Genomic DNA, 258,470 nt, shown 5'->3' with positions numbered 1-258,470 from the left:
AATTGTGTGATAAATCAGAAAAAGTTTCCTTGGTGCGAACACAGAAATACCAGAGAATGTCTAATAAGGCGAGAAGTTTCACTCTCACTTCTGAACTGGTTGCAGTTCCATATGAGGGCGCTCACAGGACGAGTGCAGAATGAATGGAGGTCTATGGCGCTATACCAACCAAAATCCACTTTTCTCAGGATATAATTTTTTGTCTAGTAATTTGAATGTTGTATTCGAAAGGAGATGCAAAGAAATTACACATTGCTGGGTGTTTTAAAGTGTCAATGACGTCATACACATCGTACGACCAGAGATACTGCTTTACGGCAATCCTTCAGTCACTCTGGTGCTTTCGCGCTCTGCACTTTGTTTTCACTCGAGGCATCGACAACACAGCCGACACAGGTAAACACACGTGCTACACGAGTTTTTGTTTTGTTTATTTCTGGTCCCGCTTCGAATGCCACGATGCCATCAAGCGGTATCTCTGGTCGTAATCAGTCCTTCACTGACCAATCAGCGTTCATTAGCAGAATGCTAGCGTGTTATGGGCAACAACAACTCAACCTGTAAGAAATCGAAAGGACATAAGTACTCGTTCATTCAACTTTCGACCTATAACCCATGTTGAACTTGCAAAACCTACACTCAAATCTGAGATTTCTCAACGGCAATCGGGTGAAAGAGACACATTTAGCCGTCTAGCCCCATAGACTCCCATTCATTTTGCACTCATGGCGATCGCCCCCAGTGCAACTCTGGTGGAACTACAACCAAAATTCGGTACAATAGGACTTAATAGGGAGTGGGCAGGCTCTCCGTAGACGGGCTCTGGAAATACCAAGCAATACAAGTGTGATTCACATTTTCAAAAAATCTTCCAAACCTGTGGTAACTGAAATGAATTTTCTGGTGCAGTACAGATGTTCTGTGATGTTCTTTTCCAGCTAATGAAAGAGAGTTATGGCAACTGATCAACAAACAAACAACAAAGTCCTGCTTACAACTCAATATGACATAACATTAATTTATATGAAAGACTCCACTGGCCAAAAGGATGTTATTGTTAAGGTGTTTATTTTTGGACTCCTCAGATTCATAGAGCCGATGGTGTTCCCAGTATGATTTATGAAGACATGTTGCTGTTTTAACCTCTCTAACCTATACCCTCATTTTTTTTCTACATGAGACTCACATTAATCATCACTTCATCCACAGGATACATCAGTGTCTAGAACGAAAGTTTAAGAAGGGACTGATTTATTTTACACCCTGACTAGACAGTTACAAGGAATGTTACACTTCGCAATCCCTTAACCGGCTTTCCTCAGGAGTGGTGAAGTTAAGACGGACGCAACACCAGAAGGTCAGTGAAGTGCTAAACAGTGATGAAACAGTGAGGAGAGACTCATTTATTCTTAGAATTAATCTAAAGTCACGGGCCAGTCGGACTGGTTCTCATGAAGTGCACAACAGAAAAAGCAGGTCTGTAGGTATTCCCATTTTGTACATCAAGAACATCAAACTAATAACTCTCAACAGCCACTTCCATAAAAGCTGTCACAGCATGGAAAAAAATGTATGGTGCTCAGGTGCTGATCCACGATGACCACAGAAATTAGAAAATGGAGAGTCCCAAAAGCCACATGAAACCCTTTAACACCTTATCTGGCCACTTCCATTGTATTTGCCTGTAATGTGGTGTTATGGACATGGAGTTTTTAGATAGTCACATATTCCATTTCCTTCTAAAGAAACAGTTCCATTCGTAAGTTCCTGTTTTGAACTTCATGTTTTCGAAATTTCAGATGTCCCCAAAGAGAGACTTTGTCATATTTAGCTCTCTTTTGGGGACAATTTAGTCTCTAAACCACAGCTAAGCATGTACAGTACAAACACACATGCACTTTTTCACTTTTAGATGATGATCTTTCTTGAGAAAGCAAAATGTGTAAATGCCAGAAACAAGGATCCAATTTGAGTCCCATCCAGATTAGCCAATCCAATTTAATAGATACTGTAACCTCAATAGCTTCAGTTAAAAGAGCTGCATAAAACACGTTCCAAGCCTCGGAGCATCCCATCTGATTAGCCAATGAACTTTGGTCACATTCAAATCGTTTTTTAAATGTTCTTTAGAAATGTCTTTAGGCGACCAGATGCAGAAATTTAGTCATTAATCTTGACACTTTAGAGTAACAGTCATAAAGAACGCACTCTTTGAACTTTGTATTTAGTTCATAAATCAAGAAATCATCATGCACGTGCGCTTAAACAGTTTGGAGTGTAGTTCTTCTGTGGCACGTATACTGTGTCTTCAAACATCAAAAAGTCTACTTAACTCTCCATTTCATCTCAAGTAAATAAGTCCTGCAATATCTCAAGGGTGTTACGCAACACTGTGGGCAAGGTAAACATTTGTGTGATGACCCTGGCCTGAGTCACTTTGGGCCAGCTGTCAGATGGTGACTCACTGTGGACTGAGGTGGGGCTGAGAATATTCTCTGTCTGTGAGTTTAGGTGAACGGGACCCTGTGGTGCCATCATCAAGTTCCTGATGACTCCACTTAGAGCCACTACAAAATCAATATCAAGTCAAGAACAAAAAAGGAAGGATTGATTATATCAGGTGCATTTACGCTAATTGTAAGAAACATTCAGACCAAAGCAACAGTGATTTCCACACCACATCTGAAGCACAATTTTCATATTGTTTCGGAGGCTGATGACAAGATATGGTCCAAACATAACAGAACAAATGTTAACATCACCCCATCTGTGTTGTTTTTATCTTCATATTTTGGTGACTGTGAAGTATTTGTTTATCCGTGAAGAACAGAATTTGATGGCATGAACTTTAAAATAACAACAATAAATCCTATTGTGTACTTTTTCACTTATTTTAAATGATCTTTATAGACAACAACTTATTATGTGAATACCACCCCAAGGGGTCATATAATGCCATTTTTGTACAAGCTAATATGATTCTTTAGGGTCTAAATTAAAAGTTTGTAATATACTTTAATTAAAAATTCTCATTAGTATTGTAAGAAAACACTCATTTTACCTGGTCAAAAACAGCTCTGTTTTCAATACGCCGTTTAAGTGCATGTGTCTTTAAATGATAATGAGCTTTGCTCACCCCACCCCTCTGTTCTGTGTGTACACCGTTTTTAATAATAACACAATAATCATAACGCGTTGTTCATTATAAACGTGGGATTATGAATTATATTGAGAACGTCGTACATAGAAAACATGCCGTAATGTACCCTGAGTGTAAACAGCCGCATTCATCGTGAAGCGTGCAGCAAGCGTTTTGCAAAGATTAATATAAATATTAATATAAAGGTTAATAAAACGTTACACTCACTTCTTCTTCTGGAGGTTCAGCAGGAACACGAATAGTTGGTACTGATCCTTTTTTCAGGGGCAGCTTCTTAGCAAAACCAGCTTTACTGACCTCGTTTGTAAAGCAGTCTGGTGTGTGAAATGATTCGCGCAAACATGAAAGCATTGACGTTGATCGTGGGGAATATTCCCTTCGAAAACAAACTCAGCCACTGCGTCTTCAGCGGTTCGGATTTAGGAACATCAAAATGACTGCTGTGTTCCTTATTACACCCAAGAACAGAACACCACAATCGCTTAGACGGCATTCTGCTCATAGACAGTGCTCCAGCGTATCAACAATGACCGCGCCGGTCCGCGCGGACTATGATTGACAGCTCGCTCATGAGCGAGGGCGGGTCTGTGTTGAAACGCTGCTGTCAATCAACAATCGTGGGAGGGGCGTCGATTTTGTGACATCACAAAATCGAACGGCTTGATTTGAGAGAGGGGAAAACATATAACATACACTGTACATTTCAGTACAATCAACTTGTAAAAGTACATGTACCATTATATGACCCCTTTAAGAAAAATAAGTTTATTCAAGTGTGCTATTAGTATACTGCTTTTCAACTAAAAAATAAGAAAGTATACTTTCAGTTTACTTTTTATGTACTTTTCAGAAATATTTTATGTACTTCTTAGAAATATCTACTTAAAATTGCACTCAAGAATACTTGACTTGACAGAAAGGTCTAAGTATATTTGGCCTACTTGTACTCAGTCTTTTGATCAAAGTATACTTTACTGTGTAATTAAGTATTCAAAGTATACTTGGCTTGTAGTTGTGTTTTCTCTTTTGATTGAGTAGCCTATAAATACTTATTTTCACATAGTTTTACATACAGCCTTATAAACTTACATTATAAATCAATATTTTCAAACAAATAAAACAGATATGTTCCTAATTCAGAGTACCTGAATTGTTGTGTAAGGTATAGGAATTTTCTTCAAATCTACTTTACTCTTTCCCCACCTTTGACTGAATTTTTTATCTATCCATGTTTTCACCGTTATATGGTAGGGGGCGCTATTACACATCATTCATCACACATTCAGAATCTCCGGATCAAAACACAGGTGAAGAATCAGAAACAAGTGATAGAAGATTGCTTATGTAAATGTAAAACAACATGATTATCAAACATTAAACAGCATATAAACTACCTAACCTAACGCTACCAAATGAAATGTCGACCAGGAAGGTGTAGACTGAAGCTTTGTGTGTTGATAAATTCGATCTACTCCATCTATGTTTTGATCATCGTTCTGAATCCGATCCCAGCGAAGTCTTTGACAAAAATGCGATTTTCTCAGCTTTTTGTTTAAAATGTTGCTTTTTAAAATCAAACTTACCCAGATTCAAGTGTTGAAAAAAGGGGGCATGAAGCTAAAATAAAATGTTTTTAAAATGCAAAGAGTTACAGCACATTTAAAGGTATATTTCATACCTTTACATAGTAGTATAGTACTTAAACTGTAAAATGAATATATAAATAGTTAACTATACGTAGAACTTTAGTTGTGAACTAGTTGTGAACTTAAAGTTTACTACTGTTACACTTATAGTATTTATATACTAAAAAGTGGGCCACTTTTGTCCCAAGCATTATTGAAATAGTACACTTAAATGTTTACTAGTACATCAATATTAGTATGCTTAATACATAAAGTATACTTAAAATATACTTGAACTTTACTAAAGTATACTTCATAAAATGAACTTGCTGTGCTCGTTGTGTTCTGTCTTCCAGTTTGTATTTCCACAGCATGAAGATCTTACGTATTTGTAAATGAACCGCTTGTTTTAAAATCTTGCCGCTTTCGTTGACTTGCTAACGCGCTTTTGATAGCTTTCATTACCTCTACAAGTAAATCCTCTTCACCAGCTAATTACACTTTGACAGCGATGCCATAGAGATATACAGAGCTACAGCAAAGATGGAAGTTCCAAGACAAAATTCAAAAGATGGCAGAGCAATTGTTTCTCTGGAGAATAAGGTCAAAACAAGCAATGTTGTCTGTTGCCAGTGTAGATAATCTTGGCAAAATGTGACTTAATGACATAGCACCATTTTGATGATCACAATTTGAGACGGTCTTTATGTAAGCAGTTGTCAAGGGAGCACATTTTATCCTTAATGGGGAAAAGATGGTTCCACAGTAGGGGACATTAAAAGCTGACCCTTGCAAGATGATGATGTTCCAAGACAGACAAAGCACGCAAACACAAGATTTAACTGAGCTTGTAGACTAATGGGACTTTAATGAACACAAAGAATCACTAAGTGCACTACACATCAAACATAATACAACACAGATTAAAGAACTAAGAAAACCGAGGACTTAAATACGCATGGAATGATAATCAACGGAAAAAGGACCAGGTGTGTAACTAATTAGAAACCATAACAACAAACAATGACCAAGAACTCAAATAGTGACAGGGTAAACGAAACCAAACAGAACAGACCGTGATATTTAGGCCTATACAGTAATCATTGAAACGTCGGGCTGCATGCAGGCAAGACAAATAACGAATAAAGGCTTATTTTATATCCGTGAAAAGCATCTGTTCTCCAATTCACTTTAAATTGTGCTATACCCAGAGGTTTGGCGAACTCTTCTTTAGACATAATAATCTAGTCAGACTTCCAGGACTTGCTATTCATGTCCATTTATTGAAATTGACCCTTTTGGCAGTGTTAACTTGTTAGCTAAGTGCACTGTCTCCTGCTGTTTCATTTGTGGAGGAAACAGTCATGTTTTCTGCCATATCCTAAGTCCTAAGGTTGATTTTTGGCCCTTTGTTTCATGTAGCCTAATTATGAGCGGCACTCGTACCCAGAAGTTTTAGTGAATTAAACTTAAATACACATGGTTTGCCGCCAAATGGTCGCCAAAATGTGGACTGTGCCAAGGGTAAATTACAGATCCATATGTGTTTACATCACAGTTTGTGTTGTGATTGTTCAGAAACACTAACTGAGTGCAGTTTGGATTCTGTTTCATCCCCAAAAAGTACTACATAATGCACAACGCATTTTAAACAAGGACTACTTTTATACCATCAATTATCCTCACACAATTAAATGCACAACAACACTGAAACCAAAGCATTCTGTGGTTAATAGGCAATAAATACGTCTGTACATGTTTATAGATGTCACATCTATAAACATGCAGATGTATTTTTTTGTTATGTTGGATTCTATAACCTTATGAAGGATGCAAGCATCAAAAACACACTGGGCTGTAACTAATTTTGCACATCAAAGCGTGTCCTTACATAAAAGATTGATTTGCTGGGTGTGATGTTCTCGTCTATCATGTGTGTCCTGCATCTTTTGAAAAAGCAGCCTGAAGATACATAGAATAGAATGTTCTAATGTACATGCATGTCATCGGGTCTTTTTTTCTTTGTAACTAGCCGTGACAAGGTCACACATGCTTGTGTGACTGCGCATGGATGTATGACTTGAAACATGTTTATACAACGAATTTTTTAACATGCCAGGTTGAAACTTAGGTTGAAACCCTGCAAGCTTTCCATAAACTCTTTGTTGCTTAATACAGCCTTTCAGAACATAACCAGTGGTAATAATGACAAACCTAGACATTATATTTTAGGATCTCAATTCTTTATGGCTCCATTTTAGAAGGTTTGCAAACCTAGACATTATATTTTAGGATCTCAATTCTTTATGGCTCCATTTTAGAAGGCTTGCAATTTTAGGAGTTTTGGGATCCGGAGTTCAGAAGAACTGTGCTGAACTGTGCTGAAGTGATTTGAGGTAAAAGAGATCAAGGCAATATAACAAATGATTCTTCTCTCCAAATGTCATGAAAAGGAATGAGATCATTTTGGCACTCAGTTACAACTGTGTTGTGAGCCATTTTAAAGGGATAGTTTGCTCAAAAAATGAGAAATGATGTCATCATTTAGGCTACTCACTCTCATGTCGGTTTAAACTGTCTTGGAACACAAAATAAGATATTTTGAAGAATGTTTCTGTGTGATTAAAGTCAGTGGGATTCAGATCAACACTGGACTGGCTGACAATGGAAAAAAAAAGCACTGAAATATATATATATGTTTAAATATCTTCTCTTGTATTCCACATAAGAAAGAAAGTCACTTGAAACAACATAGAACGAGTAAATAATTGTAATTTTTCATTAAAAAAAAATTAGAGAAACGTTCCAGATGACACTGGGACTAATGTAGCCTAAAGCTTCTTTCACTTTCCCCCCCCCCCCCCCCCCCTCTCTGTTCCTGAAAAAAGTTTACACAGCTGTAGGCCTGAGTTCTACCGCAGCTCCAAAACCAATTGGTCACTCCTGTACTTATGAGTAAAATAAAATGGTCTCATCTCTCACATATCATATTTCATCATATTTTCCCTAGAGCCAGGTATGACAGATGACAAATGAATGCATGTCTTCTGCTTGTTATCTACCACAGACACATTCAGCTTACAAAACACTATCATTTGTTAAATAAGCCTACATTTACATTTCATCCATTTCAGAAATGAAAAATGCAAATCATCCATTCACTCAGAGCAAAAATAAAATAACTGCAGCCTCTTATAGACACAAACATTGTTTCGTTTATCAGATAAAACAATGAATTATTGGCCAATATGATTGGAATTACACAGAACTCAGAGCGAATGCCAAACAAAAATGTTTCAATATGATGAAATGTCATAAATGAAGTTCAAATCAGTTCATTTATTCTCTCAGTATGGTGCACAGCTGAGGAATTTCAGATATGACCTGTAAAATAATGAGCTAAGAGCCGTGAAGTTGAACTTTATGTCCACTCCATTGGAATATGTCTGCTTCATCTAAAGTGTCTCTTAAAGAGCTTAATAGAAAATTCCAAATAAAACACAAACCCACAGGAGCTACACGCTAAAATTACTGATGAACATAATGTTCTCAGTCATAGAAGCCATAAAAGCCTAAAAGCACAACAAAATGAAAACTAAACCCATATGATAGCAAAAGTGTGCCTGACTGACAGGGAAAAAACAGGAATATTACCATATTAGCAGTTATATAGAGTTTGTATTGAAAACTGCAGAGGCAAAAATATTAAATTGATGGATTCCTTTTAGCTATAGCTTGCTTGATTGCTTATTTGTTTATTTAAATGAATAACAAAACTGAAATTCTAAAGAAAAATGTTCTTTCAGTTTTGGCTCTTCTGTTAATGACGACTTAATTTTCCTTATAAACTTTATGTGATAGAAATAGCTACATTTTGATGACAAATTAGCTTTTGCAATATAAATATGTATGAAACTGATACTTCTTTATGTTAGAAGTAATTTGAAAGGAATATTTTTTGAAAATCCTCACCTCAAGATAGGTTGGTGATTGTAACAGGCTATCCATATGGTTCGTGTCATCTTCAGAAGTCATACGATAGCATTGTGTGAAAAACAGACGAAGATTGAAGTCGTTAATAACGGTAACAAAATTTGAATTTGACGACTGTTTGTTTACGCGTGGCACTTGTGAACGTGCTCTACTACACCATATTCGAGACAGAAACCGGAGCGGAAGAAATTGCACACAGACATAGGGTTGCCACCTTCAGTAAGGCAAAATAACTTCACAAAAACGCTAATGTAGCAGCAATACAGCAAACCACAATGATCCAATCAATTCATGATGGACAAAATCAAGTCCTGCCTTTCATTTTTTCTTGTTCGAGACGCCATTCCGCTCAGATAGGCCTACACACCATAGGGAAGAAAATACTATGGTTGCCAACTTTCTGAAATAGCAAAGTAGGCCTAATCAATATACAAGACTGAACCACATAGATGTGAAATATAAAGGCTATCATGATCATTTTGCCAACAATGAACCATGAATTTGTTTACTTTATAATACGTTTTATTTTTAACTTAAACAAATACAACATATAACATTCAAAACTCATCGGCTTAAACTGCATTTGAAGAAAAATAAACACAACAGTATTCATTGTCCCTCACGCATTCTAGCCACGGGTAGTCATTTTCCCATTTCCCCCTGTTGTTGTCACTTGTGGTCATCGTTGCTATGATACGTGACTCACAATGACTGAAACGACCAATTAAAAGGGCATTCTCTGATGATGTTCCAAGATGTTAAAAACGCTATGCTGATCATAGACAAACAGGGGGAGAAATTAGTATACCGCGCCGTCGTTTTTTTTTCTTGTCTTCGTTCATAGTCTGACATATTAGAAGCTATGTGTCTGTCATGGATTTGCACTGAATTTATTCTCAAAAATACGGAACAAAGTGCGTTCCGTATCAGTTCAATACGGAAGAAGACTTTTATGTGTCAAATACGGGACGATTCCGTATTATACGGAACGGTTGGCAACCCTAGCACTTTAATTTGCGAGAACTAGCTTTGCCTAGAGGGTGCAGCATTGACATATTGGATTAGTGAAAATATTTCCATAACCATCTTCCAGAGAGTGTGGATACACAGTATTGAAATGACAAGATTTTATCATTATTTTTGTGAATGTACTCCTTTAAATCGTGAATGCACTCTAAAATGTGTAATAGACAGGACCCTGCTCCACCAAGTGTTGCATAGGGCTCCAGCAACATGGAAAGTCAGTGAACGTCATTTCACCAAGTGCAACATGTTCCTGGATCCACATTTGTGTTGATCCTGGAACAAAATTCTAATCGACCAATCAAATTTGAGAGACAAGTTTACAGTTAAAGTCAGTTTAGGCTTACAACCAGGGTTACATGCTTCTACATCAGTGATATTCACCTATCATTTCCCTCAGATTTTAGGGATAACTTATGGGTAGGGTTAGGTTTGACGGGTAGGGATAAGGTTAGGACAACATTTTTGGACAGGAATGTTGTTTCAGGATCAACAAAATATGTTGATCCAGAAACATGTCTTACTTGGCTATCAGAGTGACCATGGAAAGTCATGGATATACTGTTGTGTGCAACAAGTCCCTCTTCACAGCTCGTTTATTGTTAAATTCGATCTCTAAGAACTGACACAGAGCTTCCAGTGAAGTCTAACTTGGAGCCAGACTTCACTGGAAGCTCTGTGTCAGTTCTTCACTGGAAGCCAGTGTCCATCAAGAGTGTTCCTTGGCTGTCAAATCAACGAGAACGATTCTTCACATGAAAGTCACAAGAGAACATATTTTACTCTGAATTTGGGCTTTTTGGCCTCCAGTGTTGCATACAAACAGCAAAGTCACCATTTTGCCAGCAAGCTGCATGCTATCTGTCATTTTGAGAGCTTTGTGTAAGACTCTCCAAAGCCATTAGTCTTACAGATTTGTGTTATTGACCTTACTGCCATTGATTTGCTCTATATTCTATTCATTAAACGTCCTGCTGTGCTCTGCTAGAGAGAAATAAGGCATGCTTACATGTTTGGGTGTTTCAACAATCTCATGGCAACTAAAAACATATTTTTATGAAAAAACAAAGCTGTAATGTTTACCACCTTAGACTTAAAAGTAGCCATAAAATCACCCTTATTCACCTTTAAACTATGTGCTAACTGCTAAGTGATTTTTTGCAAGTCAGAAAAAAGTTAGAGACCATAATAACTTTCAGTGACAGCAAGAAGCAGAAGTACAGTTATTTACTTGGTTTGAAAGGTCTGAAGCCCCATGATGAAACGGACCACAGCTGCTACAGTATGTTTTATGACTCGTTTGCTCTCGTAAAAACTCCTAATCACAGCAATCATCCCCACATGCAGGGATGTTTGGGCAAAGACTGTTGTGCACCGCCAGAGAGCCTTCTCCTTTCTGCAACTTGACACACACAGTCTGATCTTCCATAGAGGATCTGTCACAAGTCCACAACTGATACAAGTCCAAAACTCACACAAATTATCTTGTTTTATCTACTAGAATGTTCACTGTGTTTACAATAAAAATGTAAAATTTAAACTTTAAACCAATGGATGGATGGATGGATAAACCATCAGACAGACAGATGGATGGATAGGTAGATAAACCATCAGACATATGGATAGATAGATAGATAGATAGATAGATAGATAGATAGATAGATAGATAGATAGATAGATAGATAGATAGATAGATAGATAGATAGATAGATAGATAGATAGATAGATAGATAGATAAGTAATTACTCATCCTCATGTTGTTCCAACCCCGTAAGACTTTCGTTCATCTTCGGAACACAAATTAAGATATTTTTGATGAAATCTGAGAGCTGTCTCACTCCTCCATAGGCTTCCATGTTATTGAAAGTCGCCGGCCCAGAAAGTTAGTAAAGACAATGTTTAAAATAGTCCATGTGACTACAGTGGCTAAAAAGTTTATCAAGCAACGAGAATACAGCGCAACGTCAGAACAAAGGCTCACATTCTGAGGCTCACAAATATATTAATTTGTGTTCCGAAGATGGACGAAAGTCTTACGGGGGTGGAACAACATGAGGGTGAGCAATTACTGACAGAATTTTCATTTTTGGGTGAACTAACCCTTTAATGATCATCTCTCTGGTTTTATCACTTAAATTCCCATATTTCAACATGAATGCAGTTAAAAGAGTGTTTATTCAGTTCTCTTGCCAATGGCACATCGGCAGATGTTTTGACTTTCTTAGTTGGAGTCCATCTCTCAATACTGAAGCAGCCTAATGAAGGAGTTCTTGAACCCTGTAGGCATATCACCCCTCATCACCTCACTCCCTGTATAAATCACTGTAAAACTACATGCTTACAGACATGACGACTTTATGTCAGATATATGACTGGAGTCAAAGGCATGCCAACACACTTATGTCACAGCATCTTGTTAAACAGGAGGTGCTTCTCAGCTCTATCATTCCAATCACTGCTGATCTTGACACAAACTTACTAATTAAATATCAGTGATATTGCACTCAATTAAGGGCATTTGTGGATCATTACTGATCATTACATAAACTGGATTGGATCATTGTGGTTTGCTATATTGCTGCTACATTAGCACACTACTTTTCCTGATGGCTGAGCGTACTGCGCAAACTTAAACTGAGCTTGACGACGTGGATGTGACATGAGCAGCCTGTCTGACAGTTGTAAGTCTTCTAGTAGCTGTGCCAAGCGAAATCTGAATAATTCCCTTCCGAATCTTGCAGAGACGGAGAGCATGAGTAGGAACTGTCCATGAGCTAGGAGCAACTTTATGACTCTCCATGTGCTTCTCTCTTGACTTTATCGGACTTTATGCCTCCACGTCCCCCCGATTGACTGTGAGCTTCTCCTACTGTCTATACGGTAATTGCAATCGTTAGCCTACTTTTACAAAAACTGCTTCTACAGGGCCATAACGTAAGATACAAGGTAATGGAGCCTTTTATACATTTTCGTGTTTCTTTAGAAATAAACAATGAACAAATGGAGTCTTTAAACGCCTCAGATGTAAAGTTATTCGCTGTCAAAGTGACGCCAAAATGAATGGGAGTCAATGGAATGCTAATAGCAGGTGATGGCTTGTTAGCCAATGGCGGCCCCCGGGGGCGATATTTTTTTTCCCAGGATGGTAGGGAAGACTCATGAATATTCATTAGGGAAGTCATCCCTGATTGGTCTTAACCCCAGTGACGGGTAGGTTTATGGGCGGGGTTAGGGGTAGGTCATCAGACCCCTAGTGACGGTTAGGTTTAGGGGTGGGGTTAGGGGTAGGTCATCAGACCAATCAGGGATGACTTCCCTAATGAATATTCATGAGTCTTCCACTACCATCCTGGGAAAAAAAATATCGCCCCCGGGGGTGGTACGGTTTTCGAGCGCTGAATTGACCCCCTGCTATGCACTCAATTAGATAGACCTACAACCAATGAGAGCGACGGAGTAAGTGACGTAGGCCTATGTTCTTCGTTCATCCTCCGATCGACAAATGCCTTGATCGCGGTTTTCTGTTCCTCTTTTAAAATTAATGCGCTGTCGATATCTTCTATAACAGACGCGATGGCGGAATCTACACATCTCAATTCTCCTGCGGCAGCCTTCTTTGTTGTAAACGAATTCAACCCAAGCGCTCTTTGGTGACGTGGATGTTTACGTTACTGTTGATCATCTGTCCATCATAGTATAAAGCCCGCCCTGACATTTGGATTGGTCCGAACAGCTCTGGTTCGAGCATTGTTGCTCCACAACGGATCAAGTCCAGACCGAACTTCCCGACCTCAAATCAAATTTGATTCTGGGCTGTAACTTCTAGTAGTGTTTAGTTATCCAAGCTTCTCTCATCTCTCCAAACATGAGAAATCCTGTTCGTTATGCAGAAATGTCCCAATGCAAATGCTCACATAGCCTACATGGAAGAATAATAGAACACATATGTGAAACTGCAAGTTCAGCCACAATACACACTTTCTCTGTAGCATTTGTGTGGAGAAAGAAATGGCCTTTTCTATTGTCCTTGAGTTAAGGTCAGTTGTTGTTGGCTTGCTAAAGACAAAGTAAGATCACTAGTCAGTATGACACTTGCACAAAGAACTGTTAAAGAAATGTGCTGAAAGCTGGCAATCTAAAGTTACATAGCAATCACTAGCAATGGCAAAAACAATGCATGTTACATATTAAGCAGATTGAAGTCAGATTGTTTTTGCAACTGCCTGAAAGGTTTTTATATTTGATTTAATTTTAATGAAAATGTTTCTTTATGGTTTTCATTGTAATGGATCATTTGGATCGATATTAGGTGTGAATTTAGCAGCTTTCACTTTAGACCAGTGCAAACAATGGAGAATTTTGAGTGTATATACATCTAAAACAACTTGCTAGACATGTTCATCCTCCCAATGTTTTTTCAATAAAGTATAGGGTTTCAGGTTTAGGAGCAAAGCTTTACTTCTTTCAAACATAAAGTAATCCATATGTCGTGTGTAAAGGCATATACATGCAGCTACATAAGCCCTTACGTCAACATGTGCTTCTTTTACTCTGCAGTGTTAGTTTTTGCATTCACTTCATGTCATTTTTGACGTGCCATGTATCTATAAATGAGGACATAAAGGGATTAACGTGTTTAGCTCACAGTAAACTCAAGATGGATAGCAATGGATAGACTTTTTTCAATAAAATCACAAGTAGTTCTTTTAAAATGAAATTGTTTTATTTATTTATTTTAGCTACATTGAGGCTTATTTCAATGTGATGATTTTAATTTGTACAATTGAAAAGTCTTATCTGTTTAAAAAAAAGTTTTAAGTGAATAAATTCATAAAAATGAACTATAGCTGAATGATGGACAGTTAAAAGCTGCATAATTTAAAGTAAACACAAAAGCCAAAGCTTTGCTGATCCTGATCATATAAAAACGCATTCAAGTGTCGCAATGCAAGCACCATAAAATATAATGTGCACGACAAGCTCAATGACAAGGCTCATACAGTATATATTCAAAGAAACAATATAAACAGCTGGAAAAAAAGGAGCAAAGTCTCTCTTTGTAACCACCACCATTTCTGAGTTGAAGTGGGGTGTTTGCCACACAGATCCAAGATATTACTGCGCTGGTTTGTAATGTGTAAACATTCCATGCGGTTTGTAGCAAAAGTGTATTTTCAGGACAAACACACTGTTCTACAACACTGTCTTTCACTTAAGCTGGATCTCCAAGTACAGTGAGCGTCCATTCATCTCATTGTTTTGGTTTGGAGTGATGCCTGACCAGTCTCACTCTTCGTCTTGATCCTGTGTTTTAGTCCACAAACAAACACACACACACATATATATAAAAGTTAATCTACACATCTATGGTTCATTTTCCTCTTTGTCTGTGGATTATGACAAAGTTGGGTTAAAAAAAAAAAAAAGGTGCTAAAAACTATTTGAAAGTATTTTAAATCTTAATCGGTATAAAAAGAGCAACACAATGACTTTAAGAACACATCAGATGTTAATGAACTGAAATGCATACCTTGTGGTTGTCTGATGGCGGCTCGTTTTTTAAAACGCCCCTCTGAAGGAAAAAAGAAATCAAATCAATTAAACTTTCGGCATCAGATCCTTCTTCATATCATTCGCACCGAGCTATGAAGCCACTAACCCTTGATGATTCTGGTGATTCTCTCAGTTTCTGATTCAAAGAGTTCTGGATTGTCCTTCAAAGATACAATCTTTGAGAAATCTGGCACTAAAAGAGGCATAAAATTTAATTCAGTAAATATTCAAATATGTAATATTATTACACTCAATCATTATCTACTAAAGGGTTCTGTCAGGCACTTCATGTATAGAACCTTCCCAATATGGGTTCATTTTATAAATTTAGTTTTGGTTGATTTTTTATTTTAATTACACTTTATGAATTAAACAGCTCATAAACATACTTTATCTTTAAATAACCCATTAAACATGAAAGTATTATGCCATGACATTTCTCCTTATACAGAACCTTTTTGGCTCTTTAAAGTCTTCTTTAAAATTGAGTGAAGAACTGTAATGTTCTATATTACCTTTTTTCTAATTTTTGAAATAAACTGATAGTTAAATTCTGGCTGATTGTGATAAGTAAGACTAATTAATTCGTGTTTTTAAAGATCGTAAAAGTAGGGGAAATTAGTATGCATAATTACACATCAAATATCAACTGTCCATTTAATTAAAAAAACTACAACAAAAAAATCTCTAATATCAGAAGTGTAAATATCATATCTTACCTTCAATGATCTGCGGTTCTGGTTTAATTACTCTGGTAATAGTGGTTTCCCCTGGTGCACCTTTGAGCACAAAAAGATGAACATTTGATTTGGTTCAAATTTTAAAACCACATATTATGTCTATGTATTTATGTATTACGTCTCACCTTCAGTGATCTGAGACTCTTTCTTGATTACTCTGGTAAAGGTGGTGATCTCTGGTTCGCCTTCAAGCAAAAAGAGAAGTCTATGACACAAACATCTGGGCAAACCCTATATCATATCATCATTTGCTTTATTAGGTCTTACTTTCAACAACCTGGGGCTCTGGTTTGATTACTCTAGTTATAGTGGTGATGCCTGGTCCACCTTTGAGAACAAGGAGACATGAGAACAATGGATGAACAAACTTCTGGGCAAAAGTGAAACTAACCCTGAGCCAAATCAGTGAGTAATAGTGAATAATGAAAGCCTTAATCTTACTTTTACTGTACTGCTTAAAGATTCTGGAGTAAAACCATTCTTTCTTTTAGCTAAATCATAAGTGTGATCTTGCCAAAAATGAATGAAAACCATAAGGTAGGAACTTAAACCAAAAGCATCTGGAGTAGAGCCATATGTGTGAGCCATGGGAAAACCAACGGAGCTTTATTCTGTTACGTAACTAGGGATTGTAATCCATGGGCATAAAATTAGACAGACAAACAAACATTAAACATTACTACACAAGAATGAATCACCGAGTTCACAGCTGTTCTCAATAAAAATGTCAAGCTCTTTAGGAAGCTACAAAAGAGTCTTACAGATCGTAAGCCTTTCAAAATCATAAATCAAATTAATGTTTGTATCAATGGCATAAAAAAATAAAAACAATATGCGAAAGAATCATTGATCATTACATAAGCCAAGGATTACAGGGAAAAGGTGTTTGGCAGCAGAGAAAGATATCTGAAAAAAATTGTGATTTGTTGTGATTGTCTCTTGGGTCAAGTGTAAATGGCTCACTGATTTAAGTTTCATTTGTTCAAAATACATGAACCTTTAAATACAAGTACCAAGGTCAGTGTTATTGTTGACTAAAATCAAAACTATTAAAAATAATTTGCATTAATTGATATAAAGATGAAATAAAATGAACTATTAATATTAGATTAAAAAAATGTAAATGTTGACTTGGCAACTATCTAAAATAAAATAAAATACTAAAACTAAAATTTTAATGAAAACTGAAAAAATATAATAAAAGCTAATCAAAAATACTTTTAATAGCACATAAATAATATGTCATGTTCTATAATGCAGTTAATATCAGATAAAGGGTTGCTTTTACCATTCAGCAACATTGCGGCCATGATATGGGCTTTTTTTTTTTTTTTTATATATAATCCATAACTCAATTAATACTCTCTTAGACCAACCTCCCTGAGTGATTGCATCAGTGATTTGTCTGATGTCTTCCTCCTGGAGCATGTGTACGTCACCATCCTGAAACGTCTGATGCTTGGTTATATCTACAACATATAAAGAGATCATATTTGACATGGCTGTGCCACAAGAATCCTTTCAATGTTGTATCAGACAGAATAGGACAAACAACTTTGTTTACAGCCACTCTGAACCAAACTGAATTGTTTAAGTACGAGGAACTTGTTTTGAGAACAGACTTGAACATGCTGAGTATCTCTTTCTAATCCAGTTCTTACTACACTAGAATCCTTTTTCAAATGTTTAATAAAACCAACTGGACATTTTAACTCTTAACAACTTGGCCAAATAGGAATGTTGAACTATACAACCAAATAAAGCTGTTCAAATTAATGACCTTCACCCATGATTCTCTTGATTTCTCCCTCAGAATCAATTTCACCATCAGATGAGGCACTGTGAGCTGAGCAAAAAGAATGAATGCAAAATCAATGCTACAAGAAAACAGAGTATTTTTTATAAAATTAACCTTGATACTTAATTTGAAGTTCAGACATACTTTCAATGAGCCTTGTGTCTTTGAGCCTTGATGGCTTTCCTTGAACCACTCGTGTAACTTTTGTGATGCTTGGTTCTCCTTCAACCACTCTTGTAACTTTCGTTAAACTTGGTTCTCCTTCAAGTACTCTGGTAACTTTGGTGACTCTTGGCTCTCCAACCACTCTTGTAACTTTGGTGATGCTTGGTTCTCCTTTGACAACTCTTGTAACTTTGGTGATGCTTGGTTCTCCTTCAACCACTCTTGTAACTTTTGTTAAACTTGGTTCTCCTTCAAGTACTCCGGTAATTTTGGTGACTCTTGGCTCTCCAACCACTCTTGTAACTTTGGTGATGCTTGGTTCTCCTTCAACCACTCTTGTAACTTTGATTGGCTCACGCTCAATGACCCTGGTGACCTTGATCTCGGGACCTGTGGGAAAGGTACAAATCCTGTCAGGTGTCATGTCAAATAATAGTGGTCATAATAGTGGTCATGATATTTTCAACAATGTTCTCAGTAGTTGTGAAAAACAAATTATTCAGAGACATTTTCCTTTCTTGGAATAAAGTACAACTGTCTTTTTAGATATGTTTAAGTTAAAGTTAGTGTGGCAAGCAGGGAGGGCTGAAGAGCCGAGAGAACGGATCCTTGAGTGACTCACGGAGAAGCTCCAGATGCATAAAAGGAGGAGTGACGACAGTGAAGGACGAGAGAGGACCAAGTCTGGACTTTAAAGGGATAGTTCGGCCAAAAATGATATTTAACCCATGATTTACTCACCCTCAAGCCGTTCGAGATGTATATGTCAATCTTTTTTCAGACGAACACATTTTCAGTTATTTTAGAAAATGTCTTAGATCTTTCAGTGGTTATAATGTGAAGCTATGGGGTCCACCTCCTTCAAGTCCCAGAAGGCCTTCTGAGGGTAATCCGTGCGGTTTTGTCGTAAAAATATACATATTTAAAACTTTATAAACGAAAATAACTGGCTTCCGGTAGTGGTCGACGCGCGTTCACGGAGATGGATGCTGGCGTATGACGTAGGACGTAGCGTAGGAAGCGTCGTGACGTAGAACGAACGTGACAGCGCAGCCAGAGAGCAGAGCAAAACAAAACTCTACGTTCGTTCTACGTCACGACGCTTCCTACGCTACGTCCTACGTCATACGCCAGCATCCATCTCCGTGAACGCGCGTCGACCACTACCGGAAGCCAGTTATTTTCGTTTATAAAGTTTTAAATATGTATATTTTTACGACAAAACCGCACGGATTACCCTCAGAAGGCCTTCGTTTATCCCCCTGGAGCCGGATGGATTACTTTTGTGAAGGATGCATGCACATTTTGGGACTTGGAGGAGGTGGACCCCATAGCTTCACACTATAACCACTGAAAGATCTAAGACATTTTCTAAAATAACTGAAAATGTGTTGAGAGTGAGTAAATCATGGGTTAAATATCATTTTTGGCCGAACTATCCCTTTAAGTTGTTTTTTGTTTATGTAGGTGCGGCAGTCGTTCGTGAGGGACTGCCGCTTTACTTTCGTTTTGTGTTTGTTTATTTGGTAACACTTTATTTTGATGGTCCCTTTTGAACATTCTGTTGACTATAAGTAGCTTTGCAACTACATGTCAACTAACTTTCATTAGAGTATTAGTAGAGTGTCTGCTTAATATCTACTAACTCTTTATTGTGATGTTCCCTCAACAGACATTCTACTGTCTACATTCTACTTTGCAACTACATGTCAACTTATTCTAACCCTAACCCTACCAGTCTACTAATACTCTACTAACACTCTAATGAGAGTTAGTAGACATGTAGGTGCAACGCTACTTATAGTCAACAGAATGTGTTAAAGGGACCATCAAAATAAAGTGAAACCGTTTATTTTGATATTAAAGTATGTTGCTCGTTTGCCTGTTCCGGCTTCCTTCTTCCCTGAATTACTAACCTTGCTACAGTCAGGTTTGCTTCCAATTGCAGCGAACTTGTTCTGAAATCTATTCGTGCATTGTGCCAAAGTGAAATAAATCACAAGTAAATTATCAAAGATGAGAATGGAAGTCAAAGCCAGTCATTAATAGTCACTGGAGCTTTCAGAGCTGTTAATGAACACCACGTCTGCCTTTCTCATAGACACTGCAACAGGGGTCACGTTTCGTGCTACTGCTGGATTCATTAAACAAAAATCAGGGTATTCTGCCAAAGATGAGATAAGACATTGTGCACATGTGGCTGTGGATCTGGATCTGGATCCTGACTTTTTTTGATTGCAGGCTCAGCATAAATGGTACTTTGTGATTTATGGTGGTACTCAAACACAGTGTGCACTGACTGTATATAAGGAAAAAAAAAAACTACATTACACATACACACACACACACACACACACTACCGTTTAGGGTCGGTTTCATGTTTCAGTAATCAAGAAGTCTTGACTGGTGAGCAGACCAGAAGTGTTTATATGAATTTTCTATTTTAGTATATTTTATTGTGAATTATTGTGTAGTGTATTTCTGTGATGCGATGCTGAATTTTCAGCATAATTACAGTCTTCAGTGTCGCATAATCCTTCAGAAATCATTCTAATATGCTGATTTAGTGCTCAAGAAACATGTCTTATTTTTTTATCAATGTTAAAAACAGTTGTGCTGCTTAATACTTTTTTTGTGGGAACAAAATATGATACACCTTTTTAGGATTCTTGATGAACAGAGTAAAAAAGCATTTATTTTAAATTGAAATCTTTTATAACATTATTATTATAATTATCATGATCAATTCATTGTGCCCTTGCTTAATAAAAGCTTAATAAAATCTTACTGATATGGTTTGGTCACACTCAACATTTAATTCATTGATTAAACCATTTACTTTGTCGTTATAAAGGTTTCATTGTCCTCTGTGTGGTTTTAAAGACTGATTGGAACCATGACAGATGCACAATTCGATAAATGAATGACATATGCGAATGTTTCCCTGTAACATCGACTTATTAAATTAAGCCGTACAAAGTCTCCAAATGACTTGACTTTCATCAGTCACATCTGTATTTAATTTATAACTTGCTTTGTCATTAAAAGATCTTTCATGGAAAAAGTTTGTCTATCATTTACTAATAAGTAAGGGTCCCGCTATGGGATTGGGTCTCTTACAGCGGTACCCTCGCAAAGGTTCCAGAGAATCTGGGGTTGAATCTGAGGTTCTAGATCAGTGGTGTCCAACTCCAGTCCTCGTGACCCACTGCTCTGCACATTTTGTATGTCTCTCTTATCTGACACACTCAGTTCAGTTCATGGAGTCTCTCCTAATGAGCTGATGATCTGGTTCAGGTGTGTTAAATAAGGGAGACATACAAAATGTGCAGAGCAGTGGGTCACGAGGACTGGAGTTGAGAAACACTGTTCTAGATCTGACCAGCCCTCAGAGGATTCATCAACACTTGTGATTGTAAAGTAACACATAAAAGGCTTCCGAATTTTAGATGCTGTCAGTGTGTATACATTGGTTCAGCCAATGTCGGGCTGTTTTGACACACATTAGCTTTACAAAATTGTGGGACTATTATTATTTTTTTAAGAAGAAAGGTAGCTCTGCTCTAGGTCGTAATTCTCGCAACCACTGCCAGTACCTAAGCTTTAATCAGTTTTTACCTTCACAAATACACATTTTAAGCCAAGTTTCCAATAGCTTCAATTCACATAAATTCCATTTAAAATTTTCTGAGCTTCGACATTCACTCCTACTCAACAGGAAGGTCTCCTGCCATGGTCTGAGGCGAAATCCTCTCTCTCTCTGTCTCGAATGGCTCTTTATCTGCTGTATCTGTCCAGCGACTGCCGCAGGAGATACCAGTGCTGGTTCAATCCAACAAAACAACATGTTCTCGCTCTCCTCTGGGGCTCTATGATCAATCAGGTTTACTTGGAGCTGCATTTGAGGCGAAGTTCAGGCTCGTTGTTGTATTGAATAATAATTGAGTAAATACATAATTGTACAAATGTCTAAAAGAGCTTCTGGGAATAATTGGCTGGCAGAGAAGGGCTTGCCTGAGGAGCTCAGTATCACATAAAATAAATGAATGCTTATGGATGTAGAAAGGGTGTGAGTGGATGGGAAAAAGAGTTGCCATTTAGTGAAATTAAATTAAATTAAATTAAAAAGTGATGAAATAATGTTCTACCTGTCTCAATGAAATGTGTAGTTGTAGTCCTCCCTGCAATGAGAAGCACAATTTTCATTAATAAAAAGCATGTCAAATATAACCCATATGTCCTTGATGATGTTATGTGGAACTTAAAGAGAAATGACACTGAGAGGGTTGAAACTGAACTTACTGATGAATGTAAGTGGAATCTCACGGTAGGTGAATCCAGATTCAAACTATACACAAACCAAACCAAAAATAAATAAATAAAATAAAAGCAACTGATAAAACAGGATGTGTGCTGGACTGTGATGGATGGTTATATAATGTGAGTAAGTGTTCAGATATGATGTGTGTTCTGCTGTACCTTCAGCTGCATGTATTTGATGAGTCTCTTCAGCAGAATCAATATGTCTTCACTGCCAACTGGCAGATCTGTGAAATTCAGTAAAATCTTCTATTAAGCTCTAGGGACTGTGTCTTATGTTTCAGGAATTGTACAGTTATATAAGAGTTGTGAAATCAGGTTCATTGAAGATGTAGTCGATCTATGCAATTGATTTTGACTTAATGCATGTAAAAGTCCCACCAAACAATATCACATCTTAAAGATATTTGCATATAAACGCACATTCATTGCTTTTAATACTTTACCTTGTGGATATAATATAGTCTTCACTACATGGACCACTCCATTGGATGCCATAAGATCAAAATCTGGAACCTCCACTGAATTTACATGGATGGAGTTGTTAACCTGAGTATAAGGTGGTGTTAATAATTAAATTACTTTTTTTAAATTAGCATTGATTAGACGAGAGGAAAAAAATATATACAATTAATATTTCATAAAAATATTATACACACACACACATTATATATATATATATATATATATATATATATATATATATATACATACATATATATATATATATATATATCATGCATAAAATAATATTAATAAAAAAATATATAATAATAATAATGTGAGCCTAAGTGGGATCATCTTACAAAACCCTTTGAAACACTTCAGCACATTTAGAAAAATACAACAGCTGGACATTATATTTTAAGAAGTCACTTCCTAGCTTTTGCTCTTTTTGTGAGATATCTCTTGACTAAAGTAAATTTACATTTACAGTGCTGATATCTGTTTTCAGCAAAGGAAGTGTCTGGACATTAGGAGACCTATTGTTCCAACTTTTAGAGGGAGTTAGGGATGGAGGCGTTGGAGGCTGAGATTTGAGCTATGTTGATTTTGATTGATGGCAACAAACTGTCTGGAAGTTATGACCTTATCACTTAGCAATGCTCTAAATTCACACACAAAAGGCCCAATGCCATAGACCCTCGGCTCTACACAAACATACAAATAAAAAAGTTCATAGTCCTAATTAGGATGAGATGATGTATATATATATTTTTTATAATCAAGTCAGTTTTATACTCAATGTTAACATGCTGGTATGGTTTCCTGTAAAGGATTTACGTGAATGTTCTGGATTTGGTTCATGGAATTTCTGAGAACAGACACAGGAAATGTGTCCTGCGTCTAATTGCATTGTCTGACGATAATCGCATGTCAGGTCCTTCCCTCTCGTGTGCTACAAAAACATTGGTATTGGCTCAAATTCAAAAGTCACTCTTTCCAAGTCAAACAGTTTTATTATTGGGTGTGCAAAGGCCCTTTAAACATTAATCATGTAACTGGAAAAGCTAATTATAGATTTTTTTTTCTCATGATCGCTGTTGGGAAAAAGCTGCCATTTGAGGAATTCTCTGTGTTTTCACTGATTACGGTGTTTAATCAGATAGACTTGGCTTGTTAGTCGCTAAAAACCACGACTGGTAGAGATGCTATCAATGTACTTACAGACTGCACTTGAAGGTTGTTGCCCTGTATGGTCTTGAGAAGATTAGTCACTCCACCCTCCAGTCCTCCATTAATAAAGACGCCATTGCTAAAATGGTAGAGCAGGATTGCCCTGAGCGCGTTGATGTCACCTGGATAAGAGAATAGTCACTGGTAACCTGTGAGGAAGCAGACCAAGCTAATGTTGGGCATGTTAGAGGGAATTTTTTTTTACTTTTTAAAAGAGTGATGTCTTCCTCTGTCAGGGTGCCAAAGGAGGCATCGATAGGAGCAAAGAGTGTGTACGATCCCTCCTGTTTCAGCAGGTCTGTCAATCCAGCACTCTCCATCAGAGACAAGAAGATTCTGGAACAGATCAGCCAGTTGATAAATCATATGGACTTAAGAAATATTTTTAATAGAATTCTATACTATAAAAAATGTGTATAGATTAATAAAATAGTAATCATTTCACATCACAATGATAATCTCACTTGAATCGTCCATCTTTAAAGAGCAGCTCATAGATGGTCGCCTCGGGTGGCTGGATCAGGGACCTCATGAGATGAAGGACTCCATTACTGCCTTCTCTGCTGCCTCTGACCATACATGCATTCTCAATACACACAGCCTAAAAAACACACACGAGGAGGAGAATGAAATGATAGTTGAGCTTTGGACATTTTACAGAGCATTGAGAAACAATATATTCAGACAAGGAGGAATTTCAGGTCTACAAACTTACCTGAAGCAAATATACAAGTGTATAAAACTTAACTGCCAAAGACCAGAGCAATAAAGCATATAAAAAGTGGTTGTTTGCACAATAATTGTTTGCAGGTCCTCAATCTTTCTCTAAGTCTCTTTCTCTTAGACAAAAACAATAGTAGTCCTTGTCTCTCACCGTGCGATAAATAAAGACTCGGAGCAGTTTTCCTCCAAGGGTCTCGAGCAGCTGGCCGTTGTAGAGTTCATTCAGAGAGACCTTGAATCTCAGGATGTGGTTTTCCAGAATAATCTTCAGGAGACGCTGATCCATGGACATTACCTCATCTGCAAGACAGTTGATGAGGAGACATTTGAAGTTATTCTGACTGGAATTCAGAAGTGTAACTATATTAAACCCAAACTGAAGATCATACATACATACATATCATGTATGTATGTATGTATCTATATATATACAGACACATTCTACATATTTTACATTAATAAAGTTTATTCAGGTCTTTTCTATTAGAAAAAGAAAGGAAAAACAGACTCCTATCTCTGCAGAAACATCCTGTATTTTGCTCACCGGAGAAGGCTACATTCAGTGGGGCGAGAAGAGTATACTCAGTCTCAGGCTGCATGGCTGCAGAGAGGCCGAGCTCGGACACCATGTCACCAAAGATGCTCTGAGATTTGCTCACAAGCTCCATCACCTGCTTGGCTGCAAGACACATAAAAGATCCACACTAGACTTCAGATTGAGATTTAGATATTATATTAGCATCAATAAAGTTGTATATTTTAATATCTGTTGATGTATGACATGTGGGTGTGATTTTTTGGGAGAGTTAACCCTTTAAGATCAAATAATGTCAGGCTGAACACAGTGGGCATGTACAGAGTCTCACCCGAGTCAGGCATGAGCACCTGGTCGATCAAATGAATGACCCCATTGCTGGTGACAATGTCCTTCTTCAGCACCATCTTGATACCATTGACCGTAAGGCTCTCGCCATCACATCCGATCTCAATATTACTGCCCTCAAGAGTCCCGTAGATGGAGCCTGCCATAATGGCCTCAGAGCACTGCGCTGAGTTCAGGAGGTGGTACTGCAAAAGGGCTTGGAAAAATAACCAGAAAGAGAGAGATAAAGAAAGGATTGAAAGATAAACAGTGTGGTGACCTAAATCTTCATAGTCCAGAAAGCTTTGGTCTACAGACCTCCAAAGACAATTAAAAACACAGAAGCTCATGTTGACCGCCGGGACATACACCCAGTTCTTCCTTTGCGGGGGCAATCTGGTGGAGATTTGAGACTCTTACATCAACTGTGATCTGTGATATGACTTTCCCAGCAGCTGAGCTTATTTCCTGCATCTGTTTAAGCAGTACATGCGTGTGCATTTTGACAAGTTTAAGTGCTTCGCCAAACCAAGATATTCAAGATAGCCTTCTCTGAATCTACACTTTGTAACATGGGCTACTGGATAACAGTCTGCTGTGGGGTCAACATCAGTACTCAAGGGTGGCCACAAAGGGAAAAAATGGGAAACTTTAGAGCAGTGGTTTACAATTCCACTTGACAGCCTCAGCACACTTTCAATGTCCCGCAAGATGATTAAAATGATTTTTTAAACTTTAAAATAAGGTAAATTAGCTAAAATAAAGATCTTATCTGGCATTATTTTTTATATTTAATTGTACATTATATAATATTTTAATTGATTTCATCAACAACTGTCATTTTTATTAGGAACCATACATGGGATTTCTTAAAAGTGTGATTTCTATACCAAAAAAGTCAAGGAAATTAATAAAATCTTAAAAAGCTATTGGGATTTCTTTAATGGAAATATCATTTTCTAGTTATTTCAAGCTCTAAAATGTTTATTGCGGAGAAATTGCTCTTTGTGAGTAAATAATAATAATTATAAATCCCATAATCATGAACAACTGGAAAAATCATGTAAATGTACTGGTCATAATATGTGTTAACCCTGAATCACGCTCAGTACTTGAAACTTGAGGAAACCAGTGCTTTAGGATTTTTTTTCCTGTATGCTATTGGCCAGAACCCTGATGTCTGATCTGCTTTAATGATTGATGTATTTGCACATTGCATTTGTACCACATCAGTATAGGTTCTTGAGAAAACTAGCCTCAGAAGAAATTCATGTTAACATCAAAGCTAGACTAAATGTCTCTACGTTATTTTCTTTTAACACTTTTCCTATAATGATAATCTAATCTAAAAGGTCACACAGATTAGATTAGTTGTAAATAGACTCTTTTCATAACCAATATTTGTGGCCTTTTCTTTGTGAAACTGTGTCGTGGGGAAAACAGACATACTTTTGTCTGTTACAACACTTATAATGGTCTGACCACAAAATACCTAATCTTTTTCACCAAAATCCGATGAAGTATTATTCAACATTTAAGCATTTCCCATCCTGTTAGACTTCTTGACCAAACTTGATTTTGGATCCCTGCGGTCAGATCTGCTGTTTGCCCGCCGTCTGAGAATGTGGCACTGCTTGAATTGGACTGCATTTGTGGAGTTTACTTAAAACATGAGGCTGCTAGTCTTTCAAATCTTTGAGGGTGATTATTTCATCCTGTGCACGTTTTGTGTGCACATACACTGCCTTTCAAAAGATGGGGGTCGGTAAGATTTTTAAATGTTTTTGAAAGAAGTCTTTTCTGCTCACCAAGGCTGCATTTATTTGATCAAATACAGTAAAAACTGTAATATTGTAAAAATGTTTTAAAATGCAATTTATTCCTGTCACAAAATACAGTAAAAACACTAATACTGTGAAATATTATTACAATTTAAAATAAGTGTTTTCTATTTTAATGTATTTTAAAATGTAATTGATTCAGCATCATTACTGATTTGGTGCTTAAGAATAATTTCTTATTATTATCATCTAAACAGTTGTGCTGCTTAAAATTGTTGTGGAAACCGTGATTAAAAAAAAAAAAGTGTTTACTGTGACTTTTGATAAATTTAATGCATCCTTGCTGAATAAAATAAATTCTTTCAAAAAGAAAATCTTACTGACCACAAACTTTTAAAAAGGAAGTGCACTTTGTGATAAAGACTTTAAAACCACAGTAGCAGTATTACCTCTAGCTTTGTAGTGCATCAAGACTGCAACCCCCTGAAAACACTTGAAAACAGAGATAAATAATGTTCTGTGGTTCTGGTCTACTACAATATACAGTAAGTAATATGTTTACCTTGAAGTACAGTTGGGTCACTCATAAGTCTCTCCATGACGTCGCCGCCTAGTTTATCAAAGGCCTCGTCGGTTGGAGCAAAAAGTGTATAGTGTCCGGGCTCTCCCAGTTGGTTCTGGAGACCCGAATTCACAGCAACTGTCTATAAAAGACGTCAAACAAGATGTTTGTATAAACTTGACTCTCAGAAATCATATGCCCCTGCTGAGGAATAATTTTTCATCTGTAATGTTTCCTATCAAATGTTCAGAAAGCCTCCAAGGATTTTTAGTTATATTAATTTACAATAGCACAGTCATAATAACACATACGTTCAGTATACTCAGATCATCATTGTTTTCGATCACATCCTTTATCGTTTGGCTTATAGCGCTGATGACCCGATCAATGACATGCACAACTCCGTTAGTGGCAACCTGGTTGCCGTGAATAATCCGGGCACAGTTCACAGTGACAACCTGTAAAACATTGAAACAGATCAGTTTAGTGACTTTACAAACCTGCATTACTTTATTTATTCTGTGAAACAAAAGAAGATATTTTAAAGAAGACTTCAACAATTTGTGTGCATACAATGCAAGTCAATGGGGTCCAAAACAACCTTGATTGGACCCCATTGACTTTCATTAATCTTTTTTTTTTTTTTTTTTACTTGACTTAATGAAAGTCAATGGGGTCCAATCAAGGTTGAAGGTTGAAGTCTTCTTTAAAATATCTTCTTTTGTTTCACAGAAGAAAGAAGGTAATGCAGGTCTGAAACGACATGAGGATGACTATATGATGGCAGGATCTTCAAAGAGCATTTCATAACAGTTTGGCAATTGTTAAAGGGATAATTCACCCAAAAATGTCACCCTCAAGTTGTTCCAAACCCGTAATACAGTAGTTTCTTTCTTCTGTTGAACACAAAGTAAGATATTTGAAAGAATGTTGGAAACCAAACAGTTGACGGTAGCCATTACTTCCATAGTGGAAAAAAATACTATGGAAGTCAATGGCTACCATCAAGTGTTTGGTTACCAACATTCTTCAAAATATCTTCTTTTGTGTTCAACAGAAGAATGAAACTCATACAGGTTTGGAACAACTTGAAGGTAAGTAAGTGATGACAGAATTTAAATTTTTGGGTGAACTATCCCTTTAACTAAAACTAAAAACAATTAAAACATATTTTTTGTTAACTGAAATAAAGCAGAAATAAAATTTTACAAGAAAAAATGTTTAAATTTTTTTTAAATAAAACTACACAAAAATTAAACCGGAAATAAATTAGCTAAGCTAAATAAAAAAATTAAAAAACTATAATACTGACAAAAACACAAAACAAAGTTACACTAATATCAAAATGAAAGTTAATTCAAAATATGAATAATAGTATATAATACTAAAAAAGCCTATACTGTACACAGTTTCACACACACAGTAAATTTGAAGAAAAGAGAAACATACTCCATTCGAGTAGTGATTGATATAGAGGCCTTGTTTGTTATACATGGACTTCAGGGTCAAATCATTCTTCAGGTCCTTAGTGAGAAGCCGTTTGTTGACCATGTGATAGTGGAGTGCATTGTAAAGCTCAGTGTTTCCCCTGGCCATGGCAGCTTTCAATGCCTGCAAATATACAGAAATGACGTTAAAATGTAATAACTTTGCTCTGGGAAAAAAAAGTTAGAAGAAAACGACAGCATGATGACATGTTCCTCAATTTATTTCTTTTTAATAAGTTCCGTTCAAGTGTGCTTATTAATAATGCATGCATTTAACCGATTTAAACATAGCATGCAAATACTGCGGCTCGAATGAAGCAGAACATGGCCTGGAATGCGACTCACGGGATCTAACTCTTCCCAGGCATCGTCACTGGGCGCAAACATTGTGTAAGATCCTGCTCCCTCGATTTCTTCCCTCAGTTTGGATTGGTCAGCGTATCGCTGCGTGATCTTGGCTTTCACCAGATCCAGGGTGCCATAAACACTGTCGATAGGGGCCACTGGGTGTGGAGTGAAATTTACAGGAAATAAGCACAAAGAGTTGCATGCACAGTTTCTATCAAATAAATAGATTCAGTATAGAGTTACAATACAGCATATAATCCAAAGTCAGATGATGTGAACCTCGAGTCCACGTTCAAGACAAGCTGTGGCTCATTAATCATGTTTAAATACAGCCAGCTGGGTCTGGTGTTTGTTGAGAGAACAAAAACTAATGTTCTCCTCCACTGAACTCATAGCCAATGAATAACTTGACATTTAATCTAAGCATGACCTTAAACTGAAGTTAAATATATTATAATTGTTGGCGCAATCCAATATACCAATAAAAATAACCATATGTATTAACTTTTGACATGTGAATGTTAAGTTATTTGCGCTACAGACATGATTGACAACTCAAATCGTGCTTATTGCAACTTTCTAACAACCACACAGACAGCAAACTCATAATAAAAAATTAAACACTATGTAATATTCCTACTGATAGTATGAATGAATACAGACCTGCAGGGCAACCACGCTTCCCGTCTAACTTCATATAACCTGGGCAGCACTCATATAATACCATCCTGCATGGAAAAAAGAGTAAAAAAAAAAAAAAAACAGTCAAATTTATGGAACATATGACATGTTTTTGGTATGGCATATTAAATATTTTTTTATTCTCTACCTAATTTGTTCCTTTGTTACAAAATGGAAGAATTGACATTTTGTTCGTATTCGGTCCAGAAAACTCATGATAAATTATTTTAACATGTCTACACAGATGTGTCTTTTTCAAATAAAACATGTTTGTTCAACCATCTGGAGTTTTATCTGGATTTGTTTTTAATTTAGCATAGCCTTTTTCTCTACATTTTTGCAGTTTTTATAAATCAAAATGTGTCACAAACTGCTGGACTTAATATTCATGGTTACAAATAAGATGAACATTTACATCATCCACTATAAAAATATCAAAACTTAGAAAATACCAATGAAAAGACACTAAAATACCCTTTCTATTCAAAGACAAAAACATCTCTATATTACAGACAACTATATAACTTCTCCTAAGAATATATGTTCTATGACGGTAGGTTCCACAGTATTACCTCATCTGCAAATCCTCAAATATTTGACAACATAAGAGGGCAACGACCCAAATCTGAGCCAGGCCTGGCAGAGGAAGTATATTGCCTGAAATGTGTGAGGTCACTTGCCTTTGGGCTGTTTTGACAGAATAATGATTGATGTTCATTTTTGACAAATAACTTCAACTGGTATCTCTATAGTATATCTGACATGCAGTGGGGAAACATGTGAAGCATTCCAGTGGTTTCTTGAACACATCAAGAGCGTACAGCTTGATATGTGCTCTCAGGGGGAATTTTGTCGCTCAGGGGGGGCTCAGGTCTCAGTAACGTTTTAGATACTTTTCATCAACTTCCTAAGGGAATTTAAAACTTGATGCAAATTTAGACAGTAGCAGACATATAAAATTATGGTATGTTTTGCTAATGTTCCCATTAAGTTATAAAAACATCATTTGTGAACGTTAAAAACATCCCTTTTTTTGATTATGCAAACTTTAAGGAAACATTCAATTGTATCATTTTGCAAACATTACTTTTGAAAGTTCTCTGAATGTTCTGAAACAAGCAGTAACATTGAAAAACATTCTGAGAACGTTCCCTGTTAACTGGGATGTATGTGATACTCTTTTACAAATTCCTGATTTCAAATTTAAATCTTTTAATGCAAACTTTTTATTTCGGCAAATCTGAGCACGAGATCTCTTCTGAAACTCAAGAGGAGACACATTTGGTACATTTAAAGCCTTTTCGTCATGAAAAAATAAAATATTATACTTTTTTTTTTTTTCATGACGAAAAGGCTTTAAATGTACCAAATGTGTCTCCTATATATATATATATATATATATATATATATATATATATATATATACATATTTTATTTATATATATATAATATTTTTTATTTATTTTGTCATACTGTCATACTTATTTATTTACCCCATACAATGGGGTCCATCAACTGTTTGGTTACCCATATTCTTCAAAATATCTTCTTTTGTGTTCAGCAGATGAAAGAAATGTATACATGTTTGAAACAACTTGAGGGTGAGTAAATGATGACTGAATTTTCATTTTGGGGTGAACTATCCATTTAAGAGTAAATAATAATTTGAATCTTAGCACTTGCCTAAAAGCTAAAAGTTCTAACCTTGCATTAAAAAAAAGGCTTTCCAACAGCTGTCTGCAGATGGCGTGTAGATAATTCTCCCATGACTAATGTCGTTACCCGCAGTTCTTAGTTCTCAGCCCTGCTGTTTGTCAGAGACACACACCTGACACTGCACAGATTAAAATGCTCTTTTTTCTTTTGTTATCATCTAGAGGCGCAGACTTTGCAGCTGTGGTGGAGTTCATCCACTGACACTGAACAATGTTCCCAGTGTTGATAAAGGAAGGAAAAAGGAAGCCAGCAGGATCCCTGAGAGAGGCCTGACTCAAACTTTCCCCTAGGCGCCCAGAGGAGAGACAGCAAGCTGGGCAGCTCCGGACCTACTGCTGCCCAGATTTTAGTCAGGGGGAACTGGGGGGGAGACGCCAACCAGGGGTGATTATTTTGTGCTTTTATTATTTACCTCCCAGTAGACACATTTAAAATTGCTTTCATATGTTTTCTACTGTGACCAGAGAGGCTGCAGCCATACTGTAAATCCAAGAGTAACACAACACTACAGGTGAGAAAAAGGATGACAATTGAGCTGTATCATAAAACTCACAGGAGTCAGGACATTAATTAACATACACAGGAGACTCTTTCTTTATAATTCTCTGTAAGTCTCTCTTGAGAAGATTGAACTGGGGGCAACGGTTATTTAATTCAAATCTTAAAAAAGGAGCTGAGAACATTTTATTTGCTTTCTCTCTACCAAAATCAATGTTTGTCTGATGACTACAGGCATGAAGAAGAATCAGTCATTTAGGTTCCTGGACATGCTGCTGCATGATTGAACACAGCCGAACACACACACACACACACACACACGTTGTATTTTCATGTTTTATGGGGACATTCCATTGACATAATGATTTTATATTGTACAAACTGAATATTCTATCCCCTTACACTAACCCTACTACTAAACCTAACCTACCCATCACAGAAAACTTTCATATGACATCACTTAGTATGATTTATAAGCTGTCTTCCTCATGGGACCAAAAATGTCCCCACAAGGACAAGGATTTCAGAAATTGCCATCTTTCTGGGGACATTTTATCATTATAATGAGTCTACCAGGCCACACACACACATACTGTACACACAAATATATTTATATATATATATATATATATATATATATATATATATGGTTAAAAAGATACAATTTATGATTTGTCTATATACATATAATTTATATATATATATATATATACACTGTAAAAATTATATATATATATATACTAGTGACTGATCACATCTAAATTTTTCAGTTAGTCTGATGTATTATTTCTCATTGAGCCAATGTTAACAGACTATTGCAAAGACTATTTAAATTGGCCCAAGTGCAATTCTTGTTGCAATAGTCTGTTAACATTGGTTCAATGAGAAATAATACATCAGACAAATTGAAAAATTTTTATGTGACCAGTCACTAGAAAATTTTGACTTGGAGAGGTTAGAATTTTTGTACAGTGTATATATATATATATATATATATATATATATATATATATATATACATAAATGGCAATATAAAAACAAATAACATGAACAATGAACACAAATGACCATCAACAATGATATATGCAGAGACATAAAAAACTAAAACAGAAAAAAAAAAAAACTACAATCAAACACAGACTTTTCCTGAGGCCAAATGTTTTTCTCTGTTCTGTTACATATTGCAGATCTCTGCCAGTGGAAAGGCTGAGTTGAGCCTGAAAAGTTTAGCCAATTACTAGTCACCCGTCCCTAAGGCTTCCATCGCAGTCTTACAGAGCCCAGAAACATGCTTACCTCATCCTCTCAGTGAAGATGCAGTAAATTAGAGTGGCATTGAGGAGAAAACGGAGAGAGAAGCCACTGGAGCAACAATAAATATGTCAAGTCAGAGTCAGCGCACATGAGCTGCGGTTCATCTGCCATAAACAAGTACAGTTAGATGCATTTGGCTGACAACTGTTCTATTATCCTGCTGAGAGCTGAGAGAAAGGCTCCAAAGTGTAATATGTTTTTAATAATCAATCAAGTATTTGGCCCAGCTTGTTTTGGCAAAAATCCAACTGTCTTGAATCCTTACTAATAAAAAAAAAAAAAAAATAATAAAAAAAAAAACTGATCTGTATGAAGTGTACAAAATAGTTTCAAATGCTTCCGTTTCATTCACTATCCTTGAACACACCCTACAGCACAGAACAAGCCTAATCAATGTACCGGTAATCCATCACCTTTGTGACCCATCTTTACCCTGAGAACCACAGGCGCCGTTTCACGGCGACCTCTGACGAGATCACGGGCAGAAACCTGGCTAAAGCAGAGAGTGTCAGAGTGAAAAGCGATGGATGACTTACGCCTTCTTGCCACAGATGGATTTCTTGTACCAGTTCCTGCATGTGCTGAAGTACTTTTTCTTCGTCCCCATGACCTGCTGTAAAGCGCACACATTGGGCCTGGAAAAAAAAAGAGCGGAGGGAGCATGTGTGTTAAAAAAAAACCCCATCTTGGAATGGTTGATAACTGCAGACATGACAGATTTACATGCCACGGGGTGTTCAGTTAGGCAGGTGATTATATAGAAGTCCTGACAAATTGCTTTAAAGAGCTGACTGAGCAAAAAAGGCTTTAGAAATACATTTATGGTTAATGAATAAAAATTGAAATATTCTCATTTTTTAAATGCCATGTTAATGATACACAGATTTCTGTAATTGTAAAGTGAATAAGTTTAGCAAAAAAAAAAAAATTTGACAAATATTATATCATAAAAATAGTTACATTTATACAAATATATCAATGTAACAAGTAATATTTTAGGATATCACAATATTTGTTTTAATTACATATACATAAGATAATATTTCAATCATTGTAGGCTCATACTGTATAACAAAAAATAACAATAAAAAAATACAGTGGGGGTCTGAGACTCCTAGATACAATGCTTAATTTGTATTTCCTGATAATTCAATACATTTTTGTCCCATTACAAATATTTTGGCAGCATAATTTGAGAAAAAAAGATAACAAAAAAGATTGGTTTTTGGTAGGTTTATAACGTGCTACAATTAAAAAATTATGATATTTAATTAGTATTAAGAAACAGTACAAAATCATTTTACGTACATGTATCTTACATCTCATTGGTTGTTATTGCATTTTTAAAGTGGCCTTATATGTAATTTCTATGTTTGAAGACATTAACAACATTAACAAAATTAACCCCCTCTGTCCCAGTCAGCAAAGGTGAACTTTTAAAACAATCTTACCCTTCTTTCTTAGCCCTGATGCGACTGTGTGTGACTATCTTGTCATAGGCTGAAGACTCCACCTGGTCCAGGGAACTGAGTGCCAGGATGGTCAAGGTGGCTGTAAACAAGAACATCATACTGGAGAATCCCCTGCAGAAGGAATGGGAGCAAGCAACAGGGAACCAGCCTTTATATCACCCCTCCCCTTCTCTTTCTGTCTCAAACACACACAATGACAGAGATTAATACAGAGAGAATCAACCTGCTTCCTATGGATCCGCCCCCTCCATGAGAACCCTGCACGCCTAAGAAGGACCCTCCATATTTACAGAGACAGAAAGAAGAGAGTCAGAAGGTCTTACAATGGTATGACCATCTGGAAATGTTTAGGTGCATTACATATGAAACATCTACATTATATGCCAAATGTTTTAGACATGCTTTGTTCCTTTTAAAAACACATATTCTGCAAGCATTACACCTTTTTTTTATCACTACAGCTTAATATTAATCTTATAAGTGACAGAAAAAGCTGTATCATTCATTACACCATCGCTTACTCAGGTGCTCTGCAGGTTTGTCCTTAGAAACAAGATGTTCATTGTCTGCAGAATGCTACTGAGGGAATCAGATGAAAGGATAATGTCTAATCATACTGCAACTGTTCAATCTCCTGCCAGTTTCTTTATCATCGGGCTATTGTCCATATCTGAAATCTGTCGGTTTTAAGATGGAGCTCTTGGTTCAGGCCTCAGGCGGTCCTTTGGACAAGTCAAAGCCAGATGGGAACTTTTTAAAAGCTCCCAAGAACCATCTGCATTTATCTCATGCTGTCTGGCATGGAAAGGTGTGTGGGGGAAAAAGTGAACCGAGTATGGGAATAATAGTGGGAAGGGGTTTGAACAAGTATCAGAAAACACAGGTTTAAGAGCTATGGTCATTAATGTATGTCTTTGTTTTAACCCTGTGTGTCCATCTACCTCTAGTGGTGGAATCATAGCAGTACACGAATTACAATAATCAGCGTCCTGTAATGAACACCACAGACACAGTGTAATCACCATGGGAAAATCTCAGAGTAAAACTGGGAGTTGTGAAAAATATGATAGACCGGTGTTTTGCCAGATGAGAAGTTTATCTATGTATCATCTTTTTACTCTTTTAATTCATTTCATACCTGTACCGTATCTCTTTTAATTTATTTTATAACGGTTTTAATTTTCCTTGCTTTTATTTTTGTGATTAATTTAATTCCTCTCTGTAAAGCACTTTGAATTGCCATAGTGTATGAAATGTGCTAGCACTATATAAATTAACTTGGCTTGCCTTGCCTAATGATGAGGATAGCGATAGCGAAGAACAGTTTTCTATAATGACAAACATAAGGCTCGTCACTTAATTAGGCCATTTAATTATTGTATGAAATTTGTTACTTGAATTAAAATATACCGCTGTCACGAGCAAAACGTATGTAATATCACACGAGAAAGACGGCGTTGTTCCTACTATAAACACGGCTGTGATTCGACCGTAGCCACACACCCATAGGCTTTTACACGACAGTTTAACAAACAAGAAGTTTAATGTTGCGTAACTTACATTTTTAGAAATGTATATTGCTTGTTGCTAGTGACGTGACATTTGAACCGAGGCGTTGGTGCTCGAGTTGTGTCGAGCATAAATGGGCGTGGCCAGGCTTCTGTTGGTAACGTAGAAATCATGTGACCAATGACAAAAGAAGCCTCACTTTCTGTCCAATCACGTGCGCGATTCATTTTGTGTGTTGGAATGTTCGAACTCCCAGATCTTAAGAGAAATCTTTTTTGGCCACAAAAGTGTTTTTTGGCCACAGCTGCTTGCGCACAGATTGAGTCAGTGTTACTGAGGATGACTGTATGGGGGATTCGATCTTTCCAGGACAAGCTGAGGATCTTCTGTAGGTTGATGATGTGCTGGCGGTATGGGGTCCATGACTCTGCCCCTTAAAGCCGAGTGGAGAGACATACCACATTGTAAACAGCGACCTTGATACTGACCTTCAGTTTACGGTTTTCAAAAACCCTGCTGCGTAGGCGTCCAAAAGATGATGAGGCTTTATTTATCCGGATGTGTATTTCTGTGTCAAGGGAGCAACATGAGGACAAAGTGGAGCCAAGGTAGGTGAATTGGTCCACTGTTTTAAAGGGATACTCCACTTTTTTTGGAAATAGGCTCATTTTACAACTCCCCCAGAGTTAAACAGTTGAGTTTTACTGTTTTCGAATCCATTCAGCCGAACTCCGGGTCTGGCGGTACCACTTTTAGCATAGCTTAGCATAGATCATTGAATCGGACATGACCATTAGCATCTCTCTCAAAAAAATGACCAAAGAGTTTCGATATTTTTCCTATTTAAACCTTGACTCTTCTGTAGTTACATCGTGTTCTAAGACCGTCATATCATTACGCCTGCTGCACTCATGGTACGGCAGCAAAGTTTCTTGATTATTACGCAGGAATGAGAGTATAGTTCCTAGCCAGCCTAGAAAATCGCAACTTTACATTTTCCGTGCTGCATAGAGTCCGGGCTGTGGGCTAAGACTGCACAGTCATCAGCATACTAAAGCTCACAGATTTGGCGGGTCTTTGTCTTTGTGCAGGCCTGGAGCCGACGGATGTTGAAAAGGCTTCCATCAAGTCGGTATTCCACATGGACACCGTCTTAATGTCCCATGACACACACACGCACGCACTGTTAAGGCTTTTATTTTTGCACGTAACATGAAACTATCTAGGCCAAGGGATTGGGAATGACCAAACGACGCCACAGCAGGATTAACTATTGCAACAAGCAACACGTAACAGTAGCCTAATATTTCGTTACTGAATCATCTTTTCTAAAAGAATCAGTTCATGATTCAGTGACTCATAAGGACCAGCTTCTAGTTACTTCGAAAACGAAAAAAGAATTTCGCTGTGAGTATCTTTGGTTATTTGCACACTGATATTATCTTAACTATTTACACCTATTTTGTCATTTTATACCACAGTACTTTCTATAGGCTACATGCTATTCTAGGTCAGATAGTCTACATTTAAAATGAGAAAGACACACAAACAAATGGAACAATGGTATGACCAGAACTTGTTTTATTACTCTATAATGTAATGCAAATTATTCCTTTTTTGAGTTAGATTAAACTTGCCCCAGTCCAGCATAATAACTGAAATGGAACATTATTACTGATTTGGAAAATACATACACGTGGCCTTTATTTATATAGTGCTTTATAAAATACAGATTGTTTCAAAGTAGCCTCACAGTAATAACCAGGAAAATAACAATGAATGGTGCAAACATCACATAGGCCTATGAGACCAATTCAGTCAGTTCAATAACTCAGCTTTAGGCAGCTATACAGAAGACAATTAGTGTGGTTATTCAGCTCGAGTCAGTTGATTTCATTCAGTAAAGTCCTGATGTTGCAAATTCGTCAATTATAAAACAAAGTCCAATCAGCTATAAAGCAGCTCTGCAGAAAACGCTGGTGTCATCGTCCAGGGCTGCGTTTCCCAAAGGCATTGTAAGCCTAAGTAGATCGTAGTACCATTTCCACCAATAGTGACTACGATCAACTTGGCTCACAATGCTATTGAGAAATGAAGTCCACCTCAATTCAGTTCAAATGTAGTTCTCATCCAATAGTGTAAGTGCAGTTAAATCAATAATATTACTGACTATTAAGTGTCTTTTAAAGCCCAACTAAGCAAGCCAAAGGCGACAATGACAAGGAACCCAAACTCCATCAGGTGATAGAGATGGATTTTTGTTTTTGGAGAGACCAGTCTCAGTCAGGGGGATATTTCTCCTCTGGCCAAATGAAGGAGCATGGTGTTATTTATGACTCCAGTCTGCAGCACAAGTCAGATTGTAGATTGATATCATTCAAAAAATTCCAGCCAACTCCTTGTTCTTGATATATCACAGTGGCGTTATACATATAACCTTTTTTTTAATGGTACTGAAGTGAGTATGTATTTATTGACAGAAAAATAAGAAATAACATCTCACTGAATCTCACATTCCTAAATCATCTACAGGTCACTGATGGATCACACAGTTTCACTGCTGATCCAAAATAAACGGTAAACCCAGGATAGATCGGCTGCGTGAATTTGCCCTGGACTATGTAGATGAGTTTCATTGTGTCAGAGATGCTGAAGTAGTTCACAATTCCAGCACTGTAATCCACATACACTCCTAATCTAGAAGACTTTAATTTAGAAGTGTTTACATTGAGTTTAGTCTTTTTGTTACTGTCCCAGAATGTGTATTTGGAAGGAGAGCAGTATAAACTCGTAGACTGATCATTGCTTCCAAATTTACACTCATCACCCCTTCCCTTTCTGCAGATGCTTCTATACGACAACGAAATACCCACGCCAGCACTCCCACTCCACTCAACTTCCCAGTAGGCACGTCCACACACACTCTCTCTACACAACACCTGAGGCCAACAATCAAATCTCTCTGGATGATTGGGATATCGCTGGACTTTGCCAGTGTTAGAAGCCACTCTGTTCCCCCCAGACAGTCGGAGTATTTCATTCATTGTGTTTGAATCCATTGAGAGCTCTTGTGAATCTGATGGAAATAAAACACAGTTTAAGATCACTATAAAAACAGTAGAAGTCAATGAAAAGTCTTAAGTATGTGTGTGTGTGACATACATTGTAGGATCTCATTTCTGTTCCTGGGTGCATCTGTAGGATTGTTGTAGCGCATTACTAAGGAAAAAAAACAAACATATATTTATGCATGTAAGATCACAAATTTGTTTCATATTCACAAAGTTTTTATTTAAATGATTCATTCCTGAATTAATGCTATACTTACCCAAACCAGACACAACCACTACCTCTGAATTTAGGAAATTGTCCATTTTTTTCTTTATTCTTTTAGAGAAGGTTTTTCTCAGATTAGAAGGACGAGAACTGACATCAAAGCTGAAAAGGTCAGTAGGTTCACGAGAAACAGAGAGAGACGAAGAACTCTATGAAAAAAAGAAAAATAATAATGAACATCCTCATCACTTCCACACTTACCTAAACAATAATTAGATTTACTCAACATATGACAATATAATGTCTTTAGCCACCTAATAGCACATTGACAGTGTTGTGCGGTATTTCAATCACTGAACTTGGTATGACGTACAGAATTTACCTAAAAAATCATGTTTGTTAGTTTGTTTAAATTGACAACAAAATTAAAGCAAAAACTGTTTATCCTTGAAGGGAAAAAAAGCACATTAATTGTACCTCACCTGTGTAAATTGTGTATTAATATGCATTTTTAAATGAATTAACAAAGTAAACATGGTAACATATTACAACAAGGTTTCATTTGATAACATAAACTACATGAGTTAACATGTAAATAAACAATACTTGCGTATTTATTCATCTTAAAAGTTTATCATTTATCAATTTTTAAAATCAAAAGTTGTAACTGTAATAGTTAATGTACTGTAAACTAACATGAATATGAACATTTTATTAACTAACATTAACAAAGGTTAACAATGCGATTTTTCTGGGGCTGGGCAGCGTATATGTTAGTTTGTGTTATAGTTAAATTCATTAACTACTAATGTTAACAAAAAAGACCTTATTGTAAAGTGTTTTTTTTATATATCCTACTGTCTGCTATCCATATATATACTTGCTTGGCCAGAGGGTTTGGATTCAGTTATTAGGAACTACACTCTTAAAAATAAAAGTTCTTTATTGGCATCTATAATTTCATGAGAAACCTTTAACATCACAAAAGGTGTCTTTAGAGTGTAAAAAGATTTATATAAAGTCTTAAAATGTCTTTCACACTGTTCAGTGGAACTGTTCACTGAAGGGTTCTTTTGGGGAGCCAAAAATGATTCTTAGGTGTTGCGCTGGCCAAGCTTTCAGAGACTTGCATTTTTAAATATGTTTCTGGTCTAATTCATACCTGATTCATCCTCTCTGCTCCTGGTGACACGTCATGGTTTTTGTGGATATCCATTGTACACCGCATACAAATACTCATCTGGTCAGTGTGACAGAAAATCTCCAAAAGCTCATTGTGTATTGGACAGATCATCTCCTGGAGTTGTTCAGTAGCATCTATCAAACAGTGTCTCTCAACTTCAAAGAGTTTCTCATGTTGTTGAAAGTGAATTGGACACAAAGAGTTCAGACACACCAAACAAGATTTGATGGCTTTGTATTTTCTGCCAGTACAAACATCACACTCCACATCTCCAGGTCTAGCATCACAGTGAGGAACATGAGCAGCCTGGGGAGCAACCTGGGGAGCAGCCTGGGGAGCAACCTGGGGAGCAGCCTGGGGTCCAGCCTGGGGTCCTGTCCTCCTTAGTTTCTCCACCATTTCAGCAACCACCACATTCTTCGCTAAAACTGGTCTCAGATTGAAGGTCTTTCTGCACTGAGGACAGCTGTAAACTCTCAATTGAGCATTTTCATCCCAATAGAGTCTAATACAGTCCATACAATAACTGTGTCCACAGGGGATGGTCACTGGATCGTTCAGTAGATCGAGACAGACTGGACAGCTGAACTGTTCCCGGCTCACAGAAATATTAGCTTCTGCCATTTCAGTACATTTAGATGGAGAAAGACAGTTCGACAACACTTACCACACTAGTTTCCTGGTTTTGTGTTTAAGAGCCAAACCGGTGTGTCTATAAGACGTGACTGCCTGTATTTTGCTGCACATTAACAAAGTCCCATAAAAAGTCCACTAGGGTCACTGAATAGTGGTGTGCCAACTTTCGATTTTTCAACATTTCTGAGAAATGCACTGATAACAAAGATAATTTTGCATATTGCTGAACAAAGGTCTTGTCATTTAGATTATGTTTTATATTTATTACAGTCACAATTAGTCTATGTTAAAATTGCTTTACCAGAATAGCAATTTAGAATGTGCAACACCCACACAAACAAGCATAATGGACATCATGACTTGCAGCACATGGGGCTATTGAAATTTAATAGAGAAGATTCTTTGGATCATTGCCAATTTTGGGTCGGACAATGTTAAAACATGCATCAGTGAAACTTTTCAGCCTCTAAGGGACATGGTGATGGAGGAAAAATATGAGATGGGAAGATAAAATAATATTGCTCGCAAAACTTTTGCAAACTTTTGCATTCACTCGCAAAAATCAATGAACCATTTTTTCTTCCCATCTCATAATATTTCCATAATCAGTTGAAGAGTGTGAAACTTTTCAGAGAGAATGCAAAGGTTTTGAGAGATCTTGCAAAATAATTGAAATATAATTTTTCCTCTCATCTTTTTTCCCATCACAATGTTCTATTCAATGGCAATAACTATATAGTATAACATTTCTGATTAATAATTACATAGGTTGTTTGCAACCAACTTAGAGAAAATTCATATTTGTTTAATAGTACTTTTAGTTACTGAAATATAACCCTTCGTTCTCCGTGTGGCGACTAGCCCCAGTCTCCCCTACATGTACAGTGCACTTATCCCTGGATTGGATATATTTAAATAACATCTATTTTTGCTCCGCCAATGAAAATAGTTCCAAAGGATGTCAAAGTAGTATCAGATGTTACGTGTCATGGTTCCTGAATGAATCTGTGTTTTTGAATGAATCGAATGAGTGAATGATTCTGTGACTCACAGAAGGTTATTTAGGTTCTGATAACTCAATGGCTGCATCTGAAATACACCTTATATATAGTAGCTGAAAAAAGTAGGCCTATGTGAAACGAGTAGTATGTCTGAATTCATAAAACAGTGGGTGAAAAGTACTAATTACGAATTAGACGAATTACTTCCTACAAGATTCTAAAGTGTGCATCTGATGGACAGTTTGCTCTCCCATGAGGCCATGAGAGAGGGTTAGTGAAACTGACACTTTAAAGTCACATGACAATGACAACATGACGGATGTAGTGCATCTGGATTATATTCATACTACACACATTCATATTATACAGAACATAAGTTTTTAACGCAAAGTAATAACTTATTCAAAAGAAGTAACCCTGACAGTATGCAATTTCAGATGCAGTCAATGTCTTTGAATGAATCGGTTGAATGAATGATTCAATGAATCACTCATAAGTCACGTATCGCCACCTACGAGTGTAACTTTCAGAAAGTGTTACTGAAAATAATCCTCACTACTAATGCACAGACTGACAGCCTGTCTAGAACGCGCAGACGTAAAATGTTAAGCATTTTGATATACCTCTTACGTCCCTGTGAGGTCCACTCCACAGTTCTGGATTTTAGCATGAAGAAGCAGAGCATGTCAGCGCATTTCCCCTTGCTGAGGTGCAAATGACTCGCTGCTCTTTTAAACTTCATTCAAGTGCCCTTGGCCTGCACACTGGACTCTCTAAGGGTGCTAATTCAAATAAATTATAGATTGGCCTTTGTACTCTGGTGAAGGATGGAGGATGTGAAATGAATTAGATAGTAAAACCTAATGCTCCATCACACCCAATCTCACTGTGCAGCACTGCAGGAGTCTATTTAAAACCATTATTGATCCACCATTTCAGGACAGTAGATAACCTGTTACTGGTTTAAATATGGCATACTGGGTCAAAATAAAATGTATTTCTTTACAGTAGATCTTTACAGTAGATCTAATATAACTGCAATGTAGTGTGAGATGTTTCTCCTTCAGGTGCTGGATATAGTTTATTATACACATAAATTGCAATATGCAATCCATGGTCTTCTTAATCAAGAACAATCAATTTTCTTGATTTAGAAAGAATACCAACAATACAGAAATAGAAACAAGGAGGAATTACCTATTGCTAATATTTTCCATAGAATAATGATTTCAACACTAATATGCTTTCTGTTAAACAAGTCATCTCAGTAGTTTATTTAGCTTGTTCTGCATAGATTTGCAGTCGACAGCGGTTCGCCAAATATTTACTTTACATATTTATATGGTTATCTTTGTTGCGATCACCTGAGACCAGTGGGAAAATATTGTGAAATTTATGCAAATACTTATTGCATTTTTAAGTGAAGAATGTCAAATAGTCTGCAGTCTCCAAACTGCATATAAACCCTTATTTTAATTTAGTATGGTAACCTATATGAATGACATATTACACTCATATATATTCAGAGTATATACACTTAGTACAGTTTCACCCTACAGCCTACACCCTACATATTTAGTCAACAAATGTATTAGTGCTTAATCTGTGCCCACATTATACATTACACTATACTAATTTCCCAATTTCTAAACACTCACCTTTACACAGTTAATGTTAGTCATGCAGCTTTGCAATGGTCAAATTACATTATCAATCTCTTATTTCTGAAATAAACTTGGATGGGAACCAATATCCCAATAATTCACAAGTCATAGTACAGCATTTATTTATTTATTTATTTATATTTGTGCATTAATCCATGATCTGTAATACGAGGCAGTAACCTGTTAAGTAAACAGTGAGGATAGATGGAATAAGATGTTCAGGTGCTTAAAAAAGAATGAACTGATGGTGTGCAAACTGTAATAATACCTTGTTCTCCTTTTCATTCTTCATTATGAATACAACTGAGAGTAGGATGAAACATACAAGATTACTCTAACAAGACTTTACAGTACATTTATGATATACTTTGGACTTGTCAAGTGTTGGTATGACCAAATTCATCCACGTTTATTAAAAGACACCCTTCATCTTGCTCCTTCTCTCATACATGCGCAATGCAAAATGTGACTAAAAAGTTTTAAAAGTTGTAAATAGTTGCATAGTTAACTTTATTAAAGATATTAGGTTGCATGACGGTAATGACATCTCTTACGGTGGAACCACAGATAGCATAAAATGCTAAATCGAACGGAGTAAGGCAGAATGAAAGGTCTGAATAGCAAAGGGTCAGTAATTGCTCCTTCATATATGATTCAGCAGAGAGGAGAGCAGAGCAGCGATAAACTACAGGAGCATTTACACACTTGACAGAGTGTAAATCACTGTGAATGACAACGTTGGACCCCGTTTTCTCCTAAAAGAGACAATCATCCCTGAGACCCAGAATGACACTTGATGTTCATATCATACATACGCAACGCCCTGCACTGGACAGTCACCACAGCTGCTCCTGAGATAGAGCGAATGGTTCAGGAGAACAGCATCTTTCTCTTTGATTTCCAGCATTCGGCATGTGATCGTCACTTTAGAATGCCGAGTTTGAATGCCGTTATAATCTGCTTCCTTCATATCCGTTTTCCTCATTCATTTCTTCCTCACACATTTTACGCATGTATACCATTTCCTCGTCCTCTTCCTCAGTCTCATTTACACTGTCTCTCTCTGTTTCTTTGTTTTGCTTCTTTGCTGCCTTGAAATTGAGGTTTCCTCCCTGTTCGACATCGTCCTGTTCTTCGGATTCACCAGCTTCCTCTGACACGGAGTAAATCTCTCCCGGGTTGTTTGGCCCTTTGCAGTTCATTTGATGGCTAACAATCTTGTTTGGGACAGAACCACCCGCTAGGCCACTAAAGCCGCCAGGCTTCCAGGCATTGGCTTTGGGTGCGCCCTCCTGGATCATAGAGGTGGTGACACTCTTCAGTCTCATTTTGCCCTTCAGTTGACTTCCAGCTGAAGCAGAATTGCACTTCGAAGGGTTATCATGATGCACTAGGCTTGAGGCTCCTGCGCTCCCTTTTGAGGTCGGCGTGCCAATCTTCATCATTCCCATCACCTCATACCGGAAGCTTGAGATGTCCTGTTTAAGTTCCTATTAATGATATTATTCACACATTGCTCAGTGAAACATGATGTACAGTTATATCACACTAAAGATTAACAGGATCTATTTAAATGCAAAAAAATATATATATTATTTAATATGACTGATTGAGATTGGCCAGTTGTGGCATTCTGTGGTCAAAAACTTTTGTAGTATAATTTTGGAAAATCTCCTACACTGCCAATATTTATAAGTATCATATTAAAGGACTCTATAGTCTCTTTTTTATCTCATATAATGACATTATTTTTTCTATTTTTTTTATAAATTATATGTATTCATAATAAATAAAGTAAATATCCATTTGAATGTATAAATAAATATTTATTTACCCATTTACATATGTATTTACTTTTTATTTACTCAGTAGCTATGTAATAAACAAAGTTTATAAACAAATAAAAGAAGTTTCAGTTAAAAACTAAAATTACTAAAACCAAAACCCAAATAAATTAGTAAATAAAAATAATAATAAAAATGACAAAAGCACAAAACAAAATGAGTAAAACTTAAACAAAAAATAAAATGTAAAAATAAAATTGAATTCAAAATATTATTAAGTACTATAATAGTAAGTAAGTACTAAAATAATACTGGTAAGGAATGGAATATTGTACAGTTACACAACCTGATCATGGTTTGTTTTGTGATATTGGTTGGCTGATCATTGTTCTTTACTAATTACAACATTAAAAAACAACCATACACAATTTACCTTGAAGTTCTCTTCTGTTAGTCCCTCTTCTTTTTTGGCATCCCTGATCATTGCTGCCACATACCGCTTAACCAGGTTTCTAAGTACCTCCTAAAAAATGAGATTATTTCATTTATGAACAGAAAAGATTAGGCCAAACTAGCAGTCCTTAAAGTATTTCAGAGGAGTGGAAGTGTATTTGATAGGGAGATTAATCTCTCAATTAATTCAGAAGTTAATTGACACCGTGTGAAATAAAATGAAATGGTGGCAGGCTGTAACCTTTCATCTGGTCCATTTAATGATCAGTTGCTTTGAAAGAGACACCATTACCTGGTACTGGCGGTTTGTGCGGACATTTTCAGCAGCTCGCATCTGGAAAAAAAGAGAATAAATCAAATGTATTGATATTACCTATACTTTACTATACTACAAGGTAGTGAAAATCTCAGCAGCTCCAATCATTTTGTTCACAGAAGCATTTTGTTTCGTCAATATATTTGATTTGTAATACTGACTGTTGTTTATTCCTCATACATCACAATCGTATGACTTAAGAAGACTTATGCAAGTTCTATAGACTAGTTTAAAGGGATACTCCACTTTTTTTGGAAATAGGCTCATTTTACAACTCCCCCAGAGTTAAACAGTTGAGTTTTACCGTTTTCGAATCCATTCAGCTGATCTCTGGGTCTGGCGGTACCACTTTTAGCATAGCTTAGCATAGATCATTGAATCGGACAAGACCATTAGCATCTCTCTCAAAAAAATGACCAAAGAGTTTCGATATTTTTCCTATTTAAAACTTGACTCTTCTGTAGTTACATCGTGTACTAAGACTGACGGAAAATGAAAAGTTGCGATTTTCTAAGCTGATATGGCTAGGAACTATACTCTCATTCCTGCGTAATAATCAAGAAACTTTGCTGCCATACCATGAGTCCAGCAGGCGTAATGATATGACGCAGCGCCACGATGTAACTACAGAAGAGTCAAGTTTTAAATAGGAAAAATATCGAAACTCTTTGGTCATTTTTTTGAGAGAGATGCTAATGGTCTTGTCCGATTCAATGATCTATGCTAAGCTATGCTAAAAGTGGTACCGCCAGACCCGGAGTTCGGCTGAATGGATTCGAAAACAGTAAAACTCAACTGTTTAACTCTGGGGGAGTTGTAAAATGAGCCTATTTCCAAAAAAAGTGGAGTAACCCTTTAATGGTGCTTTTTGGTCCTTTATAAATCTTGACAATTTAAATCACCATGTACTTTTTGTCTGGTATAGAGCAGAATGAACAATCTAATTATGTTCCATGGAGGAAAAAAAAACATTTAAACAACATTAGGGACATATGGACTAACCCATGTTTCATATTAATTATTAATAGTAAAAGAGAGCACATAGCTCATTACCCCAAGTGATCCAAGCGTCTCTGTTCTTTTTCTGTGATTAACTTTGAAGCAGTTGCTCTTGATCCATTTGATGAGGTACCACGTTGATTTTGGACTCGGGATGATGTTGAAGGGAGGAGGCAGCGTTCCGCCCTCTTCGAAGTAGCTCATCCAAAGTTTAGTTCTGGCAAACTTCCACTCAATATCAGCATGGTCCTGTGGACCAACCAAAGACATGCCAATCAAACAGTAAACTGAAAGGTATAGAAGAATATTTCCTTTTCAAAATGAAAGCAAAAAAGTGATTACAAAATTTACTATAAATAAACGTTAAATATATAAGTAAATACATACATTTTGATGTTCCCAAAAGCAACCATTTATAATACTTACAGCAATATGTTGGTAGGAATTGTTCATCATAGCAATAAGCATATTAAGAAGCACCACCAGAGAGATTATGTTGTAGGTCCCAAACATTGTGGCTCCAACAAACTCTGTGAACTCGTGTTTGGGTTCAACATTGGTCACATGCAGTTGAACAAGACCAAATATGGACCAGAACAATGACTGCAGTGTCTCAAACATACTGTAAAACAACAACAACAACAACATGATATCATTATTTATTGCACAGCAAGTAAAATGAAGGTTAAATCTATAGATCTGAGAAAACTACAGTTCCTCACGTGGTGAATGCATTGTTCTGATCTTTGCAGCGGATACCCTTGCATGTGTCGTTTGTTTTTGGAACATCATCATAATAGAAATACAGTTGATTGAGTCCATTTGCAAAGGCGAGCAGCACCAGACAGTAAATGAAGAGAAATTTGAGGATGTCCAGAAGCATTCGGCCAAGGGAGATCTGAAGAGGGCCCAGGTGGGAGTTGGCTGTGAAGAGTGAAATCAGTCGTAGGGAGCTAAATATATTGGCAATGGCGAACAAGGCCTCGCCCACCAAGGTAGGGTGCCACATCACCCAATCGTCCCGGGGCTGGTTGCCAGAGTCCTGCAGAAAGATAAATGTTGTAAAATACAGAATGCCATCGTATTCAACATCTGGTCATAATCTGTTCTTGCTTCCAAATAAGACTAACATCTTGTCCTAACCATGCACAACCCAAAATGTTTTCCAGCAACAAGTAATCCACAATGAAAGGCGAAATGTGTTGAATGCTAATCAAAAAAATTTTTTTTAGGTTTAATATACATTTATGTGGACCATGATTTTGATTTTCACTGAAATTGAATTTTTGTAAGAATTAAAATTTCGATTTTATTTATATTATTTATTTAGCAAATATACTTAATTGGGCAGTTTCCTAGACAGGGTTTAAATTAAGCCAGGAATTATTATTATAACACCTGTACTATGGAGTCATGAACTAAAATAAACCAGATTCATTTAAAACAAACTGTGCTAATCTGAAATAGCATGACAGAGGTCTGACAAAGCTTAAAATTACATGGAACTGAGAAGCAAGGAAAACAATGACAGCAGAAAAAAAGACTGCAATCAAAAAAACTTAAGATAACTCTTTTAAAGCAAATAGCAAAGAACACCTGCACACATCAGCTGTGGTATCTACCTAAGCGCCTAAAGCATAGGTCAACCCTGCTCCTGGAGGGTCACTGCCCTGCACAGTTTATATCCAACCTGTTTCAGCTTGTGATTATCAGGCAATCCTGAAGAGCTTGATTAATTATGTGTGTTTGATTAGGGTTGGAGCTAAACCCTGACAGTGCCAGGACCAGGAGCATGGTTGAAGAAAAATATGAGATGGCAGAACAAATTATTTGTCAATACTTCTGCGTTCTCTCACAAATCTTTTGCATTCCCTAAAGAAACTTTGCGTACACAAATGTTGTGAGTGAACGCAAAGTTTCCTACTCTACCCTCTCTGAGCAGGATTTGAACCAGGGTCTCCAGCATGGAAAGCAGGTGCGTTAACAAGGACGCTAGTCTCTAGCATTGATTGCTAATGCGCCTCTTCCTAGCATGCCTGTGTTGCACACACACACACACACAGGGAAACCGCCACAATAGGGTTTATTTTATATAGGAATAAAATAGAACATTTGAAAATAATTGAAATTTGTTACCCTAACGTGAGCGACAATCTTCAATGAGATAGTGGCCAGATACAGAGAATTCATGACAAAATCCATAAGGTTCCACCAGTCATGAATGTAATCCTGAAAGCCACCGTCCCACATTTGTTTGATCTCAGCCCATACAAAGCCTGTAAAGCAAAAGATATGAAAGAAAATGAATCTACAACTGATCAAAATCCAAATTGGTCAAATCAGAAAAAATATCCAGCTTTAAAAACACATTACCTAAAACCCAGGGTAGAATCATCCATTCCACAGGGGTAACGGTGGGCTTTGAGGCCTGCTTAGAGTGGTGCGTAGTGTCATTAGTGTCATTCCTGTTGGTATCCACATGTTGGGAGGCCAACAGCAGGAGAAAGAGGAAGGTCAGATAAGAAGCAGTGTGGCATATAAACTTGATGAAGGGTTTTCGGATGAAGAGGCCGTAGTGGCTCTTGGGGGCGAACAAGTAGAACACCGAAAAGAAGGGGAAGAGGAATCCGATGAACATACAGGTGACAGACTTGCTGGCCCAGTGGCGGCGTCTCCAGCCTGGGAACTCATCGTACCAGCGAGATGCGAGCAGCTGCTGACAGTTCGGCTGTGCTACAAACTAACCACAGAGTAATGAAAAGAGATGAAATTGACTAGTTAAATAAATGAACTTTCTTAAAAGAGTCACTGTTAACCACAAATAAATCAAGACAAACAGTATACAGTAATATATAGAGTTGCTGAGATTTTGCCTGAACTGTAATTTAACGATTTGCTTGCATTTTCTGTAATGTGCAGTGAAACAAAAATCATTTTCTGACTTCTTTCATGCATGGAGACTGTCATCATCTTGTTTTGTTTTTTTACAGTTGCAAAAGGAATGCTCTCTGCGGGAGAACGCAAATAATGGAGCCACGTCCTAATGAGAAACAAGTGCCATTTGAAAAAGAGCTAACACAAAAGGCACAAAAAGGCTTACAGTAACACACTGTTTTTTTTCTCAGGCTGCTCTCTCTGGTTCTCATCATATCTGGTTTAAATCCCTATATTTCTTCTGCACCTTTTCTGAAAACCATCTGGGCCACACATGGAACGCAGCAAGCCAAACACTGACTCATGTTTGAATAAAACATAGATATATGTGATTTTCTTTTTTGTGATGTCAATGATACTTAACTCTTACTTTTTCCCAAATCTGCAGAATATGTGGTAATTGTTTTTTTATATTAATTATGTATTTAATTAATTCAATTAAAAACATGATTATTTATATATTCTATATAGCCTATATATTTTATAAAAAAAAAAAAAGATCCCTGATGATATCCCTTTTTTGGTTTTGACTGTAATTCATGAAAGACAAATAATGAAACAGAATGGTTAAGCCTAGCTTGTTGTCAACTGTTTGCGATGTAGAAGATCTTCCTGAGGAATTTCAATGGTACAGCAAAAGGAAAGTAATATTCTGCTGTGCCTCTGTTAAATTACTTACAGATGCTACATGTGAATAAAGGGCAAAATCTTCCGCAGCTTGTAAGCATCACTTCACCATTTTCAGTCATGTTTAAGCAAGCACACACATACAGTACTGTACACATGCATGACAAAGTAGCTTACAAGATGATATATATCACCACATAGAAACCTTTCCTGCATAAGAAAAAAATGTCCTTCAACCTTTTAAACTGAAAGAGCTTGTAATGTTTCATCTGGACAGAGGGGGGCAACATAGATCCACATAATGTTGCAGCCACCCTGCAAAATCCCTCTGGGGTGGGCAACTCTAGCCCTAACATCTACTTTCCAGCAGAGGCTGAATCAGAAATCGCCCACTATTACCTACTTTAGTCCACTAACACAGTTCACTTGAAGAAGTGAATGAAAACAAGCGAGCGAATTCGGACAGCTGTTGAGCATACATCGGCTGTACACTCGTTATTGCGGTGCAATGTGGGATAGAATGAGTGCACTCAATTACGTCCACTATGGTTTCGGACACCACTACAAATGGCTGTCCCCTCAAATAATGCCCTATTTGAGGGTATGGGGGGGGGGGCGATTTCGGATTCATCCAGAGTTCCAGTCCTAATCAAACACACCTGTACAAGCTAATCAAGGTATTCAGGATTACTAGAGTGAGTCTGTTTGATCAGGGTTGCAGACAAATTCTACAGGGAAGTAGATCTTGAGGACCAGAGTTGGCCATAAAAACTCAACCTATTATCTTGATGTGAACATTTTCTTCCTCAGCTATAAAGACCCAAATTTGCTAATTAGATTTACGCACACCACCACCTGAAATGATCCACATTGTGTAAAATACACCACACTGCTAAATCAACAGGGCAGCCATCCAAATATAATCCCAGACTACTGAAACAAACAGCTGAACACCTGTGAACCTTTGCAATATGCTTGAGTGCTGTTCCTATCTGGAGTGATTGTTTTGCGCTTCTGCTAATCATCTAGCAGCATTTGAGAATTGCTTTCAAAGTTCTTGTTGTCACAGAACCATTGCTGACATTTGGAGAGCAAACATCTTACCTCTTTCTGATGGTACTTGATAGCCAGTTTAAGCCTGGCGAGATCATTACTCCCTTCCTCCACTAGGAAATTGATATCATCCTTGTAGTTCAGAATCAACTCGAGCTCTCTGGAGCTGCGCGTCTGGTCGAGCATATCTTTGGCAAACTGCTTGCACTGCTGGGAAAGCTCTTCGTACTCTGACTTGAATTCATTCTCCACCTTGCTGAGCTCCTGGAGCTCCCAGCTAAGCTGAAAGGCCGTCAGGAAGGGGTCCTCGCTGGATAGGGCGATGAGCGAAGGACTGGCCAGGGCCCGGTAGATGTTGAGACGGGATCTGGAATGTCGCAGGCTGTCCACGTCTGAGCTGGACACGCATTCCATGCAGTTGCAACGCACCTGGTGGGGCTGGGGCACGGACACCCCCTTCTGAACCAGCATCTTGATGATCTCATAGTTGTTGGTGTGTGCGGCCAAAATAATGGGCGTTATGTCAGGGGTAAAATCGGAGAACTGTTTATCCAACAGGATAGGGGGCACCTAAAAAAAAAAGAAAGAAACCAGAGCTGGTAAACAGAAAGTCCACTGCAAAAAAAAGAAATAAATGAGGGAGCAGGCCCCCAATCAAATAGCTTTGCTGCCATATTGAATGTTATGATTTTTCTCTACAAGTGTTCTTGTTCCTCTCCCTTATAATGTCTGTGATGTAATTTGCTTTGAATGAAAGTGCTAAATGAAATGCTAAATGTATGCACTAACATTCAGAAGTTCGGGGTCAGTAAACATTTTTTATGTTTTTGAAGTCTCTAATGGTCACCAATTAGGCTGCATTTGTTTCATCTGAAACAGTACAGTAAAATCTGTAATATTTTGAAATATTATTACAATGTAACATAACTGTATTCTATTTTAAAATGTAATTTAATCCTGTGATGGCAAAGCTGAATTTTCAGCATCATTACTACAAGTCTTCAGTGTCACATGATCCTTCAGAAATCATTTTAAAATGCTGATTTGATGCTCAAAAAATGTTTCTTATTATTATAAATGTTGAAAACAGCTGTGCTGCTTAATATTTTTATGAAAACCATGATGCATTTGAATAGAAATGAATCAAAAGTTCAAAAGAAAATTATTTAAAAATACATTTTAAAATGTCTTTTATGTCACTTTTGATCAATTTCAAAATGCCATACTGAACCCCCAAACATTTGAATGGCAGTGTAGCTCTACGTCTATGATAACACAAGAAATTTGTGGGAAAAGACCTGTTATCATTAATGAATACCATTTCTAGTCCTATAATTATAATACTGTTTACTCATACTCATGAAATGACTTTCGTACAACATAGTTAGCCACATTTAGGGTAAAAATTTGTGAATCTGGACACTATTGTGACACTATTACCACACACACGCTGTGCCATGAAAGATGCAAAGATTTTAAATACAAGCTGTTTAGACTGAATTTTTTTTTCAAAAATCCAATTTTAAAGCTACACTGTGTAGGATTTACTCCCATCTAGCGGTGAAATTGTATATGACTACCAACTGAATATTACTTTCTAGCTCCTCCCATTCCGAAGAAGTTTTAACTCCTACGGTGGCCGTATCATTTCAAATCTGCCAGCAAACGTGAGCAAATCTCCCTCTTGCATTCGTCATGGTGCCACTGCGTGTAAAAACGCGAAAGGCGAAGCTTGTATGTCCCTCTTTGTCTAATGTATTTTCAAGATGGATGCGCAACATGGCTTCTGCCATTCGAGCGACTCGCTCGTATGTATTCTAAATGGCAGATTATACACTTACGAGAATACTTAATTAGTTGGTTGAGGTGATTACACATTAATGACAACGTATAATTTTGAAATAACAACGTGTTTTTTGCTAAAAATCTATTTAAAATATTACACAGTGTAGCTTTAAATGGGTTGCAAACCTCCTACAAATGTGATCTGGATCAGGTTCGTTTTTCTGTTTAGACTACAAGAAATTTGAGAGGGAACGTCTGGTAAGCCTGGTTCCCTGAAGACCAGGAAACTATAAAGCATACCCAGAATCAAACTGGGTTTCTGATAGGCTGAAGCAAGTCAATCACAGGCATGCAGGGAGTATGGCAGGGCACCGCAGCGTCTCGTTTCCTCTTCAGGGAACCAGGGTTGCATACGTAACCTGAGACATTCCCTTTCAAGGGAACTCAAGCTGCATCGAGACACTGTGGGAACTTTATACCCACTACGCCATAATAACAAATACCTGTCCGTGTGAAACTGTTGCGCACGCTAAAGCTGCGTTCACACTCCAAGCAACTTTGTCGCTGCATGTAATGTTTGTAATGTAGTAATGTTTGTGAGTGACATTCATGAATGTACCACCATATGAAGACAGAGACATATCATAAATTATAGGACAGTTAATGACTGCTAAAATGAGCTTTTCATTCATCTTGCCTTGGTCGGACTCGGCACTGAAGAGTGACGTATCACGTGCGTCCACTGACTTCACTCAAAGTTGATCTTCATTTACATAAAGTTGAACATATCTCAACTTTGTCGCGTCGCTCGACACGCCCCATCCAGTCGCCAACGGTCACTGTCGCTCGTGTCGCCGGAAATCGCCCGCTCTCCATTGAAATGAATGGTATCGTGTCGCTTTGTCGCTGGTAGTGTAAACGCAACTTTAGACGAAAGAACCATAGACCCAGAGGAGCCTAAATCTAAGTTATAAAACCTGACAAAAGTGTGTGGAGAGGACCAGCCTTCCGCATAGCAAATGTCCTGAAGGGAGACACCCGACAGTAAAGCTTTTGAAGCGGCCATACTCCTGGTGGAGTGGGCCCAGACAGTCATAGGTGAATGTCCGGCAGAAGTGGGACCCGAACCGTGAGGAACGCTCGGCGGGAGCGGAGCGTCCTGATGGACAGCTTATCACAATGCTCACACTCAGCCCTCTCAGGGACTGACTGGGCATGCTCCACTCCCAAACAAGCAACACAAAGTTTGTGTGTATCCCTACCCGTAAGCACACGGCTTAAATTGCTGCTCATTCGCCATAATATTTCTTATATAATGTACAACTTGAGAGCAAGAGAGCGCTTGCTGAAGACACAGAAGCTAGCGTGGTTTGATTCTGGGTATGCTTTATAGTTCTACCAGAAAGACTCGGGAGGCGAAATAACGTAACAAGTATGCATTTATTAACAGCCCAGCAAGCAAGTATTATGATATAAAGTTATTTGGCGTAGGCCCCGTCCGAAGCTCGCAATCCGAGGGTACGGAATCTGCATTTCCTGCCTGAAGACGAAGGCAGGGTCGCAGCCGACCCCCTGGGAGGTATGGGAAGGGACCGTCCTGGTGGTGGTGGGGAGGATGGAGGGGAAGGAACCATCCTGGTGGTGTTGGGGAGGATGGAGCTGAATGTAGGCGTCAGCATCTGCGAACTCAGACATGTGTAAGTAACGATCTTTTATACTACAAGTATTAGAACACGATTGGATAGATGAGAAGGTAATAAGTGACGAAACAATTGAGTCTTCCCGGCAGAACTTACGCTCAAGCTTTAATTTTCCTGGTCTATGACCCACCTATGACGTTCTGTCACACCTTTGGACTGATATCAAACGTGTTTCATGACGCAATCACGCAGGGGCGTTCCACATCGTCTCGACGCAGCCCGAGTTCCCTTGAAAGGGAATCTGATTTTTGCTGCCCGTCTGAACAAAGCCTCTGAGTTGCTCAATGCATGATTCAATTATTCTGTGCTATCCCACAAAAAACATAACCAGCTAAAATGACTGGCTCATGATGATCAATTTGCTACACTGTGTGGCGAGTCACAAAGTGAAAAGTTAATCTTCAGCTGCAAGACAGTGAGAAAGATAATGCAAGCCACCTTCATGCAAAAACAAGAAAAGAACTATTAATATTATTAAAACTTTTAATTAAACAGCCATGTCTACAGGGAAAAAATGTCCCTTTCAGAGAGGATTAGTGCATTATCAGGTTCCAGGTATCACTGCGACATGGTCTGGAAAACTGTTTGAAACGTCTGAAACAGTTTGGATGTAACTGTACATTTACAGTCGCTTCACAAAAGAAAGTAATACCAAGGCAACTGTGAATTCCTGCATGTTTAAGTTGAATTGAAAGGAGGACCCAAGAGCTGCTACAGAAGGAGAGACATCAAATCTTTTCGGTTTGGAAACTCTAAAGTAAATTTGTCAGTGATTGCTGTCTTACCTGCATGCCCCCGCTGGGCTTTTTATGATTCAAAAGCAACTCCACAGCCCCCACCACCTCCTTTCGTATGGCGTGTAAGAGCGCATCCCCCACGTACACGCCAAAGCTGAGCAGCAACTCGACGATTTCCAGATTCTCATTCTCAATGGCAATTAACAGAGCCGTCCGTCCCAGAGGGTCGATGCAGTTGATGTTGATTTTGAAGTAGATCTCAGCTTCTATCAGCGACTGTTTGACGCTGGCGTAGTCACCTTTCTCCACAGCGCACAGGTAGGCCTTCTCCAGCGGTGACAGCTCAGACTCGGCTCGAACTATCTGCAGCGGGATCCGGTCTCTGTACGCGAAGTTGTCCGTTCTGCGGAAGTAGAGCTGTGACATTGCTGCAATGCCTTCATGTGAGACGACTGGGCATGGAGAGAGATGGAAACAGAGAGAGCCAGTACAGAAAATGAAGAGATGCTGGTAAATGTGGGTAGGAATCATGCATTACTCAGGAAATGGCTTTAAGCATCGTAAACCATCATCTCCACACCCAACATCCCATTAGCATGACACTCAGCCCTTATTTGCTTGGTTTTCTGTTGACTCTGAGGTTATTAGATTTAGGTGTTTTGTTGAATGCCACAGTGAAAACCTCAGATACTTCTAATGGGACAAGCTCTTAATGGAGTTAAGAGAACACTTGCTATAAATTATGCCATAAATGAATACCATGGACTGGTGTTTATAAGCAACTCATTACCTTCAAAATGCATCATTAATGTTAATCAATAAAATATCTGCTGGGAATTCAACCTGTTGAGATTATCCAAACTGTATATCAGGTATCTAATATTCAATGTTGGGATCAGCTTTCCCTCAACACGCAAATGAACTCTCTAGAAATGCCCTCTTATAAGCGGTCATTTGGATCACAATAGAGGGTGGTTAACTCAAGCTCAATATATTTTCACGTTTTATTCTACAACATAAAGTACGATACATCAGTAATACCCCCTTGTGATTTTTTTAAGCTTCACTTGTCTTGAAAAAGGCAGTCTAAACGTATCTACCTACTTTAACAGCCTCACTGTTTATAATCATGCTCTTGCAAACTATTCTAACTATTCTGCAAAAAAAAAAAAAATTCTTAAATGAAGACTGAAATAGTTGTCAGAAGCTTAGTGATAGTGATGTTGAAGTCATATGAAAGTGGTGTAGTTCATTAATATCCTACATCTGGTGACTGCTTCAAAATGTATAAAAAAATGTGTTCATTTGTGAAGATAATCCTGATGAACAAAGCATATAAGAATCAAACTGTTGTTGGTCACAGAGCTTATTAATGCAAATATTTCAAAATCCAAAAAAAGAAAAATCATGTTGGATTTGTGTTAAGGAAACCAGGATGATGCTCACTTCAGATGATGGATATTTGTCATAATAGGTTCATGGCATCAGGGGTCTGCAGATGATGCTGATGTTTTATGGCAAGTGCTTTCTCTTGTGTGCTTTACAGAAACATGCTGTTAAAACATTTTGGTTCTCGACAGACTTAACAGTTACTATTCAACGACCTCATGGTGTTTTAATGGTCCAAATATACAGTACATTAAGTTAAATGAACACTTATACTTGTGATTATCTCCTAGAGACGTCTATTGTTAAGATAATTATAAACACATATTTAGTAGATATATGTTTAATGTTCATAATGTGGTTTCTTACACAGTCCTGAGTGTGTGATGAGGGCCAAATACAATTACTCTCTTTTACCACAGTAAAAGTATGAAAATGCTCTCTTGTAAACTGTCATTTGGATTAATGAAGAGAAAACATGGGTCATTCAACTCATTATTTGTATCTGATAATCTGCATATATGTCATCTGGATAAGGGCTGAATGTGGCTGATTGACAAGATATAAATAATCATAACCTGTAAATAATGATGGCCAGTGCTTAATGTGTGGTTTGAAAAATAGTCTACTGATAAAACATTATGATCTCCAACACACTTCTCGGCTTCTCAGTGTGTCTTGAACAAACTTGTATATATGAGGACCTTCCATAGGCTTCTATACACTCACTGTAAATCAAAGTAAACAAATTTGTAAAGCTTAAACTAAATGTATTTTTTGCTATTCTTATAGTTTTAATAAAGTTAGTTGCACTGTAAACCCTAAACCTGTCATTAATAAAAAGTAATCATGATGTTTTGGTTAAACATACTTGAAATGTTACGTTTTGATTAGTCTGAATAGTGTTCCCTCTGGTGAACGTGTCGAATTTAGCCTGTTCCTTTCATTAAAATGTTTATATTTTTGAATGTGCACTAAGTAGTGAGGAGAAGTCTGAATTAACTGACCCAGGTGCCACTCATAATTCCCTTTTTAACCAACCATTTGCTATTGTTTTAGATTTAAAATTTAAGCAAAAACAACATATTTGATTTAAATGAATTGGTTCAGTCCACACTTTGAGAAGACTATGTGAACTTGATACAAGAGAAAGACATGCAATTTTAGTCCACTTCAACCAAATAAGTGTTTACTTCGATTTTAAAGGCTTTTTAGACAACGTTGCAATTCGTAGATTTGAATTATGAGATTATTTTGATCTATTTATGAACCTTTTACCTAGTGAAGAGGCTTTATATTATGAGGGCATTTTCAGACTGTGCGCAGAAGTGGTTGATGAACACAGACAGATCAGTGCGCAGTGCGCTCTTTAGTCGCCACTCATGATTGTTGTCTCAAAATATAATGAGCTGCCTACCTCAGCAGCATTTCTGGCCATAGATGCTTGTTTTTGCCGCGTTTCAATTTAGCAAAATGTCCAAAAAATACTAATACCCCAAAATGATGCACGCGCATGATGCCACAAACAGGTAGGCAGCTCGTATTACTGTGAAAACAGGCAACACTTCAAGCGGTGCTGTGGATTTATGTTAAGCATTAAATTACTTGAGATTGAATAGGTTATTTATTTTTAAATACCACAATAATTCCTTAACTGTGTGGAGCGCGTTTATAAAATAGAACTCGTTACTTTAAAGGAATCGAACACCTAAAATGAATTCTGTTGTCAGTCACACACCCTCGTGTTGTTCTAAACATGTGCGAGTTATTTTTCTGTGTTCCACAAAATGAGATGTACTCCGTCTCCATTCACTTTCATTGTATGGGGGGGAAAAACACCCCCCTTTTGTGTTTAACGAAAGAAATTCAGGTTTCGAACAACGTGAGTGTAAGCAAAGAACAGAATTTGCATTTTTAAGTGAACTACCCTTTTATGAAATAACAGAATATCACCTCACCTGTTGGATTTTGGATGTTGCACTGACTCGTGACTGGTTCGTCTAACTAACATACAACAGGTGCCCAGCGCGAAGAAAACCCGTCACACTCCAACCGCCTCCACTGAGGAAAAGCGCGAAAATGCGCATCGGTAGGAACACAAAGCGGTAAAATAATATCCATTTGTACATGCAGCAAGGCTCAATGATCCTCTCATTTCGCATTCAAGATGGAGATAATCTGCAGAGTTTCCCAAAGCAAAACATTTTTGTTATCTCCAGAAAGTGCACGTGTTTGATCATTTGTCATCTTGCACATTCTCTTTCCCGTAGGCTATAGGTTTCATCGCACTTTGCTGTGACGCGTTCTCATCTTTCGGTAAGAGTTATTTTTCTGATTGAAGAGACTTGGAGCGCAAAGAGCTACCAGATGTCCTGTCTGCATTCTCTCTCTCTCTCTCTCTCTCTCTCTCTCTCTCTCTCTCTCTCTCTCTCTCTCTCTCTCTCTCTCTCTATCTCTCTCTCTCTCCTGAGAGAGTGCTTGTACATGTGTTACGGTTCACCACTCGACGTCTAGTCACACAGTCTTTCAAGGTGCACTGAGTATTTATTTAATTGATTATCATTACAATCTATATCTATATCTATGTATGTGTGTGTGTGTGTGTGTGTGTGTGTGTGTGTGTGTTATAATGATCATATTCATATATATATATATATAATCATGTAGTCCCTAACCAATAATAATAATGTTTACTTTATATAGCGCTTTCAGCCCCATATTATACAGCCCCAACCCCGACTGGGGTTTTACATTTAGATCTGCTCAAGTTGCATCAGATTTCTTTTTAATCATTTGTGGCAGCGTTTATAACCTATCACACATTTCTGTTGAGCTTATGAATGCAATGGGCAGTAAGATTTAGTCATTTTAAAACAAAGATTTGTGTTCAGTGCACAGTCCTGACTGAATTCTACACTCTCGTGAATTCTCTAATCATAAAAAGTGCAGATAAAAAGTAAAAAATTCAAGTGGTTCTAGTGATTATATATAACTGGATTTTTGCCAGAGCGCCTAACTCAATGAAGTGACCACTTACTTTAGTGATGGGGAACAGTCTTTGCTCGTTTTCCTTAGGCCTATATGATTGACTCCCAGTTTGAATAACCATTTTGTTTTTCTTGCTATATAAGTCTTGCCGAGTTTTGTCTTTGTAGCCAGAATATAAAGCTTTACAACATTACAATTTGAAGTATATTAAATGGACAATCATTTTGATTCATTCAGATTGTAAGCAAACTTCATGCATCCATATCAGTAGGTGTCAGTGAAGTCCAAAACAACTTAAGAGCTGAAAATCAAATAAGCCCAGCTTGAAATTATTCAGATCGTTAACCATTACTCTCATTTTGTATAATTACAAATACTTCTAATTAAATGATTTAATGAATATTAATTAAATATTCCTATGCCTGTGATGTTTTTATCTGAACATTTTCAAAAATAAGCTCAAATTAATCGGTATTTATTTCAGGCAAGGTTTGAAATAGCCTATAGAAATATCATTTTACATTGAGATGAAAATATTTAAGAGTAAGTCGAGACACTGTCCTTCTCAATATCATTTGTTTTGACTTAACAGCAACCAGACAGATCTATCATCAGTGATTTATCATAATGCCAAGTTGTCTGTTAGAACAGATGAACATTTTGGACAGTGAAGTCTGTAAAACCAGTGTTATTCATATGTACACTTTACCATCAAAATAGTACAAATGAAACGTGTCCAGACACTGATATGATTTTTGTCTCTTCTGAGCTGATGCTGCTCTTGATCAAACCAGTGAAGCTGAGTCATTGATCTGGGTTTGAAGCATTAGGTGTGAAGAAGACAACTCTAAAATCCCTCCCGCAATTTGTCAGATTAATGGTTCAAACATCACAGAGCAAGACTAGCAGCAGCCAAAGACATCTCTCTGGGAGAATTTTATGTCATCTCTGGGATCTGAAGGAAATACAAATCAAAGATCTGGAGCCATAAAACAAATTTCACATAATTTCTCAACAGCTATTGCAAAATGTTCACCACCTGTTATATTTAAACTCCTCTGGAAAAAAATGCAGGTCTTCAGCCCAAACTGAAAATCTGTTTCTGTTTATCCTTTTTCCTTTCCTTTTTAATATTTCTGTTTCACAGATAAAAAAAAAAAAAAGTATTATTTTAAATAGGCCTAATATTTTTCTTTACTTATTAGACTGTCAAAACTAGCTTAGCAACATGCTAACAACAACCTATTTAAATCAATCGGTTCAATAAAGTCTTTCTTTGGGGTGTAACTGGTCCTATTCGCACCGCTCCCTTCGAACCAGCGTCACCAGCATGGGAGGTAGGTGTGCTAACAAGGATGCCAAACCTTTGGCGCTAGTTTAGCGACTTTTCACACCACTTTAGCGACCTTTTTTCCTTTAAAAAAGTGACTAGCGACCAAACTAGTGACTTTTTGAACTACTGGTTAACATGTAGTCAGTCACTATATCATATTCTTTCCGTTGTCTGACAGAAAATATGTAAATGAGAACAGCTTTATTGTAATTACTTTCCTTCGAAAATAGTTGGCATTGGCAACACTGCAAGGACGCTAAAGGCCACAGTCAGTTGCAAGTGCGCCTCTTGAGGCATGGAGAGTGAGCACAGCTCTTTACTAGCTGGCCTCCATTACAGGGGCACATGTAAGCGAAAACAGCAGCAAACAAATCCTAAATAATTCATTCAATTAAAAACGTGCACCAATTAAGTTAAACAAATCAAATGTTTTTAGTATTTATTACATTACAGCCAATGGAGCCAATTAAGCCAAAGAACAAATCTGTGTTTTCTCAGTTCAGAAATGGTTAATTGTTCATCCTTCCAGTGCTGCTGGAGACTCTCTATCTTATTTTAAAGTTTCCTCTGGCTATAATTGTTTAGAATAACACAGGGTGAATAAATCATATAATGTCTGTACTGTGCTACCCCTGTAGATGCCTTGCTTTGGAAAAATACGGCAGTGCGAGGTAGGGTGATGAGGAAGCAAACAGTTGAATTCGCTTTTTGATGTTTCTATGAGCCACTTTGTGGATGTTGGGTATACTGCTACCTCCAGGCAACATAAATATTTTGGTATTCACACATCTCAATATAAATACTCATGAGCTTATACCTAGAGATATAAAAATGAGAAAAAGAGAAGGGAAATCAAAATGAGAACAGTGACCAAATCTAATACCAACTTCTTGGTTTCAATATTTCCAAACAAATACCAAGATCTCTAGTGTATTCTCACCTCAGGTACCTTGATTTGGATCATTAAAGCCTGAGAGCAGATAATGGTACTCCGAATTATTACAAAATGAGATAATCTTACAGAATGGCAGTATTGATTTGCTGGGCCAGACACCATAAATGAAATGTATCCTGTTCTTCATTAATACAGGTAGGAGAGTTTGTCTGTAGCCTACTTGTACAAAGGAAAGGCTTTATCAGGCCTCTGTATTCATAGCAACTGTTTTTAAACCGTATTTCTGTTAGCCACACAAAAACCCGGATAATTAAAATTGATTGGATTTTGCTCTTAAAGAGGCCAGACACTGCTTGTTGTATAGTGATTAGCCTTCTTGGACCCTAGTATTTGTATAGGGACAAGAGATAAAACCGCCACTTATAATGAAGTTATTAGAAAGATATATATTTTTATCATGCATATGCATTGGTACTTACTGTTTTCTTTTTTCCACTGCTTGAAATTAGAGGCAATGGGAAAATAATAATAATTCATAATTATATTACAATAAATCATTTAATTGCAAGTTGTGAGCTTGCAACCAAAATTTAATGTTAAGAGATACATGCATGCAAAATAATGTGAAGAAAAAGGTATTTCTATTCATTTGTCCTTGCAGGCTGCATGCAAAAACAAACAAATACAGCATGACTATTGTAATCCATTCACAAACAATTGCTTTTAGTGAATCAAAAGCATTGCACAGCCAGCGTAGTTAAGTTCACGCACAAACGACTAGTGAGCTTGTTCTTTCAGTCGCTTTGATACATTTCTCGCATCATCCTTAAAGGGATAGTTCACCCAAAAATGCTATTTCTATCCCCATTTACTCACCCTCAAGTTGTTCCAAACCTGTATGAGTTTCTTTCTTCTGCTGAACACAAAATAAGACATTTTACATAATGTTGGTAACCAGACAGTTGATAGTTTAGTACACTTCAATAGTATTTTCTTCATTTTCTGTGGCTACCGTCAACTGTCTTGCTACCAACATTCTTCAAAATATCTTCCTTTGTGTTCAGCAGAAGAAAGAAACTCATACCGGTTTGGAGCAACTTAAGGGTGAGTACATTATGACAACATTTACATTTTTGGGTGAACTATCTGTTTAAGATTTGCAAATCAGTAAGTGCATTTTTCAAAACAATTCATACAAACAGCACCACACAGTGGATTACCTGCAAAACCCTGTAACTTGCTCAAAATCCTTAGTTTATCTCAGTGCCAACAAAATGACAAGTACTTGAGTCATTGTTCACATACAAGATAGTCAAAATGCTTAGTCATGTTGTCAATATAATAGTGTACTATGTCAGCATTTTCAGATGTAAACTATGGATACGATGTTGATGACAATGATTAAAAATGCACAAGACTTTACTGTATCTGTATGGCATATATAAATTTGAACAGTACAAATGTACACATTACTCTATGTGTGATATTGATTGTAAGAGACCGGACAGGATTCACAGTTACAGTTTTACAGTACAATGTCACTGCGTGAAAAAGATTCACATACCTGTTCTGTCTACAAACATTTGAATGACTGAGGACACAGTTTTTCTCCCAACATTCGGCTGTACCTTTCGACTATCCTCGCCCTCGGCCATACGATCATGATTGAGAACATGGTCCACAATAGTGGCTCTTATTTCATCAGAAACTCTGGCCTCTTCTACCTCTTCCTCTGTTTTGCCTCCTTACCCTTCCTCCACGCATCCTTACTCCTCTTCTTCTTCCCGGCTGTTGACCCTGTTTGTTTCCTTGTTGTTCTTTCATTGTCAGAGTGTGTAACACTGTGTTGTGCTCTGTCTATATATGCTTGCCAAATGAATCTTCATGAGATGCACAAGCTATTTTAGAGAACTGGTTGATCATTGGTTGATATAATGCTCTACATTCCCCTTCATTGATGATAATCAAAATGTCATTTGCAGGCTTTTTTCATTAGCATATGGTTAATAAATGCAACATGTCCCTGTATGGCAGCAGAATATGTTCCTCTCTGTGGTAGCATGAATTTGTCTGGCTCTTTCAGTTTGAATGGATTGCAAACCTGGCTTTTCTCCGTGCTGACTTCACACTGCCGAGCTTGATCTGTCACACAGATGCCACAACAGTGGGAAAACTCTCTTGTAGATCTGAACTGTCATTGCTCAGGGCACCGGCGTGCTTATTTTGAATGAACAAATGTGAGAGAGGTTGAAGGCGGACTGTCACTTCAGCAATGGGGACTCAAATCCGAAATGTCCAGAACAAAATAAATGAAGAAAATAGGTGGATGGGGGAGGGGGAAAAACACCTCCTGTTACCTAGGCTACAGGTCTCTGGAGATGGTGTGATGAGCGCCTGTCACATTACAGCCCTGTGAATAAATACTTCATTAGCATGTGGATTGGTTGGGCATTTCAGTTGTTTCCCATCAATGACCTCACATTTTGGACACAAATGATTGTTTTAGGCTTAAATAGACATGCATAGAAATACGTCTATAAACGGATCAGAGTTCAGCGTTCCCATTAGCAATGGTTATCATTCTATATGTGCTCAGATTGTGACCTCACTGCCACAGGAAGTCAAATGAAGCGGCACAACTCGGAGAAACATTTAGATACGCTGTCAATCACAGATCGGTGTGTTGCGTTAGTTTGACTGTGTGTGGACAAATGAAGAATCTGAGAGGGCAATAGAGAGCAGCAATCCTGCTGAATGCTGGACGGATTATTTAGAAGGCTGTTGGCAGCACTGGAGTGGGATAAAGCAAAATAAACTTAGCAGCTTGATAGCCTTTGATGGCCTTAGGAAGACTTACCGAGAAGGATGATATTCAGGGGTTCAGGGCTGTTAATGAAAAGGATTTGCGAATTACAACCTATTCAAATGGAGCGACTTTTCAATTAGGCTGGAAGATGGAGATTTCAATGGAAGGTTTACATCCCTATAAAAAGTTGAAAGACTTTGAAATCTTTCTGTGTGTGTGTTTCTCACTTTCTCTTCAAATCCCTAGCAACAACAAACACAAGCTTAGAGCTCAAAAGGTATAGAAAATTTGCATCTCCAGTCTCCTTTCCACTTGACTCAAGAGACTTGTGTTTGAAATCCACACCTTGATGTAAACATATTGAACTCAAAAGTTGTCCACTTTTTTTGTAGCATAAATTTACTTCAGAGACCCAACCAATTATATTGTCAATATATTACAATTTTTACTCCTTCCTTAATAGTGTTTTTCAAAAGCCACTGATTATAAAAAATATATATATATATATATATATATTAGGGACATGGTGAATAAAACAAAAATGAGATGAGAGGAAAATTTATTTGCCAATGCTTTTGCGTTCTCTTGCAAATGGTTTGCATTCCCCCGAGAAACTTTACATTCACTCTTATACTTAATTAATTTCTCACACTTAATTTTTTGTTTTGTTGATTAGGTGGCTGTGAAATTTTCAGTGAAGATGCCAGACATGCCATATATCAAAGTGGTTATTGCTTCTCAGTCACTGTTTCCAATTTATATACTGTAACGTCTTATATTCATGTTAATCACAGACTACAAATTATTTTTCAGTGGCAAATTGTTTGATTTGTGGACTAAGTCCGTATTTGGGAAACCACCTCCATCTAACTGTCATATTTTGTTTCTTTTAGCCTGGTCATCCCAAACGCCTCCCCTTGGAGATCGGCCTGACATTGATGGCCATTAAGGGCCCCAGCGTTCCCTCAAAAAATTAAAATTCTGGACTGGCAGGATGACACAGACCACTGCATCATGGTCATGGAGTGGCCCTTGCCTTACATGGACATGTTTAGTTTCATGGAGCTCCACGGAGGAAACCTCAATGAGGGGACAGCACAACATGTTATGTGGCAGGTCATTCACGCCGCTAATGTTTGCTGTGAGTGCGGTGTCTTCCATTGGGACATCAAACTGGAGAACCTGCTGGTGAACCATGCAGGACACCATTGAGTTTAATTTGATTGACTTCGGCTGTGGTGCGCTCATGAAGAAATCAGCCTTCAAAGTCTTCAGTGTTATAAACTGCTTTGTTAATTAGCTCACTAGAAACTCACCCTATATATATATATATATATATATATATATATATATATGTATAGTCAACATGCTAGGCAAGGCAAGTTTATTTATACAGCACATTTCATACACTACTATGGCATTCAAAGTGCATTACAGAAAGGAACTAAAATAATCACAAAATAAAAGCAAGGAAAATTAAAACAGTTATAAAAGAAATTAAAAGAGATATATGGTACAGTTATAAAATGAATTAAAAGAGTAAAAAGATGATACATAGATAAACTTCTCATCTGGCAAAACACCGGTCTATCATATTTTTCACAACTCCCAGTTTTACTCTGAGATTTTGTAAGAAATGTATACGAAAGTCTTATAAATGTATCTTTATATTGCACTGTTGCACTAGTTTCATAGTACATTGCCCTGATATAGTCACCCTTGAGGCTCCTGCAAAAGTCATTTATATTTCTTATGAACCCACTACGGCCCCAGAGCTCCCTGTCATGAACTCAGGCCAAACATCTACTGTCATCTGCCATCCCTCACACTTCAAAAGGAATACAATTAATGAAAAGATCCGAGATATTTAAAAACTAAATATCAGACACTGTTAATGTGTTTACCTTGAGATCAACGCCCTGGAATTTGGCATGTTTTCTCAGACTGTCCTGTTGTTCATGTGTACCAAGTTTTGTGAAGTCTGGACATTGCATTCACAAGATAAAATAATGGGCCACACCCAAAAATATATCTCCACAACCATTAAATGAATCATAAATGTTAACTTCTTAAATTCTAAACTTTTGCATACCTAAATTTGTGAGTGTCAGACAAATGGTCTAGGACAAGTTTGAAAAAAAAGTTAAAAATAAAGTATAATACTGGAATGCAGAAATACAACACAAAAAAAATCATGATTCTTAAGACAGCATGAATAATTGTTGGGCTGCAGGTGCTTCTGAGCTGCTGTCAGGTTATATGAGAATGTGCTGTCTTTATGATTGCTTTTGCTTGCTGTTAAACACATAACATTTTGTTTTATCAGTCATACCACAACAGTAAGCTGACTTCGGAGTAAGCTAGAAAGATGGAATATCAGTATGTTCATGTCACAGAACATGACCTTTCATATATTCCTACACCACACTGGCCCCTGGTATAATACCCCAAAATAGTATGTTATAAGCTTACAGCGCAGTATCCTCTAAGCTTTCCCATCAGAGTATTTTCTTTACGATAAATATATTATACAATGAAAATGTATATGCCATTTATCTATTACATTTACTTTCTGTTATAAAAAGATTTCTTTTTCAAATAAATGCTGTTCTTTTGAATTATCTCTTCATTGAAATTTTTTTTTTTAAATTAAGCAGCACAGCTGTTTTTAACAATCCCGTTTTTAAGAAACACATCAGCAAATTAGAATGATTTCTGAAGGTTCGTATGACACTGAAAACTGGAGTAATGGCTGCTGAAAATTAAGCTTAGCCATCACAGGAATACATTTAATTTTACATCCCGGTAGAGCCATGAGGACGACAGTCCCAGGTGGAGCCAAGGGGGGGGAGGAGCCAAGGTGGAGCCGACAGGTCGACGGGCAGAGGTAGAGTGACTGGCTCGCACGGGCCGAGGTAGAGTGACTGGCTCGGCAGCCCGAGGTGGAGACAGGGGATCCATGTGCCAAGGCAGAGCTGGCGACCGGAAGACCCGAGGTGGATCAGCGCAGCAGAGTGAAGTAAACAGAGGAGATGCCGAGGAACTGAAGGGAGGTAGATGATGCGGAGCCGAAGAACTAGCTGTCTTGGGTAGAAGGGGCCGGAGAGGGAGGCTGGGTCCATCGAAAATGCAGGAGACTTGGAGCTGGGCGGGACCACAGGAGACAGGAGACCACAGGGAATATCCTCTTCTACTTCCTCAATTAATACAGAGACCATATGCGGCTCACTCTCAATGTAGGCAGGACTTCCCTCCATGTCCTCATACGCCATGAGCACACCCACTGGGAAGGACGATGTTGGTGGCTCATGCACCTGGTCAGACTCTTTGTTGGGCTTAGGCTCCGAGGCGATGATAGGTTCAGCCGTCCGCTCTGGCATCGTGGCAGGCCGTAGTAGATCCTGGTGTTTCATCCGTGAGGGGTGTGTTAGTTGGCTGGCCTGGCTCTCTGTCCGAAGTGGATCCTGGTGTTTCGTCCGTGAGGGGTGTGTGAGTTGGCTGGCCTGGCTCTGTGTCTGGAGGGGGGGCTAGTAATGTCCTCCTCAGCTGGGCAGATGGTTAACAAAGACCTGCAGTTCATCAGCACCCACTCCATAAACGTGGCAAATGTCCCTCAAGGAACATCACCGGGCAGACATGCTTTAGTTCGCTCATGGAAAAAAGTATAGTGCCTGGTCTATAAAGTCTCTCGTGTGGTCCTTGAGGGTTTGTTGATCCTGCTCCAGGCTGAGCAAGTGGACTGCTGGCATGTCCATTTTGGTTTTGTTAAGGTTCAGTGTTCTGTCAAACATGGCTGTAATAATCGTACTGTGCAAGAAATTCAATCAAGTCTTTAATAACAAAACTGAACCTGGACATACACTGGAAGAATGCTCAGAGAACACAATGTATAATATAAACAAGACGAGCAAAGGAATCTAATCTTAAATACAGAGGGTAAGATAATTAACTGGAACAGAAGCATGTGTGTAAGTAATCAGCATGCAAACAAACAAGCAAAGGGAACACCGGCAAATAACAGAACAGAACCAAACTAAAACACAATAAAACTAAGCATATCTATGGCAATTACTGTTTTTACTTTATTTTTGATCAAATAAAGTGGCCTTGGTGAGACTTCTTTCAAAAATATTCAGATATGATACAAATTGGAGATTGCAGATTGGAATTGTAACCAATTGTTACTTCTAAAATATGTGGAATTATGGGAAGTGCTTTTAAGTAAATAACAAAATGTTCAAAACAGCTGCTACAATTTTGCTACAGTGGGTCTCTGCAGTGCTAAGTGGAGAACCAGTTGACTGACTCAGATACCCTTCTAAATAATAGCAACTAGGCTCTAATTTCAGATAAAGTTCATCAGATGCCTCAGGACAAAAACATTAATGCTATTAGTGTCACTCACTCACTTTACAAGTATGAACACCCCCTCTCAGCAGGCGTCTCTGGGGGGATTTTACTTAATTAAAGATTGATCCATCACAGACAAAGTCTGGAGAGTGGCTTCAAATTCATTTCTAATGACATTCAGAATGGCCAACTGGAAATGTAAATCGATAGTTTACAGAGAAAAAATAAGAGTAATTTATGAGATGTGATCAAAGAAGGCTTAAAAAGGGTTAAATGGTTCCTGAAATTAGCAGAGACATGTTAGTTTGATGATCAGAGGAAGGTGCGTCAAATAAGTTAAAGATCACACAAATAATGCCAACATTTAACGGCACAGATGGGTTTTCAAATACTATATTTGCAAGCACTTCCCGCTGCTCCTATTCCCGGAATGAATCCTTTGGTACTGTTCCCCATTAAATGGATGGCAAATTCAGGTGTGATGGCAAGATAAGCTTTTGTCATGAGCCAGGGTTATATGAGGTATCTGTATTCTGGAGGTGGTTTTATTTCCAATGTGGAGCGAGTGGGTGGAGACAGAAGATGAAACATATTTCCCACTGTCTGGAGCACAATATGAGACACGAGTGAGCAGCTAATAAAATTTACTCCAAGTACAGCCAGGAAAGCGACCAGCTACTGTAATAAGACAATTCTGAATTAAATGCATCTGCAGAATTTTCACTCCAACCACATCACACACATATACTCGATAGTATTTTAAAATTCATAATTTAAAGTCACCACAGCTCAAGAGGAAATAGCCATTTTGCAACGCATTTAAAAAATAATGAGGGAGAGAACAGAAAATAATGGATTTACTTAACAAATAAGGGGTCAGTTTGCTGGTGACGGATAAGAGAGGAGAATCCTGTAGGTTTCCGAATGGTTCATCTATTTCGGGGATTCAATTCATTTGATTGACAAGTCGCAGGTTAAGTCAACAAAACAGGATTTGTTCCATTACAAGGGTCCAGATAATTACTCCTCACCATGAGCAGATGGAATTGGAATAGGGTTGAAAATAAAACCTTGCTCATTTCTTGCCCAAAAAGTTTTTTAGGCAGAATGTTATCACTATTTAATGTATCAACCTCATTTCCTCTTGTGTTATTTCAGTCGAAGAAACAGGGTAAAATAGTAGTGACTTTTTAGAGCTCAAGGTTGTCTCTCAGTTTTTAGCAAGCAAAATATAAGAAAAAGCCTGTTATTACAGAACACAATCTACAAGAGCTGAGGAGACACAGTGTGAACATTTAAAACAGAAAGCACTCTGGTAATCAAGCGTTGTTGATTTGTTTTTAAGCGAATAGTTCCCCCAATGAGGATTTTGTCATTATTCTCTCACACTCATTTAATTCTAAACCTGAATGCTGTTATTTCTTTCTGTAGAACACCAAAGTAGATACACAAAAGCATAAAAATGCCATAAAAATAGTCTATAATATACTACACACTATATTCTATATATTACTGAATCCTTTTGATAGTTTTGTGTGATGTATAGACTGCAATTTACATATTTATTGATTAGGGCTCTGAATCGACACATTTCTTATTAATTTGGTTAGTTAAAAAAAAGTAAAAAAAAGAAAGTGGAGTCCAATGACGTTTGGTTCCTTTCACGTTCCAGTTCGCTGACTTGTTGGTCATTTGACAACGTATATTTAAATATTTTTGTCATTATTATAAAAAAGAATGAAATGTGTTTCAACATTTTTTTGTTTGTTTACTATTAAATTTAATATAAAATTAAGGGCAATTACTGGATTGCATTTATGCACAGTTGTAGAGAATTTTTTTAATGCATTTATTATTTAAATGATTTCATCACTTTGACAATATAAATACGACTTCAGAAGACCTGGAATCCAGCACATTACTTTTATGATATTTTTTATGACTTTATGGTGTTTTTTTGTCAGACCTTGGTCACTGTGAACTGTCATTATATGGCAAGACCAGTGTAATGATGTCTAGTTTTGTTTTTCAAAGAAAAATGACAGCAAATGGGTTTGGAATGACATGAGGGTGAGTAAATAACAGCACATTTATATAAAACAAAATCTTGTCATATTTCACATAAATGAAATCAATAGCAAATGTTTCACGTTGGTCATAAATTGATTGAAAATTAACCCATTAGAACCTATTACTCTGAATAAAGAATGACTCAGAGTACGCATTTATTGTGCGATTATCTGGTAATAAGTGACAGAGGAAGGTAGACCATCTCTGACTTCTTTAGGGTGAAGAGAATCATAATCGAGTAGCGCTGGGGGAAGTGGCTCCAATGAAAGCCAATACTTCACTCCTGTCAAACAGCCTAACAATGAAGTGCGTGTTGTGCTGGTAATTGAGGAAAGGAAAACCTAATGGAGCCCAGAGGGCGGGTGGGTGTTTTTCTGAGAGTGAGGTAATGACTGTAGCCTCTGCTGCCGCCCCATCTGCCCGCTCAGGCTGAAAAACCACTCAAAACCAACTGAAGGAGAACATGCCAGGCTATATTGGACTGCTGACAGCGGGAAAGGCAAGGGTTATCAAATGCTTTAGATGTGTGTGGAATAAAGGGGAAGCACAAAGAACCAAAAAATGTCTGATCAGTATAAATGAACAAACATAAGCTTCATAAGCTACAGGAAATAGAAATGTGTTAATGATCTTCGAAAATGACATTTTAAATGGGTTTTCTTTGTTTTTTAATGCAATCTAATGCTTTGAGGAACTAAGTTATGCTCACTAGGAAAATAATCAGCTGCTGGGTCTCAATTAGTCTTATGAATCACAGAACTGGTGCAACAACAACAAAAAAAGTACATTTAAATCTAAGAAAATTTGTTGTGTCTCTGCACGGATCAAAGATCTTCTCAAAGGCTGCACCAGAATAGTGTGACATGAATGCCACAGAATGAGATTTCACCTAAAGGAATTAATCTGAAAATAGCAGGTGCTTTCAGCTGTTCATTCTGTCGACTCATAGTTTTTTAGATTGCACTGGAGTCTGCTCTTCTGCAACCTAGTCAAAACAGTCCTACTGTGCAACTGACTAGCAAGGACTTCAGAGTGGAGAGTGATATTTTCGAGAGGTACATCAATTAAGATAAGACATCGCTCTGAGATTTAATCAACCAAACCACTCTGAGCTTTTCAGTCTAAATATGAATAAGAGCTGCTTGATTTAAAAAATGTAAGTGCATAATTTTCAAGAAATGATCACTACATTTATTAGATATACAGTTAGGCTGTCTCAAAACTAGAATCTCAGATCATTATTGAAAGTGCGCGCAAGAAATTTGCTAAATTTGTTGTCTCTATTTTGATTTTAGATCATTTGAATGGTCTGACAAAATATGTACATTTGCAACTTGGATGGGTACAATGAGAAAAATTGTGTACTGTGAAATAAGCAATTTTAATGCAAGCTAAAGGCTGGCTGCATGACCGCGGTGACTGTGTAATATTGTTTTAATACATTGAGGCCCCGTTTACACGATGGGAAAACGCAGATATTTCCCTGCGTTTTGGCCTGTCATTTACACGAAAACGCCGTTTTTATCCAAGAAAACGATTATTTCTAAAAACTCCGGCCAAAGTGGAGATTTCTGAAAACGCCGGTTACGTGTTGCCGTGTCAACTGGGAGAAACGGGGTTTTAGGTTCTCAAACGTCACAATATGCGCCAGAAAATGCTTACGTCATGTGAGCGCCCTATGTTTAGAGTTTGTTTGGCTACTATTTGATCATGGATGCTGTTAAGGTGGTACTCATTTTTACTTTTGTGCAAACGGTTTTGGCCTGTTTGCATTTGCTTCGCTGTCTGTCCGCACAAACGAATCTCGCGCCATGTCTGTTGTTTTGAAAGGAACTGGAAGTCGCTCGTGCTATTCGTTGTTGTCGATTTTGAGGATTCTTATTGGCTTGCATGGCTTTATCCTTCTCCCTACACTGCCGCCCATAGGTTTGGCATAATTATGATGTTGCTCGACGGCGTATTTATGCGGGTTGATGTAAACGACAACTTTTTGGAAAACGATGTTGTGTGCACGATGTTATTTTTGAAAACGGAGGGGGAGAAATATTCGTTTCTCTAAATACCCGGCTATGTGTAAATGTGGCCTGAATCATTAGTTAATATCAAGTATCTTGTACTTTAGACCAGGGGTTTTCAACCGGTGGTCCGCGGCCCCCTGGTGGTCCGCGGCGGCATTGCATGTGGTCCGTGACATGCATTCCAGCGGCAGCCTACATAATTTCACTATTAAAATCACTTTTTTTCCATAAAAAAAAGTTTGGCTTAAAAAGAAAAGGCAAGTCAGTCAGTACATTGGCATTCAGTAAAGTGTCGAACCCATAAAAAGTAGAACCATTGTCCGCTTTACATAAAACAAATCACGACATGACCTTGTGTGAGGCGTTCACACCAAACGCGAATAGAGCGTCTGGCGCAAGTGATTTTCATGTCAAGTCAATGTAAAGACGCGTTTACGCGCATCTGGAGGTCCTGCGGCGCGAATGAGGCGTTTAGTGCGGCGCGGACGCGTGAATGAGGTGAATTGAGCGTCTGGCGCGATACGCGCGAGTGATTTGAGGGTGAGAGAGCGAGAGAGAGAATTCTGATTAGTCGAGAGGATATATCGCGTTTAGGCTAGGTTCGGCGCTTATCGCGGTTTGGAAAGAAACTGCATCTTGCAGGACATTTTAAACAAAGAAATATAGCGATTTGGCATGAAACGTTGATGGAGCAGTGAATAGGTTCAGTACACAGCAAAATGACATGACAAACTCTTCTTCTTTTTTTTTTTTTTTTTTTTTTTAAATGCCATTTCCTCAATTCGACGTCCGACTGTGCTGTCTGACAAAGGAATCCACACACTATACACACACAATAGTGGGCCGCCGATTACTTGTTAGTCAGAATGGTGGTCCCTGGCACAGAACCAGTTGAAAACCCCTGCTTTAGACAATAGTGTCTTCAAGAAAAATCATGTTTCGATCCTGAATTTTGAACACATAAGTGTTTTGAACAAATCAGCTGAATGAATGATTCAATGACTCTGTCGTGCTGCCACCTACTGAAATAAAAAATCAACAAATCAATTAAACAACAGTAGTGCCAAATAAAATGTAAAAATTAAGTAAAATAAAAAGCAAAGTGCAGAGTAAACTAAAGAAATGCCCATTTTAAAAAGAAAAAAGAAAAATTTCTCTCTCTCTTTGTGATAGTCTTACAGTAGTCATATGTTTGGACTGTTTGACTAGAAACATCAAATGGTAAGGAAATTGCTTCCCGTTCTTCTTTCTGAACACATTAGGACCACTTTAGCTGGTTTTTTTTTGTGTGTTTTTTTTTTTTATTGCTGTTGGTTTCCTGTTTACCATGTTGATTGTGGCAGGGGAAAAGAGAGACACTCATACTTTTTTTTTTCCGTCTAATGTGATTGGATGCAAATGCAAACAAAGCTATTTAGACATTAGGCCATCCCAAACCACAAAGACAAAATGTTCCATTTTCCTCATGAAAAATTAAGCGCTGATATGTTTGAAAGTCATCTCTGAACAATATGATACATGCTGTACAACAACATGTGGTTTACCATAATCAATACACATCAGAGCATGACGAAAACTACCAGTAATGGGGTTTTTCTGTCCTTTTAATGGTGGGAGATGCATTTAGCTCACTTGACTGATATTATTGTATGTATATGACTCTGCAGGCACATACTACACACATACAACTAAAAGTGTATTTTAAATATCTGATATAAAAAACTGACCTACACATAAAACCGTAATACCACCATAATTGCAGCATCTACAATTCACCCTGACCTATCTTCTGTCTCTCTTAATTATATAGTACTTATGATCTCAGAAAGCCTCAGGGAATTCCATACAAGCTTTTCTACTGGAGCCACATATGGAACAGACGATCAAAGTATAGTGTAGGCTTGATTATATTCCCCAGGTGGTCATCATCGGCCCTTCAAATTACTATCCAACATACTGACATTTCTCAGATATGTATAAGGTTGTGTGAAGAGTGTCTAAACCCAGTTAAAACTATCCACAGACATTCTTTCTTTGAACTAAAATTAATTATTAGTGACACGTCCAATACGCCTACATGATTCCTTAAAAAAAATACATGAATTACTGAACTAATGATTAAGATCACAGAGCAGGTTTCGTGAGACTCGCACTGTAATTTTAAGCGATGGGTTTGCAGCTGTTCCATGCGTAATAGTTACATAAACTACCCTGTTACTGGTGTATGACTGAAACTTTGGTAAGCCTGCAATTTTCCCCGCATTGAACCGTTCTGGTTTGGGTTTTAGCATGTTACTGTTGTTTTTCCCAGATACATTGTCTGTCGACGGCCATAAAGTAATACATTTACCACTTTGGAACAGCAGCTGCTACAACAGAAGCATAATGTGAACTCGAATGGAGTCCTTGAGATTAGACACAAAGGAATCATGAGGATAATTGATTTTTTGATTAGCAGTAATGTACACAGAAGCAGGTGGTAAATGTTTCTGCTGGCAACCGTATAATCAAATATATAGAAGTGACTGCAAATGGGCCTCATTAATTGGTAAATGGATCAAAAACAGAAATACTTAAAGGAGTCATAACCTGCAATTTTCACTTTTCCACGAGAATCAATGTATGTTATGATCGACTAACGATTATACACTGGCCGGGAAGCCGATATTTAAAAGTGAAGCGTTTGTTTACCTCAGGGTAAATAAACCAGCGCGCGTGCACGCGCACTCAAATACGAGATTTTGATTTCAGCTCCCTCTTGACGTCATGAGGTAGTAGGATATACCATATATGGACACCGCAGCAGGAAGCCCCCCTTCCCCTCTCCCCCTCATATTCAGTTCAGTCGAGAAAGATGGAGAAACCGAGTGCACACCGGACTTGCTCTGTGGTTGATTGCCATAAAAAGCATGTAAATGTGTTTTATCTCCCAAAATCGGACGAAACTATCAGGGACCAGTGGATGAAATTCATTTTTAATGACGCTGTCCCAACAACCCTTTCAACTGGCGTGCAGAGCCATATAGAGCGTCCACGACAGCCAAAACATCGCATTGATCTCGCGAGACAATAATGCCTTCAGAAATAAGGGTAAAAGTAGGTCTGTGTTTATTTTTTTTTCACTTTTCTTTTTTAGAAGGGCCTGAAAGACTATAATACAGCAGTAGGTATCCAATGTAATACTATGACTCCTTTAAAGAAAATGTTAGTCAAATGCAAGAAATGCTAAATCTGCTTCACATGGATTTCAAGTCACAGAAATCACAATTTCACAAAAAGTGCCTGTGTAAAAACAGCTCCTATAAATTATATATATGTGTGTGTGTGTGTGTGTGTGTGTGTGTGTGTGCATATGTTAAGTGGAAAAACATCTTAGCATACTAGGGTGGCCATTAACCCTCATGTGGTGTTCAAAACCCTATAACACCTGTGGTGTTCCCGGTCAAAAATGACAGGCCCATAAAAAAAAGCTTATAAATCACTCATTTTACCATATTTTCACCCAATCTTGGATTCAATCTTTTTGTCAACTTGTTCTCTTTCAATTAGGACTGGTTTTATATTTCTGTTTGCATCTGATTAACCATGGGCCTCATTTATCTGAGAGTAGGCATCTCATTTTTTGAGTAAAAAACAAATAATTTATGCGTAAATTTGGAAATATGAAAAAAAAAATGAAAAAAATGGCTACTGTTGATCACACTAGTCTACTCTAATATTTCACCAGGAATTTTGTTTTGAAACTTTTGTTTTGTAAAAAATATGGCACATAGTCACACTTGTGGTGTTCCCGGTCAAAAATGACCGGCCTATAAAAAATAGCTTATAAATCACGCATTATACCATATTTTCCCCCAATCTTGGATTCAATCTTTTTGTCCACTTGTTCTCTTTCAATTAGGACTGGTTTTATATTTATATTTGCATCTGATTATTCATAGGCCTCATTTATTTGATAGTAGGCATTTTTCTCAATATTGCCAAAATTATTAACAAATAATGCTTTTTCCACTCAAAAACTGAGGTGCATAAGCTCGGATAAATGACTCCTACAATTAAACTGTTTGAAAATTGAATACAAAACCAGTCCTAATTGAAAGGAAACAAGTTGATAAAAAGATTGAATCCAATTTTTGGGGATAATATAGCATAACGAGGGATTTATAAGCTATTTTGTGTAGGCCTGTCATTTTTGACCGGGAACACCATAAGTGTAACAAGGTGAAAAAAACAACACAAAAAAAGTAAAAAAAAAAAAAAAAAAAAAAAAAAAATTTGGACAAGTTGTTATAGTCTCTGTGAACAAAGTCACTAAGTTTCAGTTCAATGCGATAACATTAACTAGTATTTTCAGGAAAAAGAAAATCTTCTCCAGTCAAAAATGACATGAACACCACATGAGGGTTAACAAGTTCCTGTGAGAAAATAAATTGTGCAAAAAAAATAAATTAAAAAAAAATTCTAAGCAAAGCAAATGACTATAATTATTATTTCTGCATGGCTCTTAAAAAAGAAATGGATATTTTTCCCTCGCGCAGAATTCAAATATAGGTTTCACAATTTTTTTATTTTTGAATAGCCTTGTGGCACAGCGTTTGCACTCTTTGGAGGGGAAAACAACTACAAATGGCAGAAAGAAAAGAAAAAAAGACACACTTCACCTTAAGGAAGAAAATCAGTTAAATGTCGCAGTGTGTAGCAACTGACCACCTTCAGACCAATGCAGTGCAAAACCAGCTCAATGTGGATTCAGAATCCAGGGCTAAAAATCTATTTCCAGTCTACAGGTGTGCTTGATTGTCAATCAGTAAATCCTGTGAAATGATTTCCCTCTGCAATGGTACAAAAATATCCAGATGATTCACTTTTCCTTCTGTGAAGTGGAAATTCAACTGCCTCTCAACATGGGGGTGTTCTAATTTTAGCACCTCTCTGTCTCGCTACCTTTTCTCTCTCTCTGTCTCCATCTCTTCTCTTCTGAATTTGACATTCTGTCAGACAGAGACAGATATGCATTCTTACAGTTTTTATTATTGGTATTATTATTATATAATAAACCATTAATCACATTGCTATAAACTGTTAAAATTCCTAGTTGGAACAGGTCCAAAATCATCAAGAAAGCAGCGTGTTATCACTGTTCTCAACCTATATAGACCTCAATGGAGGTGTTGCCAAGGGAGAGATCAATGATTTGGAACAGGTGCTGTTTCTAGCCAACATTGATATCAAGAAGTGAGGGGAAAGACAAGGTTTTGTGCACATCAATGCAGCTTGAAAGCTTAATGCCTAATACCAACATGATATCTCCCTTATATCTTTCTCAATATCTCTCCTCCATGAGGGCTGGTGGTTTCCTGCATAATAGACACTTTTCCTTCCTCCAGTATATCATTCAGTGGTTCTCAAACTGTTCTGACAGGGTAGCAGAAATGTCCACATTTACACAAGAATATTTTGATGTCACAGTAAATGTGATTTGGTCATATTCTGATTATGCATGCATCATGCAAAACATGATAAAAGTACACTGTAAAAGGTGAGCAGTTGACTTAAAACAGCACTCAGTAGCTTCGGGATTTCTTCGCTGTATTCTCGCTTTTTGCTCGCAGGTTTCTCTCTAGAGCTCCCCCCACAGCTTCGGAATAGATATTTGACAACACTGTTGTAAAAACTCGTTGGTGATTCTCAGACACCAGAGGCTAGTAGATCAACGACATCAAAGCAGATGGTACATTCTTTAAAAAGTCTTCTTCATTCGGGTTCAAACAGCGTGAGGGAGCGCAATAATGACAGCATTTTAGCAGATTTCTTTTGGCCGTAAAGCAGTTGTTTACATCGCGAGACCTGATATCACGCGATACTTCCTGACGCGGCGGCCGGAGTTGCAAGTGCGTATTTTCCGCTCACGGGCACCAGGGGGGTGCGAAACGACCACCATTCAACCCGAAATAAGTAATATAACCATTCCAATGACTCCGAAGCTGTTCAGTTAAGGTAAAAAAGTTACTTAGTTCACCTTTAACTCAAATTTTTTGGGGGGGGAAACCCGTTGCTTTAAAATTATTGCGTAAATAAACGTCATGCTTAATCGCAAAAAAATTAAGTAATGTGGAATCGTCAAGTTCACATAACTTAATTTTTCAATTAAGCATTACGTTTATTTACTTAATAATTTTAAGGCTACGGGTTTACTAAAAAAAAAATGAATTAAGTGAACTGAACTGAACACTTTTTGAAGTAGACAATTCTTATTTTTATGGGATATAACAGTATTTATTATAAATGAATTATCCATGCACATCATCATTTGTTTTTTCATTTATTTTATATGCCCTTGTTATACAATAGCTTCCCCTCCCTCTTGGAGTGACATCTCTTTTCTTCTCTGATGGCACAATTACTGGCATGAGGGGGCGACAACATTTCACTTCCTGAGATCACAGCAATAGCAAACCACAACCATTCAAACAATTTCCCATGGACAAAATCAAGTCTCACCCAACGACAGAGAAGAAACTGCACACAGACCTCATTGATTATTATATCAGCCCTGCATTAGACGGGATAACGCAATCCCTCCTGTAGGGGGAGCGCCCCACACTTCCAACTTGACAATTGCCCCAATACCAGACAACTCTTTCTGTCTTTATCTTGCAGCTTTTTTTAATCACATACTGTTTTTCACCTAGAAGTATGAATAAGATGCAGCCTAATAGAAAAATATATTTTTGGAGCAAGAAGGAAACTGAATTTTTATAAGCATTAAAAGAAACATCATTATGAAGTTCTATTAAAAAAAAATTAAATATTAAATAAATAAATTAAACCTGGCAAATCCTGCCGAACAGTTTTATTCACTGTAACATTTTAACACTGTAAAATAGCTGACAATCATTTGATATTTTTGTTAATATATAACATTTTTTAATTTTTTAATTACAATGGGTTGCAGCAAAACTAGACAACCACTGATCTACATTCATAAAACTAATAAACAGGAGTCATTCAAAGTCTCGTATAAAATATCTTGTATATATTCTGAATATATCCATGTCTATGTCAGGATGAAAAAACAATTTCAAGTAAAAGTGAGATGCGCAGCTGTAATGAGGCTTTCTGCTCTTGACATAAATCGTACAGGTACCTTCATTATCACTGCAAGACATGAGAAATGTATTTCAATCTGTTCCGGAAGGAGCAACGGGGTAAAAAGGACAGTTCTATGAAGGTTAAGCTCACAGTGTGGGTCTATATGTCTTTGTCTGTATGACATCTGTTAATTGGGCAGGCGCCAGTGTCACACACATCGTGGATGGTAATAATAAACGAGGAGTGAAGAGAGGAAGATCAGGGAAGATGGCAACAATTTTAAATAATGCAAAGCTGGGTGCATGACTCCAGCAGTGCATGCTTCATTAAAGGGTTACTGGGTGATGCCTGAAAATGTGAGGAAGGAAGTGGGTGTATTTGTAATGTTTTGCAGAAACAGGTAAAATCACACATGGAAAGTTTTTTTCTGACCCGCAAGATCACTCAGACAATCAATAAATATATTTCTTTTTACTGAATATTGATGGAGCAATATTCTTTTTGTAAGAACAAATGCTTAAATATCATAATCAAAAGTAATATATATATAGAGCCTATATTTTATAGCTGTTTAAACAGATTTTATTTTTTATTCATACAAATTATTGCTGTATTTTCAATAAATAATAATATATTTATTACAATATTTTATAATATATAACACTGCATATAATACACATATAATAATATTATACATTTTATATAATAATATATGATAACACTTTATTTTACAGTGTCCTTGTTACATGTACTTACCATAGTAATAACAGTAAATTATGCATAATTACATGCAACTAACCCTCAACCAAATCCTAATCCTACCCTAACCCTATAGTAAGTACATGTAGTATTATTAGTAGTAATATTACACTGTACTTAAATATATAATTACACTGTAACAATGACATCTTAAAATATGTAAAATGATTATTTAAATATATTTGTAAAAAAAAAAAATTACACGATTAATCTGTGTGTGTCCATATCACTTCATATTTTGTAATGGAACTCATTAGAACAGATCATTTAAGTTGCACACTGAACTTTATAACAAGTACAGAAACAGCTGGACAGTCAGTTATGGTGCCATAATAACTGTGAGAGTATTGATCATTTAAATGTAGATGTATGTTATTTCAGAGCGAGTCTCAGCTGCCCACGCACTAAATGAAGCTCAAGGCGCTAATTAGCAAATCTGTGATTGCGGTTCAAGCCTGTGACTCCTTGTCATCAGAGCCTGATCATGAAAGCTAAATATAGCGGTATAAAAGGAGAACTGAAAAAAAAAAAAATCACACCATGACTCTCTGCTTATAAAATGAAAAGGCCTTAAAGGTAAGCCTGAAAATTAAACTGCACATATGAATATAAACTGTACCAGCTGAGATGGTGCTTTCTGATCTTTGACCTGCAGATGTTTATTCAGACCCTTAAACAGCCTGATCAGCTTAAAAGGTTATGTTGTTATATCCTAAGCTGATTTATAATAATAATTATTACATATAGAGAGAGAAACCCCACCTTCCATTATAAAAAGCTCTTTTAGTGAGGTTTACATGGCTCCAAAGCAAACTCTTCTCAGCCACACAATACAGGATGGAAATGCTTCTCATTTCTAATGCCGTTTATCACCTGTCATTTCTTATAATCACTAAAATGGGGGCGTCTGTGGTTTTGTTTTGATCTTGTGATCACTGAATTGCATTTTAATCATAATGACTCACAGCATGTCAGATTTCAGGTGAGCAGACATGTATTTGCCATCCTTGGCTGATTTGCATACATGCAAAAAAAAAAAAAAAATGGTAAAATGAGAAATGTCTCTCCAGAAGTTGCATATCTTGTAAGCCAATCAACACATGCTTTCCACAATCAGTTTCTAATATAAATTTCTAGAGGAAACATCAATCAAATAATAATAGGGATTTGGTTTTCCTGTATAGAGAAGGTTTTGCTGCCATAGCCTCATGAGATCTCTGATTGTGTTTGGCATGGAGATTACATATCGCAGGGACCTGTCAGAAGCAAGTAGATGTGCAGATGGTTGATATAACCTACTGAAATCAATTAAACCAGCGTGAAGGGTGAAAGATGTAGACTAGACTACACTGACACAATTTGATCACCAGCAAGACTCTGTATTTTACATTTTGGCACCGAAAAAGCTCCTCTTTATAATAATTTAGCAGCTCATCTATTTGGTGCAATCAGCAGATTTGCTCTGAGCCATCGCTCAACATGAATGCACACATTTTTAAATGCATGAGGGTGAGTAAGCGATGACAGAATTTTCATTTTCAGCAAACTGTCCCTTTTTATCTTCAAACACTGAATATGTCATGATCTGTCAAACGGATGTGTGTATGGATTTCTCTCAAAGACAAATAGGCTGTAGCTTTGGCCTGAAGCCCTGATGAGCAACTGTGTGTCTCCCTCCTAGATTAGCACAGTTAAGAAATCAGTTGTAGCTCAGCTCTACACAGTTAAAGTCCAGGAAAGGCATATAATTGGTTTTGACCATCGTTGTATTTGCTGAGCCAAATGGCTTATTTGTTCCCTCTTGTTTCAGGTCAGTGCAGCCCATAGAACCAATCGAGTGGACACAAATGATTGTGTAATCCAATTCAAAATACATTTAATCAATTAAATCCTACAACCTCTGTTTGTCCAGATAAGGCTGAATTGTGTCCCATGTTATTGAATGGAAGTGGTGGACCTCAACAGAGTAAATCAGATAAAATGGTGTTTAACTGTTCACCTGAACACCTTTCCCCTCTTGTGCACTACTGCATGACTTGAAACAACCTTGACTGCCACCAACAGACATGCAGATGAGAAATAAAATGCTTAGAAAACACCTTTGTTGCTTTTATTTGTATTTCTGCTGTAGCTGTGTAATTATTCTGAACAAAATTATAAACGCAACACTTTTGTTTTTGCCCCCATTTTTCATGAGCTGAACTCAAAGATCTAAGACTTTTTCTATGTAGACAAAAGGCCTATTTCTCTCAAATATTGTTCACAAATCTGTCTAAATCTGTGTTAGTGAGCACTTCTCCTTTGCCGAGATAATCCATCCACCTCACAGGTGTGGCATATCAAGATGCTGATTAGACTGCATGATTATTGCACAGGTGTGCCTTAGGCTGGCCACAATAAAAGGCCACTCTAAAATGTGCAGTTTTTTCACACAGCACAATGCCACAGATTTCGCAAGTTTTGAGGGAGCGTGCAATTGGCATGCTGACTGCAGGAATGTCCTCCAGAGCTGTTGCCCGTGAACTGAATGTTAATTTCTCTACCATAAGCCGTCTCCAAAGGCGTTTCAGAGAATTTGGCAGTACCCAAATGCCGTGGAGGTCACCACTTTCGTCAGCTCTGTTGAAGTGGTCTTCAGTCCCATCCTCTCTACTGTATGGTTCTCCAGTTCCGCTGAAATGGTTTTCGGCTCTGTCTGCCCCGCCATGGTGGTCTTTGGCTCTGCCACGGGCAGACCAATGTGCAGCATCCACCTGGATGATGCGACGGCAGCCATATTGCACCAGAACGCACACCACACACCAGTTATTGGTGGAGAGGAGACAGAGTGATGAAGCAAATCAGTATGTATGGGGATGATTAGGAGGCCATGATGGACAGAGGCCAATGGGCAAATTTGGATTTTGGATTTTTTAATGACCTTGGTTTAACATCTCATCTGAAGGACAGTGCTTTTTTGACAGTATAGTGTCCCCATCACTATACTGGGGCGTTAGGTCCCACACAGACCACAGGGTGAGCATCCCCTGCTGGCCTCACTATACACCTCTTCCAGCAGCAACCTAGTGTTCCCAGGATGTCTCCCATCCAGGCACTGACCAGGCTCAACCTGGCTTAGCTTCAGTGGGAAACCAGTCTTTGGCTACAGGGTGATATGGCTGCTGGCCATCTTGTTAAGCTTGTTTACCCCTGTGTATAACTAGCCTTTGTGTTTCACTAGTTTTCTGTCAGTTGTTAGATATAGATATTTGCTGTTCATCGTGGTCCTTGTTTCCCAGTGTTATTTTGTACCAGCTTTATTGTGTTTGTTTGTTTCATTAAACTTGGATCCCCATCTTTGATTACCCCCGTTAGTTATATATAATGTATATACTGTATGTTAGGCACTTGTGTGTGTGTATATCTATATATATATATATACACACACACACACACACACACACACACACAATTAATAAATAAAAAAATAGTACATTACATAAAAAAATATATGTAATAAAATTACAAATTTAAATAAAAAAAAATAAAAAAAATACCTGGGGATGTTTAGTATCAAATTAATTTACTTTGATATTTAAAAATGTTTTAGCATAAAACCAGAAATGTAAATATTTATTAAATATGAAATATGTTGTCACATGACAAAAACTTTGCACAGTTTACTAGATTAAAGGGGCATCGAACACATCTTACCCCACTCTCACTTCTTTAGGGCTTTATCTATGACCCTTGACGACATCTGCAGCAAAGCAAAATGTCACAATGACCAAGTAAATTTGATTAGTATTGGGTCCCTTTTGTAGCTTAGCCTTTCAGACTGGTACCAAAATTTGATGTTCTGTGAACACATATGGGTAACTTACATGCACCTTTAGTGAAGAGAGTGTAGGTGTTCAGCACAGTGCCAAATTAATTAGAGCAAAAAGTACAACATATGAATACCTTAATAAGGAACTGTTACACTGAACTTCCAAAGAAATCATTTTTAAATTGACTGATTTAATGGAATAGTTCACCAAAAATAAAAAAGTCTGACCATTTACTCAGCCTCAAGTTGTTCCAAACCTGTATGAATATCTTCTTTTTTTTTTGTTTAGCAGAAGACAGAAACTCATACAGGTTTGGAATAACTTGAGGATGAGTAAATTATGTCAGAATTTTCATTTTTGGGTGAACTATCCCTTTAAGTGCAGGCTAATTTTCAACAGTAATAGTTCATTTTGACTGAGGTCTAAAGCAGAGAATGTCTAAAATATGTGGCAGAACAAATACAATAAAAGATTAATAATAGCAGGCCATTAAACCTTGTAAAATGATTGCATATGCTCTTTGTTTTAGAATATATGAAATTGAAGCATAATGCTGACCTTTTCTGCATTTAATTTTTTATTTCTTTTGATGTAAGCACTTCAATTGAGACCTGACAGGTGTTTAAGGCTAATGACACACAGTTTTATTCTTTTCAACGGGGATGTGGCAGATTTGCACTTCTAAACATGGAGAGAATTGCCAGTCCACAAAAGAGGCCCATTTTTCCACATGACTGGCACTATTGCTGCATTCATACAATGTCGTAATTACCATAGTCTCGAGATGACAACACATGACATTCTATTCGGGGCTGTTCAAGTCCTCGGACTGGGAATTATGCATTTCTATGGCAACACTATCAATACCTAAATTAATCTACAGCGGTCAGGTGATGCAAGTAGGAGCTCTCTGAAAATTCTCATCTTACAAGTTGTAACTACGGACTCTACGGGGACGTGAAAGCTTTTTACAAGTTGAAATCTTGTAAAAACAAAGTTCTGTCTTGAAACTCTAGATGGCGCAGGCTTATAGGTCCTTAACTCAATCTGCTTGCAATCACATCATTCTCTATAAGGCACAGCTGATCAGTAGCCAATGAGCTCGCTGCTGAAACCTTCAAATACTTGGTCAACATGTACTGTAGCAGTTGCAGCACGCTTTCAGAAATCCTCCACCTTCCCCAGCTCCACATGTATAGATCTGCTATGGGTAATTCATATATGCTATATTGTACAGCAGCAGCATGTCTTATTTGCTCACAGCAGTATGAAGGTAAAAGAGTAGCAAAACTCGAGAGCGCGTAGATGTGAATTTGAGAACTTGTACAATAAATGTTCGTACTTGTACGAGAACATTTAAACTCACATCTCCAATGTGAAAACCTGTAAAAAAAAAAATCTGAAGTTGAATGTTGCAATTTGGTGTTTGGTGTTTTTAGCCCCCAACGGCACCTTCCAGGCAGCGAGGGGATGGGTAGGTTTAGGGTTGAGGTTAGGGTTAGCTGCCTGGAAGGAGCCATTGGGGGCTAAAAACACCATCGAGCTTGAAATTTGCACTCACAGACAATAGTCACACACCTGTATTCTGAATTTGAAGCTGCAGACAAGTAGTCGCAAATGTGTAAAATGCCATTCACAGAAATACAATGACAGACACAAACTTGTAATATATATTTGCATTTATTCTTACATTCACATTCGCAGTACAACCTCAATTAGGCACTTGCAACATCTCAAATCTGTCACTGCAATTTCAAATTTCGCGCCTCGACCTTTGCTACTCTTTTCATGATATATTAAGTGCAAAACTAACTTGTGCACTTGAAACTCAGTGGCGGCGAGCGAGAAAGGGGGGTGGGTGCAGGGGTGTTCAAAGGAGCCGTTTTATTGGTTGGCACCTAGCCAATGAAACGGGACTTCTATTGTACACGATGATGTTACGAAACCCGCGTCCTCGGGGACGCTCTGAAACGCTAACATGGCTTAATGTATGGAAGCTTGTTTCCGCCACAAAATAAAACATTTTAAAAGATAATTGCGACTTTTTATCTCACAATTGCGAGTTTACATCTCGCAATTCTGACTTTATTTCTCAGAATTTCGAGATATAAATTCAGAATTGTGTGAAATAAAGTCGCAATTGCGTGTTATAAAGTCAGAATTGCGAGATATAAAGTCAGAATTTCGAGATATAAAGTCCGAATTGCGTGAAATAAAGTCAGAATTGCGTGTTATAAAGTCAGAATTGCGTGTTATAAAGTCAGAATTGCGAGATATAAAGTCAGAATTGCATGTTATAAAGTCAGAATTCTGACTTTTTTTCTCGCAATTGCGACTTTATATCACGCAATTCTGACTTTATAACACGAAATTGCGAGTTTATATCTCCCAATTCTGACTTTATATCTTGCAATTCTGACATCTTTTCTCAGAATTGTGAGATATAAACTCACAATTGTGAGATGTAAAGTCCAATTCTAAGGAAAAAAAAGACGTTTTTTTTTTTTTACCTCAGAATAGTTTATATCTCACAATTCAGACTTTATAACACGCAACTGCGACTTTATATCGTGCAATTCTGACTTTATATCTCCCAATTGCGACTTTATTTCTCAGAATTGCGACTTTATATCTCGCAATTGCGACTTTATTTCCCAGAATTGTGACTTTATAACACGCAATTCTGACTTTATATCTCGCAATTGCGACTTTATTTCTCAGAATTGCGACTTTATTTCTCACAATTCTGACTTCATATCTCGCAATTGTGAGAAAAAAAGTCAGAATTGTGAGATAAAAAGTCGCAATTATTATTATTTATTTATTATTCATTAACGGAAACAAGCTTCCATATTAATGCATTAGACTGATGTTAAAATAAATAAATTATATTATCAAACTTAGCAAACACCATACTAATAATGCATGCTACAGAAAAGCAGATGCTAGGCAACAGCTAAACAGAATGACTAATCAAATGAGTAACCATAGTAAATAATAACGAACTCAGGCAGAAAGGAAAACAGAAATGACAGAAAACTCAAAACTGAACATAACTGTGACAATATTAGACACAAGATTGCTTGACTGGTTGCTCAGTCAAAGCTGATTTAATCAAGGCGATCCATAAACACGAGTTATTCCCTAATTGACTAAGTGAATGATTCACTGATTCATTTATGTTCATTTGTTTCGTTTCTGAACTATTCGGTTGGCTGAATCAGTCGATGACTCATTCACTAAAAATAATCACTTACACCTACTGGCATAATAATGTAACCTGCAGAAAGAGACACTGGAAAAGTATGAACTTTTCTAAAAAGTTCAAACGGATAATTTTTTTCTGTACAAAAGTACGTAATTTGCAATTAATTGTCTCTCCTCTGGGCTCAACTGAAACATTTAACCTTTTGAAATGACTAATTCACCTTTCAAACACAGCCAAAATACATCTGACTACTCGACAGTAGAACCTGAATGAACTAAGAATTGCACAATCAGAAAAAAAGCTGATCAGTTAGATTTGAAAAAAGATAAAATGTTGGTTTTGACCAGGTCACAATTTTCTATCATTCAATTTCCAGTTTTAATGTACTGTTAAGCTATACATTTGAAATTGACTTCAATAACACTGAAGACATGCACTGTTATTTAAGCTTTACATTTGAAATTGAATTCAATAACACTGCAGACATGCACTGTATTATGTTTTTATATCAAGGACATTAAAATAAACTTTGTGCACAATTGCAAGTAGAGATATTTAGGAGCTCATATCCCTGAGGGCAGTGCTCGGCCTCCTTAATGCTCGTCTGTTCCACTACACTGAGGCTGCCACACTCCTTTGCCCTTATCAAGACCCGACAGATGTTCTAAACCTGTCCAAATCCTCTCTTCCCCCAGAAAACAGCACAATTCTGCCTAAAATAACCTCCAGATTCTGCTGTCAAGCCCCAAGGAACCACAAACTGACTCTGTGTGTAATTTATAGCACAGGTGAGGTGTCTCACTCGAGAAGACAATGCAAGGGGAAGTGGGTTTTATAAGTCTCATGGTTGCCAATGAAAATCTTACAGTGAATGCAAAGACAATATCTATATGAAATCACAGTACAGAAGGACCTAACATGTAGGTGTGAAAGGTTTTATTTTTAGAAACGAAGCAAACAAAGATTCCTCATCCTCCAAAAATATGACTCATTTTAAATCAGAAATTGCAAATTTCACTGTTTGGATCTCTCACATTTTGTTCACTTGTTGAAATCAAACGAATCACTAGCAAAAAAAAAAAAACACATTACATTTGTTTAAAGATACAAAAAAACCTGAACAGTCCCTACTTGAGTCACAGTGACTTCTCTATATTTGTACTGTATTGCATTGCTCTTGTAATATCGATACAGGTTGCTTCAGGTCTTTTTGCTTTAGATTGTACAGCTCAGGTTTCAGGACCATGGACAGAGACACACTGAGCCTTTGAAACCGTGACTGTTTCAATTCTGCAAAATACGTCCTCTCATTATAAATAAACTAGTTCTGATCCTCTGACAAGCTTGGTCAGGAGAAGGTGTTACCATTTCACACATTAAATCAAGCCTGTCTCAACGCAAAAATAAATAAATAAAATACAATGGATCTTACACATAAAGACATGGATTTCCTTTGGAGCCAGAAGATATAAGGCAGGAATTCTTAAACAATAAACACTGACCTCATTATTTTGTTCTTGCATGTTCCTGGTCTTCATTAGTGCACATCACACCCAAGGCTACCAAATGCTTGTCTTTGTAAGCTTTAATCAAAATAGAATGTAATTTATAATATTTTATTATTGTTGAATATATTTTGTCACTCTGAAATACGTCACAGTACAAGTAGCCTAATAATGCTTATCATATTTTATTATATACTATACTTATAAAAGCCAGTGCAGATCTATTCTTTTTTAAAACACATTATTGCATCATATTTTGTAAACGAATCAATATTTTGGTAACACTTTACTGGTGCACTAATAATAACTTATTCATACTTAATAATGCACAGATTATTATGAGTTTGTCTGGTCATCACCTGCACACCCTTCTTAATCACCACTCCTGTCTACCATCATGCTCATCAACTCTCCATAAAAGCCAGCCCCACACACAGAGGGGTTGTCTGGTCTCGTCCTTGCTAACTTGGTCTTGCTTCTATTGCTAATCGCTACTTACCTTCATCTATCATCTGTTCAGCTCCTACAAAGATAAGAGACATTATTATCATCATCTTCAGCGATCATCAAGGTGTGTGTGGTGCAGCTTACCAGTTTGGACCGTTTCATTCCTCATCCACTCTGGTTGTTGTGATTTGCTACATTTGCCACCTCATTTCACCCTGTTGTTATAAGAAATTGTTTCATCATTGTAGTCCCCGTTCTCCCGAGTCTGTATTACGTGACAAGTTAATGTATGACTCATGAAGAAACAAACTATTTGTTAATGATTACTGCATCAGCAACTAATGAAGAGTATATCTGAATAATAATTAATGTATTAATTAAATGTGTCATCATGTATTAATTCCCTAACAACATGTATTAACTAATAGTGTAAATGAATGTATTAGTTACCACAACGGACTGATGATATGTATTTCAACTTCCAGTTGTCTGCTTTAAGTATTCGTTAGCAAATGATTAGCAAAGATAACATTACACTGTAAAAACGTGCAATCTACAGTAATTTACTGTATACAAGTTCACAGTAGAATACTGTAGATTTAGTCAAAAATTGCAGTAATGAAAAGTACTGTGAGAGTCACTGTAACCATGTCCATGTCCTGTTGAAAATCACAGTAACCAACAATGTGCTGTAGACAATCACAGTAACCTATTCTGTATATATGGAAGGAAAACACACTGGCAGCTGGGTTGCCAGCCAATTACTTACATTTAAATTGGCCTCACTGTAATTCAATTATATTTTCACTCTGCATAGAGAATACAGGAAGCAAATGTATTTAATAAAACAACAAAAGTCAAATCACTAGAAGTCAGATATTTGTTGTTGTTTTCAACACACCTAGCAATAAGTGAAGAATTAATAATGAAGCTTGTTATAATGATGATTTGTTTAACTGTGACTTTTGATAAATGGATATTCATATTCATATTCATATTCATATTCATATTCAAATCATGCAATATGCATTAGTTTTATTTATTTGGGCTGAAACAATATAACCAAACAGTACTTAAACATTAAGAACCAGCTGGTGCCAATAGCCTAAGGTTAGTATACTCCAGTGATCCGAGTTCGATTCCTGCCTCGAGGTCCTTTTCTGATCCCTTCCCCCTCTCTCCACCCCACACTTTCCTGTCAATTGCTACACTGTTCTGGAAAAAAAAGCAAAAAAATAGTTTTTTTTTTTTTTTTTATGCAAAAAAAATTACATGGTTGCTACTGTAAATGAAACCAGAGAAAGTATGGTAATTTCTTCTAAGGTAAGTTACTTGACAATTGCTACCAGTTAATTACTGTGAAATTCGACGCGCGTTCACGGAGATGGATGCTGGCGTATGACGTAGGACGTAGCGTAGGAAGCGTCGTGACGTAGAACGAACGTGACAGCGCAGCCAGAGAGCAGAGCAAAACAAAACTCTACGTTCATTCTACGTCACGACGCTTCCTACGCTACGTCCTACGTCATACGCCAGCATCCATCTCCGTGAACGCGCGTCGACCGCTACCGGAAGCCAGTTATTTTCATTTATAAAGTTTTAAATATGTATATTTTTACGACAAAACCGCACGGATTACCCTCAGAAGGCCTTAGTTTATCCCCCTGGAGCCAGATGGATTACTTTTGTGAAGGATGTATGCACATTTTGGGACTTGAAGGAGGTGGACCCCATAGCTTCACATTATAACCACTGAAAGATCTAAGACATTTTCTAAAATAACTGAAAATGTGTTCGTCTGAAAAAAGATTGACATATGCATCTCGAACGGCTTGAGGGTGAGTAAATCATGGGTTAAATATCATTTTTGGCCGAACTATCCCTTTAAGTAATATGTCATTATGGTTATGGTTGACATCCCTATACTGTAAAGTGTGAGATCTGACAGTTGCCCAGTCAATAATGCCAGATAATGTGTTTAAAGCTACACTGTGTAGGATTTTCTTCCATCTAGCGGTGAAATTGTTTATGACTACCAACTGAACATTACTTTCTAGCCCCTCCCATTCCGAGGGCGTTTTAACTCCTACGGTGGCCGTATTATTTCAAATCTGCCGGCAGTCGCGAGTAATCTCACCCTCGCATTCGTCACGGTGCCACTGAGTGTCAAAACGCGAAAGGCGAAGCTTGAATTTCCAGGTATGTCCCTCTTTGGCTAATGTATTTTCAAGATGGAGGCGCAACATGGCTGCCGCCATTCGAGCGACTCGCTCGTATGTATTATAAATGGCAGATTCTACGCTTACGAGAATACTTGATTAGTTGGTAGAAGTAATTATACATTAATGGGCACATATCATTTTGAAAGAACAAAGTGTTTTTTGCAAAGAATCAACTTAAAAAATTACACAGTGCAGCTTTAAAGATGGGTAAGTTGGGCTTATAATAATATTGGTCTATTATCCTCATAAACCATCTTTAGATGTTACATTTTTCTTCTTCAAATTTTTTTTTTTTTTTTAATAAACAAGTATGAGTTTGAACGTATCTGAACGTCTCCAGCTCTTGACATGCAAATGATCCTGATATAGGCTAAATTTACACTGTTTTAAGGTTTCACCACTCCTGCCTTCCGCCTTCAGTTGTCACAGCTGAATTATTAGTAAGGTTGTCGACACAAAAGCTCACTTGACAGCAGAGTGATGTTTTTGGTATCTCATTCCCATCATCACCTCATGAACCGCACAGCTGCTTGTCGCCACAAATGACCCACTACAGGCTTCAACACACAACATGATTAGGATAAATTTAGAAGACAGAGTCAAGAAATTCCTTCAGGGGATGTTTGTCAAAGAAAGGAACAGACTTTTGTTCAAAGGTCTTTCTGTATACATGTCTGTAATATTAATTACTCAAGGCTTAGTAGGCTATCTACTGTAGCTATTTGTCATTTTAAAGGTGTCATGGCTCCCGTCTCTGGGCGCAATTTGCCAAGATATGATAAATTCGTAGTGGTCTCAATAGCTCACATTTGATACAAAACTTTATCCAGTGCAATAACGACGCAAAACGTTATTCTCTGGTTGGTATTCAGCAGAGCAGCTTTTCCAATCTATGTGGTTTCAATAAGCCTGTGACGAAAGCGTAATGGACTCCTGCAAAACTGTCAGCGTCTAGTGAATTTGTGTTTCGAGTCACACTGAGAAGTCTGTTTTCTTCAACACCCACAAGTCCCTCTAGGCAAGCTGCTGGCAGTGTGCCCTATGGTGCCAACAAGCAGGCTTTGCTTTATGAGGATGACTCATGAGACTCAAGTTAGCTTACATCCTTCTGTAAATCCAGCAGCCGCCAGCGCTGCATAAGCTTCACTCCAGCCAAACAATAGACCTTTGGGCCAAACAGATTATGGAAATCGTGTATTTAAAATATGATTAATCAAGTGTTCCAACACCAGTCCACCCCCGATTCCTAATTGGGCCTAAGTGGCAATTTGTAAAAAAAAAAAAAAAAAAAAAAAATTGATTTGAAAGGTGCTCTAAGCGATGTCATGCGCTTTTAAGACAGAATTTTTTTTTTGTCACATACAACAAACATCTCCTCACTATCCGCTAGCTGCCTGTGTCCTGAACACACTGTAAAAAATGCGGTCTCTGCATAGCCGGACAGTACAGTACAGTACTTAAGTACAATTTTGAGGGATCTGTACTTTACTCGAGTATCATTTTTGGGGATTACTCATGACTTTACTCAAGTACATTTGAGAGGCAAATATTGTACTCTTTACTCCACTACATTTCTATCCATAACCGTGAGTACCTGTTACTTTTCCTAAAAAAAAAAATATAAAAAAAGGAAAAAAGAAAAATCTCGGACACCCTCAATTTGTTGTTTCCCTCTCAAATGTGATTGGATTGTGCAGGCGCCACTGATTGGGACAGCCTATCAGCAATCACCTTCAGCTTTCCGCCAAAGTCAACTCCATGGTCAGATTTAGATAAGAGACGAAACCATGGACGAAACAACGGATGAACCTAGCAGCCATATCACCCTGTAGCCCAAGACTGGTTGCCCACTGAAGCTAAGCAGGGCTGAGCCTGGTTAGTACCTGGATGGGAGACCTCCTGAGAAAACCAGGTTGCTGCTGGAAGAGGTGTTAGTGAGGCCAGCAGGGGGCGCTCACACTGTGGTCTGTGTGGGTCCTAATGCCCCAGTATAGTGACGGGGACACTATACTGCCAAAAGAGCACCGTCCTTCGGATGAGATGTTAAACCGAGGTCCTGACTCTCTGTGGTCATTAAAAATCCCAGGATGTCCTTCGAAATAGAGTAGGGGTGTAACCCCGGCATCCTGGCCAAATTTGCCCCTTGGCCTCTGTCCATCATGGCCTCCTAATCATCCCCATATACTGATTGGCTTCATCACTGTCTCCTCTCCACCAGTAAGCTGGTGTGTGGTGGGCGTTCTGGCGCAATATGGCTGCCGTCGCATCATCCAAGTGGATGCTGCACATTGGTGGTGGTTGAGGAGATTTCCCCCATCTATGTAAAGCGCTTTGAGGTCTCAGAAAAAGCGCTATATAAATGTAACGAATAATAATAATAATAATAATGAAGACGCAGCAGGTCCATCCCGGGAATGTGCCAACCCGTGGCCCCACCTCGCCAGACTATTTTAATTTTCTGAACAAGTTAATGATAGTTTTCACTTCAAGTGTTTGCTGTGTTTACCAATGTAAGCACTGTTGCAGTAGTAATGCAATATTTAGAAAATGTACTCTTGTACTCTTGATACTCAAGTACTTTTAAAAACAAGTACTTCAGTACTTTTACTTAAGTAGACATCTGACTGTAGTACTTTTACTTGTACTTGAGTCAAATTTAGCAAGGGGTATCTGTACTTTTACTCAAGTAATGAAGCTGTGTACTCTGTCCACCTCTGGGTCTCTGTAGACAGCCCAGGCTCCACAAACGGCAACAAAAACAAACTGGCCCAGCCTGGACCACGAAACATAACAAACAGTGTTCCAGCCAATAACCGACAAGAATAATTTGGGGGTGGGGGTTGGGGGGTTAGTACGCGTACACATGAGGGAAGTTAGCTAGAGGAGAGATGTCCTAGACAACGACTAATGTTAGAATTATATTCTCTTGAATCTTGATATGGCCGACACACAACCAAAGAGACGACGTCCCGATGAACAAATAGCAAAGAAGATGGAAAAAGGAGAAGGAACGCGCAAAGTCCCGAATTTACATCGGAAAAGCCCGGAAGGGAGGGGACGGGGTGAGGAGGAGGGAGGGTTGAGCTAGCCTCTGTTTTGTTTGACAATACTTCGAACGTCAACAAGAAGTGACGTCACACAACATTGCTTAGAGCACCTTTAATAACAGGCAGGATTTTTTCCATCAGTGTTGCTAGACTGATCCTGGTTATTCAGCCTAAGTTGAACCAGCTCATTAGTATGCTCTAAGAACATTGTGTTAATGTTCCCATCAGGTTATGAAAAAGTTATTTCTGAATGTTCTCTGAATGTTCAAATGTCCAGTTTTTTATGTTTTAATTTTTTTATTTATTATTATTGTTATGTAAAAATGATGGGAACGTTACTCTTGAATGTTCTCTGAATGTTCTGAAACTAGTTACAAATGTTAGATGAACATTTAATGTATAAAATGTTTTTATGCTAATGCTTTGAGAGCATTAGTAAAGGCCAGATAAAGAACGAACGTTCTATTAACATTACTGGAAAAGAACGTTTGTGCATAACACGAATTTGAGAGAACTTGCCAGAATAATAGGGAAGTTCTAACAATGTTCCCTGTTAGCTGGGTTGTTATCTGCATTGGTGATTCATAAAAATGTACGGTTCAACTTTATTTTAAGGTGTCCTTGTTACAGTTTAATAAGGCTTTACATTACTAAGTAATATTAATTAGCCTATGTAAGAAATTGTAGTCTGTCTCGACCCAGATTCCACTCCAAAATATATTTTAGAATGAGCTCATCCCCAAAATGGATTAATTATCATAGAGATGAAGGAAGTCAATATTGTTTCTTCACCATTTGGGTTGATCACATCCTGAACAAATGGTCAATTGTAGAATGGGAATGGGTGTGGGACACAGACAATTGGGTGTCACAACTTAATTAACATACAGACCACAGCTGTTGCAACAAGAGCAACCTAGTGGTAAACTGTAACAGGATAAAAGGTTTAAGATTTGGATGTTCTGGGTTCATTCTGACGCCGGTGAACCCAAGGTGCTTCGTGTATCTTGTCATTGCTATGCTGTAAAAAACGTCCTTTTTGAGATCTCCACATAATTTTTCCTTACACCTACTACATGTATTTACTATAGGATTAGGGTTAGGGTTAGGTTAGGATTAGGTTTGGATTAGCGTTAGTTGCATGTAATTATGCATAATGTATAGTAATACTAAACAACATGTAACATGTTTGACAAGGACACTGTAAAATAAAGTGTTACTAAATTTACTTACTGAACTTCTTTAAAAATACAGGTTTTTGTATTTAAAAAAACTAAATTCAAGACCTCCTAGTTATTTTTGTTTTGCGCTTCTTTTTTTTTTTTTTACAGTATCTCTTTTTATACATGTTAAGTCAAAGTCTTTAAACGGCAAGGCACAATAATAATGATATATAGGCCTTATACAGCTAATTCATTTTCATTTTGGCTCCAAAAAAATATTCTACAACTTTAAAGCACAAGTTAGAGGTTTAACTTCCAGTGGTTTTGCCATGAGACCCATTTCTAACTCAAATAAATTAGAATGACAAGCAGTTTTAAACACATCAATATTCAGAATTGGGATTTTGGCCTGTCCCTTAAAATTAACAATTATTTGACCCTATTTTGTTCCTTATTTGTGGAAATCATTTAATTTAATATTTAAAGAAATCAGTGGCGGATTAAGACTCTTTGGTGACAACTGACACCTAGAGTGCCCTCCATGCTGATGTCAACCCAACTTTAATTTCCAACCAAAATCCAACGTCTGTCCGACGTTGGATATTGACATCAGTCTGACATTGGGTTCTGAAGTCAACCCAACTTTCGGCACTGACACCTAGAGTATTTGTGAACCCAAATGTTATAGATAACCTGCTGCAAGTATGCAATATTAAAAATTTTAGAACTAGTGAACACAATGGTTACAGGCATAATATAATAAACAACTGTTTCACTTCAAGATACAATATCAATTTGAACAAAGCATGCTGCAAAATATTATAAAAAAAAAAAAAAAAAAAAACTGAACTAAATCTAGACAATTGAAAAATGAAATGCAAACATGCCAAGGTTTTAGACTGGTCTTGCAATAACAGCTAAATAACCTAAATAACCTCTATAGCTAAATAACCCTACAGTTTTTAACACAAAACTTTTCACAAAAATATGTTTGTCAGGTTTAAAATTATAAACTGATTTCATATCCATTAGTCTACTTGATATTTACACCAGCTGGTTGAAGGTATTTTTGAGAAAAGTTATTATAGAGAAAATTGTTCAACATATTTTGTGTGCAAATACCACTTTATGTAAATAAATATTTACACATTTTACGTATGATTTAATACTTTTCGGGGACGCTGCATATGCAATTCATCACTATTGCCTTTTATTTACGTCTTAAATGTGTAGGTGCATTAACAACACACTTTACGGTAATCGTGTCAGCTTGCAACTTGCCTGACTGAAATGCACAAGCTGCAACCGTTTCTGTTTTATCTGCTCTTGTTTTTTTCTTTTTCATTTCTCTAAATTACCTGAATATGATCCAATTTGATTAAATGTAACACTAGTCGATTGAAAAAGGACAAATTGAGAGAGAGACGGAAAAAAGAGGGCCATCGAACAGATGACGTGTTACTGCGGGTCCTTGCATCTTCCGGGTCGGTGTAAACAGTGTGCGGTCTTCTCATACAAATCAGTGAAATGTAAGTAGTAAAGCCATAATATCATATAACAACACTGTATTTTAGTTAAACTGTGTGTTTCATCTTTAAATAAACTCCGTGAATATGTGTCTGTGTCTGCATTAGGTCGAAAGTAACGTTTAAAATCACGCTGACGTCGGACCCTCGGTTACCATATAAAGTGTGAGTGACACATCATTCAACACATGACACACACCATCAACATTAATATTCCTTTTTTAATCGTTTCATTAGACCTGCTTTGCTTGATTTTATTGATTCTAATGGGAGTATAGTATTATGTTCCGCAGCTCTGCTGTTTGAGTTTTTTTAATCTTGATTGCTATATTCATTTATTCATTCATTCATTTTTTCGTTAAATAAGTAATTCATAAAATAATGGCCCAGCTGGCCTCTTTATATATTGAACAATATTAGTTATATTGTTAATGAATAATATTTAGTCTTAGCACAATTATCAACTGAGGAATGTAAGACAGTCCTTTAAGGTAAAATAAAATATGTAATGTTATAACCCGTTGATTAATCATAGTTTTTTTTCTGGTTCATCAGTACATTAAGAGACAGTTGTTTTTATTACAAGGTTTGTGAAATGTTATAATTAAATGAGCACATGAGACACTAATTTGCATGCTTTTTCAGAACATAAATCAAAACATTGGATACAGCCAGGTTCAAAATTATTTCATTTTGTTGATATATTAAAGTTAAAGGTTTTTCAGAAGGGAATTTGTGTAATATTCCCACTCCATAAATCAGAAAAATATGACCATATTTTTGGGGGGAAAATAAATAAATCAATCAAGTGAAGAATATATATAAGTGAAGAATCTAAGATAGGAATACATTTGTTGAATGTAAATGGTAATAAAGTGTAGATATATGGCTCAAAACGATGTATTGTAATTCAAATCTGCAGATGCAAATAGTTAATGTGTAGCCTAATAAAATAAAGTCTTAAATGTGTGTTTTGGATATTTTCTTTCCGATAGTCTGTAAGAAGACATGTTATGGAAGCAAAACCTCAAAATTGATCAGTGTCTTGCCTTATGACAAGCTGTTCTTAGTCTGTTTGCCATATTGATTGAAATCAATGTAAGAGTGCTATGGTGATAATCTATAAATGTCACACTGTGTCTGATTGGTTGGCAGACACATTGACACTTGTGAGAGTGGTCTGTTAAGTGCCAATCAATTTCAAACTGACTGATTTACCAGCTGAGCTCAGTCTTGAGCACCTGCAATGCTGATGCACCGGCCAGTTTGGATGATGTTTTATATGTGGTGCTTTGAAAATATTATTGATCTCCTCGAGTGACAAGCGACCAGACATGAGCTGGTGAAGATGACCAGAGAATAATTTGTTTTAAAACCAAATTAGACAGTAATATGTGTAATACAGTGCTGGTCACAATTATTTGCCCCCTTGGTAAATATGATGAAGATGGCTGTAAAAAATAAATCTGCATTGTTTATCCTTTTGATATTTTATTTAAAAAAAAAAAAGCAAAAATCTAACCTTTTATTGAAGTAAAATAATTGAAAGTGGGGCTCACATTGTGAAATAAATGTTTTTCTCCAAAACACATTGGGAACAATTATTTGCCCCTTTTATTAAATACTTGTTGCAACCTCCTTTTTCCAGGATAACAGCTCTTGAGTTTTCTCTTATAATGCCTGATGAGTTTGGAGAACACCTGACAAGAGATCAGAGACCATTCCTCCATACAGAATCTCTCCAGATCCTTCAGATTCCCAGATCCATGTTGCCGCTTCTTCTCTTCAGAATAAAAAAAAAAAGAAGTTTTTAAATAAAAATATAAAAAGGATTAACAATGCAGATTATTTTTTTACAGCCACCTTTGATCATATTTACCAAGGGGGCAAATAATTCTGACCAGCACTGTATGCTACTGTTGTGCATCATTTCTGGACAACACATTCTTTATGTAACACTTTCTTTAAGGGTAGTTTTTTTTTCTTCATTGTTACACAAAGATTCATCTGCATAATTGTATTTCAGATTAAGTGTACCCGAGAGCACGCCGTTCACTGCAGTTTTGAAATTTGCAGCAGAAGAGGTGAGTTGATTCATTGTCTGTAAAAAAAAAAAAAAAAAGAAAGAAAAAAGTTCACAGTTCTATTGCAAAGTCATTTAAAACCATATTTTTGACAGATCTGCTGAGGTGTATCTTTGCCATAAAGTTTAGGTGCTTTTGTCTGACATTAGTTTCATATTTTATTTAAAACATGATAAAAATAGTCTGCATGATATTGACATTGATCTTCAACACCGGTTGTTTTTCAGCTGCCTTTCTGCTCAATTCTGTGAAATCATTGATTAAAGTGGTCTATATCCCCGTAGCATTGATCATGATGTGAACTTTAGCTCAATTATATCCTATAGCTTTTTTTAACCAAATGATGACTGATATTATAAAGTTATACTGTTTAAATAATAATAAAAAAGACATAAGAGATTGACTAATGTTGTTGTTTCCTAATATATATATATATATATATATATATATATATATATATATTTTTTTTTTTTTTGCTCTTTATATATCAGTATCAGTGCTGTTAAAAAAAAACATTCCAGTTCCTCGATTTTTTTTAAACGTGGCATAGGCATAGAAAGAGTATAGACCAACTATTTAAACTGGAAAAGTAAGGCCTTATCTTTTCAAGCTGATACAATAATAAATTAATAAAAACACAAATTATGACTGATACCATGTTCTCTGATATGCATCTTTCATGATTAGACATAAATCCTTTGAAATTGGGTAAAAATTTGTCGAAATTCTGTTGGCTGTGTGGTCTGTGTCACGACTGCATGACAGAACAACGCTGCAGATTAGCTTTGGTCATTGTTCCTTTTTGACATAATGAAATGCCAAATCTGACAACCTCATAATAGGAAGATGCAATGCATCAAGTGGGAGTCAGAAAGAATGATAAAGTGCCTTTTAAAAAAACGCACAGGCTTATTATTTTTTTTTTTTTTCTTTTTTTTTTTTTTACCCTCTCTCTATTTCTTAGTATTGTAGAAATGATATCAGGACACCCAGAAAGTTTTTAATAGCTCTTTCAGAATGATTTTTTAAAAACTTTCGTGGTTCTTTGTGACAGTGACAGTTTCTTCAAAGATCAGTCTAGAGAGCTCTTTCCCACAAGTTTTGAAGGCTTCTGTTTTCTAGATTCTTTAAATCAGAATGCATTGGAAACACACACTCAAGTTGAATTTTTTCTTATCCCTGCCTGGCAGTGGGACTGTACCGTGCTGTTGTGTCAGACTATCAGCAATTTGCATCAGCAAGTTGTTGATGGATGAACATAAAACTACTTCTTTTTCTCTTTGATTTAAAGTTTAAAGTGCCAGCAGCCACCAGTGCCATCATAACAAACGGTAAGTTGTTGATATTATTATTATTATTGTCACTATCATAATGCTCATATTTGATCATATCTTTAAACCAGTGGTTCTCAACCTTTTTGACACCAAGGCCTCCCATTGTCCATGACAATATTCAAAAGCCCCCTAGCCCCAGTTTTGTCTTAAAAACTAGCTAATTTCTGTAAATAAATAAAAAGTCATTACAATAATTATAATTAAAATAATAACAAAAAAAAAAAAATCACAAAGTTTTGAGAGCTGAATGTTCTTCAGGGATCTCATTCTTTTTAACCAATGCATGTACTATTTCTATTCAATAAAATATTTTAGATCTTGGAATAACTAGAAACATATATGTTCTCTATAAACATGCCCATGGTGATTTAAGACTTTTTTAATAATTTACATGACTTTTCCAGGAATAGAAATCACACTTTTAAAAATCTATCTCAAGGTTTCCAAGACCATGGGAACCACTATATATATATATATTATATATATATATATATTTTTTTTTTTATTATTTTTTTTTCTCAAACAGTTGTTGAACTGTTGAATGATTATTTTAAATCATTTGAAGTCATCTTGAGGGTCCTTGGAAGTTTTCTGGGGCCCCTGGTTGGCCCTGGCCTTTTGGTTGAGAACCACTGCCTTAAACCAGAGAATTAAACTTCACTAAAGTAGCCAGACTTACAAACAAACACCTAGCAACCACATAGCGACACCCTGGCAACACATTTGAATCACCATTGTGTTGGGTTCTTTGATAACTGCACTAAAAAAATAGCACAACTACAGTAGCCTAATTTACAAACAACTGACCTAATGTGTGTGCACTAACTTGGATAGGACAAATTCCGAGTATGGGTCACCATACTTGGCCTTCACGTCATGTCTTTAATGAATCAGACAAAAAGGCTGGTGAATTCTTCACTAAAACTCACTGAATTCTGTCAGAGCAGATTCAAAATGAACCATTGTGTGTACTTGTATAGCTGTACTTTGAGACTCCTAATGCTGTGTCATGAGCAATTATTGAACAAATGCTAAACAGACCGAAGACATAACTCGCCTCTCACAACGCAAGGCAGTTATTGTAAATGAGATGGTTTGAATTGGGATTGTTCAGCATTTCGGTGCTGTCTGATTCATTGATTGTTTTTAAGAATGATTGTTTTGTGAATGTATTCACATTGATGATGTTCTTTGTGATTGTGATTTGTGTAGATGGCATCGGAATCAACCCGGCGCAGACAGCAGGTCGGTGTCTCTTCTTCACTCGATCAGGGCTGCCCTCTGCAGCAGTATCTGGCTGTAATAAATGTCATTTTGACAGCTGTAAATTATTTCAATATATCCAAATATCACACAGGGGTGGAAATGGTGATATTTCTGTTCTTTTTGCCTGTGCAAATGCATGTTTGTTTATTTTGTCGGTGCTTTAATCCACCTTCCATATTTTTTTTAGTTCCTCTTCCCTGCATTTTCTCATCTTATGAAATGAGATACCTCATCTCACTCTCACCATTTACATGCGCGGCTGAGATTTCCCAGCCTATCCTTTATAATCAGCCGCATGCAAATGAATGGATCCTTCTGTTTACTCCCTCATATTGTTCATGTTTATCCGCCTGGGGACCTTTTGAGAGATCGAATGATTTCCTGACACTCCTTCAATAGACTCTGCATGTAAATTTCACATATTTCCTAATGAATATTGATGATGTGCTTGAATTATACAATTCCCCATTGTTGTGAGTTTATTCCCCTGACTAAATGTTTCTTTACAGATGTTTTCCATCCTGCATTACTTGTCATTTAAGACTGAAGCCATCTGTCTCTAATCAATGGCATTCTATCAATATTTTCTTCCCTAAGTGCCATGCTGCATGTAATCGCGTGAAAATGGCCTGTTAGTTTTCATACATGTTATGGGTTGAGCCCTAAGTGTCAAATGAGCTGTGATTCATTAGTTGTATAGTAGCTACATGTCTAGCCTGACCCTATGCAGCAGGTTTGTATTATGGAGACATGCATCTTTAGCTGGGATTGAAGTTATACAATCACATACTAAATATAGCCTGACACCTGAATAGATTTATTTTCATATGCTGAGCTGTGTGAGTTTCTTATAGCAGAGGGAACTGAGCTAGTCTCAGTTTGTTGCTTTTATGCAACGTAAAAGGGCTTTTATATAATTTTATGAAGTTGTACCTAAAATTGACCAACATTTGATATGATTTTAGCTGTAAATGTGCCATATGCTGGATGTAATGTCATGGATGTCTGATTCTACAGGAAATGTGTTCCTGAAACACGGCTCGGAGCTACGAATCATTCCCAGAGATCGGGTCGGAGGAGGTCGCCGACCCAGGATTTGACTATCTGGCGTTTTTCTGTCACAGACAATAAACATACCTGCGTATTTATTGTCCAGCCCTGAGGTGTCAACTCTCAGCTACTCTAACAGGCACTGCTATGGCTCCAAGTCTGTCAGAGGACCACTCAAATCTCACAGAGCTGCCATCATTTCCCCCTTTTCGAACATATAAACTCACTGGACATTGTCGTTTTTGCCCCAGAATTTCAAACCACTTGGAATTTTGATCTTTCACAAAATGTTCCAGCTGTATAGTTTAAGATCACATACTTAATGTATTTGTAATGCATATTTTTATAGTCAATTTAATGACTTAAATAGATCATGTTTGTCAATTTAATCACTTTTTCTTTACATTTTATGGTCCCATAATGGTTGTTTTGAGCTCTGCATTGTTACTTTAGGCTGATAATGACAATGTCAGTGTGATGAAAGTCCATCAGTTGTGTAGCTCAGTAGCTATACAAACTATAGTATGGTTAAAGAAGCTCTAAATATGATCATAAATTGAGCAATTCACAATATACTTACTATGTAAAAATTAAAAATCACAATGTTACATAAACCATATTGATGTCAAAGCTGCTTTTTGTTGTTTTCTTGGTCACTCAATTCAGCGGCTGTGCCTTTTCATTAAGGCTTAAAATCGTGACTTACTGCAAGAGCTGAATAGTACATCAGGCTAATGAATGACAGGCCTCTACCTTTGCTTATACACCCTCCACTTACCCTCCTCTTGCATTACTGCCATGCGTAGGAGAAGGGTCTGACTATTCAGTGTCATAATGGATCTTTCGTTTGTTTTAATAAAAGCAGGCATGCTGTGCCCTTTCCATGCCACTCATTACTGGGAAAAGGGGAGAAGTGCATTATAAATACAGCAAGGCCAACATTATTCAAACGCAGACATGTTACTCTGGGTCACGTTTGAAAAGCCATCGCTTGTCTCCAGCCTCATTTGGCAGGAAATGATGCGGTTTGTACATTAGCCATGGAAGAAGCTGTCCTTTTACGAAAGCGAATGAGGTTTCCCGTTTAACAAATGTCAAACTGAAAAGTAAAAAAGTTACATGTTTAATGTCATAAACATTAAAGAAAGCATTGAATACCAAACTGTATAGTGGCTATTTATTTTTTGTTAAATAAATGTGTTCTGCTTGTAGTTGTGCTACTAAGGATGTTTTGTCTTTTTTATTTGTTCATTTAAGGTAAACTTAAACCATGTTTCAAAGCTTTAAATGGATAAAACAGGCTTCAGAAGTCTCCTTTATGGTACAAAGAGGTACAAAGACATGCAGTGATGTTGCTATTTGCATAAATTCAATCCTGCGCCATCTGTAAGAGGCCTACTTAAGCAAGCAAATGAGAGAACTGTTGAATATTTATGTTCGGTATTGGGTATTTTATATAGGTGTTGTGGGCATGTTTGTGTGATTTGAGGGGTTTAAACTTGGCAACCTTTTTATCAGAACATAAAGTCTTGTGATGGCACAGATATGGGCCAGCTAAGCCTAGGAAATAGCTGTAAAATACTGGGGTCTTGTTTGTCTGACCGTGTTTTCGCTCATATTTCTATAGAAACTTAATTTGGACATTTCTAAGAGGTTTGTGAGAGATTGAAAGCTCGCACAAAGGCTGACACTCTGAATTGCGGTTGTCAAATAAGTAATTTACCTCCTGAGTGGCTGAATGTTGTCCACATGTATTACAGATAAGCTATAGCTGCCTGTCACTTCTGCTTCTCACTCAATGTATCTTTCAAATGAAAGGATATGTGGCATGCATTTATATTTAGCTTGTGCATTCAACCGGCAGATTCGTTTTCTGGAGTTCACAGAAGTAATTAATTTGCTATATTTTTTCAAGCAAAGGAAATACTAGCTTTGCTAGTGTGCTGCAGCAAATTGGTTTGGCCTTTGAAAGAATGTTGTTTTGTGCTGTTCCGTTTTTCGTTCACAAAAATGGATTATATGTGTTCCTTTGTTATAACAAGGTTCAGGGAATATCAAAGAAATGCTTTTTATGTCACTGCATAGTAATTTTTTTGACTTTAAGAGACTGTAACATCATAATTGTCAAAAATGCTTTCTGCAAAAACAATAAACGAGGTACACTAAACCTACAATAAGAATTAAAGCAAAGCAAAGCCAAAAACAAAACAAGAATCAAAGCAAACAACAAAAATCAAGATCGAAGACAAAAACAAAGATCAAAGAAAAAGTAAAAACAAAACAAAAAGATCAAACAGAATCAAAGCCAAAAACAAAACAAGAATCAAAGAAAAGCCATCAAACAAAACTAAAATCAAAACAAAGCCATCAAACAAAACTAAAATCAAAGCAACGACTAAAACAAAATAAACTCCTAACCAGAAACATTTTGAAAGTAAATGCTTGATTCCGTTATGTATTGTTTGTTTGGTCTGGTTGGATCTTCTGCAGCATATTGTTTGAGATGTCATCCTTAGATATGAGACCAGTCCCTCGCCCTTGCACCTCTCATAAAATGTCTTGTTTCGTATTCAAGTGGTGTCTTGCCCTGCTTTAAATTCTATTAAATGAAATGTCATGGCACGAGGTTGCACCTTCTTAAAGCTTCAGTTTCATTTTACACTTGATGTGACAGGAATGACTGAACAGGATATTGGCAGCGGTGCACGGAATCATCTGCGATTCCAACATGCGAAGAAATGTTGATTCAATGTAATATGTTGTGAAAATGTGTTTTTCATGCATATTATTTGCTATAAAAAAGCATCTAATCAGGCATCTCAATTTCATTCCATCATTAACGGTACTTGAAATCCATATAGGCCTATATTAGAAATGTTTTACATGACATTTGGCACTCATTTTTCAACAAACCAATCTGATATCCGGCTATAAGCAGTGGTAGAATGGGATGCTTACACATAAACAGCGATGTTAGACAAATAGACCAGGGGATGGAAAAACATCAGGGTAACATGGAAACACCTTTAGAAGGTTGGTCATAGATCAGCATGAAAAGCACATGCAGCTTGAGGCTAATGTCACAGTGAGCATCTGGGTGTGCTTGAAGAAAATGAAAAGCCTCATGCAGTTCAAGTGATGATAAAGCTCTTGGGTAGTAAAATGCCTCTGTAGGAATAGAAATATGTGTGTCTGAGAAAGCTAGACATACAATGAGATTTATTTCCTCTTGAACCAACGCCTGGTGTTGGCACTGGTTTGGATTTCTCTGCATGAGCCAACTTCAGTTAAAAACGTTTTCATAACCTAATGGGAACATTAGCAAATAACATTTTTTTGTTACCATCTTCAGAACAAAGCTTCAGAGAAAGGCTTTATAACTCCAATTTATGATAATTCAATCAACAAACACAATTAAGCTGGAATCTGATACAAATGAATCTCGAAATACGAGACGGATGTAAGCTAAAATCCTCAAAACCCATCAAATCCAGCGTTCTAATGATAATCGGTTTGATTCACTATTGTTTACCAAATGTCACTAGCATTTCAACCTAATCAGCTCCTTATAAATGTGTTATTCGATATCAGGTTTGAAGAAGCACATTTGTGCCTGCGTACAAACAGGCGAACACTTATGAAAGCACCATTATGTCAGGCGGCCCAATAATTAACCCCCATCCCTCTCTCCCTCTCTTTCTCACGCCACTCCCCCTTCCCTGCTTTCTTCCCATTACTGCGGACAGGAAAAGTATGATGTGGCGGCGCCAATTATAACAGCCTATTTTCTTTAGTGGCTGCACAGAGAGCAAAAGCTTGAGGTTGAAAGTTGGCTCTACAAAACATCAGCAAGGCTCTCCAAAAAAGCTAGATTAGAGCGCTCAGTGCTCACTGCTTTTGTCAGCCTCATTAATGACCATCTCAATCCGCAGCCACTGATGGATAACTGTCCATAAAAGCATTTTGGAAAACCACAGATCAAACTGCTATGCAGCTGAAGTACTTTGTGTGTGTACAGAAAGATTCAATTATGGCTTGTGTAGTAATTTGCGTGCATGTTTGATTGGTTTGATCCTCTCTGAGCCCCGAGCAAAGAATTCATTTCAGTGTTGTTGTTAATATTGGGATCTTTGATTAGAAAGTCAAAGGGCCTCATAATAAATCTGACACAGGCTTGTTGCAGGCAGGCAATATACAGAATGCCCTCAGTTGGAGTATTTGGAAATTAAACAGCACCTTTTCCCATGTCAGATTAACATTTTTAATAAGAATCAGTAAAGGCAATCATATGACTTGCGCATATGATGGTATTGCAGAGACGCGGTACAGCCTATGGTGGACTATGGGTTTTAGCCCTGTGGACTTTTTAGAAATTAATGTCTCTGAAAACGCATTTTTAACATTCTCAGTAGTTTACTTAATTTGTATATACTGCATATAGACATAATAGAAGAATTGTGATTTTTTTTTAAAGTAATTACAATTCTCACAGTGTCAAATCGCAAATCATGTATTATGTTTAATAGCATTCAAAATTACAGCTTGATTGGAAATTATGCACAATAAAAATATTCTGTTATATTTAGTAATGGGCCTTGAACATTTTGAAGTTTTATTTTTATCTTAAGCTTTTCACTGACACTGTTGCTCATGGTAAAAAAATTAAAATAACAATCAAATTAAATTTAAAAATAAAAATTATGAAATGAAATCATGAAATAAAATATTTAATTTAATTTAATAAAATTTAATAAAATTTAAAATAAAAGCGATAGAGCTGTGGGACAGTAATAATTTTTGGGAATAATATGTAAATAATTTTCACACTATAAATAATAACATTTATAAAAAAATTATACAATTTTTTTTTTTATAATATAGAAATAATAAAATTTATATTTTTATGATGCATTTTCATAGTTTACAAAAGAACTAGACAGACAGGCTCTGTTTTAATTTGTTTGACTTGGAAAATCAGATCAAATTGTATGGGTAATTTTAGGTAAATAGGGTTCACATACCTATCCCTTCTGTCACATTTAATGTAATGAAATCTGCTGCAGTTTATTATAAATGGTCTTTTCTCCTGCATCACGATTTTTAATTTACAGGTCTGACCTTTTCACACTCTGTTATTTCAAAAAGCTTTACACAGGCTTTGCTGGATGTTGGATTCTCTCTCAATCACCACACTCATTCAGTGTCAGGGTCTGACTTAGTCCATTATTTCATTCTTTCACATAGTGAAATCAGAAACTATTAGCCTGATGTGGCACAGTTCTTTCTGGTTGACAGTGGCGGAACTAGAGTTTTATACAAGGGGTGGTCACTGCTACTTTCAGGGGTGCACACACACAGACAGTAATCAGAGTGTCCTCTCTTGATACATCTATTCATAACAAAATAACCATTAGTGTATAATCACAATATAAATGCCACAGCCATCAACAACACACATGAACCAACATTGTAAAGGTCCAAACCTGTATGACCTTCTTCTGTGGAACACAAAGATGATATTTTAAAGCATGCTGGTAACCACACAGTTTTGGTTCCCATCAACATCCATATAGAAAGAAAAAATACAATGGAAGTCAACGGGAACCCAAAACTATTTGGTTACCAACATGCTTTAAAATACCTTCTTTTTGTGTTCATTTATGGGTGACAAAATTTGACAAAATCATCTCAACTTAAATTTCTGAATTCGGTATGTGATTGGCTGCCTGTGTCTGGTAGATGCTGTATGTATGAATATCTGAACATGCAATATATCAAAAGAAAGAACAGAGCCTCTGCTTTTAAACGCTCAAATCAGCTTCATCCATCCTTTTTTATCATGATTTTATCATTTAACATGATATCGCTTGTTTCTGCTTCTTTGCCTGCGTTTTGATCTGGAGGTAGGCCTATTCGTTCAGGAGATGTGTAATAGTGCCCCATTATAACAGTGAAAACACAGAAAGCCATAAACTCGTCAATGGCGGGGAGAGAGTAATTTAAATTACATTCATAACTATCCTTTAAATTCAACTACCAATTTGATCATTGCCAGCCCTATTCTGAACTGAAGTAGCTATAGCCTAACTGCCAAATGTTAACTGGCTGAACACTGACAGCTGTAGCCTACTCCCCCACATTAGCTAAACAGTTGTATAACTTAGTGTAACGTACACACGGGCATGGTATACGTGTATTACTAGCACAGGTGTAAGCGTACGGATTGTTATGCTAAATTGCCGAAATATTTCGTCCGTTTGAAAACTGTCCGGTGCCACCCCGGACACCCCTCACCAGTCCAACCTGGGGCCTGCATTAGATCTCATTTTAGATTATCTGTCTCAAATGAAAATCCAAGAGACCTTTCACTGACAGGGCCTGAAGACGCATGAAAGACAAACATTGTTTCCTTCCTTGATTCTTCTCCGTTCTTGTTCAAGCGTATTATTTCAATTACAACCTGGCACTATAATGTCCCTTGAAATTCTGCGCTTGATGGATCAATACTGCAATCAGCTGAAACATTACTATTCTTTGGCTCATCAGTGCAGTGTGGACGTTAAATGATTTGCTATGGTACAACAGTGCCCTCTTCTGGATCATAAACCTCATTGCATGAGAATTTTGGACATTTGCCATGAAGCCATTATGATGCCTAATTATAACTTGCTGCCACAAAGCTGATGAGGTCTTTGCTTTTCAGCCCCTACAATCAGAACCCTTTATGTAACACTCAATTAATCTCTCAAACAGGCAACAGTTCTCTCTCCTGCATGTTACTTTTGAAAATTAGCCTTGGTGATGCACCGCTGGCTGCCAACTAATATAGGCCTATTATACCTCGCAGACAAGTGACTCATATGTACTTTTAGACTGTACATGTAAAAAAGAAAAAAAAGGATATAAAACCTAACATTTAACAGTGACCGGAATGGGCTTAAGATGGTAGTTTGTCCTTGAACTTTGACAGGAGTCATTATATGTTGTCACTCAGCAAACAATTTCTTGTGCACATACAGTTATAGAGTGCAATACAGAGGATAATATGCAAATGAGGCACTAATGAGGGCTCTTCTGGTATGTCTAAGGGAGATATGTAAATATTTACCATGGAGTGTGACATTTAAAAAAGGGTAATTTATTAATTAAGCTAATTATACCCCAGCCACCCCAACCACACACACACACACACACACACACACACACACACACACACACACACACATTAATACAGAGAATTAGCCTAAAATGTTAAATTGTGTAAACGTGAACCTTCTACAGTGATTTCTAAAGTTTCGTCATATTCCGTCATATTGTGTTCTGTTAGCCTCTATTCAATTGTTGTTATTTATTCAGCAAACAAATGATTTAAAGAAAATGTAAACAAAGAAATTCAGAAATAAAAAGGTGCAAAGCTATGTTTAAATTTAACATCCTTATTTTGGCATTTAAAGAGAACAATTAATTAAAGAGACCGAATAATAAGAAGCCAATCATATAAAGGCCAACAGTATGTTGGATCAACATCAATGATTTTTATTTCATAATTTTGACTTCTTTTAATGACTTTCTTTAAAAAACATTATGTAGCAGAAATGGGCTTCCATAAAAAATATAGCCTATATGATGTGAATTATGCTAATTATCTCTAAGCGTCTCATAAGTGTGGCTTTTTATCTTATCATTTTGACCTTAAATGTCATGATTATGACTTTTTATCTCATTATTCAGACTTTTGTCTAATAATTATGACTTTTATGTCATAGGATTTACTAAAACATGTCTATGACTTTTTATCCGATAATTTTGAAAAATGTTGTCATAACTATTATCATTAACCAATGATTACCATGATTTTATTTTTATTTTTCTAATGTGACAGAAATGTATATATAGGCCTATATCATTTTAATTATATTCTTTCATTATTTTTTTTTTGTCAGATGCTGCCAGTTTATAGCAGCTGGAATGGGAATGTTGTTAGAAGTAGAAAATGGCAAGTGTTATCAGAGCAACCGCATGTCTGGTCCATCTGACTCAAGCCCAGCGGCATCAGCACAGCAGTTGTTCCTCAATGATTGTCATTTAGCTCCAAACAGAGCTCTAATTTGAACCTAAAGCTTTAAAGGTGGGTAACACTTCCCCCCACCCACTGTTCCCAGGTCTTTAGAGCGAGAGTAGATAAAAAACATACAGTGTTAAATGAATGTTTAGACAACACCGAGTACTGGCTTAAGAAATATGTCCCTTCCCTTCAAGCATCTGTAACAGAAATGGCAACAGAACTCAAGAGGAACAATTGACCTTTCAGAAAATTACATTGTAAAGCTCTGATACTCTCTCTCAAATCCCTTAGAAGATGTTTTCTTTTGCAAGGTACAAAGATGACTTTAATAAGGAGGTATTTTTAACTGTGGTGTAGATTCTTCCGGATCCATTGGGGAGACAAAGCTAAATGTTTTGTGTTTCACATTTCTTTTCTTCAGGATCATTATGGGCAACCTATGTCCTTAATAGTCTTACCAGTGTGCATCTGAGATAAAGTAACTCCACAAGTTTGTGAAGAACCTGATATCCATAATCATCCGCACACGATCACTTTAGTGACTGAGCAATTGCTGTTTGTAATGAAGTTGAAATGTCCAGTTTTATGACTCATTCATTGAGACTGTCTCTTTTAAATTTGTTTAGGTGGTATTTTTTTTAATATACTAGACATGTACTATTTGGCATTGTAATTCTGAACATTTCTCAGTCTGCAGTCACGCCAAATGACAGACTGTCACAGGAGAACAGAGGAAACCTTAGAAAGGACGTTCAACAGCTGTGAACTTTAATATAAGTGGGCTGCCTCATTTCTCATGTATTCAGATGATGTTGTGTGTATGAAAATAAAATGCAATGTAAAAATCCTCTAGGAAATAAAGTAAATAAACAGATGTTGTTTGTTAGTTATTGTTGTGTGCTTTATATCAATGGACAGCTCAAGCCTTGATTGCATGATTTTTAATACCTTAAAATCCTTATCATACCAACGTAAGTTTAAGCACCAACACATTTTTGTTTCTCTTTGTTGTTTCGAAGTGCTGCTTCACTCAGAACTTCAAACTTTTCAATTTTGGTCCCTTTGGACAAAGTTGGTTGTATTCTTGTATCACAGAGATTACAGATCTGATTGATTCTGTCTACCTCCACCAATAAAGTGGACATATTTTCCCAGAGCTACATTCAGACGAAAAATTTAATTGAAAAACTGAGATGGGGAGAGAAAATACCAAGACTCGGACTCAGTCAAGCCATCAGGAGTTTTTATGGTGTCTGAACAGATGATTGATTAGAGGTTTGGAGGCTTGTGGGAAACAGTCATTCTCAGAGAGCACACGTGAAAACACTGACTGTCGTGTTTCATACTGTAATTATAAAACACATGTGTCCCAACAAACTTCTGATGACTCTTTCCTGTCCTCTCCCTCATGCATTTCTCTTTAACTGAAGAAGGAACCATTGTACAATGTGTCATGCCCAAAACCATCTCATAAAGTATAGAGAAGACAACAGCATTTTTTTTAAATGTTCCTTCTTATCTCAGAGACTACACAAAAAACAAATCATTTTGGTATAAGAAAACAAAATATTACCCAAATGTAATAGCACCATTTAAATATTTAAGACCTGATCATAAGTCTGAATGTTATTGTCTTCTTATGGACAATATTACCTACTGTATAAGAATTGACTATTATGTTAAATCATTAATGTTTATTTTATCTGCAGGAATAACATGTGTTTAAAGCAAAAGTCTAAGTGGTAGCCTCTACATTATTAGAAATGGTTTCAATAATTTTTACTAAAATATATTCATCAACTGAAGTCAAAACGTCTTTAATCTAGACACTTTAATCAGATCATTTTCATTGCATGTTTTAAATATTCAGTACGTCAGTTCGGTCATACAATTATTTCATAGCCAATGGCACAATTGCCCCCGGCCTTATAGATAAGATTAAGCCTTTTATGGCTCCCAGTGACGTTGTGAGTATGTGACGCTTATATTAACTCTTTATCCTGGGGTTTCTGTATCCTGGGGGCTATATATATGACAGGCTGAATTAAGGAACAGTGAGTGACTGGGCCTAATATCTGAGTAAAATATTAAAAAGGGTCCCTGAGGCAAGTCAAAACTCTTAACTGTAGATCTGACTTTAATGTTGATATCTTATACAAATGTTTTTTTTGTATTATTTTTTTTATCCAAAGCAATTTACACTTTATTCAAGGGTCACATAGGCCTATTATCAATTTGTGCATTCCTTGGGAATCAAATCTTTGTCTATTGCTAATACTAAGCTTTACTGTTTGAGCGACATGGGAAATACAAACTATGAAAAGGCAATATTTGATGTGTGTTGCCAAATGAAAATAATTTTGTATTTTGTGTATAAAAATATATGTTTTAAGGGATTAAAACTTAAGTACTGAATATCCATGAAAGAAATATAGCATATAGGCTACATAGACTATATAGGAATAGATATGATAGAGATTATTTTACTGGCAATAAACAGAATAAATCACTTTAGTTTATCTATCTGAAGAACCCAGACGGTTTTCCAAACTGGGACTATCACAACTAACAGTGACAGTCAAATCCTGTGAGAATCCCACCTGCGGACTTAGGAATGCAACTCTCCATCCAATGGAATGAGGCTATGGGCGTGTCCTCCTGCTGCCATCCATGCACAAGTTAAAACTGAGCTCGCTCTGAGTCCGTGGGAATGCCGCGCGAGCATCCTGGCGCGCGTGTGGGATCTCTGAACTTTCTGTGTTTGTCTCCTGTTCCCTCGTGGATGTAAACATAACAGCGGAAAACCCGGTCGACCACTATTTGGATATTTAAATTACTCAAGAACACCCTGTGGCTGTTCAGCATGGAACTTTACAGATTTCTCATTCTCTTGCTTTCACTGACAGGTAGTTCAGCGCGAGGAGTTGAAACACACGGATTGTCGTACGCGTACACGCCAGAACTCTCCGAGGACGCGATACTGGTGGCAAACAACGGCATACACGTGCCTTTCGGGAGATCTGTTTACATCGATCCCATCAACGACTTGGTCATTGAAGTTCAGCCTGGAGACAGGTGCAGTATTACCGTTCTGGAAAATGATCCACTGTCTCAGAGACCGGGACATGTGTCTCCTAAAAAGTTCCCTTGTGAATTTGGTCCTAACGATGTGAGATACTCTCATTTCGGTTCTAGGAGCCCTGCGGGTGACAGGGTGAAGCTGCAACTCAGGTATGACACTCAGACTGAAACTATTATCATCCCCTTTATGCTGGAAGTTGAGGTTGTTTTCACACAATTGGAGATTGTTACTAAGAACATGCCTCTTATTGTTGATAAACTGAGTGGTACTAGTAATCCTATTGGCAGAAAGGTTTTAGACTTTACCTATGATAAAGACTCTGAACAATGTGAGGTAACATCGCTGGCTGCCAGCAGTGTTCTTCCTAGATATGGTAAAGTTGTTGATGAGAGCAAACTGGAGAAAATGATGGACTGTGACCTGTTTCTCAAATCAAATATCCGGTACGAGCACACGTCTTCCCACAAGTCACCTAATAAGGATTATATCCCAATGGTCGTGGAGCTACGGAGCAAAGAAAATAATTTACTGAAGCAAGAATTTTTCCATGTGATGATCCGAATAAAAGAGGGCGAAGAAAACACTCCCCCCAGACCGAGTTTTGTGGCTATGATGATGATGGAAGTTGATCAGTTTGTTATGACGGCTTTAACTCCTGATATGTTGGCTGCGGAGGACACGGAATCCAGTCCTGATGGTCTCATTTTCAACATCACTTCTCCTCTGTCCTTTGAGGAGGGTTATATCGTGAGTACAGATGATAGGAATTTACCCATCACATCCTTTTATCAAAGGGATCTGAAAGATCTGAAAATAGCCTACAAACCTCCCTCTCTGGACTCCGATACAGAGAGGATCTTTCAAATAGAGTTTGAGGTCATAGACACAGATGGTGGCATTTCAGACCCTTTTGCTTTCATGATTGTTGTGAAGCCCATGAATACATTAGCGCCAGTAGTCATTAAGAATACCGGCCAGCTATTATATGAAGGCCAGTCTAGGTCTTTGTTTACTCAGAGCAATTTAGAAATTAGTGATGAAGACAATCTGGACAGTGTGAGGATAACGGTGGTTGATGGACTGCGTCATGGTCTCTTAACTGTTCTAGGCACCAGCAGGAAGTATTTTACCCCAGCTGACCTGGAGGTTGGCATTGTGGTTTACCAGCATGATGGTAGTGACACATACAGTGATAATATCATTTTCAGAATGTCAGATGGCAAGAATGAAGTTGAGTTTTTGTTCCCCATCACAATTGTACCCACAGACGATGAGCCGCCCATCATAAATGCAAACACTGGGCTTATTTTATTTAAAAATCAGATGGTGCCCGTTTCGCAGCTTGTGCTCAGCGCAGCAGATATTGACTCTGAAGATTCCACTATTAAATTTACAATCGAGCCTCCCCTTTCTGCTATTGGTGAGGTTGTGGTGAGGCAATCTGAAGCACCTGAGGACCCGTCATCCTGGAAATTTAACGCAGAAGATGGTGTGTATGAGAAAGTAGTGACACAGTGGCTACAGAAAGATATTACAGATGAGAAGCTCTTTTATAGGCATACAGGTCCACACATCACAGAGATGGTTACTGATCAGTTTGTTTTTAAAGTACAAGATGATGCTGATCCTCCGAATCAATCTGGTGAGAATTTTTTTATTATTAAAATTTTACCTATTGACGATATTCCACCTGTGCTGTTCCCTGGCACTACTTTGCAGATGACAGTACGTGAGTACCAGCTGACTCATTTTAGCAAGAATGTTCTTCGTTACACTGACTTGGACTCTGACGACCGGGACCTGAAATATATAATAACTCGACCACCAACTGACATGGATGAGAATAGTCCCATTAAATTTGGGTCTGTTGTTTTAACGGACAGCTCAGATACTGACATAACAGAATTTACCCAAGCACAAGTTAACCATCATAAGATTTCCTACAGTCCACCAGACCTTGAGCTCGGCATCATACCTCATGTGGTGCAGTTCCATTTCACAGTAGAGGACACCGCTGGAAACGGCGCTGATGGAGTTTTTACAATTTTTCTGCAGCCTGTAAACAACAAACCCCCAGAGATAACAAACACTGGATTCACAGTCCTTGAGAAAGGGGTGCATCTCATCACGAGTGCCGAACTTGACGCAAATGACCTTGACACTGACAGTAAGCTAATTTCATTCACACTAAGTAAAGCCCCACTCCACGGCCATGTTGAACTTATATTTACTGAATTAAAACAAGGGAGTAGTTTCAATTTTATGGATATCTCTGATGGCAGAGTATCTTATGTCCATAATGGAGATGAAATGACTAGTGACTCTTTTAAACTTGATGTTAGTGATGGTGTTCATGTTGTAACGATCACCGTGAAGGTAGTGGTAAAGCTTATTGATGATAAGGCACCAACACTCAGCCTCACAAGGGGCACCTTTGGCTCTCGCCTGGACGTGCTGGAAAATGGTGCCACAGAAATGACCGCTAATGTCATCCAGGGAAAAGATGAGGACACTGATGACTTGAGGTTGACGTTCATTGTGGAAGAAGCCCCTAAGTTTGGAGAAATTCTGGTGAGTGGAGTTTCCTCAAGCAGATTCACCCAAGCTGATATCATCAATGGTCTGGTTGTGTATGCTCACACCAGCGGTGAGATTGGTTTTACTTCGATAGAAGATTTTTTCAACCTGACCCTTTCTGACATGTCTGATGAGTGGAATGTAGGGGGTAACCGAGTAAACGGAGTCCGTGTTCACGTCACCATTCTCCCTGTAGATAACCAGACTCCAGTGGTCACAGTTGGCAATACCTTTAACGTCTTTGAGGGGGATAAAAACACAATCGGTAGGCATCAGATAAGGGTTGAGGATGCAGACACTCCAATTGAGGACATCCTGTGCACCATCATTGTTCAGCCCACATTAGGATATGTGGAGAACATCTCTCCAGCACCAGGCTCTGAAAAGTCAAGGTCAGGAATGGCAGTAAGTGCTTTTACCATCAGAGATGTGAATGAAGGTCATATTCATTATGTCCAAAGCATACATAAAGGAGTTGAGCCAGTGGAGGACAGGTTCACGTTCAGATGTTCAGATGGTGTGAATTTCTCAGAGAGGCAGTTCTTTCCCATTGTTATTATTCCCACCAACGATGAAAAACCGGAGATATTTATGCGAGAGTTTGTCGTAATGGAGGGCATGAATGTTATCATTGACACACCGCTCTTGAATGGAGTTGATGCTGATGTTCCTGCGGAAGAGTTGACATTTATCATCACCAAACCCCCACATAATGGGTTCATCCTCAATCAGCTTGCTAGTGGCTCCATCCCAATCACCAACTTCACACTGGGACAAATCAAGGAAGCCTCTAGCATAATTTATGAACATGATGATTCTGAAACCACTGAAGACAAGTTTTATGTTCTTCTTACAGATGGGACACATTTAGTTGAAGGCACCATTATGATCATGATTATCCCTGTGGATGATGAAACTCCAAGGCTTGCCATTAACGATGGACTTGAAATCGATATTGGTGAGACAAAAGAGATAAATAGTAAAGTACTAAAGGCCACTGATCTGGACTCAGAGGATGATTTCCTTACTTTCATTGTTCGCTACGGCCCCAGTCAGGGCTTCCTTCACAGAAAATCAGGATATGTGGAGAAAAGATCTGCAGAACCTCTGGAGAACATAACAGTCGGCATGAATTTTACACAAAACGAGGTGAACAAAGGTCTAATTTTGTACACTCACAATGGACAGGAAGGCATTCGTGACCTTGTAAAGTTTGACGTTACAGATGGCATCAATCCTCTAATTGACAGATATTTCTATATTACCGTGGGCAGCATTGACATGGTGTTTCCTGATGTCATCAGTAAGGGGGTGTCTCTTAAAGAAGGTGGCAAAGTGACGCTCACTACGAACCTCCTTAGCACTAGCGATCTCAACAGCCCTGATGAGAACTTAGTCTTCACAATCACAAGAGCCCCAGTGAGAGGGCATTTGGAAAGCACAGATACACCAGGTATGCCTATTGTGTCTTTTACCCAGTTACAGCTGGCCGGGAGCAAGATCTACTACATCCATACTGCCGATGATGAAGTCAAGATGGACAGCTTTGAGTTTGAGGTGACCGATGGCTACAACCCTGTGTTCCGCACATTCCGTGTTTCAGTTGTTGATGTTGACAATAAAAAGCCAGTACTGACCATTCATGACCTTCTAGTGACTGAGGGACAGAACAAACTCATTACGCCCTTTGAGTTGACCGTTGAGGACCAAGACACAGCCGAGCACCTACTGAAGTTTACAGTCACCCAACTGCCCATTCATGGCAAACTGCTCTTCAACAACAGCCGACAAGTGACTTTGTTCACAAAGCAGGACCTAAATGAGAATATGATCAGCTATAAGCATGATGGCACTGAGTCGGACAAGGACAGTTTTTCTTTTACAGTCACTGATGGAACCCATTCAGATTTTTTTGTATTCCCTGATACCATTTTTGAGACACAAAGGCCTCAGACCGTGAAGATCACCATTGTGTCTGTGGACAACGGTGTGCCTCAGATAGTGGTTAATAAAGGTGCACCGACTTTAAAGGTCTTGTCTGCAGGTCACTTCGGTTATCAAATCACAAGCAAAGTCCTGAAGGCAGTGGACAGAGACAGTAGCCCGGATGCTTTGGTTTTTCACATTACCGCACAGCCAGAGCATGGCTACCTGATTAACCTGGACAGAGGGAATGACTCCATCAACACCTTCACACAAGGTAATATATATCATCAGAACAGAAATGTTCTTATCACCATTGATTGCATTGTGTGAAACTTTATTTCTTTTACACTCAGTGTGCTAGAACTGTGCAATGTATTTAAAGATACATGTAAGAATTTTCTTCAAATGCTATGTACCCATCATGCATCATGTTCAGGACAGGTTCTCTGCTCTTATTAATGCTTGAAATAATGTAGTTCCATCTTGAAACAGACACTTTGCCCTTTGCCAATAGTACAGGCTGTAAGATGTGTCTGTCTCTTAGCCTTCGGCTTAAATTCTTGATGAGACAACTAGAGCGTTCACACATCTCCTTTCAATTATTAAGTTCTCATACTTTGGCCTTCTAACGTCCCTGTAGTGACTGACTATTGTTTGAAAAAAGAGTTACTGGTTGGAGGCAAAGCACATTTTAAATAGTTAAAAGTGAAGTATGTAATTTCTGTGCCGCTAGCCATAACAAACTATGTCAAGGGGTTTGCAAACTTATTAACACAACTGTTAATAAGTTTGCAAACCCCTTGCCATATTATCTGTAACAAGTTTAGCTTTTTTTTAAGGGAAAAAAACTCAAACAAACCAAAACATAGGCTATATGAGGGATGAAATCTTGTCATTGTAAAAAAGTAACATTTTATATAATCATTTAAATTTTATATCTAAAATTATAATTGTATACATAAAAAGCTTCATCAGCATTTTTTTTTTTGCAAAAGGGTTTATAAACTAAGGTTGCTTTGAAAATTTGATCATATCACCATAATAATTATATAATCAATGTAATAATTTTGGCTTAACCATGAAAATACATAAATGAGTGTCTTTTTAAATGTTTTAAAAGCTTTGCATAATGCAAACAGGGTAGTCTCCAAACCTATCAAACTCTATGCAAATTTGCAAATATTTTAATCACCTACTCTGGCTTTTCAATTTGAAAAACGTCCTTTTGCACATCCTTGTAGTGCCTTTTAGCCAGAATAATCATTTTCCCTGATCAGCAAAGGTTCATGACCTCTAACAGCTAAAGCATAAACGCTCCACTTCAAACATGAGTGTCAAGTGAAAAGATGCGAAATCCATGTCAGACTAACTTAGTCTGAAATGTGTCCCAGACATCGGAAGAGGGCAGAAGTGCGAAAACGAGAGGGAGAAACCTGGCAAACCTGACTTGACCTCATCAATACGAGCAGTGAAGCAGAAGGGACAATCACTTCTCTTTATTTACTTTGCCCTTTCCCCATATTCTTCTACCACTTGCTCTTTGGCATTCGCTAAATATTTCACAATCAATGAGAGTGTGCGCTGGTGATGAAAGTAGACATTTTATTTTCAATATGAAAAGCGGTTTCATCCATGCATAAAGAATCATGGGTTTACATTTTTATGAGGCTTCTTCCTCTAATATAAATAATTTAAAGTAGTGGGTCAGAGCAAAAGGAACAGAGAGCCATGTTGTTCATGGTACACTGTAACTTAACCACTGTGTATCAGTGCAGATGTGGTGAAGGGGTCTAATTTAGTAGATGGGGCAGACCAGATGTAAGGAAGTCTTAAGCTGGAATCCTGTGTTTAAAATTCTTGTTCTCACCTGTCATTAACAGCTTGTCACCTGTTTTGCTGATTGTTTTGTGACTTCCTCCCGGCTGCTTTGGTGAAAATCCTCACCTGGATTTATTAAAACTTAAAAAGCCTTTTATCTCAGATGTGTTTTGCAAAACCAAGAATGCCTTTTGCATTAAAATGAAGATATTTGTAAGTTGAGCGGCTTATAGAATGATTTGATCTTTGAGCATTTCACTCCAGGGTCTGCAGATCATAAAATATGAGGGTTTCATAGATTGTTTTGGTCTATTTTCTTCTGAATGAATAATACATTACATTTGTGAGGTTTAATCTTACAGTTTTGTGTTTTTCTATGTTTTCAGCTGACATGGATGATCTTAAGATCTGCTATATCCTGAAGGATGAGAAAAATGCCACCAGTGACCTCTTTAGTTTCACCGTGGAGGACAATGGTAAGTCCTAAAAAATCGGCATTAGAAAATAAATGCACCAGTTTTTTAGGCTTTTTAATGATTTAATTATGCATTTAGAATTATTAATTAATGCATTTAGCCATATAAAGTGAGGAATGATACTGCACTAATTATTTGAATTCATGAATGATATAATGTGCTCTGATTTTAGGTGTCATTGCATACGGAATAGCATAGATGATTAATTGTGAATGTTTAGACCCGAGAGGTATATTCAGATATGTAGCATTCAAATAGATTTTTTCTTTCCATGGTAGATGAACTGTCTGTGTGCAGCTTATTACAAGCTGTGCTACCTTTGACTGGTGAAAAAAAGAAAAAATTAAAATGAGTTTTTAGCACATCAAAGAAAAACTTAAAAGTGAGTGTGGGTTAGAATGACCCTAAGAACATATTTCAACAGGGTAGGATTAAATCTGGTGAGGCATAGGTAATCATGTATAAATTAGGTTGGACGTGATGATCCAGTCACTGTTACTGGATTCGCTTACAGCTAAAGACCTTGTTGCGATCGAGCTTGCGGCTAAAGACCTTGTTGCGGATACTGATGATTTGTGTTTTAGTTGGAAAGCCAAATATGTGATATGCACTTTACAAAGCACACTATAGGAGTGCCACGTTGAGTGTCTTTGTCAATGCCTCAGAAGGGCGCATCATGGATTGAAGGGTCTGCATACACACAACACAAAGGGCCGTTGGGTGCACTAGAGGCAAGATGACACATAATTAGAGCTTGTAGCCGGGATTTTAAGCCACACACCCCTTGTCTAGCTTACAATTACTTTAAGTATTAGAGGGTCTCTGGCATTGAAAAGAGTTGGGAAAATACAAGCTCAATAGAAAAACAGCTGGAGAACTGCATTATAAAGGCTTCATGTCTCTCTCATGCTCACAATCACCAGTTGTGTCATGAAACGATAATAATTAAAGTCTGCTTAGCATCTTCAAGTCAAGAGGCATTAACTGGTTGAAAGGATCGGTACATGGCTGCATTTTGTCTTTTTAGTCAGGATGTTAAATAGGGCTGTAACGATACACTCGTGTCACGATTTGATACAAATCGCGATACTGAAGTCACGATACAAATTATCACGATATTTTAATCCAAAGTAAAGAAGAGTATTTTTATTATTATTATTTTTATTATTACTTTGTTATGATTAAAATATTATTTTATTATAATCATGGACCCACAAATATCCTTCATTGCATTATTTTAAATTATAGGCAACATTATATATAGTTGTTTAATGTAGTAATGCCACTGAAACTAACTTTTTCCTCACGCAGTACTCACGCTCAATGCATTCATTCATTGGATCTCTTACACAGACTCTACCGGTGCTCGCCATGTCCCGCCTCTCCCGCTATTAATGCACAATCATATAAGAATAAACCATCTAAAATGCTTGGAATAATCATACTACTAAGTCTAAATGTGTTATGGTGATTTAAATTATGTTTGCCCTTTCACTTTGAGGGTTGCTGTTCCAGCGCATGTGCTTCAGATGATCAGTGCAATCAATCACAGTTCTAATCACAAGAAAGCTTGTCAAACTTACTATTCCCAAACTGTAAATGGTTAGGTTAGTTTCAAACATTTAAATTCTGCATTTACTCATTCACATGTTGTTTTCACACGTCACATAAGCATTTGAACATCCGTGTTTAAGTATGCTAATCATAGCATACTTAATATGCTACAGTATGCTATATAATATGCTTTGCTTGCTATGCTTGCTATAATATGCTATGCTTAATATGCTATACATATGTTAATCGTTGTAAATCTGTTAATCATAAATATCGTGTCTATTCAGAAGACTTGGATTTGGATTAGACCACTCGATTGATTATTTTACGATGCCTTTTTGACAGTTTTTGGATCTTTTAAGTTTTAGAGGAATGGACTTTAAATTGAGGGACATAAATGCGTTTGGAAGTTGAACGAAAATCTTATAGGTTTGAAACTACATGAGGGTGAGTAGCCTACATGATGACAGAATTTACATTTTTGGGTGATTTATACCTTATAAATACACTAAGCTGAGCCTTGGATAAAACTAAATCTATATCCAAATCATATAGTTTACATCAACGATACATATCGTCACATTTTTATATCACGATATCTAGATACAATGATATATCGTTACACAATGTTAAATGATTATCCGTTTTAATCGAATTAATTGCTTGGTGTGTAGTATAATTATAAAACTTTTATAGATATTTAAAAAAATATATATGATCATATATTTTATTTAATAATTTCTATTAAATCACAAAATCAGTTGAGTTTTTAGAATTGTTTTGGTTTATGTTTCAATTTGTTCCTTTAAGTTAACCCCCCATTTTGGGAGTGGTTGTCATTTGTCCTACTGTCAGTCATCTCTCAATTCAGGAAAGACTGAGAAGTAGGAACTCTTTGGTATGCAGCTGTGTTGGTGTCTGACCCCTGAGCCCAGTGGGTCATTACCGGTTTTGTTTCTGTGTATTCCTGGGGGATAGTTTCACTCCATTGGTGGCGGAGGCATTTATTTTATAGGAAAGATCCCAAGCAGTATGCATCTATTTTTACAGATGTATTTTTTGTACAAACACAAAAGGGCTCAGTTTAGCTGTTTTTATCATGAGGTGCCTCAAGGTTTTCTCCTAGGACCCTTTTTTCTACATTTGTGCAGTAATATACAGCTTCAGCTTGAAATTCAGTGATACAAACACTATGCCACATTATGCCTGACAAAGCTGGCCTAATTAGACTATCTTAGATTGTGCTTGTCCAAAGAGCCCAACAACCACAGCAAACATCATAAACCCCATTTTATGTCCAATTTGTGTTAAACAGCTGCATTTATATAATGCCCTCTGTTAGATTGCGACTTGCATATTTAGTACAAGTAGTATTCCAGAGGGGTTTAATTAATTGTTTTGTTTTTCAAAACGTTCTTTCCTTGCATACCCTATAATGATGATGATGAGCCTGCATGTTTTCCACATGCAGTTTAGAGGATCTTTTTAAGTTTGAGTTTAAAAAAGATTGTGGCCTTCCGAAGATATTTCTGGATGCACTTTTTGTGCTATGTAAACTGTCCATCAGAGTTTGGCCTAGATCATCTACTTTTTGTTTATCTTTGCCTCCGCCTCTTTTGCTCTGTACCAAAACCTTGTGAGCTGCCTCTGGAGACAACATTGTAAGGCATCAAAGGTGTGCTCCAAAAGTGAAAGCTGTTCCAAGATGTTGGCAACTTCATTATTCTGTCTCCTAAAGCCCTGTTCAAATTCACGGAGGTCGGCGAGTTGCTGGGCTGTTGGTTTCTGTTTGGTCTCTGAAATCACCAACTTTCATTGAAAATTAATGATATCTGGTTGTACTGTTGTTGCAAATAGTTGTCATTAATGTGCCTAAAGAAACGTAGTTTTAGCCAAATTTATCGCATGGATCCCTTATTGAAAAGGTAATCCAATAATGCAGTAAGTTCAGTGAAAAAATGTTGTAAAAGGTGGACAAGGCAATTAATAAATTAACTTTAATTCAATACTGAAACCGTATTGACAAACATTATATTTGTGCTATGTATTTTTATACCTAAAGAGTTGCGCTGTTAGCTTAGCAACATGCTAACTGCACACTCTATCGCTGAATCCGAAATCTGCTGTACACTAATTCGCCATCGCCGACTTTACTCCACTAATATTGTTTGCTTAAAGTAGTGAATAAAAACAAGTGAGCGAATTTGAACACTGCACCAGAAGTGCTGTGGACGCCATCTTCTGGAGAGACACGGGAGTTAATTTGCCGCTCAGTGAATGGGTATTCTCTAGCTGCTAGCCAATGAGCTTGCATCGGTTGTACACTCGTTATTGAGGTGCATTATGGGATTGAATGAGTGCACGCGATAATGGCCACTATGGTTTCAGACACCATTACAAACGGCTGTCTCCTCAAATAGTGCACTATAAGGGTATAGTAGGCGATTTCGGACATATTTAAGATGTTTTGCCTTCTGTTTTGTCAGTGATGCAGCTCATTAGGTTTTACAACAGAGCTAATAGGTGTTTAAACTGTTTTTAGTCACATAAACACCCTCTGACTGACACTAATAAATGCAGTTCTCCATTTAAATGATTTTGCAACTTGTGGCCCCCAAACTTAACGGTTAAAAGAGGACAGATTTATCAGTTACCCTTCCTTTGCAAAAGGTCATGACGGATAACACTCATTCTGAATCCTCTACCCCTCTCCCTGCAATCATGCCTCTGAGGCACAGATAGATATATGACAGGAACGACTGCAGGGACACACAGAGGCTACAAAGAACAGAGGGAAGCTTTACGTGACACATCATAGCTCTGGGATGTTTGGTTTTTTGCTGTTGGGCTGAGGGAATTATTTTTCAAAATTTTTTGATGTGAACTTACAGCAGTGTTCACTCTAAAGCAAAAATGCCATTATGTACCTAATTGTTTTTTTTTGTTTTTTTTTGGATCATTAAAAAGAAAGCTCGGTATATTTTCAACAGACCTGACCATCAACATCTGGTTGAGAAACGAGACGGTGCCTAATTTATGCCATTGTAAACCATTTTTCTGGAAACCGGTTTTGCAGACTGATTAGGTTGTTCCTAAAGCTCTGTTGTGTCTGGGTTTAAAAAAAAAAAAACCTCATTGCTGGCTCTGTTTTTCTTGTTGTGCACATTGTATTATGGAGATTTTTGCTGGGGATTTGTTGAACGTGGTCCAGTTCGCTGTATGAACAATAAAGAACAATGCTTTTTTTTAGCGTGGATGTAGATAACCATATGTTTGAGCCGTTTATTTTTTCTCCCATATCAAATTAACCAGAGATAATGTTAAAATGGGATGTTTTTGTAGCTCTGTTTCTCATTGTTGTCTAGACATAATATTGTGGATTCACATGTGGATTGGCAAGAGCTAGCATTGAATTTCCATTGAATGTTCTGGTGTTCTGTTTGGTTTTTTGGGGGTAGTGCAAGTATTTAGGGTCAGTTCAGATGTGGATTTCTGGTTTAACCTTAGACCTGCATGGCTGATTGATTCAACGACAAGACCACACCTGCAGGTATTCCTGCTTAAACATTTTGAAGTGCCATTGATCGAGTAGACAGGTGTCAGACCAATGTCAGACCAAAAGTCTGCTGTTCTTCAAACAACGTTCTTCTGAATAAGGTTAAGCAGGTCGTTGGCGAAGACAGATGGACAGAAGGGATTACTTGAGTGCATCCAGATAAGCTGTGACCTTCGCTGAAGAAAATGTACTGTGTTTGTGAACCTATTGTTTCAGTCTGAGCAGCCTAAAGACTCTGAACTGTCTATATTGCCTGTCCACATGTTCTTGTTGAATGTATCCAAGTTCTGCTAGACTAGCTCTGTCTTCTCAATCCAACCATAAAACAGTAAAGCAGACAGCCAAGACTTTGTGGCTGCAGCCAAGAGCCCATTGAGCTAGATGAGGAAAGGCTAGTAGGATCCGTGAAAAAAAGACCAACAAGCTGCAGCACAGTTTGAGCAAACATCCATCAGAATGAATGTGTTGATAATCTAGCTCATAGTTATGTTGAGATGTTTTCTACTCTTCGAAAAGGACCTTAATGCAAAAATTGCATTAATGACTGGATGTATTCTGTTCCTAATGTTTATGATCTGCATCAATGGTGCTTGTGAGGGAAGGCATAATACCTTGTCAGTGGCACACAACTGCTTAACCATAGATGTGCATGTAATCTTTGAATTAGTGTTATTTTTTAAATTAATCTTAGTCACTAAAATCTTAGCAATTTTAATTGTGTTTTTTTCATTTCTATTAAAATAGCTTGTATTTATTACTCAATATTTGTCAACATATACTACCAATCAAAAGTTTGGGGTCAGTATGAATATTTTTTTAAGAAATGAATATACTTTCATTGAGCAAAGATGTGTTAAATTGGTCAAAAGTAGCAGTAAAGACTTTCTATTTAAAATAAACGCTTTTTTCTTGAACTTTTTATTAATAAAAGAATCCAGTTAAAAATTGTATCACAGTTTCCACACAAATATTAAGCAGCACAACTGTTATCAACATTGATGGTAATAAGAAATGTTTCCTGAGCAGCAAATCAGCATATTAGAATGATTTCTGAAGGATCATGTGACACTGAAAAGTGAAGACTAAGGAAAATGAAAATAATGAAAATTCAGCTTTGCTATCACAGGAATAAATTACATTAAAAAATATATTCAAATTTAAATTAAATATATAAAAATATAAAAATATATTTAAAATATATAAAAATGTTATTTTATTTAAATTTTGAATAATATATATATATATATATATATATATATATATATATATATTTTTTTTTTTTTATACTTTAAAAAAAAAAATTTATTATAATAATATTCCACAATAATACTGTTTTTACTGTATTTTTGTCCAAATAAATGCAGTCTTGGTGAGCATAAGAGACTTTTGAATGTAGTTTGTTACGGAAAAAGCATATTCACAACGCAACTTGTACGTTTTAACTTGCACATATCTTGTATTATTTGATACAGTCATTTTCTTTTTAGATTTTTCTTATTCTAATTCAGTTATCAGATTAATTCTATAAACTACAGGTGAGGAAATCAATCTAGAAATATTAGTATGTGCAACAGATAAAATAGTTTTTGATAAACAGGCCTCAAATTACTTGTTTTTGACTTGTATGTTTAACTAAGTTTTGGGAGTGTGGAGCTCCTGAGGATTTGTTGATGTTGATGCTTTCAGCAAACCGATAATAAAAAGAAGGAATTGTGCCTTAAAGCACATAATACTCTACTATTCTCATTCATTCTCATGTTCAGATACAGTTTCCAACCCTGTTAAGATAAGACCTTTATAAATCACTAAAGTACGTATACCCTCGGGGGTCATCTCCATTTGACTTCTGTCTGACTTTATCCAGTCTTTTGGGAGGATTGAGATTTGTTTCTGATGAATTATTTGTGAGCTCTATTTTTAAAGTTTCTGGATAGAGTAAAGCTTCTCATGCACCAGGCACTGATTAGTTTAGCTTTTAATGAGCTATTCTGAGTGAATGTCAGCTGTTGTGCATGTCATGTCTTTCTAGGAAACTCTGTCTGAACTATCCGGCCTTTGAAACACTACTGTTTAATAAAGTCATTAGGGGCAAGTCATTTATTTTTGTGTGAGAAGCTTCATGGAGACTGTCAGTATCAGGGTTTGGACAAATCCACTGGGCTTCAAAGCAACTTGTCAGTAGGGTTTTCAGAGACAAAGCTAATGAGAGCATTGTTCAGCTTGACAACTGAACAAATACAAACACATTTTATATTCACATGTGTGATGCTATCCTTTTATAACTAAATAGTGTTTTTTTTTTGTTGTTGTTTTTTGTGGCCTCTACTGAGGCAAGAATCAATATTACTATTTCTTATATTTTAACGTTTTTCAAAACCCCAATATTAAACTCATTTATGCTACAGACATGACACCTTAAATATTTTATTATTATTTTTTATTTATTTATTTTTCTTAGACCTCATTTATTAACATAAATTTTGGCTAAACCTGACCGTCACCTTAATATACTGTGATACTTATTATTTAAATCCTTTGATACTAATATTTTTGATGACAAAAATATTATGCGATGGCTATATGATTGACAGCATCTTTTGCATCCCTAAAATCGGCAGAGGAGTTAACAATAGCAATTAGCATTACAGCTGGCATGTTGTTCACAGGCATCACTCACAGGTTTTTTTTTTTTTTAGAAAATGTACAAATCCACTAGATTTTTTTTCTTTCTAGTAACTGATGGTGTTTTGTTTGCTCAGCTCACTGACCTGAATGAACAAACTAAACCCACAGAATAATGAAGTCCTTGAGCTGAGAGCTTTTTCTTTCCTCGCAAATGGTCTTTGCAGACATTTAAACCACACCCTATCAATCACTTCTTCCCTAAACTGATAGAAGATGACAAGATGAAAGTAGAAGTGTCATTGCTGCTCTGATAACGTGCTGCATTAATACCTCTGCATTGACTGCAGAAATCATGGGAGCAATGTTTTCTGCCTTACAGTGGTATAATAAAACAAGACTGTAAATCAAATCAAACATTGTAACCTGTTAATAAGTGGTTATTATATATATATATATATATATATATATGTATATATATATATATATATATATATATATATATATATATATATATATATATATATATTATATATATATATGTATGTTTATTACAGCTTCCTTTTACCATTTACCTGCAATCTACATCTATATGTGGAGTCGAAATATGAATAGATAAGTCCTAACGGACACTGGACTCTTAATTATATGGACCACTATGATAATTCAATGAACCATGAGGCTTATGTTGCTAATCTTCATCAAATGTCAAATCTAATCACTTTAACATGTTAAATGGTTTATTTTCCTGCATTCTGAATTTGTATATGCTCTATATCATCTGCCTAACAGTTACCACCTTGCAACTGTACGTAATTACAGACTAATATTGAGTTAGAATTAGCAACGTCCATTTTTTTCCATTCATGACATCTCTCAGGCAAGGTTAGTGAGTGAGATATTAAGAGCCTGGGGTTAGCTTGAGGAAATCAAGTGAAACAAGCATTGAAAAGTCATGAATATACATGGTCTAGATAAATTGGGAATTTGTCTCTGATGTTTTCTGTGCACGTGAAGTGAATTATCAATATGCATGCAAACTCCAATACATGATGTAAATATAGATTAGAGATGTAGTTGGTCTGAAAGTATGTGTGCACTAAATGTGATAACTTTACACAGACGTTTGCCTTTGACACAGATTTAATCCTAGGCTTCATAATGCATGAAGTCTAAACTCTTTGTTCTTGGGTATTCGTATAATATATCCATTTTTAATGTATTGGAGCAGACCGCCTTTGGGAAGTGCGGTTCGACTGGGGCCGGGGGTACCATGGTAATAATCATGGTATCAATTTATATTTAAACTACATGAAGATGGTGATTGAGAGGTACAGCTGGATGATACATTTAATGCGAGATACACCAAGAATTGTGAAACCAAGCATGTGAAGTGCGAAGTCAGCATGCACAAGATATAAATATTACATTGTCTGTTCTTCACTGAACTACATTCTTTTTCTATTTAAACAAACCATTATTTTTAGTGTGCATGGGTAAAAGACCGCTGCTAAGGCAATCTGGGGCAAGTACCTGAGTGTAGAGACATTGTGGGTGATCAAAGTATAAAGATTTTCATTTTCTGTTTAAAATAACAAAGATTATGCTACATGGATCCTGTACATTGTGCTGTTTTTATGCTATAAAACCCAAATGGTTTACATGTAAGATGTAGCATATGAGAGAGTTGTTTCCCATGAACCCCTTAAGTAAACACAACTGGTGGTGTGCACATTATGTTTGCATTATAATCTCTAATTAATCCCCTCTGAGTCCATTATGAGGGTCATATTCATAAGGTATTAGTAGGAACACAGAACTCCACTGAAAAACTCAGCAGATTTCCACAGATTCGTAATGACCTAAAGTAGAACACATCTCTACCTGGACTAATATTTTTTTTTTTATATATATTTACAAAAATATTTTATAGAGCTCCTAAAGAGTCCTAAAACCCATTTTTTTTACTTTCAATAGTTTTTTTTTTTAATTGGTATTTGGTAAATTCCTGAAATGGGGTCTGTGGTTAACACAAGCTTAAGATATAAAAAAAAAAAAAAAAAAAATCAGCTACATAAAATACATCAGTAATAGTGTAAACATCCATCACGTAAACTCGTCTACTTATTAGTCTGCTTTTACAGCCTCATTGTGTTTATTATCATGCTCAAACCTTTCAATTTGTATAGCATTTAAATGATTGAAAGAGTCGTCGGTGGTGACACTGAAGGGAATCAGTGTAATGGTAACTTCAGGGTAGGCCTAAAAATTCCTGCATCACTGCAGCACTCTTTTTAATTTCATAATGCTTTCAGCTGCCAATAATAGTGCCTCGCTGTACACATTCTGTCTGTTATTTTCAGGAGGGAACAAATTGAAGAACCAGCAGTTTCGTCTAAACTGGGCTTGGATTTCTCTGGAGAAGCCGAAATATGTGGTGGATGAGCAGGATAAAGTTCTCGAGGTGATCCTTAGACGTCGAGGTTTTCTGGGTGAAACGTCTTTTGTTGGTGAGTATCAGAGCACTGGGTTCAATTCAATTCACATTTATTAGTATAGCGCTTTTCACAATACATAGTTTCAAAGCAGCTTTACAGAAAATGCATGCGTCTACATTACAGTTTAGAGTGATCTGTTATCAGAGGTGACTGTGTCCAAGTAATGTATTTCAGAAATGTACATATACAAATCACACAGTTAGCAAACAATGTATTAATTTATGGCAGAAACAATGAGCACATTGAAGGAATGATTAGAGTTGTGAACGTAATGATTATAATATATAGACATTTTTGCATTGGATCATTCTTTATTTGATTCTCTACCAGCAAAATACTTTATTTCACACATTTTTCCTTCTCCATCACCTTTTTTTTTTTGTTGCCGCAAAAACATTATTATCCAGAATTGATTAAACTTGACAAGAAGTCACCAGTACAAGCGTTAGAAGTGAATCATTAGCATTCAGAGTGAGAGCTGTTATTACTTAAGCTTATCAACGGGAAGCTGTTAGAGATGTTTTTCTAAGTAGTTTTGGCTTCTTTGTGTCTGAGATGAAAGCCCTCGCTCTCTGACATCCATAGAACAGTCTGAAATTTTTTTTGAGTGTACACCTGCTTATCTTGCCCTGCACCGGGCTCAGCACAGCCCTACATGTGGTCAGTATCCATTAAACCAAGAGTCTTTGTTTACGCTGCTTCGGATTTGTGGTTTGTGTGTGTTGGCTTTGAGGGATGTTGAGGTTAAAAATAGGGAACGTGAAAGTGGAGAGCAGAAGGCAACAAGAGAGATGAGAAGGAAGGGAGCAGATAGAAAAGATGGATATGGGGTGTTAATAATAAGGGTTTTATGCAGGGAAATGAAAATGAGTGATCTAGCAAGGTTTTTTTCCTTTCATTCCACTGAAATGCGACTTGTGTTTTTAAACTCAAATGTGTTATGTGTGATTGGCCCCATAGGCTTCATTTTCTGTCGCCATTGCTAATTTTGTCACTACCACTCTATAAAGCAGTTACAGTGGGTACGGAAAGTATTCAGACCCCCTTAAATTTTTCACTCTTTGTTATATTGCAGCCATTTGCTAAAATCATTTAAGTTCATTTTTTTTCCTCATTATTGTACACACAGCACCCCACATTGACAGAAAAACACAGAATTGTTGAAATTTTTGCACATTTATTAAAAAAGAAAAACTGAAATATCACATGGTCCTAAGTATTCAGACCCTTTGCTGTGACACTCATATATTTAACTCAGGTGCTGTCCATTTCTTCTGATCATCCTTGAGATGGTTCTACACCTTCATTTGAGTCCAGCTGTGTTTGATTATACTGACTGGACTTGATTAGGAAAGCCACACACCTGTCTATATAAGACCTTACAGCTCACAGTGCATGTCAGAGCAAATGAGAATCATGAGGTCAAAGGAACTGCCTGAAGAGCTCAGAGACAGAATTGTGGCAAGGCACAGATCTGGCCAAGGTTACAAAAAAATTTCTGCTGCACTTAAGGTTCCTAAGAGCACAGTGGCCTCCATAATCCTTAAATGGAAGACGTTTGGGACGACCAGAACCCTTCCTAGAGCTGGCCGTCCGGCCAAACTGAGCTATCGGGGGAGAAGAGCCTTGGTGAGAGAGGTAAAGAAGAACCCAAAGATCACTGTGGCTGAGCTCCAGAGATGCAGTCGGGAGATGGGAGAAAGTTGTAGTAAGTCAACCATCACTGCATCCATCCACCAGTCGGGGCTTTATGGCAGAGTGGCCTGACGGAAGCCTCTCCTCAGTGCAAGACACATGAAAGCACACCTGAAGGACTCCAAGATGGTGATAAATAAGATTCTCTGGTCTGATGAGGCCAAGATAGAACTTTTTGGCCTTAATTCTAAGCGGTATGTGTGGAGAAAACCAGGCACTGCTCATCACCTGTCCAATACAGTCTCAACAGTGAAGCATGGTGGTGGCAGCATCATGCTGTGGGGGTGTTTTTCAGCTGCAGGGACAGGACGACTGGTTGCAATCGAGGGAAAGATGAATGCGGCCAAGTACAGGGATATCCTGGACGAAAACCTTCTCCAGAGTGCTCTGGACCTCAGACTGGGCCGAAGGTTCACCTTCCAACAAGACAATGACCCTAAGCACACAACTAAAATAACGAAGGAGTGGCTTCACAACAACTCCGTGACTGTTCTTGAATGGCCCAGCCAGAGCCCTGACTTAAACCCAATTGAGCATCTCTGGAGAGACCTGAAAATGGCTGTCCACCAACGTTTACCATCCAACCTGACAGAACTGGAGAGGATCTGCAAGGAGGAATGGCAGAGGATACCCAAATCCAGGTGTGAAAAACTTGTTGCATCTTTCCCAAAAAGACTCATGGCTGTATTAGATCAAAAGGGTGCTTCTACTAAATACTGAGAAAAGGGTCTGAATACTTAGGACCATGTGATATTTCAGTTTTTCTTTTTTAATAAATGTGCAAAAATGCCAACAATTCTGTGTTTTTCTGTCAATATGGGGTGCTGTGTGTACAATAATGAGGAAAAAAAATGACCTTAAATGATTTTAGCAAATGGCTGCAATATAACAAAGAGTGAAAAATTTAAGGGGGTCTGAATACTTTCCGTACCCACTGTACCAAAGAGATGTGTGTAATACAGAAGAATCATCTTGTGTAGTTGAGACAGCATTTTTGGTCATTTAAAATAAAATGTATATTATGTTACATTAAAACCTGGAACTATGGAAGTTGCATTTACCTTTTTTGTGTGTGAAAAGTGAAGTTGGATGGAAAGTTGGCTTCCATATAGAAGTTCTTATAGTGAAATATTTGAATATACGCTATATCAAAAGGTTTGGGTCAGTTTTTTTTTTTTTTTTTAAAGAAGTGAGATAAAAAAGAAGTGAGAAGTGAGATATTTGTAAAGAAGTGAGATAAGTGAGAAGTGAGATATTTGCAGAATGAAAGGAGAGGTAGAAGAGACAAAGCAGGAGAAGAAGAAGAAGTGAAGAGTAAAATTAGAGCAACAAATATACATTCAGGAAACGTACAGCCTCTTAAACTTATGTTTTGGTCTAAAAAGAAAAGACCACACAGACCGTAGTTTTATTAAATAAAACTATTTTGGACCGCAAGAATGCTTGCTTCAAATCACTGTCTAACAGAAGAAACAAAACACAAACGGGTTTCGAACAACATTAGCGAGAGAAAATTATGCCTATTTTCGGATGAACCATCCTTGTAACAGCAAAAGTGTGATAGTCTTAGTGCTCTTTCTCTGTGCTCTTTGGAGCCTGGCGCTCCGATCTCTGCCAAACATCATCCCCCCTCAACAGAGCTTTCTACTTTTTCACACCCGCCTGCCTCTGTCCTTTTCTCCTTTTCCTCACGTCTCTCGTCCTATGCCGCTTGTTGTGGGGAGAATGGGCCCCCCTGTTGTTAGAGAAATGGAATTGAAAGTGAACTCTCTCGCTCTCGTTCTCTTTTTATTGTATTCGCCTTATATCTTTCAATCAATTTCTGTCTTTCTGTGCTTTCTTGGAAAGATTTTTTCACATGGTTGGGTGGAACATTTGAAGGTTTTTGTTCCTTCTGAAGTTGTAGCTGAATGCTGCAGCTAAAAAAATAAAAAACTTTAATGGTCACTTAAAGGAACATCAGTTTCACGGCCCCTCTAGTGTAACTGAAATAAAATGATTTTATTACAAAAAATCAAATGCAATTCTTTAGTCCTTGTATTTTTAATAACTTATATTTACTAGGGCTGGGGAAAAAATCTATTCATCTAATTATCACGATTTTTTTATTATTATTCCAGAATATATATTAATATTAATTAATAATAATAATAATAATATTCATAGTAAATTTATTTATTTTTTTATTTCAGCAGAGGGCGATAAGTGTTGAATCAGTGAGTATTACATGACATCATATCTCTTATTGATGGATACGAGATAGTGAAAAATGGCGGACGGAGAGACATCGACTGATATATGAATTGCACTATCATGTATAATGTTTACTTTAATGTATATAAAGTGTATCATTCAACTTTTCTCCATGGTCTAAAGTTGAAAAAGCAAAAAAAAAAAAAAAAGTATCTCAATACATAGCAATATCAAATTACCCTGGTAATCCAGAGTTCTCGCGAGAGATTTAGGTCTGGATTTCCAGGCTAATATCAAATCACAATACTTGCAGAATCACAATGTTTAAAAATCACTATGCATATCGTATCGGCACACAAGTATCGTGATAGTATCGAATCAGGGGATATGTATATCGTCCCTGTCCTATATTTACTATTGAAATATCTATATTGAAATAACTTCTCACTTGTGATGTTTCTAATTTCTTAATGGGATGGTTGTACCAGTTCAAAATATATAAAGTATCAGCCATCATTTCTGCACTAAATGGAAGAATAGTCTGCGAAAAATATGTCTGTGTATCAATAACTGCTCCAATCAGTGGTAATTGTTCACAGCTTTTTGTTGTAGTCATACATTTTTAGTCACAAATATTCATTAAATTTAGTCAATATTTTGTCATGAATAGTTGAGTTACATTTACTTGTATTTACAATGGCATTTAGCTGACCAAAATAGCATTTTAGATGACAATGTGCAAAGAAAATAAAGTGTAAAACTCTAACAAAGCATGTACATTTTTGATGCTTATCATGTTTCTAGTTGGTCAATATATAAAAAATCTATATTCATAATTAGATCCCTAAATCTACAATCTTTTTCTACTACCGGTATTTTGCTTTTCTTGTCATGTTGTAGCTTAAGTGTTATGGATTGAAGAGCAGGATCATCCAGCATTGATCTGAAAGACTGCGGTGATTTAATTCCTCACATCTGTTTGGGAGGTTCTGGCAGACGGATCCCTGACAGTGTCTCTGCTTGATGTATCAGAGATCAAAAGCTTCCGGGCAGGTTCACTTCAGGTTTTCCCACTGTGTGGGAATCCCATCACAGCTTCATTCCTCTGTTACAGTAGAGAGGAAGTTGAGTGTACATGCTGTACTTCAGTTCAACATGTTCCTTGATTTTGTTCCTACATCTTAGTCTTGAAGCATCAGACACCAACAGACATGTGGCTTTTTAAAACTTCTATACATAGTGCATATCTTTCTGCACTGTTGTGCGCGATCTTTATAAATCTGGGAAATGCAGACCTTAGCTAATCCCAGCTCATAAATTTTGGAATAAGCTTCTTTGAGTAGATCATTCTCGAAGTCTTGAATTGTGACACATCTGGAGGCTGGAGATAGGAAGTCAGGAAAAGTTTGTCAAAGTTGTTGAATTTGTGCTGTTTTTAGGGATTGGTACTCTGGATGGCAGTGCCGAGAAGGGCAAGGATTTCCTGGGAAAATCTCAGAAGCAGGTACAGTTTAACCCCGGCCAGACCACAGCCACATGGAGAGTGAGGGTTCTCTCTGATGGGAAATACGAGCAGTCCGAGACGTTCCAGATTGTCCTGACTGAGCCGGTGATGAGTGTTTTGGAGTCACCAGCAATAGCCACAGTTGAGATCGTGGATCCAGGTGATGGTAAGTCCAACAAAAGTTGACCAAACTAAGATTTAGTTTAAAATTTCAAACCTACCAGAACTATAAACTTTATTGCAGCTGAAAAGCTATTTCTGCACCACTGAGCACTACAGAACAGTACAAACAAGTATTAGAATCTAAATGTTTTTCATTTTGGTACATTCTGAGCAGAAACTGTGTTCTTATGTTCTGGCTCCAACCTTTACAAATGGTAACCAATTAGAATGAATAAAAGATCAGTTAATGGTCTTTTTTTTTTTTACTGGAATTAAAATGCTGATAAGCATTCAAATGTGATGAAAAGCCCATGTGAGCTAAGGTGATTTACAACCACTGTTCAAAAGGTGTCAGTAAGATTTTTAAATGATCTCATATAATCAGTTTGTGTCTGAAAAGCCAATGCGCATCAGATAAAATGTAATGTATACTTTAAGATTGTATATGTTTTTGAAAGTCTCTATGGTCACCAAACCTTTATTTATTTGACCAAAAATGCAGTAAAAACAGTAACATTGTGAATAAATAACTATTTTAAACTCACATCATTGGTTGAGTCAGTATGCTACTGTTGTCAGGCTGCTCAAACAAAGACAGAGCAATGTTTTAAAAGTGACCCAGTGTTTACACCTTTTTTGGGTAAATCAGGTGTAAACTTGAAAAATGGATTACTTATGGTTGTCTTTGCATATTAAGCTGGGATATAACTATTTTATAATTGTAATTTTATAAAAAAAGAAAAAAAAATTAAGAAATTAATACTTTTATTCAGCAAGGATCCATTAAATTGATTGAAAGTGACAGTAAAGACATTTATAGTATTACAAAAGATTTCTATTTCAAATAAACACTGTTCTTTTGAACTTTTATTCATCAGAAATTTTCGAAAAAATTATGGTTTTCAGCATTGATAATATTAAGAAATGTTTCTTGAGCATCAAATCATCACATTAGAATGATTTCTGAAGGATCATGTGACACTGAAGACTGAAGGAATGATGCTGAAAATTCAGCTTTGCAATCACATTTACACAATTACAATAGAAAACAGTTGTTTTTTAAAAAACTTAATTTTTGATCAAATAAATAAAGCCTTGGTGAGCATAAGAGGCTTTCAAAAACATAAAAAAAATCTTACCGACCCCAAACTTGTGACCACAAGTGTATATTACATTCTATCTAATGTGAATTGGCTTTTCAGACACAAACTTATCCAATGATTAATTGAGATCAGTTCTTTTTTCAGACACATTTAATTCTTCAAAAATATCTCCGTTTCAGCCGCTCAATATACTGAACCACCATTACATCTAGCAAAGAAGTGGGTGAGTCAGAGGTAGGCAGGATGTTCAAGAGACCGAAAGAAATAAAACAGCAAAGCTTCTAAAAACATCCCAGGCTATTTTATAATTGTTTTTGTTCAATGTTGCAGATTAAACACATGCATTATCTCCATATTGCAGATGCTTTTTTCTGTCTTTCAGTAGACCTCAATTATCATAGCATTTGATATCTCTTCCTACCTGCGAGCTTTCAGCGCACCCCCGCATGTCCGCGGCCCTTCTTTTCATCTCGAATTCTCCACACAGCTCTGTCTTGCGTCTCGTCGATTAATGTAAATTGTCGACAGGTGTTTGAGAAAGGTTTGACAGGTCTGCACTCTGTAATTAAACCATTCGCATTGGAAAGTTAGTTGCAGATTTCAAAGGGTCATTTCTGAGGGGGCGATGCACTCTGCGAGGACCCAAACAGAGATGGCGTAATAACATCAGAAAGCCGTCGTGAATAAACCTGTCATCAAAAACACTTTTTACACAAGCTTTTTTTTTTTATCTCCAAGCAGCTCTTGTTACAAAATACGTCTGTTTTTTTAGCCGAGAGCCGTGGCTGAATCATTTGCCTGTTCATCATCACGACATCATCTCTTATTCTCACAATTACGGGCGTATTTAAATGTGTGGCTTGAATAACCGGAGGCTTACATTGTTTTATTCTGTGTGTTTTTGTCTTTATCGCCTCCTCAGGGTCCCTGGATAATTAAAATTTTCATCTGTAATCCCAAACGCTGCGATAGTTTCCATCTAAATGTTACTTAAACCTCGCTATCTTTGCAAAAGTTATTTCTCCTTAGAAAAAAAGAAAGAAAACTCTGCTGCTTCCCCAGTGAGCTAATTATCAGTCTTATGGTGGGGTTTGTTTGCTGAGGCTGATGCCCCATGGGAGGCTTGACGTGACAGAGTCTGGCTGCTCTTTTTAATGGCGAGAGGGAGGGGAGGATGGGGCGGTCGGCATGCTGCGGTCCTATTGCTCCATGTGCAGTTTTTTTCCTTTCAGGTTAATTATCCTTTTAGCTTGTGTGCGTGTGTGGCAGTGTGAGGTCAGGCATTAATATTTGAATGCGAGAGGGAGGTGGTTTTCTTCCGACGGGGCCTTCGGAGACCTGTCTGACCCAGTTGCCACAGAGTCGTTCACACATGATGGCTTACAACGACCCGCTGGCTCAGACAAAAGCGTGCATCTGGAGTCACATCTGTGACAGGAATGGCTGTGATGTGACAAGCTTCCTACTTTACAGCCAGAACCTTTCACTGCTTATTAGCGTAAAGAGCCATTAAGGAAGAGGAGAGGCTACTGCATTACTGCAACTTTGCTTTCTGGTTTTATTAGATCTTATGTTGAGAAGTGGTTTGTTGAAAGTTAAAATGGTTTTATCTTTTCCTGCTGGATTACTGAAATACTTTTTTGTTTTGAAGATCATGTGACTTGAAAAGGTCAAACAAACCACAATGCAAAAAATACTTTTCTAAATAAGTATTAAAACTATAGATCTTTAAAACAAGATGCATTTTCCTGAAGCAAAACTGCATAGGAGATTTAGGGCCCTATTTTAACCATCTAAGCGCATGGTCTAAAGCGAGTGCACTTTATCAAAAGTGGATTCGGACACACCCTAGTTTAAAGACGGGAATAATGGTTGGCGCGCCCAGCGCTTGGTCTAAAGTGGTTGTCCCTATTCTCTTAATGTGTAATGGGTGTGTTAATAAACCAAAGTGTAATTTCCCATTCCCTTTAAAAGCCAGTTGCGCTCGCGCCATGGAGGATTCGCTAATTACATGGCGGAATTTGCAAACAGTTAGTCCAGAGAGGAAACGGATCTGCTCGTGCGCAAGGTTAAAGAGCGCAAGCAGACCGTCTACGGGACAAGCCGGATTCCACCATATCTCTATGTACACAATAATAATCTTTTACATTGTAATCCTTTTATTTTTCATTTCTGGCATGTTTGTGTGCTGCTGCACATCCCTGTGTGTGTAATAAGCAAAGTGTATGCGCGTTGTGCACCCGCTTATAGGCGCATATTACTAATGCGCCCTTTAAATAACAAAAACAAAAAAAATACTGCACCATTGACTTTAGACCTGGGGTGCTTCTCAATATCCCTCCTCGTTTCCTCGCTCCTCCGTCCTCCATCCAATGACCCGGAAACCGATCAAGCTCAGCCATCTTGAATGACATCTCAAATTCTCTAATTGCAGGAGGTGAGGATTGAGGAGTGAGGAGGCTTCCAGAGGAGTCATGAGCGAGGATACACAGGTGTATCCTTTGCGGAAGTGTTTTATCAACTAAACGTGACGCACGTATAAATTCTCCTTCCCCTTCACATTGGTCACAATCATTTGAATTTATACTTTACCTTTGCAGTTTATATAAACCACACATCTCACATATTTCAACTGCGTATCTTGCTTTATGATTATTTATTCTGAATTTCTTAAATAACCAAACTAAAACAACATAAGGGCCGATCCTTTGAGCGCTGCTGATGGCACTGTGAAGTGACGCTCGAGTGATCAAGTATTCCAGTGTATAAATAAGCTTTTCTTCGATTCCTCCGTCCTCCTTTTCTTTCCTTGCAGCCTTCCCTCGCATCCTACAGGGGGTGGAGCTGAGACGCGAGGAAAAGAAGTGAGGAAAGAAAATGAGGATGCAAAAATAAGAATTGATAAGCACCACAGGTTTCAGTTGGTCAATTGTGCAGTCCATTTCAGTTGCCTCAAAATAGCAACGCTCCAACAATGCACCTGAACACACCTCGTTTTCAGACCAGCACGCCCATGGGCGCACAGATGGGCCCAAATGCATTTGCTATTTAAACCACGCGGCGCAGGATGTGAAAAGGATAACTGCGTGGGGCTGAAACTACCAAAAAGCACTTGTCGCGCCACATTGCGCCATGTGTATGATAGGGCGAAGGAAGGAAGGAAGGAAGGAAGGAAGGAAGGAAGGAAGGAAGGAAGGAAGGAAGGAAGGAAGGAAGGAAGGAAGGAAGGAAGGAAGGAAGGAAGGAAGGAAGGAAGGAAGGAAGGAAGGAAGGAAGGAAGGAAGGAAGGAAGGAAGGAAGGAAGGAAGGAAGGAAGGAAGGAAGGAAGGAAGGAACCTAATGCAATATATACATTTGTGTGTTCATTCAAAGTGAGTATAGAAAAGTACTGCAATACTTTTTCAGTTATGTAATCTAATCTTTAATCTGTTATGATTGACACGTACATAATTCAAATAAATCCTATCTATACCATGCTATTCTGTCAATCAAAAGTAATTTGACCGCCTATCTGCAGAGGACTCAACCAAGAACTGAATATAAATGTAGAGGATTTTACTTTCTAATCGGTCTTGTTTTTGTTCCTTACAAAACAAGGTCATTATTTTGGCCCCTGATGCATGAGTGTTTCCTATGTGAGTGAGGGTAAGACACATTTTCTCTTAATACATAAGCCTTATACCTGAGAGGCTACATACATTTGCCTCATTGTTATTCTTTTCTTAGAGCCAGTGTTTGAGTCTTGAGGGCTGTAAGATTCATTCTTTTATCAGCAGAGCCGTCACTCAGTCTGCTCAAAACTCAGAGACCGAAGAGAGAACAATGTTTTGGTTTTGCAGAGGATATTTTGTTCTGAAATTCACAATGTCATATGGCTGAAAAAATCTGGGGTGGATAAATTGTTACACAATATAGTAATTATTGTCTTTCTCTCTTTTTTTTTTTTCATTTTAAACAAATGGGGAGAATAGATGATTGACATTTTCTGAAATACCTGTCAATCAGAGGATCAAACTACAGGTTTGAATCTTTTTCAACCCTGTTATCATGTCTAAATACAGAATAATGCCTTTGATTTGATGTTGCATTCTATTGATATGCATGGTAACACTTTACTTGAAGGGGTGTGCATAAGACTGACATGACACCTTCATAATCATGACATGGTAGATGTCATAAATATGAAGGAGGTCTTATGCATGTTTATGACAACTGTCATTAAGTGTCATTCGCTCAATTATGACATTTTTAATGCAAATATGACATTGTTTGAGATGTCTTTGTTATGACAACTTGACATAAACCAATACATCATAACCAGTCAGTGTCTTTGTCATGACAACTTGACATTACCAAGACAACATAAATTGTCATAAACATGACATAGCAGATGAATTATCAAACTTCAGAAACCACTTAGCTTTATGGGTTAGCATTTCATTAAACTGTTAGGTGGTTGGTTTTGACATTGGCTGTCATGAAGCCATTATAACACTGTCATGAATGTTTTTCTTGACCTCAAGTACAGTGGTACAAATTTAATTTGTCATTAAAATGTTATAATGGCTTCATGACAGCCAATGTCAAAACCAACCACATGACAGTTTAATGAAATGTTAACCCATAAAGCTAAGTGGTTTCTTAAGTTTGATAATTAATCTGCTATGTCATGTTTAGGACATATTTATGACAGGTTGTGTTGTCTTAGTAATGTCAAGTTGTCATAACAAAGACATCTCACACAATGTCATATTTGCATTAAAAATGTCATAATTGAGCGAATGACACTTAATGACAGTTGTCATAAACATGCATAAGACCTCCTTCATATTTATGACATGTGTCATGTCATGATTATGACGGTGTCATGTCAGTCTTATGCACACCCCTTCAAGTAAAGTGTTACCATATGCATTAAATAAACATGGAAAAGTAAAGAGACCCAATTAAAAAAATATATTTGAAAAAAAGATGTCGGAATTTGTAACAGAGTTGCACGTAACGGGTTGCAACAAATTTAGCCTAAATTAAGTTGCAATTCAGTTCGGGTCAGCTAGTTTTAGACCAAATATAGTTGGCTTATAAAAAATAAAACTTTTTTTAATAATAAGTTGAGTAACAGAGTTGAGTATCAATTTGTGTAAAAATGTTAAACATTTGATTTGTTCACAACTAGCCCATTAAGTATTTATCACACAACATTTGTGAATATAATATTTTTTAAAAAGTCCTGGTACACCAAATTCTACTGTATTTATTGTATGTTATCATTCAAAGCTGTCACTGAAAATGCATCTGTCTAAATGTGTTGTTTTCTTCACTCTCTTTCCCTCCATTTTACCTATTACTTGTACAGCTAGTTGCTCTATTTTTCACCTCCACTCTCCCTCGGTGACAAAAGACCACTTGTAGACTTCATTGGAAATGTTTGCAAAGGATCATGTATAATTGCATAGAAGGATCTGGGGCATGACAGGCCATGCAAAGAGGGATCTTCTTTTTTTTATTACTATTGGTCCCTGTGCGCCTCTGTTTCAAAAAGGCTTTCACTAGTTCTCTTCACTAGTCTTTTCTATAGATTTGTCTCTGGCTAGAGTTTTTTCTTTTCTTTTCTCCATCAGTTCAGTGTGCTATTAAAAAAAAATCTGTTTATATGTTGACTCAATCCTGACCTACGGTATTTGAAAATAGCAATGCCTGAACAAGCTCCCACTCAGTCAGATGGTTTACAGTGCAACACAATGCAATACACAGCCAGCACAGACAGATATCGATGCCGCGCTGTCCAAAGGCCACTAAAAACCTAATATGAAGCGCTCAATATGAAAAATCTATTTTCTCATACAGAATGTGCCTTTTGTGCAAGATAAAATGTGCATTACACGCCCAGTATAGAGCCATATGATTTGAAATAATTATATATTGAAGAATCAATCCACCGCCTGTGGTGTCATAAAGCCCTGCGGTAATAGTGTTTCTGACAGGGAGCCGCTAAATCCCTCTGTGACTGATATAACAGAACAGCAGTCCTAATACTGAGCCAAATCTTCTTTTTCTTTTGACAGAGTCCACGGTGTTCTTTCCTCAGGCCAGCTTTGCCGTGGAAGAAGATATCGGAGAACTCCTGATCCCAGTGCACAGGAGGGGAGATGTCAGTGAGGAACTGATGGTGGTCTGTTACACCCAGCAAGGTGCAATACACAGCATACGCAACCTTATATATGCTCTCGTTTTTAATCAGACAGTCTTTATATTTAATGGAATGGCAGATTATGATGGCCAAAAGTACTGCACAAACACTAAACTGGAGCTTGTAATTGTGTAAAATAAGAATATAATATTATACAAATATGTACATATTTGTATAATATAATATTTTTCAATACAAAAAATATACAAAACTGCTCATTTTACATTAAGTTATTTATTTTCATGTAATGCTTTTTGTTAGTGGTGAAACTGCAGGGAGTTTGTGAAATTTCAATAGAAATTCAATGCTAAATTAAATAAAAATGTAGCATTAAAAATTTATTAAATGATAGCCTCTACAAGATCTTATACAAATTATTATAAAATATGGCAACAGCTTGGTTGAAAAATTCATTTAATTTATTGAATGTTTAGTATTATTTAAAATCTTAGGGGCTACAAAAACTGTAAATAATTGATGATTCACAACGCTTGACCTGAGCAATATTCTTGTTTTCTTAATTTGTTGAAGAAGTGGTATAGTTCAACCAAAAAGGAACATTTTGTCTGTGGAACACAAAAGTAAATATTTTTCAAAGAACCTTGGATGGGATAAACGGATGAAAAGTCTTTTGAAGTTATTCAATAGCTTTTTCCAACAGACCAAATATTAGTCATCATTCACTAAGATTTTTCCTGTCTTCAGAAGTCTTGTCTCTAGCCTTTCTTTGTGTTGAAATGGTTTTGTCTGTGTCATTCATTCTAAAACAACATTCGTTTTTGTGTGTTTCTACTTTTGTGTCCATTGGTTTGCAATGGTGAGTAAAGAATGACAGTCATTTTTGAAAACTTTCATTGTTATTTTTGGGTAAACTATCCCTTTAAAGATTCATACTTGCAACATTTCTTCAGATGTGTCTTATGTGGCTTTGAATGAATTCCCAGCATGTGTCCTTTCTGTGCCTGCTGCAGGCTCTGCCACAGGAACCGTCCCCACTTCTGTTCTGTCCTACTCTGACTACATCTCCCGTCCAGAGGAGCAGGCCAGCATTCTGCGCTTTGATAAGGATGAGACAGAGAAGCATTGTCGTGTGGTGATCATTGACGACTCACTGTATGAGGGCGAGGAGAGCTTCAACGTGACCCTCAGTATGCCTATGGGAGGCCATCTGGGACCAGAATACCCCACTGTGAAAATCCTCATACTGCCGGACCAGGACGACGGTAAGTACTTGTTTGCTTTTGTATGATTTAAAGGAACAGGACATTTTCTCTCCAGGAAGTATTGATTCTAATATTGACAGTTTGATGATGTATACACTAGGGATGCACCGATGTGAAAATTGTGGCCGATACCGATAACCGATATTAATATTGCTGTTATGGCCGATACCGATATTTACCGATGTCGATATCTCTGTATAGAAAACAAATTTTAATGATTATCAAATAAAGAGCTATTTTCCAAAACACATTTTTTTTACTTTAGAAATGACTGATATTGGGCACCTTTACCTGTGTGCAAAATATGTCACACATACACACATTGCATTGCATATAATGTGTGCTGGTCAACTTGTATAAAATTAAGAAACCCTTAGAAAACAGTAAAAAAAAAACAAACAAAAAAACAGGAACATGTGTACAATTAAGATAGGCTACTTCATTTATTATTCCAATATCCAAATATTATTCTAAAAAATACCACAGGGAAAAGGGCTTCTTGTGACTGTCTTTGCGTTTGAACATTGCACATTTTAAACAGGACACGCAGCTGAATAAATGTTAGCCAATACAAACATATTTATAGAAAACAGTTGACAATGAATAGACAGGAGTCCAATAATAGCATAACGAATCACTTATTCTAAAAATAATAACAAGTAGGCTATAAGACGAATCCGACATATGGGCTGTGTTAACAGTAAAACGTCCGTCATTTAACGAATTTTAAAAACACGGATGGATAATACAAAATGCTTTCTGACATTTTGACAGAAGAAAACAAACAAGCAAGAACAAAATTTAAACTTAGCCCGTTTTCATTTTACAATTATCTTCTCTCTCTATGTGCGCGCGTCCGTGTTTGTGAGAGAGAGCTCGCGCAGCACCGGTTGCCTACTTTTTTAATCCATAAGTAACGAACGCGATAGTTTTCATACAAACTAAATATGTAACATAATTAGGTAGGCTACTTTAGTTATTATTAACACAATAACACATGAAGGCTACGTTTCTCAACACTGAGAATGAATAAATAAACGCCTGTTTCTCCACTCGCGCTTATCAGAATCCACAAATCACACGCGCTGTCACTTTTGAGAAAAATCAAATTCGAATGGGTATCATATATCAAGCAATATATTCAAATATCTACGAGTCAAAAAACGATCAGTCAAAAATGTGTCATGAGGAGGAAAAAAACATAAGTCGCACTGGACTGCATTAACAATGTTACGGACGTGAGCGCTCTCGGCACTTAAAAACTGCTTTAAAACTTTCACAGAGACCTCAAGCAGAAAGCACAAAGCCTGTCTTTAAATTTAATTTCGTTTTGTATTAATTGTATCTTAATTTTGATCAATGTTTCATCAACGAATTGCATTGGATTTAATAAATAAAAAGTATATATACTAGAAAATATTTAATCAGGACAGAGGCGACGGCGCGTGAACCTGGAGCGCGTCTCATAAATGAACCGAAACCTAATTGTATCTTAATTTTGATCAATGTTTCATCAACGAATTGAATTGGATTTAATAAATAAAAAGTAAATATACTAGAAAATATTTAATCAGGACAGAGGCGACGGCGCGTGAACCTGGAGCGCGTCTCATAAATGAACCGAAACCTACCTGCCTCACAGACCTGAGACATATATAGAAAGCTTGAAACTTCTATTTTTAAACAGAACAATTCAAAATGAAAGAAAACAGACTGTTCTCTGCTTATGTCATCTGTATGAAATGTGTATTTCTCTCACATCAACCTCTTCAGCTTCACACGTTAAATATCGGCCTGTTCACATCGGCCATATTTTGACATCGGAACGATACCGATGTGTAAAAAAATGACCATATCGGCCGATATTATATCGGCGGCCGATATATCGTGCACCACTAGTATACACGTGACCTGAACAAAGTAAGTTACAAACGTGCATCTGAGTCAAAAGTGGGCTGAATAAGTGGGAGCCGTGGCTTAGTGGTCAGCACACATGCTCTTGAGCTGTGGTGCTCATGTGGGAAATTTGAGTTTGAGTCTGGCTCGCATCATTTCCTGTTTCCAGTTTTTTCCCCTCATTATTTCTCTCTCTCTCTCTCTTTCTTTTTTTTATCAATAAAAAGTGCCAAAAGTACCAAATTAAAAATAAATGTAAAGTATTTTCTTTTAATAAAAAATAAAAATGATGAGGCAGACTTACAATTCAGTCTGTGAACCATACAAATTAGAGCTATTCACAGTCCATATCATGCTCAGACAGATATGTATTTGTTAGTTCAACACACAGTGATATCTCCAAAGCCTTGTATTGCGACAGAAATTTTGTCTCGTGTGCATACGGCAGCCAGCGGATGAACCCAGAATAGACACAGTGCACATGTAAATGGGCAACGCTGAAGTTTGCATGGGAGTCTCTTTCTCCTCCAGCGTTATGAGGCCTGAAATCACAGATAAAGTTGAGTTATTCTAAAGCCTTCTTTCCTCAAAGCAAGAGAATTAATTATTTTTCGGTGGAAAGCGAACAGATTTATGTCCTTTTATCTCTGTTTTGCTGTTATTATGGCACCTCTCAAAAGTTTGCTGAGGAAAATAGGAGCCGCTGGCTTAGCCCACCTAAGACAGAAAGCGTGAAATTATACTCAGGAGAGAGCTGGAAGGGATAGAGTTCATCCTTTGGCTCACTATGACTAGGAAACTATACATTAACATTCGTGTATATAACGCTGTGTGTCTGAATCCCCGTGCTGCTCGACGCTGAACGTGGATTAGTGGTAATTCCCATGTGACACGAAGGTGAAAGCTTTCATCAAGTTAAGTTCAGCTAAGCGTGTTGCATTCGGCATCTGACAAATAGTGTTAATTAAAGCGTAAATAGTGTGTGCGTGCGTTTAAGAAAGGGGCCGTGTACGCTTTGTTTTGGCATGTCTTTATCTACCTCTCTTTCTCACACACAAACAGTACACCTCAAGCTACTAAAGTTTTTTTTTTCTGGGGCAATCCTCTTGTCTGTGGTACAATATCCTAAGGGTATTAGATCATATCTGCCTCTGTCTGAGGCTGTTATCAGTAAATCTGGGCTAAAACCACCAAAAAATCAATCAGCAGCTTGCAATAGCAAAACACTCCTTAAATTCAGGGATAGAGCTGCAAATGAGTGTATCTTTTCAGCCTATTGTGATTATTTAAGCTTAACGTAGAGGTTACAAGGCCCCTAAAGGCTTTAAACATTTATTATAAGATAAGTGTAACTATAATGAATTGTCTTTACTTAATCCAGTACATGAGCTGTGAAAGATACAATTCTGTGGACAATATACTGTATTCCTGCTCTCTCAAGATGAGAGCTCAAATCCAAGTGAGCTACAGTATTATAAGACATCATAAGCATATTACAGCAACATTATTCTTCCCTCTAAAATACCAAATTTTAGTCAAATTATAAAGCAGTGTCACATGTTTCTTTGCATTACAACAAATTAAAATAGTTCAAAATCAACAGTCAAAAAAAATGTTCATTTATACTCTATTCTGTAATGAAAAGTATCGATAGAAATAGTTCAAGACTTTTAAAATAGTAAAATGAAATGACTATTTCACACAAACATTTTTTTAAATGACTTTTATTCAGCAAGGTTGCAGTAAATTGATCAAAAGTGACAGTAAAGACATTTCTAAGGTTACAAAAGATTTATATAAAAAAAAAAATTCTGTTCTTTTGAACTTTAAATTAATCAAAGAATCCTGAAAAAGTTATGGTTTCCACAAAAAATATTAAGTTTTCAAAATTGATAATGATAAGAAATGTTTATTGAGCAGCAAATCAGCATATTATTATGATTTTTGAAGGATCATGTGACACTAAGACTGGAGTAATGATGCTGAAAATGCAGTTTGTTAAAATAGACAACAGTTCTTTTGAATTGTAATACTATTTCACAACAGTAATGTTTTTCCTGTCTTTTTGATCAAATAAATGCAGCCTTGGTGAACATAAGAGACTTCTTTTTTTAAACATTAAAATAATCTTACTGACCGCAAACTTTAGAACGGTTGTGTATGTGTACATGCTTTCTATTTTAGAATAATTTTAGAGCATTGCTTCATTGGCTTAGCATCGTGATCATTTCAAATTCATTCATTCTTTTTTTAAACTTTTTTTCAAAAATGCGACATTCGTGTAAGAGATGCTGAAAAACAGCAATGCCACAACGGTCTTTCTATGTCTGTGTGTGTGAAGAGGGTTGTTTTTCTACATTCTTTCTATTTGAAATTCTGTCTGTGAATAGTAAAAAATGAAATTCTACATAACCCCTAAATCTGTATCATCCTGTTCTCCTTAGTCTCTCTATTTCTCTCTCGTGAACACATACTCGCACATACTTAAGCATGAATTATTGATCTGGTGGCCCTAGTTGGGCTGCTCAAGTAGGTTGTGTATCATTTCTGTTTTTATTTTTCTGTTTATCAAGGTTTCAGATCCAGTCTGTGAAATATTTGCTGTGTGATTTAGATTTATGTGGAGTGGTTAACTGCAGATGGAGAGATAAACATCTCTCCAGCAGAGTAAAGCAGAACACCTTCCCCCAAATACCAGACACCATGAGGAAAAAGACTGTGTGTGTGAGGCAGGAGTTTGCAGGTAAACAGACAAAGGTCGACTCCCTCAGGCAATGCACGGATGATTTTATCTCCGAATGCTGGAGAGAAGATCTCAACGAGCGAGGAAAGAAGGTCAAAACTACAGCTGAAAATTCAGTCCAAAACTCAATTACTCTCTCTCAGTTGTGTGTATGTGTGCTAAACATGAGAACTGGTTTGACGCTGCCTGTGTATGAGATAAACCGCGTTGGGAAGTTACTAAATCTTGCGAATGAACTATAATCTTTCCAGTTGCTTGAAAGTAGTTTAGCTCTTGGTTTTTTTTTTGGTTTTTTTAAATAGTGTTGCTTTTTCATTCGTTTGTTGGGTCGGGTGGACTGAGTTTGGAAGTTCCACTCCGTACTTCTGTCTCTCTCTGAGAGCTAATGAACTGCATCAAAACAAATGAGCTCAGTGTTATTTGGCCGACAGCGACTGAGCTCACTGCAGATTAAAACTGAAGAGATGTTCTGCTGCAGGGATAAAGAGTACAGCAAAAACTAGTGGAAATAGTCGAACATAGACAGACTGCAGGATAATCTGGCTACTTAAACAGAAAGAGACCACTTGATTTACAGTATTTGTAAAATAACCAATCATAGGTTTCTGAAATTGAGAATTTACTACAAAAAATATACTTGCACAGGGAAATGAATGCAAGTGTGGTCAGCAGCAACAATGAGAAGAACAGACATCTTTTAAAAACATTTAAAAAAAATCTTACAGACCCCAAACCTTTGAATTGTACTGTATATTATATTATATTATATCCCAGATAGCACATGCATATCGTAGAGACGTCAATTTATTGTGTGTATTTTCATAGCTCTTTTTTTTTAAAAGAGCTATATATTATATTATATTATATTATATTATATTATATTATATTATATTATATTATATTATATTATATTATAGTTTTTTTTTAAGCCATTGAAAATAACTTGAGCTTGACGTTATTTACAGCTCTGGGGATTGGCTGAAAACGGTTGTGTGAGCAAAGATGACAGATTCCTAATTGTGTTCACCACCTGAGCAACTGCCATTGTGATGAATTGGAATACTAATAGCCCTCTCAATATAATATAATAAATATGTATAATAATGCTCTAAAATGCATAGAAATGCTCATATACAAAAGTTCAGGGTGTGTAAGATTATTTTAATGTTCATGAACACCAAGGCTGACTTTATATAATCAAATCAGTGATCAAAAACTGTAATATTGTGACATAATTCCAATTTTTTCTATTTTAATATATTTTAAAATGCAATTTTAATGTGATGCAAAGCTGAATTTTAAGCATCATTACTCCAGTCTTCAGTGTCACATGATCCTTCAGAAATCATTCTAATATGCTGATTTGCTGCTCAAGAAAACAGCTGTGCTGCTTACTAGTTTTGTGTGCAATGCGCATCGGACGGTCATTGAATGGACAGCGAGAGGTCTGTACGTGTGCTGCGCGCCGCCTGAGGCTGAGATGTCCAAAAACTAAAGATTAATGCTTGACATGATGCTTTCTGCTCAACATTGTTTGTATAACAGTGTAGCCCTGAGTAGAGGTGGAGAATATAAGAAGTACATGTCTGTTTGACGGAAGTACATCTACAGAGGCACCTGTCTGTAGTTTGAAATTAATGCCTTGACAGCATGTGCTTCTGTCTGACAGATGTTCATAGTTTGAGACTAGCAAATGTTTATGTCTAGAGAAACTCAAACATTAGCACACAACACAGCATGCTCTGAATGTCAATGAGCTTTGCATTCACATTAAATACACTAAATAACCCCCTCGTGCATTAGCTTTCAGGGGTGCCGATTTCAGAACGCAGCATAAAGATGCACCCCAAACCTTGTAGATCATCAAGAACTGCCGCACGCTGAGCTAAAATGGTGTTCTCAGTCAGCAGTATCAGCAGCATCACAGAGCCAGCTGTCTGAAAAAAAATGCTTTGTGCTGTTTCCTGTTCTGCCATTTATTGTGTGGAATGTACACACAGGTATTATTGCTCACATAAATCTGTCAGTACTAAATCAGTGGTGTTGAAGCCTCGGGGCATAAAGACTGCCTCTTCATTAGTGAACCACCTGTGTAGCTCCAGACTAAATCAATACTAACTTTAATGCTCAGATGTGGATAGTGGACCAGTGCTCATGCTGTTAGGTGGTATAGTAGTTTATCTTGGTTAATTTAATTTTTTTATTGATTTTGAATATTTACCATGGTTGCATTATAGTTGATATTTTTTACAGGTCAAGAGAAAATACAATATTAATGTTAAATATCTATCTATCTATCTATCTATCTATCTATCTATCTATCTGTCTGTCTGTCTGTCTGTCTGTCTGTCTGTCTGTCTGTCTGTCTGTCGACGCGTTAAATTGATCAATATGGCAGCAAAGACTTTTACATTGTCACAAAATATTTATATTTTGAATATATACTATCCTTCTAAACTTTCTATTTATCCTGAATACATTTTTTTAAGTTTTTATAAAATTAAGCAGCACAACTGTTTTCAACATTAATAAAAACATTTCTTAAACAGTTATTTAAAATTATATTAAATTGTAATCAAATTTTACAATATTACTAGCCTGGCTAACGTCAGACCACTTTCTCTTTGAGACGTGGTCTGGGAACTACATGTTCATTTTCTCGTATTTGAGGCGTGGTTTACGAATGCCCAGAGCCGTTTATTGGGCGCTACAAATGTCTATCAAATGTGCCTGTACGTAGCTCATAGCCAATCGTTTCAATTATACCAGATGACGTATGTAGAGCGACAGATATTCAACGAAGAAGACGACGATGGGTCAGAGATTTATGTGTACACCAGAGTCCTGCACGGGTCCGATTTTGTAAATCCGCACCCGCCCGTACCCGCAGTGCTTAAAACAGCACCCGACCCGTTTCCCAACAGCAGCACTAATTAAAATCTGCACCCGACCCGCTTAAAATAGAACCGACACCCGACCCGCACCCGAAATAAAATCAGTTTAGACAATCACATTATAGACATACTTACAAAAATGTTTATTGCCAGGTCATACAGAAGTTATTACACGACAATTAACACAAGGAAAACTTCAGCCGAAGCTGTCAAAAGGCCGGTACATGAAGAACATGGCTGATGGGCCTTTCACACAGGACGCGGTATGCGCGGCGCTATAAAACCCATTCATCTCAATGGCTTGCGCCGCGCAAGGACGTTTTGTTGCTGCGTCGACCAAAGCGCAAGCGCAGCGGTGCGCATCATTGGCGAGCTCACGCACACGCCGCGGTCAAAGTTCAAAATAGTTCAACTTTTGCCGCTGCGCTCTGTGACGATTACCAGCGCGGCCAATAGAATCGGGGGATCCAAACAAGCACGGAAATCAAAATGGATGAACGGCTAGTACTGTGTATATTAGGGGTGTAAGAAAAAATCGATACACATGAGTATCGCGATATTTTATTTTGCAATACTGTATCGATTTTCAAAAACACAATATCGATTTTTTTTTTTTACGTCCAAAAATATTCATGGTAACTGGTTCACGTTTATGTTGTTTAAATACCTACCTAGAAAGCTATGCTGAGACGCACCACTAGTGTCCTCGCCAGGCTCGCCGAACGGTGCGTGTCCACTGGCAAGGAGCGAGCGTTTTCAATTCATTCCTATGGAAGTCGAGCTTCACGCTCAGCAGTGCATTTTGGAATTGACAGCGGACCAGAGAAAGCGTTGAGAGCGTCCGAGAGCGTCAAAAGGTTGGGCAGTTCTCGACTTTATGCAAATATCAAGCGAAAAACGCGGTCAGCAGCCAATTGCTGTGAGGTTTGGGATGTGACGTCTGTTTTGAGAGTTTAAAAATATGCAAATTGTGCCGGATTTTATGCTGGATTTAGTGCGTAAATCATTTTGTTTACAAATTAGACGCTTTGCAGTTGTTATATATATGTTAAAGATTTTATTTTGGATGTGTTTATTGTTATTATATTGGCTGGGTTTATAAAATTGAAAGGATCTTTGCTTGGTGCATTTGGAAACAAAGCTTGTCTATTTCTAAATGTAACCGCGTTCATGATGATTATACTGTCCGTGTGTTGAAAAAAACTTAGATTAAACACACTCGTAACAGACACACCCCAAAGCGGAGACGTTACAGCGTTGCCAGCGGCACCGAGCTGAGTTTTGCCGCTGTAGTGTGTGAAGCTGCGTAGAGCGTCTGGCGCGAGTGATTTCAATGTTAAGTCAATGCAAAGACGCGTTTACGCGCGTCTGGAGGTCCTGCGGCGCGAATGAGGCGTTTAGCGCGGCGTGGTAGACGCTAATTCGCCTCATTCGCACATTCATTTTGTTCACTTTCATTCATTTTCGTCCAGTTCACGTTGTTGTTTTGTACTGTGACAGGGGCTATGTATTTTCTTTTATTATGGCCTACTTGAGCATATAAAAATTTGCTCACTAAGAACCTGTGAACCACAATCCCAAACTGGCAGTTTGATCTGTGTACTGAATTGTTTACCTAAAGTAAACCTCTTTGACTTTTATGAACATCATGTCTTTTTTTAAATATTAGCCTACTTTTTTTAAATTATAGTCCTACTTTAAAAAAATCCCAATATATCGCCTTATGCACAGTATCGAAATATATTGCAATATATTGAATCGTGACCCATGTATCGTGATACGTATCGTATCGCCAGATTCTTGCCAATACACAGCCCTAGTGTATATATATAATTAGTTTTTTAGTTTCAGGTTTAATGTTTGAATAAATGTTTTATTCTAAAAAAGAGCTGACTTCATGATTCTTGTTTTGATTTAGATATTAAAGTATATAAAATCGCGTTGTATCTGAAGGGCAAAGCTGAACCCAGCGGCAAGCGCCGCGCATACCGCGTCCTGTGTGAAAGGCCCATAACGTTACCACAAAACTGAGTAGCCTAATAACAGACGCGGCTACAACACTATATCTGCCACGCAATTTTGTCTAGCCTACATCTGACAATTCTGGGTTCAAACACGCCCTGCACACCACACATACTTAGTGTTAAATATGAAAAATACTGTTCGATAGAACTGCTTTGTTACCACAGTTTCTGCGTGCTTCCTCAGCGATGAAGTTCCACATTTGCGGCTATCCAACATGAAAATGTTTGCAGCAAAGCCTTTCACAATATTTTCTTCAGATAACTCCAAATTTCTCCCACACACTGGACTTGATTTTTGATGACGTATTGTCGACAACTTTACAATCTCCACTAGCTATTCTTTTCTTCAACTCCTCAGCATCCATCTCGACGACTGCAAGCAGATCGCGCGCGCGCAGTTATGATGAATTTTTAAAAGTGAAAGTAGCCTAGGTAACGTTATAGATCCTGGGAGGGCGTGGTAAATAATAAACTGATGTGGATTTTTAATTATTTTATCAACTTGAAATACAGGCATATTTTTGTAGATGTGTTCCTAAAAATATGCATATATTTTTACGTCTGTCATGCTGGAGCCATAGATATAAACAAACTGCTTTGGTGTGTCGCATAGATGTTGTCATCGTCTTGCTGCTCCCTCCCTGTTCTGTGATTGGTTCCCTAGCTGAGGGGAAAATCTGGTCCATGGTATCCAGACTGCCTAGCAGCGTGAATAAAATCGCGCTGCGCTCAAGGCAGCATGGGGAAACCCAGGCTACAATATTACTGTTTTTACTGTAGTTTTGGAAAAATTCATGGCTGACTTGTTATAAAAACTTTGAAAACAATCTTAGCGACCCCAATCTTTTTAACGATAATGTTTATATATACATTTTTTATAAATTGTAATTTAATCAGAGAAGTATTTCTCTAACTAAAAGCAGTGAAAGGTTTTAAATTATAAAAAGTGGGTTTCATACAAAATCAGAAATATTTCTAATGCATGTGTTTTGTAAGGTAGTGAGAGAATCAATGTGATACCTTAAAACTAATAATACACAACATTGCATGTTATGCATTTTTATGATTATTGTGGTAATATAGGCGTTTTGAATTGGATTGAGCTGGGGTTTTTTTTCTTATCACCATTATAGTTAGTTTCTAAAGGCTTTTATTTAGGAAAAATACGTTTTTTTCACAACAAATATTATATTTTGCATTATAGAAATAACAGTTTCCATTGATTTCACTATCGTAATGATAGTTTACCTGTGATTTAGTATGGTTTCACTACAAATCAGTTCAGCTATGGTTAATATGCAAGAATGTCATAAAGAAGATACTACATGTCATAAACATGCTTTTGATGTCCCTTTTCAGAATAATTTCCTTGTTAACAGTAATTTATAATCTTATTTCTCCCTTAAAGTGTAAAAATAGCTCCAGCTTTTGACAGATACAACTAAATACAGCCCAAAACTCATTGCTTCCCACCTGCTATTCATACTTAGTTTTCTCAAAGATGTTTCACAAAGCTGTCAAAACTGCACAAACCCATCTGCACTGCACTCCATGCTACCGACAGACACACTAGCGAGTTCAAACATGAATTTCCACAATTGAAGAACACAGACTTTTTATCAGTCACCTGAAGCTTTAAAAAGCGCTGACAGACTCGTGCCTGAGAGCAGGCTTCCGGAAATAGACATGTCGTGCTGAGGTTTTGATTGGACCAGGACATCTCGGGGTAGACAGCCACCAATATTTGCCAAGTATAATGGAGGTTTTGAAAGAACACAAGCTATTTTTGATAATTGGAATATGGATCTAACGGTGCTGCAGATGAAAATGTGTCCGTCTAATCGAAACTCTTTGTTTGGACACCTGGTTATGGATTATCCCCATGTGCCTATATCCATACGGGTTTGATAATGAGCTGTTTTGTCTAATTGTATGTTCTTCATAAAATTGAATCCTGTGCAAGTTTGCTCTCTGTGGCGCAAATGTCGTTACGCATCTGCTTTGTGCATGAATCCTTCCTCATTAGCCCTACTGAGTATGATAACGCTCAGATGATTCAGCTAAGTTCATATATGCTGTGATAAATCCTGAAATGGGTTTGCTTGATGTTTCTGCCTGTGTATGAAAATATAATGCAGTGTGAGATTTTACCCTGAGGGGCTTCAACCTTCAGCTTCACCCTTCGTCTCTGACTATTTCAACACGCTAATTCTTTAATTAATGCTTCCCCTCATCTTCAACAGTTGAATCATTTTAAAACATCTTAACCATGAATCCTAGTCTTTCTTTTTATTCTTTTTTTATTACAACCTTTGTGCCTAAAGCATGATTTTTAATCAACAATAAAATGATTGTAAAAAAGGGAAAAATCATAACACAGAACACCCTATGAACCAACTGAATAGAAACACATTTGCAAATACTCACAGTACTTTAGCATCTTTTGCATAGGCAGTTTCAAGAAAATGTTAAATAATATGTAAATATAAAATAATCTTATTGTGAGTGTTTTAAATTAAGCACTGTAATTCAGTTTTTAAGTTGTTCCTCTATAAACGATAAATTGTTTCTCTAATTTATCCAGAATCGTGCAGCTATATTTTTTAGCATACGCAGAATTACTTAACATTAATGATAAACTAAATCCTATGAAAATAATTAGCTGAATTCTAATGCAGATATAGATTTCCATACATGCGTATAACTGCGGTCACACAATCAACTTGCTCTCTAGTGTTTACTAGCAGGTGTTTTTACTGTTCCAATGTGGCGAATGGAGACGCTATTGAGGCATCTACACTGAACAAAATTATGGGGGGGCTGACAGTTTGTGCAGAAATTCTTTGGTTATGCAAACCGATTGTTGCAGCAGCTGTCCGGGTGGCTGGTCTCAGATGATCTTGGAGGTGAAGATGCTGGATGTGGAGGTCCTGGGCTGGTGTGGTTACACATGGTTTGCGGTTGTGAGGCCGGTTGGATGTACTGCCAAATTCTCTGAAAAGCCTTTGGAGACGGCTTATGGTAGAGAAATGAACATTCAATTCACAGGGAACAGCTCTGGCGGACATTCCTGCATTCAGCATGCCAATTGCACGAAGGAGATGTGTTGCTCTGCGTTAGGCAAATGGTGGTCACACCAGATACTGACTGGTTTTCGAACCCCCCCCAATACAGTAAAACTGCACATTTTAGAGTGGCCTTTTATTGTGGCCAGCCTAAGGCACACCTGTGCAATAGTCATGCTGTATAATCAGCATCTTGATATGCCACACCTGTGAGGTGGATGGATTATCTCGGCAAAGGAGAAGTGCTCACTAACACAGATTTAGACAGATTTGTGAACAATATTTGAGAGAAATAGGCCTTTTGTGTACATAGAAAAAGTCTTAGATCTTTGAGTTGAGGGGCAAAAAATAAAAAATGGGGGCAAAAACAAAAGTGTTGTGTTTATAATTTTGTTCAGTGTATATTTTGCGGTGTGTGTCAAAAGCATATGCACTAACCACTAAGCTACAGCTAGAAAATAAGTGTTTTGGTCTGTTAATTTCTTACAGCTATACAACAACATTTACAAAAACTTAGATCAGGGTATTTATATTTTGAATGCTAGTTAACATGAATCTAAAATTGCATATGAAACCCTGTAATTTGTGACCTGATCTTATGTTTGTGGTGTGTTCTGAACAGAGAGGTTACAGGCATTTCTTTGTAAGTGGCTTCCTGTAGATAAAGCATTTCTTTGTAAGTGGCTTCCTGTAGATAATGCAAGATGACAGCTGTTGAATCCTCGCAGGAACCTCTGCTCTTAGAAGCCACGGGTGAGAAAAACAGAAACCTCCATACAAGGTGTCAGTTTGTTGTCATGGAGACCAGCATCCACTGTTCAGTCAGCAAACTGAACAGTGGTGTTAATATAGTGAATGTGGTTGTTATGAAATAGAGCTGTTTTTAGCTATCTTACACGTTTTATTATTTGGTTGAAGGTTGATTTACTATTCAGTACATCATTTATTCAAGGTTTTTCTCAAACTTAACAATCTAAGATGTTCTTGAATGTCACAGAATAAAATGGAGAAGAATTTTAGGGTTGGTACATGTAGTTTAATTTCAATAACTGCAATCAACGGTTTCACAGTCATGGAATACATATCTGGAAATATCATTTAAATTAAAAATATCTCATTTTGAAAAGAGATCTTAAAGGTCATGGAAAATTCATTCCTTTCTGTAATGAAAAAAACTTTTAAAGTTATGGTCTGCTCTAAAATACTTTTTGAATTGGTTTGATATTGCACCTTTGTAACTGTGAACATTAACAGTGAAACTTTTTAACTTTATATTTAATTGGGTTTTACGTGGCTTTCATATTTTCGTCCTTCATTTAAAAGAAAATATATTAAAGCTGTCCAATATCATAACTAAATAAAGCAATGAACTATAATAGCATTAAACATAAATAAACATGTACATTTAACAATAAAAGTAAATAAAGTGTGTGTGTGTATATATATGTACTGTCATATTCTTATTGGTTGATCGTCTTAATTGTTCACAGGTGTTTCTTGTCAGTCATTAGTCTTGGTGTTTAAATAGCCCTCATGTTTCCATTGTATCTTGTCTAGTTTTGTTTTTTGTAACCGCTGTTGGTGAGTCTCGTGTAAACAAGACTCGTGTTAAAGTTTACGTTCGTTCCGGTGCCTGTGCCGGTGCCCGTGTCTGTGTGTCCGTGCCGGTGTCAGTGAACGTTCCAATGTCTGTGCCGGTGCCCATACCGGTGCCCATACCGGTGTCCGTGCCGGTGTGCGTGCCGTGTCGGTGCCCGATCCTGTGCCGGTGTGTCTGTGTACGTGCCATTGTCCGCACCATTGTCCGTGTACGTTCTGGTGCCGGTGCCCGATGCTGTGCCCGTGCCCGTGCCGGTGTCCATGCCTGTGCCCGATCCTGTGTCCGTGTACAATGGAAACATGAGGGCTATTTAAACACCAAGGTGTCCGTGCCGGTGCACAACTGAAGAAAGAAACGGATTTGGGTTTAAAACAACTTGAGAGACTAAATGATGACACTTTTCATTTTGGGAAAAAAAAAAAGAAAAAAAAAGAGAAAACCACTCACTGCTCTGAAAACTTTAATAGTAGCTTTAATAAGTATCAATGTATAACTTATACAGTGAAGTCTATGTAGTGTTTTATTTTTATATTTGTTCATTTAATTTCTTTCTTGAATGCTTCTGTTAAATACACCTACTGTAGCTGAAAAAAATAAAACTGTTTATTTCATTTGTATATTATATGTTGTGTATATGTAATGTGTATCTTTGTTCTTATCTTTTAATAACAAAGATAATAATGACAAAGATTTTTATCTTCGCCACTTTGGCCTAAATGTCTGCCATTCTTTTTTGTTTTAGATTTTGTTACCTTGTAAGGCTTTGTTTTTAAAATGGGGACATTAGTTTGGCTGTAATGCTCAGTCACTTGCAAAATAGTAAAACCAACATGAAAAAGAATCGTGATAAAATCGTGAATCGTGATTTTCCTGAAAAAACAATCGCGATATGATATTTTTGCAATATCGCCCACCCCAATACATTCATACTTTACTTACTTTATTGTTAAATGTACATGTTTATTTATGTTTACTTAATGGCTAAATTATAAGCTTTTAATTGCCTTAACCACAAAATATTGGTTAGGAAATTAGCACAAATTTAAAAAGCATTGCTGTCTCAGGAAAATTAAGGACAGAATTAAGTATTTGGCAGTACATGGGAAGTTGTGTGTGGAGTGATGAATCACAATGAACACTAGTTACATGGCGATGCTCCAAAGCGGTGTCTTCGAAAATCCGCTGAGAAATATTATAATAAATGCATCTCTACCACAGTGAAGATTTTTCAACAAGACAGTGCTCCTGGCCAAATTGCAAAGGCAACCAATAAGTGGCTTGAGAACAAGTTGAGAACAATATTTGGTCTCACATTAAACTCAAGCGAACTGGGAGACATTTTTCAACTACTCATGAACTGTTGTAAGCCATTAACATTGAGTGGAACAACACTGGCTCTTCTTCCAAAAGCTGTCTGCGAATTGGGGAAGGCTATTCTGTGCTAAGTTACTTTATCTACGGTATTTGTGTACTTCTGAATCATTTTGGTTTGGCCCAGGAGTGTAATGTGGTATAGATGTATAAATAGTTAAACATAGCAATAAAATAAAATGAAGAAAAATAATTAAACATTTTTGTTTTTTTGAATGCCTTTCAAATTTAAAGAATGTAACATTCACGGAAAAATTATGAAAATTTATTGTCCATGGAAATTTTCTGCTTATGCCCTTACAGCTCCTGTGTTCTACTTCGGCAATCAGGAGTATCACGTCGATGAGAGCGATGGCCATGTTGAAGTCCGTGTGTGGAGGACAGGGACGGACCTCTCGAAAAAAGCTACAGTCACTGTGAGATCCCGCAAAACAGCCCCTGTTTCTGCTGAAGGTTAGTGATACCGTTGGATTTTTCCCAGTAATCCATTGTTTTTTCGCCGTCCTCAACCAGCATTGTTACTCATTTCCAATCATAACGGAGTTCATAATCATAACAGAGGTCAGCACAAGCCCTCTTTTGGGGTTAAAAACTACTGTCAGGATTTACTATCAGGATAAGTGAAAAATTAGCGATGAAAAGGCATGGACAGTTATTTTTGCGTCTGATCTTATTGCATATGCATTTGTAGGAGTTTCCCTTTCAGCTGCAATATTTACGGATGGAGAGTATTTAAATGAATCATGCAACATGATTTACTAAGGTTTGTGCTAGTCAATTTACTAGTATTTATGCCATTATTTAATGCCCAAAAAACATGTCTTAAGCCATTTTGTGTTGTTGGTAGATCACACGCACCTGATTATCATTGGCTCTGCTTGTTTGCGACCCTACACGAATTCGCAAGCTCTTGATAGACTGCGTTGGTCATTATGGAAATGATCTGGCTGCATCCGTGTTCTTTAATGTGCACATTTTCAGTAAATCACCTGCAGAAATTTCCACTCCCATCTGAACTTTATAGGATTGCGGTCTCACGCTAATTGTCCTGTTTAGTAAATCTGGCCCTTAGAAGAAGAGTTAATTTAATTAATGGCCAGTGAAACTCAATGTAAAACTAAATAAAGCCTTTTTGGTTGAGGAAGCCTGGCTTGCAGTATGTTAGAAAGAAATGTAATGCTAAAAATTTGTGTAAAAAAAGTGTTTTTAATCTCCAGTTCCTGTCTTCCCAGCAAACTCATGAACTGCAAAATGCTGAACAGGGCAGTCCAGGGTATTAATGTGAGAGTTAAGTGTTATTGACTCTTTTGGCTTAGTCCTTGAACAAGTGACGTGAGGCATCAAAGATGCAGTTAGGAGCTCTTAGCAAAGCTGAAATTAAAAAATAATTTCTGTTCATCCAAGTCCTCTGTGTTCAGCCAACCCAAACTTAGCTGTAAGTTCTATACTGTACATTGATCCCTCCAAAAAAAAAAGAAGCAGCAGTCTCTCTTAAAAGAGGATTAATCGAAAGTGAGAATCCTGTGCTTCTGCCAGTAAATACCGTCTGACCTCTTTCTGACCGTAGCCTTATTTCTGTGTGTTTATCCGCTAGCGGGGGTGGACTATGTGGGAATCAGCAGAAACGTGGACTTTGCACCGGGTGTGAGCATGCAGATGGTCCGAGTCACCATTCTGGATGACCTAGGGCTGCCCGTTCTGGAAGGAACAGAGAGGTTTGAGCTTATTCTTCGGATGCCCTCCAATGGAATTTTGGGAGAGCCAGCGAAAGTCACGATCTTTATCAACGACTCCATTTCAGACTGTGAGTATTTTTGAAGAGTTTTCCTAACAAAATTGTGACTAAGACACACACACACACACATTCACGTTGTGTTTAATGGGGACTTTCCATAGACATAATGATTTTTTTATACTGTACAAACTGATTCTATCCCCTTACACCAACCCTACTACTAAACCTAGCCATCACAGAAAACGTTCTACATTTTCAAAAAACGTCACTCATACTTTACCTAGGATTAACAATTATTTCTGGTTATTCATAAGCTGAAGTTTCACACTTTACATTCCTAAACCCTGGGTTAACATCCTTATTTGCATATTTGCGGTGTCAGTTTTATTGGACGAGCGCAGCATTCAGCCTGTTTACATAAAGGCTCCATCATTGCACATCCTCATATTATACATTGCCGACTATACTATGAAGGTTTTTCTGAATATTCTAAAAAAGGTAAGAATAAAACAGTTTTTTCTTCACTCCAGTTTTTACTTTTTCCGTCGCCATTTGCCATTTTCCCCCAAGTTGAGACTGTTGTTTATGCAACACGTGGTGTTTCTATGACTGTCCAAAGCATGTGAATACGAAGCATGCGATTGGGCATCTGTTGCTAAGCATCTAGCCGTAACATTCTAAAACCGCATGTTTGGCTAGGCAAAAGCAGTGCTAAACCTGCTCCAGAGTAGAGTAAACTGCGAAACGTTCCTCTACCCAGCCGGGTTTAGCACAATGATAAGCACAGTGTGAAAAGGCCTATAATGTTTCATAGATTTGCCCACAGAATGAATGACCAGTTTTTGTCCATGATGCGTAGGTAGATTGTTGCATATTAGAGCATCTTGATTTGTATATTCTTTTTTTTTTAGTGCCAAAGGTGCAGTTTAAACAGGCTGTGTTGACTGCAGAGGAGAGTGAAGGTCACATCACTGCAGTGGTTCACCGCAGTGGAGACATCAGACACAAGTCCACTGCACGTTGCTACACCCGGCAGGGCTCTGCACAGGTGGGATCTGACTTTGATGAGAGACCCAACACCGATGCGTCCATCGTAACTTTCTTGCCTGGTAAATAACCTCTTATGCAAACCAGGATGTGGAATGTAGGGAATACAAACAAATGGATGATGAACAAATTAATGAATAAATGAATGAACGAATGATAAATGAATGAATGAACTTTCAAATAGGTGAGCGAATTAAACTTGAATTAAACAGTTTTAAAAAAATCACATTCTTCACCTTTATTTGCCCAAATTCATGTAAGTGATGGCCCTTTATGTAAGTTGGGATGTGGAAAGGGGGTGAGGGGTGTGTTCAACTGAATAAATAAACAAACTAGTGAACAAACAAATAGGTTAGTCAATTAAACAGTTCATATACCTCACCTTTGCAAGGTGCGCCATTCGCTTTTCCACTGTCAGGCCGAACGGTTCTAAGAACAGTAAGGAATGGTTCCAGTTATATTTCCACTTGAGCTTGGTTCGGCACGGCACCATTACAAACCGTTCTCAGCCCGGAATTCACAACACGGTTGGCTAACCATGGTAGAATGCGTGTAGGGATGTCGCCACTCAGAATTGGTCACTTGTCTGTTGCCTGGCTGTCTGTAGTGCTATCTGAGAAAAGTAAACGCGAGTTGGTAATGGAATTAAAACGTGGTCACTATTTACATATCATCTGTAAACTCTTGCGTTACTAAAGTAACAACTGACACATTTGTATTACATTCCAAAGAGCTCTGTTATCAGCCCCACAGGTGAAATGAAATGAAACGAAACCCCATTCGAACTAGCTGGGCCGGAATAGCATGGAATGGAATGGTTAAAGCTGCAGTCCATAACTTTTTTGGGTTAAAAATGATCCAAAATAAAATTTTGAGCAAGTGCTTGCCTTAGCTCGATTCAAAACGGTAAGCTTGTAATAATATTTTTAATTCCAGTGGTACTGGTGGATTGTACCATTACATCACATCTGTGTACATAAAGAAGGAGTCTCGGCAAGTAGGCTATATTGCGTGTGAGGATGTTGGAGGTGGAGATTTATAGCCTTTTCTCACAGCACTTGATGTAATTAAACTTATCAATTTGATGGCGGATCCAGAAAGGTTCAAACGACAATCACCGGTGACAACTGGAGATTCACCCATTGTAAAATGCAAAAGACTTCGGACTTCGGAGTGGCTACAGGAAAAAAAGAGACAGCAACCGGCCCATGCGAAAACAAGGATAAATATCGGAAGGGCATTAAATGTAGTCACTCAATGCTGATGTTGTTAACATTAACAATTTGAGAACAAAGTATAATTTGCACGGTTTGACGTGATATGATAAACGATTGTTAGATTTAATCAGCGCGATTTACTGCAATGCTTTTTTTCCCTTAGTTGGTCAGAACACAAGTGGATGTTACTTGTTCAGATGAAATTTTCCGGTGAAAATTCTTATGTTGGTCATACTTAAAAAAGTAGAATCTGTGATGACAGGATCCACACCGGCGCGGTGACTGACAGCCGCACATTCTCCTCAAAACATTGGATTCATCCGCGCTGTGCCGTGCCGATGCACAACCCACGTAAAGTTGATAATTCCGCGAATAACTGCAATTGCAGATTGTAAAAAACTACGGACTGCAGCTTTAAGCAATGGGAATGGTTTGGCATGACAGTGGAAAACCAGCTTTTGTAATATGCAATTAATGATCCCCTTTGTAAGCTAGGATGTAGAATAGGAAGAATACAACTGAATAAATGAATGAATAAAAAATGGAAATAATGAATGAACGAACAAAAAAACAAGTGAATGAATGAATTGAACCTGAATAAAACCTAAAAATGATACACTTCACCTTTACTTGATATCTACCATTCAAGTTATCTCAAACATTTGTCTGAAAAGGAGGTCATGATGAAAAATTTGTTGAGCTGTTTTCAGACTTTGGTCTCCACGTTTTGGTCCCTAGGTGAGGCTGACAAACCGTGTGTGCTAAAACTGGTGGATGATTCTATTCATGAGGAGGAGGAGGAACTGCGGCTGGTTCTGGGAAACGCGAAGAGCGACTCGCCATACGGAGCGTCCGTAGGCGAAATGAATGAAATGCTCATAAAGATCAATGACAAAACTGACAGTAAGAAAGAAAGAAAAAAAAAATGTCATCACAGCGGTTTTCATTTCAAATGCACGTCAGATGAATATTAATATAAATACCTGACATTTAGGTTCAGATTTCTAGAATTTGGGTCAAACTTCAGTAAACTCTTACAGATTCTCTTTGGCTAAGAATCTTTTAATGAACAAAAACTCCTCGATTCTCATCTGTCTCTTTCAAACCATTAATTTTCCTCTGTCAGAGCCCATCATCAAGTTTGCCGAGACAAAGTTCAGTGCTAGCGAACCAAAAGAGCCAGGGCAGATGACGTTGGTGAAGATCCCCATCCGCAGGACGGGAGACTCTTCGAAAGTGTCTCTGGTGAGGGTGCACACGAAGGACGGCTCTGCCGTATCCGGAGAAGACTACCATCCCATCTCCCTCGGTGAGGCTTTTAGAGGCCAGAACGGGTCATTTGCATTCTGAATATACCGCATCTAATTATCCTTGGTAGATTGGCAGGTGGCTCCAAGCAGCTTCCACATGCATGAATTTCCTGTCTACATCAGGTTAGATAGAGTTCAGGATGCAAATGACAAATGCAATCAGGTGTGGAAGCGTTTAGGAGAAGAAATATCAGGATGTTGTTTATCTTTTAGTGTATGCATGTAATCAGATGTTTTGTGTGTGCAGATGTTGAGTTTAAAGCGGGTGAGACTGAGCATGTAGTGGAGGTGGAGATTCTGTTTGATAGCGTAAGAGAGATGAGAGAGGCCTTCACTGTCCACCTGAAACCAGACGAGAACATGATTGCTGAAATCCAGGTGGGAAATGTTCATAATGTTTCCCTGTGGTACGTTCTTCATATTTGAAGTTTCACACATAATTAATGTTGAATTACAAGTCTGTCTCTCTTGTATTGGCAGATGACTAAAGCCATAGTGTACATCGAGGAGAGCAACAGTATGGCTGACGTCACGTTCCCTTCACTGCCTCATGTTGTGTCACTGTTACACTTTGATGATGTGAGAAGAACCAAAGAAAATGCCCACCCAGCTGCTGGATACCCCGTCGTCTGTGTCACGGTAGGTTTGTCAGTCAGAAGGTTTTCAGAACGTTTTTATCAAGTTTCTGTAGATCCTTGAAGTACAAGTGGATGATAAGATGATAATGATTTGTCAAAGTTTAAGCTATAAAAAAAAAGTGAATAAATGAAATAAAGGCCTCACAGTGGATGTGCTTTTCTTAAATCATAAGGACTTAATGAAAGAGCATAAGAAACACAAACAACGTTTAATGTTATAAATCCTCAGTGTTGTTCCTTGTGATAAATTATTAAATACTCTGTGTTGTTCCTTGTGATGAATCATTAAACATAAGTCAGTTGTGTGCAGAACTTTGTTGTTTAGATTTTTCCCTTACAGTAAAGTATAATGATGATACTGAACAGTGATGGTTAAACTATTCATTGATTACCATATTACATTATGCTCACCAAGACTGCATGTATTTGATCAAAAATACAGTACAAACAGTAATACTGTGAAATATCCATAATAGTGACCACACAGTTTACTATGTCTACCAGATGTTTATATCTTCTGTCTTTTTACAGTATACAGTGCATATAGGCCTAAATAGATGCCCCTATTTTACATTTGGGCCCCTGCCACAAGAAACTCTCTGTACATCCCTGTATACATTAGATTGATTTTAATAATTTTAATGTACTTGAAGTGTGTGCCAATCACTAGGAAAATACCAGTATCGTATCAGGACTCCGTATCGGTAGATATATCAATATCAAATGCTCAGATCGGATTGGGGCACAAAAAACGTGATCGGAAATCGGGACATCCCTAATATTAACACGCACACACATTTAATTTCTCACCCCAAACTTTTGAACGGCAGTGTTTTCATTGAAGCTGCATTATCTGATGTTCTTTCTTGTCCTTGTTTATTTCTCTGACTAATCCAGGCCTGCAACCCCAAATATCCCGACTATGACAAAACAGGCTCCATCTGCATTAGCGAACGCATCAACGACACACTGACTCGTTACCGATGGCTCATCAGCGCCCCCAGTGGTCCGGATGGCGTCACCAGCCCCATGCGAGAGGCTGACTTCGATACCTTTTTTACGTCTTCCAAGATGATCACCCTAGACTCCATTTACTTCCAAGCGGGCTCTAGAGTGCAGTGCGCGGCCCGTGCCGTGAATTCTAATGGCGATGAGGGGCTGGAGCTGAGCAGCCCTATTGTGTCTATTAGCATGGAGGAAGGTGAGCCTGAAACCATTACATTAAGTGGGATCATATAAAAATGCTTTGCTTTTGTATAGCAGCACCGAAGAACATTATGCTTTTCCTGAGCTGCTGGTTTATAATTTACTTTTTGCAGTGTGGAATTAGACTGTCAGTAGGTGGTAATATGCTTGAAGTAATGTTTCATGTCTTTGATGTTCCTGGGCAGGAATGTGCCAGCCACGTAAATTGGGCACAGTAGGTGCTGAGCCCTTTTCTGCCAAACTACGTTATACAGGAGCTGAAGACTCTGAATATGCCAATCTCATCAAGCTTACTGTCACCATGCCCCACATAGACGGTGAGAGAGTCATTTCCCCTCTGGCTGCCAGGTTGTTTGCTTAGTTCAGCCTCTCCGCGAGAAACCCTACTCATATATTCCCTTGGGGGGGAGTGGTATTGTTTTGGGATTTATGTGTTATTTGCTGTCAAAACTAAATATTACAGCTCTCTTCAAAAGCCTAAATCAAAGTCTGAAAGATGCATAAACATATAAAATGTCATGACACAAATTTGCCAACAACGTTTTCCATCAAAATCATGTTTTTCTTCCATCAAAAAGATTTCTGGGATGAAAGTAATAAAAGGGTGCAAAGTATTTTGAAATATTTTAGGAATAAATTGTCACAAGTTTTATTTCACGTCAAAAATCTAGGCCAAGCAAGACCAATTATTGTTGCGTTAATATTACCTTCTTAACTCGTCAAAAGCTGCTTCAACTGTCCTTTTCCATAGCTTTTCCTACAATACTAAAAAATCATTTTACTGCATGACAAAATGTGTAATATAAAGATTATCAATATCAAGATTATCATTATTTACCCTAATGTTGTTCAAAACACATATATCTTTATTTCTTCTGTGAAATTTTTGAAGATTGTCAAAGAATGAAAAGCTATTCAATTAATTTGTTGTTGGTTTTTTTGGATTATCAAGCATAAACCAATATTTCTCGTCTTCTGAAACCATATGATAGCTTTGTGTATCCACAAAAGTGCTATATAAATGTAACATTATTATTATTATTATTATTATTGTGTGAGGAAAACATAAAAATGTAAGACATTATTAAATGAATATCTTCCTGTCTGTAGTAGCTCTCACATCTCATTTGCACTAATATGCAAGTATAGATTTGAATGTGTAATAACTGGTGATAAAGTTTGAATATATAGCTCAACTACTGTTTTGTTGTTGTTTTGATTGCTAAAATGTTATATAGAAAAGAGGAGCATTCACATTCTTCAAAATATCTCCTTTTTGTGTTTAAGATAAAAAAAAAAACCTCATTCAGGAAAATAAGCAAATAATGAATGATAGTGAAACATACCTTATATTGTCATGTAATACTTCTAAGCCTTTAGGATACAGATTCATATTTGAGTGGTATATCTTATAAATAATATTCTTCCTAATCAAGGCGGTATAATGAATGTGATTTCAGTTTGTTAATTGTCATTTATTTTCTATGTGCTCCAGGCATGCTCCCTGTGGTCTCCACTCGTGCGCTGTCCAACTTCGAGCTGACTCTGAGCCCTGATGGCACTCGAGTGGGAAACCACAGGTGCTCCAATCTGCTGGACTTTAATGAGGTGTCCACACGACATGGCTTTCTAACCAAGGCCACCCGGAATATAGAGAGCGCCGGAGAGACTTTGCCGTATCAGTACAGCCCTGTCGTCAGAGGCCAGAGCACTCTACGCTTCTACAGGAACCTGAACTTGGAGGCCTGTCTGTGGGAGTTTGTGAGTTATTATGACATGTCTGAGCTGCTCACAGACTGCGGGGGAACGATCGGAACAGATGGGCAGGTGAGACGTCGTCTCGATGATTAGTGGTTCATAAATCGCAACTGTTCTTGTCCTACAGCTAAAAAACGCACTTAAACGAATTCCTAGGTTTAAGAAGACAATAGATATCTGGTTCCTCATTTGTCTCTTCACTTTTGTAGACGTGTTTACACCACTATAGTTTTAGCCAGATCTACAGGCCCTAAATTACATGAATCTGACATTTTGGATTCTGATCTGGACCGCTTTCATACACTCAAAACGTTCAAAAAATTTAGAGTCAGTAAAATTGTTGTTGTCGTCTATTTTTTCCAAGGATGCAATAAAGTGACTGTGAATACATTTCCATATCAAATAAATGCAGTTCTTTTGAGCTTTCTATTCATTGAAGAATTATAATATAATATTAATTATCACAGTTTCCACACAAATATTAAGCAGCCCAACTGTTTCAAACATGGAGAAAAATAAATGTTTCTCGAACAGCAAATCAGCATATTCAAATGATTTCTGAAGGATCATGTGACACTGAAGACTGGAGTAATGATGCTGAAAATTCAGCTTTGCAATCACAGGATTAAATTACATTTTAAAATATATATTTAAATGGAAAACCTTTATTTTAAATTGTAATAATATTTCACATTATTACTGTTTACTGTTTCTTTCAAAAACATTACAAAAATCTTACCGACCACAAACTTTTAAACGATTGTGTATGTGTATGTGGAAATAAATCTAATACATATTGTAACATAATCTGATACAGTCAGGCCGAAATTCATTTTTATGTGAATTCTATCTGTATTCTTGTTCAGTCAAATTCAACAGTCGTGCGTGTGTGTGTGTGTGTGTGTGTGTGTGTGTGTGTGTGTGTGTATTTGTGTACATAAATGGTGACATTTGCTTTATAGAATTAAGAGACATTAAGAGAATGTGGTGTAAATTGAACCCATCATTTCCTTTACTGGGTTCATTGTGTGTTAGGGTACCAGTCTTCTGCTATGCTATAGAGTGTAATAGCTAGAGCATGTTTAAACAGAACTTCCTATTTACATCAGATTGATTAACACCTCTCCACGAACACACGTCTCCATAGGTAGGGTTCTGCTTTTGGACTTTACTTTGTTTTCATCTATTATTATGCACAGCATAAACCGGCAGCCATAGCACTCAGGATTTATTTCTGCCACTCTCCTTGTTGTTCTCAACAGAAGAGAAGACTGATTTTGCTGTAACCCCGCAGAGCTTTTGTATTCATTCATTTCATTTCTGAATGCAAGGTCTCGCTTCAATGGCTCCCCTTCGTAATCTAGGGTCTAAATGTCTGAATGATCTACGTTATTACAAACATAAGCCTTAAAATCTGCAATAGCTCCATAAAACAAGATGTGAATTCAAAACCCTTCATCTAAAGGACGTACTCGGATTCTACTGAGGATATTGAACACGGAGCTGGTTGAATGTGAAAAGCCTTTCTCTTCTTTCCCTCAGGATGGGATTTTGACAGTGTTCATGGGGATTTTTCTCGTCTTGATTAAACCCAGTCCAGCAGGTGTTCAGACTGGCCTCATTACCGAGGAGCACATTTTTATAGCATGGTATTTTGATTATAATTGACTATGTAAATTAGCAAATGTTTCATTCAATCAAAACAGATTATGCTTTGAGACAGCTAATCTTTTCCTCAGACAAAATGCTTCCTGGCTTATTGATGAACTTTACTTTTGTCTAAACGCCAGCACTGATTAATAGCAACCTCTATTTTTCATATATTTTAAGCATTTTTGAAGCAGCTTTCTTCGCAGTCTATCAGTAATGCTCTGTTTAGTTCCTGTCTTTATGTAGCCCCTCCTTCCGAAAAGCGCAATGTGCTCTGATTGGTCAGTATCTTAGACCGTGTTTCGGAAATATCAATATTCAGAGATTACCTTCTTTCGGAGTGTGCTTTGTGTCTTTTTTCATGCTGAAACGGCAATATTGCACATAACGAAAGTTGAAAATATATATTTTTGTGAAAGAGTATTTTTGCATTTTGCATTGTTTGTAGATATTCATCTTCAGTATTATTTGAATGTGTTTTTAAAAGGTGCTGAACCTGGTGCAGTCGTACGTGACCCTGCGAGTTCCTCTCCACGTCTCATACGTGTTTCATTCCCCTGTGGGCGCAGGAGGCTGGCAACACTTCGACCTGCATTCTGAGCTGCGGCTCACCTTCGTGTACGACACTGCCATCTTGTGGAAGGATGGTGTCGGCAGCCCTCCGCAGGCAGAACTGCAAGGCAAGTCAGGAATTTCAGCTCCAATTTTATTTATCATCTGTAAAAAAAAAAAAATTCCACCAAAAAAAAGGGGGTATTCAAGGGGTATCCAATCTTTTAGATGCCATGGGCCCACAAATATTATCATCTTTGTGCGAGGCACCCCCATTAAAATTGTATAAAACCTCAATTTATACTGTGAAAAATGTACATTATAAATATGTGTAAAATATTTTCACTTAATTTTTTCTACTCACTATAATACTGTCCTGTTAGATGTATTATTTATCTACACGTTTACATACTTTTTCATGGACCCCTTAGCACTCTCTTGCGGCCCTCTGAGGGTCCCCGGACCCCAGTTTGAAAACCTCTGCTCTAAGAAGAGCAAAATTATACAGTACATTGTTATATGTTATAAAAAATCATTCTAGTTTTAAATGATATATTATAATAGTTTTATAATGACCTTTTCCCCATTTATGTCTGGTGTTAATGCCACAATTTCTCATTTTCCACCTTTTTTACAAACATAAAATCATATTTTGAATACATTTGTTATTTGTGTACACTACAGTACAGTCATTTTTATGTATGTTTGGCTGTCATGGAAATGGAAAGCACAATAACTGATGTCACACGTGGACATGTAGTGCAGGGTGTGGAAATTGGAACTTTAAGTGAAAAGTCATACAATATTTAGAATGCAGAATCCCTGGCAACTTTCAAAAGACAGCTGAAAACCCATCTCTTCCGTGAGCACTTAACCTCATAAAAAAAAAAATATTCTCTCCTTTTTCCTTTAAATCCTCGCTTATCGGGCTTATGCTACTCTGACCAATGCCTGAGCTTCGTATTTTGAGCACTTCTTGTGTTGTTTCTTGCCTCTTCGCGATGACTCGCTTAATTTAGTCCTAATTTGTAAGTCGCTTTGGACAAAAGCGTCTGCTAAATGACTAAATGTAAAAGATATTCATATTGGACCATGTTTACTCTGCAGGAGCTTTATATCCAACCAGCATGAGGATTAATGAGCAGGGGAGGCTTGTGGTGAACTTCCGCACAGAAGCTCGCTTCAGAGGGTTGTTTGTAGCGGTACACACTGGTAAATCTCCCTTCTCTACACATCTTCTAAATATGAAATCTTATTAATTTTATTAATTATGTTCCTATTTATAAATACTTATTATAATAAAGAGCTTTTCTTTCCAGCAGCAAATTTGAGGGGTCTGAAGACTGCAGGTACAATCAAAAGATCATGTACGGAGCATATGGAACTAATGCCAAAATGTTTCCTTTGGTTGAACTGATTAAATTAACTTGCTATCTCTCACCTGATTACCCAGCATCCTCTGTGAAGTCCATAGTGTTGAGTGCGGACCACCCAGGCTTGACCTTTAACCTCACTCTGGTTAGGACTGAGCCGACCTACAGCCAGCCCATCCAGCAGTGGATGTTCATATCAGACTTTGCTGTGAGTTGATCGCTCTTTCCCCAGTTTTTTACTTTAATCCTATAAAGGCATATATATATTGAATTGCATTGCATTACATGCATTATATGTTTTACCTCTATAATAAAAACTACAGGGCTTTGATCATAAAACTAAGCATTTAAATATTGTCTTACATATTACATGAAACATATTATTGGGAGATATAGAATGACAACTGATATTTAAATGCATTTTATGCAAGTAGTGTGCTCTACTGTTATAAAGACCTCATCGACTTAAAGGAGAACTCCGGTCAATTTTAACATTGAGCTCATTTTTTTGTACATTTGGAGTGCTGTCAATACAGAGAACAACGACAAAAATCGGTGTTGCCTACACCGAGTTATTCTATTTTTAAAATTTGCACCCTATTGACTTCAATGGGGCAAGTAGTAAGCCTGCTTTTTAGCCTCTTAACATCCTTTAAGTGTCATTACAAGTGCACAGAAAATGTGAGTGATTCCTTCCGAGTGAACACGAGTGGATCTGACTGCAGTAGATGTTAGAGATATTAATAAAAATGAAGTTAATTCAGCCAGCGCTCATACCTTTGTTTACATCCTGTTTTCGGTGGAAGGCCATAGTAATCGATTGTCGAGTTCACGCGCGTTGATCATAGGTACTAAACCTATGCGCGTGAACTCGACAATCGATTACTATGGCCTTCCACCGAAAACAGGATGTAAACAAAGGTATGAGCGCTGGCTGAATAAACTTCATTTTTATTAATATCTCTAACATCTACTGCAGTCAGATCCACCCGTGTTCACTCGGAAGGAATCACTCACATTTTCTGTGCACTTGTAATGACACTTAAAGGATGTTAAGAGGCTAAAAAGCAGGCTTACTACTTGCCCCATTAAAGTCAATAGGGTGCAAATTTTAAAAATAGAATAACTCGGTGTAGGCAACACCAATTTTTGTCGTTGTTCTCTGTATTGACAGCACTCCAAATGTACAAAAAAATGAGCTCAATGTTAAAATTGACCGGAGTTCTCCTTTAAATTACAAGCTATCAGGATTTCATTTGACTTTTTTTGCCATATAAATATCAGCAACTTCACCAAATTGTATATTTTGAATAAATATGGGGTGTTTTTTCCTGGGAGTATGAGCTCCATATTCTCCAATATGAGCCATAAAAGCCGGATTTATCAAATATGGTACTCAACAAAAAACAGAAATGCATTTTTTTTTGGAATATTTGGTTCAACAAACCATTAAACGCAAGTAAACAACTTTACCTAATCTTGTAAAGCCTGACATATAGAATAATAGTCGAATAATTATTTAATTTAAAAGTTAATTCGATTTTTCTGACTATTTCATGTAAGGCTTTACAAGATAATGTAAAGTTTTGTTTATTTTGTATGATAAACAATGATGGTTTTATTGGGTCTCCGCTTGATGTCCAATGTAAAATGTGGGTCCTGAAGATTTGTGAAAAACGAATGTAAAACAACTAATGCAATGTTAAACATGTATGATACCTGTGTGCCTGTGACCCGCAGGTTCGTGATTATTCGGGCACGTACACAGTGACGTTGATCCCCTGTACAACGGCGCTGAATGTGGAGTACACCGTTCCTCCGGTCTGCAACCCTAGAGAGCCCGTCACTTTTGATCTTGACATCCGCTTCCAGCAGGTAAACTGAAAAATTCTTCCGTCTTTAAAATAAATTCTCAAATTCATGTTAATTTTTTTTATTTCAAATGCTCACTCAACTTATGTTTATAAGATATATATAATGTATTAAACGAGGAAAAATTCCAGTGTATATTTACATATATGTATATATAAATGAGTTGCTTGTATATTAAAAAAACTATATTTTGTTATACATTGTATCAGTTAAACCTGAAGCTCTTCTAAAGAAGCATTCATGTCTTTACTTGTTTAGGTGAGTGACCCTGTCGCTGTGGAGTTTAGTCTAAACACACAGATGTTCCTGTTGTCTAAGAAGGCGTTGTGGCTGTCAGATGGATCTATGGGTTTCGGTCAGGAGAGTGATGCGGCTTTCTCTGCGGGTATGTCTACTGGAACACCTACTGTATAACTTAATCAAACCAAGAGGCTATTTCTTTAAGTATATGTAGGTATGTAGTTGCTTACTTGAATGTTAGTAACTACCCAGAACACCATAGGAACCACCTAGCGATGCACTGAAAACCACATGGACCACCACATAGCAACGTCCTAGCGTTGTATGGCATCACAGCGAGTTTCGGACGGACAAACATCAATTATGTTTTCTTCAGAACGTGTAAAAATCTAGGTTGTTTAAGTTCATGTTCTGAGTTATACTGACACTGAGCTTGTTCTCCTCAAGGCGACACGATCTATGGACGAGTGATGGTGGACCCTGTGCAGAACCTAGGGGACTCTTTCTACTGTAACATCGAAAAGGTGTATCTGTGCACCGGAGCTGACGGATATGTTCCTAAATACAACCCCACCAAATCTGAGTTTGGATGCCTTGCAGACTCTCCCTCCCTGCTCTACCGATTCAAAATTATTGTGAGTATGTTAGCAGTATTGTTATTGTCAAAAAAAGAAAAGAAAAGAATTTACATAAATTGAAATAAAGCGGAAAGAAATTAAATTATTAAAGAAATTATTATGAAAATGTATGAAAAACTTTTTAGTTTGAGTTAATTGTCAAAGCAAAATTTCTCATTTTAAAGCTTTTTAAGTTAAAAAGTACTAAAACAAAAACTGAAATAAATATAAATTAAAGCTAAATAATAATATTAAAAAATGATTAAAATTTTTTTTTAAACTTAAACTAAAATTAAAATGAAAACTGAAAATACCAAAAATTCTAAATATGAATAAATACTATAATAGTAGAAATAATACTAAAATAACTATATATTAGTCTTTAAAATAAAATACATGCAAATTATATTTTTGTTTATATTTTAAATTATAACAAATTAATTCTTATTTTAATACATTTTATATTGTGTAATATTATTGAAATACATTAATTTATATACTTTTTAAAGTGGTCTGTTGAGAAATTTTTCAAAAATGTGTACAGTTTGTCTAAAAAAAAAGTCCCATGACTTCAACTTGCTTCTAGGACAAAGCCCAGCCTGAGACTCAGGCCAAGAGTTTTGGGGACATGGGTTTCAAAGCCCTGCTGGCTGTAGATGACCCCTCTGCCCTCTCTCTGGTGAAGCAGCCAGGATCTGACGGATTCAGACTGGATTCTACTCCCCTTTTCCAGGTCTAATCCTTTTAAACCCTCATTAGTTATGGTGTGATTACACACAGTCGAGTACTGCACATCTGTGACATCACATGCTGGATTCCTGTCATTTAATGGGTCAATCAGCATGACTTGATGAACTCCTCTATTGTCCTTCTGTTCTGTAGGTGGCAGTAGGGAGAGAGTGGTTCATTCACACCATCTACACTGTGCGTTCCAAAGACAACGCCAAGCGTGGCATTGGCAAGCGAAGTGTGGAGTACCACTCAATAACATCAGGTGACCTCGTACGAGCGGAGGCCAGAGGACGCTCCAGACGGTCCAACAGAGACGTCCCGATACTGGCGGAGGAGATCGGACCCGACAACAACCGAGGAACGAATATCATGCGCGTCGCTCTGGACCGCAGGCAACGGCGTTCTGCGCCAGGGGAGGAGCTGTTCGCGGATGGACTGTCTCCACGGGAGCTCAGTGGGCGAGATGCCAAAGAGGACGCGGTAACGGTGGCGGGAGTCCTCGTGGGACTGCTTCTCACCATCCTCGTGGGTGTAGTGTTGGCACTGATGGTTCGCTCAAAGCGGACACCTGCGAAAAAGGCCCCTAGTGTCTCATCCAGCTTGCAGCCTGTTATAGTTCGATGTAGCCTTGATAATGGAGACAGCTCGGAGGTCTGAAGGACTAATGGACTACTTGGAGACTGTGCGGTTCTCCTTAGTCATTCATCGGATCAGTTTTTTTTTGGTTTTCTTTGTTTTAAACAAGTGCCTCTCACAGGTTTTATCTTACAGAGATCTCACAACCCAGTTCATCACCAGCCCAAAGAAATCGCCATCCACTCCTCATGCCATGGCCAAGTGACACTGATTCTGAATTTTGCTCATCCAGCAATTAATTGTTGAGGTGTGCCAAGTGACGTGTGGTCAAAAATAATGGACATTAAAATCTATTCAAATAAATCAATTAAAAATAAAATAAAATCAATTAAATTATCCTTTGATAAATTAAATTTAATGTATTAACAGAAACAGGAGCTCATTTGGTTCCATTTTATTTCCATTAAATTCTGAAATAGCTAAATAATTTTTTTTATCATTAATGGAAAAATATTTTTTTTGTTTCAAAACTGTTTTTTTTTCTTCTTGTTTTCAATATTTCAGCGTCTTTCAAGAAAGAAAGAAAGAAAGAAAGAAAGAAAGAAAGAATCTTTATTACCCTGAGGTAATTTATTTCTATCCAACCTTTAATTCGTAACTAATACAATCTCTTGTGTATTTCTATAGCACATACACAGTGATTATTCAAAGTGTATGAACGTTCATCAAAAAAGTACATTTTAATGAAACTCTCTCCCTCTGAGAACCCCTCACTTTACTATATCTACCACTGTATTGATAATAAGAGGCATTTACAAAAGGAAAAAATACATGTTCTGAGAATCATTGTCCATGAAATGAAATGGTGAAACGGTGCACTCAAATGAGCTGATCACAACACTGACACTGATATTGTGTATTTCACCTTTATCTCAAGTATTACATATTTACTTGTATTACAGCATTGGCTACTGTATTTTGGGATATGTGATGTCTTTGGAGAATATGACTTATTTTCTCCCCTGTTCAGTGTGTTTTACATATATGCTGGTTTTTAACAGCAAGTGCCAAGCTCTCAATGGAGAAATGCTGAATATGCATTTCATATCAAACTGTCAAATAGTTGTTGTCAGAAAGTTTACATTCAGTCTGTCAGATGTTGTCAAATTTCATCTTGTTGCTGCTGTTTTTATTAATATTTGTTTGTTATATAATTTAAACGTTAGTATTCACGAGAGCCGCATGCATTAAAAATTGCCGTCTCATCTCATTGAGTGTTGTTTTAAAATAAGGGGAAAACTGTGACATCGGAAATCCCTCAGATTTCCACATTTGCGTTTCACTGTGTTTTGCAGTTGTTGTTTTTTCCAGACCAGGTCCACTTTTGTATCAGCTATCACAAGCGTTTGTGTATGCATTTAAAAAACATATCCACATGTTTATTAGTCTAGAACTGATCTATGAAAAACCAGCATCATATTGTCAAATTCATTTCACCTCCTGACAAATATATTCCTCATCAGGCTGATAATATTTAAGAATAAATGTGCTATGCAATAAAATCGGTGGATTGTTTCCATTTTCACAGAGGATTGTGAGGCTGATTAACAGACATGAGCATGACATTTTGGGCACAATGAAATATTCTTTATGTTTGAAATGGTATTTATGGTGAGATATTGTGTTTTTGTACATGGTTCACAGCTAAATATTTCCAATGCTAAAAGCATTTTTATGTACTGAGCCTTGAAGCACAAAATAAACAAAGTCTTAAAACTTGAAAACTTTGAAAGTCTCATTACTGTGCCGACAATGTTCAGTTGTACTTAAAGGGTTAGTTCACCCAAAAATTATAATTCTGTCATCATTTACTCACCCTCATGTTGTTCCAAACCTGTATGAGTTTCTGCGTATGATATTTTAAAGAATGCTGGTAACCAGACAGGTGACGGTACCCATTGACTTTCGTGTACTTTTTTCCTACAGTGGAAGTCAATGGGGACCGTGAAACTGTTTGATTACCAATATTCTTCAAATTATCTTCTTTTGTGTTTAACAGAAGAAAGAAATTCATACAGGTTTGGAACAACATAAGGGTGCGTAAGTGTCAGTGATGGCAGAATTTTCATTTTTGGATTCGAATAACCCTCTAATTCATAGTTATTGAGGAATTTAATGGAATTGTTTTGGTGCAGACCTTGCTTAAACAAAATGAAATATCCTGATGTAAGTGTAAACTGGCTCATGGCAGCACCAAACTCAAAAGCACAACAAGCCACTTTGTTGGATAAAATCGTATTAAATGTGCTCATATGGCTTTTTAATGGTATTGAAAACAAAATATGTATACAGATGAATGGCATAAACAGTCAATTTGCATGGATAGCTGAACACATCAGACCTATTTCTACAGCAAGTTCGATTAGGAAATCAAAAAAATTTACAGCTTTTTATTTTGTAAAGGTTTATTAGAACCTTTTTATATTTATATTAGATTATTATATTATTAGAATACATTTTTTATGTATTTCTTAATATTAATGGCGTAATTAATTAAGTGGTGTCATTAAATATGCTGAACCGTAACCAACGGTAACGTACTGATAACGTAACCAATCAGAATTGCCACTGGACCCCCACGTGAGTGAACCAGGAAGTGAGTCCAGAATGGGCTCTCTCTCTCTTCCGTCTAGATTCGCTTCTAGCCCTGAAAAACAGTTACACTGTTGCTTGGGGAAACATGGCCACTGCCGGAGATTCGAGGGGAGAGCTTCAGAAGGAATTAGTCTGTTCTATTTGCCTCGATTACTTCGACGACCCTGTTATTTTAAAATGCGGCCACAATTTCTGCCGCATGTGCATTTTGATGCACTGGGAGGAAAATGGAGGCGATGATGTTGGTTACCAGTGTCCGGAGTGCAGGATGGTGCGTGGTTTGTTTTGATAAACGTTGCTACATCCTGGGTTGCTTAGCTACAGCTGCTTAAATGCACATAAGGGGTTTATATACATTTGCGTCTTAATCATGCAGAGTGGCTTAATTTGCTCAAACCGACAGTCTAAATAATAACCGTACATTACTATATTGTTAATATTAGGATTGATCACTCCGACCACGTTTATTGAATCACGAGCGTTTTCTCAGTGCAGCACTAATACTTTTCTGCGTCGTACATGAAACGGTGTCCTTTTTTGCAGGTGTTCGTAAAAATGAGTTTCACTAAGAACTACCTGGTAAAGAACTTGGTGGATAAATTGAGCGACTTCGACTACCTGAAGACGTGTAGGCCCTCTGCACCCCCAAAACCCGTGAAAATGGACGGGAAATGTGAGCGACACCACGAGGAACTGAAACTGTACTGCCACACGGACAGAAAGCCCATTTGCGTGGTGTGTCGGGAATCCAGAGCGCACAGGTGAGGCTCTCTGTGAACCCCACATTCAAGCGCAGACCGCGGCTTGTCTCAGCCTAACATTACCTAGACACTGAATTGATAGCCAGAACCGAATGATAGCATTGACCACTGTCTGAGGACCAATGCTCTTTGTTGTAACGTTTTACATCAAAATGGTCTTAGAAAGTAAACATCATACATAATTGTATTATTTTTCTAGACACCATGATGTTGCTCCTGTACCCGAGGTTGTTGAAGACATGAAGGTTTGTTCTAGATTCCTTTTTTCCTCAGAGTTTGTTGGTTTTGTGTAATTATTAGCTTTTCTGTCTCTATCACTCTTTTGTGGTGTGTCTTTTTCCTCTCTTCTTGTCCTGCTTCCTGTTATCTTAGTCTAAATGGCTGACTTGGCACTAGAAACCGTTGACGTTGTTTCTTGGCTAACCTTGGAGATAGAGCAAGGAGTAGTAACTATCTGTCACCATAGTGCTGGATGTACATGTGGGATTTAGCACTTTAAGTGTTTTTATTTAACAGACACAGACAGCCTTGAAGTAGCACATAGACATTGTTTGCAGTCTTAACGTTGTTTTCAGAAGTTGAGACAGTTGTTAGAACCAGTGTTGTTCGGAACAGGGTGTGAAATTAACACCTGTGAAATGCGGGTACTTTTTGCACAGCAGCAGGTCATTTTTGTCGTCTAGCCACTGTAGCTTAAGTTATACACAGGAGATTTCATATTTTCTTCATGTTCACGGTCTCATGTGAATGCTCAAAATTAACCTTGACCATTTACCTAGGCATATTTATTTTTTTAACAACTTTCTCATTTCACTTTGAGGTGCATTGTGAATGTAGAGCACTGTATATAACTTTTTTTTTTTTTTATATAAATAGCAAAACATTTTGCCTTAAATAATTTCTTAAAAAATGTAGGAAGACACATCATGGCCATATTCTAGGATGACAAACCCAAGATTCATCAGGCTCAAATGATGAAAGAATGTTTGGAAGGGAGCATGTAGAATCATTTTTACACCTCTGAGTCCAGACCTTAAAGCTACACTGTGTAGGATTTTCTCCCATCTAGCGGTGAAATTGTTTATGACTACCAACTGAATATTACTTTCTAGCCCCTCCCATTCCGAGGGCGTTTTAACTCCTACGGTGGCCGTATTATTTCAAATCTGCCGGCAGTCGTGAGTAATCTCCCTCTCGCATTCGTCACGGTGCCACTGAGTGTAAAAACGCGAAAGGCGAAGCTTGATTGTATGTCCCTCTTTGGCTAATGTATTTTCAAGATGGAGGCGCAACATGGCTGCCGCTATTCGAGCGACTCGCTCGTATGTATTCTAAATGGCAGATTCTACGCTTACGAGAATACTTGATTAGTTGGTAGAAGTAATTACACATTAATGAGCACATATCATTTTGAAAGAAAGTGTTTTTTGCAAAGAATCAACTTAAAACATTACACAGTGTAGCTTTAAATTAATTGAACGTTGTTGGGATGCTCTGGAGTAGACTTTACAGAGTGCTTAACTCTTGCATTGTCAATACAAGATCTTGACCAAACATTAATGCACCTCTTGATCGAAATAACATCACATCAATTTTTGGTCAAATTTCTGGTCTACTCCAGGACATCCCAAAGACTTATAATGAATTTAAGGTCTTGGATCATAGGTGCCAATTCATGTGTGAAAATGATTCTTTCACAATTTGAGCCTGATGGATCTTGACATTGTCATCCTGGAATATGACCATGATGTGTCTTCCTACATAGATGTTTAAGAAATGAAAAGCTACACACTTCATCAGTTCAGGTTAGAAGACCTGTTGCCAAACATAACATGCTAGAAACATAATAATCACTGCAATAGTGATCCAATCATAGACTTTTTTTTTTCTTTTGACTGGGCAGTGTATTATTAAAATATTATATTGTTAAAATGTACACATTTTATTTTTAAACTAACTATAGTTGTATAATTCCAAATATTACTGTTAATGTTTGTAGTTAACCTAAATTGGGTTCCAACCAGATGAATGGGAAGTTAAGTGGAACTCTGTTATTTTTATATTATTAGATTATATATTAGAATTTTTTTATATATTTGGAAAATCAAAATGGCTGGTAAAAAACAAAAAAAAAACAAAATGGCTGATAAAATTGTAGCCTGGAAATCCAGACCCAAATCTGAAAGATTAAGGGTCTGGCATCGAGTAATGAAAATCGACCAACTCGAGGGGTGGCACCAAGCATGCATTTGAAAATCTCACTGCACGCAATTGGATAACACTACGACCAGTCACTGTCGTGATTGCGCTGTCGTCATCTGTTTAGCTCGCCTCTGTCCCGCCTATATCAGATACACTGATGTGATTGGTGCAGCTCGGCTACAAGGGCATAGTTAATGAGCATCATTACTCAATGCCAGAGGAACTCGCTGAGCAAATTCAAATTGTGCTCTCGCGAGAACTCTGGATTTCCAGGGTAATAAAATTGTGCTTTCATCAGCAACTGTGACTGGTGGGCAAGAAGTTCATTTCTTACACTTTTCTGGAAACTTCCACAAGGAAAGTGTGACGTATTTCACACATGTGAATTATCTGTTCCTTTGGATTCTTTGTGATACTCCTTGTTCACAGCCCAAGGTTAAACATGTTCAAATATTTGATGGTAATGCAAAGCAGCAAGCGAGTGTAGCTCTACACAAGAACATTCATAGAATTTGATAAAGTCTGCAATGCTAAACTCCCTCACAGTCTCATGTCCAGTTTCATTATGGGAACTGCTGACCTCTGCGTTTAACTATTTTGTATCTTTGCTGATACAGTAATAAGGTCCATGTCCACAAGATCCTTCCTAGAAATATTTCTTCCATTACTGATTGTACTTTGCATAATAATTTGTGCTGTAACACTACAAGTTTAAAGTTTTCTCTCTTATTTAACATGCAGAGTGAGCTCAAGCTAAGACTCATCAAGCTGAACTGGCAGAAATCCATGTGTACTAGAGTAAAGAGCACAGACGAGCAGGCCAGATCTGATGTCAAGGTATGAAAGCCCGATTGTTCCCACGCTGTCTTTGCGTGCATACAAATGACTTGAAATTGTTGGTTATATAACCTGCTGAGGATTTATGATCCATGTTGAGGCCCTGATGTCGAATCTCAAACATTTGTCTCAACAGCTTAAAAAACAAGCCTTGAAGGAGAAGATCGAGGAAGATGTCGGCGCCCTGGTTCAGTTTTTGTTGGATGAGAAGGATGATCTGTTGGAAAGGTTGGAGGCCGAAGCGGTGGCCACTATCGGGCTGATCGATGCCAACCTGAAGCGCGTGGAGAGCGAGGCAGCCAAAGTGGACAAAGCCATCACTGAAATTCAAAATCACCTGAGTGACAGCGCTAACTTTGAGGTGAAAAAACTCAACAGCTGATATATTATAAACAAAAATTTCCATAATTACACACGCACATTTGTTAATATGAGGCCCATTTACGCCTCAGAGTAAAAAAAGCAACAAGACAATTGTGAATTCTTATCTCTTACAATTGCAACTTTATTGAAAAGGCCCGTTCACACCAAGAATGATAGTTATTAAATAGCTAATATAATTATATTAGCATCCAAAAAATATCATCCAACAGTTGTGTTGTATGCTGCCTTACAGGTTGTGAACTATTCCTTTATGAATTTCTTCTGCTGAACACAAAAGAAGATATTTTGAAGAATGTCGGTTAGCAGACAGTTGATGGACCCCATTGACTCCCATAGTAAGAAGTCAATGGAAGTCAATGGGGTCCATCAACTGTCTGGTTACCGACTTTCTTCAAAATATCTTCCTTTGCGTTCAGCAGAAGAAAGAAATTCATACAGGTTTGAAACAACTTGAGGATGAGTAAATGATTACAGAATTTTAATTTTTAAGTGAACTATTCCTTTAAATGCTCAAGCTCTTTAAAGTCAGGTGGATTGTGATTGGCTGCATTTTTTTTTTTTTTTGTTGACATTCATCAGCTGGAAAAAAAAAATTCTGGAAGTGATTCCTACAATATTGTTCCTTTGTCATTATCATTTTAGCTGTGGAGGTCTCTATTCTCATAAAATTGTCATTGTTATAACTTTATAGCTAGCTATAGTTATTATTACAAGTATCATCCTTGGTGTGAACAGACCTTAATTGTGACTACTTCTCATTTTGACTTTTTATAAAACAATTATGACAGTATATCTCGCCGGGTCTTTATATTGTGCAAATTGCAACTGTTTTTTGTAATTGTGACTATATCTACATTATTAACATTTATCTTTTCCCCCCTCTTCAGAGTATCAGTAATTCATACTTAAGGTATGTAAATCTGTTCATTCTTTAACCTGTAGCTAAATGTATTTTAGGGTTTTATCTCTCATAATGTGTTTTTTTCTTTTTTCTCATAGCCCCTGCCACGTCAACCTCGGTGTCCAGGCCTCTAACTCTCCTCCAGATTTCTCCGAGTTCACAGGCCCCTTTCAGCTCATCATGTGGAAGAAGATGATGCACGTGTTACACACAAGTGAGTGCTTTTGTTGCGGCCACATTTACCATTGGCAAATTTTCACGGGCGAAATCTAGTCATTTCCCCACACATGCAAAATGCAGAAGGTTGCTTGGTTTGAAAATGGCTTCTGTGTGAACGGTGCTTCATGCATCGCAACACTATTGTCAATAGACAATGAACCCTTTGTTTGCCCATTTTGCCATGTGAGATATGTGGTGTTAAGTTAACACGACGAAACGGCTAACCAGATGTTCCCTGTTTTCCAGTGCCTCAGAATTTAACTCTAGATTTAGACACCGCTCACCCCTCGTTGACCATCAGCGACTTTGACACCAAGGTGGAGGAGGGCCGCGTACGCTCCCAGGAGCCCGACATGCCGCAACGCTTCACTCGTTTTTTCGGGGTGCTCGCCACCGCCCAGTATTCGAGCGGCCAGCACTACTGGGAGGTGGATGTGCGGGACAAGGGGGTCTGGTATCTGGGCGTCACCACCGAGTACAGCAACCGCAAAGGTTTTGTAAACCTTTCGCCCTCCGCTGGCTACTGGAGCCTGTGTCTCCAAGACCGGCTGTACGCCAACGAGGAAGACTCGCGCGTGCCCGTGGCGGACTACTGGAACTCTCCTCGTGTCGGCGTCTTCTTAGATTACGACCGGGGCCACGTTACTTTCTTCGACGCCGTCACTATGAAACGCATCTATAACTTTGTCACATACTTTGACGAGCCCGTCTCACCCTTCTTCAGCCCGGGGAAAAACGACCCGGGTAGCCGACTACAAATATGTCATTTCTACTGAAAACGAAGCGATGCCGTACATGCAGTTCACAAGAAATAAAATTTTTAAAAAACGATAAATGCTCCTGTTGTTGCATCGAAGTAAACATTTCAGGGCATTTTCCTTCCTGGAAGTAGGGAGGAAGTTTGTTTTTAAGCTCTGCTGCATCTTTGGATTCAGTTGATCTGAATGAATTAGCTGCGTAGAGCTTTGATACAACATAATATGAAGGAGCGAGATGAGTTTTTCTCGCTCGTGAATTATGATGTAGCCCCATTGAAATTCAGGTAGAGAGGCATTGCAGGTTTTTCCGCAAATGTCGACTTTAGCTGCTCTGTGTCGTCTTGTCTTAGACCTCAGTGTTGTCTTTTGTACATCAGTGTAGAGGTGAAAATAAGGACTAAATCAGGCCAAAAATGTATTAATGCTTGGTATCAACGTTTCAATTTGTAGAAATTTGTAAAATGATTTGGGGGGGGAAATAAGATTTTTTTTTTTTTTTTTTGCCATGTATTCCATTTTATGGCATATATTTAAAAAAAAAAATCTCTCTATTATTTTACATGTATTTGAAATGTTTACATATTCTTTTGTTGCAGTTTTGTTTTTAAGGAATGTATTTGTTAGACAAATAACCGTGTTACATAAAGGCTCTGTGTTCGAACATATCGCAATAGCTCAGACTGCAATAGGTGCTATGCAACTTTGAGTTTGTGAGTTTTCGACAGATATGCTGCAAGGAGCGTCCTTTTGTTCATTTAATTATGTAAATGAGTTTATCCTGAAGCTTTGTGCCATTCGTGTTACGTCATGTACCTTTCAAATCCATTATATTAATTTTAATCTCTTATATTTGTTTAGCAGTAGTCAAATCTGTCTTGTGGGCTGATGGTGAGGAGAGATGCTGAGAATGTTTGCTTTTGTACTGAAACATTTCAGCACCTTTTTATTGAGCTCAGATGGTTTTGTTCGTGTTGATATTTACTGAACTAGTTTATATACTAGAACCGCAGCAGTCATTTGTTCAAAATGTCTTTTGAGCTGACAAAGGATCAAGAAAACACTGGAACGGGTCACTTCTGGATCTTAAGATGTTTTGTACATATGCTGTTAACGTGAACATGCTCTCACAACACTCCATGATAAAAGCTAGGATCTAAGTTTCTTTTAACATTTAGTAGTTTTGGTAATCACTGTCTATTTCCTCATAAGAAATGAGTTCAACTTGAAAACATTGACTCTTTGTATGTTTAGTATATATATATTTTTTATTTGGCTTTCATTTAATTGCCGATGTAAGAGAACTTGCATCACATTTGAGCATAACTGCTGGATGGCACCATGAGTACATTTTACTTTTATGAGATTTAAAACCACTGCAATGTTAAATGTTTTCCTCTACAGTCATCTAAAAAATAAAATGTTACAACAATTTTTTCATTTTAGCATTTCATATTTCATAGAACCAGGAAGTTCTATTTTACATCCATATATAATATTTTTAAAAAGTGAATCATTTTGATTAGAGGTTTAAAAAAAAATAAAAAAAAGATCAAAACTATGATTTTCAAATGAATAGGATAGTTTTTATTCTAAACTCCAATATTTTCCAGTGAAATGTACATACGGTTGTTTCTTTTTTAAACCACATTTATTAAATCATCTGTCCAAGCACTTTATCATGCATTGAATAGTGTAAAGGTCCATCCATACCAAGGACAAAATTAGCCTTCACACCAACGGACGATAATGTAATTGATCCTAAGATCGCTGCTGCAGTTGTCAACATGAAAGTCACCATGAAATTGTCTCTTCAAATGTATTTATTTTTTTAATATTGCAGTATTTTTTATTTATCTGTGCACATCAACATTTTTTTTATTAATGTGTCATTGTAATCTTTAATCAAAGTGTTCACTGGCGTGAGGGCGGGACAACCTGTCAGTCACATGAGATCAAGCCACAACCATCCAATCAATTCCAAATGCGCAAAATCAAGGACCCGCCCTACAATTTTTTGTTGTCCGAGAAGCCGTTTCACTCGGATATACTTCACAATAAGAAAGAAAAGACTATCTTCTGTTTAATGGAGAATTATCAGCGGGGGGGGAAATCATTTCAATGCTATTGTTCCTCTGCGTCCTTATGGTGTGGACTTCCGCATTCTGATTCTGCTGTTCATAGAGACATTTTGCAGGCACAAAAAGGCCCAATGTTTATTGTCAATAATTTAGCCATGTATGAAGCACAGCTCACACTTTCAAAACAAGCATTTTTGTACATTTTTTTTAATGTATTGGTTTACGCGCCCAATTTATGTGACCAATTTAAAGCCGTTGCGAAATCTGCATGCTCTCGCAAAGTTCCCGATCGCGTGGATTCCTATTGAAATGACTGGATTTTAAACCCCTTCTCGGATTTCACCCACTAAAATTCCCAGAACAATAGTATATGTGCTTTTTCAGTTTTAAAACTTTATAGTTATCGTTCTTAGTGTGAACAGGCCTTTACTGACGAAGGTTCTCCAAAAAAGCCCATCACGATAGAACCCAGACAGTAACAGTCTCGACCCAGATCCGGCCCACATATGGGCCGTGTAATCCACATGTATCAGATCTGGGCTGACACTATGTTGCTGTCTGGGAAGCAACTGTTATATAAACTTGCAATTTGCATATATTATAAATTAATAATATACAGGATTTTTTTTTGGCTATTACAGTATTTTTTTATTTCCAGCCTGGCAATAGCAAATCATTACAAGTATTTCTGCTGCAGAAACCATATTCAGACTGCTGGTAAAATCATTATCATGCAAAAACATAATTTGCACAGATATAAGATATACGCTCACCGTTTCAGCTGTGAGCCACCATTCATAACCTTACAGTATCACATAGAGCGAGTAGCCTATTAAGGAGACATGGTGTCACATAAACCTTCAAAGAGACAAAGGAAATATCCACAAAATTAAAGGGAGGTGATTCTGAAATCATTCGCTGGTGATGGACAATCTCGAAACAAATTATTCAGGAAAAAGTGTACAAAACATTAAATAAATAGACAAATGAACAAACTAATACTGACTAAAGACAACATTTGGTTGCTACACCGTGAACATCTGGCGCCTGCATGATTATTTACAGAGAAGAGATATAATTCCATACAACTGATCATCTTTATAGAACATTAAAAAACATAGGCAACAGGCCTATACTTGAAATACTTGGGTTTGATTATATTTCTATTTGCTTGTTGGATTTTTCAACATGTAAAGTAGCCTTGTGCTTTAGAAAAATAAATAATTTGGAATGGAACAAATATGTCCTATTTTAGCTCCTTTTGTTAATTGGTTTGATTTTTTATTTATTTTTTCTTAGAGAGAGAGAGAGAGAGAGAGAGAGCAGGGATGCGCATCACTTCCTGTGCTGTTGATATCTGTGAGGGATAATCAGCTCAGATGTTCAGTCTGAATGATTTAAACACCCAGTTGGCTGAAAGCGCTCACTGATTAGCTTGGATATAGTGAAATCCCAGTGGTAAATGCTGACAATACAAGAAGCCAGTGTCATTTACATGTTACATACACCAAATATGTTCATATGTACATAAATTTGTATATTTACAAATGCAGAATGTAACAGAATTAAGATACACAACTGTTGCAGTCATGGGAAGGTCAATCACTGAGACGGGAAAGGAATCTTGGAAATAATCGCCTTTTCGGGTAAGGGTTTAAGACGCGATTAACAAAATGTATATATATATACACTTTTTATTTATACACAACTTACATGATTTCTAATAAGAATCTGTGCTTATTGATATGGTTGCTGTTATTTACAATCAACATTCCTGGTTTAGTACAGAAGTAGTTCTTTGTTTTGGAACATGAAAATCAGTAAAAGATTAAAGAAAAGTGCTTTTTGTTCCTTCGATTCTTCCTTTCTGGTTTGGCTGGAGGATTTCGCTGATATGACTATGCAAACTGTGATGAACCGAAGTCGCAGGAGAGTTTGTGTCACCCCGTGGAAGTGCCTGAGGGGTTACTGCAGGTACCGGTAGACTTTGAAGCAGTGGTTACCAGAATCGGCCACCACAACATGGCCGTCGGAGGTTAAAGCGAGACCCTGCGGCCCATACAGTGGGTCAGCGGTTGTGTTGATGTAGGAGAGAAATGAGCCTGAGCTGTCAAACACCTGAGGAAAACAAACAAACTTGTATTGTAGAGATTGTCGTCTTAAAAAAGTGCTACTGAAATGACTTATTTCTTGGAGATTTTGTAAAGAGGAAGTGGATGTTTAGAGGAGTCGGTACCTGTATTCTGCTGTTGCCCCAGTCTGCTACGATGATGTTGCCGTTAACATCAACAGCGACCCCTGTGGGCGCATTAAACTGGCCGTTTCCCTCTCCATGGGACCCAAATTTAAACAAAAACTCCCCATCTGCACTGTAGACCTGAGGAAATACACATTTTAATCACCCATATTAAATAAATGATCCCATTTTTTTTTACAATAAATGATGCATTCTATGATTTCTCCCATCATTTAAGTTTTACACATATGAAATGAATAATAACTGAAAATATATTTAAAAACATCAGCGACTTAGCAACTTTTTTTTTTTTATGGAACAGGTTACCTCATGGGGGCAGCCATTTTGAAATCACATGACAGATACATATTTTGTTTTACCTCTGTAAACCCCATTATTGGAAACTTTGGTCACACTTAATAGTTAGTTAATAGTGAGAATTGGACCCTAAACTATGACTTTTGCCTCAATTAACTCCTAATTACTGCTTATTTATAGTTAGTAAGGTAGTTGTTAAGTTTAGGTATTGGGTAGGGTTAAGGGATGCAGAATATGGTCATGGCAAATAAGGCATTAATATGTGCTTTATAAGTACTAATAAACAGCAAATATCCTAGTAATATGCATGTTAATAAGCAACTAGTTAATAGTGAGAATTGGAAAGTGTTATGGAAACTTGTGGAATCATTGCTGACTGCTAATATTGCATATTTACAATGACATCAACACCTGAAAACTATTGCATTTGTGTGAGATTGAGATTACATCTACACCACTAAGCCATATTGTCAATGCACTTAAAGGTGCAATGTGTGATATTTCTGAGGATCTATTGACAGAAATGCAATATAAGATCCATAACTATGTTTTCAGTGGTGTATAAAGACCTTACTTAATGAACCGTTATGTTTTTATTACCTTAGAATGAGTCATTTATATGTACATAACCGCAGCCACCCCCTTCTATGAAGGTCGCCATATCGTGACGTCATGTTTCTACCGTAGCCGACAGCGAACAGACAGCGCTACAGAGCGCGTTTCATCACTAACTTGAATGAGAAGCAGCAGGAAAAGACGCGGCTTCCTACGTCGGCCACCGTAGCCTCTCATTCGAGTTTGAAATTTCAAGGAAAGGCCGCGAATTATTGACCGATTGCAATTCGCAAATCTCACCACTAGATGCCGCTAAAAATCACACACTGCACCTTTAAATGATTACTAAGAGCACCTTTAATATTTATTAACATTTAATTGTACAGTGGGGAAATATATTAATATCATATACAATTTTTTTAAGTGTAAAGACTGTGATTTAAGGCATATTTAATGAATACTACAATTAAATCAATTATTTGACTAAAGAATATATGAGTCAAAAAATATTTAATTTAAAGGGGTGGTATAATGCCCCTTTTTACAAAATGTAAAATAAGTCTCTGATGTCCCCAGAGTGTGTATGTGAAGTTTTAGCTCAAAATATAATTTTTTACAGCAAGTTAAAGTTGTCAGTTTTTGAGGGTGAGCAAAAACGCGTCGTTTCGTGTGTGTCCCTTTAAATGCAAATGAACTGCTGCTCCTGGCACAGAGGGCGGAGCTTCAACATCTCATGTGTGTTAGCAGCTCCGATTACCTCACGCAGACAAGCACTAAAATGTCAGAAACTGTTCTGCCTTTTATGTTCAAACCGGAGTCGGACAATGATGGAGAGACTCAAGAAGAAGTGACAACATGTAGAATGCAACAAGACGTTTCTGAATGGTTAGTTGATGAATTTATGTTTCTGATGTCGAGTTAACTATCTTCAAGTTAGCATATTCTGTCATGATAATCTATAAATCGCTCGTGTGGGAACTGTTGTAAGATGCATACAGAGTGACATGCATTTGTTACACGTACTGTATTGCATATGAAAAGACGAATGCGACAGCTTGAGCAGACTCACAAATGTGCTCTACTACAACAACTCTTCCTCTTCTCAACATGGACTACTTGTTCCCGGGGGCGGGGTTTATATAAATTTTAGGGAGGAATGTCGTGTAGTCCCTATCAGCCGTTTGTTTTAGTCCTTAAAAATATATTATCTTCCTTTGTTTTGAACTTTGAGCGTTGTAACTTTGCAGATGTTGTTTATGCTCAAACAGCAACATTACCCACTAACTAAAGTTAGAAAAGTGAAATCATAATCAACCACCCCTTTAATATTCATTATGGTGTTAAAGTAGTTCATTAAAGTAGTTTAACATAAGGCAGCAACATAAAATGTGAAAAAAATGAATGGGTACAGATACTTTCCCAAGGCAGATATATATACATACAATACAAATAAATCTAGTAATACTGTGAACTATTATTACAATTTAAAAGAGCTGTTTTCTATTTTAATATATTTTATTAAATTTATTCCTGTTGTGGGTGATTCTGGTCTCTAGATATGGTTCAGGTCCCTTCGTTCAAGTTTATGGGATTTTTTCCCACCGGTTTATTGTCAACCAGGTGAAAATTGTAAGAACGACCGAGAGATACACTCACCTTGACGGAATGGTTATGAAAGTCTGTCACCACAATTTCATTCTTGTTGTTGACAGCAACAAAGTGCGGGCCTGCATGTGAGGAAACAGAGAGAAATGGGGGAGAAGAAAGATTCAGACGTGATAAACACACAGAAAGAGAGCGGAGAGGAGAGCAGGGATGTCATGTGATCAAGATCTCACAGCTGATTAGATAGATCTCATGATGTAATGTGTATGGAAGCCTGCATCCTTATCATTGAACAATTGGATTTTTGCCAACATTTGATTAGAAAGACAAAGCACAAAATCATTTGCTCTTGAATTCAGTTCTAGAATGAAACTTAATTTCAATAAGATAAATCACCACATTCTGGGATAAGAATTCACTCAATACTTACTGAACCCAGGGCCAGATTTACTAAACTTTTGCTCCAGTGCAAACTTTACACCACTTTTTTCTAAAAAGGAATGGGAAAAACACAAACAAGGGTAAGCGGAGACAAATAAATGACAGGGCAGAAGGGATTGAGACAAAAAAAGCGCAGAAACATTTCAAATGGTGCAAGGATGAAAATCATCCTTAAATGCTGGAACAAACATGGAGCAGACCAGAAGAGCAATGGAAGACTGTCTAGAGATGCACATCCCAAACCAGTCCGCAAGCAACATGCACTTGCTTAAAAGGGTTAGGAAAAGGGACTGATGTATTTAAATAGTAAAATAAGCAGCAGCAAGAAAGTGTTGGACGAGCTTCAAAAAGCATGACTAATGTGTGTGTAGCTATCAGTATCTTAGAAAGAATATAGGCTCATTCATGTATGCATGCATTGGCCTTCATTATTTATCATACTGACAGATAATGCAACTGAAAATATAGCTTATGCTAAAGTGAAACAGGAACAGAACTGAGGCAGGGAAAATATACAAGTTTACATCCTTTTAGACACTGGAACTGAAGCCTGTGTAAATCTGGCCATTTCTGTATAAAAAACACCAGCATTTTGCGGCGTTTGTCTTCCCAGAATGGTTCTTAGTTGTTGCTTTTGTAGTGAAACACCATTTAGCTCTTGTTTCTTTCAAGTTTGTTCATGAATTGCAACAGTTTTGGTCACAAGAGTTCCTGAGCTGGACAAAATGAGGTATTAGGAAGAGATGTTAGAGGACAAGCAGTCACAGCACACAACAGTGGGCGCCAACAACACCTCTGCAACTCTTTAGTGCTTAGGTTAACCACCACAAACCACATTACATTATTCAACGTTGGGTTTATTAGCATTATGATACAGTGTTCAATCGCTGTACCTGCGAACTGTCTGTCTGAAGTGCCTCTGGCTCCAAACTTGGTCACTAGTTTGCCATTAGACTGAAAGATGAACACACAGCAAGCTTTATTATCCACTGCGATGATATGACCGTTCCTGTCCACAGCCACTCCTTTGGGTCCCATCAGACGGCCAGCACCGATCTTATTCTGCATGGGGCACAGACATAAAGAGCGGGTCGTTTAGAGGACCTTATTAAACGGCTATTAGGATTATGTAATTCTGAGTAGCCGAATCCTTGTCTCTTCCATGAACAATCAAAGTCCCAGTGAAACAGAAGTTGCAAACGACTTTACTTCAGTGTTGTGACTCATATATTCAATATTTAATAGAGGGCGGGGTTTAGCAGACCAGTTGGAGGGGAGTGGTTAAGGATATTCAACCCAAGCTATCAAACTGACGTCATCAGAGAAGGAACGCCATTCCAGAGCGAAAGCAAAATTTCTATTTATTTTGATTAAAGATTACCATGTCAAACTAATTTTTTCTGTGTATTAACCTACACTGATTCATTTTTCACCACAAGACTAGTAATGTGCACTATTTCTAATATTCCTCCTTGTTCTAGCTTACTCTTGTATTCCTCATTTTGTAAGCTGATTTGGAAAAAAAGTGACTGCTAAATTAATACATGTAAATTAGTCACCCATGGCATTGAGTAAGAAACAATATTTACAGAGTGAGCAAGCAACAAATTATGGCTTCAAGTATACATTTTAATTATTGTAATTTAATTGATGTCAATATTTAAGGACTTGTACTGCTTGAGTTGTGCTGCTTAAATCTTTTTTGGAAATTGTGATTAAAAAAAATGTATAATAAAATCACTGCTTTGATGAACAGAAAGTTAAAAAGAACAGTATTTATTTTAAATAGACATTTGTGTAACAGTATAGTCTTTCCTGTCACACACATTCAATGTTTTATGGGGACATTCCATACACATAATGATTTTTATACTGTACAAACTGTATATTCTATCCCCTAACCCTGAACCTACCCATCACAGAAAACTGTCAGCATTTTTACACTTCCTAAAATCGTCACTTAGTACTTAGTGGCCCGGTTTCACAGACAGGGCTTAGACTAAGCCAGGATTAGACCATAGATCAATTAGGACATTTAAGTAATTTTTATAAACATGCTTAGAAAAAAACATTACCGATGTGCATCTTAAAACTAAAAAGGCACTGATATATTTTTAAGATCAGTCAGTGCAAGTTTATTTCAGTGGAAACAGCTCAGACTTACATTTTAGTCTAGGACTAGTCTTAAGCCCTATCTGTGAAACCAGGGGAGTATGATTTATAAGCCATTTTCCTCATGGGAACCAAAAAAATTTCCCCACAAGATCAAGGATTTCAGATATTGCCATCATGATGGGAGACATTTTGTCCCCATAACGTAAGGTATACTGGAACCACACACATGTATGTATGCATGTATATATGTATATACATATTATGATGTAAGCATCACCTTGAATTTCCCATCAGGGGAGAAGATGCTGATCCATCTATTATCATAATCAGCTACTATAATGTCTCCATTCGTGTCGACTGCCACTCCTGTCGGCCTCTGCAGTTGTCCTGGAGAACGACCTCTGACCCCAAACCGTGCTTTGAACTGGCCATCATTAGTAAACACCTTCATAAAAACAAACAGATGATACAATTTTGCACTGAATGCATTGAAAATGTGTCTATATCTCTGTATTGATTCCAAGTAAGATTACTGTGACACATTGATTCATTAATTTAATATCCACTAAATTGATTTAGAAATAAAGCCTATGATTTCTATAATATTGCTATACATCAACTAACCTGTATACACTGGTTGTTGCTGTCCGCTACAATGACCCTCCCATTAGTGGAAGCAGAGATGCCCTGTAGATTAGTGAACTCTCCCTTCTCCCTCCCCCGAGAGCCTGATGGGTCAGACAAAGGAAATTCACAAAATCAAAATAATATTTAACAACAATTTAATATGTCTAACTTCTTATTGTGCACACAAAAAATGTTTTTATCCAGTGTTTCTTACCCACTCTGTAAATCAGCTCATCCTCTATGGGGTTTTCCTTCTTTTTGGTGGTGCTGTACATGCTGGAGGGTCTCCGTACGGCTTTCTGCCTGATGTGTCCTCCTGTCCCGCTAGGAGATTTAACCCTCCTCTTCACATCATCCGGAGACTGGGGCACATCTGACGGCTTTATCGCCCGCAGTCTGAACGGGCTGCCCCGCACGGGCTGTCCATAAAGCATCAAAGAGAACGAGTACTCCCCGTCGCTCTTAATCGTGTACCCTACCTCATACGTTCCGTTTTTATTGTCCACGACCTCCACCTCGACCGCCCGCACTCCGTCCTGCCCCGTTATCTCCCCTCGGAGGACCGCGTTACCGGTCCGCACAAGCTCGCTGTCCTTATCCTTAGTGGTAACAGTTGCAGTCACGTGCTGACCGACCAGGGCATGTCTGAGCCCTTCTCCCGTTGCCACACTGGTGTGTCCCACGGCACCCGTCGTCAGCAGGACGCCCAGGTTCTGGATGGAGCGTCGCAAGCCCTCAGTCTCTATCTGGCAGTCCAAGTGGGCGTTCTCGTGCGGCCGTTCAGGGAAGTCGTGGCAGGCGAGGGCGCTCACCCGCTCACTCATCTGCTTTTGGACCAGCAGGACTTCGGTGGCGCTGCCGTGGTTCAGGGCCTGCTCAGTGAAACTGCAGCTGTTCTGGATGTGCTCTTTTCCCTGCAGAAGACAGGATAACTGTGCCTGAAGCACCTGGAGAGAACACAGCAGAAAGGAGCGTTAGAGAGATAGGAGTACAACCTGTTTAACATATCAGGACATGACTGACCTTCTGCTTAGTGCTACAAATGTTCTCCAGGTCGGTGATGAGCGCAGCCTGGCGTTGGTGCAATGCCTTCTCGAGCTCCTCAAATGTCATGTTGATCTCATTGACTGCTTCGTTCTTCCTCTCGATCAGCTGTTTAGAGATTTCATTCACCAGCTCAATGGCCGCTGTTAGCTGGGGCAGCCTGACCGAATAAAAAAGAACAGATTTTATCAGAGAAATGATGGAAAAGAGCCAAGTAATTTGGAAAACAGGCCGCAATATTATTCACAATCATCACTAAAAACAGCTTATGAAAGCATAATTTTGTTTTACATTTAGTCACTAGTAAAATTATATATTATTTTATATTCATATTTTTTTTAATATCATGATATCAATATCATATTTTAATAATATCTAAAATAATTCTAATAACAAAGACATGATAATGTTTAAAAAAATTATCATGTATTTGTTATTTAAATTATCTTAATAAATTATCTTAATATATATATATATATATATATATATATATATATATATATATATATATATATATATATATATATATATATATATATATATATAACAAATGATTTAAAACTAACATAATATATTCATCAGTATTATGTAATGTTTTTTGAATATACATTTTTTCGAATAATATTTTTCGAATAATAATGAAAATTTATTTGAAGCAATATGTATGTAGTGTGCTCTGTTGTTATTATTGAAGTGATGAATTGTATGTAACATCTGACTATTACGAACGGTGCATATGTACCTGTTGCGTATAGCATCCAGCTGGTTCTTTAGCACTGCTTTGTGCTGTTCTAGAACATCCCGCAGTGGAACGGTCACATGCTCCCGGTGTTCCCCCTCCGTGCAGTCCAGGCACATGGCCGTCTCACACGACTCGCAGTAAAACTCCATCACCTGTAGGGGCACCAGTGAGCAACCCTTTCATTCAGCATACTAATGGATTATCAAAGGGAGCTAATGTATGCTAACAGGCCTGAACAGCGTAAACACACATGTATTATGACTTTGAAGACACATAAAGGAAAGAAGCTGGTAATGACACAGCAGCCTCTGCCAATGAAAAATTGGCCTAAATGTAGAGAAATCAGGGGTGGTAAAGGAATTCCCAATCCCTCGTAGCCGTGATTTTCCATGCAACCTCGTTTTTGATGGTTTCTCCTTCATGTTCCCACCAAGTATTGCCAAATGTGGTTTCATCATCAGATGGTAAGAGGCTTACCTTGCCCTCGTGATTGGGACAGGAGAGCGGTTTCCCAGCGGCTGCTGCGCTGACAGACTCCAGCACGCTACAGGCCTCCGGCCGAGAACATTCTGGGTCTCTCTGCAGCACCTCCATGAGGTTTGTGATGAAGAAGTTGTTCTGTAGTGCCGCCACACCTTTCTCAGGCAAGATGGAGGTCTGTCTGCACACCGGGCAGGACAGTGTCAAAGACTGAGAGGGAATGTAGTTTTGTAGGCACCTGTGAGATAAAGAGAAGGACAGACACGATTAACAACCTCAAACTAAATCAATCAGCCACAATTATCAGTCGCTATTTTTTACTCTCCTCATGTTGTTCCAAACACTTTATTTCTTCTGTGGAACACAAAAGGAAATATTTTGAAGAAGGTCCACATTGCTGTGGGGACCAATGACTGTTGAGCTCCAAAAAGGACAAATACTAAAAACCATCACAAAAGTAATCCATACGACTCATGCACTATATTCTAGAGTCATACGATAGCTTGTCACCATTCACATTCTTTTTATATGGAAAGGAGTAACATATATTTTGCTATAAATAACTCCCTTTGTGTTCTACTGAAGAAAGTAAGACATACAGGTTTTACAAAGATCATAGGGTGAGTAAATGATGACAGAATATCCGTTTTTGTGTGAACTATCCCTTTAAATAGGTATATGATGTATTTTAATATTTTAATATCCAAAACATTAATAAAAAAAAACAATTCAAAACAAAAATCTGACCAAACCCAAACATTTGAATGCAGTGTATCTCACATTTCATAAATGATGTACTCCTGCGGGACAGTGTGAGAGCGAGAAGGCTAGGAGGGGAAGTGTTGCTGAAATTCAGTCACAACACGAACAATCACAGTGGAAACATTCCACTGACATTCAACCCCACAGATACAAAGCACAAATAGAGTCTCACTGCACACATCTCATGCCATCTATGCAGAAGAAAATATTTGTGGTAGAGACAGAGCACCCATGCCAAGCTTTGTCAGCAGGAAGTAAACAGTTCATGCAATCCTAAGGTTTACAACTGATCTACGCTTCACTATGGGGGGTGTTTCTGTGGTGTGCAAGTGATGTAATCGGTGTGCGGCTGAACACCGTGTAACACCAGTAACACCGACCATCACAGCAAGCCTATCTCATGCCAGAGCTGTGGCCTTGTGCTGTGGTGCTCATGTTGGAAATATGAGTTCAAGTGTGGCTCGCGACCTCGCATCATTACCAGATCTCCTCCCCCATCGTATTTCAGGTTAGGAAGTAACCAGGTGAGTGTAGAGACGGGGAGGGTGGAGGGATGCTGAAAACTGTTGAGGAACATAGGTGGGTCGGCTATGTACATATATGCCTCCACTTATGCTGATTGGGTAGACATGTTGATTACCAATTGCTGGTTTGAATGACGTGATGATTGGATAGATCATTTGAACGTGTTCCTCCCGAACTTTGTTAATAAAACATAATTTAGCAACAAATACAGACCTTTCGCAGAAGGTGTGCAGGCAGGGCAGGACTTTAGGGTTGTGGTAGTGATCCAGACAGATACTACACACCAGGAACTGCTTGTCTATCTGGCGCACCACTGGGCTTGTGCGGCCGGTCTCAAACTTCGCCATGGTGACAGACATCCACAGAGAGGGCCGAGGGCCAGGACACACCTTAACCTGAAATGAAGAAGATGCTGAGTTATTAAAAGTCTTCAAACAGGAAAAAAAAAAAAAACACAATGTGTCATCATTTAAACTTTGAAATTATAAAGAGGCCAATTCACACTGCACCGACAGATGCCAACCAGCGCGGACGATCAAAAGATTACAGCACGTCACTTCTCAGACATTACATGCGATGACAAACACCAAAAGTAACACACTGATCTGACAAAACCTGACAAAGTGTCTGTTGCCATTGGTCAGCGATCTCTGTGTCTGTCGGTACAGTGTGAACAGCCTTTAAAGGGATAGTTCACCCAAAAATGAAAATTCTGTCATATTTCACTTACAATCATGTCGTTCCAAACCCATAAGATTGGTTAATCTTCGAAACACAAATGCAGATATTTTTATTGATTTTTTAAACTTGAGAGGTTTCTGTCCGTCCATTGAAAGCCCAGAAAAGAAGGTCCAAAAAGGTCATAAAGGCATCATGAAGCGAATCCATGTGAATAGTGCAGTTAGTCCAAGTCTTGTAAAGAGATACACCAATTTGTTCATCAAATAAAGTGATCATATCTCTCCACAAGTTTTGGATTAAACCGCTCAATTCATATAGATTTGTTTTATGACGTCTTTATGACCTTTTTGTATCTTTTAAAATTTGGTTACCAGGGGTCTCATTTATAAAACTGTGCGTAGGAACCTTACTAAAAGTGTACGTGCGCCCGAAAGCCAAAAATGGCGTACGCAAAAAAATATTCAGACTTATAAAACCGTTCGTACGCCAGAACCTGCGCAGATTTCACTTTATAAATCCCAGTCAGCGGAAGATTGTGCGCACATGCGTCTCCACCCCGAAATAACCATATATGGAGTTTACAACGCCTAGTTTTACTATGCAGATCCTCATCTGCATATCATTTGCATATGATTATTCATCCACGTGATAACGTTTAACGGTACAAGACACATTACATTAATAAAAATCATGTAGTTGCCTATCCTTGCCTTGTTTTTGAATACATAAATCAAATAGTGTCAAATACATTTCAGAGAAAGTTTTTCTCAATCTTTTCCACTGGCCGAATTTTAATTTTTAATGGAAACAGATGGGCCTTGGGCATTATTTGCACGAAACTATTTTCTCAGACAATCTGGTATTATCATGATAAGCAATTATCTCTGTGGTTAAAACATTAAAACAGCACGCCACAGGAAAAGTGTTCAAAAACATTGCATCCACAACAAATATTTCTATTGACTGAATAGGCTATTAAAAAAATGTGTAACTCTCACTAATGATTTCATGTTTAAGTGTGTAACTCCATTCATTTGAATGGCATATTTAATCTAAATGTTTATACCAGAAGTAAAACATAGTTTAAATCATTATTTTATTTATTTAAACTGTTATTTGCGTCAGTTTCACTAAACGGCCCAACGCGCTCGCTGGCGCGGACATTTAAGAAGGGATGGATATTTTCTTCAAGTGACAGGCTTGGTGAGTGAAATTATATTTTGTATTATCTTTATGTATATGTTTAATTTTCTTTAGATTTTCTGTCGAAAAGTGACCAAAAAGACACTTAACTCCATCGGTGTCGCCAAACTGCTCCATCTCCAAAACGTTCGTACGCATGGGTCAGAGTTTGCGTGCAGGTGCGCAAATTTTCCCGTCAAGTTTGTTTTTATAAATCACAACTTGTGCGTCGGAAGTGGCGTACGCCTCTTTCAGGGCCTGTTTTATGCGTACGCAACGGTTATAAATGAGGCCCCTGGACTTTCAATGGAGAAACAGAAACCTCTCAGGTTTCACTAAAAATAATGAATTTTTGTTTCGAGATTAACCAAAGTCTTATGGGTTTGGAATGACATGAGCGTGAGTGAATGATGACAGAATTTTCATTTTTGGGGTGAACTCTCTCTTTAAAGAGATATTGAGATGGCAAGAGAAGACAAACTCCTATATGAACAGGAGAACCTTGAGAGTGAGACAAGAGGTTCTGCTACCAACACATTATTCTGCTGAGCAAAGAAGAAGAGAAGAGCACGGAAAATTGGATTACAGAGTTGTGGAGGAAAATAAATGTCAACAATTTTCATGCCACTTTTCCACATGTGCCGCAACAACAGCGGGCAGACAGATAAGTAATGATACAAGGACATGAGCAACTGCTGAGGCCATTACATGCTCCTGCAATGTGGGTACACGCTGTGCCACTTTTTACTTTAGTTGTCCTCTAGGCAAAGAGATATGAGACCGAGGAAAAACTAATATTTCAGGTCTAATTCTATTTAAGGATGTAAAAGAAAACAACTAACATAGGGCCATAGAAATATGACCGTCTTTCAAAGACGTGTTATGTTAAGGAGTAAGTTTAATGATTTATATTTTAAATAGAAAATTTAATAATGCACAATTCCATGTTTACGTCTTATTTTGTGGCACATTATTCATACTGTATAGCGAAACATTGTGAATATAGTGAAAACTTAACACAGTATTTCCTGCATTCAGATTCAGAAGCAACAGCAACCATTTAAAAAAATTGGTTCAATTAATAATTAATGGATATTTAAATTATATGACCAAAATTATATACAATTTGATAGATTAAAGAGTCCCCAAAATGAAAATTCTGTCGTTTAGCCTACTATTCACCCTCATGTTGTTCCAAACCCGTAAGACTTTAGTTCATCTTCGAAACACAAATGAAGATATTTATTTTAATTAAATCAGAGCTTTCTGTCCCTCCATTGACAGCTACGCAACTACCACTTTGACGCTTCATAAAGCCTAATAAAAGCCTAAATTAAATCTGTTCATCACATACTAAAAAGCGATCCAGTCTCTTCCGAAAATTGGGACTAAACCACTCGATTCATATGGATTCGTTTTACAATCTCTACTTTTTAAAGTGACAAAGTGGTAGTTGCATAAACTGTCAATGGAGGGACAGAAATCATTTGTGTTTTGAATATGAACGAAAGTCTTACAGGTTGGGAACAACATGAGGGTGGTGAGTAATTAATGAAATTCTTTTTTGTTTTCATTTTTGTGTGAACTAACCCTTTAAGGGGCGACGCATCTTAACACACTCTCCCATACAAATCAGATTCAATATTCATACCTCATATCAAAACATAAAATAAGGCCTTAATTCAGGAAAGTCTCTCTGTCTGATCAGTTTGCAGGCCAGCGTTTCATTATCACACTTTCAGTCTCTCACTTCTGCTCTCTGTCATGTTTTGACAGTGAGCGTTTTGCTCTCAGTTTACTTCAATGCCTCTGGTCTCAGAGTTGCTCTGATACTTCTGCAGGACTGATATGTGCACTGCTCTCATGGACGTATGAGTGATGGTAACATGAGAACGTTAAACATAGCTGATATTAGTTCCCTTCTCCCGCCTTCTAAAATCCTCCTCCCCCAAACCCCCCCACATCCTTTCTGATTTGATGTGTTGATGTAGCGGGCTATATTTAGACGCAGGTCTCACTGGGGTAAGCTTAATAAGGGGTCACGTCCAGCAGCGGGGGGCTGACATTCTTGTGCACAACACAGAAAGAGGAGCCAGAGCAGGTATCTGGGCTGACAGGAGATCAAATACACACTGACACGTAGAATTCATTATCATGGGAATAAAAATGCAATTTACAAATAAGATTTACTGGTCTGAAGAAATATACACATCTGAAAATAAGTGCACAACATTTTCTGCCGTCGCTACATGGTCTATGACATATAACAATGTATATATGATGTAAAAAATCTTTTGAAAAACTGATCTGCAAACATGTGAGAGTACACACCACATTAGTACATAATTATTATCATTTTCAATATGATATATATATATATATATATATATATATATATATATATATATATATATATATATATATATATATATATATATACACACACATTCATAAATATAATTTTTTTTGGGAAGTCTGACCATTAGTCAGTAAGTCGTTAGTCAGCCATTAATTACTTATTGACCCTAACACAGTCATGAGGGTCTGCAGGGGTCCTCTATATGACATAATTTTAATTTCCTTTTTATGTTTTTTTTTCTGTATTTTGGTTGGACCTCATGATTTTAATTTGGCAGGCAAAATTTTTTAAATATTAAAAATCAATGAAGCAGTTTTATTCTACACACTGCATATAGTAAACTAATAATAGCAAAACTACTTAAGTTTTTTTTTTGTATTTTAATTAATTAATTAGAATATCAGGACAGTTGTATCATCCTAATATATATATATATATATATGTGTGTGTGTGTGTATGTGTGTGTATGTATATTATATATATATATATATATATATATATATATATATATATATATATATATATACATACATATGTGTGAGTGTAAAAACAAGTTTATACATGTAACATTATGTATTTTTAGATGGAGATATACATACATACATATACATATATATACATATATATATATATATATATATATATATATATATATATATATATATATATAAAGAGTCTTATTATAAAGGGGTTTATTCAAGTATGTATAAACTTCACAATATATATTTTTTTAGAAAAAATATTAATATTTAGAAAAAAATAGGCTATATAATAAGAGTGTTATGTCACTAACCAACACGCATGCCAACCAAAACAAAGTGTTTTGCTCTAAATGCTGACTGGCATAACTCCACCTGTTCCAATAAAACAAGATCTGTAAGATCTTATGGTTCAAGCCACCGGTCAGCAAACCTGACCTGACCCAGATACAGCCACAATCGAGAAACCAAACACTGTGTCATTGTTCAAAAAAAGAAGCCAACAACAATCCGCAATTGTGTCATGCCGCCACTTACAAAGTTATCCCACAATGCACTCCCACACGTCACTGTGTGCATGGCACATACACCTTTAAAACACAGCTGCTTCTGACATCCACAAACATTCCATGGGATGCTGAACCCATGACTTAGACATCCAAAACTATAGTTATAGTTTTATAGTTAAAATAGTTAAAAATATATATATATATTTACCCTAGTAACTGCTCTCCCACACGAGGGTCTCTTCAAACCTTTGTAAAATCAGAATAGGCAGTAAAGGTGTGAACAACATGACACAGAGTGAAGCAAGAGAACGTTCCAAAACCTCAGACCAACTCTGACCAGATGTGAAACAGGAGACAGAAACAAAAGCATTCTTCCCTTTCAAAGCCACAGCTCTTCACTGCTCCAGTGAACACGCACAAAACAATGACAACCGTTCACGTGCACACAGCAACACTCAAACGCACTAGGGTTAAAGAGGAAGCACACTTACACGAAAAAGCAGAGTTGATGCTTCTCAGGCAGGTTCCATTGTTGTTTTGTGAGATTTCAGCAGGGCTTGGTGGCTGAATAGCACAACAGATCCCCTTCCCTTTCTCTAGCCCCCCTCCCTAAATGAACGCATGCACTGCTCGTCGTCCCTACGCCTAGTGCACTGCACTCTCACTGCCCGTGCCCGAGCAACAGCTGTGATGTCACGAAGGGGCGGCTGGCTAAAGCCAAACCACGTCTACCGGGCTACACCATTGGCTGAGGATGAATGCACAGCGTTTGCTCCTCCCACAAGCTCTGCTGTGATTGGCCGTTCAATGTTATCTTCCCAAAGGCATGGATTGCATCACAGAGAAACAATTCCTGACAGATTGGGTGGGTTGGGAAAGGGAGAGGATTTAAGTTGAATGCCAGCTTTTTAGTGCATTGACTTTAGTCTGTGTGTGTGTCTGAATGCTTATGATGACCAATAAACAATAATGATCATATAAAAACACTTGTAGTGTGCCACAAAACTGTTCAGTTCACTTTGCACCTGCTTCTAAAGGAAAAAGCTTTAAAGGGATAGTTCACCCAAAAATGAAAATGCTGTCCTCATTTACTCACCCTCATGGTGTTCCAAACCTTTATGAGTTTCTTTCTTCTGCTGAACACAAAAGAAGATATTTTAAAGAAGGTTGGTAATTAAACAGTTGCTGGTCCCCATTGACTTCCATAGTATTTTTTTTTCCCCTACTATTGAAGTCAATGGGGTCCATCAGTCGTTTGGTTACCGACTTTCTTCAAAATATCTTCTTTTGTGTTCAGAAGAAGAAAGAAAGTCATACAGGTTTGGAACAACATGAGGGTGAGTAAATGAGGACAGTATTTTCATTTTTGGGTGAACTATCCCTTTAACATGGAAAAAGCTGCTTTTAAGTGAGTATAAGGAAATAATTTAAGGATGTTTGATTTCTGTGAGGTTATTTAAATTCTCTTAATGTTTCAACTATTTTAACTCGACAAAAAACAACAAAACGAATGTTAATCTTGATTTAACTCCGGACATCGCCCTGCTTTTGCTTGCTTGTGAACCGACTGACATAAAAAGTCTTAAAACAATCACTCGGTATGATGGTTATATAAGCGATGATGTCATTAAAGCTGGGTGGAGCGACTCTGGATTGTAGGATTATGAATTCCAATACCTCTGTTTTCATGAAAATTTTAAATAATGATAAAACAGTAATAAAAAAACAAATAAATAATATAAAAATAACAATACATTTAATAAGAAATATTTTTATTTATGCATCAAATTATATAATTTGACCTATAGTTTTGCATGTTTGTGTATGTAATTGTTTATTTGTTTAAAATATTGTGAGTGGATGAAATGTTTAATCTGTCAGTGGAGCGGGTGGATTAGATGGAAAACATCAACTGTCATTAATCTGGAGGGATTGACTGTCTGATTTCTCCCACAGCGGCTGGTTTTCAGATAACACCCACACCTCTAACTGACACCACTGCTCCAAACTTGCACCAACACAACAGGAACAAATGGAGCTGGACTTTTTTGTGAGAGAATAACATGCTGAAACCTGTGTAAAAGAAAATTAAAGAGAGAGAAATCACTCTATTTGTGATCTTTGTGACAGAGTAGCTTTGCGGTTAATGATTCTGGGCCGACATTATAAATATTGTCCGCTTGCTTCCCGAAGCACCCAGAATTGACTGGCCCTGAAAAGCAGGGAACTTTGTTCAGCCAGATCTTGAGAGGCAGCCAACTGAAATCTTGAACATATATCCACTGCAATTTCCTGTTCTTCAAAGCGCTAATAATATCACGTGTCAGGGATTTTTGCACTGGCCATATCTCCTCCAAGCTTGTAGATCCGTAGCTTACTCAAACAGCAAGAACTATGGGGACAGCGCTGTGGGAAACTCCATCGCAAACCAGGATTAGTTCCATTCTGCAGTGCAAATGGCTCAAACTTCAGTATTTTAATTGGAGATAATCATCTTATATATTATATGTTCATCTGTGTAATAATAACCAAACATATGGCGCTCATACAGCAAAGACAGTGAAGCGTAATTAAAGTTTCCTGGTAACTGCACTCATTAATCTTTACATAAAGTGTAATAAGATGCCACGTCTAGTCCACTCGGCTCAGATGGAGCCTTCAGGCACCGTCCTCTTACTGTGTCCAGTTATGTAATTCAGCATCTCGCTGCAATTGCGGAGAGGAAGAGTACTCATGCCGCAGGAAACATGACTCAACAGAATGCTGTCAGGATACCGCAGGCAGAAGAGAGAGAGCGGGATTCAACAGAGAGAAAGGAACGATCTTGCTCTACCTATGTCACGGTCTTGTGGTCAATACTCAGATTTGGGAGTATAGAGCTACTACACTATGGGACTTTTTTTTGTTGTTGTTTTTTGTATATGGGAGAATACATGCTGTAACTTGTATAAAAGAGAAGTTAAAGACAGATAAACTGTGTGCGATGAAAAAGCTTTTGTATATTTGTGATCTTCATGACAGAGTAGTTTTGAGTTATTTAGTTATAGCTCTTTTATAGCTCAGGGCAGGCTATAAAATATAGACATTATTAATGCTGAAAGTTATGTCGACATATCTTACCCCAGTTATGCTCAGTTATTTAAAGACCCCTGTGGTGAAAAATCAAGTTTTTAATGTTGTTATGTCTATGTGGTGTTTTTAATATGCTTTAAGACAAACCATGTGCAAATTCATAAGTCAACACCATTGCTGAGTATTTTCTCCTGAAAACTGCAGTAAAAAAAAAAAGAGAATCTCAAAAACGCTGGAGTTTCTTACGTCACAAACTAGAGATGCGCAGTTGGCGGTTACAGCCGCGGACTCCGCGGATAAACCGCGGATCGGGCGGATGACGTGATGAAAAATAATATTTGAATTAAATTCGGGCGGGTGGTGGGCGGTTGAACCAAACAAATGAAAAATATTGAGTTTTGTGATGCGGTTGCGGATGAAATAATAGCCCATCCGCGCATCTCTATCACAAACTACCTTGTAACCAATCACGTCACGAGGGGGGCGGGCTTTATATCGTCTCAAGAGGAGCCAGGTTATCCTGGTATATTTTTTCTGTTAATATGAAAAATAGGTTAATTTAGCTATATAGGGGGTGAAATATATGATGTAGTATATTACGATGTTACTGACATTCTAAGTTGTTCAAAGCGTTTCTAAGGATGCTGATTTTTAGAAGGCAGCTGCTGACTCTGACATGGACTTGAACATGGTTTGTGTAACATTAGCAACACGTTATTAGCTGTTTGATAACGTAGTCAAGCAAAAGGCTAATCTTATTAATTACCGTTATGTGTCTGACGTTGTAAAGAGCGATACCATTACTACAGTAAAACTGACTGAGTGGATCTCTGAGCTGGTGTGAGTGAGTGGAGGCGGGGCTAATTAGCATATCCATGGATCCATTTATACTAAATGAAGTAAGGGTGTAGAGTTACATTCAAGCTATTTTAAGGCATGAAGACTTTTATATGTCATTTTGGATATCAAAGAGTTTTAAGGGATACAATTATTGACTACAAGGGGGACTTTAAGTATACAATTTGTCTCAGATGTTTCTCCTAAAATAACCTTAGAGAAATACAGAAGTATAATGTGTAGACCAAATTAGACCATTAGACCAAATGTGCATGTGGATATTTAAATTTTAAAGCTTTTTCTGTTTAGTAAATTTTTTATTAATGTGGAAAAATTATAACTAAAAACAGAAGAAAATGCAAAAAACTATTGTGTCTATGAAACATAATGTAATGTAAATGGTAGTAAAACAATTGTATTGAATTGGAAGACAAAATTAAGTTCAAACTTTAGACTGTTGTTGGGGTATATTCTTAAATCCTTAATGTAGAAAAACAATCAAGATATTAAAAAGGCAAATGGGCGATTTTATAGATAATAAAATGAAACCTCCTGAAAAAAGGTATTTTTTTAAACATTCTTAAAGGGATACTCCACTTTAAAATGAAAATGCTGTCATCATATACTCACCCTCATGTTGTTTCAAACCTGTATGAATTTCTTTCTTCTGCTGAACAGAAAGGAAGATATTTAGAAGAATATCAGTAACCAGACAGTTTCTGGTCTCATTGACTTCCATAGTATATTTTTTTCCTACTATGGAAGTCAATGAGACCAGAAACTGTCTGGTTACTGACATTCTCCTAAATATCTTCCTTTCTGTTCAGCAGAAGAAAGAAATTCATACAGGTTTGAAACAACATGAGGGTGAGTATATGATGACAGCATTTTCATTTTAAAGTGGAGTATCCCTTTAATCCAGAACTTCCCTTGCTAAATATAAAATGAGGCGTGACACTGAATTTCCTATTCAGTCATTAAATATCTGTCAACCACAGAAGATCAATGCAAACTCAAGACGGGTTGGAGTGTTGTTAACTTCTATAAATTGGAGAGAGGTGCACGTGACTATGCGTTCTAAGTGTGTGAGAGGGACCATGAATAGCTGACATGTCCATATCTTACTCTCTCTCTTTCTCTATCTCTCTCTCTGGACTGTGGAAATATTGCTGGAGGGAATGCCTGCATAGCTGGGTACATAAAATGGGCCAGAAATAATCTGATCCTTCAAATATCTACTGTTTATGTGTGTGTGTTTTCAGAGGAGATGCTTAAAAGAACACTTAATGCCTTAAGCATATAAACAATACCAACAAACAGGTCAAATACTTCTGAGTTTAATACAGTACTTGCCATATGTAAAGTGGTGTGTTTTAACAAAGCTAATGCATATGTGCTTTTCGTAGATAGGTGTGAGTCACCCTGCGGATAGGCCTCTGGTGCTTCGGTGGAAAAACTCACTTATACAGTATATTCGTCAATTTAGAAGTATAAATTATGCAGAAGTGTCCTCGTTCTGACTACACAAGTGTTTTTTTGAATAGTGAGTAGAGGAGCAGACTCCCGAGAGTTCAGACAGGTTACGGTTCTGGTGGGCTATGACGCATGCTTCACAAATAACCAGAGCAAACATGGAATAACAAAACACTGCCAAAGGCATTACGAGATACATCAGATTGTTACGCTGCGTTAACAGCATTAGATTTTTCTTTGGATTTTAAGTGTGTAATCTTTATTTTGTTAAAAAATGTTAAGCTCTCTTAGCTTAATGTGCACAGACCACTTAAAGTAAGCCAAGACTTCCTGAGAAGTGTGGCTGTGGCGCTTTCAACATGCCCGGTTGCATCAACTTCAGGCTCAACCAATGGCATGAGTTTGGGGTGGGACTAGCTGTTGGGAAAGAATCTTTATTTCTGCAATTCCAATTGGTGCCATAAATCCATGTGAAACAGATTATCAAAAAATAAAAAATGTTGGGCAGGGACTTGGTTCTTTCCATTTCTTTTTGATTGGATGGAGGCAGATCTGAATGCGAGCTTGTAGTCAATTTTAAGAAAGGGGCGGGATTTAAGTGTACTAAAGGATTGGAGAAGTCCAGTATACATCACCAGAGAGAAGTCTGTTGTTTCACCGGAAGATTGAGTGATGAGCTTGATAAAAAATTACAAGGTCAAAACAGTCTGAACAAATAAACCATGCATGGACTAATTGTTCACAATAAAATCAACGCCTGCCCACTTTTCCAGTGGCCTTGGTTCCAGAAATATTTTTCCATTCATTTCTCCCATAGGGATTTCAAAAAGGTCATTTTTTATAAACCGTTATAAGCCATGAACCAAGGAAATTATCTACCGGTTGAATCATAACATTAAAAACTTTGATTTGAAACAAAAAAGTATTTGAAAATCGGACAAAAATACAAGACTGTACTTGTAGAAAGAACTACAATCCCATGAAGCATTGCGAACAGCATAATCAAATAAAAAATGATGGAGAAATATGAAACATTTAAAAATGTTGATTATTTATATACAAATGATATACTTTGTTTATTGCAAAATATGCGTATATATTCAAATATTTAAGTATTTTGAGAGCGTAGAGAGACTGACTCGATTACGTCATTTGCGGCGCTTCACGAGAGTGGACGGAGTGGAGCGGAACATTTTTTGGAATGTTTTGATTGTTTCGACTCTATGATTGGTGGAATTTTCTGCACAGCATCATGGGTAATGTAGTTTTTCACCTCAAATTCTGCTGTAAAACAATTCTATAATAAAAAAAAAAGTTGAAATAATGCAGGCTTAAGTCTTCAACAGAATCAGATATTATCAATTAGCAACCTCGTAGCTCACAGTAAGGTTGTCTTTAAAGATTTATAAGTTATTGTTAGAAATCAATTTTTTTTTCAAGTTTTTACTTTTGGAACCTGACTCAATGAATTTAGGGTGATTTTTTTAAATAGGTTTTTAATAGACATTCCTATTGTGCACAATTCAGTGTGTTATTCCAAAAACAATTACGAATTTGTCTTCGTTGACATCATGTGGGCTTCTTTAGTGTATTTAAAAGTATTAACCTATCACCAAAAAGCTAATTAAAGTGTATTATTTAGCAAACTTGCATTCAGGTATGGCTTCATTTTTGTATGTATGACCTGCGTTTAACAATCCAGCCCATTTCCAATGGGTAATTATTTTCCTGTTGAATAACATGGAAAACCATCACATTATGCAATTAAAATCTGTTACAAATGTGGTTCTATGTTGACAGCTGGGGGTTAGCATATAATATGAAACATTATCAAAGTTAGCATGTGATGTTAAACCAAGAAGGGTCCACTGACTCGAATTAGCAAAATAGTTGTGCTACCAAACAGGATCATTAAATCTGACTGTATTTCTTCAGCATTTATAGTTCACCACCAGTATACTCACACTGTATGGGAGCATTTTTTCAAGTTCTCCTGACCCTTCATTAATTCCACCTTTCCTTAATTTATCTCTCTCGCTCTCTCGTTCTCAGAAACGCCTTCATAATCGAGGAACAATAGTCAATAGTGTCTGTAACCAAGCCAAGAAAGACTAATTCTCCCTCAGACCCGTTACACTGACAGAAATAACACAACACTCCAATCTCTGAATAGTTCAGATTCAAAATAAACTCCCTACAACCCAGCGGAGAAGTAAGATGATGCTTAAAATGATTGTTTTGTTGAGGATGCGCATGTTGTCATGCTTGTTTTATCACGTATACAGCACGCTTGATCACATCAAACACACAAACACATAATGCAAACACATCCATGCATTGCTCAATTGGCACTGTTTTCTCATGCTGTTTCACATGAACACTGACATTCACAGTCAGCTGTCTTCAAAAGGAAAGGATCCACGTCTCCTTCGGGTCTTTTTTAAAATCAGTTCTTCAAACACTTTGGATCTGTCAGTGAGTTCAACAAACCAGGTGCAGGTTCTGGCTAAAAGCCATTATTTTAGCACTAACAAGTGATCTCTTTTGTCCCTGTCCATCAAACTACTAGCTCAGACTCAGAGGATGACTTTATGCACACTAAACTGTGACTGTGATATACATTTCTGTTTAAAGTCAGAGTGATCACGCAGGAATACTGTATGTCATAGTTTATTTTTACACTTGCATGTGCTATACAAATGCATTGACATTCCAAATAATAGTGTGACTGAGTAAAAAACATCTAAAGCCATCTGCCAAAGAAAACTAAAATAATATCTGCCACAACTGACTGAGAATGATTATATCAATAGACTTCAGGAAATTTTCCTTTTGAATACAAACAAAGAGTGCACATATTTTAGGTACAATAAGACATGAATCAGCGAAAGCTTTTAAATAGAAACTGGTTAGTGTTTGTATTGTGATTATGAATGTCACATCAAAATAGCTGTAAGTTTAAGTGCGTTTATGAACTGGAATGGCTGCTTGGGTCTCTCTATAAACCACGTTGAATGAGCTAAACTGGTTCTATTGACCGTATTAACGACATGTCGACATCACAAACTTATCACACCCAACAGACAAAACGTACATCGCAGGTCAAAAGCTTTCTCCCATACACACACACAAACAAGACACATAGGATACCCTAAAGGGGAAGGTTAGGTAGAGTAATGGTTACTCAGGCAGCCATAACTCGCACAATAAAGGCTGTATGTCACTGGCGAGGCCTTTAATGCGATCCTACAGTGGAAATAGCACAAGAACACACACACACACACATGAACAATGACCATGAATTGCAATTCATGTCACTACACTAAAGCAGAGACATCTGTCAGTGGAGCTCCATCTCACTGCCCTTACATCCATCTTAATCTCCAACCATTTGTGACTATGTCAATCCCTGTTTGACCTCCCAGTATCAATAAAGGGGAATTGTACAGTCAAACCTGAAGTAAAATCATTCTGAAAAAGCATTTTATTTGGTTTTATCAATTAAGAAAAAAAAAAAAAAAAAGCCTTGGAGGAAATGCTTGCTTCATAATTTGTTTGTTGGCTGTCTAGACACATTTGTACAGGTCCCAACTGCCAATTGTGTCAAAAAAGACAGGATTTCCAAGCCATACTTTACTTTTAACTCTAATGGAGACTTTGAATACGCCGTCTACTCTTACTTAATTTTGTCTGGAGCCATTACGTCAATGCCAGCTGGATATTCCTCTGACATCTTTGTAACTTCCCTCTTCCCCACACACACACACACACACAATGGAATGTAAGTGCCATTCACTTGCTCATGTGCTTTTTACAGCCTTTATTGGCCCACAGAGTTGATAGTACAGAGAGGATTAATACATATTGATAATCTCATTCCTCTGAAAGTACATCAAAAGCTTGATCAGTACAGCAAAACTGCAAAATGTGAGAGATGAATTATTGTGTGTCATACATTGAATGTTCATATCTAAGAAATGGCCTGTGTGAATGCAGAATCACAGATGAGATCTCTTTATATCAGTTCATTCTCCTTTCTTAAATGGAGAGCAAATTTAAGGGTTTGCTAAAATCTCATTTATCATCTAAAATTAATACAATTATTCAAATTATACAATATTTGTATAGCTCTATACTCATATGTCATCACTTGTATCATTGTGTCTATTTGTCTAAGTATATAAGAGCAGTATTGTAATGTCAACTAAAGCAAAATGATAATGAGTGTCACCAGTCCTGCCCTGATTGCACTGTTATGTTGTCATTATTACATTATTTATAGCTGTCTGCTTGGATGATTACTATGACTGTACCTGTAATATCATGTCAGTGTAATAGGGTGTGCCATTTAAGTCAATAAATGCTACCAAAACAAAATGGTTTTATTCTTGAATAGCCTTAATTAAGATGTATCACACATCCTCTGTCTACAGACACTTCCTATCATTGCTAAGAGACAGGAAGCCACTGTGGCATTATTTGAACACACTCGAATTTACAATTCAATTTGAAGCCATTCATTTAAAATCCCACGAACAAAACTGAATGTTTCCACCTTTGTGACTCAGATCAGTACAGGCAGCAAAGCAGGTGATATTGAGGAGAGAGCCGACAAACACGCATGCACTGTTGTTTTATATAAGCGCTGAAAGGCTGGCGGGGTGTTTGTGATAATGTCCGTTCACTCATGTGTGTGTGTTTGTGCATGAGTGTGTCAGAGATGCCCAGCTGACTGAAAGGGAGAGGCCAGACTCTACAGTAAATTACCCATCACTGCTTGTTAAAATGCATACAAAACGTATGGAGAGTTGAAAGAAAGTGATGGTGGCACGACACAAGAAGAGAGAAGGAGGGAAAAGGGGGGAGCTCCCCGACGCCGTACTCACGTGAGTTCTCGCAGCTGACAGAGATAGAGGGATGAAAAAGGGAAAGAGAAAGATACGGACAGGTCTCAGCGAAGCATCCGAGCATACACCCGTCCAGCCTTACAGCCCCTCATCCCCAAAAAGGAGGAGAAACAGCGAGATTAAAGGAGCAAATCTAGAAAGCAGGAAAGACTAGCAGACAGGAGAGAAGCAGCGGCAGGGTGTGTGAGCAAGCGAGGCTGTATAATGTGTGTGAGAAAGAAAAGAGAAGAGAGAGACTGATGAGGAGGGAGGGGAAAGGCAGATAGTGGAAGGGAATTGGCTGAAAAGAAAGGAGGTGGGGATGTGGTCAGCCAATCCTCTGAGTGAAGGTGCAAGGCAACAGGAAAATGGCAGATGGAGAACACATCCTTTAGATACAGAGGAATCTCTCTTGCTCTCTTTAAGGGTTGCCAAAATACCATAAACACTGCAAAAAAATCATTATTTTTGTCTTGTTTTCAAGTACAAATATCTAAACATCCTCAACATGAAATCAAAATGTATTTTGTGAATAATTCATTGGTGCATTGTATCCCCAAGAAGTGTTTGTATTCTTAATCTTTCCCCCTTGAAACGAGTTTGATATTCTGCTGATGTCACTTGGGCCTCACATGCTATTGGATAATGTTCACCAATCGCCAATTAGATGTTTTAGCAAACTCACATTTGATCTGTCTCGAAACACATTTTTTACGATTACATTTCCAATACAACATTTCTTTTCACTTGGAAACAGAGGTCAAATTGGTTACGAACCGCAACTCAAGTTTGCATTAAATAAATAAGTTAACAGTTAAAACATTTGGGGTTGCTTAGAACTTTTTTATCACTGTGTAATTTAAACACACACACACACACACACACACACACACACACACACACACACACACACACACACACACACACACACACACACACACACACACAAATATCATTCTAATCACTAATTATTCTGATATGCTGATTTGGTGCTCAAGAAAAATGTCTTATTATCAATGTTGAAAATAGTTTTACTACTTAATATATTTTGTGGAATTTATAAATGTTTATTTTTTTATTTTTGTAGCAATATAAATGTCTTTACTTTCACTTTTGATCAATTTAATGCATCCTTGCTGAATAAATGTATTCATTTCATAAAAAGAAAAGCAAATCTTTTAAACCCCAAACTTTTAAACAGTAAACTTTTGTTTTCATTGAAGTACATTGAAGTTTCATTTTCCATAAAATAATAAAGAATTCAATTTTCAAAACAAAATTGTATGAAGCATTAGATTTACGCATACAAACTGCCAATGGAGTAATACAAATAAAGTTCATACAGTTTTTTTTTTTTTTATCTAAAAAACAAACGTTTTTTCACAATGTAGTTTTAACATTTTTATTATGTTTAGATATTTTTACTGGAAAATTAAGTAAAAATACTGATTAATAAAATATTTTTTTGCAGTGTACAGCACCATATGTCAATACAACAGACAAACATACACACAAACTATGAAAGAAAGTCCTCAAGAGTTCAAAGGTGAATATCCGAGAAAATGAATGACTCTCCTGTGTGATGAAATTGCATGATGACATCTTCTCTGCTGGCACAAGTGCCTTTTATTCAGTTTCCCAGAGTGCTATAAGGGGGAGGGTGTATTTGTATTCACAATCAGGAGGAGTGAGGGGAAACGAAGAGATAGCAGGAACAACATGATAAGGAGAAAAATCGAGGGGACAAGATAATGACTCAGTAACTATCAAGATAATGATAGTAACTGCATGTGAGCTAATGAAGATAAATGACCACAGAGGCAAAGAGAGAAAGAGAGAGACATGCCACCACTGTAGATATTCTATACACAAAATAAGACCCAGCACAATTATAGTCTTAGAAATTCCAGCTTGGGCAGCAGGGGTCACTTAAGTCACATCAGTCTTCTAAGACAAGCTAAAAATATCCTTTCTGTCAACTGAAGGACAAGGACTCATGGTGGCATCTTGGACTACCAAGTTACAACCCTTCAAACTAATATCACCAACATCTAGAGTGACAAATTGAGTTCAATTCATCACTAAGTACCAACCTAAGGGATAGAAGGGGTGGAGACAAACGGCTGGGGGCGCGGCTTAGCTGATAAAAGCATCAACAGCATGCTTGCTGAGGGGGGGTGGGCGGGGCCTGATCTCATTCCTTGATTTGATTGCATGAGAGAGCGATGTTACCATGGAGACTGCATTCAGTGCAGCAGAACCCAGATGGCAGACTGCCTCGTTCACCCTCCTCCTCCTCCTCATCTCTCTCTCTCTCTCTCTTCCTAAACTCATAGAGGAAGAGCACAGACCTGCAGGACCCAGAGTGTAAATTGCATGTGACTGCAACACAAAGCCAGCACTCAGCACAGTGTGTATTTGTGTGCTTTATTGGTATGAAGGCAGACCTCTTCAGGAAGCCTGAGGGTGGTGATGCCATAACATGTGATGCTGCAGATTCCTCCCTGTGTCATGGTTTTGTAAATAAAAATAGACTCTCCAAAAAGCACCAAAAAACATTCTTTTTTCAACCTTTTTTCTGAAAATTGCATTAGCATTCTATGGTGGTAATGACACTTTATCTAAATGTATGTATGTATGTATGTATGTATGTATGTATATATATATATATATATATATATATATATATATATATTGATCTAAAGCTTAATTATTAACCACCTGCTTGCATGTCTGATGTCTGTGATTTGCATGACAACATTAAAACAGCAAATGATATGCATCAGCATTTATCAGGATCTAATTATATTTAATATCTTAGCCTATGCAAACAGGGAATACCAGAGCTTAATTACTTAATAACTGCCTGGTATGAGAGAAGTTAAAAAGCTGCCACTGTCTGCACTAATGAATGCATTGTACTGAGAATGAACCACAGGGATTAAAACCATTTTAAAGCTCAGTCTTTCTTAATCAACTAAGGAACAAAGTTCACCTAATAGTCCTGCCATACTTTACTTACTCAGCTGCATGTGCATGTAGAGGATAAATCTGGTGTAATGAAGCAAGTAATTGCAAAGCAAGTGTTTCTCAATATCTCTACTTCATTCTGATGCTTAAAGGTGCTGTATGTAACTTTTTCACTCTACTAAAGCATAAAAGATACCATAATATGTTTGCATGTATTGAGGAAACGTGCTAAGTTCACATACTCGTTTCTCTGAAAAACACATCTACAGCCAGTTACTTTACTTTGAAATGTGCGTTTCCAGGCTGGAATGTTTGTTATTGTTTTGGTCTGTGATACTGCACAGTGACAATTTGCCAATTTTCATTGTCCATTGCGTTCGCTCCTGTGGCGTGTCCTCAAACTGGCAGCGCCGTCCAGTCTGAGGAGCAGGTGGAGGGAGAATCTCAGATATTTTGAATTGGACTGCAGTAGCTATTTCGACTGCACCTTTAACAATAAATGGTTTTGAATGTGAATCATTTGGTCACCATTGTTTGTAATAATGTGTGAGGTCAAATACAGGTGATATCCAGTGTTACTCATGACTGACGTAATACATCAGTGAATGGCCTCACAGGCTCATATCCATTTTCACACTTTTCCGGCAAACATAGGTCCGGAAATGACTCTGTGAATGCCCAGCATTGTCCTGCTATCAGTTGCAACCTACTCAGCTTCCTCCCATGCATGTCTATTGGACCATTTATGCTGAGCCACAACAGAAGAGTTATTGAGAAAAGCAAATTGTGACAATCACAATGACAGATTTTAATACCAAAATACATTTTATGCACTTGAGGATTCATTTCCCAACACAAACTTTAGACACACAGAAAACTTACCTCAACATGCTGTTGCTTTCAGTGATCAAGCTGAATTAGAGTGAGGCATCTTTCTATGTGTGATCTGTAAAGACGGACAAAACATAATATGACAAAAATAAAGAGTTAATAAATCACTAGGTTTTAAAAGTGACTGAGTACAAGTCTACTAGCAGTTTCCATTAACACAAAATAACGCCTGAAAGAAGCAAGTCAGGGAAAGGAGTTAAGTTCAGAAAATGTTTATTGCCAACCTCAGAGATCAAACTTTTTTATTATTTAACATTTTATGTTAGTTAAAAAAAGTTCTCACAAAAAAACACACACCGAATTTCTAAAGTAATGCTAGTTTTATGTTATCGTGATCATAGACATAATAAATTATTATTATGCCTGTAATCGTGATGACGTCGCTATTTCCCACGCACAGAACACAGTCAAATCGTTTATTAAAATATAGCGACATCTCCTGGCCACTTTTGATAACACAATGAATAACTAGGTGTGGGAAAAGTCCAACTGAGCCCAATTAGACATTTAATTACAAACGTAAACACAAATGATGTAGGCTACTATTTAATTGTTTTAACAACCCAGAGGCGGTTCACTGTTATTGCTTGTATAACTCGCTCCACAGCTTTACTTGCTTACTATGAACAAATGTCAAAATGATGTTTACATTCCGTCACAATATCAATATATTTAAGCTAAAATGTATTTTAATAATTTTAAACAACACAGCCCACACCGTTGGCTGGTCCTTACAAGCAACATGACTTCAGGTTTTACTATCATCTCGGGGACATTTACTCCCTATAGCCCACAATGTAGGAAAAACCTGACTCACAAATTGAGTAGAATCTGAATTTGCTAATATAACAATATAATAATCTAAAATAATAAATATATTAAATGTGTCTGAAATGTTTTCCAGTTGTAGTAGTCATGCATGAAGCATACTTCTTTCCATTTCTAATATTAAAATGTTTGTTAAATAAATAATGTACTTACTTTAGGTGACACAAACATATCACAGGTTGGCAGTATTTAGTCTGCAGATGTGTGTTTTGTCAAAGAGAGAATTCTTAGTCCCCAACAAAGTGATCCTGTCCTTTCCTTCAAAGCTCGAGTTTCTTCCTCGTTTTTTTCTGATCCTGTCCTCTCTCTCTTTCTCTCTCTCTCTCACACACACACACACACACACACACACACACACACACACACACTAATCATCACGCATTTTCCACATGCAAGATAGTTATTACTTTATTAGTATTATTTTATGACACAGATTTTAAAAACAGATAGCATAGAAAGCATCCCATTATTTAGGAGTGGTCTAAATGGTGGGACACTATAGATGAACAAAACAAAAAAGGATTATTTACTTTGTATAGCCTGTTTAGCCTAAACATATGCTACATCAAGATAATTTTGTAGAAGTTCTAGATTGTTTCATGGACAAGATCAGCCTTTGTTGTGAGAGAGCTGAGGACTATGAAAGAAGACTCTGTGCTCTGCAGTTTTTTTTCCAGGGGGTATTATTTCACTGAGACACCAGCCAAGTTAGATCACACTGTAAACATACACCATTACCTAGACAACATGGCAAATTCTCCTTATTTCCATTTATACCTTGATGAACAAGAGCAGAGAAAGAGAGAGAATGCATTCAATTCAGACAGCTGAAATAATGTAGAAGAGAATCACATACACACAATAAATACAAATACATGACTGAATAGTGACATCAACACCATTCTATCCAGGGCTGCCATATAGTCCTTCATGCTACAGTGGAAACTTCTTATTGCTTTCTCTGTCATGTAGAATAGTCTAGATACATTTTGTGGTCATTTTGAACAGTATAGCTATTCTTTTAGCATTTAAACAAACCTCTTTTTGTGAAATATTTTGCTTGAAAACAGCATTTGCGCTACATTTTATTAAAGGCACACTATGCAGTTTCTGTTTTTCTCAAACAGCGACCCCTAGAGTCGCTGTGGAGTACCAGGGAGTAATTGTATTTAACGTTACTGTCGTAAATACCACTCACGCAGAGCAGTCTCTGCACTCTTCCGACCACGCTTTCTTGTCTTCCATAGAGGCCGCTTCATATGTTGTTGATGTATGTGACACGTGCCATCGTTTGTTTACCATCAAAATGATTTTGAAGCTGTTATATTAAGGTACAAATCTTTCATAGTGTGCCTTTAAAGGGGTGGTTGATTATGATTTCACTTTCCTAACTTTAGTTAGTGTGTAATGTTGCTGTTTGAGCTTAAACAACATCTGCAAAGTTACAATGCTCAAAGTTCAAAGTAAAGGGAGATATTTGCTTTTAGAGAAATTGCATTTTAAGGACTATAACAAACTGCTGTTTGGGACTACACGACATTCCTCCCGGGTTAGTGACATCACAAACCCTAAAATTGACATAAACCCGCCTGTTCTGCCCCCACTTTGTGTTGCATTAGAGACATCTAGTGGTGTAAAGTTGTATTGCATTTGATTTTTCATATTTTAGTCCCTCCTCTCTTGCCGTTGGTTTCCTGTTTGCTTCTGACTCTGGTCTACTGAGAGAACATGCAGCAGTTACTCTTTTCTCTTTGCCTTTGGTAGTTTTTGAAGGTCTAAGTCTGTAAGTATTTCTGTAGGAAGTATATCTACTTTGCTATAGTCTTTGTGTATTGTCCGTTTTAGCATAATATGTATGTTGTATTAATAGATGCTAATCGCGATTAGCATTTCTCCATAGACACCCATGTTAAAGTTAGCTTAAATGCTTACTAGTCCTGCAAGTCTCATTAAAATGGCTAATTTTTCTTAGGGGATAGCTATATATGTTAGACTTGAGTTGCATATTCATGTATATGTATATATGGGCAGTTTGTAATGCCATATTATTATGTTTCTACAGTTTTACAAAATTGGAAAGATCCTTACTAAAGGCCTCTCTCTACTCCGGTTTCCTGGGTCTTTATTTCATGGATCTTATGTTAGCTATCTGCTACGCTAACCTGTCAAAGCAAGAGCAGAATACCGCCCCCTGAACACGATTTATAGATTTTCAAGACCGAATATGCTAATCAATGACTAGACGATAACTACATAAACTACATAAATTCATCAACCATTCAGAAATGTCTACATGTTGTCACTTCTTCTTAAGTCTCTCCATCATTGACTCTATTGACATCATCTGACTCCGGTTTGAATATAAAATCCTAAAAGTTTTAGAAATTTTCAGGGCATGCCTATGTGAGGTAAAATGACACAAGCTGTTGAAGCTCCGCCCCCTGTGCCGGGAGTAGCAGCTCATTTGCATTTAAAGGAACAGACACAACAGTTTTTGCTCTCCCTCAAAAAGTGACATGTTAAACATGTTATAAAAATATCTGTGGGGTATTTTGAGCTAAAACTTCACATACACACTCTGGGGACATCAAAGACATATTTTACATCTTGTGAAAAGGGCATTATACTCCACCCCTTTAACACAGTGGTTTTCAACCTTTTTGACTAGAAGGCCCCCATAGACACAGCAGCACCATCTCTTTGATTTTAAACGGGAATGACAGAGAGGCCGTGAGGGATAGACATAGCTCTTCAGTGTTCAGTTATTTAACCCTTAATCGCTGTTTGGGGTCAAAATGACCCCATTGGACTTTTCCTTCATTTTTTAAAAGTGTTACCTTCATATCTCAGGGGCATAAAACTCTGTGACTTTTCCTAAATAATCTATCTAAACATGCACAAACAACTGGGCTTGATTTGGTTGGTCTAAAGGTGTGTAAAAAATTTTTTACCACTTGAGGTGTTTGGGGTCAAAATGACCCCACATTGAAAATGAATGGGAAAATGAAAAAAATGACTTTTTTTTATTTTGTTTGTCAAAAAAAAAAAAAAGTAAATCCATTATAAATCTGAAAATTTCTACAAATAAACCAAGGTCTGGTCCTAGAGCATAAATAAAAAGTAGACCAAACTTTCTATCTCATACACACACACACAAACACACACGTATGTCACTGCAACAGAGAGCATGTTTATAGAAATTGGCAAATAAAATCAACTAAACTGGCATAAATCTGAAAAATGTCACATATATGCAACATGGAACAAGCTTGCCCCCCCACCCACACCCACACCCACATTACAGTCATGGCATAGTGGTGACTTGTAATGTTACTGCAAATGTATGTGTAATCATTTGCAAAAGCAAGATAATTCAAAATATATCAGAAAACAACAACAAATTATAACTCTGACAAAACTACATATTTTTTATGTATTTTAAAATGTTTAAATAAATATTCACAAAATATATATCATAAAGTTGTGAGGAGAAGTTTAAGCATCAAGAAAAATGAAGTGAAAATGAATGAATCTCTATGGCCCTCTATTGGATATCTGTGGTCATTGCAATTTCTTTCTTTAATTATAATTTCTAAAGTTTTTCCACAAACCAGCAGATGTCAGTATTCTATCCCTAACACATAGAGCAATGTCCAAAAACTATTTAGATTTAATTAAGATCATCATTTAAGTGATTTTTTCTTTAAAAAATCTTTTTTCATGAGCCAATTTACAGCCTAGTTATGTAATTGTGCAGTAAATAGTTAAAAAACTTCAAAATTTCCACAAAAACACAGCATAAATGTATAGTTGAAAAAATATATATATAGTTTTCCATATAAAAAAATGTATATTTCCTTATGCAATCGCGCTTTAAAAGTTTCAAAATGACCCCAAACACCTTAAGTGTTGTCCTTTTTTAACAGCGATTAAGGGTTAATGTGTTTTTGAACTGTTCTGCTGACAAAACAAACGCTGCAAAATAAATACCCTTCCAAGAAACTTAATTTCTCCAGACAAAAAAATCTCCAGAAATCAGGAGCTGTGGAAAATTTACAGTGGATGCTATTGAAAACATGGTAAGTCTAATCGCTCAAACTCACAGCCTTGCTTTCATACATGTCATGGCGCTGTTCTGAGTAAAACAAATATTTAAATTTTACAATTTTCTTTTTTTTATTATTAAATAATTTTAAGTCATCTTGTTTCCTGAGGCCCTCTGTTTGAGATCCACTGCTTTAATAAACACTTTTGCAATACGCTGCATCATTGTCTCAATAATGCTTTGATACTTTAAATGTGGCTTCAGTGTCCAACTTTTTGGCGTCACTGTTGTATTACTAGTTGAACGGGGAAGTCACACACAACAAATGCTTTAAAGGTGGAATCCACACTTTATTACATAAAAACAAGACAGACTTTAAAAAGACAAAGAACAAAAATAAAACGCATTTCAGTCCCTGAAATTCAGTGTTGTAAACTAATACAATCAGCTTGTTAGAAATAACAATGCTGAAGACTTCAATTAAAAACTAATAAAACTATTAAGACATCAATATCAGCACGCATTATGTAGTTTTGCAGAATATAAATAAAAGAAATCAAAAAAGTTGTAAGACAAGTCCCTGATTGTCTACATTCATCAAATATTTTACAGCAGAGTAAAATCCTTAAGTATAAAACCTCTGAAGGCCATGCCATGGCTTCTTAACCAACAGTTCCTGCCCTGTTTCTTTCCCCGAAGCGTCGAAAGAAAGATACAAGTCCTGAGCTTTCCGGTCTCTTATCTGGAGGAAGCTCCTGTCCATTGCGTCTCTGAAAGATCTGTCCCAGTCTGAAGTTAGATGCCGGCTCTTTTTCATCAGGAAGTGATGCAGACCTTATAAACGTCCCGTGTGCTGGAGTTCGCTTTGAAGGACAGTCTGGTAATGAAGATGTCCCCACACCGGATTTATGAGAGAAAGAGGGCTTGTCGCGTACAGGTGTGTCAGGCAACGCCCACACCCCATCATCAAGGATGTCCACCCTGGAGACAGAGAAGGAGTGTCTGCGGTGGGGCGTGTTATGAGGAGATATACGAGGGCTGAGGATGGTCCATGGAGAGCCTAGACCTCCCAGTCCGTTCTGCAAGGCCAGATCCACTTCTTTTATATTCTTCTGCCGAGGTGTAGAGGTGCGGGAACGATCTGGTGTAATGGTTCCACTCAGGCCGCCGCAATCCTGAAAGTGGAAGATCTTGCCGGAGAGCTCAGGCATTTTGTCTGCCTCCTCCATTTTCTCGTTGTTCTCATCTCTTCCTCCTCCTTTATCCATGTCTCCGGTCTCCTCCACTTTTACTTTATCCATGTCACCAGACTCCTCCACTTCTCCTTTATCCATCGCTTCAGTCGCCACAAACTCTTGTTTGGTCAAGGTGTTGCTACACCCACCTTCCTTATGGTCATTGCTTTCAGGAATCAGATCATCAACAATGCACTGTCCTCTTTTGGATGCGGCACGTGCCCGCTGAACATCATTAACGGCGCAGGGTGGAAGCTCCTCCTTCTGGCAGATGTATTCTGGTTTTTGCATTCTCGAGATCTCAAATTTCTCCTCGTTGGTTTCCACAGGGCTGTCCAGATCCCCTCCGCCCTCACGTTCCTCAACCTGAGGGCGGTTGTTCTTGACGGGGCTGTCTGTGACTGGTTTGATCCCACCGAGCCTTCTGCGAGAAGGACGTTGGCTGAGAAAGCTGGTCAGGACAGATTCTAAAACAGAGGCTTCATCTCTCACATCCCCTCTCACATCCCGACTGGAACATGTGGTGGTGGATCGACGCTTAGCGGTTTTGGTCAGCATTTCTCTTTCTCTCTGCTGTTGCTTGCGAGTCTCGGCCGCCTCTCGCTCACGGTTTTCCTGCAGATGGACAACAGATGAACCTTTTTTCCCCCCAAGTCTTTATTTATTTGTGCTACTTTTATAGGGATACTCCACTTTTTTTGGAAATAGGCTCATTTTACAACTCCCCCAGAGTTAAACAGTTGAGTTTTACCGTTTTCGAATCCATTCAGCCGATCTCCGGGTCTGGGGGTCCCACTTTTAGCATAGCTTAGCATAATGAATTGAACCGGACAAGACCATTAGCATCTCTCTCAAAAAAAATTAACAAAGAGTTTTGATATTTTTCCTATTTAAAACTTGACTCTTCTGTAGTTACATCGTGTACTAATACCGACGGAAAAGGAAAAGTTGCGATTTTCTAGGCTGATATGGCTAGGAACTATACTCTCATTCCTGCGTAATAATCAAGAAACTTTGCTGCAGTACCATAGGTGAAGCAGGCGTAATGATATGACGTAGCACCTGATAATAGTCCCCAGCTCAGTAGCCTATTATCAGGCGGCATGCGTTGCGTCATATCATTACGCCTGCTTCACCCATGGTACGGCAGCAAAGTTTCTTGATTATTACGCAGGAATGAGAGTATAGTTCCTAGCCATATCAGCCTAGAAAAATCACAACTTTTCATTTTCCGTCAGTCTTAGTACACAATGTACCTACAGAAGAGTCAAGTTTTAAATAGGAAAACAAATATCGAAACTCTGTTCATTTTTTTTGAGAGAGATGCTAATGGTCTTGTCCGGTTCAATTCATTATGCTAAGCTATGCTAAAAGTGGGACCCCCAGACCCGGAGTTCGGCTGAATGGATTCGAAAACGGTAAAACTCAACTATTTAACTCTGGGGGAGTTGTAAAATGAGCCTATTTCCAAAAAAAGTGGAGTATCCCTTTAAATGCCTTATTGTAACCGGATTTTTTTGTTTTACCCTTGTCCCAGTCCCAGGCTTTAAAACTTAAAATATAAAAAAAACAATCATAAATATATCAATTACATTTAAAACTAATATAAACATGTGATAAACACATTTTAACTATGTGTTAATAATTATTAATAATAAAAAATTTTTTTATTATATGCATATATGCCTGTTTGATAAAAATTATGATTAAAAAAAATATATATTATTATATTATTATTAAAATAATAATAATAATAATAATAATAATAATAATAATAATAATAATAATAAATCATTGTGATGTCACTTCCATTACATAAAAAATTGAAAAAGTTCAAAGTTACTGTATACTCTTGTTTACCAAGTCAACAGTGTCAGTGAAGAGCATGACAGAGATCAAATAAAACATGAACAAAACTATGCAAAAATCAAGGTAAATGTGTTGTGCAGTCAAATTCAATTCATCCTAGGCTAACAAATAATACCTAAAATTTTCATATCTGATACCAGAACACATTTAGTAAACAATATGCAACAGAAATTGGATGCAATGCAAGTATTTGAAATGTTTTGTGTGTAACACCCATGTGGCACCACCCTGCTAATAAAGTTATGTGCATTTGCCCTTATCAGACATGACATTTTACCTGTGTAGCTCTCTCAAACCTCTCACAGAAGGAATGAAAGATAGAGCAACATTCCTCTAGTTTAAATGCGGCTGGGTCTTCACAGAAGTACTCTGCCACAGAGGTACTGATGCTGTCTAGTTCCTGAAGGGACGCCTCCACGTCCGCAAGCCGAATGTCTGCCATCTGTACAAGAGCAGACATGTTATTCCCAGAATACTGATACACCATGCTGTTTTGCCTATTATGTTAATTATAAAAATCACCTGACATTACACTGCAATTTCAGTAGAAGAAACTTTCTAGAAGGTTACATGGAAAACCAAAAAAATCTTACACAAAGAAATGCTTCCATCTGATGTAGTACATCAGGCTGTTTACTAGCCTCCATCTTTGCTTCCCTCATTTTCTCCAACTCCTTTTGAAAGTCCATCTCCACCTCCTGCTTTTGGATCCTATATTGAATTTATGAACAAAGTGGCATTTTAATCCTAAATGTATCTCCTATACATTACAGAACATGAATTCTGCCTACCTTGCAGCAATTCCAATGTGTTGAAGCTGTTCAGGGAAATGCAGCAAAGCTTCATCAATCTGTTGGGCTTGCTGTAATTAATAGAAAATGATAAACAGTCACTGTATCGATTTCTTTTAAACGGATTCAAGGAATCAACATCCAATAATGGCTGTGAAAAGTGTGATCACTTAATTTACCATGGACACATAGTGCATAAGGTTCATGCCAGGTTTATTTGCTTTGGTATCCACCAATTTGAGCAACGATGCCATTCTGAAGCCAATAGCACTACCTGCATAGCCACCCTGAACAAGATGCAGCAAAAGTCATTTATCTGCTCCAGCTGTAGTTCACACTCAGGAATAATGTATTTATAACAAACAGAACTGCGTTTCCCAAAAGCATTGTAAGTCTAAGTTGATCGTAGAACCATTACCACCAATGGTCTTTATGATAAACTTAGCTCACAATGCTTTTGAGAAACGCAGCCCAGAACGGACCATGTGACACTCACGGCATTCATGTAGTTGCCAGCCTTCAGCACCAGTCTGATGATTGAATGCAGGTCATCACATGCCAGCAACTCTAATAGGTAGACAAAAGTTTGGGGTCAGTTTTTTGTTGTTGTTGAAAGAATGAAAAATAACAGTAAAGACATTAATAATATGATTTCATATAAATGATGTTCTACAAAAAAATAAAATAAAATTCTTGAGCACTAAATCAGCATATTAGAATGCTGAACTTTGTACAGACTGTAAAATGTTCTTGCTTCCACTGAAGCACAATATGCTCTCTAGACCATTTTCTAATTATGCTAGAGAACATGATCATGAGGTTTTACACAAACAAACCAATTTTCAGTTAAATTCATATGCTGAATTTCTAGTGAAAAAAATTAAGCATTTAAACTAGTGGTCTTAGCCTTTTTGAAGTACCATTAGCAGCGGTTGTCATGACAGCAATGGAGTGCTTGATCTCCTCTATAAAGGGAAAAAACTCCTCTCTGAGGAGCAGGCTTTTTAATCTCACTTTATACCTGAAAACAAATAAAAGTCACAGAATTATTAGCAGCTTTTTAGCTAAAGTAGCATTTAAATTAGCGGTTGACGGATAAATATGTTCCCACTGGATTTCCCCCAAAAAACATCATAGAAATTGGCCTTTCACATGCTTTGAACAATGGCAGAAAAACTCACCCTGGTACTTGAACCAGCATCACCATGAAACGGTCAGCATCATTTAGCTGAGATAAATCTCCATTGAATGACATCAGCTTCTTTGTCTGGAATGTGTCAGTACATAAGCAGTGTTAAAGGGACAGTTTACCCCAAAATCAAAGTTCTGCCATTATTCACTCAACCTCAAGTTGTTCTAAACTTTTATGAGTTTCTTCTGCTGAACACAAAAATATATTTTGAAGAATGTTTGTACCAAACAGTTGACTTCCATAGTATTAAAAAAAATACTATGTAAGTCAATGGGGACCAGAAACTGTTTGGTTAACCAACATTCTTCAAAATAACTTATTTTGTGTTCAACAGAAGAAAGAAACTCATACAGTTTTAGAAAAACTTGAGTAAATGATGCCAGAACTTTTATTTTTGGGTGAACTAAGCACAATGCAGTCATATAGAGAAAGCCAGTTTACCTCCGCGTCATCAGGCAACAGCTTGTTGAGTTCCTTCAGTTTCCCGGAAGCAAAGCACAGTTTACCGTGCCTGACAGCATCTACAATGTCCTTCGGTGGCCTGAGAAGTGCACCGAACCACAGACGAGATGTTTTTAAATGTTAATGTTCTTCTAGATGCTCAGTTTAGATTGCCTTGCTATCCAGGCAATCATAATACATGTACCAGATTTGCTGAAGAGATGCAAAAACATTATTGTGAATTATGTAATTAAGGAAAACAGACAATAAAATTTTAGAACTTACCTTTTAAACTGTTTTAGCAAAATCCCAATACTCATACTTTTCTTAGAGTTGAGAATTGATACCTAAAAAAAGACAGACACATGGTGTCAATTTCTCATAATCTGGGAAAGTCTTCCCTGAATATAGCATATTGTATTCAGTGACAGCAACTAAAAATAAAATGTAGTAAGCATGATGCTGAACACGCACCATTCATTGTATAAGAGAAGATGGAAGTGGAATCAAACAGACATGAGCCTATATTGTTGTGAAAAGTTCAACATTTCTCAACATAACTTCCTAACAAGCAGTACATGTTCCTGAAAAGTAAACTTTTAAATACTTTTGAAGGGGGAATGGGATTGTGTTTATGCATGTTTCATACCTCTGTTTTAAGACCCGTGAGCCTGGCATGTAATATAACTGTCTTAATGGAGGACATTTGAAGCGTGTCATCTAGACATTTTATTTTTATTTGAGCTGTGAAATGACCTCTACTGAAATGACCTGACATGACATGCATGCTACTGAAATGACCTCTGGGACAAGTTGGTTAAAGGGGTGGTATAATGCCCTTTTCACAAGATGTAAAATAAGTCTTTGATGTCCCCAGAGTGTGTATGTGAAGTTTTAGCTCAAAATACCCCACAGATATTTTTATACGCCGTTTTTGTGTCCCCCTTTAAATGCAAATGAGCTGCTGCTCCCGGTACAGAGGGCGGAGCTTTAACAGCTTGTTCTTAGCAGCTTCGATTACATGCACTGAAAATGTAAAAAACTTTTAGCCTTTTATGTTCAAACCGGAGTCAGACAATGATGGAGAGACTAAAGAAGTGACATGTAGACAACATTTCTGAATGGTAAGTTGATGAATTTATGTAGCTTATGTGTAGTTGTCTTCAAGTCATTGATTAGCATATTCTGTCATGATAACGTTCCTGGGGGAGGGGTTTATGTACATTTTAGGGTTTGTGATGTCACTAACCCGGGAGGAATGTCGTGTAGTCCCAACCAGCCATTTGTTGTAGTCCTTAAAAAGCAATTTCTTTAAAAGAAAATATCTCCCTTTGCTTTGAACTTTGAGTGTCATAACTTTGCAGATGTTGTTTAAGCTCAAACAGCAACATTACACACTAACTAAAGTTAGATAAGTGAAATCATAATCAACCACCCCTTTAAACTACAATGCACTGGAAAACAAACAAGCATAGCTAATAATCTTGTTGTGCTTCCACCTAAATGAGTCTGAGAAGACAGTATGTCCAATTCTGAAGCTTTATCAGAGCATAAGTACTGGAGTCACCTCTCCAGATCATTAGCCTGAACTTTTGAAAGGTGAGAGACACAAATGAGGCCACTAACAAGAACTACATGTCATGTTTAATTCACCCACTTGCTACTAAACTTTGAATCTTGATACACAAGAGATGACATCTGAGCTCTCTGTCGACCCTGCAGTGCTGTCCCAGCCAAAGGGCCTCACTGGAAAGTACTGTAGGTATACGACTAGTTATTAATGACAAATCCTCAGCTTAACAACTGTCCCAGTAGCGGCTCGCTATGCATTTATCTATACATATATTACTTTTAAGTAAAGGCACTTACATTCTCTGATTCTGTAGTGATTTGCGAAAGGCCCCACACACTTTTTCTGACCGTCCCACCCTTACGGACCAAACCATGGTGCTCATTGTGGCTGAAAAGTTCCTCCATGCGCTTAGTGTCCAGTTCAAAGTTCTCAAGGTTGCGTTGGGCTGTCCACACGTTGCGCTTGCCCAACACGCTGTGCCTGGGGATAGCGTCCCAGTTGAAGTTGCGCATTTTTGAGCGTCGTTGGACAGTCCGGGTGAAGGGGTCCCCCAAATGTGAAGGAGGTGGGGGTGGTGGGGGTGGAAGTGGTGGTGGTGGAGGGGGAGGAGGAGGTGGAGGGCCCAGAGAAAGGGGCAGGGTGGTACGTCTGAAGGGTGAGGTCTCCTGAAAGCACCTGGACAGATCAGGAGGAAGAGGAGGTAGAGGTGCCGTGGTTACAACTGGAGCTCCATCCATTGGAGGACACAGAGTGGACGTCCAATGGCCACAAATCCAGTTCACTGGCTGGAGGGATCTGAGAGAAATATAAAAAATATAAATAAAAATACAAAACAATGAGAGGCAAATTATGTGCTAAACTAGTCCAGAATATCTACAGAAGCAAGAAATTAACTTCTGAAAAATAACTTCCAAGATTTCTACCATCAATAACATAAGTAAAGAGACAATTTAAGACCAGATGGTGGACCATTAAGCCTGTTTTTTGGATACAGTGGAGGCAACCAAATGTCCCGAATTAAAAATAGCAAACATATGAATTTCTAATGATAACACTTAGACAGGAAGAGCAAGCTGCTTATTTGAAAAAGCCGTGTGAACAAGCCACAAAGTCAGATAATACTTTACAAGACCAATTTGCCTAGGAACTTTGGGAGTTAAACAAACAATGTGATTAACATTATCAGGCATAAAGGACAATTTGCATATCACACATACTTTGGTCTCTACTTTTAAACTCTACTGGCTTAATCTACTTTTCAGATGTAAGAGGAGCAACAATTCCAACATTTAAAGAAGTACTTTTGACGTGAACATCATATATCCTGCACATTGGATTATTATGACAATTTACATATAACATATGAACAATATGTTTATATATACACACATCTTTATAAAACACATTATTTTTGTTAAAATTAAATTACACTAGCAAAAAAAGACTTTATACATGACGACTTTAACGCACAGCAATTCCACTGTTTACAAAAAAGACCGAGCAATCACATACATTTATAGAGATCACTACATTTTTCGAGTTCTGCCGTTTGAGACAAAACAACATTAACTCCGCAATTGTCCAAAATTATAGTGAAAATACACTGACATTAATAAATCTGAAATGTGTAATTCCCCAAAAAGTTAATAATTTAAAGTCAGTCCACATCACCGATTATCAGAAAAGCAACGTTAAGAGTAAGTGACAGAAAATTAACTTCATTTTGGATGTACGTACCGGTAAGTAAATACCTGATTAAAGCTGATGAAAGCTTAATCAACTGGCGTCCATTGCTGGAGAAAGTCATCAGACACTCCCCAGGTCAAACGCAATCAACTACTAGCACGAGCACTTTAATGGATGAGAGTAGCCACGCCCCTCACGCACGAGTATCCTCCCCTCACCTGAGCAACACTCACCTTTGCTTCTTAAAAATACTTTTTCAGAAATAAAGAAGAAAATTGTGCATAGTTAAAGAAGAAAGGAAACTACACACACTGGGTTATAATTTTCATATTTTTTTAGTAACAACCCAGCACGGTCGGTGGGTTAAAACGGGTCTACAGTTTGAAATGTAACGGTTGTGTGAGAAGCTTAAAGGTAAGTCATGACGTTTTGAGTTGTGTTTCCTCAAAAATGAAGTTATAATGCCCTCTATCGGATTTATTCAACAAGTCAAACATAAACAATGTCAGAATTTGTCTTTTGATTCCAGTCGGTCTAAAATCTGTTACACAATCTACTTTAGCATAACCAATAAACGTTAAGTTCTTCCTTTTCATAAACAGATGTAACGTTAACGTTAAAGGTTTTTTTGTAGAAATAGCTCGTTGGTTATATATTCAGTCAATGTTTCAGTTGTGTAAAGGTTAACAATAGATTTTTATTTATCATCTATTGATTTTAAGTTTTAATTACATTACTGGAGCACTGGAACCTATAACACCTGAAGTATCATATTCAACATTACCCTCTAGTGGTCAGCATTCATTTAGCATGGCCTGACCCCTGTTCTTTCAATTTAGGATGAAAACAGGGTCAAAGCAACAAAGCAAAACAGGACATCAGTCAAGTATAAAAGACACAAAGTCCATTTTTGCAAACTTTTCAAATTTTATCTGGCGGGTTCTTGTACATTTGTCGGTCAAAGGTTTGGTCAAAGCCAGGAGCAAAGGCTAACATCATGAGTTTCCAGTTTCAAAATCTGTCTTAATTATCTTTACATATATACAATCATTCATACACTACAATACTACAAAGCAGCCTAAAATATTGATTGTACATAAATATGGTAACATTTATAACCCTTTCATTCTGCTATGCTAAACTAGGCCGACTAATGGAGTGACCATTTCAATACCAAACACAGTCTGTTAACAGAAATCAAAATAAAATCAACAATAATAATATCCAGGTTTAGTGTTGAGGAGGTCTAAATTTAAAATCCTATTGCTCTGGAACAAATGTCTTTCACTTCATGGATCAGTTCAGTCTCTATGGTTTGAGATGGAATCCTTTTCTCCAGCTCTCAACAAGAAAATAATCACACACAGTGCCGTCTCTGCTGCCGGACAATTGTACAGGATGTAAAAAACGAACAAAATAATTGGTATAAAAAACATGTGACACATTTTTTTTCCTCTGAGGTGACAAAATGTAAAAGGCAATAAAAAAAATAAAACCGTCACTAGGTTACACGACATCCAAACTAAATTTCAAGCATTCTTTATCATTCATGAGTAACCTTTCTCTTTTTTCCTAGAAACAATATTTTCCTGCACTACTACCCATGTAGTGTTTTACTGAAGCATTGAATCACAATGCATGGAAATGTACAACTAATATGTCATCAGACCTGCCATGCAAAAACACACAGGGAACCGCCAATACAGGCATACATGGGAATACACTTTCTAGAAACATCTTCAGTATTGCTTCGTCTCAAGCTTAGAAAGATTTAGTGCAATGTCCAAAAGTACTGAACATTAGATCATAGTCGTTATTTCAGTCTTATGCAATGAAATAAAAAACGAAACTAGACTGACATAAACTAATCTGACAGTCTGCATTTAAACCCCATTATCACTGCATCAAGGCTATCGCATACTGTAGATATTTTAGGTGAAAAAGGATGTAGTGAAAACCCAGTAAGACTCATCTGATTATACCAACACATCACAAATAAAAAAAGCAATTATTTTGAAATATTAATTTTTTAAAATATATTTGATTTTGTACATTTCCTGTGAACATTGAGGGTTAAAGAAATAATATATTAGTAGTACTATGACATAAAGCAAAAAATGCTACTATGATATTAATCAGTATATAAATCTTTCATTGGGGAAAACAAATATTTTGTTTTGCTAAAAAAAAGGCAAATAAAGGCTTTAATAAACTGGGTGCATCAGAACCAATTTCTAAGGTGGCATTTGAATGCATAATAGGAGAATATTAGGGCTTTGCTGATTCTAACAGAACACAACTCAGTACATAAACTCTAGTGCACATTTCATTAGATACAGAGGCAGATAATAGTGGGCATTAATCACTGGCCCATGTTAAATCAATCATTATACAATTCATACATACGCTTCCTTGATTAACTGCTGATTATTAACTTAAAATGATTGTAACAAACCTATAAATATACAGTATTCTGCATTGGTACATAATACTACAATAAACTATAATTGTCAAAATAAAATAAAAATGACACTCCTCTCCCTTCAAGAAAATAATCATGTTATAAACTATTCAAAGCTGTAAAGCAAATGTAATATTGACAAGACAAGAGACAGTGATATTTAGATTCATCTTCCATTCTGGGCTTTGTTAAAATGTGCAGGAAACGGCACCCACATCTGCTGAAATTCAATCCATAACATATGTCAAAGAATTATTAATTTGAGGCAAAATAGCTTAAAATGAGCAGCTCATTTTAAATATAATATTTCATGTATTTCAAAGAGAGACAACTGGACCAACATTGATTCAACAGTACTCTCATGGCCTAGTAAACATACAAGGATGCAATACTAATATCAGATAAACTCATATCTGGATTTTATCCAAATAAAATAAATTTTAGTTAGACCCACCAACACTGAACACTGAAAGCTCTGTGAAAGGAATGATAGGAATCCCCCATCAGCTACAATACCAAATCTACAATACAGAAAAAAAGATTGTAGGGACAAAATAAAACACTTTTCACAGAAAATCAAAAGGAAAATGTGTTCACTGACAGAGAGAAAGTGTGTGTGACGACTGAGTAATATTGAGAATAGTCTTAAAAAAAAAAAAAAACCGTTGTTCTGACTGACATATCAGAAGGATTGTTTCAGTCGGTTTAATGATATTTACAGGGATGAAGCTTTACCTTTGACATTTGATTGGACACTTTGGGACTGGTTACATACCAGAGGTGACTATTCAGACACTTGACAGTCTCAGAGCAAGAATAGGAGGAGAAGAATCAAGGAAGAGAATTATAGAGAGAGTTAGTGGAAAGAGGCTCTGTTGTAGCCCCACCTCTGCTAGCATCTCAGATTGCTGGTCTCTTGTGGTCCTACTGTGTTTCTCTGATTGGCTAAAGACATATATCATGAAATCAGGGGTGAATGGGCACTTTCACTGTTCTTCCAGCCAAGACGGTTTGTCGGCCCCTGGTGGTTTGAGTTTAATGTTGAACTGCTTGAGGGTCTGTTCCAACTGCTGCTGGTTTCCAGCAAAGTAGGCAGAGATGGCATTATGGAACAGCAGAAGTTGCTTGTGCATCACTTTTACCTGTGAGATAGATACACAAACACACCATGTTAGATGACAGAGACAACAGATAGATCAAGGGCTGCTTAAAGGGATAGTTTACCAAAAAAATTAAATGACCCCATGATTTACTCACCCTCAAGCCATCCTAGGTGTATATGACTTTCTTATTAAAAAATATCCTGGCTCTTCTAAGCTTTATAATGGCAGTGAATGGGTGTTGATATTTTGAAGCCCAAAAAAGTGCATTCATCCATCATAAAGGTACTCAACACGGCTCAGGGGGTTAATAAAGGCCTTCTGAAGAGAAGTGATGCGTTTGTGTAAGAAAAATATCCATATTTAAAACTTTATAAACTAAAATAAGTTTCCGACAGACGGCCGTACTTATTGATTTACCGTGTGGAGCCGTGTGGTGTACCTTTATGATGGATGAATGCACTTTTTTGGACTTCAAAATATCAACACCCCTTCACTGCCATTATAAAGCTTGGAAGAGCCAGGACATTTTTTAATAAATCTCAGATTGTATTTGTCTGAAAGAAGAAAGTCACATACATCTAGGATGACTTGAGGGTGAGTAAATCATGGGTTCATTTTCATTTTTGGGTGAACTATCCCTTTAAGTGGCTTAAAGAGGAAGTTATGTGGGTGGTCATGCACCTTATTTTCTTCCAGGAACTTGAGCTTGATGGTGACATCATTGCGAAGACGTTCATATTTGTCCTTGTGGATCTGGTACTGCTGCTGAGCAGCTTCGATACGAGCCATGGTAACAGCATCCCGCGGGCCCAAGTTCAGCTCCTCTAGATCTGCTCTGTACGCATCAAATTCTAGCCTACAGGACATCAGAGAAAAATCATTAAAAAAAAAATGGCACATACAACATTTAATACTTTTTATACAATGTGATGGCCAAAGTTGAAAGTTATTTATGGTGAGATCTGTTTACACTTGGTATTAAGATGTGTTTTGGTCGATCGGATCACAAGTGGACGACGCTAAATACAGGTGTAAACGGGGTCTAAAACATTTTGAGCTTGTCCACTTTCGACCACTTCCAGAGCTGGTCGAAAACGCATTCGACCAGATTGCTTTCGTAGTGTAAACACTCATGTAGTTGAATGTGTTCAAACAGCCACAAAAGATCGCCTACTGACCTAACGCGCAAACATTATGGGAAGCGCGCTAGCCAGATGGGATTTAAACTTTGTCGGCTGAAGACGAAAAACGTACCAAGCACAATGTTCTCTCGCCATTCCTGATTTCTAACTCACACTCATTGCGTTCGCGTAGTCTTGCGGCTGTCGCAGCAGAAACAAAAGCTGCTGATCTCTGTATGTTTTTGCAAATAACTGTGATAGAGGATATGCTTCTTCCTTTTTATCTTTCAATCAAAAGACTGAGTGAGAGGGCCAGCCAGCGTCAGTGCCTGTTGGTGTTCATTCAATACCATCTCTTCTGCACGTGCAGCAATATTCAATACTAACCCAGACAACTCTAACGTATACTGACCCTCTCAACGTCCAGTTGTATCAGAGGCTTATTAACTTAAAACAATTTAAGTGCTTGAAGTCCTGACAGAAAGTACTGCCCAGTGCCATTTCATATTGCAGAGAATTGAATCACTTTAAGCACCTTAAAGATTTTTTTTTTTTTTGCTGAAGTAACTTTTACCTGGCATTCTCATACATCTTGATAGTCATCAGTGTGTCTTCCATCGTTTTGTTCACCAGTGTGTTGATACTGGACACAAAGAAGTTGATGGCACCGAGCAGAGTCTCTCCATTCTTGCACAACAACTTCTGTGTTTCTGCATTGTATCCAAACTCATCCTGTGTGTAAACAGTAGACTATTGTGAGTGTGACTCTATTGCAGTGTTGTTATTTTAACTAAAATTAACAATTATTAAAAACATTTTAATTGAAGTGAAGCTACAATAACATAAAATATAAATTTTAGATAAAAACTTTGTGAAAATTAGACATGTTGGCTTGGCAAATAAGTTGAAGTTGAAGCACTAAAATTGTTGTAAACTGAAGTAAAAAATAAAGATAAATAACTAATAAAAATGACAAAATACTAAAACATATATTGATGTCTCAACCACCCTAATTCTGAAAGTTCTGTTTAATATGACATTGCTACATTTTATTATGCAAGTTTAGTTGCTTTGCTTTCAAATGACGTCACATATGGATGTATCTTAGGTATATACAGTGAGGAAAATAAGTATTTGAACACCCTGCTATTTTGCAAGTTCTCCCACTTGGAAATCATGGAGGGGTCTGAAATTGTCATCGTAGGTGCATGTCCACTGTGAGAGACATAATCAAAAAAAAAAAATCCAGAAATCACAATGTATGATTTTTTAACTATTTATTTGTATGATACAGCTGCAAATAAGTATTTGAACACCTGAAAAAAAAATCAATGTTAATATTTGGTACAGTAGCCTTTGTTTGCAATTACAGAGGTCAAATGTTTCCTGTAGTTTTTCACCAGGTTTGCACACACTGCAGGAGGGATTTTGGCCCACTCCTCCACACAGATCTTCTCTAGATCAGTCAGGTTTCTGGGCTGTCGCTGAGAAACACTGAGTTTGAGCTCCCGCCAAATATTCTCTATTGGGTTTAGGTCTGGAGACTGGCTAGGCCACGCCAGAACCTTGATATGCTTCTTACAGAGCCACTCCTTGGTTATCCTGGCTGTGTGCTTCGGGTCATTGTCATGTTGGAAGACCCAGCCTCGACCCATCTTCAATGCTCTAACTGAGGGAAGGAGGTTGTTCCCCAAAATCTCGCAATACATGACCCCGGTCATCCTCTCCTTAATACAGTGCAGTCGCCCTGTCCCATGTGCAGAAAAACACCCCCAAAGCATGATGCTACCACCCCCATGCTTGACAGTAGGGATGGTGTTCTTGGGATGTTACTCATCATTCTTCTTCCTCCAAACACGTTTAGTGGAATTATGACCAAAAAGTTCTATTTTGGTCTCATCTGACCACATGACTTTCTCCCATGACTCCTCTGGATCATCCAAATGGTCATTGGCAAACTTAAGACGGGCCTTGACATGTGCTGGTTTAAGCAGGGGAACCTTCCGTGCCATGCATGATTTTCAAACCATGACGTCTTAGTGTATTACCAACAGTAACCTTGGAAACGGTGGTCCCAGCTCTTTTCAGGTCATTGACCAGCTCCTCCCGTGTAGTTCTGGGCTGATTTCTCACCTTTCTTAGGATCATTGAGACCCCACGAGGTGAGATCTTGCATGGAGCCCCAGTCCGAGGGAGATTGACAGTCATGTTTAGCTTCTTCCATTTTCTAATGATTGCTCCAACAGTGGACCTTTTTTCACCAAGCTGCTTGGCAATTTCCCCGTAGCCCTTTCCAGCCTTGTGGAGGTGTACAATTTTGTCTCTAGTGTCTTTGGACAGCTCTTTGGTCTTGGCCATGTTAGTAGTTGGATTTTTACTGATTGTATGGGGTGGACAGGTGTCTTTATGCAGCTAACGACCTCAAACAGGTGCATCTAATATAGGATAATAAATGGAGTGGAGGTGGACATTTTAAAGGCAGACTAACAGGTCTTTGAGGGTCAGAATTCTAGCTGATAGACAGGTGTTCAAATACTTATTTGCAGCTGTATCATACAAATAAATAGTTAAAAAATCATATATTGTGATTTCTGGATTTTTTTTTTTTGATTATGTCTCTCACAGTGGACATGCACCTACGATGACAATTTCAGACCCCTCCATGATTTCCAAGTGGGAGAACTTGCAAAATAGCAGGGTGTTCAAATACTTATTTTCCTCACTGTATATGGCCAATGGTGAGATAGAGATATATATATTTTTTTTTTTTTTGCAGTATGTCTGTAGAGTGTTGACTGCTCAATTGTTTAACTAGTCTTAGACAATCCATCCAGCAATGTTAGAGACATTCTTGACTGGTCTGGTGTAGAAGTAGCAAAACACAAAATCTAAAGTAAACTGTGTTCTTGATGACATAGTTTTTTCTGTCTGTAAGCACTAGTTATTTTTAACAATGACAGTTTGAAAATACAAATACATGTATTTACACCAGTCCCATAATTTTGCATGGCAGGCACAACAAATATCGTAAATCTTAAGATGACCGTGCCGTCTCACCCGGAGTTCTGGAGACTTCTGACTGAGGTCGGCAAAAGTGTCTCCAAGGGCGTGCTGCGTCTGCACCATGCTGTAAAAGTGGTTGGTTAGCGCTCGCGCTAAATGCAGCACACTCTCGTACTTCCGTTTGGTTTCCCGCAGAACCTCGATCTGAGCCTCCAGCTCCAAATCCACAGTACGTGAGCCTCGGCCAAACCTCTCAGAGATCATCTGTTTGGTGCACTAAGGGAGAGAACCATAAATACAAAAGGCTTCAAAATTGGAGTGGCTAACAGCACATAACATCTAAATAGAAAAAAATAAAAAGTTAATTGACAAGCCTTGTATGTGTTCAGGCCCCATTTCTTCACGATGTCAAATTTCTCCACAGCAATGCCTCTTGTGGCCTCTTCTGCTGTCATGGAGGAATTGCTACTGGTGTGATGCATGTTGGACCCTGATACACAGAAAATGCTTACAGTAAGTCTCCAATTACACACACATACACTGTCTACATACAATGTCTAGTCTTCCACAATAATTTACACATTTGCAGATATTGTGGCCATCATTAATTGCATCAGAGAGAGAGACAGACAGACAGACAGACAGACAGTGTATCAGGTGTATGTGAAACAGATGAGATGAGAGAATAAATGAATGTGTTTTACTAAATAGGGGGAAAATGTTGTCAAAGAGCACTTAAATGATCCAGCACCGTTTGGGATACCTGGGATACAGGGGATGTCATCTGATTGGCTGGCTATTCGGCAGGCTGCAATTTGGCTTGGGGCAATGCCAACACCCCTGGACTTCATTCGCAGGTCTGGAGGGGGTCATGGCCAGGAATAGCAGGGGATGTTGGGGGTATATATGGTTATGGGGAAGAGGGAGTGAGTGGTGGATATGTTAAAAAGTGATTTAGGTAAGTGGGAAAATTACGTTTTACAATGGAATGGATTGCACCACATGAGAGTGAAGTGTATAGAATAATGCCAGTGCATATGTGTGTGAATGTGAAGGAAGATGGAGTAATGGGAAAGGGGAAAAAAGGGAGGGTGAGAGAGAGAAGGTGATAATGTAACGAGATGAAATGAACACGAGAAAGCACATGACTGATATTTTGTTAAATCTGCTGCCTCAGGACAAACAGATGGAGAAAATGTACAGTTCGCTCAAAAACACACAACTGTTATTTTAAGCCCCAATATGCCTGATAATTTATTTTTAGTGTTCATTAACACAGAAACAGAGTGTGACTAGGAGAAAGTTTCCAAACATACTTTACACCCAGCCATTCTGCAGCAGATTTTTCTTAATATTTCCTCGACAAAGTCAGCAAGATTAAAGTTTCAAAACTAATTTCCGAAGCAAAATGACAAAAGATTCATCATTACAAAGTTCCTGCCAGAGAAAAAAGCAACCTTAACCCAGGGTAGAAAGAAGAGAAATAAAAATGCAGCCTGTTTCAATCTGCTTGGAGAGAAAATAAAGGCCAGAAAAACAGAAGTGATTAAATTTATTCGTGCAGAACAGCATCCTATGCCCTAGGAAAAGACAAAATGGCTTAGAAAAGGACAATTATACAAGGCATCGTGGGAAGGTGGAAAAAGAGAAATAAGTGAGATCGGGTACGAATGAGGGATGAATGACCTTGCCCTTCATTTGGAATGCGTCTGTTGCCTAGAAAGTCAGTGTTAAGACGGATTGCAGGGCCTGAGAAAGGGTAAAAGAGAAAGAAGGTCCTCACTGAATCAGAAGGGAATAAATTTACACTGATATTAAGGCCCCAGGTGATCACCTTACAATCAGATCTACAACATATCCTGTCCAGACAAAGTCATTTTGTTAGATACATGAAACTAAATTAAAATCAAATCAAATCAAAAGCAGTCCGTTTTGGTTAGAATACTTTGCAAAAGTTAGCCTCATTTTTCATTACAGAGGACACTCATTTAAAGGGGACCTTTTATGCCCCTTTTTACAAGATGTAATAGAAGTCTCCGTTGTCCCCAGAATGTGTCTGAAGTTTCAGCTCAAAGTACCCCACAGATCATTTATTATACCATGTTGTAAATGCCCATTTTTAGCGGAAGGAAAAGCATGCTGTTTTCGTGCATGTATCTTTAAATGCTGCTCCCTACCCCGCATTCCAGAAGAGGGCGGAGCCTTTACAGCTCTTGCCTCAGACACTCCGCCAAAAACTAAAACATTTGTTTGGTTTTGATTATCATCTCTATCGCGGTCACGCTCACGTGATATTGAAGTTCGTCCTCATCATGAAAGTTGTGCATCTGCATGTGTTTTAAAGCCATTTCGTAATATACAGTAGTTAACATTTGAAGTGGATCAAAAAGTTAATCAAAGTTGTCCTAAGACAAGAACTGGTACTGTTAAAAATTCATGTATAACTTTGATGAAAGGTTTTGATCCACTTCAAATGTTGACTACTGTATATAAAGCCATATAGGTTTTTTGAGTGCACACACGCGCACAGAAAGCTGGATGTCAGACGGCAGATGTCAGATGTCAGACGGCACGTCCCATGAGTATTAAACTAAGTTCTCTTTCATCTTATTGCACTTAAACTGTCAAATACACACACGGTTATGTCAAAAACTAAAATTTCACATAAACATAAATAAACAACTGCTTTTTGAAACCCCAATATGCCTGATAATTTATTTTTAGTGTTCATTAACACAGAAACAGAGTGTGACTAGGAGTATCAGACAGTAACTGTTCTGAAAGTTACCAAACATACTTTACACCCAGCCATTCTGCAGCAGAACATTTCCTCAACAAAGTCAGCAAGATTAAAGCCAGATTAAAGTTTCAAAACTGATTTCCGAAACAAAATGACAAATGATTCATCATTATAAAGTTCCTGCTAGTAAAAAAAAAAAAAAAAAAAAAAAAAAAAAAAACTTAACCGTGGAAGAAAGAAGAGGAAAAAAATGCAGCCCGTTCCAATTCAATTCAAGTCACCTTTATTTATATAGCGCTTTTTACAATACAGCTTTACAGTGATAACAGGAAAATAATGCAACAAAGTTTGTTTCTGCTGTACAGCAGATCTAGAAGAAAACAGCGTCATTGTCCAGCTTAAAGGGGTGGTATAATACCCTTTTCACAAGATGTAAAATAAATCTCTGATGTCCCCAGAGTGTGTATGTGAAGTTTTAGCTCAAAATACCCCACATATATTTGTTAGGGTTGTCAATCGATTAAAAAAATGTAATCGTGATTAATCGCATGATTGTCATGAGTTAACTCGCGATTAATCACACTTTTTTTTATTTGTTCTAAATGTTACCTTAAATTAATACTTTTCAAGTTTGTAATACTCTAATCAACATGGGCATGGATAAATATGGATGCTGTATGCAAATGTATGTTTATTATTGAAACCATAGTCAACATAGAGCATGAAGATGAGACATGTTTCAAAGGTCATAGATGTTTTTCAAAGAACTTGTTCATGTCTATTTGACACTAGGGCTGTCGCGATAACCGCAATACCGCAATACCGCGCTACTGACAAGCCAACCGCAGAGGAATTCAAGTAACCGCAGCAACCGCGATATTCGCGTCTTTTCGTTTTGCATAAGGCTATACCCTTCTTGTTTTGAACTTCGTGCATGTGTCTTTAATGTTAAATAAGTTAATAATGATAATAAGACGTGGTTATCATGGTTTTATCGTGGTGATTTGTACAGAGACTTAGTGGATTTGCACTTAAGCCTAAACAGACTGTGAATGAGAGAGATCGACTGAGCGTGTGCGATTACCTGCGTCTGTTTTTGAGGTCAAGTCATACTCGTGAAAAGGTTGCCGTGTCCAAGGAAAGTTAAATATTTGTCCTGTCATCCTTTTAACGTTTAAAATAAAGGGTATTTATTACCATGAATAGCATCAGCGACAGCGCTGGTCAGCATCCACAGCGCGAGGAACTCGCGGTCGCGAGAAACAAAACTCAGTGAGTCACGCATTGAATCAATGCCATTTGTCTCTAATGGAACGCACCTACTGTGTATCTCCATTTCTCCAACTAGGGGTTGGGCCACGGGTCAAACAGAAAATACGCGCTGCGTTAATCGCGCGTTAAATAAATTAGTGCCGTTAATATGATTTTGCATTAACGCGTTATTAATGCACTAATATTTGTATATAGCATGATAAAAAATTTTCACTTTTTGAGGGTGAACAAAAAACTGTCCCTTTAAATGCAAATGAGCTGCTGCTCCCGGCACAGAGGGCGGAGCTTCAACAGCTCGTTCTTAGCAGCTTCGATTACCTCACGCAGACATGCACTGAAAATGTCAAAAATGTTTAGCCTTTTATGTTCAAACCGGAGTCAAAGTGACAACATGTAGACAACATTTCTGAATGGTTAGTTAATGAATTTATGTAGCTTATGTGTAGTTATCTTCTAGTCATTGATTAGCATATTCGGTCTTGATAATCTATAAATCGTGTTCCGGGGGCGGGGTTTATGTACATTTTTAAAAGAAAATAACTCCCTTTGCTTTGATCTTTGAGCATCATAACTTTGCAGATTTTGTTTATGCTCAAACAGCAACATTACACACTAACTAAAGTTAGAAAAGTGAAATCATAATCAACCACCCCTTTAAGTAAGTTCAGTGATGGTTCATTTATTTTGTAAAAAAGTTATTAATTTAGTTCACTTATATTTATATATATATATATATATATATATATAGCTGCTCTGGAGAAAACAGTGTTGTCATTGTCCAGCACAGTTCAGTTATCATATAATTCTGTCAATGCAGGCAGATCAATAATATTGTTGAATATTAAATGTGCTTAGAGAGAAAATAAAAGCCAGATGAACAGAAGTGATTAAATTTAAACACATTTATGTTCAAACACCATGTAAAAGTGAATTTAGCATAATAGGTCCCCTTAAAACTAAAGGATACCTGAGGATCTGTGACCTTTTTCACTCTGGTTAATGTCAAACTTTAAAGCCATTAAGAATGACTCACACACTACCTATACACACAATGACCAATGCCAGAGGCCCTGGCTCTCATTTGGATTGCACAATAGGAAAGAAAGGACTGGAAAACTCAGCAAGGAAAATATGCAAACCATATTGTACAATTACAACTTCTTCTCCACAAAAAATATGTATGTATTTGCATCTGAGAGTACAAATGTCAGCCAAGTCATTTCAAACATGGTAAATACCACCAATTTAAAAAAAAAAAAAAGTCAATGTATGTTTGGGGTCAAGTGAATCTAAAACCAGCCTAATTATACTGGAATTTCTTATGCAGTTTTGCATATTGCTAGGTGAGACTGTATTTTACGTGTTCGCTGCAGAAGTAGCAAAATGGGTTTTGGAAGAAGATGTGAAGAACAGTGAAGAGTTAAAGAATGACAGGATTTCTTATACCTTTGATAGAGCTGGTTGGAATGATGCCTTCCGTCGTACCTCCATAACCACCTGAAACGATGCTGGTTTCATTTAGGTTGGGCCCGGATACCATGACCTGTTGCAAGTCCTACAGACATGGAAACAGAGAAAAGAAGAGATCTTAAGTATTCAAATTGGCGACCTAAAAATTATTTTGTCATGTAGTGAACCATTTGTGCAAGTGCTAAACACACAAACATAGGCAAACGTTGTTAATTGTTAGAAGGAACATTTTAGGGTTAGAATCACATGGGACCTAGAATTAATAAGAATCATGTGTCTGTGAGACATAACAAAATTCATATGTAACTTCCTGTGAAAACAAACCCTCTGAAAAACCCATGTGTTTCCTTGTTTGTAGTAAAGGAATTTGACACCAAAGCTTACCAGGCAATTACAGCACAAGGAAGGAAACAGTCTGAACAGTTATCTGAAACAAGTCACATTAGTGACTATAAAACGGTCAACAACCCACACCAAAGCATACATGTTATCTGAGACCATAAACTACAAAACAGAGCCTTCTTACAAGTAAACAACAAATCCAATAAAATAATTGTTTTTTTGTGTTAAACAATCACAATATTAAGTCAACTTTCTTTAAAAGTGCACTACGTAACTTTTTTTTGTAAAAAAAAAAAAAAAAAAAGTTGTAAATAGTCAATACACCATCAATCCTTCTTCAAAAAAGTGGTTTTGTCTTACTTTTAGACCAAGAGGGATGTTTTTCGCGTGAAATTGCGGACTAGCAACTCGTGTGGGAGTGGCATAGGTTAGTTGTCACAACTAGCACGGAAGGTTGACGACATGGAGCACGGTAAATCTCAAACCTCTGGGGAATCAACAATTTTAAACAAACACCGAACAGAGGAGCTTCTGCTTGCAAAAAGAGAATGCAACAGAGCTTGTAATAAAACAAGAATCAACATTGGCCTGGCTTTTTGGAGATGGCCAGAACTGAGGGATTCGAAATGTTGTAAAAGTGACACGGAGATTGCATTTTTATTACTATATATTTTATTGAACTGATAAATTGCCATATGTAGCTCTCTAACAGACAGAGTTCATTGTAAAGAATTATCTATTGTGAAGGGTCATTTCATTATGTTGTTGTAAAGCTGTGCTGGAATTTATTTTCAAGGAAGTACCGTGTCTATTAATGGGTAAAACTACCGTAACATCTTCAGCAAGTTAGCTTGAGATCCTTTCCATCTAACCAGGTTATATCTCTTAAGCCTAGTAGTGAATGTTTTATGAGCGGTAGGATAACCATATTCATCCGCAAAGTCACGCAGAGCTGAAGCACAACCAAAACAATGTCCTTCCGCAAAATACATTCAGTTTTGTTTTTTAATCACTAGAGGGCCAAAAGTTGCATACTGTACCTTTAACTAGTTAAAGGATAAAGTTAAATGAAATGTATTATTATTAGGGCTGTCAAAATTAACACATTAACGTTTTCGATAATTTTTTTCAGTTTAACGCATTAAAAATATTTTATACAATTAACGGAGCATCCGTTTCTTTATATAGATAGCATTACGTTATTTGATCACTCTTCTTCATGTAAATGCTTTTAAATCATTAAAGCGCAATAAGAAACAAACGCCATGCCGCACTGAGTTCTCTTTCGCGCTTGTACAGACAAAAAAACACACTAAATTATGCCAAAATGCCCATTTTGTCAAGGATCCTCATAAGGACAGTCTTAAATGAAGGTAAAGATTTATGAAACTGGGATGCATGTCAGATCAACGTCATGTGCAGCAGGTCTTAAAGTGACAGCAGCCTAATAAACCTGCTCCTGTCTGTGTCATTAATGTAAATCAAAGAACAAAAGAAAAAGAGAAAAATCACTCACTGCTCTTGACTGAAAAACTTTTGTAGCTTTAATAAAAATGTATCTATATTAAATTTATAGTTTATGCAGTGAAACCTATGAAGTGTTTGATAACTATTAAATTTCTGTAGCCTATATTTACTACCTGTCAGATCAAATATTTAAAATATACTGACTTTGTTGTTTCTTTCTACATTAATTTGGCAATTGAATGTGAAATGTGTTAAAAACTTTAATGTAAGGGCGATTAATTGTGATTATTACAAAGAAAATGTGCAATTAATTCGTTTTATTTGATTTTATCGATTGACAGCACTAATTATACATTTTAACGAGGGAGGAACAAAGTCCATTTATATAATGGACACTCATGTAATGTACAAGTATATGACAATGTATACAACAAAATATCACTGACAAAATATACAATTTCATTCATTTCCATTGTAAAACAAATAACAAATGAATGTGTTGTTTTTGCCAGGACATAAACAGGCTCATGGGATACATATGCTGGTATACAGTACGCTCTGTACTGTATGCAGTGGCCCCTTTAAATAACAAAACAGAATGAATTATTATAATACAAAATCCACTGAACACACTGTATAGAGTTAATAGGTACTAAAAGGTCACTAGCCATTGGTTAATACCACAAAGGGACAAAACAGGATGTTTTTCAAAACAAACAAAATCTGTATAATTTGGATTTGTATCTAACCTCAAACATCGATTAATATGGAGTGACAGAGGCCAAAAAAATAATGCATGTGATTTGAAAAACATCCCGTTTATAGAGACAAAATTATGGGGAGAACTAAAACCATTTTCTGCTGGAAAGACATACACGTGCAAGCAAACACACACACACACACACACTGCCACCCTTCCCAGTGTTCCTTCTCACCCTGAGGGCTGCGGGACTCCCTACCTTCTCTCTTAAGCTCCACTGAACCTTTGCAGCCTGCACAGACATCAGGGAAGAACATGACAACAAAAAGACAAAAGAAAGAAAACAAACCAAAAATGAAGCACAATGTGAAACAAAAACAAACTTGAAAACAGTGATGATAAAATAATCTAACACAATGGAATCCATATTTTAGGGTCGATTAGCACCTGTTAATACAACAATGACAGACTTCAAAGCTTGACAATAAGAAAAAATACATTGAGTTACACTACTTTGCATAATTTCAGCCTCAGCAATGAATAAACCCTTCATAAAGTGGGTAGCTAACAGATCCTTGTCACTCCAAACATCAGTGAACAAATGGATGAGGATTACAAAAAAGAAAATGCCACTCTTTCTCTCTGTTAAAGTCTGTTTTCACATTCTGGCTCAATGCTACCGATCTATTTAAAGACCCAATGTAACGCCAAAGTGCCATCTGCCTTTAGCTTTGCCATTATTGCAACTGTGAACATGATCAGCCTTGGTCCTCCTGGGATGAGCTTTTTAAAATGGACTTAACATGAGAATGACAAAAAAATAAAAATATACCTATTTTTAAAACAAATAGCCTTTAGTTCCCTATAGGAATGATTAAACCTCTTAGCAAATATCTCGCTTGTGTTTGCCCAACACGTCTTCTCCCGGATCCGGTGCCACAGTTTAGTTGTCTTACAGAGGTGTGTCTTGTGACAACATTACCACTATTTACAATGGTTTGAACAATAAGGAGATTTACACTTTGTGCTTGGCTGCATTAACCTGTTACTCTTGAAACACTAAGACAATGAAGACGCATGCTAGACTTCCAATGAAGTCATTTTTACGAAACAAATGCATATTACTATTACTTAACCTTAATTTGTAACTGCTTATTTCAAATCTCCAAGAAAAAGCTGAAAAATTATTAACTGCAATGTTTGCGTCACCTGCTACCTTGAGTTTTTTTCTCATGGCTGATATGGCAAAACAAAACTAAACAAACTTGTTAGACAGCTAGATTTCAGACTCTAACAATATATATATAAACCTAAACGCTGTGACCAACATTTTGATGCTTTGATACTTTGATTCAGCTTTGCAAACAGAGGAAAAAACTGAATCATTAGGGTGGGTTCAGGTAAACTGGACCACTTTTTGACATTGAAATCACTATTAAAATGTGGCCCAATGCAGCTGAATCACATGTATCACTCACCTGCTCCAGGCTGTCATCTTCTGCCAGATTCCTAGAGTCCCCATTACTGTTAATAGGAATCTCCATAGTGGCTGCTTTACTCATCATACTCTCCGCCATACTGGGAGTGTTGCTGAAAGACAGAGTGAGATAAGGAAAAAAGATAAGAAAATTAAACAGAGAGAGCTTTTCATTATATTACAAATGGTAGCCCATGACATTTCAGAATAATATATTCATGAATTCACAGCTGCTAATTAACAATGTAGACCAGAACTCACTTCAGACAACAAGCACTAGAGAATAAATTATTATTACAGTCTAACTTACAAGGTCAACGTGAATGGTAACCAAGGCTGGCCGTCATTCTACATGACACATCCTTTCGTAAAAAAACATGAGGCTGAATAAATTATGACAATCAAAATATCCCTTTAACTAAAATATTCAAGGCCTTCTATACTCCACATACATTTGGTGGCAACATGGAAAGGAGTTTACACAGGAATGTTCTGTTCAAAAGTACTATCAGATCTGACAGAACCCAACCCAGTCATTATCATAAAAGGCACTGCAATGGAGTTCAAGGACTAGATCTTTCACTTCAAACCAATTAACCCGGTTAAAAACCCCTGTGAGTTTCTGTACCTCTGTGATATTTCCATTGATACTTGCTTTGGTTACTCCTTCAGAGCTCAATCCTCTCACCCCTGCGGGAGGGGCTTCACTGCAATGAGTGAGCAACTTCTCAAGCAAGCTTTCATTGTTAGCTCTCATAAAGCTCCCAAGCTCAGCCTCCTCAATGGGCAGAGGAAAATATAGGAATGCAGGGAGCTATGTAACAATCATGTGACTCATGCAAGTTTGTCTAAGCTTCAGCTTTAGACAGGCGCTCAGAGAGCCGATCTGAGCGGAGACATCATAGCCTGCCTTCACATAAAAGCCATTTAATTCTCCTGAGTGCTGAAGCATGAAATTTAGGTAGGGGAAAAAAGCTACTGGTTCAAGTCTTATCTGTAAACCACAGGAATGGAAAACTAGCATTAATAAATTTGCACTCAGTGAGCAGTTGTGATGGCGGTGAGCCAGTGCAAGTGCTCCTTTACTATAATGGAAAGGAGGGGATACTGTGGATGTTGTGACCTTATTGAAGACATTAAAATAAGCACCGTTTACTTAGCGTAATGAAATTGTGGCAATGTCATTACGAGAGAAAAGTATTCAATTTGTGGCTTGCAGTATGACCCTTGCTTTACCAGCTACCTGTTGATGTGAATTACATTCTCTCTTACTGTGCAGCTGCACATTTGAATGATCCAGTCAGTGAAGAAATGCTATTATTTAGAAGGACAATCTGGAATCAATTTGGTTGACAGGTCAGTAACCTATTGTCAAATATGCAGACTCTCAATTAAAGCTCATCTGATGGATACATGCATGCGTGGAAGCAACTGCCTAGCAATTCCCTAGCAACCACCCAGAATACCTTAGAAACCGCCCAGAACACCATAGCAACCGCCTAGTAAAACCCTAGCAACCGTGCCGAATTTTGCCACTGCAAGCACCACTCACATTTTCTTCAGGAAATGTTCGTTCTAGTTAATTATGTTCCTCTACCTTGCTACGTGGACAGGGTAAACTTATGGAAAACTTTGCAATGGCTTCAGGGATCTACAAAATAATCTGAAAGAAAAACAGATAGGCCTGTAATTTGACAGCCATGACAACACTACAACATACATCATTGACTTTGGCCTTTTTTCCTGTGATTTTCCACTGGTTTTGCGGAGGCAGCATGCCATCTAACCAAGGCTGCATCTATGACAACAAGTACAGTTACAGACTCAAGCTAGCAGGCTGAGGTGATGTTGCTTAAGCACCTCCCTAAAAATATGTCTCAAGGGACCAGCGTGGAAACAAGAGGCTCTTTAAAACAAAACAAAACAAGACATATTCCAAGTCTACACTAGTGGTGAGGATTTTAATCCATCCCAGTGAATTTAATTATTTTTAATTTATTTAGTAAAACTATTCTTTCAGTCGTCAGTTCTGCATTATATCAGTAGGTGGCTACAAGTGTGTTATGAAGAATCATTAAACCATTCACTCAACCATGTCAGTCGACAAAAACTATTCTTTCCTTAAATAAAATGTTCATGCTTGCAAAAGTGTCAGTCATTTTCCACATAAACAACAAAGCAATTCTCTCTCTATTTTGTCAAATGAATGATTCTTCAATACGTCCAACCATATGCTCCTCAGCCAGCTCTCAAATGTTATTGGCTCGTGCTAAACTTAACCAGCTACTATATAAAACATGAAAGCAAACGAAAGAATTGTTAGTAACGCTACATGGGCATGAACGAAAACAATTCGTCTACTTAAGTCTAAACTAGTGGTGAACGAATCTTCAATCTGCCTGCTGTCTATTGGGCTACAACCTGGGCGAACAGGTGGCACAGGTGAACGTTGACAGTTGGTTCGTGACATTTTACCTACGACACCATTCACCTCGATAAACAAACAATACCTTCAATCCATAATTTCAATAAAAGCACGAGAGTTCTACTACGAATATTTATATAATCGACCTTATGGCTCGTTCAACCGTGCAACATTTTATTTCTCATAACGCATCATTGTCATTGTGTAAGGTACAGTCAGCTGACTCAAGCATCCACTGTCAAATTGACGGTCCTTGTCGCCCAAGGGCCTTTTCTTAAAAGAAACCGCTTTTCGTGCATCAAGACAGATAAACACACTTGAACCATGAAATCGCTAAATAAACCCACATTAATTTTCGCCGTCATATTTCACAACAATGCATGCAGTAGGCTACATTAAGGCTATTTCGATGTCTGCTTACTGCGATAATGACTGCATAAATAATAAAGATCAATACATAAATGTTATCTTACCTGTGTTTTCTATTCTAGGATTAGCTATTTGACACGCGTGCTGAATATTTTATCCCAGTTCACGCGCAATCAAACACTGACACTTCAAAAAGAGTGAGGAAATTATAAAAGCATGCATTCATTGAGGCTGAATTTATGTTAATTCATAAGCAGGCGGTTTTTCCCATGTTCAACCGATTCCACCATGTCCGGCGGCTTGTTTGTATTATTGGGCGAATCAGCCTCCAGTAGCCCGAAATGCCTTGCGGATCTGACGACAGGCGCCGACCTTCCTTTAGCCGACGTGGAACAAGCAGCAGGCGCGAGGAGGAAGCCATGATGAGAAGGGAAGAGAGGAGGCGATGAATAAAAACCAAACGTACAGAGAAAAAGAAGAAGATGATGATAAATGTTATTATCATTATATAAAAACAGAAAAGAAAAAATATTTTGAGAACTGTTTCTTAAATCTTTTCAGTTTTATCCTACATTTCCTCAGTCTGTCTTGATGTGTTACCTTGGTGGGAATTCTTTCAATATTTAGCTTACTTAAAACTATCTGTTTAATGGTTATTGATAACAACAATAATAGTAAGACCACATTCATAACATAAGAAAACCACTAGATCCAGCAACCAGTAAAATCCTCTGTTTGTCTGAGGGTGGCAGTATAAGGCCAGGCAAGACACTATAAGCAAAGAACAAGACATTTCTCAATAAAAGAGCCAATCGTTATTGCGTCACTGCAGCTGCCGTTAGAGACATTCCTAATATCAAAATGTAATTTTCTGTAAAAATGTTCTGCTTTAGAACTATATGTATTGTGAACAAAACATTATACGCAATAAATGTGACCTGAATGTAAGTGATTATCAATGACGTAGGCCTAGCTGAAAGGACTTCACACAATTATTTTCTCTAGCAAGCATAGGACTATTGTTTTGTTTTTCTGGCCCTCAACCATCTTCACCCACAAAAGCACTGAAATGCTGCAGGACTGTAGAGTCGCTTGCCTTGGGACAGCAAAATTTAGCTACCATACCATTAAAGTGGTTGAACCATGTAGATACTGTTTTCTCTGCCAGGCTCCTCTGTCCCATTCTGACTTGTGCTCCTACTTTCTTTATCACTGGTAGGCATACTTGAAGATTCACTGATATGGTTCCAACAACTTTCAATAACAGAACTCATTAGAAATCATAACGTGTTAAAACAGTATGGTTATTATTTTAAAACGTGTGCAAACATATTCCATACACTCGGAGATTGTATTGTTCCACTCACTCTATTTCTTTTTCATTCCCATCACCTAGACACACTTACTCTCACAGCTTCTCACTCAAAGTGCCATGAGAATGTCTGTAACAGACCCGAGAGGAGAGTTTGTCTCCAGCGTTGTGGTGGGTCCTGGTGCTTCAGTATCTCAGCAGGGGGGCTCTGCATTTCATATTAACCTCTCTGATAGAATCAAGCAAACAACCATCCAAAACATAAAGGGATATTTTTATGGTTATTGATGCAATATGCAATTGCTGGCCTTCTCAACCATGTGTAAATGCATTCCTGCTATAGCTTTGTAAAGCAGCTAACTTAATTTGGCATGTGAAGGCTGTTAACAGGACAACCTGCCATTCTTTAGAGGTGTTTCAGAAGTTTCCCTCAGCTGCCAAAGCTGAGCTTTTACTGTTTTTGTTGGTTTATATTTCACCGCACTGTAACAGCACTTGTGGAGCTTGCACGTATGACTTTTTGTTTAATGAGTGATTTGCACGTACAATGCAAGTACGGTGATGTTGTAAACCTTCCCCACACTCAAACTGTGAATACCCACAGTCATTACACACAAGCTCCACAAAGAAAAGTGTTTCAAACCTCAGATTAGGCAACAAATATATATGCAATTTAAAGGAAATCCAATTATTATATTTGCCTGCTTCAGACTATTTACTATTTGGTGACCTGAACTTAATGGTCGAACCCAGACAGCAACATAGTGTCGCCCAGATCCGGCCCACATCTGGTACGCGTGGAATCCACATGTACCAGATGTGGTCAGGATTTGGACTGACATGTTGCTGTCTGGGAAGAGATGCTTATTTTTTTATTCTGGATCTTTTACAGACAAAATTTAATTTGATATATTTTAAGAACTTGTCACATGCGTTTTAAAATATATACCTTTTTAGTATTTTGAACCCCCTTATTTGTCAATGACTCTTATATGAACCACTTGGTGGCGCTGTAACCTACATAGATGATGACCTACATGATTACATGAGAATGAATGTTTTGAAAACTAGCCGCCACCTCTCTGTAACCTTGCTCACCTTAAATGGCTGCATTCGTCTTGAGATGTGTGACATGTTTGTGTGTGACTTATAGTTTGCAGTCGGATGCTCATCATAACAGGTGAAATCCAGCTGCCACACATCAGCACACATCAGCATAGCACAATTTGTACTTCTCACGCTGCCAAATTTTTCATGTCCCTCATCATAAAACCTCTAATAAGGTCACTATTAATGGGATCCTGATCAAGCTATTTCTTAAACACAGAGCTGGTCATCCTCTGAATACAATCTGGTTTTGACTAACTCTCTCAACAATGAACTCCGAAAAACAGCTTAGGTCACGGAAGAGACTGGGCAGAAACACATGCGTGAAAAGATTTATTGTTGACATCAGCTGATTAGATTTTGCAAACTGTCAAGCATTATTTGAACCTTTTTTTAGTCTTCATGTTTTAAATAATTATGTCTTTGTTTATCTGCGAATGAACAGCTTATTATTTGTGCATGTGATTGGAAAACACTATTGTTACTGTACATGCATAAATCTTTTATCAGTTTGACAGGCACTGCATTTGATCTAAATTAACTTGTGATTGCAATGAAGATATACACTTAAATTGATCAACAGTGACAGAAGACAATTATTATGTTGCAAAAAAAAACTATTTTAAACAAAATTTCTATTCATCAAAGAATCCTGAAAAAAAACAACAGTTTTCAACATTGACAGTAAAGTACCAATAATAATTGAGCACCAAATCAGCATATTAGAATGATTTTTTTGAAGGATCATGTGACACTGGAGACTGCAGTAATGATGCTGAAAATTCAGCTTAGCATCACAGGAATAAATTACAATTTAAAATATATTAAAATAGAAAACAGTTCAATTGAATTCTAATAATATTTCACTTTTTTACTGTTTTTACTGTATTATAAAACAAATAAATGCAGCCTTGGTGAGCAGAAGAGACTTCTTTCAAAAACAAACTATTCCAAACTTCTATCTGGCAGTGTATGTTGAATTGA

General features: G+C 37.4%; 9 protein-coding genes across 20 annotated transcripts; 3 read left to right on the top strand and 6 right to left on the bottom strand.

The window, feature by feature from the left end:
- Positions 1-14,509: 14,509 nt before the first annotated feature.
- postna (periostin, osteoblast specific factor a) lies at positions 14,510-35,744 on the bottom strand. 2 transcript variants are annotated; one of them, XM_084400923.1, is made up of 27 exons: positions 35,722-35,744; positions 35,478-35,609; positions 34,563-34,661; positions 30,481-30,545; positions 29,815-29,972; positions 29,432-29,593; positions 28,294-28,440; positions 27,983-28,124; positions 25,644-25,856; positions 25,322-25,456; positions 24,929-25,077; positions 24,519-24,655; positions 24,260-24,390; positions 24,046-24,176; positions 22,824-22,926; positions 22,537-22,604; positions 22,360-22,405; positions 22,206-22,238; positions 18,037-18,447; positions 17,875-17,940; positions 17,471-17,563; positions 16,362-16,421; positions 16,220-16,279; positions 16,074-16,133; positions 15,461-15,547; positions 15,332-15,373; positions 14,510-15,105 (listed from the first exon to the last, which is right to left on the bottom strand). In XM_084400923.1, the coding sequence occupies exons 2-27, from the start codon at positions 35,594-35,596 to the stop codon at positions 15,053-15,055; spliced, it is 2,970 nt and encodes a 989-aa protein (XP_084257049.1). In that variant the 5' UTR covers positions 35,597-35,609; positions 35,722-35,744; the 3' UTR covers positions 14,510-15,052. The 2 variants fall into 2 exon arrangements, with proteins under 2 accessions (XP_084257049.1, XP_084257050.1); XM_084400924.1 differs by lacking the exon at positions 35,722-35,744 and having other exon boundaries at positions 17,881-17,940; positions 35,478-35,611.
- Positions 35,745-38,613: 2,869 nt separating this feature from the next.
- On the bottom strand, positions 38,614-42,156 carry ftr54 (finTRIM family, member 54). The gene is made up of 4 exons (XM_084400019.1): positions 41,446-42,156; positions 40,336-40,492; positions 40,170-40,226; positions 38,614-40,083 (listed from the first exon to the last, which is right to left on the bottom strand). Exons 1-4 carry the CDS (start codon positions 42,088-42,090, stop codon positions 39,530-39,532), a joined length of 1,413 nt encoding a protein of 470 aa, XP_084256145.1. The 5' UTR covers positions 42,091-42,156; the 3' UTR covers positions 38,614-39,529.
- A 2,724-nt stretch (positions 42,157-44,880) lies between these two features.
- On the bottom strand, positions 44,881-60,733 carry trpc4a (transient receptor potential cation channel, subfamily C, member 4a). The gene is made up of 11 exons (XM_084401505.1): positions 60,500-60,733; positions 57,204-57,607; positions 52,985-53,503; positions 50,693-51,059; positions 50,456-50,595; positions 49,042-49,361; positions 48,746-48,941; positions 48,374-48,568; positions 47,297-47,338; positions 46,985-47,074; positions 44,881-46,257 (listed from the first exon to the last, which is right to left on the bottom strand). Exons 2-11 carry the CDS (start codon positions 57,579-57,581, stop codon positions 45,718-45,720), a joined length of 2,787 nt encoding a protein of 928 aa, XP_084257631.1. The 5' UTR covers positions 57,582-57,607; positions 60,500-60,733; the 3' UTR covers positions 44,881-45,717.
- A 38,766-nt stretch (positions 60,734-99,499) lies between these two features.
- ufm1 (ubiquitin-fold modifier 1) lies at positions 99,500-106,733 on the top strand. Its single transcript, XM_084400275.1, has 6 exons — positions 99,500-99,782; positions 99,888-99,944; positions 101,806-101,863; positions 103,155-103,194; positions 104,410-104,442; positions 105,481-106,733. Coding segments are annotated over exons 1-6 (273 nt in total). The 5' UTR covers positions 99,500-99,780; the 3' UTR covers positions 105,564-106,733.
- A 9,556-nt stretch (positions 106,734-116,289) lies between these two features.
- On the top strand, positions 116,290-181,647 carry frem2a (FRAS1 related extracellular matrix 2a). 2 transcript variants are annotated; one of them, XM_084400625.1, is made up of 25 exons: positions 116,290-121,437; positions 123,368-123,457; positions 133,553-133,699; positions 139,015-139,245; positions 146,410-146,535; positions 147,506-147,757; positions 163,654-163,803; positions 164,945-165,154; positions 165,997-166,194; positions 168,088-168,252; positions 168,476-168,658; positions 168,907-169,037; positions 169,140-169,298; positions 170,195-170,498; positions 170,689-170,820; positions 171,999-172,330; positions 174,399-174,591; positions 175,571-175,675; positions 175,786-175,812; positions 175,917-176,044; positions 177,577-177,711; positions 177,967-178,093; positions 178,396-178,583; positions 179,152-179,298; positions 179,448-181,647. In XM_084400625.1, exons 1-25 carry the CDS (start codon positions 116,442-116,444, stop codon positions 179,952-179,954), a joined length of 9,363 nt encoding a protein of 3,120 aa, XP_084256751.1. In that variant the 5' UTR covers positions 116,290-116,441; the 3' UTR covers positions 179,955-181,647. The 2 variants fall into 2 exon arrangements, with proteins under 2 accessions (XP_084256751.1, XP_084256750.1); XM_084400624.1 differs by having other exon boundaries at positions 175,783-175,812.
- Positions 181,648-182,462: 815 nt separating this feature from the next.
- trim47 (tripartite motif containing 47) lies at positions 182,463-190,025 on the top strand. The gene is made up of 8 exons (XM_084400630.1): positions 182,463-182,799; positions 183,072-183,289; positions 183,489-183,534; positions 186,233-186,328; positions 186,465-186,689; positions 187,600-187,622; positions 187,712-187,827; positions 188,079-190,025. The coding sequence occupies exons 1-8, from the start codon at positions 182,614-182,616 to the stop codon at positions 188,606-188,608; spliced, it is 1,440 nt and encodes a 479-aa protein (XP_084256756.1). The 5' UTR covers positions 182,463-182,613; the 3' UTR covers positions 188,609-190,025.
- Positions 190,026-191,977: 1,952 nt separating this feature from the next.
- On the bottom strand, positions 191,978-222,594 carry trim3b (tripartite motif containing 3b). 4 transcript variants are annotated; one of them, XM_084400627.1, is made up of 14 exons: positions 222,439-222,594; positions 221,449-221,512; positions 202,332-202,513; positions 200,829-201,069; positions 200,352-200,503; positions 199,589-199,769; positions 198,780-199,512; positions 198,563-198,666; positions 198,216-198,383; positions 196,717-196,885; positions 195,813-195,872; positions 195,434-195,504; positions 192,905-193,045; positions 191,978-192,786 (listed from the first exon to the last, which is right to left on the bottom strand). In XM_084400627.1, exons 3-14 carry the CDS (start codon positions 202,475-202,477, stop codon positions 192,634-192,636), a joined length of 2,319 nt encoding a protein of 772 aa, XP_084256753.1. In that variant the 5' UTR covers positions 202,478-202,513; positions 221,449-221,512; positions 222,439-222,594; the 3' UTR covers positions 191,978-192,633. The 4 variants fall into 4 exon arrangements, with proteins under 4 accessions (XP_084256753.1, XP_084256754.1, XP_084256752.1 ...); XM_084400628.1 differs by lacking the exons at positions 221,449-221,512; positions 222,439-222,594 and adding an exon at positions 217,597-217,829; XM_084400626.1 differs by lacking the exons at positions 221,449-221,512; positions 222,439-222,594 and adding an exon at positions 207,820-208,016.
- A 4,069-nt stretch (positions 222,595-226,663) lies between these two features.
- fhdc3 (FH2 domain containing 3) lies at positions 226,664-235,337 on the bottom strand. The gene is made up of 12 exons (XM_084399765.1): positions 235,169-235,337; positions 233,728-234,226; positions 232,144-232,205; positions 231,859-231,958; positions 231,407-231,492; positions 231,146-231,246; positions 230,722-230,792; positions 230,405-230,512; positions 230,226-230,296; positions 230,028-230,145; positions 229,712-229,876; positions 226,664-228,180 (listed from the first exon to the last, which is right to left on the bottom strand). Exons 2-12 carry the CDS (start codon positions 234,166-234,168, stop codon positions 226,993-226,995), a joined length of 2,511 nt encoding a protein of 836 aa, XP_084255891.1. The 5' UTR covers positions 234,169-234,226; positions 235,169-235,337; the 3' UTR covers positions 226,664-226,992.
- A 2,403-nt stretch (positions 235,338-237,740) lies between these two features.
- On the bottom strand, positions 237,741-255,419 carry arfip2b (ADP-ribosylation factor interacting protein 2b). 7 transcript variants are annotated; one of them, XM_084399772.1, is made up of 11 exons: positions 255,172-255,419; positions 252,275-252,386; positions 251,032-251,088; positions 248,264-248,372; positions 244,492-244,554; positions 243,578-243,664; positions 243,180-243,295; positions 242,860-243,081; positions 240,377-240,534; positions 239,363-239,537; positions 237,752-238,720 (listed from the first exon to the last, which is right to left on the bottom strand). In XM_084399772.1, exons 2-11 carry the CDS (start codon positions 252,371-252,373, stop codon positions 238,565-238,567), a joined length of 1,242 nt encoding a protein of 413 aa, XP_084255898.1. In that variant the 5' UTR covers positions 252,374-252,386; positions 255,172-255,419; the 3' UTR covers positions 237,752-238,564. The 7 variants fall into 7 exon arrangements, with proteins under 7 accessions (XP_084255892.1, XP_084255898.1, XP_084255893.1 ...); XM_084399766.1 differs by lacking the exon at positions 243,578-243,664 and having other exon boundaries at positions 237,741-238,720; XM_084399767.1 differs by lacking the exon at positions 243,578-243,664 and having other exon boundaries at positions 251,056-251,088.
- Between the last annotated feature and the right edge of the window lie 3,051 nt (positions 255,420-258,470).

This window comes from Rutilus rutilus (genome assembly GCF_951802725.1).
Source record: "Rutilus rutilus genome assembly, chromosome: 25".
NCBI lineage: Eukaryota > Metazoa > Chordata > Actinopteri > Cypriniformes > Leuciscidae > Rutilus > Rutilus rutilus.
The sequence above is the reverse complement of the archived record's forward strand: the minus strand, read 5'-3'. Positions and strand labels throughout refer to the sequence as shown.

Coding starts and splice junctions, on each gene's coding strand:
- postna (XM_084400923.1), bottom strand. CDS start 35,596: ATGATGTTCTTGTTTACAGCCACCTTGACCATCCTGGCACTCAGTTCC. Junction 25,078..25,321: donor ACTGAATGTAGCCTTCTCCG/GTGAGCAAAATA, acceptor ACTGTCTTGCAG/ATGAGGTAATGTCCATGGAT. Junction 22,605..22,823: donor GACTATATTATATCCACAAG/GTAAAGTATTAA, acceptor TGAATTTCACAG/ATCTGCCAGTTGGCAGTGAA.
- ftr54 (XM_084400019.1), bottom strand. CDS start 42,090: ATGGCAGAAGCTAATATTTCTGTGAGCCGGGAACAGTTCAGCTGTCCA. Junction 40,227..40,335: donor AGTGGTTGTGTCTGGTTTGG/GTAAGTATAGCA, acceptor TTTTTTCCTTAG/TAATGCGCTACAACAATCCT. Junction 40,084..40,169: donor CAGAAATGAGATCCTACAAT/GTATGTCACACA, acceptor TATTTCCATCAG/ATTCACAAGAGCTCTCAATG.
- trpc4a (XM_084401505.1), bottom strand. CDS start 57,581: ATGTCACAGCTCTACTTCCGCAGAACGGACAACTTCGCGTACAGAGAC. Junction 50,596..50,692: donor GATTCTACCCTGGGTTTTAG/GTAATGTGTTTT, acceptor TTTGCTTTACAG/GCTTTGTATGGGCTGAGATC. Junction 47,339..48,373: donor AGACGCTTGGATCACTTGGG/GTAATGAGCTAT, acceptor CTTTTTTTCCAG/ATGCGAGCTGCTGAAAATGT.
- ufm1 (XM_084400275.1), top strand. Junction 99,945..101,805: donor CCTCGGTTACCATATAAAGT/GTGAGTGACACA, acceptor ATTGTATTTCAG/ATTAAGTGTACCCGAGAGCA. Junction 103,195..104,409: donor CAGTGCCATCATAACAAACG/GTAAGTTGTTGA, acceptor TGATTTGTGTAG/ATGGCATCGGAATCAACCCG.
- frem2a (XM_084400624.1), top strand. CDS start 116,442: ATGGAACTTTACAGATTTCTCATTCTCTTGCTTTCACTGACAGGTAGT. Junction 139,246..146,409: donor GATCGTGGATCCAGGTGATG/GTAAGTCCAACA, acceptor TTCTTTTGACAG/AGTCCACGGTGTTCTTTCCT. Junction 170,821..171,998: donor CACCATGCCCCACATAGACG/GTGAGAGAGTCA, acceptor TATGTGCTCCAG/GCATGCTCCCTGTGGTCTCC.
- trim47 (XM_084400630.1), top strand. CDS start 182,614: ATGGCCACTGCCGGAGATTCGAGGGGAGAGCTTCAGAAGGAATTAGTC. Junction 183,290..183,488: donor CGGGAATCCAGAGCGCACAG/GTGAGGCTCTCT, acceptor TTATTTTTCTAG/ACACCATGATGTTGCTCCTG. Junction 186,690..187,599: donor GTGACAGCGCTAACTTTGAG/GTGAAAAAACTC, acceptor CCCCCTCTTCAG/AGTATCAGTAATTCATACTT.
- trim3b (XM_084400627.1), bottom strand. CDS start 202,477: ATGTCTGTCACCATGGCGAAGTTTGAGACCGGCCGCACAAGCCCAGTG. Junction 200,504..200,828: donor GTCCCAATCACGAGGGCAAG/GTAAGCCTCTTA, acceptor GTGCCCCTACAG/GTGATGGAGTTTTACTGCGA. Junction 195,505..195,812: donor TAAATCTGGCCCTGGGTTCA/GTAAGTATTGAG, acceptor CCTCACATGCAG/GCCCGCACTTTGTTGCTGTC.
- fhdc3 (XM_084399765.1), bottom strand. CDS start 234,168: ATGGATGGAGCTCCAGTTGTAACCACGGCACCTCTACCTCCTCTTCCT. Junction 232,206..233,727: donor TCACTACAGAATCAGAGAAT/GTAAGTGCCTTT, acceptor GTCTTTTTTTAG/GTATCAATTCTCAACTCTAA. Junction 231,959..232,143: donor TTGCTAAAACAGTTTAAAAG/GTAAGTTCTAAA, acceptor TGCACTTCTCAG/GCCACCGAAGGACATTGTAG.
- arfip2b (XM_084399772.1), bottom strand. CDS start 252,373: ATGGCGGAGAGTATGATGAGTAAAGCAGCCACTATGGAGATTCCTATT. Junction 243,665..244,491: donor CATTCCAAATGAAGGGCAAG/GTCATTCATCCC, acceptor GACCCCCTCCAG/ACCTGCGAATGAAGTCCAGG. Junction 238,721..239,362: donor AGTTCCTGGAAGAAAATAAG/GTGCATGACCAC, acceptor TCTATCTCACAG/GTAAAAGTGATGCACAAGCA.